Source organism: Heloderma suspectum, chromosome 2 (genome assembly GCF_057233095.1).
Source record: "Heloderma suspectum isolate Gila_16-S chromosome 2, 16-S_ref, whole genome shotgun sequence".
Classification (NCBI taxonomy): domain Eukaryota; kingdom Metazoa; phylum Chordata; class Lepidosauria; order Squamata; family Helodermatidae; genus Heloderma; species Heloderma suspectum.
Window position 1 is genome coordinate 364,506,518 of NC_139459.1, and position 239,248 is coordinate 364,745,765.

At 47.9% G+C, this 239,248-nt stretch overlaps 9 protein-coding genes and 1 pseudogene across 18 annotated transcripts; 2 read left to right on the plus strand and 8 right to left on the minus strand.

The window, feature by feature from the left end:
- Window positions 1-206: 206 nt before the first annotated feature.
- On the minus strand, window positions 207-11,805 carry LOC146355748 (uncharacterized). The gene is made up of 4 exons (XM_084830846.1): window positions 11,734-11,805; window positions 8,132-8,586; window positions 6,243-6,369; window positions 207-1,652 (listed from the first exon to the last, which is right to left on the minus strand). The coding sequence occupies exons 2-4, from the start codon at window positions 8,558-8,560 to the stop codon at window positions 298-300; spliced, it is 1,911 nt and encodes a 636-aa protein (XP_084686972.1). The 5' UTR covers window positions 8,561-8,586; window positions 11,734-11,805; the 3' UTR covers window positions 207-297.
- Window positions 11,806-14,474: 2,669 nt separating this feature from the next.
- LOC146355749 (uncharacterized) lies at window positions 14,475-27,145 on the minus strand. Of its 2 annotated transcripts, XM_084830837.1 has the most exons (5): window positions 27,051-27,145; window positions 19,671-20,410; window positions 18,219-18,321; window positions 16,824-17,426; window positions 14,475-15,861 (listed from the first exon to the last, which is right to left on the minus strand). In XM_084830837.1, exons 2-5 carry the CDS (start codon window positions 20,388-20,390, stop codon window positions 15,347-15,349), a joined length of 1,941 nt encoding a protein of 646 aa, XP_084686963.1. In that variant the 5' UTR covers window positions 20,391-20,410; window positions 27,051-27,145; the 3' UTR covers window positions 14,475-15,346. The 2 variants fall into 2 exon arrangements, with proteins under 2 accessions (XP_084686963.1, XP_084686965.1); XM_084830839.1 differs by having other exon boundaries at window positions 14,475-17,426; window positions 26,942-27,103.
- A 3,373-nt stretch (window positions 27,146-30,518) lies between these two features.
- On the plus strand, window positions 30,519-52,464 carry LOC146355750 (uncharacterized). 2 transcript variants are annotated; one of them, XM_084830788.1, is made up of 5 exons: window positions 30,519-30,766; window positions 33,496-34,481; window positions 41,889-42,015; window positions 46,430-47,641; window positions 49,042-49,433. In XM_084830788.1, exons 2-4 carry the CDS (start codon window positions 33,687-33,689, stop codon window positions 47,638-47,640), a joined length of 2,133 nt encoding a protein of 710 aa, XP_084686914.1. In that variant the 5' UTR covers window positions 30,519-30,766; window positions 33,496-33,686; the 3' UTR covers window position 47,641; window positions 49,042-49,433. The 2 variants fall into 2 exon arrangements, with proteins under 2 accessions (XP_084686914.1, XP_084686916.1); XM_084830790.1 differs by having other exon boundaries at window positions 30,539-30,766; window positions 46,433-47,641; window positions 49,042-52,464.
- Window positions 52,465-56,130: 3,666 nt separating this feature from the next.
- On the minus strand, window positions 56,131-65,706 carry LOC146355751 (uncharacterized; annotated as a pseudogene). The gene is made up of 7 exons (XR_014787188.1): window positions 65,618-65,706; window positions 64,429-64,704; window positions 63,813-63,945; window positions 62,844-62,947; window positions 62,485-62,611; window positions 61,606-61,656; window positions 56,131-58,827 (listed from the first exon to the last, which is right to left on the minus strand). The product of XR_014787188.1 is annotated as an uncharacterized LOC146355751 (transcript).
- A 5,741-nt stretch (window positions 65,707-71,447) lies between these two features.
- On the minus strand, window positions 71,448-94,216 carry LOC146355752 (uncharacterized). The gene is given in 17 exon segments (XM_084829967.1): window positions 71,448-71,650; window positions 71,653-71,722; window positions 71,725-72,821; window positions 75,527-75,653; window positions 75,895-75,998; window positions 76,441-76,567; window positions 78,092-78,344; window positions 79,482-80,192; window positions 81,730-81,847; window positions 84,131-84,164; window positions 84,774-86,599; window positions 89,765-89,891; window positions 90,137-90,240; window positions 90,519-90,645; window positions 92,173-92,425; window positions 93,359-93,983; window positions 94,069-94,216. Coding segments are annotated over 17 exon segments (6,054 nt in total).
- Window positions 94,217-101,247: 7,031 nt separating this feature from the next.
- LOC146355753 (uncharacterized) lies at window positions 101,248-113,163 on the minus strand. 3 transcript variants are annotated; one of them, XM_084830681.1, is made up of 6 exons: window positions 113,059-113,163; window positions 111,696-111,948; window positions 110,042-110,168; window positions 109,660-109,763; window positions 109,298-109,424; window positions 101,248-106,581 (listed from the first exon to the last, which is right to left on the minus strand). In XM_084830681.1, the coding sequence occupies exons 2-6, from the start codon at window positions 111,927-111,929 to the stop codon at window positions 104,402-104,404; spliced, it is 2,772 nt and encodes a 923-aa protein (XP_084686807.1). In that variant the 5' UTR covers window positions 111,930-111,948; window positions 113,059-113,163; the 3' UTR covers window positions 101,248-104,401. The 3 variants fall into 3 exon arrangements, with proteins under 3 accessions (XP_084686807.1, XP_084686808.1, XP_084686809.1); XM_084830682.1 differs by having other exon boundaries at window positions 112,917-113,163; XM_084830683.1 differs by lacking the exon at window positions 110,042-110,168.
- A 5,209-nt stretch (window positions 113,164-118,372) lies between these two features.
- On the minus strand, window positions 118,373-131,288 carry LOC146355754 (uncharacterized). Of its 2 annotated transcripts, XM_084830656.1 has the most exons (8): window positions 131,146-131,288; window positions 129,864-130,116; window positions 128,225-128,351; window positions 127,843-127,946; window positions 127,483-127,609; window positions 122,749-122,852; window positions 122,387-122,513; window positions 118,373-121,156 (listed from the first exon to the last, which is right to left on the minus strand). In XM_084830656.1, the coding sequence occupies exons 2-8, from the start codon at window positions 130,095-130,097 to the stop codon at window positions 118,641-118,643; spliced, it is 3,339 nt and encodes a 1,112-aa protein (XP_084686782.1). In that variant the 5' UTR covers window positions 130,098-130,116; window positions 131,146-131,288; the 3' UTR covers window positions 118,373-118,640. The 2 variants fall into 2 exon arrangements, with proteins under 2 accessions (XP_084686782.1, XP_084686783.1); XM_084830657.1 differs by lacking the exons at window positions 128,225-128,351; window positions 129,864-130,116; window positions 131,146-131,288 and adding an exon at window positions 127,085-127,326 and having other exon boundaries at window positions 127,843-127,880.
- Window positions 131,289-134,289: 3,001 nt separating this feature from the next.
- On the minus strand, window positions 134,290-149,427 carry LOC146355755 (uncharacterized). 3 transcript variants are annotated; one of them, XM_084830724.1, is made up of 6 exons: window positions 149,139-149,427; window positions 148,026-148,286; window positions 146,392-146,518; window positions 146,010-146,113; window positions 145,642-145,768; window positions 134,290-139,685 (listed from the first exon to the last, which is right to left on the minus strand). In XM_084830724.1, exons 4-6 carry the CDS (start codon window positions 146,082-146,084, stop codon window positions 137,422-137,424), a joined length of 2,466 nt encoding a protein of 821 aa, XP_084686850.1. In that variant the 5' UTR covers window positions 146,085-146,113; window positions 146,392-146,518; window positions 148,026-148,286; window positions 149,139-149,427; the 3' UTR covers window positions 134,290-137,421. The 3 variants fall into 3 exon arrangements, with proteins under 3 accessions (XP_084686850.1, XP_084686848.1, XP_084686849.1); XM_084830722.1 differs by having other exon boundaries at window positions 148,978-149,427; XM_084830723.1 differs by having other exon boundaries at window positions 148,959-149,427.
- An 8,935-nt stretch (window positions 149,428-158,362) lies between these two features.
- On the minus strand, window positions 158,363-176,911 carry LOC146355756 (uncharacterized). 2 transcript variants are annotated; one of them, XM_084830661.1, is made up of 7 exons: window positions 176,652-176,911; window positions 168,555-168,788; window positions 166,060-166,384; window positions 164,726-164,852; window positions 164,352-164,455; window positions 163,984-164,110; window positions 158,363-160,945 (listed from the first exon to the last, which is right to left on the minus strand). In XM_084830661.1, the coding sequence occupies exons 3-7, from the start codon at window positions 166,285-166,287 to the stop codon at window positions 158,406-158,408; spliced, it is 3,126 nt and encodes a 1,041-aa protein (XP_084686787.1). In that variant the 5' UTR covers window positions 166,288-166,384; window positions 168,555-168,788; window positions 176,652-176,911; the 3' UTR covers window positions 158,363-158,405. The 2 variants fall into 2 exon arrangements, with proteins under 2 accessions (XP_084686787.1, XP_084686788.1); XM_084830662.1 differs by lacking the exons at window positions 168,555-168,788; window positions 176,652-176,911 and having other exon boundaries at window positions 166,060-166,438.
- LOC146355757 (uncharacterized) lies at window positions 176,733-237,771 on the plus strand. The gene is given in 23 exon segments (XM_084829969.1): window positions 176,733-176,925; window positions 180,920-181,045; window positions 185,459-185,525; window positions 188,081-188,266; window positions 189,011-189,295; window positions 189,794-189,920; window positions 190,217-190,320; window positions 190,541-190,667; window positions 194,484-194,576; window positions 195,106-197,383; window positions 198,708-198,783; window positions 202,265-202,656; window positions 205,566-205,740; window positions 206,241-206,343; window positions 206,664-206,764; window positions 207,006-207,132; window positions 208,128-208,245; window positions 209,820-209,880; window positions 223,746-224,385; window positions 230,504-230,745; window positions 231,255-231,375; window positions 232,491-234,052; window positions 234,054-237,771. Coding segments are annotated over 19 exon segments (6,768 nt in total). The 5' UTR covers window positions 176,733-176,925; window positions 180,920-181,045; window positions 185,459-185,525; window positions 188,081-188,266; window positions 189,011-189,058; the 3' UTR covers window positions 234,138-237,771.
- The last annotated feature ends 1,477 nt before the right edge of the window (window positions 237,772-239,248 follow it).

Consider the following 239,248-nt stretch of genomic DNA (forward strand, 5'->3'; position numbering starts at 1 on the left):
TTCACCCTTCCTCTGACCACCGCTTTTCCTTAGAACACCTTTCCCTCCCCCACCATCGCCAGCTGCTTTTCCCTGAAACACAGAAGCACATGCCTGTAACGCTGCCTGGGGGAAAAATGACTAAGGGAAAAATAGATGGATGAGGTAAGGGTTAAGCATCCCCTTCCAACGGCTACTTCTCTGCTGCAAATCACTCCTCCCCATGCAACTTTACAGCTGTTCAGCAATTAGATGTCTTTAATGTTATGTCTTTAAAAGCCTGAGCTAGTACTGAGAGCATTCCCAGAAGGAAATTTTTCACATGCTTTCAACCCCCAAATGTGTTTCTTTGTGTTTCATGAGCCACGATTTCTGACCAAAACTCTCCCCGCAGTCCAAGCATCGGTACGGCTTCTCTCCTGCATGCGTCCGCTTGTGTTGCACCAGCTTGGATCTCCGGCTGAAGCTTTTCCCACAGTCCAGGCACCGATATGGCCTCTCCCCCGTGTGCACCTTCTTGTGGTTGATCAGGTTGGAGCTGGAAATGAAGCTTTTCTCGCAGGTGGAACAGCTGTACGGCTTCTCCCCAGTGTGAATGTTCGTGTGCTCAGCAAGTTTGGAGCGCGTGCCGAAACATTTCCCACAATTTGAGCACTGGTGGGGCTTCTCGCCCGTGTGCGTCCGTTTGTGGTGTATCAGGTTGGACATGGAAATGAAGCGCTTCTCGCACTCGGAGCACTTGTACGGCTTCTCTCCCGTGTGGATGTTCTTGTGTTCGATGAGGTTGGAGCTCTTGCTGAAGGTTTTCCCACAGTCTGAGCACTGGTAGGGCTTCTCCCCGGTGTGCACCTTTTTGTGATGAGTCAAGTTGGATCGAGAAATGAAGCGCTTCTCGCACTCGGCGCATTTGTACGGCTTCTCTCCCGTGTGTGTCCCCTCGTGGATGAGGAGATCTGACCGTTGGCTGAAGCTGTTCTCGCAGTGCGGACACTTGTACGGCTTCTCCCCCGTGTGCACTCGGATGTGCCTGATGAGGTGCGAGCTGGTGGTGAAGCTTTTCCAGCACTCAGTGCACTCGTAGGGTCTCTCCCCCGTGTGGGTTCTCCCATGAACGCTGAGGGCCGCTTTCTTGTTGAAGCTTTTGCCGCAGTCTGAGCACTGGTACGGTTTCTCTCCAGTGTGGATCCTTTCGTGGATAATGAGGGATTCTTTCCGACTGAAGCTCTTGCCGCAAATGGCACAGCTGTAAGGCTTCTCTCCAGTGTGGATTCTCTCATGTTTAAGGAGGTGTGCTCTGCAATCGGAGGTTTTCCCACAGTAGGAGCATTCGTAGACCTTTTCTCCTGTTGGCATCTTCCGATTCTTAGGGAGGTGAAAACTCAGATGGAGACTTCCTCCATGGTCACTGCCCATCTGTTTTCTCTTATAACTAAAGATTTCCCCTTGTAACCTCTGGTCTCCTTCACCACAAAGAAAGTCTCGTTTTATTGTCTCCTCTGGGTGATGTTCCGGGTTTTGTTCCACTCTCTTCTGATTTCCAGATACCGCTTGCTTCCCATGAAATGGAAAGACTTTCCCCTTGGCTTTTCCCAGTAATGTCCCATTGACCTCCACTTGCTGAGGTCTTTGGGGCTGGAGGTTCTTCTTCTCTTGTGCCTTTACTTGCTTGTCACCTGTCAGAATAAAGGAAGTATCATGAGATGTAAGGCGCATTGGAGAGACCGTACTCTGGCGACGAAAGAAAGAAGGTGGGGGAAGAGAAATGACAAGTCCTCAGTGATGTAGTGGAGCCAGTGTTTATTGAAAAGATGATTTTAATTGTTAGATTTTTGAATAATAATAATGATAATTAATAATCCTAATCAATAATTATATTGTTACTATCATCCAGTAGTGGAGTTGCAGCTCGCAGGGACGGAGCCCTGACACCTTTTTATCTGCAGGAACGCTGACCTCTCCTGCCACTCCCCACAGGCATCCCTGTTTCCTCTGAGCTGAGCTGCAAATCCCCACAGTGGCTGAGGGGGCATGAATTTTCTCAGCAGCAACATACAGTTGTGAGCTATCCCTTTTGTAATGCCTGTTATATTTTGGGGTGTCCTGGTCTTGAATGGGAGACTAAGAACCAATAAGTTTATAAAAGACCTGCTCCTGGTACAGATGAAAATGACTAGAATTGGTTTGTTGTTCATATGGATCCACACAGCGGCCTCCATTTTTGGACTCTCCTTGGGGGCGTGATGATGGGGACTGTCATGATGACCGCCTGCACTTCAGCGTTTACCACTACACCACCAGAGGGAATCATAGACTTTTAGCATTGGAAGGGTCCTTGAAGGTCATCCAGTCCAACCCCCTGGTCAGAAGAGGAACCATCCAACTAGAGTATCCCTGACATGACAATCCAGCCTCTGCTTAAATACATCCACTGAAGAAAAGTCCACCTCCTCTTGAGGAAGCCTGTTCCATTGTCAAACAGCTCTCACCATCAGGAAGTTGCTCCTGATGTTTATCTGAAATCTGCTTCCCTGCAATTTATTTATTAAATTTTATTTATTAAATTTATTAATCGCCCATCTGGCTGGTCACCCTTTCCACCCTTTGGTTCTAGTCTTGCCCTCCGGAGCAAGTCAGCTCCATCCTCTGCATGGCAGCCTTTCAGATATTTGAAGACTGCTATCGTGTCTCCCCTTAACCTCCTCTTCTCCAGGCTAAACAAACCCAGCTCTTTCAGCTGTTCCTCATAGGACTTGGTTTCCAGACTCTTCACCGTCCTGGTAGCACTCCTCCTCTGGGCGTGCTCCATTAAGTCAAAGTACTGGCAACACAAGGCCTTCTCTATGGTGGCACCAAAGCTGTGGAACTCTCTCCACAGGGAAGTTCGCCTCGCTCCTTCCGTATGAGTTTGTACACACCAGGCCAACGTGGCCCTCTTCTCTTGGGGAACAGTAGCTCCCTGCTGCATATTAACAGCAGGTGTGGCTGGAACATGAGAATAGAGCTATAGTTATCTGGGAAAAAAGGGAATAGCAACATTGAAACTGCCTAATTTGCTGGTATTGTATCAATTCCTTATGTTACTAATTAATTTTGACAAACATGGACAAATATAACAGGGGAGCGGTCCTAGAAAATGTTCCATTTCAGAACTGCCCCACGTCATTGATTATTTGATATTTGAGAGAGAGCCTTCTCCCTCACCAGCCTGCCCAGTTGCTGAGATCATCAGATGAGGTATTCCTGGTGCTTCCACATAGACCTGCGGTCCACTTGGAATCAGTGGAGGCTGGTGGCTCTGATGTCAGTGGGGCAGTGAAGCCACTCCAGATTTTAGTCAGAACCAATCAGAACTCTAAAGGAGCTATCCAAGCTTTGCACCTTGGATAGCTCCTTAAGAATTCTGACTGAAACCTGGAGCAGATTCACCACCGCACTGACATTAGAGGCATCCACCTCCACTGCTTGGAATCCACTCAGAGCAGAGCTTTCAGTGTGGTGGCTCCCTCTCTGTGGAACTCCCTGCCTGTTGATGACGATGATTTACTACATCTCTATACTGCCCAATAGCTGAGACTCTCAGGGCAGTTCACAACAATTAAAACCATAAAATATTACATGACAAAATGCAATATAAAAGTTTAAAAGTACCACATAAAACCAAAGTAAAACCCGGCAGCAGTTACAGCTAGGAAAAGCCTGGCTGAAAAGGTGCGTTTTTGGAAGGCATTTAAAAGATGCCACGTTTTCTGCTGCCTGAACTTGGTCCCAAGTTGTTTGATGTCAGGCAGGTGCCAACAGTGTTTTGTTTTTGGCACCTGCTGAGGACAATTTTATTTAAACAAGCCTTCCCTGACTGACCAGCTACAGTTTTATTGGCATAACTTGATTTTAATTATTTTATTCTACATTTTAATTCCTTTTCTCTCTCTTTTTATTATTAACTGCTCAGGAACCTTGACAGAAATATAGCGGTATGTAAATTCTGTAAATAAATAAGAGAGCTTCAGCTATTTGGCAGTATAGAAATGAAATAAATAAATAAAATGAAATTTTAAAAGTATCTTTGTGCAGGAAATAAAGTTAGCCACAGAGTGTTTCCTTCTGTAAGGACTGGAAATCTCAGAGATTCCAGCAAGCCAAATCTAGGAAGCCAAGTTCAGGAAACCAAGTCCTCTGAGGAACAGGGGAAAGAGCTGAGTATGCTCAGCCTGGAGAAGAGTAAGGCCAGACATGAAAGCTGTCTTTAAATATCTGAAGGGCTGTCACACAGAAGATGGAGCAGTCTCGTTCCCTGCTGCTCCAGAGGACAAGACTTGTGGAAATTGCAGGGAAGTAGATTTTGGCTAAACGTTAAGAGAAACTTGCTAATGCTAAGAGCTGATCAACAACTTCTGGAGGTCGTGGGCTCTCCACTGGAACTCTTTAACTGGAGGCTGGACAATCACAGTGGAGGCTGGTAGCTCCGATGTCAGTGGGGTAGTGAATCTGCTCCGGGTTTCAGTCAGAACCAATCAGAACTCTAAAACAGCTATCCAAGGTGCTCCCCCACGGGTATCAGACAATCATCCGTCAGGGATGCTGTCGCTGCATCCTGCCTTCTAGATCCTGCCTTGAGCACAGGGTTGGAAATGAATGACTTCTAAGGTCGTTCCAGCTCTTAAAATTCTCCGAGTCTATTATTTACCACATTTGTATCCTGGCCTGCCTCCTCCAAGCTCAGAGCAACTTGCGTGAGGTTTGGCCCATTTTCTTCTCACAACCACCCTGTGAGGCTGGTTAGGCCAAAAGACGGTGGCTGGGCTCAGAAGCAATGCAAAACCACCGTTGGTGCGAACAACAGTGAAGACTTCATCCCGTGGTGTGAGCTTCCAGGGCTATGAGAGGGAAACCCTGGTTTAGAGCAGCTTATCTGCTTTTGTTTCCCATCTGCTCAGGATTCAGCTACATCTAACACAAAAAAAGATGCGTGTCTGTCTGTCTGTCAGTGCCATAGTGCCACAAATGTGAAACCCAGACACCTGAAAAGGGATACTAGAGGTGGGCACCCTGGGGTTGTCTTATTTTTAAATCATATTAATTACTTTTAGGGCACAATCCTAGGCATGTTTAGGCGGAGAACAGGCTTACAAGTTCCAGCATTCCCCAGCCAGCAAGGCTGGCTGGGGAATGCTGGGATTTGTAGGCCTGTTCTCCATCTAAACATGCCTAGGATTGTGCCCGTAATTAATTTAAATGTGTCTGTGCAGTTGAAGCCTGCAGCAAAATTTTGGGCCACTAGGGCAGATGCCTCTAACCAACACACAGCTTTGCAGACCAAAGACTTTGAAGCCGAGGGAGATTAGTCGGCCGAGGGACAGAGTTATACACCTGACCCCTATCCCGGGCTGTGGGTCAGCCCTCCTCAGGGGGATGGGCAGACCCCACCCTCAGGGGGCTATAGGGGAACACCAAGGTGCCAGCCAGTATGGCTTTGCTCCAGATGGGGTGGGCACAACACATCCAACTCTGGCAGCTGTGTAAGTTTGCTTGAAGGCTTTGCTGTATCAAACTAAGCGACATCCCAGCTCATGCAAAGCTGGCTCCATCTGCTATTAAGTTCATACGTTCACACCCAACTCCGTGGTGCAGTAGTTTCTTGAGGTGGGCCAACAGCCCTAACTGTGGTTTGGCGGTGATCTGTGAATTCAGACATATTGAAGCAAATCATGGTTAGCACCAACCGTGATTTGTAAACCAGCTTCAAACCATAGTTTCAGAACCTGGTTTGTCAACTCCCAAATAAACCACAGTTTGTGGGCAAGTTCCGGTGCAGGCATTCAAGCAAGCCATGATTTCACATGACATCTGAACCCATCCAGGGACTAGGCCAAATGAGCTTTCTGGGTCAGCCAGAATCTGAAGCCAGGCCTCCATGGTCTAAAGCAGAGGTGGGCAACTTGTGGCCCTCCAGATGTTTTGGCCTATAACTCCCATCAGCCCTAGCCAGCATAGCCAATGGTGAGAGACGACGGGAGCTGTGGCCCTCCAGATGTTTTGGCCTACAACTCCCATCAGCCCTAGCCAGCATAGCCAATGGTGAGAGATGATGGGAGCTGTGGCCCTCCAGATGTTTTGCCCTACAACTCCCATCAGCCCTAGCCAGCATAGCCAATGGTGAGAGACGATGGGAGCTGTGGCCTTCCAGATGTTTGGGCCTACAAGTTGCCCACACCTGGGCTAAACCCAGCGCTTTAGCCACTACGTTACACTGCTTCTGTGCTTACTCAGCAAATTGGCCTCTCCGTCACGTTCTGGCTGGACCTCTGCGGAGCACTGCCTCGAACCGGTGTCCAGTAGATTCTGCTCTGATTTGGGGGAATGGACTGCCACGTGTTCCAAATGTCTTGGAATCTGAAACAGAAACGGGGATCCGATTCAGGCCATAGCAATGTTCAGGAGGCTGAAAAGGCCCTGCGCACCGTGTGTCCCTACAAGAATACCATCAGCTGTGTATGGCTGACCTCCGGGGACTCCATATACAGGTGGGAGCTCATGTGATTAAATCCTCCTCTCTCTCTATCAGTCTGCCTGCCTGCCTGTCTGTCTATCTATGCAGTGTGGTGTAGTGGTTAGAATGTTGGACTGGAACTCAGGAGATCCAAGTTCTAATCCCCACTTGGCCATGAAGCTCACTGGGCCAGTCACTGGGTCTCAGCCTAACCTACCTCACAGGCTTGTTGTGATGATAAAATGGAGAGGAGAAGGATCATGTAAACCGGCTTGGGTTCCAGGCATGAGGAAAAGGGGCGGGATATAAATGTAATAAAAAAGGTAAAGGTGTCCCCAACCAGTCGTGTCCGACTCTAGGGTGTGGTGCTCATCTCTGTTTCTAAGCCGAAGAGCCAGCACTGTCCGAAGATGCTTCCGTGGTCATGTGGCCGGCATGACTGAACACCGAGGTGCACAGAATGCTGTTACCTTTCCCGCCGAGGCGGTAGCTATTTATCTACTTGCAATTTCTTGCTTTTGAACTGCTAGGTTGGCAGGAATAAATGTAATAATAAACCATAAATAAATAAAAATCCCCTCCCCTTAGAAAACTAGCACAACAGGGAGAAGGGCTGTAGCCTAGCCTTCTACATGGAGGTCAGAGTGCTGGGCTTTGACCAGGGAGATGTGCAGTGTTCAAATCCCCATTCAGTTATAAAGCATGGGCCAGTCCTCTCTCAGCATGGTGAGGTTAAAAAGAAAGAGACACCTTATATCCTGCTCTGAGTTCTCTTTAGAGGAAGGGCAGGATTTTATTTTAGTTTTAAAGTAATAGTTAATTGTTCATGTGGAAGCATTCAGTCCAAGGAGCTGCCACCTGCCACCTGAAAGTAGTACAGCCCAAACATAGATTTGCTCCCTCATATTGTGAACTACGTCCCACTCACAAGCCCACTCTAAGAGATGGGAACATGGAACAGGGTTTCCTGTACACCCCATTCATTATATGGGTATGAAACAGTCCAACACAGACATTCCCAGTTGGCTTTATTTTCCCGCAGATCTATTTAACAGCATCGAGATGAAAAGAGACATGATGGCCTCTTTTCTCTGGGCCTTCCAGACTATTCTTTTCCCTGCATCTTGCAAGTTCAGCAAAAACTCCTCACTGCCATGGATGACTCCAAAGCAGAATTCCCCATCATGGTGCCCTCCAGATAGGTTGGACTACAACTCCCTGCATCCCCCATCTAGCCATGCTTCCTGCCAAATATGCCCCAGGTTTCAGTCACAGTACATTAAGGGCCTATATAGCAGCTTTGTAAAGAAGCCCACAAAAGTTACCAGCCTGCCAAATTTTTTTACTGGCCTGTTTTTTTACTCGTAAGAGTGCTGGCGGGCGCAACATTCCATCCCTCCTCCATCAGCCCCTCTGATGAATAATGAACAGGCTAGTGAAAATAAATAAACTCCAGGCTTGATCTCTATACTAGGAATGAAGAAGAGGGCTTCCCATCCTCTGCATCCAGCACTGAAACTCAAGGGAGGACAGAACACTCAGTCCTTCCTTTAGCAGTCCACTCGCCTACATACAATTCCTGATCGCCTGTGGAGATTAGATGAGTAGTTAAATACAAGGCTGTCACATGTGTCACTCTGTCTTTTGCCACTGCTGGCTTATTACCTCTTGGGGCTGCTCAGCTTCCCAGGAGCAGAATCGTCTGAACCACTGGTTCTGCAACTCTTCATCTGCAACCTCCTCTTTCACTTTCACAGAAGAATCCCAATTTTCCAGGGCTTCACTGCTGAGACTTGGTAAGATTTGGGTCCCATGGTGCCTTCTAGGCCACTGGCCGGAATCAGCTACTCCTTCATAGGAGGCCACAAATCCTTCAGTGTCCTTTCCTGACCAGGACCCTCCCAGATGTGGGGTTTCTCCATCCTGAATGCAGGGACTGCGTTGCTTTTGTAGCTCCTCATCGGAGTCTTGCTTAACTTGTTGGCAACCTGCCGCAGCCAGAAACAGCCCGATGGTCCGAACCTCGGCAACATGACCATCTCCTGCCCCAAAGTGCTGCCTCAGCTCAGGCCGTGAGGAATCCTGTGCCTCCATTTTTATCCCAGGATGTCACTCCCAGGCTGGAAAGGAAACCCACGTTAATAAGTGCATAGTGATGTGGATAAATACACTCTGCCACAAAACATGATGGTACATGTGGGACCTGCAACAAAATGTTGCAGCATGGTGGGCTCCTGTTCTGAGTCCAGCCACCTATACCCTATTCCAGGATAATCCATTCTACCTCCTCAACATTTTTTGTTTCTTTCCCCAAACTATCAGCCAACATTCGGTGCCCCCTGAGGGTGCTCAGGCCTCACTGAGGTATTTTGGGTTCCTCCCACCCCTTTGGGGTTCTTTTTCTAAAGAATTTTTGTAGTTCTGCAAACCTTGCTAACACCTCCCTGATTGGTGTACAGATGGTGCCATTTTTACTACACCCATGCTCGGAGAATGAGTTTGCTGTTAGTATATAACAGCCTTCCGCAACCTGGTGCCCTTCAGATGTTTTGGATGTCAACACCTATCATCCCCAGCCAGCATGGACAATGGTCAGGAATGCTGGGAGTAGTCGTCCAAAATATCTGGAGGGCACTAGTTTGGGGGAGACTAGCGTACAGGATAATTTTCTCACACTTTCAAAACATATCAACATGTTTTGCTGCTGCCAAGGCCCTTTATAGATAAAAAATATTACTGTTGCCCTGGGTCATAAAGACAATCTGGTCTTATTTATTTGGGGGTTGTTGTTTTGTTCGTGCCTTTCCATTCATGAAGGTAGCTAACATCAAAGTAAAAACAAAACAATACAAAGGATTAAGCCAACAAGCAATGCAACAAAGATAAAACAGCACATTAGACTAGTCCCATATGGCACAGCCAAGAGCAAATCGATTTCAACAGTAGACAACAAACCAAAAGCATGCCTAAGGCTACCTATAGTGGGTACATGATGGAGATGAGATTTGAACCAGAGACCTCCTGATTCGTAGCCTGGTCTCTTAGCCACTATGCTACACCAGCTCTTGGCCTAGTGCAGCCTTCCCCAACTTGGTGCCCTTCAGATTTTTTGGATCAACTCCCATCACCCCGAACTAGCATGGCAAATGGTCAGGAATTCTGGGAGTTGTATAGTCCAAAACATCTGGAGGGCACTAGGTTGGACAAGAGTGGCCTAATGGATCTCTTGTGGCAGGGAGTTCCACATTCTAGGTGCTGCCACAGAAGATGGTGGTGGGACAGGCAGAAGGGCCTCACCAGCTGATCTCAATAAACACAGTTCCATACGGAGGTGAGAGGAGAGAAGGCCATTTAGGTATCCTGGTCCTAAGCTATCTAGGGCTTTAAGGATGACAACTGTTGTTATTCTTTAGGTATCCTGGTTTAGCTAGCTCAGTGGTGGGCAACTTGAGGCCCTCCTGATTTTTTTGGCCTACAACACCCATCAGCCCTAGCCAGCAAAGTGAATGGTGAGGGATGATGGGAGTTGTAGGCCAAATCATCTGGAGAACTATCAGTTGCCCACTCCTGATCTCGCTCCATACTGCCCACACTGACTGGCAGAGGCCCTCCAAGGGTCTTTCCCAGCCCTACCTGGAAATGCGGGGGATCAAACCTGGGACCTTCTACATGCAAAGCAAGGGCTGTAACCACTGAGCTAGAGCTCTTCCCCAAAGAACTATGGTGCTTCCAGATGGACAGCTCCTAGTGCTACTAATCAAAAGCCATTGTGCAGCTATTCTGCTCTTCCCCCCTTAATGGCTTTCTGGGGTAAGAGAAAAAAACACACAGAAGAGACGGTGGGGAAACACAGGAGGGTTACAAATGGAAGATGACAATGTCTGGACCCTCCATACAATTCTGTGAATGAGGCAGGGTGATTGCACAATAAAAAGCCTTGCTTGTGAAGCTCTCTCGGATCATAGGAAGCTTCGTTATACTGAGTCGGATTATGAATCATAAGAACCAAAGGCTCATCTAGTCCAGTGTTCTGTTCACAAAGTGGCCAACCAGCTGCCTGCAGGAAACCCTCAAGCAAGACATGGGCACAATAGCACCCTCCCGCCCATGTTCCCCAGCAACTGGTATACATAGGCATAATGCCTCTGATACTGGAGGTAGCATAGAGCCATCAGGACGAGTAGCCTTTGATAGCCTTCTCCTCCATGAATTTGTCCAAAGCCCTTTTAAAGCCATCCAAATAAAGCCTGCGTCTTGTGGAAGTGAGTTCCATAGTTTAACTCTGCACTGTGTGAAGAAGTCCTTCCTTTTATCTGTCCTGAATCTCCCACCAATCAGCTTTATGAGATGGCCCTGTGTTCTAGTATTATGGGAGAGGGAGAAAAATGTTTCCCTACCCACATTCTCCACACCATGCATAATTTTGTACACCTCTATCATGTCTCTCCTTACTTGCCTTTTTTCCAAGCTAAACAATCCCAGCTGTTGTAACCTTCCCTCAAAGGGGAGATGCTCCAGGCCCCTGATCGTTTTAGTTGCCCTTTTCTGCACTTTTTCCAACTCCACAAAGTCCGCTTTTAGGTGCGGTGACCAGACCTAGCGTCCATCTAGCCAAGTATTGTCTTCACTGACTGGTAGCGGCTCTCCAGAATTTCAGGCAAGGGCGTTTCCCAACCCTTCCTGGAGATGCCAGGGGTTGATCCTGGAATCCTTTGCATGTGATGCATGTGCTCTCCCACTGAGCTACGGTCCTTCCCCTAAAAACAAAGTAAGATTCCAGTCCTCATGGTTTTGAATAAAGGGCTGATTTAAATAGGAACCTCAGAAGCTGCCTTATATTGAGTCAGACCCTGGGTCCACTGAGCCCAGTATTGTGGACACTGACTGGCAGCGGCTCTCCAGGGTTTCAGGCAGGATTCTCTCCTAGCCCTACCTGGCAAAGCTTGGGATCGAACCTGCAACCTTTTGCATGCTGAGCAAGTGATGTGTCTCCGGTTAAAGGGATCTCAGGAAGGAGGGCTGGGAAAGTCCCATTCTCTGCCTTGGCCTTTAGAGCGCCACTACCAAACAGAATGTGGGTCTCGATGGCCAGAAAATGACTCAGTATAAGGCATGTTCAGACATTAAACTTTCCTCTGTTCTCTCTCTCCTGCCCTGAATCAAGGGATCTCCTCCTCCTTGCATTAATTCACCCACTTCTTGAGATCTTTGCATTAAACCACCCCCAGCACCCTGGAAACCAGCAATCCCTCTCCCGCCCCCCTCACCTGCTTAGGAGGGCAATTCCAAAAGGGAGTTTCTTAGCAGAGAGGTGGAACAGGAAGGAGCCTGCATATTTCCCCTCCTCACCCTGCACTCTCTTTCTGCAATTTCTGGCTGATCCACTCTAGGCATGAAGAGCTCCGTGCATTTAACCCCTTCAGCCTCTCTTAGCAAAGCGGCTGCAGGACAAAAAGACCAACATTCTCCAGAACTTCCGAGACTTCACCAGGGAAAAACAGGGATGCGCGCTCTTGCCAGGGCTGGCTCCAGAGGATGGCACAGTTGAGCATTTGCCAGTGGCCCAGGACCAACAGAGAGCCCAAGAGGGCTACCTCTAATATAGTATTATGTCGATATTTTATGGTTGCAATTGGGGGGGGGGGGTATTTTGTTGTTTGGTTTTATGATTGTAAACCACCCCAAGATCATTTGCCAGTTGGGTAGTATACAAATCTAATAAACAAACACACAAATAAATAAATACATCCAATTTCCACTTTGCAGAGTATCCATGAAAATCAGGTGCAGCCTTAGAATTTTCAGCTTGCATGTCCAGTCTCTTCCAGGTTAGGGGCCCCACTGAAAGTGCCAGGCCGGCACGTGGGGTGTGTGTGTTCAGAAATCAGCACTGCCCTTCCTAAAAAATTACCTTACTAAAGAGCACTACCTGACCTGCCTCGCCAATCATCTATTCAATTTCCCATTGCTGAAGGCTCTGCCACTTGTATTTATGTATCATCATCATCAATTATAATAATGGTATTACTTAATAGGTTTCTAGCCCATGTTTCAGGGTAAACACCCTTGATCTCTAGCAACCCACAAATAGTAGGGTTTTATAGATTATAGATATCCATATGAACATAGTGAGCTGCCTTATCCTGAATCAGACCATCCGTCCATCTAGCACAGTATTTTTGACACTGACCGGGAGTGGCTCTCCAGGGTTTTAGGCAGGACAGGAGGCTTTTCTGCCCTACCTGGAGCTGCTGGGGATTGAACCCGGGACCTTCTGCATGCAAGGCAGGTACTCTAACACTGAACTATAGCCTCTCGCAAATGTATGACTCCAGGTGCATGGCTCATGGCATGAGGTGCATTAAGTACTTGGCTTTGCGTCTGAGACACCATCGAGCTCTGTCCCAGAGCCACTGTTTTGCACCTGGCTCTGGTTTGGTGGACCTTAAGGTCCAATATACAAGTGGAGCCTGCAACAAAATGTTGTAGTGCATCCTCACTTCCTACCAGGAGTGCTCCTGTTTGGCTTCCTGCCTGCCAGCCAAGCTCTCTTCCAGGATATTATAAGCTGTAAGGAGCTCTACTATACCCCCTCCTTGGACTTTCTACTTATCTTTTCCAACTGATACTCAATGTTCTGTGGCTACTGAGCATGCTCAGTCTTCATTAGGCTCTTTTTGGTCCCTTTAAGGTTACCCCCGCACACACACTTTCTGTACTTCTTCCTACAAACCTTGGATTCCTCCAAGGATGCTAATACATCCCTGTTGTTGCTCACTGGCCCCGTTTTGGCTCCATTTCTGTTGACACTCACCACCTGAGGTTGCTATTAGAGGGTGTAAGAATGAGACAAGCCTGTAATGTGTCCACACCTGCTTTAAATGTGTCTTGTCTTCATTCTGGATCTTCCTTATTTGCTTTCTCCTTTTGTGGCTATCTGTTCCTAAGGGCTGAGAGAAGGGGAGGATCACCAACCACTAAAGGAGATGGGCATCTCTACACCAGCCTAAAATCCTGCATTTAAAACAGGGCTTTCTGCTTCCTTTTTAAATGCAGGATCATGATGACTCCCCTTTTCACGTGCTTCTGCTCCTCCGCTTGTCACTTTTCCTCTTTTCATGGAGGGAACTCAAGCGCAACACCACCGGGGTAATTTGATAGCTTATCTGCTATCTGTTTAAAAACGGAAACAAAGGGCATTTAGTGCAGGAGACACCCTGGAGGACCTAAAGAGTCATGTCAAGAGCCCGCAAATTTCTGTGAGGGAGCAATCTCAATTGCAGGATAAAAGCTCTGTGTGAAGAAAGCCTTTAGATGACCACACATAAAAAGCTGATGGGGAAAAGTGCCTAGGCCTGCCACTTTACGATGTCATAGAATCACAGAATAGTGGGGTTGGAAGGGGCCTACAAGGCCATCAAGTCCAACCCTCTGCTCAATGCAGGAATCCAAGTCAGAGCATCCCCGACAGATGGCTGTCCAGCCTCATCTTGAATGCCTCCAGTGTGGGAGAGCCCACCACCTCCTTAGGGAATGCGTTCCATTGTCGTATTGCTCTAACACTCAGGAAGTTTTTCCTGATGTTCAGCCGGAATCTGGCTTCCTGTAACTTGAGCCCATGATTCCATGTCCTGCACTCTGGGATGATCGAGAAGAGATCCTGGCCTTCCTCTCTGTGACAACCTTTCAAGTACTTGAAGAGCGCTATCATATCTCCCCTCAGTCTTCTCTTCTCAAGGCTAAACATGCCCAGTTCTTTCAGTCTCTCTTCATAGGGGGGACTCTAGAGTAAAAAGGGAGGGGGGACTCATAGCTGCTAGATACAGATTTACAATAATGTCTGTTTTGGCCCTGAGATATGAGTAAAGGGCTATTTATTTTTATTAAGTAAATTTATATCCTACCTTTCAGCCAAAAACAACACTCAAGGCTTCTAACAAAAGTCTTTGTACCAACCTCATGATACTATTGTGTGTGGTTTTTACTTTGTTTTTATTCTTTTGTAAAGCACTTTGGTATTTGTTTCCAATGAGAAAGGATATATAAATTTTGCTAATACATAAATAAAAAAAGATCACCAGGGTTTTCTGACTTCCAGTTCCTATTTTCCCCTTCTAAATTAGGCTAAGGATGCAATCCTAGGCATGTTTAGACAGAAAAAAGGTCCTACAACTCCCAGCATCCCCCACCAAGCCCTGCTGGCTGGGTTATGCTGGAAGTTGTAGGACTTTTTTCTGTCTAAACATGCATAGGATTGTGTCCTAAAATGGAAGAAATCTTGGAGGGAAAATCAGGAGTGGCTGTATGTTGTGTGTTTTTCTTTGTGTAAGGACTGTGAACTCAGTTCTGGTACTGGAAACAAATTCATGGACTGAGCATGTGCTCAGACGCACGCTTGTTCCTTAATTCCAACAGTATCTCCCCCCCCCCCGGTGACAATTTTGTACCTGGCTCCAGTCAGCGGATCTCAGGGTTCTGGTAAAAGAGAAGTAGATCCCGCAAGCCTGAAGTCTGCCCACCCCTTCCATAAAGGATGGTTTCCAGTTAAGTTTCCCCACGGCTGGAGCATTTAATTTTTCTTATTTACAAGGTGTTTTACAAGGTAGCACAAACATTATTTTTTAAATGAAGGTCCCTGCTCTTAGGAGCTTACAATCTAAATTTTGACAATTGGGGAAGAAGGCCAGGGATAACAAGGCCACAACAAAGAGATCACACCTCTCAAGATGCTGGAAAAGTAAGTGTTTTATTCCAAGATAAGCGCTACATGTTTCAGCCCAGTTTTATTTGGGGGCCTTCTTCAGAGATCATATCAAAACAGCATGCAGAAATCTCTGATAGATGTATCTCATAAATTCAGTAACTTATGAGATAGATGTATCAGAGGTCTCCGCGGGCTGTTTTAATACAATGCCTGAAGAAGGCTGTTGGGCTTCTCTTGGAATAAAACAGTGATTTTTCCCGCATCCTAAGATGTATTCTCTCTTTGCTGAGTTTGTAGTGGATGCTCTCCGGTTGTTGTTGCTTTATATTCAAGGGTAACAATGGACAGATGTGAACAAATGGAGTTACACGTACTTGAGCTGCAGGCCGGCTCAAAACATTTTCCTGCCTGAGGCGAAGAACAGGATGGCGCTCCCCCCCACTACCACTCCCATTCCATGTACAAAAGCTCACTGGACTGGTAGCAGGGCCGGTGTCAAAGCTTGGCATGCTTGGGCACTTGCTGAGGGCCCACATGCCAGCACGGGCCTTACTGACCAGCGCCCCATGGGCTTGCTGCTCCTGTCCACCATTGCAAGCTGCGTGTTCGCTTGCCTCTCGCTCTGGCTCAAATGATGGCTGTGGTGAGGAGGGGAGCAGCAGACGCCATGGCCTACTTGCCTGTTGTCTCTCTGCCTGTCAAGCAAGCAAGGGGGAGTAATGAGGAGGAGGAGCTGCTGGGAACAATGCTGATCACAGAATCATAGAATAGTAGGGTTGGAAGGGGCCTACAAGGCCATCAAGTCCACCCCCCTGCTCAATGCAGGAATCCAAGTCAGAGCATCCCTGACAGATGGCTGTCCAGCCTCGTCTTGAATGCCTCCAGTGTGGGAGAGCCCACCCCCTCCCTAGGTAATTGGCTCCACTGTCATATTGCTCTAACACTCAGGAAGTTTTTCCTGATGTTCAGCCGGAATCTGGCTTCCTGTAACTTGAGCCCATGATTCCGCATCCTGCACTCTGGGATGATCGAGAAGAGATCCTGGCCTTCCTCTCTGTGACAACCTTTCAAGTACTTGAAGAGTGCTATCATATCTCCCCTCAGTCTTCTCTTCTCAAGGCTAAATATGCCCAGTTCTTTCAGTCAGAAAGTAGACACACTGAGGGAGGGGGGCCCACCGAGGGTGTCTTGCCCAAGGGCCCTCCAAAACCCCGAGCCAGCACTGACTGGCAGCTGAACCTTTCTTCAACTACTGGCAATGGGACAGCCTCCTCTACCACACCTGAAGGCCGCAGGCTACCTTAGCGGACACAGGGCAAGACAGGTGGCCCACAGCTCCCTCCCCCAGCAACTTGCTGCCGCCTCCCAGCACCTGCCATCCGAGGCAACTGCTTCGCTCTGCCTAATGGTAGGGCCAGTCCTGTTGAGCTGCGTCATTTTGTGGTCTCTCTCCCCACTGGATTTTTCCCCCCTCACGTGTCACAAGTGGGACACAGAGAGAGAAACAAATACGGTGACATTTTCCACACAGACACACAGACAAGGCAAGCTTTTATAAGTTTTTCTCTCCCGTATGGGTCCTCTCGTGGATCACGAGCAAGAGTCTCCGGCTGAAGCTCTGACCACAGTAAGTGCAATGGTAGGGCTTCTCACCCGTGTGGACCCTCTCGTGACGCAAAAGGTTACACCGGATGCTGAAGCTTTTCCCGCACACGGAGCACTCGTACGGCTTCTCTCCCGTGTGGGTCCGCTTGTGCCTCACGAGGGTGGACTTCCGACTGAAGCTTTTGCCACAGGTCAGGCAGCTGTAGGGCTTCTCCCCAGTGTGGATTCTCTCGTGCACCACAATGTTTGCGCGGATGTTGGACGTGGCCCCGCAGTAGGAGCATTTAAACTTCCGCATGCGCTTCTTCTGGGTCTTGAGGAGGTCTAAGCTCTGGCGGAGGCTCTTCCCAAAGTCGGTGCCTGAGCCACCCGTTCTCTGGCATTTCTCAGTCCTCTCTGGGAAGGCGCTTTCATGGAAGGCCTGGTCTCCACCCTCGCAGAGGAAGGCCTGCTCTGCTATCTTCCACAGACAGCTGTCCTGGTGCCTTTCCGGCCCCTGCTGGCTTCCTGGAATCCCTTCCAACTCGGGACCTGGGAAAAATTTCCCCTTGGCTCTTTCCAAGGGTACTCCACTGATGCCCAGTTGCTGAGGCTCAGGTCCTTCTGGCAGAAAGGCCTCCTCTTCAGTCTCCAGGACTGGATCATCTACTCCTGAGACCAAACAGAGAATCATTATCTGCATGCAAGAAACCAGAGTGCTGGTAAACTCTTAAGAGCAGCATCTGCTAAGGGAGCCCCCAACTTCTGAAGTAAGATGGGGTAGCAACAAGGAACAGGGCCTTTTTGGTTGTGGCCCCATGCCTCTAGAACAGGAGCGCTCCCAAGTTTGAGAGGGGCCTAGGCAAGGTGGGTCTCCCATACCACTCTGGCTATGCTGTTGCTTTCCTGCTCCGCTCTGTCCTGCCACTGCCTGCTATGCCACTTTCTTCCCCCACCCCCAGTTACTGCCTTGGTCACTCGGCTCCCGCCAGGTGGCCAGGTATGCTGCTCACCAAAGCACTGGTGGAGCGGAGGCTCCATGTGTGGCTGCGATCTTCATTTCCCCACGTGGTTCCAGATGCACCCTACGGGCCAGATTTAGCAAGCAGGCCTGAGGTTCCCCACCCCGCCTCTGGACATTTTGGAGTACGGCTCCCATCATACCCCGACCATTGACCACGCTGGTTGGGGATGATAGGCATTGTAGTCCAGAACATCTGGAGGGCACCACATTGGGGAAGGCTAGTTCAGCGCTTCAACTGTCAGTGTGAACTGGGCCTGGAGGTAGACTGGGACCCAGTGCAGTTGTTTTCAGCTGTGAGGTGATGTGCTCCTGATTCCAGCTCCCAGTCAACAACTGAACCATTGCATACAAATGTTCTTATACTCAAGAACAACTTCCTAGTGATACTCAAGGGTGGTGGGGGAGAAAAGAAGACTCAGAATCAGCTCTCAAAGCCTTACCCAGCAAGCTGGCTTCCACAGAGAGTTGCATCTTTATAGTGTCTGGTGAATCTTGCTCTGATTTGGGGGCGTTAATGAAGCTCTCCTCCAAGGGCCCCGGAACCTGAGTGGAATGGGGGGAGAGAAAGAAGACAATGGCATTTCCCCCCCTGAGGATATTGGGAGACCGAGGGCCTTTCCAGTGCTGGAGGCTGGTGGCTCCCATGTCAGTGGGGCGGTGGATCCGCTCCAGGTTTCAGTCAGAAACAGTCAGCACTCTAAAGGGGCTATCCAAAGTTTGGAACCCATTTTGGAGCTAGGGTTCAGCACCTTGGATAGCTCCTTTAGAATTCTGACTGGTTCTGACTGAAACCCAGAGCAGATTCACCACCCCACTGACATCGGAACCACCAGCCCCCATTGCTTTCCCATGATACATATCATGCCTTTCTATCAGTTCTGAGGTGCGAGCTAACTAACCACAAACATAGCAAAACAATAATTAGAAATACAAAGCAAAAAATGACACTCCCCCCAACACTTGAATACAACCCCTATGTCACGTCCACTTTTGCTCGCCATTTTTCCAAACTATAACAGCACCCCAAACACTGTAACTTTTCCTCATAAGTGAGTTGCTTTTAATTCTTCTTCTTCTTCTTCTTCCTCTTTTTTTTTTAAAAAAAGGAAATTATTTTGGTTGTTTTCCCATATTTTAATTATTTTATTGTTTGACACTTTGGGGCTCCCCCGCCCACAAACGGCCTACAAATGTAACAAATGGACACTGCTTTACCAAGAGAAAGATGGACTGAGCTGCTGTCTCCTTGGTGCTCTCAAGGTCACTTGCAAATATCATTTATCTATTTACTATATTTTTATACCGGCCAGTAACCAAAAGCCCTCTGGGCAGTTCACGAAAAATAAAAACGGTAAAATACAACCGGATACAACGTACTATAAAGCCTTTAAAGGCTGACAGCATAATAAAACCAAAGTAAAACCCAGAGTAAAAGCCAGCGGCACTGTAAAAATGTAAAAACGCAATAATGCATTAAAAAAACAAAAGGACTAAAATACCCAATGCTGGCTCCAGGCTTTGGAGGGCCCTTGGCAAGACACCCACACTGGGCCCCCTCCGTCAGTGCGTCTGCCTTCTCACCGCCATGGTCACCAGCTGCTCTTGCTCCTCCTCCCCTTTCTCCTCATTGCTCCCACTTGGTTGACTGACAGGCAGGGAGCCAGGGAGCAAGGAGGCCGTGGCGTCTGCTCCGCCTCCGCCTCCTCCTCCTCCTCACCCCTTCCACCATTGTCTGGGCCAGAGCGAGAGGCAGGGGAACAAGCAGGTTGCCATGGTGAGGAGGAGGAGCAACTCCAGGGGCCTTCTGCCAGTGGGCCCCCGCTGGGGTGCAGGCCCTCGGCAGGTGCCCCACCGCGCCTACCCTTGACGCTGTCCCGTACCAATACTCATACCTTTTGCTTCTCTCTCTCGGTCTCTTGGATCATCAGGAGGAAATCCTCGGCCAGAACCACTGCCTCAGCACAGGTCTCCGGGCCCCGTTCCCTGACCCAGTCCTGCATCTCCGGGGGCAGGATGGCCAGGAACTGCTCCAGGATCAGCAGCTCCAGGATTTGCTCCTTGCTGTGCTTCTCTGGCGTCAGCCACTGGTGGCACAGCTCCTGGAGCCGCCGGCAAACCTCCCGGGGGCCCTCGGCCTCGCGGTAGGGAAGCAGCCGGAAGCACTTGCGCCGCATCTCCAGGCTGACCGTGTCTTCTTCATCCAGCACCTCAACTTTCACAGTCTGGGAGGAGTCCAGGCTGCGACAGGCCTGCTGGGCCTCTCCGAGGAGGTCCGGCAGGGTCTGAGTCAACCACTCTCCTCTAGGCCAGAGTCCAGCATCGGGCGCTCCCTTTAAGGACGCCTGGCAGGGCCTAGGATCTCCCTCCCAGGTGGTGCTGGGCAACTGCAGGTGTCGCCATTCTGAATTCGGAGACTTGACCGTCCTCAAGAACTCCTGCCATTGGGCTTCCCAGCGCTGCTCCAGCCCTTCGTCAGGCTCCTGTTTGATTTGTTGTGGAGCTGCCCCAGTCAGGAACTCCTGGATTGTCTCTGCTTGGACAAGGCGAGCATCCCTTCCTCTGCCTTCTGATTTCTCCCCGGACTCGGCTCCTGCCTGATCCTGTTTTTCCATTTTTATCCCTAGCTTGACCTCTGGGATTAAAGAAATAAAAAGTTTGTGTGTTTATATAAAGTGCAAAGCGATACAAGTTGGATTAAAAAACCATGAGGGCGGCGATCCTGACTCGACTGCCTAGTTATCATATTTATTGAAATGAAATCTTTCTGGGTTAGTTAGTGTTGTGCTGAAAGATCACATTCCCCCATACGAGCCTTCCCTGGTTTTAAGATCTTCCGGGGAGGCCCTTCTCCAAGTCTCACTGCCATTGGAGGCATGTTTGGTGGGGACACAAGAAAGAGCCTTCTTGGTGGCTGCTCCCAGGCTTTAGAACTCCCTGCTGAGGGAGGCTAGGTTGGCTCTCTCTTGTTCCTCCATCTGCAGGCAAAGGAATTTTTATTCAGCCAGGCCTATGGCATGTAAGCTGGTCAGTCACTGAAGGGAGTTTAATTGGTTGGCTGCTGTTTATTTCTTCTAGGGTGCAATGGGGCATACTGGGAGTTCTAGGGCTTCTTTTCTGTCTAAACATGCATAGGATTGCACATTTATTGTGTGTATTTTAATTGTTTTTAATTAATTTATGTTATATTTGAAGAAAGATATAGCTTCTCATCTGTATTTTACTGTTAGCTGCCTTGAGTGCCATTTTTTGGTGGAACCGCAGGATATAAAGGGTAGAATCCAGTTTAAGCCCCATTCATTTCAGTAGGTCTACTCCAAGTAGGACTTTAGTTGGATTTGACCCAAAATAAATAATGCTGATATTTTGGAAGGCTGTTCATTGTCTCTATGCTACTGAAATATGGTCTGTTCTTTAACTCTTTTGATAAGCTCATATGGATGTACGCTGCCTACAGGCACAAAATAAAGCTTAAGCACGTGCAAATGAGTCAGCTGTATGAAGCTTCCCTGCCCACCCCTGCTTCTTGCTTTCCTGCCTTTCCTCTGTTGTTTCCTCTGTGTCACATTGTAGGTTGTAAGTTCTTTGGGGCAGGGACCTGCCCTCCTGTACCGAGTAATGCTCTGTGTGCACAAAGGGTGCTATATGCTTGGATATATGTACCTAGGTAAATGCCGCTGTATAAACTGGACCAGGATTGGACAAGTCCAGCTCAGTGATGATGCTCATTGGGTGATCTTGAGCCAGTCACCAACTCTCAGCCCCACCTACCTCGCCTGTTACAGCCTGGGAGGGGGGAGTAACTTTTCCTACTGGTGGACCCCTTCTTTGCAAGTGTTCCCCCTCCCCCCCAAAAATAATGGCTGCTGCTAGTCCTGACATCCTGACATACCATAGACCAGGGTCCCCAACATTTTTGGACCCATGGGCACATTTGGGAATTTGTGGGAAACCACCACAAAATGCCTAATCAGTGGATCGCCCCTTTGGCATCTACCTGTCGTGTCTATGGATCTTATTCAGCAAAAACTTTTGTTTTGTCTCTATTGGACATCGCAACATCTCTTTAATAAAGGATTGTCTAATTCAACTAATTGCTGGTGGTGAAATGCAGCTAATGCTTCTTTTAAACATATGTTTTGGCAGTAGCCAGTAATTGCTTCTTTTTGCAGGGAGGTTATTGTATAGAAAAATTTTGTACTGGAACAGTTATTATTACATTTTTATACCGCCCCATAGCCAAAGCTCTCTGGGCGGTTTACAGAAGTTAAAACATTAAATACAATATAAAAAGTTTAAACGCCATTTACAGAAAAGCACACAGACAATGTACACAAACAACATATAACTAAAAACAACTTTGAACTGTCAGTCATAACTAAAGACACATCCAGGACAGATTAAAACTCATCATGCGCTGCCAAATGCCTGGGAAAAGAGATAGGTCTTAACCTGGCGCCGAAAAGATAATAATGTTGGTGCCAGGCGAACCTCAGCGGGGAGCTTGTTCCACAGATGGGGGCCACCACTGAGAAGGCCCTCTCCCTCGTTGCTGCCTTCCGAGCTTCCCTTGGAGGAGGCACTTGGAGGAGGGCCTTAGATGCACTCAGACCTTAGTATTCACTGATGTGCATGCTCTTTTAAATTATTTACCTGCTTCATGGAAATTAACAAATGGTCAGCATAAATAGACTCTCTGCAGCCTTTGGACAGCTAAAACACTGATATTACAACACTGGAAGGATAAACAGTCACTGCCTATAATGCAATAGATTGAAGACCTTACAATATTTGAACAGGTGACATATAGACACCACCTTCAAATGGATACTTATTTGGATATTTGGACTACTTTTGTTGATGCCTATGGATAATTGCCAGAAAGTTGTACACATTTCATATATTAAAATATGTGAAATTTTAAAAAATTAAATTATTTTTTTTAATTGTTTGGGTGCCCATGGGCACCATATTAAGAACCCCTTTGAGGGTGCCATTGGAGGTACCCATGAGCACTGCGTTGGCGACCCTTGCCCTAGACGTAATCCCCAGCAGCTTGAGGAGTTTCTGAGCCCTATTGCCATAAGTCCCTTCAGCCCAGCCCTAGGAAAAAATAAGAAGAAAGCTGCTTTGGATTTTCTTTCCCAAAGCACAGAAATACAGAACCTAACAAAAAAAAAAGATTAAAAAATGAAGAATGCAAGAATGCAAGCTGTAAATGGTAACCATGTGGCCCTTTGTGGGGGGACGGGTTTAGTAATCATTCCCTTTTAAAACAACACAGCCAAATGCCCAATAAAGAGAAATGTTACTTCCTCTCTTGTAATATTAGGACTCGGTGTCACACGATGAAACTCACTGGTAATACATTTAGGACAGACAAAAGGAAGTATTTCTTCACACAGTGCATAGCTAACTATGGAATTCACTATGCCAGGATGTGGCGATGGTTTTTAAAAGAGCCATGCAACCATAGCTGAGCATTACAGCACATGCTTTGCATGCAGAAGGTCCCAGATTCAACCCCTGCCGCCTCCATCTAAAAGGCCCAGGTAGCAGGAGGGGCCCTGGGCCAAGTTGCCGTGATGGACCTCCTCGCCAGAACCTCTGGTGGTTGATGTGTCCCCCCGCACCCCAGTTTATCTGGCGGCAGCAGAGGCCTGCAGACATATGCGACAGCATTTTATTTTTTGCTTTCTAAAGTTCTTTTTACAGCCCAACTCTGATGGGAGAAATGCTGAGCTGGGTGACGCCAGTGGCTGCCATGTTTATTTCCCCACAATGCTTCTGGGTGCCAACGTAGCATTGCTACATTGGGAGTGGGACCCAGAAGGAATGGGGGAAACAGGGATGTGTCTGAGGCAATTAATAAAATGGGACCTCCTTCCATTCCACGTGCAGGAGCCAATACTGTTGATGGGACAGTGTCCTCCACCACACCTAAGGACAACAAGCTAGCTTATGCGGTGCAGGACAGGCTACACAGCACCCACAGCTGTGTCCCCCAATGCCTCACTGTTGCCCACCATCCCCAGCAACTGCTGCCTCACTCTACCTAATGATAGGGCCAGGTCAGAGGGGAAATAAAGACAACAGTAGCTAGATGCCCAGGTCGGTACTTCTTTCGGTGCCAATCCATAAAAAGAAGTCAGAAAGTTAAAAATAACGGCATCACAGACACAAGAGATGCAAAAATCAGCCCAGTAGGCCCTGCTGAGAGCTGTGGGCCCTGGCATTTGCCCCACCATCACCATGCCGGGTGCTGGCATCAGGCCTCCCTGAGACCCTGGAGAACCACTGCCAGTCAGTGTTGACAATACTGAGCCAGCTGGACAAATAGTCTGACTCTCAGCTGGTGTAAGGCAGCTTCCTTTCTTCGTACACTGCACTAGGAAGACAGATCTATCAGCAACGTTTGGCCACAGTACCACCATATTCGAGGCAGTAAATCTCTGAACACAGTGGCCAGGGGAAGACAACAGGGGATGTCGGAGAAATCTGTAACGGATTCAAATGAGTCTGGATTTCTATGAATCCAACCTGTGGATTCTGCAGTGGACTGTCTTTTTCCAAATCGTGTGGTCTTGCAGACTGTTCTTTTAATTGCGGGGGGGGGGGGGATTTGTTGAAATAGGCACTTGTGCTAATGCACAAGTGCATGCACATTTGTGCAAGTGGACCAGAACTCTGATTCAGTTAATGAGAGGACAACAGAATGAAAGGTGCCTGACAATTCACAAGACACAGATGGGATGGATTTAACAAAATCTGTACAACCCTAAGAAGCCTGTCCTGTTTATGTGGGCTTCCTGGGACTTCCCCAACTGCACTCTGAAGCGGTACAGCCCTGGAAGTGGTACAGCCCTGGCACAAGTTTACCAGTTCAGTGAAACCTAAACTGGAGTGCCATTCCAGAAGGTGCTCTCTCTTCTTATGCGTATTATTCCAAATGGAATGGCATGAAAGCATGAGATCAGGGTGGATTATAGATCCTTCAAAATGTCACACTAGGCATCCTTGTGTGGTAGTTGTATAACAGCTTGTTCCAAGGAAGAATTCCCCCTGCCCCCTGCTCCACTATGAACACATCACTTAAGCCTCATCTTTGGCTGCAGTATCTATTTATTCTGCAATGGTTTCTCCCATGTTTGACTTAAAAGTAAAAGGAGGCTGTGTTTTTTTTCCAGTTACTGCCATGTTGGCTGGGAATGATGGGAGTTGTAGTTCAACACATCCGGAAGGGGGCGGTTGAGGAAGGCTGAGCTAAGACATATTTTCAACTATTCAAACCAAACCTCAGCAGCTACAGTGTGCAAAATAGCAGGGCTGCATGGACCCTGAGCATCCATGCGCATGTATTGGAACACATAGGCACTAGGGACAAGATGCAACCAATTCCCCAAGCACAGAATTTGTCAGGGTGGACACTGAGCCCATAGAATCCCAGAGTAGTTCTGATTCTGAGGAAGAGCAGTCGCTCCTGGGAGAGGAGCGCGCTCCGCTTTCCCAGGGCCCACAGCTGACGGAGATTCCTCCCACCAGCATTCCTAGATTAGAAAGCAGTCCAGGGAGTGACCGAGCAGAGATAGCAGACTTGGTGGATGCGCGACGCAGATGCAGAGAGCGGCGCCAGATGGAGGGCGCGGAAAGGAGGCGAAGTGCCAGGTTGGCACGCAAACAACGGCTGCGCCCAGAGGCTCCAAGGGAAAAGGGGAGGGACTCTCCCTAGTCCTTAAGTTCAGGGGTCTGCCAGTAATTCCCTTTCAAATGGGGACCAACTGTTTCAACTTAGGGCATAGGTACTCTGCTGCTCAGATCTAGTTGCTACCTGTAGAGTTGTTAAGTTGTAAAAGAAGAATAAAGCTTTGAAAGGAATCCCTTTGTCTGTGTCTGGACTTGGCTACTGGATTAGACTGAGAGAGGCCTCCAAGGAGCCCTTGACAGAATTCACTTCTGGAGATGCAGGGGAGACAGCTGACACCTGAACAATGACAAATCTAGCAATCCAAGTTCAGAAAATGTTTAATACATTCCAGATGGATTCTGACATTAGTCTGTTGCAGGGGGAGAGTAAGGAGCCTTATGCCATCGAAAAACAGGGCTGGGGAACCCAGATTTTGTTGGATTCAAATGCCCATCAACCCCAGCCAGCATGGCCAATGATTGGGGATGATGGGAGTCATAATCCAACAGCATTTGGAGTGCCATTAGCACCCCACTCACTGATTTACTATGGCTTTTAATAAATAAATACATTTTATGTAATAAATAAATACATTTTGTGGTCCTAAGCCTGATTCTGTCTGCCAAAGCAAGCTCTACTCACAGGAGATGATGCCACAATAAATCCGTTCCCTTTTTGGGGATGCTGCAACTCATTCTTAAGATTTAAAAAAATTAATATAAATAATGCTCTCTCCCAAAACCAAGGTCCATCGCTCAGTGTTAAGACGACATGCTTTGCATGCCCACGTTCAACCAATCCCCTAGGCTTTTTCTAGTTAAAATCCTAAGAGGAAAGATACCCCCCTGCATTGGTGCCATCAGGGACAGACTTTGGGACAGACATCTAGGTCCCAAACTCAGCAGAACGAGCAGATAGGGGAGCCCCAAATGCATCAGGGCTGTTTTACCACATTTTAAGTATGCAAAGTAGTTACTCATTACCATCCAAAGACAGATACACACACGACCGTTCGGTCCAGACTATAAAACTACCTAACAGTACCACTTCCTTGGAGAGTGGCTGAATGTCAGAGTAGACCAGGCTTCTTCCCTAAACCTGGCACCTTCCAGATGTGTTGGACTACAACTTCCAGCATGCCCCAGCCAGCCATGGCTAGCTAGGGCATGCTGGGAGTTGTAGTCCAACACATCTGGAGGGCGCCAGGTTTGGGGAAGAAGGCTGCAGAAGACAAGACTGAGTTAGATGAACTGATCCGGCACAGGTAAGGTACATGTTATTAAGTAACAGATCCAGGAGGACTAACTCTCAGAATATTTAGAGTTTCCAAGGTGGAGAGAGACCACTGCAGGGTGCAAGGCAAACCCCTCTGATTGCTTCGATCTGGGGCGATGGAGGAAGAAACCACTGCGTCCCACCTAGGAACGCCATTGTCTGTCTGCCTCTCCTTCCCCTAAATCCAGCATCTTGTTTTAAACTCACCTGCTCCCTGTAGCCTTTGCAGAGCACCTCCTGGGATAGGAGTGACAGCCCTCCCGTCGCACCAAGAATGGGCAGTGCAGACACACACACAAAGGGGAAGTTTTCTTACCAGGAAGGAAATAAGGGCAGGACAGGAAGGTCTTTTCATAGCTCTCTGTGCAGCTGTGCAGGAAGGTGGCTGCCCTTTTAAAAACACACACACACAACTCCCCTTCTCTCCCGTTGCTGGTCCTCTCTAGCCAATGGAGCTCGGTGCGTTTAACCCCATAAGTTTCTCTGCAGAAAGAGCAGCTGGCACGCACTCTTGTTTAGAAAACCACTGGTGGGGGAAACTAACTGCTGGATGGGGTTGTTGGCCGGCCAAAAGATCATCTTCCTGGCCCGCTTCCAAAACTGAAATATAAAAGGAGCGGGGCACGTTGACCCAATAGTATAGTCCACCCTAGTGACTCAAATAGTGCTTCTTCCCAAATAAGTATATTATTATTATTATTCACCTAGAAAGCACCTAAAATTTTCTAAGTACTGTACAGACATTCAGTGCTGGCACCAGGTTTTTGAGGGCCCTTGAGAAGGACACCTTCAGTGGGCAGTTACCCAAGGATGGCGAGTGCTGGCCCTGGCCCTGACTGCGACCTTTAGCTTATGGGGCAAACGTCTTTTTGCAGTACATTCTCACACTGTAGAGCTGGAAAGGGTGCAGAAAAGGGTCACCAAAAAGGATCAAGGATTTGGAGGACCCTCTTCTCTTCAACTTAAAAACATTAGAACATAAGAAAAGCCCTACTGGATGAGACCACGGGTCTACCTAGTCCAGCATTCTGTTCACAGAATGGCCAACCAGTTGCCCACAGGAAACCACAATTAGGACATGAGTCCAGTATCAGGAAGGCAGTAAGCATATGTACACCAGTTGCCATGGAACATGCTCTTGCACTCATGTCCGGCTTGTGGGTTTCCGATGGGCAGCTAGTTTGCCACTGTGTGAACAGAATGCTGGACTAGATGGACCTTGGTCTCATCTAATATGACTCTTATGTTCCTATGCAACAGCACCCTCATGCCCATGTTCCCCAGCAACTAGTGTACATAGACATACTGCCTTCTGATACTGGAGGTAGCACATAGCCCTCAAGTCTAGTAACCATTGATACCCTTTTCCTCCAGGAATTTGTCTAACTCCCTTTTAAAGCCATCCAAATTGGTGGCCATCACTACATCTTGTGGAAGTGAATTCCACAGTTTAACTCTGCACTGTGGGAAGAGTCCTTTTTATCTGTCCTGAATCTCCCACCAATCAGCTTCATGGGGTGACCCTATTGGGTTCTAGTATTATGGGAGAGGGAGAAAAACCTCTTCCTATCCGCTTTTTCCACACCATGAATAATATTGTATGCATCTATCATGTCTCCCTTTTCTTGCAACTGTGGTTGCCATGTTCTCCAGTTTCAACAGGCAGTTTAAAAGGGTAAGTCCATGTCTGGCTTGTTAAACGTCAGTCTCACTTCTGTTACTGCAGTAATAATAATACAGTTGAGGATTTCCCGCACTATCTGTTTAGAGTTCTTCCAGGAATATGAAAAAACACTGATCTACCTTTAAAAAAAAGTTGTTGTTTTAAAACTTTGCAAAGAGTAGCGTCAGGGAAACTCATAAAACTAGTTGATTTATTCTGGCTATAGCAAACTCTTCTGCTTAATTTCTTGGTGCTGTAGAGATTTAACATTTTCTAGTTTTTAAATAAGTGCTTGGCTAGTGTGTGCACACATGGACAACATTTTGTGTTCTGTTATTTATCATTATTTGTTTTAAATGTTTTGAGGCCACCTTTTCAGGGCATCTTTCCACAGGCAACTTAATGTAAAAATGAACATATAACTATGGTATACTGTTTCCATAAAATAGAATAATGTAAAACAGGAGTTAAACACATCTCAGAGACCAGACTAGCAATCAATAAAATTAATTAAAATGTGTGCAGTGGGGATGGATAAATAAACCAGCAGCAATATAGCAATAATCAGAAAACAGCCCAGGATGATCTCAGCTAAAAACAACATTTAGAGCTAAAAGCAATTTGGAACAACTGGGTTTTCAAGATCTGTTATTATTCATTTCGTGAATGGCTGAAGCAGCCTTCCCAAGACAGGCACCCTCCTGATGTGTTGACTACAACTCCCATCTTCCCCAGCCAACATGGTTACGCTGTCTGGGGATTATGGAAGTTGTGGTCCAAAACATCAGCAGAGCATCAGGTTGGGTTAAAGCAATTTGTTCAGTCGTTCAGTCGCATCCGACTCTTTGTGACCCCAGGGACCATAGCACGCCAGGCCTTCCTGTCCTCCGCTCTCTCCCGGAGCGTGCTCAAGTTCATATTCATTGCATCGGTGATGCTATCTAGCCATCTCATCCTATTGACATGGGGCCATATCTGTGGCGCATGAACTTTTTAGTTGTCCACACCTCTTTTACAGAATGTGAGATCCCTGCTCCAAGATGTTTACAGTTTTGACACAGAGGTGGCAAAAGACGGAAGGTGAGGTAGGTGGAAGCAAGGGTAAACAGCAGAAAATATGCCTTTATTTAAATTACACTGCGAGATTCCCCACCCCCACCCCTGCAATCTGAAACGGAGGGAGGTTTGGGGGATCTCCTTTCCATCCCCAATGTCCTGCTACTTCTGTTTCTTCCCCTTCCCTCTGATCTCCATCTATTCTCCATTATTGTCTTCTGTCATATTTCTCCTCTTCCCCCACCAGCTGCCTCTCTGTAACTCTGGGAATTTGCAGTTCAACTGCCAAAGCTGAGACAATTAGGGTGCGATCCTATGCCTGTTTAGACAGGAAAAGTGTCCTACAAATCCCAGCATTCCCCATGCTCGCTGAGGAATGATGGGAGCTGTAGGACTTTGCGCCCTTAAAATATAATATAAAAATATATAAAAAAATACTATATGGGATCGAATGCTCAATCCTAAGCATGTACACAGAAAAATAGTCCTACAGCTCCTAGCATTCCCCACCCAGTTTGTGGAATGCTGGGATTTATAAGATTTCCTCCTGTCTAACCATGCATAGGATTGCGTCCTAATTGTCTAAACTTTGGCAACTGGATTGCAAAATTCCATTACATTTCTATACCGCCTCATAGCCGAAGCTTGCTGTAGATCAGTTAGATCCATATACATACATATATACATATATATATATATATAAATATATATGGATCTAACCCCTGCTCTCACTTCCAGTCAAGGGGAGGCGGGACAGGAAAAGGAATTCAATGCGACTCAAATGCCTATGCCTTTCCAAGCCTGCCTAGGAATCAGCGCTCAGTCACTTTAACCCTTTGAGCCTCCCTATGAAAAAATAAATCAACTTTGTCCTTGCCCTCGATAGGGCTTTCAGGGGTGGGGAACAGAAGAATACTTCTTCCCCCGCCCCCGCAACCCCTGAATATATTCTGTGAGAATCAGGCCGAGCGCGCGCGGTTGCAGCGTTGATCCGTTTCGAATGCCCGGGCAGAGCGCGCTCCGCCTCGGTCATCTGGCGGTTAAACCAGCGCCGCTCCGATTGCTAGAGAGGAAGGGGATTTGGGGCCAGCGGAGGGGTGGGGCCTTTCTTTCTATTGAATGCCCCTTCCTGACCTGCTCTTCTGCAAAACTGCAAGCTGATTTAGTCTGATTTTTAAAACATTTACGCACGCTGCAGTCCTCGGCGTGTTCCAGTCCGGCTGCGCTTCCATGCGGCGCGCTCCCCAGCAAGGCTGCTTGGGACCGCAGGGTTAGTTTCCATTGGCAGAAGCTGGAGGCCTAACCCGACATCAGTAAGTTACAAAGGGGGTCTGGTGTGGATTTTGGGGGGGAGGAACTGGAGGTGGAGGAAGAATTTATTGGGACGCCAAGGGAGACACCCCACTATCCTCTCCCCGAACATCAGAAGCAGACGTTCATTTCTGTGTTGCCAACCCTTTGGATCATTTTCTTTTAACGACAGGGAGATATCAGGTTCTGGGGAACCTCAAGGTTTGCAGAAGTACACAAAAATCTGGGAGCGGGGAGAGAACCCTAAGGGGTGTGCATGCAAAAACAGCTCAAAGAGGACTGAGCATGCTCAGTGAGCCCACTGTTGAAAGGGGGGAAATAGAAAATCATGTGGGAGGGGGATACAGAATAGAGTTTCGAGGAGGTGGGCATGTCTGGCTGGCAGGAACCCTGAACAGGAGCACTCCACACTGCGGAATTGCATTATGGGTCTTGTTAAATCCCGCTACAGATAATCATGAAAACAAAATAGGAGCCGGTGTGGTGTAGTGGTTAGAGTGTTGGACTGGGCCTCTAGAGACCTGGGTTCTAGTCCCCCACTCAGCCATGAAGCTCACTGGGTGACTTTGGGCCAGTCACCGACTCTCAGCCTGACCTACCTCACAGTATTCTTGTGAGGATAAAATGGATAGGAGGAGGACCCTGTAAGCCTCCTCAAGTTCCAGGCAAGAGGAACAAAGGTGGGATATAAATATAACAAATAATAACTAAATAAAAATCCCCTCCCCATAGAAAACCAGCACAACAGGGAGAAGGGTTTTAGCCTAGCCTTCTACATGCAGGCCAGAGTGTTAAGCTTAGACCAGGGAGACCTGCAGAGTTCAAATCCCCATTCAGCTATAAAGTTTGGGCCAGCAGATGTGCCTGGTTCCAGATTTTGGAGGGCCCTGGACAGGCTACCTTCAGTCCCCCCTCCCAGTGGTAACTGGACAGCACACCCACCCCCCAGCACCTGCCTCCACTTGGGTCCTGTAGTGTGGCACTGCTGTACAGCCTCAGCCTCCCTCTTGCCCTGGAGGGGCTGATGCAGTGGTGTCGTAGTGGGCTGTTGAGGTGAGGACTGGCTTCCCACCAGGTGGGATTTGGCTTAGTGGCAGCTTCCCTCCGTGGCCCATTACGGCATGCGCACCAGGTATCATGACGGGGGTGGGGTGGGGAGGCTGCTGCCTGCGTTGGTGCAGCCAGCAGTGGCAACGGGTGCTTGCTGGGTGGGGAGACAAGCAGGGCCAGCCTCAAGGGTAGGTGTGTTCGGGCACCTGCCAAAGGCCTGCATCCCAGCAGGGGCCCACGGACAACAGCCCCTGGAGTTGCTGCTCCTCCTCACTCTTGCAGCCTGCTTCTCACTCTGGCCCAGGCGGTGGTGGAGGAGGTGAGAAGGAGGAGCAGCAGCAGACGCCACGGCCTGCTTGCTCACCAGCTCTCCGCCTGGCAAGTAAGCAAGCAGTAGCAGCGATGGGAAAGAGGATGAGGAGCGTGAGCAGCTGCTGACAAGGGCAGCAAGAAGGTCGACTCACTGAGGGAGGAGGCCATGGAGGGTGTCTTGGCCAAAGACCCTCCAAAACCTGGATCCGGTGCAGCAGACGAGGCCCCTGTAGGCCCTTGCAGAGCGCGTGGGTTCCAGCAGGTTCCCAACTGTTCCAACTGCTCTTAGTGGAAATAAATAACCATACTCTAAAAACAATACAGCAACAAGACACAAAGGGGAGGGGGTTGGGAAGAACCCCAGGGCAAAAGCAGGAGAGGGGGGAATAGGCAAATAGATAGTGCTCCCCATTAATTGGGCAGCATTGTTGAAAGTTTATTATTTTTAACGAAAGTACTTACAACCGAATGGTTGGCAGGTGCCTTGTTAAAAGAGGAATTCCCTGTCCTCTCTTGCACAGGCAGGAATGCCTCTTCTTTGGTCCAAACCTAAATGAGACACCTTTCACAACTGGGTGGGGAAATGGTGTGATTGGGATCTCTTTTCCCACTGCACGGAGCAGGTGTGTGTGGTGAGTGGGGATCCCAATCAGGACAGCAGCGGGGAGCAAAGGGTTAACACCCCTTCACTATGCCAGGGTCCTGGTCGGCTAGGAATGCTGGGAGTTGTAGTTCAACATAACCGGAGGACACCACGTTGGGGAAGGGTGATCTAAAGTGATTGATCTTGAGAGCCGGTGTGATTTTGTGGTGAGAGTGTCAGACAAGGGCTAGGGAGACCTGGATTCAAATCCCCACTTGGCCATGATGAGCCCTTAGGCTAGGAGATGGTGACTTGAGCCAGTCACCATCTCCTAGCCTAGCTTGCCTCACAGAATTGTTGTGAGGATAAAACACGGGACTCTGGGGGGATGACAACTGTGTACGCTTCCTTAGAATGGGGGGATAAAAATATCCCTCTAATCCAGCCTTTCCCAACCTGGCACCCTCCAGATGTGTTGAACTACAATTTCCATCATCCCCAGCCAGCCAACACATCTGGATGGCGCCAGGTTGGGGAAGGCTGCTCTGATTGCTCCCTCTAATGCTGAACTCATGTGCTGCATGTTGATGGCTATGTAGCCAAGATGGGGCCACCGAAAAGCAAGAAGGAGGTATAGTCAGTATTCCTGACTATTGGCCAAGCTGGCTGGGGCTGATGGGAGTTGAAGTTCGCACCACTTGTAGCAGAACAGGTTTGGGAAGGTGGAGATAGGAGCACCATATGCTGCTTGTTGCCTCTCTGTTTATTTGTGTCTCTGTCTTCTAGGGAAGGAACCGTAAGAGAATGCCATCAGCAGCTGAACAAGCTTTGGAGATGGTACCGTGGGTGGAGGTCTGAGGCCTCTTGCTCTGGTATTTCTGTAATTGCTGGTGACAAAGCCAGACACTTTCTTCTCTATCTGCACAAAGGGTATGGAGGACCAGAGCTGAGCTAGGATCCTCCTCCGATAAGAGAAAATGGCTTCAGAGATGGAGGTAGAATATTCAGCCCTGGGTCTCCGCAGGGTCATTGTAGAGCTGGACGTGAAGCCAGAAATCAAAATGGAGGGGCCAGAGCCGGAACTCGAGAGCGGACTGCAGAGAACCAGGGACGCCTGCCTGGCAGTCCAGGCAGAGGCAGCCCTTCATGGATTAACAGCAACACCACGACGCATTAAACAGGAAGCAGATGAGGGCCCGTCTTCCCAGCGGTGGGAAGGGCAGTGGCCAGAGTTCCTGCACTCGCCTCAGTCCCCTCCGTTACAACTGGGGAACCCGCAGCTGAAAGGAACTATGCTGAGGGAGGATGTGAAGACTTCTCTGGCCTGTTTTGGAGGAGCAATGGCCACCGGTCAGTGGGCGAAAGGAGAGGACGTGACCAGGCTGGGGCTGGGACTCAACAGAACAGCCCAGGAGGCCCGAGGCCTAAATGTTGCAAGCGGGAGTGGCGATGAGCAAACAAGAGAGGCCGTGGATCCTGTCAGTTCCGAATGCCAGCGCCAGCGCTTCAGGCAGTTTGGCTACCAGGAAGCCGAGGGCCCGTGGGAGGCATACTGTCAGCTCCGGAAGTTTTGCCACCAGTGGCTGATGCCGGAGCGACACACCAAAGAGGAGATCCTGGAGCTGGTGATCCTGGAACAGTTCTTGTCCATCCTGCCTCAGGAGATGCTGAGCTGGATCAGGGAACGTGACTCGGAGAGCTGTTTCCACGCTGTCGCTCTTGCTGAGCATTTTCTCCTTAGGCAGCGAGAGGCTAAGAGACAAGACCAGCAAGTGAGAGGGCCTTCTTTGGGGCGACCCCGAGCAGTCCGTGCAGTCAGAGGGAGGAGGAAGGCTGTGGCCAGAGGTTGCTCCAGCTTTGAGGGGGTCCTGGGCAAAGTATGCTCTGGTGGGTCCCCTCTCCTCTGTTGGTGGACCCCAACAAGCATACCTGGAAGTAGCAGCAGCAGCCAGCTGAAGCATTGGGTGTGGCTGATGGTGGCCATTTTGATTTCCTACAATGTGGCTGAGGGCGGCCATTTTGGTTTCCCACAATGGCACTGCATCAGGGACATTGTAAGAAGAGAAAATGGTGGCTAGACTCAGCAGCGCGGTGTTTCTCAGAGGGCTGGGCCGGAGAAATGTAAAGGGGACCTGTGTGAACAGAATGCTGGACTAGATGGACCTTGGCCTGATCCAGCATAACTTTTCTTATGTGCCTATGCAACAGCACCCTCACGCCCATGTTCCCCAGCAATTGGTGTACATAAGTATACTACCTTCTGATACTGGAGGTAGCACATAACCATCAAGTCTAGTAGCCATTGATAGCCTTTTGTCTAACCCCCTTTTAAAGCCATCCAAATTGGTGGCCATCACTACATCCTGTGGAAGTGAGTTCCGTAGTTTAACTATGTGGTGTGTGAAGAAGTCCTTTTACCTGTCCTGAATCTCCCACCTATCAGCTTCATGGGACGATCCCACTGGGATCTAGGTTTCTGAGAAATGGAGAAAAATGCCTCTGTCCACTTTCTCCATACCACGCGTAATTTTGTTGACCCATAGAATCATAGAATAGTAGGGTTGGAAGGGGCCTACAAGGCCATCGAGTCCAACCCCCTGCTCAATGCAGGAATCCAAGTCAGAGCATCCCTGACAAATGGCTGTCCAGCCTCGTCTTGAAGGCCTCCAGTGTGGGAGAGCCCACCACCTCCCCAGGTAATTGGTTCCATTGCCGTATTGCTCTGACACTCAGGAAGTTTTTCCTGATGTTCAGTCGGAATCTGGCTTCCTGTAACTTGAGCCCATTATTCCGTGTCCTGCACTCTGGGATGATCAAGAAGAGATCCTGGCCTTCTTCTCTGTGACAACCTTTCAAGTACTTGAAGAGTGCTATCATATCTCCCCTCAGTCTTCTCTTCTCAAGGCTAAACATGCCCAGTTCTTTCAGTCTCTCTTCATAGGGCTTTGTTTCCAGTCCCCTGATCATCTTTGTTGCCCTCCTCTGAACCCTCTCCAGTTTGTCTGCATCCTTCTTAAAGTGTGGTGCCCAGAACTGGACACAGTACTCCAGATGAGGCCTAACCAGTGCCGAGTAGAGGGGAACTAGTACTTCCCGGGATTTGGAAGCGATGCTTCTATGAATGCAGCCCAAAATAGCATTTGCCTTTTTTGCAGCCACATCACATTGTTGGCTCATATTCAGCTTGTGATCGACGACAATTCCAAGATCCTTCTCGCTTGTAGTGTGGTTGAGCCACGTATCCCCCATCTTGTAACTGTGCATTTGGTTTCTTTTTCCTAGGTGCAGAACTTGGCATTTGTCCCTATTAAATGCCATTCTGTTGTTTTCTGCCCAGCACTCCAGTCTATCCAGATCACTTTGAATTTTGTTTCTGTCTTCCAAAGTATTAGCTATCCCGCCCAATTTTGTGTCATCTGCAAATTTGATCAGCATTCCCTGCACCTCCTCCTCCAAGTCATTAATAAAAATATTGAAGAGCACTGGGCCCAGGACTGAGCCCTGCGGTACCCCACTCGTTACCTCTCCCCAGCTTGAGAAGGTCCCATTGATAAGCACTCTTTGAGTCCGATTCTGTAGCCAACTGTGGATCCACCGGATCGTTGTTTCATCTAGCCCACTTCGAGCTAGTTTGCTCATCAGGATATCATGGGGCACTTTGTCGAAAGCTTTGCTGAAGTCGAGGTATATGATGTCTACAGCATTCCCACGGTCTACAAGGGAGGTGACTTGATCAAAAAATGAGATCAGATTTGTCTGGCAGGACTTGTTTTTGACAAATCCATGTTGGCTTCGAGTAATCACGGCATTGTTGTCAAGGTGCTTCCAGATGGATTGCTTTATGATCTGCTCCAGAATTTTCCCAGGGATTGATGTCAGACTGACTGGTCTGTAGTTCCCAGGTTCCTCCTTTTTACCCTTTTTGAAGATAGGGACAACGTTAGCCCTCCTCCAGTCATCTGGCACTTCCCCCGTCCTCCATGATTTCTCAAAGAGAATAGACAGCGGTTCTGAGAGTTCTTCTGCCAGTTCCTTTATGACTCTAGGATGCAGTTCATCTGGCCCTGGAGATTTGAACTCATTCAAAGTAATGAGGTGTTCCTTGACCATATGCCTGTCGATCTCAAGCTGCAATCCTGCCCCTTCAGCCTGTACTTCGCCTTTGCCAGGGGGGTCATAGACCCTCTTTTGGGAGAAGACTGAGCCAAAGTAGGAATTGAGCACCTCTGCCTTTTCTTTGTCCTCTGTTATCATTTTGCCATCCTTATTTAATAGCTGAACAACCATTTCTTTCCTCTGCCTTTTACTATGCACATAGCTGAAGAAAGCCTTTTTGTTGTTTTTAGCATCCCTCGCTAACCTCACCTCGTTCTCCGCTTTAGCCTTCCTGACGCCATCCCTGCAATTCTGTGCTACCTGCCTGTACTCTTCCTTTGTTACTTGGCCTTCTTTCCACTTCCTATATGTGTCCTTTTTTGTTTTCAGGTCATCCCTAAGCTTTTTGTGAAGCCACATTGGCTTCTTCTGTTGTCTTCCACCTTTTCTTCTTGTTGGAATTGTTTGTGATTGTGCCTTGAGAATTTCCTTTTTTAAAAGCTCCTTTTAAAATCTTGGACTCCTTTTCTCGCTAGCATTGCTTGCCATGGGACCTTACTGATCATTGTTCTGAGTTTATTAAAATCAGCTTTCCTAAAATCCAGGGTACGCGTTCGAGTACACTCGGCTTTTGCTTCCCTTAGAACCAAGAACTCAAGTACAACATGGTCGCTTTCCCCCAGAGTTCCTGTAACTGCTACTTTATCCACTAAGTCATCTCTGTTGGTTAGGATCAAGTCAAGGATAGCCGATCCTCTAGTTCCTTCCTCTACTTTCTGTAGGAGGAAGTTATCCGCCACACAAGTCAGGAATTTCCTGGAGGGGCCATGTTTTGCAGAATTTGTCTCCCAACAAATATCGGGGAAATTGAAGTCCCCCATTACTACTACATCATGCTTCCTTAAAACATTGGCTATTTGCTTTTCAAAAGTTTCATCCTTGGCTTCTCCTTGATTGGGTGGCCGGTAGTAGACTCCGACCACCAGGTTCCTTTTATTCTTTGCTCCATTTATTTCAACCCAGAAGCTCTCGATGGGGCTACCAAGCTCCTCCTCCTGTATTTCTGTGCAGAGATATGTATTTTTCACATACAGTGCAACCCCGCCTCCCTTTCTGTTCCTCCTGTTCTTTTTGAACAAGTTATATCCTTCAACTGCTGTATTCCAGTCATGAGAGTCTTCCCACCAAGTCTCAGTTATACCTATCAAGTCATAATTTCCCTCCTGTATTAAGAGTTCAAGTTCGTTCTGTTTGTTTCCCATACTCTGGGCATTAGTATATAGACATCGAAGACCATGTGCTTCATAGTCTGGCTTTCTTCCTACCTGTGTCTGAAGACTATTATTGGGCGCTATCAGCGCTGTTCTCTCCATTGCAGTGCATGCGCCTACGTCCATTGTTACCCCCAACATTACATCTCCCTTCCCCGTAGGATTCAGTTTAAAGCCCTCCTGATGAAGTTCTTCATGCTGTGGCCAAACACATTCTTCCCAGCCTTTGTGAGGTGCAACCCATCCCTAGCCAACAGCCCATCTTCCAGGAAGTATAGCCCGTGGTCCCAGAATCCAAATCTCTCTCGTCGGCACCACCTTTGTAGCCAGTCATTCACCCGGAGTATTTTTCGTTCCCTTTCTATCCCTCTTCTAACTACTGGAAGGATGGATGAGAAAACTATCTGGGCCCCAAAGTTCTTGAGTTTCCTTCCCAAAGCTTCAAAGTCTGACATGATCTCTTCGTAGCTCCGCTTGGCGGTATCATTTGTTCCCACATGGATGAGAAGAAAGGGATACCTGTCAGTGGGCTTTATGAGTGCAGGCAACCTTTCAGTCACGTCTCTAATCTGTCCTCCCGGGAGACAACATACCTGGCGAGTCCACGGGTCTTCGCGACATACTTGGGTCTCGATCCCACGCAGCAAGGAGTCTCCCACTACTACCACTCTTCTCTTCTTCTTCTTGTAGGCCTGGGTTTCATCGCCTCTGTTTGACTGACCTTTAGCCTCTTGCTCACTCTCATGCAGGTTCCCCTGTGATTCTTCCTCTGCAGGCTGTCCTCCAGTCTCATCTGCAAGTACCTGGAATCGGTTCCACAGCTCCACCGCTTCCACTGGTGCAGAGTGGCGTCTAGTTCTTCTTCTCCTAACTGTCACCGTTTTCCAAGGAGTATTCTCTACTCCATTTTTCTTCTCCTCAGCATTTCCCACTTCTGCCTCATCTTGCTGTTGCTCTTCAAGCTTCTGGTCTTCCCTTTGCTGCTGTAGTTCCCCCATTCTGTCCAAGAACTCTTCGTGTTCTCTTATTCCCCAGAGGGTTGACAGTCGCCGCTCCAGTCCACTTACTTTTTCCTCCAGCAGTGTGATCAACTTGCACTTGTTGCAGGTGTAGGCCATGTTGTTCTCAGGCAAGAAAACAAACATGGCACACACCTTGCAGGTCACCACCACTGGAGAGTCTTGTCCTTCCATAGCCCCTTTTCCCTTTTTGTGTCTAGCTTTGTGATTGTTCTAGACTAGCCTGTGCCTGCTCCTCTACTCAGTAGAGGTTAAAAGCAGAGTCCCACTGGTGTGGAAGTGTGTGTTACAAGACAAATAAATGGGAAAAAGTTAGTTAAAAAAAAAAAATGTTAGGGGCCTCCCCCTTGACCTCCCCTGCCGAACTCCCCTGGCCAACTCCTGTTTGCTCCCCCTGTTCGCTCGCTCTCTGGGAGCTTGCCTGCTTCTGTAGTCCCTGGACCAGCTGGAGCAGCTTGCTCTGCTCTGCTCTGCTCAGCTGGGAGGCGGGAAACAGACTGAAGCTTCCCGCCCAGTCAGCTGCTGGGAGTACTCAGGCCACACCCCTCCAATTCAGTTGGAGCTCTCAGAAGCTCCTGGTGAGCTCACAGCCAGTCAGAAGGATAAAGGGCAGTGCCCTGGGCTTCCTGCAACCCACTTACCTCTTAGCCTCTGTCTCCTTTGTCTCCTTTGTCTCTTCAACCACTGCAACTCCCCTGGCCAACTCCTGTTTGCTCCCCCTGTTCGCTCGCTCTGTTCGCTCGCTCTCTGGGAGCTTGCCTGCTTCTGTAGTCCCTGGACCAGCTGGAGCAGCTTGCTCTGCTCTGCTCTGCTCAGCTGGGAGGCGGGAAACAGACTGAAGCTTCCCGCCCAGTCAGCTGCTGGGAGTACTCAGGCCACACCCCTCCAATTCAGTTGGAGCTCTCAGAAGCTCCTGGTGAGCTCACAGCCAGTCAGAAGGATAAAGGGCAGTGCCCTGGGCTTCCTGCAACCCACTTACCTCTTAGCCTCTGTCTCCTTTGTCTCCTTTGTCTCTTCAACCACTGCAACTCCCCTGGCCAACTCCTGTTTGCTCCCCCTGTTCGCTCGCTCTGTTCGCTCGCTCTCTGGGAGCTTGCCTGCTTCTGTAGTCCCTGGACCAGCTGGAGCAGCTTGCTCTGCTCTGCTCTGCTCAGCTGGGAGGCGGGAAACAGACCTCCCTATCATGTCTCCCCTCACTCGCCTTTTCTCTAAGCTAAACAGTCCCAGATGTTTGTTGTGAGGATAAAACACGGGACTCTGGGGGGATGACAACTGTGTACACTTCCTTAGAATGGGGGGATAAAAATATCCCTCTAATCCAGCCTTTCCCAACCTGGCGCCCATTTCCTCATAGGGGAGTTGCTCCAGCCCCTTGATCATTTTTGTTACAAGGAAAGGCTAAAGCATTTCAAGCTTTTTAGGGAGCAATCTTATGGCCGCTAGTCAGCGGCTAGACTGCCATAGGATACGTCGGTTTCCGGGATCCGACCTTCCCTTCCTCCCACGCTGCCTCGCAGGCAGCTCGGAACAGCTCCGCGCTTGGAAGAGGAGTGCGGAGCGGTGAAAATGGGGCATTCTGGGGCAGGGAAGGCGGAAATGCCAGTACGACACATCCTATGTGTCATCCTGCAGCTACTTCCCCCGCTCCACCTTCCCGTGGCTAGACAGCCAAAATCGGCTGTCTAGCTGCAAATGCAGGGCAGCTGAAACATGGACGGGATGATCCCTTCTGTGCTTCTCCTGCCTTGCATTGGATAGGCGGTCGCCTCCAAGCTTGGAGGCAGCCGCCTATCCCGGTAGGATTGCTCCCTCCATTTTAGCAGGGAAAAGACAGCACAAGTGGTGGAGTCATGATAGAAGGTTTGTAACATTGTGCATGGTGTGGAGGACGTGGAGAAAGAGAGGTTTTGTCCCTCTGTCATAATACTAAACTTGGAAAGCAAGGGTGTGTGTGTGTGTGTGTCACCCAATAAAACAATAAGCAGTAAATTCAGGACAGATAAACAGAAACATTTCTTTTTTGCACAATGTATAAGGGACTTGTGGAACTCCCTGCCACAAGCTGTGGTGATGCCCTCTAAGCTAGATGGCTTTAAAAGGGGATTAGAGATATGCCAATGGCTATTAGTCCTGGCAGTTAAATGGAACCTCCATGGTCAGAGGCAGTATACCTGTGAATATCAGATGTGAGGGACATATAGCAGCAGTGGACTGTTGCCTTTTATCCCTGCGTGTGAGCTTCCCATTGAGGCATCTTTCCTCCCTTATTTATTTATTTATAAGTTTATGAATTGCCCTTTGACCCAAATAGGGCCACGAAGGTGACTTACAATTAGAACTTTTGCAAAGTTTTAAAAAAGCATTTGCAAAGATTTTTTGGGGGGGAAAGCATTCACAAAGGGTTTTTTTAAGCATTTGCAAAGTTTTTTTTAAAAAAAACATCACAAACAGCAGAATTAAGAGCAGGAGAGACTCTTAAGAACGGAATGTGGAGCTTATGCATCTAAAAGGTCATATGGAACAAAACTGTTTTAAATCTGAACACAGAAGGGGCCAGCCTCACTTTCTTTGGGAGAGAGTTGCACAGGAGCGGTGCTGCCACAGAGAAGGCCCTATCCTGTGTTCCCACCAGCCTAAGCTGTCCTGGTGGTGGGACCTGCAGAAGGGCATCTGATTGGCCATTGTGAGATACAGGATGCTGAACTAGATGGACCTTTGGTCTGATCCAGCAGGGCTCTTCTTAGCTGTCCTGCTATCAAGTCATCTTGGACTAAGGTTATCCCTATTGTTTCAGGTGCCGGGGATGAAACAGGAGGTGGTTGTGAATTTTTCAGCAGGAGAAGGTGCTTCGCTGGATATGACCCTCAGGCAGCTCTACAGGGAGGTCAAGCAGGAGGAGGAAGGAGACAGCAATGGGCTAGGTAAGGCTGAGTTGTACCTGAATCCTTATGACCCGTTTATCTCATACCGATTTCCTTGTCAAACCTGCTGTTGCTTGTGCCATTTCCCGTGTGGGAAGCAGCTGTTGCTCAGTCATTAGCAGGGCACACACTTTGCGTTCTAGAGGTTCTGGATTCGATCCCAGGCAGCTCCAATTTAAGAAGAAGCGCGGAGCAGACAATGGGAGACACCCCTTCAGGAAAGGAGCCAATCAGAGTAGATAATGCGGGGCTACATGGGGGCGGGGGTGGGGACTTCAGGCCCAAGAGCACAATCTGGCATTTCTGGGGCCCCAGTGTGGCCTGCCAGGGTTCCCCAGATGGCCCTACCAACTTCTGTTGGCCTCAGTCATTTGGTGTTTTGTTTCACCATTCTGAAAGGTTGAAATGTGTCTCCTAAGGTTTAGTTACTGGCAGTTAAAGCTTTAAGCTAAAATACGTGGGTGTTTTGGACCACGCCCCTTCTGCCTTCCGCCCCACCCCACCACTAGAAAGCGGCCACCAAGAGCTTCTGCGAAATGGGAGTTTGGCCCTTGAGGTTCTGCAGCCTTGGGCCAGATGGACAATTTATCAGGACTGGTATAAGCCAACTTCCTATGTAAATATATATTATTTGTTGTTGTTCAGTCGTTCAGTCGTCTCCGACTCTTCGTGACCCCATGGACCAGAGCACGCCAGGCTTCCTCTCCTGTGCTCTCTCCCGGAGTGTGCTCAAGTCCATATTCATTACATCGGTGATGCTATCTAGCCATCCCATCCTCTGCCACCCCGTTCTCCTTTTGCCTTCAATCTTTCCCAGCACCAGGGTCTTTTCCAGTGACTTTTCTCTTCGCATATGGTGGCCAAAATATTTGAGCTTCAGCTTCAGTATCTGTCCTTCCAATGAGCACTCAGGGTTGATTTCCTTTAGAATGGACTGATTAGACGTCCTTGCAGTCTAGGGGACTCGTAAGAGTCTTCTCCAGAACCACAGTTCAAAAGCATTGATTCTTCGGCGCTCAGCCTTCCTTATAGTCCAGCTCTCACAGCCATATGTTGCTACTGGGAAAACCATAGCTTTGATTATGCGGACGTTTGTCGGCAAGGTGATATCTCTGCTTCTTACTATGCTGTCTAGGTTTGCCATAGCTTTCCTCCCTAGGAGCAAGCGTCTTTTAATTTCATGGCTACAGTCACTGTCTGCGGTGATCTTGGACCCCAAGAAAATAAAATCTGTCCTGCTTCCATTTCTTCCCCTTCTATATGCCAGGAAGTGATGGGGCCAGATGCCATCATCTTAGTTTTTTGAATGTTGAGTTTCAAACCAGCTTTTGCACTTTCCACTTTTACCCTCAACAAGAGGCTCTTTAGATCCTCTTCGCTTTCTGCCATTAGGGTGGTATCGTCTGCGTATCTGAGGTTGTTGATAATTCTCTCGGCAATCTTAATTCCGACCTGTGATTCATCCACCCCGGCGTTTCTCATGATGTACTCTGCATATAAATTAAATAAGCAGGGCGACAATATACAGCCTTGTCGTACTTTCCCAATTTTGAACCAATCGGTTGTTCCATGTCCGGTTCTTACTGTTGCTTCTTGACCCTTGTACAGGTTTCTCAGGAGACAGGTAAGGTGGTCTGGTACTCCCATCTCTTTAAGAATTTGCCAGAGTTTGTTGTGATCCATACAATCAAAAGCTTTAGCGTAGTCAATGAAGCAGAAATAGACATTTTTCTGGAATTCTCTTGCTTCTCCATGATCCAGTGAATGTTGACGATTTATTTATTTTATTTATTTATTTATTGCATTTATACCCCGCCTTTCTCCCTCTCGCAAGGAACTCAAGGCGGCTTACATTATCCTCCTCCTCACCGTTGTATCCTCACAACAACAACCCTGTGAGGTAGGTTGGGCTGAGAGTCTGTGATTGGCCCAAAGTCACCCAGTGAGCTTCCATGGCCAAGTGGGGACTAGAACCCGGATCTCCCGGCTCCCAGTCCGTCACTCTCACCACTACACTACACTGGCTCTCCACTGATTTGATCTCTGCCTCTTCGAAACCCAGCTTGTACTTCCGGTAGTTCTCGGTTCACATACTGCTGAAGCCTAGCTTGTAGGATTTTGAGCATAACCTTGCTTCATGTGAAATGAGCGCAATTGTGCGGTAGTTTGAACACTCTTTGGCGTTGCCCTTCTTTGGAATTGGAATGTAAACTGACCTTTTCCAGTCTTGTGGCCATTGTTGAGTGTTCCAAATTGGTTGGCATATTGAGTGCAGCACTTTAACAGCATCATCTTTTAGGATCTTGAATAGCTCAGCTGGAATACTGTCATCTCCGCTAGCTTTGTTGTTAGTAATGCTTCCTAAGGCCCACTTGACTTCGCTCTCTAGGATGTCCAGCTCAAGTTCAGTGACCAGACTATCATGGCTATCAGGGACAATAAGATCTTTCCTGTAGAGTTCTTCTGTGTATGTTTTCCACCTCTTCTTAATCTCATCTGCTTCTGTTAGGTCCCTGCCTTCTTTGTCCTTTATCATGCCCATCTTTGCACAAAACGTTCCCTGGAGATCTCCGATTTTCTTGAAAAGATCTCTAGTCTTTCCCATTCTGTTGTTTTCCTCAATTTCTTTGCATTGTTCATTTAAGAAGGCCTTCTTGTCTCTCCTTGCTATTCTCTGGAACTCTGCATTCAGTTGGGTATATCTTCCCCTTTCTCCCTTGCTTGTTGCTTCCCTTCTTTCGTGAGCTACTTGTAAAGCCTCATCAGACAGCCACTTTGCTTTCTTGCATTTCTTTTTCTTTGGGATGGATTGAGTTGCTGCCTCCTGAACAATGTTACGGACCTCCGTCCATAGTTCCTCAGGCACGCTGTCTATCAGGTCTAATCCCTTAAATCTATTCGTCACCTCCACTGTATTTTCATAAGGGATATGATTTAGGTCATACCTGAACGGTTTAGTGGTTTTCCCTACGTTCTTCAATTTAAGCCGAAATTTTGCAATAAGAAGCTCATGATCTGAGCCACAGTCAGCTCCAGGTCTTGTTTCTACTGACTGTATGGAGCTTCTCCATCTTTTGCTGCAAAGTACATAATCAATCTGATTTCGATATTGACCATCTGGTGATGTCCATGTGTAGAGTCGCCTCCTATGCTGTTGGAAAAGAGTGTTTGCTATGATCAGCGTGTTCTCGTGGCAAAACTCTTATTAGCCTTTGTCCTGCTTCATTTTGTACACCAAGGCCATGCTTGCCTGTTATCCCGGTGATTTCTTGACTTCCTACTTTAGCATTCCAATCCCCTATGATGAAGAGGACCTCTTTTTTTGGTGTTAGTTCTAGAGGATGTTGTAGGTCTTCACAGAACCGATCAACCTCAGCTTCTTCGGCCTCAGTGGTTGGGGCATAGACTTGAATTACTGTGACATTGAATGGTTTGCCTTGGATTCGTACTGAGATCATTCTATCGTTTTTGAGATTGTACCCCAGTACTGCTTTTCCCACCCTTTTATTGACTATGAGTGCTACTCCATTTTTCTAAGGGATTCTTGGCCACAATAGTAGATATGATGGTCACCTGAATTAAATTTGCCCATGCCTGTCCATTTTAGTTCGCTGATTCCCAAGATGTCGATGTTCAATCTTGCCATCTCATGTTTGACCACCTCCAGCTTACCTTGATTCATTGACCTTACATTCCAGGTTCCTAAACAATATTGTTCTTTACAGCATCGGACTTTCTTTTCACCACCAGACACATCCACAGCTGAGTGTCCTTTCGGCTTTGGCCCAGCCGCTTCACTCTTTCTGGCGCTACTTGCAAATTCCCTCTGCTCTTCCCCAGTAGTATATTGGACACCTTCCGACCTGAGGGGCTCATCTTCCGGCGTCATCTCTTTTAGCCTTGTGTTACATTCCATGGGGTTTTCTTGGCAAGAATACTGGAGTGGGTTGCCATTTCCTTCTCCAGTGGACCACATTTTGTCAGAACTCTCTGCCATGACCTGTCCGTCTTGGGTGGCCCTGCACGGCATAGCTTATGGCTTCACTGAGTTATGCAAGCCCCTTCGCCACAACAAGGCAGTGATCCATGAAGGGGAAATATATATTATAGCTATTACAAATAAGAAAGAAAGTGTTGCAAGAAAGTGTTGTTGCATGGAGTGCTGCAGCTCTCAGGATTCTAGCCACTCCATTCCATTCCCTACCCACAGTTTTCCATTCTCTGCCCCCGCCCAACATCCCTGTTAGGGATTTTATTTCACCAGATCTTTTTGTACTTCTGCAAACCCTAGAATTCCCCCAAGGCTGCTGCTATCTCCCCCTTGGATGTGGTTGGTGCCATTTTGGCTACATAAGGATTAGCACGTATGGCCTGAACATTGGAAATAGAGGGAATTATTATTATCCTATTCCAGCAGGAGATGGAAGGCAGAGTGAGGACGATAGGATGCCGTTGGAAAGAGAAAACAGTCAGGACTTTCAGGACTTGGGAGAAACCATTTCAGAACAAGCTGATCCAGAGAGACTTCAGGGCCATCAAACGGAGGAGCACAGGAGTGAATCCACTGCCTCTCAGGATACGGGCCTTTGTGAAACAGCAGTCCAGCAAACCACACCCAAAGGAAAGAGACCGAGTGATAAATTGTTCCATGACCTCAGTAGGCATCAGAGAACCCACACAGGAGAGGAACTCTATGAATGCTCAGATTGCGGGAAAGTGTTTATTTCCAGAGCTGGCTTTATCATGCATATAAGAGTACATGGCCGAGAGAAGCCGTACGAGTGCTCTGATTGCGGCAAGCACTTCAGGCGGAGCTCGCATCTCAATAGCCATAGCAAAATCCACGCGGGAGTGAAGCCGTTTAAATGCTTGGACTGTGGGAAGGGATTCAGCCGGAGCTCAAACCTTATCTCACATCAGAGAATGCACACAGGGGAGAAACCGTACTCTTGCTCATCCTGCAGCAAGCAGTTTTGTGACAAGTCCAGCCTGGTTCGCCATGAAAGGCTTCACACTGGGGATAAGCCGTACAAATGCACCGAATGTGGGAAAAGCTTCAGCCAGAGCCACCATCTCATTACACATCAGAGAAGCCACACGGGCGAGAAGCCGTACAAATGTTTGCTCTGCAGCAAAAGCTTTTGCGACCGGTCCACTTACATCCGACATCAGAAAAACCATACGGGGGAGAAAACGTTCAAGTGCTTGGACTGCGGCGAATGTTTCAGTCGGAACAAACACCTCGTTAGGCACCGAAGCATCCATACAGCGAGGGAGCTGTATACGTGCTCCGACTGCGGCGAAAGCTTTTGCCGCAGATCGGGCCTTAAGATGCACCAGAAAATCCACACTGGGGAGAAACCATATGAATGCCCAGACTGTGGGAAGAAGTTCAACCGCAGCACAAACCTTATTAGCCACCAGAGAATCCACACTGGAGAGCGACCCTATGGATGTCCCGACTGTGGGAAGAGGTTCAATCGTAGGACACATCTTGTTAGCCATCAGAGAATCCATGGGCAGAGGAAAGAAACGACAGAGATGCTTGCGGCAGAAGAACATCCGTCGGCGGAGTTCAAGGCAGGATATGTGCCCCCATCTTTTATCATCACAACAACCCTGTGAGGTAGGTATGTTAGACTGAGAGGTACTAACTAGCCCAAAGTTATGGCTTCATGTTGTTCCAGGTGTCCCCAATCTATGTTCTGGGGGTGTGGGGGAATCTGTGGCCCTCTAGATGATGTTGGACTACAACTCCCATCATTGGGCATGCTGGCTGGGGCTGATGAGAGCTGGAATTCAATAACTTCTGGAGGACCAGTTTCCTCACCTTTAGTCTCTACTTTGCCATGTTGGCTGTCAGCAATACAGATGCAAAAGTGCCCACATGTGAGAGTCCATAGAAACAGCTTTGTTAGGAGAAGCGGCCTCATGCAGTGTGCACACCATCTTGCCCAGGCAAGACACGCTGCATGCAACTCTCTTGCCCCTCATCTTTCCCTAGGCTTTATATGTGCCCTCTCCAGCTTTTTCCTTCCTCCCTTCATTTTTTTAATCCTTTGCCTCTTTTCCCTCTGCTCTCAAATCTTCCACCCCTGCACCCAGAGAGCTGCCTGAGCAGCCCTTCTCCAAAGTGGCATCCCAGTTTCAGCTCAGCCTAGCTAGAAAAAGAAGTCCTCTCGCTGTCTCCCCGTCTCTGTCTCCCCCTCCCTCTCTGTCTCTCCCCCTCCCTCCCTCCCTCCCGTCTCTTGTCTCCCTCTCTGTCTCTATCTCCCTCTCCCTTTCTGTCTCTCCCTCTCTCCCTTTGTCTGTTTGTCTGTCTTTTAATTCAAACTGCAAACTTGACTCCAGACTAGAGCAGCCTTTCCCAACCTTGGGTACCCAAATGTTGTCAGACTGCAACTCTCATCATCGCTGGCCACTGGACATCCTGGCTAGCAATGATGGGATTGGAAGTCTAATGCCATCTGGAGACCCAAGACTGGGAAACCCTGAGCTGAAGGGTCACTTTCTCACTCTGACTGATGGTGTGGGGGCGCATTTCATTTCCAAGGCAGAGTGGGATTTCCAGCTATCAGGAGACATTAGCTTTCATCTGTTAATCCAGCATCCCATCAGGCGAGGTCACCATAGCTAAAATTGGAGTAGTTGACTCATTCACAGTAGTGGATGGTCCACCTCACATTGCTTACCTTGGGCAGAGCTTCCCAAACTACTGTTAGCTGTGACACACTCGTTTTCTTACTTAAAATTGGAGACCCACTGCACTCTTACCTGCCGCCCAAAATTTTATGTTAGCTCTTACTATTACAGATTCCTGTCTACCCTGTGTCGAACCCACCACCCTGCTCTGAGCATACCCCCTGATCACAAGAAGTCACAGTCAGAGCAGGGCAGGGATTTATTCCTTTCTCGTCGTCTGAAGTGGCACAGGCCAGAAACACATTTGTTTCTAGCCTAGCCTTTTCCCTAACATGCTACTTTTCTTCGCTGTCTTATTTTTCTGTTTTGTTTTGTTTTGAACAGAGGAGCGTTTAATCCTGCGCAGTTTGAAGTGCTACAGCCCTGACCCCAGATTTACCAACTCTGTAAGAACTGAGCTTAAAATAGTTCTATAGAACTTCAGCAAGGTATCCGGTGGGTAGGAAAGTTTGAAATTATGTGCTTTATAGATTTTGACCTGGAGGGTGGAGAAGGCTTGGAATGTGGAGAATGTGTTTTTTTTGTCCCCATACAAGGCTATTTATTGTACATTCTTTTTGTGATCACTTGTAAACCTTTGTATGTTACTATTTTCAAATTCTGATAACATGTATTTTAAAAAAATTATACACCCCCACCCCACACCCACACAAAGCGTCCTCGGCCCCAAAGCCCCTATTTGGGTGGTTGCCCTCATGTGAATTATTATGCAACACATTATTATGCAACAAAGCCATGTTAGCTGGCTGCACTGTTGCATCCATGCCCCCTCTGCCCATATCTTGGGGGCAACACTTGCAGAGGGCACCCTCCTCTATGCACGTAGGGTTCTAATTCATGGGAGGGGGAATCTATGTGTGTACAGTAGGTGCCTCTCTATAGACGCCCCCCCCCCCACGCACACACATGCACACACATGCACACACATGCACACACATACACACACATACACAACGTGTGGACAGCTAAGACGTGACAGCCAGGACCAGGGGCGTTGCTAGGCCTGGGCTTTTCGGGCCCTAGCCCCGAATCTATTTCCCCAGAGCCTTGAGTGTCCATTGGTAGCAGTGGTAGTTTTTTTCTCTGCTTAATTGCCATGCAGGGGGTAGGTTTCAAGGGCGAGTACAATTGGGGAGGTTTAACATTCCCCATCCCACATGTTGCAACACTCCCAATTTAAATCATCCCTGGCATGGCAATTAAGCTTAGGAAAAAACTTTTTCGATTGGTTTGGGATGAACTCTCTCAGGATGCAAATTAACTGAAGACCTCCCTTTGAGATGATTTAGATGAGAAATGGTTGGCTTTGCCTCCTGTGAAATGTCAATAAGTCCTAGTAATTACTTCTACATTTGCATATATAGATATAAACTAACATATGCAGATTTTATGCAGATTTTTTCCCCTATGGGCTTGGGCCCTGAATCTTCCAAGTGCCTAGCAACACCCCTGGCCAGGACAAACTAAGCAAGGCTTTCCCCTGTGCTTAGTTTTTTATACACATGAGATGGGACTGATGTCTGCCCCACATGCCTTTGTAAGAGCTGTTTTGGCGAGCGGGACAGCATTCTGGCATCCTTGCACACAGGGGTTCATGTTCCCGAAGAGTAAGACTAGCTCTGGCAGCTCCAGTTGAAAAAGGACTGAGTAGCAGGTGATGCAAAAAAATTCCCTGCTTGAGACCCTGGAGAAATGAGTAGACTAGGGTGCAGAACCTCAGGCCTGCAGGCCAAATCTGGCCCTCTGATGTTCTCCAGAGAGCCACACCCCCTTTTCCTGAATGCCCATCATTCTGTGGTTTCCCAGCTTTCCCCCCCTTCTAAAAGGTTGAGATGCCTGGCAGTAAGAGCTTGAAGCTGAAATGTGCTGGTGTTTTTAGTTTTTGGCCACACCCCTTTTTGGGCCTTTGGCCTCTCCCACCTCTGGAATGCGGCCCCTGAGAGCTTCTCTGAAATGGAATTTGGCCCTCGGGCTGAAAGAGCTTCAACGCCCTATGGGTAGACAATACTGAGCCAGATGGACAAATAGTCTGGCCCAGTCGAAGGAAGCTTTCCCTGCGTTGTGTCTTGTTGAGAGAAGAAGAAAGATGGGGTATGCAGAGGAGGGGGAGAGAGACACACAAAGAGGACATTTGGGATTGGGCAAGACAGGGAAGAAACATGAACCTATACATGAAAACAAGACTTAAATGTGGGCCTCACTCAGGCCGGACTTACAAGGCGAGTGGTGGGTCTGAAAAAATCGAAGGCTGGACTCCGAAGAGTCGTCGTCCTCAAACAGAAGCAGGACCCGATTGTGAGCAGAGTGGAATTAGCATCCACGTGCTTTGCTGGTATACTTTGCTCAGCTAGTTGGGTTCTCCCCTGTTCTTTGTGGTTTTCTTTCCCTTGTGTTCATGTATTTCCTGCCACCTTTTTTTCCCCTTTGTGTATGTATTCCATCTCCCCACCCACCCCTTTTATATATTACAAAAAATGCGTTGGTTATGCCATTTGTGCTGTTGTAAAAATAAAATATAAGACAGAGTTAGGGCACAATCCTGTGCGTGCTTAGACAGAAAAACGTCCTACAGCTTCCAGCATGCCCCAGCCCCGGGCGCCGTAGGACATTTTTCTGTCTAAGCATGCATAGGATTGCTCCCTTAAAGATGAATGAGTTAGACATTTAGACCCTTGTGGCTGCGTAGTTGCTGGTAAAGGAGTGGCTCCTATTGTACGGGAGCGGGAGTGGTCATTCTGGCTGAGTTTTGTGTGTTTTTTATGTTCTTTTCATACCAGAACTCAAAAGGATCAATGTGGGCAAGGGGGAAAGTATTTGTCATCTGAGAGATGGATGAAGCTCAGTGGTGATGGCCACTAGCTTAGATGCTGTTAAAAGGAACAGAAGAAGAGCCCTGTTGGAGCAGCGCCAGGGTCCATCTAGTCCAGCATTCTGTTCACACAGTGGCCAACCACTGTCAACTGGGAACCCACAAGCAGGGCATGAGCGCAACAGCACCCTCCCACCCATGCTCCCCAGCAACTGGTGTTCAGACGTATACTCCCTCTTAGACGGGAGGTAATATAGAGCCATCACAACTGGTACTGTTGATAGGAAGTTCCACGTAGGTGCAGGATGGCTCTATCAACAGCTATTAGTCAGGACAAGAAGGTCTACACCATTCCATTCCTGCCTTCTAGTTTTCCATTTTCTTCTTCTTCTTCTCCCCAACAGACACACAGCATTTTGTGGCTATTCAGTACGCTCAGTCCTCACTGGGCTATTTTTACAAGGATTGTGGGGAGGGGGGGTGTTTACGTCTGCCATCATCACGGTTCCCTTGAGCATGCTAATACCTCCCTCTTGTTTCTTAGTGGCCTTGTTTCAGATGTCAGCACTCAGCACCTGAGTTTGATTGGAAGGATTGTTAGCTAAATAGAACCTCCATGTTCAGAAGCAGTGTATCTTGGAATGCCCATTGCTGGCATTCAGCAGCAGGAAGGGGCTGTTGCATCTGTGCCCGGCTTCTTGGCTTCCCAGCTGTTATGCGAATATGGAACACCCCACAACACTGCCACATAGGTTTAAGAAGAGGAAGAAAGCCACTGTTAAGAAAACCTGGTTTAATTTTTGAACAATGGTGGACAGTTGCCTCGAGTGGATACTTGAGTATGTAACCGCTCAAATGGAAGCCTTTCCTTTCTTATTCTTGGCTTACTTCGACTTTCCTGTTCTTTCAAAAAAAATTCATTAAAAGGGTTTTTTTTAATATTGTGTTAGTCACAGGTTTTTTATGCAGAGGGGGAGGAACCACTTTGACTTTGATTCCACATGGATTCATGTGAAGCTTTCTTCTCTTTTGCTTAATGCTGGATCTGGATAACTGCTGGATTTACATTTTCCAAAATGGGAGCAGCCTTGTGCCCTCCGGATGTTTTGGACTACAACTGCCACCAGCCCTAGCCACTATGGCCAGTGGTCAAGGATGATGAGAGTTGCAGTCCAACACAGCTGAAGGGGGCCGTGTTGTCTACAGCTGGGAAAGGGGCATTGCTGGGCACTTAAAAGGATTGGGGCTTATGCTGCATAACAAACCTGCATAACAGCTGTATACAATGAGTTATATCTGTACATGCAAATGTAGGAAGTATTACTAGGATTTGTTTGAATTTCACAGCCAGTTAATGTCTCATCCAAACCGTCCCAGATAACATAAAATCTTCAAATAATTTGCACCCTGACGCAGAACATCCCAGACCAATGGAAATAGGTTTTTCTCAGCCTAATTGCCATGCAAGGGAAGATTTTTTGTGTGGGGAGGGGGGAGTGTTGCAGCATGTGGGAACTTTCCCTCCCCAGCTGCAATCCCCATTGAAAATTGGCCCTTACCTGGCCATTAAAAGCTGAGGGGGGAGAACTGTCAACTGACACCAGTGGACAGACAGTTGGTGCCTTGGGAGACAGATTCAGGGCTCAGGCCGCAAGGCCCCAGGCCTAGCAACACCCTTGCCCTGGGGTTGGATCCAGATTTAAGCTAGACGACCTGCTTTGGTGGCAGTGGGCTTCCTTGCCCCCTCCTTCCCACGGCAGCCGCTCCAGCCCCCTGAAACGCACACAGAGCATCTGCATGTTGTGGGTTGTTTGGGGGAGGATTCCCTCCAAAATCTGGCCGAGAGGCCTTACATGAGCAGAGCGCTTCCTCTTGCAGAAGGCAGATCCTGGATCCAAACCATAGTATGTACATACCACTGGTCTTCACGTGATGGGGCAGGAGGCACAACTCAGTTGCAGCAGCAGCACAATACACATTTACGGTAAAAGACATTAAGAAGTGGGTCACGGCAGAGGATGAGATGGCTAGATAGCATCACCAATGCAATGAATATGGACTTGAGCACGCTCCGGGAGAGAGCGCAGGACAGGAAGGCCTGGCGTGCTCTGGTCCTTGGGGTCACGAAGAGTCGGACACGACTGAACAACAAATTAAGAGTTTTAAGTTCGTTCTGTTTTTTCCTCATACTCCAGGCATTAGTATATAGACATCGAAGACCACGTGCTTTATAGTCTGGCTCTCTTTCTAAATGTTTCTGAAGACTAGGATATCCAAGTAATAGGAGACCCATGCTTTGCCTCCCTAAGATGGGGAGGCGAAGATTGCCTCCGCTGCCCCTCATTGGATGATGAGACACTTCCAAGCTCAGGGGCTTCCGATCACCGAGGCTGCTGTCAACAGGACTGCTCCCTAAAGCTCTTACTGCCAGCAACTAAGCCTGAGGAGAAGCGTTTCAGTCTTTTAGGACGGGGGAGAAAATGGCAACGACAGGGAAACTACCAGTCAGGGGAAAGGGAGTGGCACCATGGAAAGGGGTGTGGCAGTTTATGGAACCCTGGAGGGCCGGATTGGGACCCCAAGAAGGCCAGATTTGGCTAGTCAAGCCTGACGTTCAACCCCCCTGTTTTATAGCTCTAAATAGCTTGGGCCCAAGTCCTCTGAAGGATCGCTTTCTCCCAGATGCATCCACCCAGATCCTTAGATCATCTTCAGAAGCCCTTGCTCAGGTGGACCCACCGAGACCCAATGGGAGGCTACTGGCGAAAGGGCTTTTGGTTATGGAATGCCCTCCCGAGGCTTGCCTGGCAATTTCTTTGTGGCCTTTTTGGGACCAGACCTCTCTGTTTTCCTAGGCTTTTTAATCTATGCGCTTTTCATCTACTGAATGTTAGACCTGCTTTTTGCAACGCTGTGTATCTTACACCGTTTGACTCATTGCCCTTGAAAGGCTTTTGATGGTTGGATGGCGACTGCATTTTTTGATGCTTCATGGTTGAAAATTGCCCAGATGACAGTGTTATCCGGCCGTGCACAAATACCACAAGCAAATAAATAAAAGCAGTGAACGAAAGTCAAGAGTTCACTTAGTGCCATCCTTGTGCCAGGCACTGTACAGAACTCCTGTGTCATGCTTACCGATCGATACAAGTCCTCACTGCACTCACTATCAACTATTTCTTTTTAGTACACTTAAATCCTGCCTGTTGTCCACTGAGCTTAAAGCATGGGATCGGCGTCAAGGGTAGGCACGGTTGGGCACCTGCTAAGGGCCCACACCCCAGCAGAGGCGCACTGACAAGAGTCCCCTGCAGTTGCTCCTCCCCTTCATCCCTGCAACCTGCTTGTTCCCCTGCCTCTCGCTCTGGCTCAGACAACAATGGTGGTGAGGAGGAGCAGCAGCAGATGCCACGGCCTCCTTGCTCCCTGCCTGTCAAGCAAGCAAGTGGTAGCAGTGATGAGAAAGAAGATGGGGAGCAGGAGCAGCAGGTGACAGTGGAAGGCAGCCTCACTGAGGGAGGGGGCCCGTGGAGGGTGTCTTGCCCAAAAGCCCACAAAAACCTGGAGCCGGCGCTGTTAAGGCAACATACATCCTTCTCTTCCTGTACCCCCATTTTTTCTTCACAACAGCTCTGTGAGGCAGAACTAGGCCGAGAAATGGTCACCGGCCCAAGTTTACCCTGTGAGCTTCAGGGCCGAGTAAGGATTTGAACCCTGGTCCCAGTGTGACACTCTCGTCCACTGTTAACTCACAGTCTAGGCCCAGGGGCCAAACCTTATGCAGAAGCTCCTACGCGGCCCCCAAGCAGTCTCACCCCCCTTCCTCTCATGTGGGACACAAGAGCCAAAGCAGAAACAAAAGCCGCCTCCCCAGAGATCCAGCGGTCTGACTGCAGTGTGGAGGCTGGTGGCTCCGGTACCAGTGGGGTGGTGAATCCACTCCGGGTTTCAGTCAGAACCAGTCAGAACTCTAAAGATGCTACCCAAGATGCTTGGATAGAGTTCTGACTGAAACCTGGAGCAGATTCACCACCTGACTGGCATCAGAGCCACCAGCCCCCACTGGGTCTGAGGAAGGACTGCATTCAAAGCGGCCAGAAGGGGCTGAGGAGCGATTCTCAAACAAAGAAGCAGCCGCTATCACATCCTTTAATTCAAAACGTAACTGCACCAACCTGACAGCAATGGAAGATCAAAAAATCCCCTCATCCCAGGGTTTCAAGCCACAAATAAAATACACAATGAGGCTCCAATTCAGAGTCGCGTCGCCTTACAAAATATGCCTTGAGTAGATAGCTGTATGCAGGCATCTCTCCTGGTGACACTTTGCACTCACATAGTCCCAGGGAGAAAGAAGTGCATTCATCACAGGCAGCCAGGCTGATCCCTAATCATAAGACTATTCAGACACCTTGCAAAAGGCTGGTTCCAACTGAAGTCTGTTGGCCATACTCAGCCATGCTATGGAATGGAAGTGGCTGCCATATTTTGTGCACTGGCATAGCTGGTCCCTTGTGTGAATTGGCCCCTTGTGTGAATTGGCCCCTTGTGTGAATCCTCTGTTCATTACCAAGTTTTGACTGGTCAAATAAAGTCTCATTTACATGCTTTCTCCTCCGTCTGAATCTCTTAAAATGAAGGGCGTGTGCTCCATCTAAAGATCTTCCCACATTCCAGTCACTGCTGGGATTGTCAACATTCCTTTCTGTATGTATTCTTTGATGTGATCCAAGAAGTTAACAGAGTTAAATTAACTCTGACGTAAGTTAATTGCGCACTCTTAGCACTGATAGGGTTTCTCGCCTGTGTGAAGTCTTTGGTGCTCTTTCAGAGTTCTGCTATTACTGAAACTCTTCCCACACGCAGAGCATTTATAGGGCTCCCCTGTGTGAATTCTTTGATGTGCTTTAAAGTTATGGCTAGCACTGAAACCTTTCCCGCATTCTAAGCATTCATAGGGATTCTCACCTGTGTGAATTATTTGATGTGTTTTAAGCTGTGTGTTCTGATTGAAGCTCTTCTGCACAATGAGCATTTATATGGTTCCTCACCTGTATGGAGTCTGTGACAGGAGTTAAAGTCTGTGCTGCGACAAAAGCTCTTTCCGTACTTCGAGCATTTATAGGGTTTCTCTCCTGTATGAATCCTTTGATGTGATTTAAGGGTTACGCTATGACTAAAACTCTCTACACAGACAGCATTTATACGGCTTCTCCCCTGTGTGGATTCTTTCATGCACTATGAGGATTCTGCTATGTTTAAGATTCCTTCCACATGTATAGGGCTTCTCACCTGTGTGCATTCTTTGATGTGTTTTACGATGTGTACTATAACTGAAACTCTTTCTACACTCTGAGCACAAAAAGGGCTTCTAGCCTGTGTGGATTTTTTAATGCTTTTTAAGGCTTTTACTCCGACTAAAATTCTTTCCACACCGTGAGCATAAATAGGGCTTCTCGCCTGTATGAATTCTTTGGTGTCTCTTAAGGTGTGTGCTTCGATTGAAGCTTTTTCCACACTCTGAGCATGTTTAAAGGGCTTCTTACCCATGTGAATTCTTTTATGCTTCTAATGGCTCTGCTAACAGTGAGGCTGTTACCACACACAGAGCATTTATATGGCTCCTCCCTTGTGTGAATGATCTGATGCACTTTTAAGGTTTCTTCTACAAATGAAGCTCATTCCACACTCAGAGCATTTGTAGGGCTTCTCACCTATGTGAATTCTCTGATGCAGTTTAAAGACACTGTTAGTACTGAAACACTTTCCACATTCTAAGCAGTTACATGGCTTCACCCCTGTGTGAGTTCTTTGATGTTTTTTAAGGTGGGTGCTCCTAATGAAGCTCTTTCCACATTCATTGCATTTATAGGGCTTTTCCCCTGTGTGAATTCTTTCATGTGATTTAAGGCATCCACTGTTACTGAAACAGCTTCCGCACTCAGTGCATTTGTATGGCTTCTCCCCTGTATGAATTCTTAGGTGCATTTTAAAGTTTCTTCTACAACTGAAATTCTTTCCACATTCAGAGCATTTATATGGCTTCTCACCTGTGTGGATTCTTTGATGTTCCTTGAGGCTTTTGCTCTCACTGAAACTCTTTCCACACTCAGTGCATTTATAGGGCTTCTCGCCTGTATGGATTCTTTGATGTGATTTAAGATGTGTGTTCTGATGGAAGCTCTTTCCACACAACAAACATTTATAGGGCTTCTCACCTGTGTGAATACTTTGATGTATGGTAAGTTTTATGCTATGTCTGAAACTCTTTCCACACTCAGAGCACGTATATAGCTTCTCTGCATGAATTCTTTGATGCACTTTAAGGCTTCCGGTATTACGGAAACTCCTTCCACACTCTGAGCATTTATAGGGCTTCTCCCCTGTATGAATTCTTTGATGTAGTTTAACGTTTCTTCTCCGGCTGAAACTCTTTCCGCACTCAGAGCATTTATAAGGTTTGTCACCTGTGTGGATTCTTTGATGCTCTTTAAGGCTTTTGCTCTCACTGAAAGACTTTCCACACTCAGAGCATTTGCAAGGTCTCTCACCTGTGTGGATTCTTTGATGTCTTTTAAGATGTGCGCTCTGATTGAAGCTCTTGCCACATGCCAAACATTTATAGGGCTTCTCCCCTGTATGAATTCTTTGATGTAGTTTAACATTTCTTATCCGACTGAAACTCTTTCCACAGTCAGAGCATTTAAAGGGTTTGTCACCAGTGTGGATTCTTTGATGCTCTTGAAGGCTTTTGCTCACACTGAAACACTTTCCGCACTCAGAGCATTTGTAAGGTCTCTCACCTGTGTGGATTCTTTGATGCCTTTTAAGATGTGTGCTCTGATTGAAGCTCTTGCCACATGTCGAACATTTATAGGATTTCTTACCTCTGTGGATTTTTTGATGCAATTTAAGAACTGAGCTGCGACTGGAACTCTTTCCAGACTCAGAGCATTTATAGGGCTCCTTGCCAGTGTGGAGTCTTTGATGCAAGTTGAACTCTGAGCTAAGACTAAATTGTTTTTCACACTCCATGCATTTATATGTTTTCTCTCCTGTGTGAACTCTTTGATGTATTGTAAGGTATACCTGCTGAGGGAAGCTCTTTTCACACTCGGAATACTCCAACAGTTTCTCCGTGCTGTTAATATTCCTGGTGTTTCTTTCATGCCATTCTTCTAGTATCGGAATTTCATGGAAGTCAGCCTCTTGAGGAACCAAGATTTCATCCTCATACTTCTGGTTTTCTTCCGTTTTTCTTATCTGTTGTTGGCTGTCCTTATTGCTCTGCTTCCCATTGCCTGAAGGAATCACAAGAGAAATCTGATCAGGGAGAAACAGATCCTCAAATCAGGAAACAAACCCAATTAATTGGTGCTTTGACTAAATGACAGGGGAATGGTTAGTAGGACAAGTAGGATCTTTCCAAATACATCAAATAGTCTCCCATGATTTTTTAATTTTTATTTATTATTGCATTGATAACCCGCCTTTTTTCCTCTTGCAAGGAACCCAAGGCAGCTTACATTATCCTCCTCCTCTCTGTTGTATCCTCACAACAACAACCCTGTGAGGTAGGGTGGGCTGAGAGTCTGTGACTGGCCCAAAGTCACCCAATGAGCTTCCATGGCCGAGTGGGGACTAGAATCTGGATCTCCTGGCTCCCGGTCCGTCACTCTCACCACTACACTACACTGGTTCTCAAATGATCCAGTTTGATTTAATGATCAAAATAACTGACTGTCAGAGCAGTCTACAGCAGGGATGGGGAATCCATGGCACACCACATATTGTTGGCTTCTATTTCCCATCAGCCCCTGCCAGTCTGGCCAATGGTGAGGGGCAATGAGAGTTGTAGTTCATCAGCATGTAGAGGGCCAAATGTTCCCCACCCCTAGTTTACGGAGCGAAGCTACGAGTTCTTTATTCCTTCTACCCAGCGAGAATATGAAGAGTGACCATTAATCCAGAACCGCACCAAAACGAAAACCCATTTAAGTTTTATTGGAATAACAGACAAAAGGGTAGGAACTCCCAGACAGTCATGAAAAACACTGATTCGTAAAAAATGGGGAAAAAAGAATTTATCATTCATGATAAATGATTAAATTGCAATAAATTAAGCATTTAAAATGTGATTTCCAAAGAAACAATGATATAAGAATAAAATAATAACTGCTCAGTCCTATGGTCCCTAGGACAGCACCTCAGGAAAGACTGGGTCTCCCCCTCTGCAGTCAGAGACAAAGCTCTAACCTCAGATCTTCCCTCCCTTTCCCCATGGAAACACTTCTGCTGCCTTCACCTCTCCAACATCAGGCCTCCGAGGCCAGGAGAGGTGAAAAGGGGGAGGATCAGGGACATGGCACGGGTGAGCCTGCAGGATCCAAAGCCCTTGGGGTCCCTGACCATACCCCCAGCGGGGGGAAACCTTTAGATCAGCCATGGAGCTGGTCTGCATGATTTGCCACCCATAACAAGGGATTTTTTTCAAGGCTGCAAGCTGATTTTCTGGCCCCGCCTTCTGGGACCCCCTTTTCTTGCCCACCCTTCTGGGACCATCCCTTCCCCCCTCCCAGGATTCCCACTTTTCTTGCTGCCCCTTTTCTTCCTCCTCCCCCGCCTTCCCACTTGGGGTTTCTTTCCCCTGCCGCCTCTCCTTTCATATTCCTGCCCCCACTGCTTCACCCCCCCGCTACCGCCCTTCTCAGCCCATTGTCCTCCCTCACTCACCCGTGTTGCTTCAGCTGCACTGCTGCCTCCTGCCACGCTCGCCTCAGCAGCGAGGAAGCAGGAAGTCAGCACACCGGGAGAGGGGTCCCCTGATCTGCCGATTTCCTGCTTCCTTGCTGCTGAGTGCAGCTGAGTATGGCGGGAGGCAGAAGCGGCAGTGGGGGTGAATGGGGGGGATGCACAACGGGGGTCCTGGCAGGTGAACTCAGGGGTCCTGGTGGGCACATTTGGGGGTCCTGGCAGGCACCAGGGCACCAAGTTGCCAATCCCTGCGTTAATGCAAAGATATACGTTTAAAAACTTTTCTTCTGTAACACACCAAAATGTCCCTGTGTTCTGACTGCTTACTATTTGAATCAAGAATTTTCACTCAAATTAAAACTGGCACTATATTGATTAATTACTGGACCAAAAACCTTGGTAACTTCTTTGTTCGTTTCTTTTTAATTGCAACCTGGTATCCTCCAGACTCCTTTATCAGGAAGAAAGCGTTATAAATATCTGTACCCAAATGTCCTCCCTGGTACCAAGTGAAGAAACAGGCCTTATCAGTCACCACTAATCTGCGATTTTAACTGGAAGAGGGGACATGAGAAACCTTTAATTTAAAGAAAATGAGATTAAAAATAAAAAAGAATGATTCTCTAGAACAGCCTTCCCCAATCTGATGCCATCCAGATGTTTTGGGCTACAACTCCCAGCGTTCCTGACCATTGACCATGCTGGCTGGGGTGATGGGAGTTGCAGTCCAAAACATCTGGAGGGCACCAGCTCTAGCATATCAGTGAAACAAATGATGGAACTAAAGCTAGTTTACAGGAATTCAATAATAAAAGAGGGTAAAATAGGCTTCAACAAGGTCAAAACCTTAGATGTTTGTCAGGCCTGTGAGAAAGAACACAAAAATCCTATGAGGAACCAGGACATAAAAGCAGAAGGGGAAACCTGCTCTTATTGCTAAAACCAAGAAGTAAATAATACTGGTAATGAGCTTAGCTTAGAGACTTACCCAGCCAAAGCAAGACACCCTGGTCTCTCCAAATGAAGGTACTCAAATAGCAGAGCTGGGAAGATTCTCCACATGAGAACTTCAAGGGCCACTCCAAATTAGAGCAGATATTACTGGGCAATAAGACTAGATGGTATTTAAGGCTGGGTACTGAATAGATATTTCTCCCTCACTTCAGACACAAACACCCCCTTCCCATTTGAGTCCCTCGGCTATTCCCTGGCTGTTTCTTTGACAGGTGTCTCAAGTGCGTGACCTTCAGCAAGAAGAAATCTCTGCTAGGAGAAGACATAACTGGTACAAACCAAAAAAGGTTGCACCACGGCCAAGCTCCTACCTGCGAATCTCATTCCTTCCTCAAAGCTGTCAACAAATCGATCTTCCCCTTCTTGTTTCCAGAAGACGATGTCGCATCCAACGATGGAAGAGGAGAAAACAGAGGAATTATTTTGGCACTTCCAACTATAACCAACCTCCAGGGATTCGAAACCAGCCTGTCTAACCTCCCCACAACTGTCATCCCCCCACCAGCTCCATCTGTCAATGGAAGGATGGCAAGAACTTGTAATACTTGCAAGAAAGGAAGCCAGCAGGGATAAAAAGGGGTCAAGGTTTATTGTTTAGAACAGGGGTGGGAAACCTGTGCCAACGCTCCCCCCCCTTACATGTTTTGGTCTACAACTTGCACCATCCCAACCCATTGGCTATGCTGATGGGAGCTGTAGGCCAAAACACCTGGAGAGGGCCACAAGTTGCTTGCCCCTGATGTTTAGAAGAAACATCAGTCTGCTAAGAGACTTAGCCACAAGGCTTTGAATAGCAGTCACTGGGGAACAACAGCAGCAGAGAACGACTGTTCTTCATCTCCTGTGGGCTTCTCCTAGGCATCTTCTTGGTCATTCTTGGAAACAGGATGTTGGGCTAGAGAGGCCTTTGGTCTGATCCAGCAGGGCTCTTACCCAGAGAGCCCTGATCCTCACTGTTCTCCTCCAAACAATAGGACATACTTTTTCACACAGAACTTGGTTAAAACTATGGAAGATGCTGTGATGGACAGCAACTGCTATGGCTTTAAAAAGGGAGTAGAAAAATTCATGGAGGATAAGGCGATCAATGGCTACTAAGAGATAAAATGTTGTGACGGCCACCAGTAACCATTTGGTCTGATCCAGCACAGCTCTTGTTATGTTACAAGCAGGCAAAGAGGGAACATTACCCAGAGAGGCCAGGTTCGCGCAGGTCTCCTCCATGACTTCCCTGTGTAGAGCCCTCTGGCCTGGATCCAGCAGGGCCCACTCCTCCTCCGTGAAATGCACAGCCACATCCTCAAAGGTCACGAGACCCTGAAAGAAGAACAAACATGTCCTAGCAGATAATGTAGCAATGGTAAAGGACAGCAGAGGTGAGGGAGGTGAAAGTTCTCCTGCAGCATCCAAAGCTAATGGTGCCCTTACAGGAGAGCTTTCAGAGAAGCAAAAGGAAAGAGGGTGCATCTCTCAGGCCCAAGGGGATGTCCACAGATGGAGGGACCCAGGCTGTCCCCTTCCTGTCTCCCATCAATGGTCCTTCCTGTACCTGTTCTGGCTTCACAGGGGCTGTTTTCGCTCCACCATGAAGAGGAGGCAACCCAGCAGATGCCCACAGAATAATTTCACTATCTCTGAGTGATGCTCTATTTCCTGTGAGGAAGACAATGGAAGTGGGAAGATATTAGATACTTCATAATCATAGTTCCTTGAGTGAAATTGGTCTCTCTCTACAATACTTTTGGGCATGATTCAAAGTTTCTGTTTGGATTCATATCAAGTCTTAACCTATGGAAACAAAACCCCTTTTTCAATGTTCTAGAGAGGCTAGAGAGAAGTGTGTCCTCCCTACAGAGGATCAAGAAGAACATAAGTGTCTCCTCCCAGATCATCTAAAACCCTAAGGGTGGAATCCTGTGCATGTTTAGACAGAGAAAAGGCCTACAACTCCCAGGATGCTCCAGCCAGCCTAGTCAGAGTTGTAGGCCTTTCCTCTGTCTAAACATGCATGGGATTGCACCCTAAGATCATCTTCAGGGGTCTTTCTCTTGGAGCCCCTGCCAAAGGAAGTGAAGTGGGTTGCTACCAAGAAGAGGGCCTTTTCTGCTGTGGCACCCAGGTTGTGGAATGAGCTTTCCAGAGAGGCTCACCTGGCACCTACGTTGTACTTTTTTCAGTGCCAAGTGAAGGCCATCTTATTTTCTCAGGTATTTTTGTCTTTTAGTTCTGTTGTTTTAAATCTGTGATGATATTTTAAATTTCTGCACTGCTGCTAGGCTTTGGGTTTACTTTTATACTGTAGTTTTAAACTTTTCAATTTTATACTGCACCTTATGTGGTATTTTGTGGTTTTAATTGTTGTGAACCGCCCAAGAACTCTGGCTATTGGGCAGTATAGAAAGTAATAAAATAAGTACGTACATACATACGTAAGTAAATAAATAAATAGCGGCCCATGGATTGCAGGCATATTTGAGGGATGGAAGATGGTGTTAAAATATGCCCCACTAAGCCTTACCAAAGGAGGTGGCAGCTCCGTCACCCTCCTGCACGATCCACCTGCACAGAGGTCTTTGTGTGGTCACCAACAGAGAGTTCTCTACCTCAGGGAAATCCGTGGCTGCTTTGGCCAACACCCCCTGCTCGTGGGTCTGGAGTGAGAAGCCCAGGAAAGGGGGAAGAGGGATTAGGAGAGAAAAGAAGCAGGGCAGCAAATGTCAAGAAATGTTTCTCCATCTGCTTGAACTCAATCCTGGCGTGAGAAGAGGACTAGAACAGGGCATCTCAAGCTCCCTCCTAAGGTGCTCCCAGAGGCAGGGACGCCTCCTTCCCTGGAAGTTCACAAACCCCTTCAAGTGAAGCATTTCTGGTGCCTAGAAATGCTAATCCCATTCAGCTGGGAGAACAGTGATGATGATTGAAATAGGTTCCCTCCCTTCCCTGGGACTTTGAAAGCCACTTCAAGTATTTCGGGATCCCCCAAGTTGGGCCGCTCCAAACAGTCAGAAACAGAATCCTACGGGAGGGAGGAGGGGAGGAACATCCAGAAAAAGGTGGACTTATGGTGTGCATTTTTAGGATAATGTCCCTCACGTTCTCCATCTCTTAGAGCTTTCAGGATGAAACCCTCTCACCTCCTCCTCTTCCTGCTTTATGTCCTCTACCTGGCTCAGGAGGAAACCTTGGGAACCAAGGATGTTCTTCTGCACTGCTTTTTCCCAGAATTCCCCATTGCTCCCAGCCTCACTGTCTTCCTGGTCTCTTCCTGCTTTTTGGTCAGCTGAAATTTCCTCCTCCATCTTCACTCTGTGCCCGAAGGAAGCCTCAAACAGGGCTGACGGATGTCTTTGCTCTGCTGCCATTTTCTTTCTTGAGGGAAGGACTGCTCAAACATGGGCAGCCATTAAGCCCTGCAAAGTCAACAACTTGTCATGTCTCACTATCATTATGTTCTCAAGCCTTTTACAAGCAAAAGCAGATGATACTGAACAACAAACTGGAATTTTCTCTGTAGAAAAGGATAAACCAGAAGCTGCCCGGGAGGTGGGGGTGCCTCAGCCCCACAGACAAAAGGTTACATCAGGTTGAGAACTACAGCACAGGGCACTTCTCTCTCTTCCTTCCCTTCACCCCCCTCCCAAAACAGCTCAGCCAGATCTCCAATCTTTCTGTCTACTCTACAAACATAAACCAGTCTGAAACTGGTTTCACTACTGCAGCCTTAGATTCCCCTTCCCTCAGTGCACTTTGAATTCACCAGATCCCCTCAGAGGCTTCTGATGCTGCATGGGGGGGGGGAGATCAAAAGCTACTTTACATTGGGGAGGGGGCAGGGACGGGGGCTGTTCCTTTCTCTAGGAATCCCTCCTCCCTCAGTTTAAGCCTTAGATTGCCTCTCACCAGGCTGGCTTCAGTGTATCTAGAACCCAGATAAACCCAGTTTCTCAACTTCTGTTCCCAGAGATCTGTTAACCAGTTTGAAACTGGTTTCAGTGTTTGCAGAACCCAGATACACTGTCATGTCTTGAGTTCTGTTGCCAGGTGAGGAAAGAAACTCCCTGATGTGGATGTTGGGCAAGAACCCTGCATGGAGGGGGAAACTGCACAATCCATCTCCTTTTGGGGTGAATGTTGGGGGGACCTTTCTCTTCCCCTCCCTCCGCCCGGCAGTGGCTGCCTCCCTGCCTTTTGCCTTCATCCCGTTTGTGTGTCTCCATCTGGGCACTTCCAGAACCAACCCCCTGCTCCCATTTCCCAACCGCACGAGCCCCCCCCCCCCGCAGCCACTGGAGTCCACGTCCCCCCACTGCATTTTGCACTCACCAGATCCCCTCGGAACTGGTGCTACAGGGGTGGTGGGGGATCCAAAGCTGCTTTCCCAAGGCCAGTGGCAGGGGAGGAAGGGGTCGGTCTTGTTCCCCGGATGGTTCTCTAGGAATTCCTTCTCTCTCGGTTTAACCCTTTGATTGCCTCTCACAAGGCAGTACAGATGATGTACCTCTTTAATGTTTTCCTGCAAAACAGAATAAACACATCATGGTCAAAGAATCATAGGGCTGGAAGGGGCCTACAAGGCCATCGAGTCCAACCCCCTGCTCAATGCAGGAAGCCTGATTCCCAGGCAGTGTCCCACCCAAGCCCCAACCAGGGCTGACCCTGCTTAGCTTCCAAGATCAGATGAGATCGCGCACATCCAGCCCTTTGAAGGGATCTACATACAAACTCTTGCCCCTGATTCACTGCTCAGGACTTTTCTGTCCTGTCTACCGTGTGTACAGTTCTGGTCACCGCACCTGGGGAAAAAAAAAAAGTATTGTAGAGCTGGAAAAAAGCAGAAGAGGGCAATTAAAATGATCAAGGGGATGGAGTAAGTTCCCTATGAGGAAAGGTTACCGCAGCTAGGCTTGTTTAGCTTGGAAAAAGGGTGAGTAAGGGGAGACACGACAGAGGTGTACAAAATGATGCACGGTGTGAAGAATGTCAATAGGGAGACATTTTTCTCCCTCTCTCATACTAGTATCCAGTGGGGATCATGCCATGAAGCTGATTGGTGGGAGATTCCGGACAGATAAAAGGACGGACTTCTTCCCACAGCACATAGTTCAGCTATGGAATCCACTTCTACAAGATAGTGATGGACGCCCATTCGGATGGCCTTAAAATGGGGTTAGAAAAATTCATGGAAGAGAAGGCTATCAGTGGCTACTTGTCCTGATGGCTGTGTGCTATCTCCACTATCAGGCGCAGTGTGCCTATGTGCACCAGTTGCTGGGGAACATGGGTTGGAGGGTGCTGTTGCATTCGTGTCCTTCCTGCGGGTTTCCCATGGGCAGCTGGTTGGCCACTGCACGAACAGAACGCTAGATGCTAGATGGCCCCTTGGTCTGATCCAGTGTGGCTCTTCTTATGTTCTTACGTTATGTGTCTTTCTCCAGCAGAGCCCTGAGCAGCTCCTGACCACCTTTGCCAGGTCACCTGGCTGTCCCAAACGGCCCCCGCGTGCTCTCGTTTTTAGCCTCCGGAGCTTCTCAGCAGGGCAGCCCCACCCGCAGGAAGAAACGGTGCCCTTGCAGCACAGCCCCGCTCAGAATGGATACGACCGCCCACCCCACTCCGTAACTCCGTCCTTCTCCGTCGACGGGTTCCTGCTCATGCGCAGAGCGCTGGGAAGCCCGTCCTAGAAGACTGAGCGGGAATAAACGGCCAATGAGAAAAAGGCGTACCCGGCCTCCGTCACCGGTTGCTGGGCAGGAAAGAGAGAGGCACCGCCTATTAGTCTGTCGTACATCCAAAGTAAAGAGGAGTCCTTTCTGCTGTAGTAGGTGCTGGAAGACTGACATGTTTCTTCCGGCAGAAGCTTTGGTGTGGTCTGGAGAAGAGTGGTGTGGTATTATGAGAGGGCGGGAAATGTCTCCCTATCCGTGTATGCTTCATGCGTATCTTCCCTGGGATTAGACTTGCTGCAATTGTCATTTTTTGCTTTTTTTTGCTTCAATGATTTCTGTTAACCCGTTTTTTGTTAATAAAACTTCTTCCCTTCACCCATTCATTGCTTTTGAATATCCAAAAAGGACCTTTGCCTATTGACAAAACAATTGGCAGAATACCTCCGTTGTCTGTGAGTGGCCCCATTTCACTGTCCTACTTCCTACTCGTCAGCATAAAGCCAAACATTTTTGACACTGGAAGGAGTTACGATTAACTTTCATTCCTCCCATATGTATCTGCCTGTACTCCAAGATCATTTTCAGGGGTCCTTCTCCAGGAGCCCCTGCCAAAGGAAGCAAGGCAGGTGGCTACCCGGAAGAGGACCTTTTCTGCTGTGGCACCCAGGCTGTGGAATGAGCTCCCTAGAGAGGTTCAGCTGGCACCTACGTTGTATACACCTTTCAGCATCAGGTGAAGATCTTTTTATTTTCCCAGCAATTTAGCACTCTTAATCTTTTAGCTCTGCTGTTTTAAATCTGTATTTTAAATCTCTGCATTGCCTGCTAGGTTTTATTCTGGTTGTACTTTTATATTTTAGTTTTAAGCTTTTATATTTGATATTGTTTTATGTTGTACTTTGTGGTTTTAATTTTTGTGAACTGCCCAGAGAGCTTCAGCTATTAGGCAGCATAGAAATAAGTAAAACAACGTGGATTATTTATGCTTGGACATTGTGCACATCCGATGTTGCCTTCTACTGAATCAGACCTTTGGTACGTGAAACCCGGTGCCATTCACACCTGCCTCACCCAAGCAGATCCCTTCCAGGTATTTTGGATGGCACCTCCTAGGATTCCTGAACACTGGCTATGGTGGTTGGGGCAGATGGGAGTTGAAGCCCAAACATCTGGAGGGCCCCCAATGGGAGACCAAACGGCACCAATCCCCCTCCAGTTCAGCCAATCTCCAGTTTTTATGTGTTACGAGTCTTCAGTGTAGCACAACCATTCTCTGGACAGGAGACGGGGAGGTCTTTAGAAGGGCAGATTTCATTAGATTGAGAAACCTCAATACACAATTAAGGGCAGGCAGACATAAAATATGAAAAACTGGGGGCCAGGATGCTTTCTAACATTTGTATGCCACCTTTCCTTCTATTATGATTTTAAAAGAGGTCTAAAAAGCATAAAAACAACCACTAAAAAGCAGAACACAGGTAAAAACAAGAGATAAAGCCAATCAAAATAAACTAATAACATTAAAATGCGTGGGAAGAGAAAAAAGACGTTGCCAGGCTCCTGAAAGGTAGCGGTGTTGGCAGCAGGCAAACTGGGGGGGGGCTTTACATAGGTGGGGGGCCACAGCCAAAAAAGCCCTCACCTTCCATGATGTCAGCATTTCCTCAGATGGGAGAAGTGCATGAAGAAGGACCTATATGGGAAGGGAAAACAGGCCCACACGTTGAAAAGGAATTGCCCACACATGTCTGAGGGTCACTAAGAACAGTGAATGCAACCCTTTACCCATGCATGCGTCTCTGCCCACGGGGGAAGGATTGTGCTCTTTATTACATACACACACACACACACACACACAGTTTCTTTAATATTCTGTTAGCTCTGTAAAGGGAGCGTGCAATTATCCACAACAGCCCCCAAGCTCCAGAGATGTGGGTTCTCTGGAACATATTGAACTGGAAAAGTTTCCAGAACATTTTCCGCTGCTTTGAATCATCTAAGATCTGCCTTGCATTTTTATCTGATTTCTGGATGGGGTTGCACTCCCTCTGAAAGATGAGGTCTGTAGTTTGGGGGTACTCCAAGATCCATCATTGTCGCTGGAGGCCCAAGTGGTCACGGCGGCTCAGAGTGCCTTTTACCAGCTTCGGCTGGTTCGCCAGCTACGGCCTCTCCTGGACAGGGATAGCTTGACCACGGTGGTACAGGCATTAGTAATCTCAAGACTGGATTACTGCAATGTGCTCTAGGTGGGGCTGCCCTTAAGGCTGGTCTGGAAGCTGGAGCTAGTGCAGAATGCAGCAGCCCAGCTGTTGTCAGGAGCTGCCCCTTTTCAGCGTGTAACTCCTTTGCTGAGGGAACCACACTGGCTGCCTATTCGCTACTGGGCCAGGTTTAAGGTATTAGTACTAGTGTACAAAGCCCTAAACTTGGGACCAGGATACCTGAGAGCGCCTTCTTTACCATCCCGCCCTGTCACTGAGGTCATTGGAGGGCTTGCTCTTGGTGGTTCCACATGGTCTTATGGCCCGGTTGGAGTCCACCAGGAAAAGAGCCTTCAGCATGGTGGCCCCCTTCCTGTGGAATTCCCTGCCTCTGGAGGTCAGGCGGGTGCCAATGTTATGTTGTTTCCAGTGCCTCCTGAAGACATTGCTATTTTGAGAGGCCTTCCCTGAGTGACCAGTTGCTGTTTATTCAGAATCTGTTCTTTTAAAATGTTTTAACTGTTTTAATTATGGGGTTTTATTCTTGTATATTGTTGTTCACCGCTCAGTAATCTTTGATGTGGAGCAGCATATAAATATTGTAAATAAATAGTTAGTAAACAATTTAAAAAAGAAAAATGTGATCATTTACTCACCATTATAAATATCTCAAAGGGGGTTTTCCCAAAAAACCCCACCCCAAAGTAGTTGAACTTAAACATCTTTTTAAAAAGATTGTATTAGTTTTCCAAAACAAGATTAAATAAACCAACAGAAACAAAACACACACACACTGGATTTAAATGTAATTACTGATAGAGTGTAGTATATCTGACATATATGTATATTTGTCCTTTCCCTTACAAACCAAGATATAGGTGGAATCTATAGGCTGTTTGGAGTTTTTCTTTATAATTCTTCACCATAACAGATTAAATTTATCCTCTTTTCCACAGAAGGAAGGGCTTTGACAAATACTGCCGTGTGTGTCCCTGATTAGTATATAAAATAAAATCCTGCCATATTTTATAAAGGTCAGATGTTTTTAGTTTGCCTTTGGCTAGTTTCGGCTGGAACGTCAATTTTCCAACTTTTAGCTATGACTCTTAAATATCTTATTAGGAAAAAGAAAACCCAGAGCATAATGCACTTTGGCTGCAAACCAATATACTGGACACTCTATAGCATCAAACCTCATGAAGATTCCTGGTGGATTTTCAAGGGCCAATATCCTCAACCATTTCCCCATCCAGGTTTACCATATTTTAAACCGGGAGAGTGCTTCATTCATTCATTAAGATGCCCACTCTGATCTCCTTATGCCCACTGCATTTTCTCAGAATACACCCCGAGCCCACCTGCTCAGAACCAGACCAAGGGAGAAAGCTGAGGGCAAGTTGCCAAGTGGGCTGAGGAGGATTCAGAGAGATCTGAGTAAAGGAAGCAGAAGTAGATGCTTCCAGGCAGGGTGGACTGAACCTTGAGCAGGAACTGCTGCCTATGCTCCCGGCAGTCTCTTCCTGCTTCCGTTGCTACGGGAGACCGAAGCCAAAGAGAGCAGCCTGCCCGGAGCTTCAGTGGCCTCAGGAAACATCAAAGGCCAAGAGAGGCTAAGGAGTCATTCATGACAAAGCCCAGACAAAGAAGCAGCCATCATCATAAAGTTTAATTACTGCACCAAGCTGACAACACAGAGAAATAACAGAAAATATCCTCAATGGAGGATTTTAAGCAATAAACCAAATATACTGTTTGGCTCCAATACAGAGGTCTGCTTGTTTAGAAAATACCTCTTGAGGAGGCATGCTGTACACAAGCCTCTACCTTCACGACAATTTACTCATGTACACACACCAAGGCAAGATTATTCCTCACAGACGACCAAGCGGTGCCTCACCATAAGACTACTCAAGACATCATGGAAGATGCTGGCTCAAACTGAAGTCTGTTACCCACACTCAGGCACAATGACAGAAGTGTGTGACAAATTCTCTCTATTAACACAGCTGATCCTTTGTGGAAATCAGTCCCTTGTGTGAATCCTATGATTATTATTTAGGTTTGACTGGTTAAATATAATCTACACCAATTATTTATGTGCTTTCTCCTGGGTTTGAATCTTTTTGAAATTAAAAGGTGCTGCACCTGAGATCTTCTCACATTCCAGTCATTGTGTATTTTTGATGTGACCTAAGTTACGTTCCTTGATGACAGCTCCTTCCACACTCAATGCATTTGTAATGCTTCTCCTCGTGGATTATGTCATGTATTTTAAAGTGTGCACTACAACCGAAGATCTTTCCACACATGGAGCATTTCTAGGCTTCTCCTGCTATGAATTACTTGATGTTTTTGAAAACTTCCACTATCGCTGAAACTCTTTCCACGCTCTGAGCTTTTATATGGTTACTCCCCTATGTGAATTCTTCAATGGCTGTTAAGGTTTTTGTTATGACAGAAGCTCTTTCCACACTTATGAGTCTCTTACGATGAATTCTTTGATGTCATTTAAGGCTTCCGATGCCATTGAAACTCTTTCTGTACTCAGAGCATTTATAGAACATTTCTCACCTGTGTGAATTCTTTGATGTCTTTTAAGGTGTGTTCCCCGACTGAAGCTCTTTCCACATTCAGAGCATTTATAAGGCTTCTCCCCTATGTGGATGTTTTGATGCCTGGTTAGGCTTGTGCTCCGACTGAAGCTCTTTCCACAATCAGAGCAGATATAGGGCTTCTCCCCTGTGTGAATTCGTTGATGTCTTTTGAAGCCTCCAATGTAACTGTAACTCTTTCCACATTCAGAGCATTTATAGGGCTTTTCTCCTGTGTGAATTTTTTGATGCCTTTTAAGGCTTCTGATGCCAATGAAACTCTTTATACACTCTGAGCATTGGTAAGGCTTCTCCCCTGTGTGAATTCTTTGATGACTTTTAAGGCTTCCAGTATCAGTGAAACTCTTTCCACAGACTGAGCATTTATATGGTTTCTCCCCACTGTGGATTCTTTGATGTTGTTTAAGGTGTGCATGCTGATTAAAGCTTTTCCCACACACAGGGCATTTATAGGGCTTTTCCCCTGTGTGAATTCTTTGATGCCGTTTAAGGATGTACCTACCACATAAACTCTTTCCGCACTCAAAGCATTTATAGGGCTTTTCCCCTGTGTGAATTCTTTGATGCACTTTAAGCGTACTGCTAAGACTGAAATTTTTCCCACACACTAAGCACTCATAGGGCTTCTCTCCTGTATGAACTCTTTGATGACTTTTAAGGTGTGTGCTCCAACCAAAACTCTTCCCACATTCAGAGCACGTATAAGGCTTCTCCCCTGTGTGGATTTTTTGGTGGCTCGTAAGGTTTGTGCTCCGAGTGAAGCTCTTTCCACACTCAGAGCATTTATACGGCTTCTCCCCCGTGTGAATTTTTTGATGCTCTTTAAGGTTTTTTCTACGAATGAAGCTCTTTCCACACTCAGAGCATTCCAGGAGTTTTTCCCTGTTGTGAATACTGCTTTTGTTTCCTTCAAGATATTCATTTAGTATTGGAATTTTATGGGAGCAAGATCCTTGAAAAGCATTTGATTTATTCCCCCATGTCTGTTTTTCTTCATTTTTCATTCTCTGCTCTCTGCCCTCTTTGTGGTTCTCCCATCCATCACCTGAAGAAATCAAAAGAGAAATCTGATCAGGGAGGAACAAATCCTCAAATCTGGGAACAAACTGAATTCAGTAAATGAATTTGGACTAAATGAGGAGAAAATACTTACTGGGGAGGCAGGTCCTTCCAAATATATTAAGAGAGCAATCCTATGGCCCCTGGACATAATCTGGGGGGCCATACGATTGTTCAGTTTCCTGACTCTGACCGCAAAGCCAGGGAATCGTGCTCTCCACCCCCTTGTAGCTGGTGCGGAGAGAAACACGCTGGCTAACTCTGCATGCTCAGAAACCGGGAGCACAGAGATGGGGAAAAGGGGGCATTCCCAGGGGCGGGGAGGGGAGGAGACAAGAGGGCAGGCATATGACATATCCTATATCCACCCCAGTCTTCTTCCGTCCCCGAAACCTCTGCTAGACGGGTGAAATAGCCTCTGATGGTCAGTAGAACCGACAACCAGAGTGGCGTACAGGGTTGTAGGTACTTTGCATGCTTGAGAGTCCAAGAGACTTTGTCAAAACAATTATGCCATAAAGTACAAAAGTTTGACTCTCTGGACATCTTACAAAAGTTGTGGCATCTCCAAAACTGCCAGTCTTATGCAGATCTGCTGGTTTGGGGTTGGCCCCATTTAAAGCAGTCAGACGGGATATTTTAAGATGCAGGACGGTGATCTCTACCAAATGGTACCAGTTTCAGCCACGTACCTAATGACATAATGAATGGGAGGGGTCACAAAGCGTATGCCCCAACGAAATCAGTCCGACAGGACAGTCTGGAATTAAATACACGATTCCCAAACATATACTTATTGTTTCATCCTTATGATGTATATGGGTTGCCATGTATTACACCTTGCTTATCGTTCCAGAATCTCCTAAATCGCTCCCATTCCTGTTTTGTTTATTTATCCTGTATCTTCCCTGCTTAACCCAGAGAACCCATGTAATTTTACTCAAGGTTACCAAATCCCACATGTTAATATACCACTCTTTTAGTCCAGGAATGTCTTTTCCTTTCCAATATATGGCATAAAGAAGATGTGACAGTAATACCATATAAAAGGGTAGTTTTTCTTTGGTACTGCATCTTTCAGATAAGTAATAAAAAAATTCTAGGATCCAACGGTATAGTATATTGCCGAATATTACCTATATTAAAAATAATTTCTTTCCAGGACCTACCTTATAATTTAAGTATTCTGACATGGGTTCTTGGAATATAAAACAGTAAGGATAGCCCTGCTGGATCAAAGCACGGTCCATTCAGTCCAGCATTCTATCCCCATAGTGGCTAAGCAGCTGCTCCAATAGGAAGCTCACAAAGAGGACATGAGCACAAAAGCACCCGCCCACTAGTGTGCCCCACCAGCTCCCACACAGAGGCATACCTATACCTCTGATACTAGAAGCAGGTCACTGGTTCAGTCCCTGGCATCTCCAAATGATGGCACTCAAACAGCAGAGCTGGAACAACCTGCACCTGAGAGCTTGCAGGGCCACTCCAAATGAAAGTAGATACTAACTGGGAAGTAAGGTATTTAAGGCCTTGTGCCCATTAAATTTCCTCCTTCATCGAGACACAAACATCACCTTTCCCAGTTGACAAGAGTTCCTCCAACTATTCCCTGTTCATTTGACTGGTCTCTCAAGAGGGTGACATTCAGCCAGAAAAATGGCCTGCCAGATGAATGCAGAACCTAAGTCGCCTGGCAACATGTTGCAAAACACACAAGCGCCTACTTGCTGATCTCCCCGCTTCCTTGGAGCAGCCGAGAGATGGATTTTCCCCTACCACCTGCCAGGACCTGAGGTCAGTTCTGGGAAGAGGAAGCCCTTTTTTGGAGGACAGAAGTAAGAGAAATTACTTCCAGCACTTCCAATTATAACCAACAATTAGGGATTTATAGAATAATAGAATAGTAGGGTTGAAAGGGGCCTACAAGGCCATCAAGTCCAACCCCCTGCTCAATGCAGGAATCCAAGTCAGAGCATCCCTGACAAACGGCTGTCCAGCCTCGTCTTGAAGGCCTCCAGTGTGGGAGAGCCTACCACCTCCCGAGGTAATTTGAAACCACGCTGCCTGAATCTTTCCCCCCAGCCCCATAAACGTCAAAGAAAGGATGGCAGCAGCTTGTAAGTGTCCTCACCAATAAAAAATTACTATTATTAGAAAAGGAGAGGTCCCTGCCCCACAGAGCTTACAATCTAAAATTCCACATAGGGGAAACAACCGAGGATAAGCGGAGGCCGGGGTAGAGAGGGAAGCAACATGTGGTTGTTTCAATGGCAGGTGCTTAGACTTAGAGGCTGAGATACAGTGGTAAGAGGTGGGACGCAGTGTATATGTGCCAAAGGCTTCAGAGAAAAGGAGGGTTTTCAGGAAAGTGTGGAAGGAAGGAAAAGAGGCATATTCTTAAACCTTTAGATGTAATGATGGCCACCAACAGATATGGCTTTAAAAGGGGATTAGACAACTTCATGGAGAAGGTGTGAATGGCTACAAATCATGGTGACCGCAGGCCTTTGAAAACCAGCTGATGCAAAATAACATCAAAAGAGACTATTGCGCTCATGTCCTGCTTTTGAGCTTCTACTAAGCATCTTGCCAGCTCCTGAGGGAAACAGGATGCTGGACTGGAGAGGCCTCTTGTCTGACCCAGCACAACTCTTGTTATGTTACAAGCAGGCAAAGAGGGCTCATTACCCAGAGAGGCCAGGTTCGCGCAGGTCTCCTCCATGACTTCCCTGTGTAGAGCCCTCTGGCCTGGATCCAACAGGGCCCACTCCTCCTCTGTGAAATGCACAGCCACGTCCTCAAAGGTCACGAGACCCTGAAAGAAGAAGAAACGTGTCGTCCTAGCAGATAATGTAAACATTAAAAAAAGCAGTAAAGGCGAGGTTGGTGGAGATTGTCCTGCAGGATCCAAAGGGGAATGAATGGTGCCCTTTCGGGACAGCTTGCAGAGAAGGAAAGGGAAGGAGGCCGCATCTTTGAGGCCCGAGGGTGTATGCAGGGCATGGAGGCGCCCGGGCGCTCTGCTTCCCGTATCCCCTCAATGGTCCTTCCCATACCTGTTCTGGCTTCACAAGGGCTGTTGCCACTTGACCACAAAGGGAAGGCGGCCCAGAAGGAGCCCACAGAGTCATTTCACTGGCTCTGAGTGACGTTCCCTTTCCTGTGAGGAAGACAATGAAGGTGGGAAGATAGTTTATACTTCACAAGCAAAGTTCCTTGAGTGAAACTGGTCTCTGTATTTTAGGGCATAATGTAAGGTTGCTGGTTTAGACTCGTGTCAAGTCTTCACCTCTGGAAACACAACTCCTCTTTCCATCCGCTACAGAGGCTAGAGAGAAGTGTCCCCTCCCTACAGAGGCTCAAGGGGAACATAAAAAGCAGCCTGCGGATTGCCAGCATATACAAGAGGAGGAAGAAATAGGCCCCTCTAAGCCTTACCCAGGGAGGTGGCACCTCCGTCACCCTCCTGCACAATCCCCCTGCACAGCGGCCTTAGAGAGAAGTGTCCCCTCCCTACAGAGGCTCAAGGGGAACTTAAAAAGCAGCTTGCGGATTGCCAGCATATACAAGAGGAGGAAGAAATAGGCCCCTCTAAGCCTTACCCAGGGAGGTGGCACCTCTGTCACCCTCCTGCACAATCCCCCTGCACAGCGGCCTTTGCGTGGTGTCCCACGGAGCATTCTCTGCCTGAGGAAAATCCGCGGCTGCTTTGGCCAACGCCCCCTGCACCTGGAGTGAGGAGCCCAGGAAAGGAAGGGGGAAGAAGGATTAGGCAAGAAAAGAAGCAGGGCAGCCAAGGCCAGCAACAGCGTTTCTCCATTTGCTTGAACTCATCCCTGACATGAGAGGAGCACTAGAACAAGGCATGTCAAGCTCCTCCCTAAAGCCAGTCCGAAAAAGGGACATTCGCAGATGAAGGGTTCCCCCCTCCCCTGGAAACTTGTTTTCATTAATTGACTCGATTTATACCACACCTTTCTACCCCAAAATGGTGCTCAGAGTGGCTAACAATAACAAGACCCCAAAATTAAAAGAAAAACTGAAGTGAAACCATCATAAAAACAAGCACATTAAAGAGCCACCTTAAAAACACAACACTAAAAGAAATCACAACAGCAGCCAATCTGACAGACCAGCTGACATGCCAAAGGCCTGCTTGAATGAAAACGTATTTGCCACCAGGCAGGACAGCTAAAAGGGGGCCAGCCTAGCCTCCCTTGGCCGGGGGTTTTAGAGCTGGGAGCAGCCACCAAAAAGGCCCTCTCTTGCACCTCCACCAAATGGGCCTCCGATGTTGGAGGGACAGAGAGAAGTACTTGACAAGCCCCTTCAAGTGAAGCAGTTTGGGTGCATATGAACACTACTCCTGTTCTGCCGGGGGACAGTGCCAATCGATAAAATGGGATCCCCCCCCCCCTTCTCTGGAACTTTGAAAGCCCCTTCAGGGTTCTTGTGATCCCACAAGAGGGCCGCTCCACACAAAAACTTAGGGAGAGCCACGCTGGAGCAGACCAAGGGTCCATCTAGTCCAGCATTCTGTTCACACAGTGGCCAACCAGCTGTTGACTGGGAACCCACAAGCAGGGCACGAGTGCAGCAGCACCCTCCTGCCCATGTTCCCCAGCAATGGGTGTATACTGCGTCTGGCACTGCATACTGCCGCTGATAGTGGACGTAGCCTATAGCCATCAGGACTGGTAGCCACTGATAGCCTTCTCCTCCAGGAATTTCTCCCTTTCTGAAGCCATCCAGATCGGTGGCCATCACTACACCCTGTGGTAGCGAATTCCAGAGTTCAACGCTGCACTGCTTGAAGAAGTCCTTCCCTTTATCTGTCCGGAATCTCCCACCGATCAGCTTCATGGGATCACCCCACTGGATTCCAGTATTTTGAGAGAGGGGGGAAATGTCTCCCTCTCCACATTCTCCACTCCATGCACCACTTTGTACACCTCTATCATGTCTCCCCTCACCCGCCTTTTTTCCAAGCTAAACAATCCCCGCTGTTGTAACCGTCGCTCATCGGGGAGTTGCTCCAGCCCCTTGATCGCGTTAGTTGCCCTTTTCTGCACTGTGTCCAGCTCTACACTATCCACGCAGTCAGGCCCTTTGTTCTTCGGAGGAGTGCGGGGCAGCTGGGACGTCCCTTCCTTGGATGACCGCCAGAAAGGGATGGGTTCCTGGTGGGCACTTTTAGGATGCTGTCCCACACATTCTCAGCCCCCCAAAGCACTCAGAATGAAACCCTCTCACCTCCTCCTCCTCCTCCTTTATGTCCTCCAACGGTGTCAGCAGTAAACCCCCAGGCAGGGCCACCACCTGGGAACCAAGGACGTTCTTCTCCGCCGCTTTCCCCCAGAATTCCCCGCTGCTCCCAGCCTCAGGGCCTCTTCCTGCTTCATGCCCAGCCGAAACTTCCTCCTCCGCCTTCACTCCGTGCCCGACAGAAGCCTCAAACGGGGCTGAGGGAAGCCATTCTGCCGCCATTCCTTTCTCGAGGGAAGGCCTGCGCAAACATGGGCAGCCAGTAAGCCCCACAAAGCCACCGATTGATCAGATATCGCACAACTGTGCTCCTGAGGCAGGAAGATATTGCACAAGTTAAAGCAGATGATGCTGAGCAGCAACCAGCCCTTCGCTCTCTCGGAAGAGATAACCATGAGGAGGGGTGGGGAATTTAGGGATTTTAGTCGATTTAGCGGTATATCAAGAACGCCAATAAATAAATAAACTTCAGGACCTCCAGACCTTTTCGCCCACAACTCCCATTGGCCCCAGCTCGCATCAGCCACAAGTTGCCCACCCGTGAACTGGGAGGTGGAAGGTGGCTTTTACTCCTGAGCACCACTGCTCAAAGCCCACATCCAGCTGGCAACCACAGCACCCTGGCCCGTCCCGAAGAAGCTCTCTTCCCGCCCCCGCCCTCTTCCTTCCTTCCTTTCTTCCTTCCTTCCTTCCACTGATTCCCCCTCTCGCACCACAGCTGCCTACCCAGAGCCCACACCCAGGCCCCGTTCTTTTCCCTCTCCTCAGTGTAAACATAAACCAGTTTGAAACTGGTTTCACCGTATCCACATTCCCAGGACAGGGGCTTGGCTTTTGCCCCCAGGAAGAGCCTGCCGGGATCTCCTGAACTGGCAGGGACGAGGAAAGAAACTCTGTGATGTGGATGCTGTGCAGGAACCAGAACCTGAACCAGAACCGACCACCTGCTCCCCTGGCTTGCGTGTCCAATCCAGGCTAACCCTCCACGGCAGCTCTTGGACTCATCCCGATGCGCTCTGGAGGGAGGTTTCTACAAGGGGGGGTGGAGGTGGAGCCAGCCCCCCCCGCGGCCCTTTTTTATCCCCACACCTCCCCCCACACGCACACCGCCCAGATCTGAGCAGAGGCAGAGACTGTCGGCGGTGCAGGGGGTGGGGTGGTCCCCCAACGGGCCACGTGGCAGCGCTGCGGGCCCCGGATCCTGCGGCTTCCCAGGTGGATGCCTACTGGGGATCCCGCCCCGCCCCGCCCCGCCCGGTCAATGCGTTGCCCGGGGAGCCGCCCCACGGGAGGCCACTGTGCTGGGCCTGAGTGCAAATGCTGCCCGCTCCCCTCCTCCGCGAGCGGCGGGGCGACTGCCGCCTCCGGAAGGGCTCACCGCGGCAGCCCGCCCGCGGGAGCACACGCCGCCTCTGCGCGCTGGCCCTCCCGCGCCGCGCCGGGCCGCCCCCCTCCCGGCCGCCCCGTCCTGCCCCGTCGGCGGCCCTCGCGCCTCCGCGAGGCTGGGAGCCAGGCGCGCCCGCCGTCGCCGGTTGCTGGGCGGGAGAGGGGAGGAGAGCGGCAGCCGGGGTCGCCCGCGGCCCGCGGGGCTGTGTCTTGGCGGCCGCGCCGGGCAGGCCGGCGGAACCGCGGGCGGCGGAGGGCCCGCTTCGCGAGACGCGGCGGAAGGGCCGTCCTCCGCGGCCTGGCTGGGCCTCCCGGGGGCGCCCGGGGCCTCTTCCCGGGCAAAGGCGCGGCGCCGCCGCCGCCTGGCTGAGGCGGGCAGGGCTGCGGCTGGTCCGGAGGGCCCGGATGGGCCTTGGCGGGATGCCCGAGCCGCGGAGAGGTGGGGAGGGGCCGGGGGGCTTCTGCTCCCCGGGAGGGGGCTGCTGCCAGCGAAGGGCCGGGGCCCGGGATGGCTTTCCCCGCATCCGCAGTGTGGGAGCGCGCAGGCCTGCGGGGCTGCTTTGGTGCTGCAGCATCAGTTCGCTTTTCACGCCTTTCATTTAGCGGTGACTCCGGATTCCACGTCGCGTCGGAACTCTGTATCTGGAGCTCCCAGCAGGAGGTTATTTTTGGAAAAACCAGGTGTGAGAGACTCCCATTTGGGCTGGGAAGGGGGCCTGGGGGGAATGCTTAGACCCCCACAGTGGCCCTCCCCCTCATTCCCCGGCCCCCGATGCCAATCGGGGAGCCCCACAGGCGCGTTTGTAAGAGGGGAATTACCTTGGGGACGTGCCTGGCCCCGATTCAGATCCGATTTTCTGACACCGATGCAAATCGGGGAGCCCCACAGGCGCCTTTACAAGAGGGGAATTACCTTGGGGACGTGCCTGGTGATTTTATTCTGTCAAACAGTTTTATTCTGTGAAACAAATTATTCTAAATTGAGAACCGAAATAGGAATTCTCTGAAATAAGCCAAGTAAGGAGGTACAGGTCTTCCTTATCACATTTTGGTGGTCCCAATCGGTGGACTGCCCCTTCCCCACGTGTTTTGGGTTCTGGAAAGTTCTCCCTCCCTGGGTCCTTTAATTCTCCATCTTTACTGACTTCCTCTACCTAGGGAGCTTCTTCTACACACATAAACACACACACAAGAATGGAGAAGGACCTCCATTTTCTCCGAGTGGCCCCATTTCACTGCCCTACCGCTCAACATACGGACACCCATTTTGAGACGAGAAGGAATTATGACTGTTAATCATAAAATGTGGATTATTTATGCCTGAACATTGTGCACATCCGATGTTGCCTTGTACTGAATCAGACCGTTGGTACCTGGACCCCAGCACCAGTCTTCCCAAACCAGACCCCTTCCAGGTATTTTGGACAGCACCTCCCAGGACTCCTGCCCGTTGGCTATGCTGGCCGGGACAGCTGGGAGTTGAAGTCCAAACATGTGGGCAGCCCCTGGTTGGAGAGGGTTGAGATACTGCGCCAGGTGGCCTCAATCCCCCTCCAATTATGCCCCTGCAGTTGCTTTGTGTTAGGAATCTTCGGTGCAGCACAGGGAAGTCCAACACAGTCACGGTGGACATCAAAAGAGGAATTCGCTACCACAAGACCTAGTGATGGCCAGCAGTTTGGAAAGCTTTAAAACGGCTTTTTAAACAAAGTAGACACATTACTGCAGGATAAGGCGATCAATGGCTACTAGTCCTGATGGCTATATGCCACCTCCAGTATCTGAGGCTGTATGCCTGTGTACACCAGTTGCTGGGGAACATGGGCAGAACACTGCTACTGCACTCGTGTCCTGCTTGTGGTTTTCCTATTGGGGAAGCCGGTCAGCCACTGTGTGAACAGATTGCTGGACTAGGTGGAGCCTTGGTCTGATCCTGCTGGGCTCTTCGTATGGTCTTAAGCATTCCATGGAGAGGGACAGGAAGGTCTTTAGAAAGGTAGATGTTGCTAGATTTGGATTGCTTATGAATAATGAAACTGAGAAACCTTAATCAACAATGAAGGGCAGGCAGCTGCAGAGTGTGAAGAACTCATCGGTTGGGTTTCTTTCTTTCTTACATTTATATGCCACCCTTCAACCAGGTTGATTTTAAAGTCGGTCTACGACTCATAAAAACAACCACTGAAACACAGACCGACTATGAAACAGACCATTAACACTCAATGCCTGGGAAGACATACCTGGTTTTGCCAGGCGCCCGAAGGATAGCCGTGTTGGCCCCACCGTCCTTGGAGAAGAGTGTTGCGTAGTTGTGCTGTTGCCCCCCAAACCCCTCATCCTCCGTGATGTCAGCCTCACCTCAGATGGGAGAGGCACAGGGAGCAGGGCCTCCATGGGAAGGACAAAGGAGCAGGCTGCCTGTTGGAAGGAACGGCAGGCATGTATCCGAGCGTCCCTGGGAAGAAGAGTGAATCCGTTCCTTTCCCCATGCATGTCTCTGTGCCCACAGGGGAGGCTTGTGCTCCTTGGTACACGCCACAAGCCTTTCACATTTCTTGTTAGCTCCGTAAAGGGACTGCACCATTATCCGCTACAGCCCACAAGCTCCAGCGATGTGCGTTCTTCAGGACACTTTGAAATGGAAAAGTTTCCAGACTGTTTCCCACTGCTTGAAATCTCACTTGCAAGCTTATTTGACTTACAGCTAGTAAACAGCGTGTTGAAAGAAAACAAAAGTATGCTCATTTAAATGGTATTCTCTCAGCTTGATAAATACCTGGAAGGCTTTTCCAAAAGCTCAAAGTGGTTAGACTTAAATATCTGATTAGGAAAACACACACACACACACAGAGTGCCCTTCGGTTGCAAACCAGTTGACTGGACCCCCTAAAGCAGGGGTCCCCAATCTTTTTGGGCCTGTGGGCACATTTGGGAATTTGAGAAGCTGGTGTGGGTACCACCACAAAATGGTGATTTAGGGGATCACCGCTTTGGCGTCCACCTGTTGCATCTGTGAATCCTAGGGTGCGCCTTATTCAGCAAAAACGTTTGTTGTTTCTATTGGACACTGCAACATCTCTTTAATAAGTGATTGTCTAATTTGGCTGGTTGCTAGCATTGCAATAAAGCTAATGCTGCTTTTATTTAAACGTATATTCTGGCAACGTCCAGTGGTTGTTCCTTTTGGGGAGGAAGTTATTACACAGAAAAATGTTTTATGGGACAGTCTTTAATATTCACTGTTGTACACGCTTTAAAAAATTATTTACCTGCTTCATGGAAATTAACAAATGGACAGCGTAAATGGATTCCCTGCACTCTTTTGACCGCTCAGAGACTGATATGACAACACTGGAAGGATAAACTCACCTCCTATAATGCGAAGGATTGAGGACCTTACAACACTTTCAATACTGGAACGGGTAGCATACATAAAAAGGTAAAGGTGTCCCCAACCAGTCGTGTCCAACTCTAGGGTGCGGTGCTCATCCCCGTTTCTAAGCCAAAGAGCCAGCGCTGTCCAAAGACGCTTCCGTCGTCATGTGGCCGGCATGACTGAACACCGAGGTGCACGGAATGCTGTTACCTTTCCCGCCAAAGCAGTACCTATTTATCTACTTGCAATTTCTTGCTTTCGAACAGCTAGGTTGGCAGAAGCTGGGACTGAAGACAGGAGCTCACGACACGCAGCACTCGGGTCTCGAACTGCCGACCTTCCAGTCTGCAGTTCAGCGTCTTAACCTTCAAATGGATACGTATTTGGATATTTGCTCCACTCTTGTTGAAGCCCACGTAGAATTGCTGGAAAGTTGTATGCATTTCATACAAATTCATGTATGTCTATTTAAACAGTAATACAAATAAAAATGTGGGTGCCGCGGGCGCTGCGTTGAGGACTGCTGCCCTATAGTGGTGATCCTTGTTAACATTTCCAGCAGAGATTACAGGACCAATATCCCCAAGCACTTTCCTGGCCAGATTTATCATACTTCCAACTAGGAAAGTGCATCGTTAATGATTCACTGAAATTAATAAACTGTGTACCCGGCCCGTCTTCTCACCCCCATTGCATTTTCTCATCATACACACTGAGCGTGCTTGCTCAGAACTGGACCGAGAGAGTTGAGGGTGAGTAGCCAAATGGGCTCAGTGGGATTCAGGGAAATCCAGGTAAAGCAGGGAAAAGGAGATGCTTCCAGGCACAGTGGATTGAAGCCTGAGCAGGAGCTGCTGCCCACGCTCCCAGCAGTGTCTTCCGTTGCTGCGGGAGCCTGGAGCCAAAGAGAGCCGCCTGCCCGGAGCTTTGGTGGCCTCAGGAAACATGAACGGTCAGGAGGGGAGGAGGAGACATTCAGGACAAAAAGCAGACGAAGAAGCAGCCATCATCATATACATTAAAAACATTACTGCAGGAAGCAGACAAGAAGACTGAGGGAGATATGATAGCGCTCTTCAAGTCCGTGAAAGGTGGTCACAGAGAGGAAGGCCAGGATCTCTTCTCGATCATACCAGAGTGCAGGACACAGAATAATGGGCTCAAGTTATGTGGGGGAAACTACGTGGAACCAAAAGGGAATGAGAACCACCCTCGCCCAAAGGACGAGGCTGGTGGTCAATGTATCTGAAATCACACTTTATTACCCGGACATGTATACACGGCTAGACCGCAAAGGAACTACAATATGGGAACAGGTTACATGAGGTTTTCAAGGACAACAAAGTACATAGTAAAAATACAAAGAGAAAGCGCTTAGCCAATTTAAAGCTTACATATGTTATCTATATCCAATCACATTAGGGTTGGGGGTGCTCACATATGCATCAGTGCTCCCTGTGTATATCCCCCTTAACACAGCTGGGGCACAATGATCTGCAAATTCCTCCTGCCAGGCAGACCCTTATCTCAGTAGGGAATGGGTTTTTGCCTACCCATTGCCTATGAGATAGGAATTGGAGCCCGCTTTCTCTGTGTGCAGGAATGTTTATTCTACCCTCTCACCCAGTTCTGTGTGTCTTGTCTGTCTCAGCTACTCCTTTACAATGTTCTCTGTATTTTTCCCTCTTGGAGACTTTTGTTCAGGCCTCATACTTTGCAGGCGCCTCACCACTCAAGACACTGGAAGATGCTGGCTCCAACTGAAGCCGATTGCTCATGGTCAGCCATGCTGACAGAAGTGTCACATTTTGCGCTGACCCTTACTGGGAATTGCTGCCATGTGTGAATTGTATGATTATTATTGAGATTTGATTGGTTACCAGTAATCTATTCCAATTAATTATCTGCTCTCTCTAGGGTGTGAATCTTTGAAAATGAAGTGTGTTCCTCCTCAAGATCTTTCCACTTTTCAGTAATTGTGTATTGATGCCACCTAAGATGAGTCCTTTCCACCTCAGAGCATTGCAGTGCTTCTCCTGTGTGGATTCTGTCATGTGTTTTAAAGTGTGTGTTACAACTGAAGGTCTTTCCACACTGAGAGAATTTACAGGGCTTCTCCCCTGTGTGAATTCTTTGATGTGTCTTAAGGTGTGTTGACCTATTGAAGCTCTTTCCACACACACAGCATTTATAAGGCTTCTCCCCTGTGTGAATTCGTTCATGTCTTTTAAGGTTTCCAATAACACTGAAACTCTTTCCGCACTCAGAGCATTGATAGGGCTTCTCCCCTGTATGAATTCTTTGATGTATTTTCAAGACTCCGATAGCAATGAAACTCTTTCCACACTCAGAGCACTGATAGGGCTTCTCCCCTGTGTGAATTCTTAGATGCTGTTTAAATTGTGCGTGCCGACTGAACCTCTTTCCACACACAGAGCAATTATAGGGCTTCTCCCCTGTGTGAATTCTTTGGTGCTGTTTAAGGATGTTGCTATCACTGAAACTCCTTCCACACTCTAAGCATTGATAGGGCTTCTCCCCTGTGTGAATTCTTTGATGTCTTCTAAGGCTTCCAATAACACTGAAACTCTTTCCACACTCAGAGCATTGATAGGGCTTCTCCCCTGTATGAATTCTTTGATGTCTTTTCAAGCCTCGAATATCAATGAAACTCTTTTCACAGAGTGAGCATTTATACGGTTTCTCCCCAGTGTGGATTCTTCGATGCTGTTTAAAGTGTGAATGCTTACTAAACCTCTTTCCACACACAGAGCAATTATAGGGCTTCCCCCCTGTGTGAATTCTTTGGTGCTCCTTAAGGATGTTGCTATTACTGAAACTCCTTCCACACTCTAAGCATTGACAGGGCTTCTCCCTTGTGTGTATCCTTTGATGTGTTTTAAGGTTTCCAAGAACACCGAAACTCTTTCCGCACTCAGAGCATTTATAGGGCTTCTCCCCTGTGTGAATTTTTTGATGTGTCTTAAGGTGTGTTGACCTATTGAAGCTCTTTCCACACACACAGCATTTATAAGGCTTCTCCCCTGTGTGAATTAGTTGATGTGTCTTAAGGTGTGTTGACCTATTGAAGCTCTTTCCACACACACAGCATTTATAAGGCTTCTCCCCTGTGTGGATTAGTTGATGTGTTTTAAGGCTTCCAATAACACTGAAACTCTTTCCGCACTCAGAGCACTTATAGGGCTTCTCCCCAGTGTGGATTCTTTGGTGGACTTTAAGGATGTTGCTAGCACTGAAACTCCTTCCACACTCTAAGCATTGATAGGGCTTCTCCCCTGTGTGAACTCTTCGATGACTTTTAAGGTATGTGCGCCGACTGAAGCTCTTTCCGCATTCAGAGCACTTGTAAGACTTCTCTTCAGTGTGGATTTTCTGATGCCCACTAGGGCCTGTGCTCTGATAGAAGCTCCTTCCGCACTCAGAGCATTTATACGGCCTCTCCCATGTGGGAATTATTTCATGCTCTTTAGGTCTTCTGCTATCACTGACTCTTTTTCTGCACTCAGCGCATTCTGAGGTCTTCTTGCCTGTGTGGTTTCTTTGATGCACTTTAAAGATATTTCTAGAACAGAGATTCTTTCCACCCTCTGAGCAGTGATAGGACTCCTCATTTGTGCAAACTCTCTGATGTCTCTCTGATGTACTCTGACTGAAACCCTTTCCCCATTCTTCAGTTTTTGTTCTCTCCTCTTCACGGTTCCCCCACTCATCACCTGAAAAAATCAAATGGGAAATCTGATTAAGGAGGAACAGATCCTCAAATCAGGGAACAAACTGGATTCAATGAATGAATTTGGACTAAATCCGGAGAAAATGCTTCTTGGGGAGGCAGATCCTTGCAAATATATGAAATAGCCTCCGAAGGCTGGTAGAACCGAGAACCAGAGTGGCGTACAGAGCTTTAGATGCTTTGCATGCTTGCGGGTCCAAGAGACTTTGTCAAAACCATTATGCCATAAGACACAAAAGGTTTGACTCTCTGGACATCTTACCAAAGCTGTGGCATCTCCAAAACTGCCAGTCTTGTGCAGATCTGCTGGTTTGAGGTTGGCCCCGTTTGAAGCAGCCGCACTGTATATTTTAAGATGCAGGAAGGTGATGTCTACTCAACGGTACCAGTTTCATCCATGCACTGTATGGCATAATTCACAATCCCATTCAGGGAGGGGTCACAATGTGGGTCTGCGCCAACCAAATCAGTCAGATTGGACAGGCTGAAATTATACACTTTTCCCCAGCCCCTGCTGCTTGTTTCTTCCAAGAATCTTTTATTTATTTATTTCATTTCTATACCGTCCAATAGCCAAAGCTCTCTGGGCAGTTCACAAAAACTAAACCCAAAAAGCACAGGGGAAAACAATATAAAATATAAAAGCATTAAAACCACAATATACCAGTACAACTGTACTGGCCCCAGGAGCGTAATCAAGTCACCTGTAGTGTTAGAGGGGCCTAGAGATCCATAATGCTTATTAGTGCAATTCCCTTGCCAGTTGGCCTCTGAACATGGTGAGATGAGTCGAAAGGCCAATATCAAGATCTGCCTGGGAAGTGAAGGTTGTTCACCTTAAAGCGCCAGGTGGCTGGGCTGAGAACCAAAGACGTCTGGCCTATGCTGGGAATGAACGCTAGAGGGTGATTGCTGCTATTCGGCTGCCTCATTGTTAACATGTATTGCATACAACCCATTGTACCCCATGGCTCATGGTTCAGAGAAGCTGTCTGATCCAACCATCAGGTACGCCTGTGCAACTCGTACCCAATAAACTACTCCTTGTAAGTAAACCTTTGAGTCTGATTTATCACTGTCTTAGCACCTCTAACCTAAGAGTTCAATGCCCAAGGCCACGGCAATACGACACCCAGAATAAAAACAAAATCTTATGATGGAATTAGTGGCCTCGAAAGGGGGCTGTGTGTGTGTGAGGTGGGGACTTCCACCACCTACATGCCCAGACAGCCAAACCTTTTGTACTTTGTAGTTCAAGTATTCTAACACAGGTTCTAGGAATATAAAACACAAGAAGATAGCTCTGCCGGATCAGACCAAGAGCCCACCTAGTCCAGCATTCTGTCCAAGAAAACAGAAGGAGGTGAGCATCCAAAGTACATCACAATTAAGAGAAACGGGTTCTCAGGATGCAAGACTGAGTTTATTACTGGAAGCTCAACATGTTTCAGCCTTTCCCCCACTTATTTTAGGCCTTCTTCAGGGGGCAAAGAAAAAAGTCTGTAGAATCTTTTCAGCAAAAATTGACACGGGAGACAATCTTTTGCTGAAAGACTTCTGCAGACTGTTTCCTTTACCCCCTGAGGAAGGCCTAAACTAAGGGGAAAAAAGGCCGAAATGCATTGGGCTTCTTATAAAAAACTCAAACTTGCATACTGAGAACCTGTTTCTCTTCTTTTTGATCAGCATTCTGTTCACACAGTGGCCAACCAGTTGCCTGTGGGAGCCCACATGCTGGATATGAGTGTAACAACACACTCCCACTCATGTTCCCCAGCGGCTGGTACATGTCACGATACTGCTCCTCATTCTGGAAGCAGATCACTCGTTCAGTCCCTGACATCTCCAAACGGTTGCGCTCTAAGAGCACAGCTAGGACAACTAGCTCCTCCACCTGCGAGGTTGCAGGGCCATTCCCCCCAGCTCTCCCTGCTATAACGAGCAATTTGGGATTTCAAAAAACCAGCTTGCCTGATTCCCTGCCCCCACCCCCGCCCAGCACAAAGGTCAAAGGAAGGATGGCAACAGCGTGTAAGTGTCCTCTGTCCTCGCTGGTAGTTATTGTGATTTAAATGTACAGCATCCCCATTATGCATGGTGCTATACAGAATAGAAGAGATCAGGGCCCTGCTCCACAGGGCTTAAATTCATCGTAAGGGGAGCCACCTGGGAAGAGGAGGCTGGGTAAAGGGTATTAGAGAAATTCAGAGAGAACAGGGCTGTCAATGGCTACAAGTCATGATGGGTATATTATTCTGCCCCCAGGACCAGAGACAGCAGGCCTTTCAATACTAGCTGCTGGGAAGGAACGGCAGGTGAGACTACTGAACTCACGTCCCGCTTTTGTGCTTCTAATAAGCATCTTGTTGGCCACTCTGGGAAATAGGATGCTGGACTGGAGAGGCCTCTGGTCTGATCTAGCCGGGCTCTTCTTTTGCTATAAGTAGCACACAGACCCAGCTTCGCAAAGTCTAGAGCGGCCCTTAGTTTGATGTAGTGAAGTCTTCAAGCGAACCTACATGGCTTGAAGACACGTTATGCCTGCCCTGGCCCCGAGGCACAGCTCCTGCCATTGTGGCCCTCATAACCCCTTGAGGGAGGGGTCTGTCCACTTCATTCCCCTGAAGGGGGGGCTGCCGAGAAGAGGGCAGCCATCTCAGTCATTCCCTCAGACTACTTCCTCATGGCTTCAAACTGTACCAACTGCAAAACCCTCTCCTTGTTAAGGAAGTCGCCATGTAGTAACTGAATGTAGTACTGCAGGCTTCAACTTCCCAGAGAAATTTCATTACAATTACCACATTTTAAAAAACAAATAAACCTGCGGTGTACACCCGTAAGGTCCCCTTCGTCTTCATGCCAAGTTTCAGGTAGCTTCAGATGTTTAGGTTTCACCGTCTTGGAGGACATACAAACAAACACTTCCATTGACGTGTAGGCTGGCATTTTGTTTCAAGATGGCGGTCGAAATTTTCACTATGCCAAAACTACCCCAGACAGAGGTACAACAAATCCTGAACATTTCATAAGAATCGGATGTACACTTTTCGAGTCTATCGAGAACATACAAACAAACATTTCCATACAATACAATATGAATACAATATGAAAAGATAAGGCAAAGGTCTGATCCAGCAGGGCTCATTACCCAGAGAGGCCAGGTTCGCGCAGGTCTCCTCCATGACTTCCCTGTGTAGAGCCCTCTGGCCTGGATCCAGCAGGGCCCACTCCTCCTCCGTGAAATGCACAGCGACGTCCTCAAAGTTCACAAGACCCTGTAAGAAGAAGAAACGTTTCCTCCTAGCAGATAATGTAAACATTTTAAAAAAAAACCAGTAAAGGCGAGGTTGGTGGAGATTGTCCTGCAGGATCCAAAGCTGAATGAATGGTGCCCTTTCGGGACAGCTTGCAGAGAAGGAAAGGGAAGGAGGCCGCATCTTTGAGGCCCGAGGGTGTATGCAGGGCACGGAGGCGCCTGGGCACTCTGCTTCCCGTCTCCCCTCAATGGTCCTTCCCGTACCTGTTCTGGCTTCACGAGGGCTGTTGCCACTTGACCACAAAGGGAAGGCGGCCCAGAAGGAGCCCACAGAGTCATTTCACTGGCTCTGAGTGATGTTCCCTTTCCTGTGAGGAAGACAGTGAAGGTGGGAAGATAGTTTATACTTCACAAACAAAGTTCCTTGAGTGAAACTGGTCTCTGTATTTTGGGGCATAATGTAAGGTTGCTGGTTTAGACTCGTGTCAAGTCTTCACCTCTGGAAACACAACTCCTCTTTCCATCCGCTACAGAGGCTAGAGAGAAGTGTCCCCTCCCTACAGAGGCTCAAGGGGAACATAAAAAGCATCCTGCGGATTGCCAGCATATACAAGAGGAAGAAGAAATAGGCCCCTCTAAGCCTTACCCAGGGAGGTGGCACCTCCGTCACCCTCCTGCACAATCCCCCTGCACAGCGGCCTTCGTGTGGTGTCCCACGGAGCATTCTCTGCCTGAGGAAAATCCGCAGCTGCTTTGGCCAACGCCCCCTGCACCTGGAGTGAGGAGCCCAGGAAAGGAAGGGGGAAGAAGGATTAGGCGAGAAAAGAAGCAGGGCAGCCAAGGCCAGCAACAGCGTTTCTCCATCTGCTTGAACTCATCCCTGACATGAGAGGAGCACTAGAACAAGGCATGTCAAGCTCCTCCCTAAAGCCAGTCTGAAAAAGGGACATTTGCGGATGAAGGGTTCCCTCCTCCCCTGGAAACTCGTTTTTATTAATCGACTCGATTTATACCCCACCTGTCTACCCCAAAATAGTGCTCAGAGTGGCTAACAATAACGACCCCAAAATTAAAAGAAAAACTGAAGTGAAACCATCATAAAAACAAGCAAATTAAAGAGCCACTTCAAAAACACAACACTAAAAGAAATCACAACAGCAGCCAATCTGACAGACCAGCTGACATGCCAAAGGCCTGCTTGAATGAAAACGTATTTGCCACCAGGCAGAAGGACAGCCGAAAGGGGGCCAGCCTAGCCTCCCTTGGCCGGGGGTTTTAGAGCTGGGAGCAGCCACCAAAAAGGCCCTCTCTTGCATCTCCACCAAATGGGCCTCCGATGTTGGAGGGACCGAGAGAAGTACTTGACAAGCCCCTTCAAGTGAAGCAGTTTGGGTGCATATGAATGCTACTCCTGTTCTGCTGGGTGGACAGTGCCAATGGATAAAATGGGATCCCCCCCCCCCTTCCCTGGACCTTTGAAAGCCCCTTGAGGTTTCTTGTGATCCCACAAGGAGGGCCACTGCACATAAAAACATAGGAAGAGCCACGCTGGAGCAGACCAAGGGTCCATCTAGTCCAGCATTCTGTTCACACAGTGGCCAACCAGCTGTTGACTGGGAACCCACAAGCAGGGCACGAGTGCAGCAGCACCCTCCTGCCCATGTTCCCCAGCAATGGGTGTATACTGCGTCTGGCACTGCATACTGCCGCTGATAGTGGACGTAGCCTATAGCCATCAGGACTGGTAGCCACTGATAGCCTTCTCCTCCAGGAATTTCTCCCTTTCTGAAGCCATCCAGATCGGTGGCCATCACTACACCCTGTGGTAGCGAATTCCAGAGTTTAACTCTGTGCTGCGTGAAGAAGTCCTTCCCTTTATCTGTCCGGAATCTCCCACCGATCAGCTTCATGGGATCACCCCACTGGATTCCAGTATTTTGAGAGAGGGGGGAAATGTCTCCCTCTCCACATTCTCCACACCATGCACCACTTTGTACACCTCTATCATGTCTCCCCTCACCCGCCTTTTTTCCAAGCTAAACAATCCCCGCTGTTGTAACCGTCGCTCATCGGGGAGTTGCTCCAGCCCCTTGATCGCGTTAGTTGCCCTTTTCTGCACTGTGTCCAGCTCTACACTATCCACGCAGTCAGGCCCTTTGTTCTTCGGAGGAGTGCGGGGCAGCTGGGACGTCCCTTCCTTGGATGACCGCCAGAAAGGGATGGGTTCCTGGTGGGCACTTTTAGGATGCTGTCCCACACATTCTCAGCCCCCCAAAGCACTCAGAATGAAACCCTCTCACCTCCTCCTCCTCCTCCTTTATGTCCTCCAACGGTATCAGCAGTAAAACTCCAGGCAGGGCCGCCATCTGTGAACCAAGGACGTTCTTCTCCGCCGCTTTCCCCCAGAATTCCCCGCTGCTCCCAGCCTCAGGGCCTCTTCCTGCTTCATGCCCAGCTGAAACTTCCTCCTCCGCCTTCACTCCGTGCCCGACAGAAGCCTCAAACGGGGTTGAGGGAAGCCATTCTGCCGCCATTCCTTTCTCGAGGGAAGGCCTGCGCAAACATGGGCAGCCAGTAAGCCCCACAAAGCCACCGACTGATCAGATATCGCACAACTGTGCTCCTGAGGCGGGAAGATATTGCACAAGTAAAAGCAGATGATGCCGAAGAGCAACCAGCCCTTCGCTCTCTCGGAAGAGATAACCATGAGGAGGGGTGGGGAATTTAGGGATTTTAGTCGATTTAGCGGTATATCAAGAACGCCAATAAATAAAATAAACTTGAGGACCTCCAGACCTTTTCGCCCACAACTCCCATCGGCCCCAGCTCGCATCAGCCACAAGTTGCCCACCCGTGAACTGGGAGGTGGAGGGTGGTTTTTACTCCTGAGCACCACTGCTCAAAGCCCACATCCAGCTGGCAACCACAGCACCCTGGCCCGTCCCGAAGAAGCTCTCTTCCCGCCCCCGCCCTCTTCCTTCCTTCCTTCCACTGATTCCCCCTCTCGCACCACAGCTGCCTACCCAGAGCCCACACCCAGGCCCCGTTCTTTTCCCTCTCCTCAGTGTAAACATAAACCAGTTTGAAACTGGTTTCACCGTATCCACATTCCCAGGACAGGGGCTTGGCTTTTGCCCCCAGGAAGAGCCTGCCGGGATCTCCTGAACTGGCAGGGACGAGGAAAGAAACTCTGTGATGTGGATGCTGTGCAGGAACCAGAACCTGAACCAGAACCGACCACCTGCTCCCCTGGCTTGCGTGTCCAATCCAGGCTAACCCTCCACGGCAGCTCTTGGACTCATCCCGATGCGCTCTGGAGGGAGGTTTCTACAAGGGGGGGTGGAGGTGGAGCCAGCCCCCCCCGCGGCCCTTTTTTATCCCCACACCTCCCCCCACACGCACACCGCCCAGATCTGAGCAGAGGCAGAGACTGTCGGCGGTGCAGGGGGTGGGGTGGGGTGGGGTGGGGGTGGTCCCCCAACGCACCATGTGGCAGCGCTGCTGGCCCCGGATCTTGTTGCTTTCCAGAGAGATCCGGTGGATGCCTGCGAGGGATCTCTCCCTCCCTCTCTCTCACGCGTCTGAAGAAATCTGGCTCGATGCATGGATCCGATCCCCGCCGCGCCCCGCCGCCCGGTCAATGCACTGCCCAGGGAGATGCCCCACGGGGGGCCTCTGTGCCGGGCCCGAGCGCAAACGCTGCCCGCTCCCCTCCTCTGCGAGCGGCGGGGCGACTGCCGCCTCCGGAAGGACTCACCGCGGCACCCCGCCCGCAGGAGCACACGCCGCCGCTGCGCCGCTGGCCCTCCCGCGCCGGGCCGCCCCCCGGCTCCCCCGGCCGCCTCTGCAGAGGCCGGGGAGCCCGGCCAGGGCCCACGCGCGGGCGCTTTCGGCGGACGAGAGAAAGGCGCGCCGCTGTCGCCGGTTGCCGGGCAGGAGGGGGGAGCGGCAGCCGGGGCCGCCTCTGCCGCCCGCGGCCCACGAGGACTGGTGTCTGGAGAGGCCGCTGCGCGAGACGCGGCGGAAGGGCCGTCCTCCGCGGCCTGGCTGGGCCTCCCGGGGGCGCCCGGGGCCTCTTCCCGGGCAAAGGCGCGGCGCCGCCGCCGCCTGGCTGAGGCGGGCAGGGCTGCGGCTGGTCCGGAGGGCCCGGATGGGCCTTGGCGGGATGGCCGAGCCGCGGAGAGGTGGGGAGGGGCCGGGGGGCTTCTGCTCCCCGGGAGGGGGCTGCTGCCAGCGAAGGGCCGGGGCCCGGGATGGCTTTCCCCGCATCCGCAGTGTGGGAGCGCGCAGGCCTGCGGGGCTGCTTTGGTGCTGCAGCATCAGTTCGCTTTTCACGCCTTTCATTTAGCGGTGACTCCGGATTCCACGTCGCGTCGGAACTCTGTATCTGGAGCTCCCAGCAGGAGGTTATTTTTGGAAAAACCAGGTGTGAGAGACTCCCATTTGGGCTGGGAAGGGGGCCTGGGGGGAATGCTTAGACCCCCACAGTGGCCCTCCCCCTCATTCCCCGGCCCCCGATGCCAATCGGGGAGCCCCACAGGCGCGTTTGTAAGAGGGGAATTACCTTGGGGACGTGCCTGGCCCCGATTCAGATCTGATTTCCTGACCCCGATGCCAATCGGGGAGCCCCACAGGCGCCTTTACAAGAGGGGAATTACCTTATTTATTTATTTATTATTAAATTTATTAATCGCCCATCTGGCTGGTCACCCAGCCACTCTGGGCAATGTGCACCATACAATAAAAACAGTTTAAAACAATAAAATTCTACAATAAATACATTTTCTAAAATACCCTAACCCACCCCAATGCCTGCCTGAACATCAACGTTTTTAATGCACGACGGAAGCTCATTAAAGAGGGGGCATGACGGAGTTCCCTAGGGAGGGAGTTCCACAGAGTGGAGGCCACCACAGAAAAGGCCCTCTCCCTCGTCCCCACCAGTCTAGCTGTCCTGGCTGATGGGACAGAGAGAAGGCCATCCGAGGCTGATCTTGTTAAGCGGCCTGTCTGGTGCTGCTGGAGGCACTCCTTAAGATAGGCTGGGCCGGAACCATATAGAGTTTTAAAGGTCAAAACCAACACCTTGAATTTGGCCCAGAAAACAACTGGTAACCAGTGCAACTCCTTCAGCACTGATGTGATCTCGCCGGCGGCTGCCTTTAATCAGGCGAGCCGCCGCATTCTGTACCAGCTGCAGTTTCCGAACCATCTTCAAGGGTAACCCCACGTAGAGCGTATTACAGTAGTCTAAACGAGAGGAGACCAGGGCATGTACTACCAATGGGAGCAGATGGTCGGGAAGGAAGGGGCACAGCCGCTGTATCAGATGGAGTTGATACTGCGCTGTCCGGCTCACAGCTGACACCTGAGCCTCCATGGACAGCTGGGAGTCCGAAATGACCCCCAGGCTGCGGACCTGGTCTTTCAAGGGTAGTCGTACCCCATTCAACACCAGGTCAACATCCCCCAGCCTCCTCTTGTCTCCCACCAAAAGTACCTCGGTCTTGTCAGGGTTCAGATTCAGCCTATTCCTTCCCATCCAGCCACTCACCATCTTCAGACATTTGGACAGGGATTCTACGGCCAACCTTGGTGAAGATATAAACGAGAGGTAGAGCTGCGTGTCATCCGCATATTGATGACACTGCACCCCAAACCTCCTGATGATAGCCCCCAGCGGCTTCACATAGATGTTAAATAGCATCGGGGAGAGGATGGAACCCTGTGGCACCCCACAAGTAAGTGGCCACGGGTCCGAAACCTCCTCTCCTAGTGCTACCCTCTGGTACCTGCTGGAGAGGAAGGACCGGAACCACCGCAATACGGTGTCTGTATTGTGCCCAACCCCTCCAGGCGGTCCAGGAGGATACTGTGGTCAACGGTATCAAAAGCCGCTGAGAGGTCGAGGAGAGCAAGGAAGGAGCATTCACCCCTATCCAGAGCCCTCCTCATATCATCTACCAAGGCGACCAAGGCCGTTTCTGTCCCATGCCCAGGCCTGAAGCCCGACTGAAATGGGTCTAGATAATCAGTTTCTTCCAAGTGTGCCTTCAACTGCATCGCCACCACCCGCTCAATCACCTTGCCCCAAAATGGCAGATTTGAGACTGGGCAAAAGTTGTTCAAAACTTGAGGATCCAAGGAGGGCTTCTTTAAGAGCGGTCTTATCACTGCCTCCTTGAGGGCTGATGGCATCACTCCCTCCTCAAGGGAGGTGTTCACCACCGCCTTGATCCCCTCACCCAGTCTCTCTCTGCAGCTCATAAGGAGCCAAGATGGGCAAGGATCAAGTAAGCAGGTGGTCGGCCGTACCGATGAAAGCACCTTGTCCACTTCATCAGGAAGAAGAAGCTGGAACTGATCCCACAAAACCGGTTTGCCACAGGCCGCCTATTGCTCACTAACTGTATCCACAGCGTGCAGAGTAACACACCTAATCTGATCAATTTTATCTGCAAAGTGCCTTACCAAGCCCTCACAGGAGGCCTTAGAATGCTCCAGTGGTTCCGGAGCCACAGGACCAACCAGGCTCCGGACCACTTGGAACAGCCTCCTGGGACAGCACTCTGCAGACGCGATGGAGGCAGCATAATATTCCTTTTTTGCTGCCCTCACCGCCACGTGATAGGCTGAAGATACAGCTCTAGCCCGTGTCTGATCATCTTTGGAGCGAGACTTCTGCCACCGGCGCTCTAGCCGTCTCACCTCCTGTTTCAGAGCTCGTAACCGCGGATTGAACCATGGTGCAGTCCGAGCCCTGTTCAGGGGGAGAGGGCGTTTCGGAGCCACCTGATCTAATGCCCCAGTGATTGCGGCATTCCAGCCACCTACCAGGGTCTCGACCGAGTGGCCGTTGGCATGCCCCAGAGAATCCCCAAGCGCGTCCAGGAATCCATTTGGATCCATAAGACGCCTGGGGCGGACCATTTTAATGGGTCCTCCACCCCTGCAGAGGGGTTGTGGAACCGAGAAGTCCAACGTCACCAGATAGTGATCTGACCATGACAAGGGGGTGGTGGATATACCCCCGACTTCCAGATCACTCCCCACTTCTCCAGAAACAAACACAAGGTGTAGTGCATGACTGGCTACATGGGTGGGCCCAGTTAGAATATGGAGCAGCTCTCAAGGGGCCATGGTCTCCATGAAGTCCCGAGGTGCTCCTGTGAGGATGGCCTCCGAATGTACGCTGAAGTCCCCCAACACCAGTAAGTTAGGGGACTGTACACGTACATCAGAGACCACCTCAAGCAACTCGGCCAGGGAGTCAGTAGTGCAGCGGGGTGGACGGTACACGAGCAGATTCCCCAGACTGCCCTTCGGGCCCAACCTCCAGTACATGCACTCGGCAACCTTGGTCTCCCGGAGAGGGGGTCTGGTGAAGACCAAGGACTCTCGGTAGATAACAGCCACTCCCCCTCCCCGATCCCCAGCCCTCGGCTGCTGTGCATACGAAAATCCAGCTGGACACATGGCTGCAAGGGTTGGAGCAGCAGCCTCGGCCAGCCAGGTCTCCGTAATACATGCCAGGTCTGCACCCTCATCCAGGATCATGTCATGGATGAGGGAGGTTTTCTGGGTAACAGACCTGGCATTGCAGAGCAGCTAACGAAGGCCAGAAGATGGGGTCACGCCTCCCCCAGCCATCCTTTGGCTCTGGACAGGCCCGGAGCAGGGGACAGATACTACACATCTCTCCCTTGTTCCCCTTACCTGGCATGGCCTGCCCCTAGCGCTCCGCCAGCGCCTGCCGCCCAGCCTCGGTATCTTCTGGCCCCCAACACTCCCCCCACTGCCTCCATCAGGTGGACACATGCCCCCTCGCTCCCGCCTATCAGGCAGGCTACCCACCCCTAAAACCACAACAAAATCCCCCAGGAAAAGGAAAACACACACACTCACACAAAACAATTAAAAATCCTCTTAAAAATAATGCCAGGCCGGAGTCCACAGGGAAGGCCAGGTGGTGGTGGTGGTGGTGGTGGTGGTGGTGGTGGCGGCAGCCGCCGCCGCCGCCACAGGCCCAGCAGTAGGCGCGCCTCTTCCCCGGTGATGGTAGTGGCTTCTCCTGCAGGCCCTGGCTCTCCCAGGCCACCTCAGCCAGCCAGCTTATGTAGCCCCTCCAGGGAGGGCAGGTGGAGCAGCACAGCTGGCTCGGTACCTGGGGGCCTGGTCCTGCAGGGACTGGCAGTCTGCCAGGCAGAAGTCTCCAGGGAAGGCCTGGTGGTGGCGGCAGCGGCGGCGGCAGCAGCAGCAGCAGGCCCAGCAACAGCAGGCCCGCCTCTTCCCCGGTGGTGGTGGTGGTGGCCTCTTCTGCAGGCCCTGGCTCTCCCAGGCCACCTCAGCCAGCCAGCTTATGTAGCCCCTCCAGAGAGGGCAGGTGGAGCAGCACAGCTGGCTCGGTACCTGGGGGCCTGGTCCTGCAGGGACTGGCAGTCTGCCAAGCAGAAGTCTCCAGGGAAGGCCTGGTGGTGGTGGTGGCGGCGGCGGCGGCAGCAGGCCCAGCGGCAGCAGGCCCAGCAGCAGCAGGCCCGCCTCTTCCCAGGTGGTGGTGGTGGCCTCTCCTGCAGGCCCTGGCTCTCCACCTTGGGGACGTGCCTGGTGATTTTATTCTGTCAAACAGTTTGGGATTATTCTAAACTAGGTGATATCCCCGGTGTTGCCTGGGATGTAATTTTGTCATAGGCAGTATTTTTTAGAAACACATTAAGGTAGGTTTATGCTTCTCGGAAAGGCTCCATAAATAAGGTGAAAAAGGAAAATTGACATTTTTTGTTTATTATTTTTTTAAAAAAGAATTATAAAGAGCACACAACACTTTTCACTTGTTGTTACAAACTAATTCTGGAAGGTATAACCGTATGTGGGAAGAACATGGAGATTCCGGAGCAGCATGATGGGCGACATGATGGCGACGGCGCCAACAACTATGGACCTAAAGTTAAATATTAGGAAAGTAGAAGTTCATTGTAAGGCTTGTTTATAAACAACATTTGTTGTTTTTCCAGTTGGAGCAAAGATATAGAACTGATTTGGGGAACCCACTCTAGAACATGCAACAAGAAACATGGAGAATAAAGCCCTAAGTCTCCACTCCACTGTGTCATCCCACCCCCTCAGAGAGGGGAGCACGCACTGCACCACATTTCAGATTAGTGTTAATCACACACCACTAACAGATACATCTGGCATTGAAAGGGGTAAAGATATTTAACACTAACGTGCTTGCTCCCTGGATATTGCAACAAGAGGGGAGAGAAACTAAATGCTCTGCACAGTCAGAACAGAAACCATGAGTAAAGGGGAGGGAACAAACGGCAGCCAGCCAATCCAAGGTGAAGGAAGTCAGAGTGAATGGGAGAGAGACCAATAGAATGAAAGATGGCCAATAGGGTGACTGGTAGCTCAAATCACAAACCTGGCCTGCACCATGATGGAGAGGGTGTACTTGTTAGGGAAAGTATAAACACAGTAATAATGTGACCCAGTGACTCCTGTCATACACTCTGGCAAGTGAGAATGTGAAGTAAAACGGGAGCAACTGCAGGGCCCAAATGGCAGGCTAAGTGGGCCCCTGCAATGTGATTAGGCCCAGGGCAGCTCCCCCTTATGCCCTGTCTTACAGACAGCCCTGCAGCCAGCCACAAACCCACACACAATTTTTGACTTTTATATATAGAGAGAAGATTGAGAACGGAAATAGGAATTCTCTGAAATAAGCGAACGAAGGAAGTAAGGAAGTACAGGTCTAGTGTGGCTCAGAAGCTGCTCTGCCTTCTCTAATGAACATCCTCCTTTTGTGGTGGTGGTGGTGGTATTTCTGTCCCTCTTCTCCTACCATTAATCGTCCATGTCTAAAGCGATTGGGAGATCAGTGCTGTGATCCTGTGCGTGGCTTCCTTAACTAATCACATTCTGGGGGTCCCAATCAGTGGACTGCCCCTTCCCCCCAGTGTTTTCGGTTCTGGAAAGTCCCCCGCCCCCCCCGCCCGTTCCTTTAATTCTCCATCTCTACTGACTTCCTCTACCTAGGGAGCCTCTTAAACACACACCCACGCATGTGAATGGAGAAGGACCTCAACTGTTTCCAAGTGGCCCCATTCCATGGAGAGGGACAGGAAGGTCTTTAGAAGGGTAGATTTTGTTAGATTTGGATCACTTATGGATCATGAAACTGAGAAACCTTAATCGACAATGAAGGGCAGGCAGCTGCAGAGTGTGAAGAACTCATCGGCTGGGTTTATTTCTTTCTTACATTTATATGCCACCCTTCAACCAGGTTGGTTTTAAAGTCGGTCTACGACTCATAAAAACAACCAATGAAACACAGACGCACTATGAAACAGACCATTAACACTCAATGCCTGGGAAGACATACCTGGTTTCGCCAGGCGCCCGAAGGATAGCCGTGTTGGCCCCACTGTCCTTGGAGAAGAGCGTTGCGTAGTTGTGCTGTTGCCCCCCAAACCCCTCATCCTCCATGCTGTCACCCTCACCTCAGATGGGAGAGGCACAGGGAGAAGGGCCTCCACGGGAAGGGCAAAGGAGCGGGCTGCCTGTTGGAAGGAACGGCAGACACGTATCCGAGCGTCCCTGGGAAGGAGAAAGAGTGAATCCATTCCTTTCCCCATGCATGTCTCTGTGCCCACAGGGGAGGCTTGTGCTCCTTGGTACACGCCACAAGCCTTTCACATTTCTTGTTAGCTCCGTAAAGGGACTGCACCATTATCCGCTACAGCCCACAAGCTCCAGCAATGTGCGTTCTTCAGGACACTTTGAAATGGAAAAGTTTCCAGACCGTTTCCCACTGCTTGAAATCTCACTTGCAAGCTTATTTGACTTACAGCTAGTAAACAACATGTTGAAAGAAAATAAAAGTATACTCATTTAAATGGTATTCTCTCAGCTTGATAAATACCTGGAAGGCTTTTCCAAACGCTCAGAGTGGTTAGACTTAAAATATCTGATTAGGAAAACACACACACACACACACACAGAGTGCCCTTCGGTTGCAAACCAGTTGACTGGACCCTCTAAAGCAGGGGTCCCCAATCTTTTTGGGCCTGTGGGCACATTTGGGAATTTGAGAAGCTGGTGTGGCCACCACCACAAAATGCTGAATTGCGGGATCACCGCTTTGGCGTCTATCTGTTGCATCTGTGAATCCTAGGGTAGGATTTTGCCTTATTCAGCAAAAACATTTGTTTTGGCTCTATTGGACACAACAACATCTCTTTAATAAGTGATTGTCTGATTCAGCTGATTGCTAGCATTGCAATAAAGCTAATGCTGCTTTTAAACATATATTCTGGCAAAGTCCAGTGGTTGTTTCTTTTGGGGAGGAGGTTATTACACAGAAAAATGTTGTATGGGACAGTCTTTAATATTTATTCATTCATTCATTTAATTTCTACACCGCCCAATACCCGAAGCTCTCTGGCGGTTCACAAAAATTAAAACCAAACGGCACACAATGAAACAAAATATATAGAACATTACAACCACAGTATAACAATACAACCGCAATTAAACCTAGCAGCAGTGCAGGAATTTAAAATACAGAGTTAAAACAGCAAAGGCAAAGTCTAGAAAGCTAAAATGCCTGGGAAAATAAGGTCTTCACCTGGCGCTGAAAGGAATAAAATGTAGGTGCCAGGCGAACCTCACTAGGGAGCTCATTCCACAGCTGGGGTGCCACAGCAGAAAAGGCCCTCCTCCTAGTAGCCACCCACCTCACTTCCTTTGGCAGGGGCTCATGGAGAAGGACCACTGAGGATGATCTCAGGGTCCGGGAAGGCACATAAGGGAGGCGGCGATCCTTCAGATAACCTGGCCCCAAGCCATTAAGAGCTTTGAATGTTAATACCAGCATTTTGAATCAGGCCCGGAAATGGATTGGCAGCCAGTGCAAGTGGAAAAGTACTGGCGTAATATGAGCTCACTGGCCAGTCCCTTTTAACAATCTTGCTGCCCTATTTTGGACCAGCTGAAGTTTCTGGACTGTTTTCTGGACCGTTTTCAAAGGCAGTATAATGCATTGCAGTAGTCCAGGCAAGAGGTTATCAGAGCATGGATAACTGTAGCTAGGCAATCTCTGTCCAGATAAGGGCGTAGTTGTTATACCAGCCTAAGCTGATAAAAAGTGCTCCATGCCACTGAGCTCACGTGTGCCTCAAGTGACAGTTCTGGATCCAAGAGCACCCCCAAACTACAAACGAGACCCTTTAGGGGGAGTGCAACCCCCTCCAGAACAGGTGGAATATTACCTAGCCAGGCAGACGAACCACCCACTAACAGTACCTCCATCTTGTCTGGATTGAGCTTCAGTTTATTGGCCCTCATCCCGTCCTTTACCATGCCCAGGCACCGATTCAGAACAGCCACTGCCTCACCTGGGTTTGATGAGAAAGAGAGGTAGAGCTGGGTGTCATCCGCATATTGATGGCACCTCAGCCCACACCTCCGGATAACCTCCCCCAGTGGTTTCATGTAGATGTTAAACAGCATGGGGGATAAAACAGAGCCCTGTGGAACTCCATGGCACAATTGCCATGGCATAGAGCAATAATTCCCCAGCACCACCTTCTGGAGTTGGCCGTCCAAGTAGGAGCGGAACCACTGCAGTGCCTCCAACTCCCAGCCCAGACAACCTATCCAGAAGGATACCATGGTCGATGGTATCGAAAGCCGCGGAGAGGTCCAGGAGAATCAACAGGGTCACACTCCCCCTGTCCCTCTCCCGGCAGAAGTCATCCCACAGGACGAACAAGGCAGTTTCCCTTCCAAAACCAGGCCTGAAGCCCGACTGAAATTGGATCTAGCTAATCCGTTTCATTCAACAGTGCCTGGAGCTGTCCCGCAACCACCTGCTCAAGCACCTTGCCCAGGAAGGGGATGCTGGCCACTGGCCTATAATTGTTAATGTCCTCCCAGTCTAGGTTAGGCTTTTTTAGGAGTGGTCTGATTACCACCTTTTAAAACAGCCAGCACCACTCCCTCTCTCAAGGAGGAATTTACAGCCACCTGGACCCAGCCGGACATCCCCTCCTTGTTTGATTTAATAAGCCATGAAGGGCAGGGTCAAGCACACAAGTGGTCGATCGGACTTGGCCAAGCACCTTGTCCGCATCCTCAGGCCTCAATAATATTCACTGTTCTACACGCTTAAAAAAATTATTTTCCTGCTTCATGGAAATTAACAAATGGACAGTGTAAATGGATTCCCTGCACTCTTTTGACCGCTCAGAGACTGATATGACAACACCGGAAGGATAAGCACTCACCTCCTCTAATGCGATGGTCTGAGGACCTTACAACACTTTCAATACTGGAATGGGTAGCATATAGAAGCCACCTTCAAATGGATACTTATTTGGATATTTGCTCCGCTTTTGTTGACGCCCATGTAGAATTGCTCGAAAGTTGTATGCATGTCATACAAATCCAGGTATGTCTATTTAAACACTGACAAAATAATAATCAAAAATACAAATAAAAATGTGGGTGCCACGGGCGCTGCACTGAGGACTGCTGTCCTATAGTGTTGATCCTTGTTAACATTTCCAGCAGAGTTTACAGGGCCAATATCCCCAGGCACTTTCCTAGCCAGATTTACCATACTTCCAACCAGGAAAATGCACCGTTAATGATTCACTGAAATTAGTAAGCTATATACCTGTCCCATCTACTCACCCCCATTGCATTTTCTCATGATACACACTGAGCCTGCTTGCTCAGAACTGGACCAAGGGAGAGAGCTCAGGGCGAGTAGCCAAATGGGCTCAGTGGGATTCAGGGCGATCCAGGTAAAGCAGGGAAAAGGAGATGCTTCCGGGCACAGTGGATTGAAGCTTGAGCAGGAGCTGCTGCCCACGCTCCCAGCAGTCTCTTCCTGCTTCTGTTGCTGCGGGAACCTGGAGCCAAAGAGAGCCGCCTGCCTGGAGCTTCAGTGGCCTCAGGAAACATGAAAGGTCAGGAGGGACAGAGGAGATATTCAGGACAAAGAGCAGACGAAGAAGCAGCCATCATCGTATACATTAAAAGCATTATTACAGGAAGCAGACGAAAAGGTTGAGGGGAGATAGGATAGCGCTCTTCAAGTATGTGAAAGGTGGTCACAGAGAGGAAGGCCAGGATCTCTTCCCGATCATCCCAGAGTGCAGGACACAGAATAATGGGCTCAAGTTATGTGGGGGAAACTGGGGAACCAAAAGGGAATGAGAACCACCCCCGCCCAAAGGACGAGGCTGGTGGTCAATGTATCTGAGATCACACTTTATTACCCGGTCATGTATACATGGCTATCCCGCAAAGAAACTACAATCTGGGAATAGGTTACATGGGGTTTTCAAGTACATAGTAAAAATATGAAGAGAAAGACTTTAGCTGCTCATGATCAGCCGTGTTGACAGAAGTGTCTGACACATTCTGCGCATTAATACAGCTGATCCTTTGTGGGAATTGCTGCCACTTGTGAACTGTATGATTGTTATTGAGCTTTGATTGGTTACCTGTAATCTATTCCAGTTAATTATCTGCTTTCTCTGGGATTTGAATCTTTGAAAATGAAGAGGTGTGCTCCACCTCAAGATCTTTCCACATTTCAGTAACTGTGTATTGATGCCACCTAAGATGAGTTCTTTCCATCTCAGAGCACTGCAGTGCTTCTCCTGTGTGGATTCTGTCATGTGTTTTAAAGTGGGTGTTACAACTGAAGCTCATTCCACACTGAGATAATTTACAGGGCTTCTCCCCTGAGTGAATTCTTAGATGACTTCTAAGGCTTCCAATAACACTGAAACTCTTTCCGCACTCAGAGCATTTATAGGGCTTCTCCCCTGTATGAATTCTTTGATGTGTCTTAAGGTGTGTTGACGTATTGAAGCTCTTTCCACACACACAGCATTTATAAGGCCTCTCCCCTGTGTGAATTCTTTGATGACTTCTAAGGCTTCCAATAACACTGAAACTCTTTCCGCACTCAGAGCATTTATAGGGCTTCTCCCCTGTATGAATTCTTTGATGTACTTTCAAGGCTCCGATAGCAACGAAACTCTTTCCGCACTCAGAGCAATTGTAGGGCTTCTCCCCTGTGTGAATTCTTTGGTGCTGTTTAAGGTTGTTGCTATCACTGAAACTCCTTCCACACTCTAAGCATTGATAGGGCTTCTCCCCTGTGTGAATTCTTTGATGTCTTTTAAGGCTTCCAATAACACAGAAACTCTTCCCGCAGTCAGAGCATTTATATGGTTTCTCCCCAGTGTGGATTCTTCGATGCAGTTTAAACTGTGAATGCTTACTGAATCTCTTTCCACACACACAGCAATTATAGGGCTTCCCCCCTGTGTGAGTTCTTCGGTGCTCTTTAAGGATGTTGCTAGAACTGAAACTCCTTCCACACTCTAAGCATTGACAGGGCTTCTCCCTTGTGTGAACCCTTTGATGTGTTTTAAGGTTTCCAAGAACACTGAAACTCTTTCCGCACTCAGAGCATTTATAGGGCTTCTCCCCTGTGTGAATTCTTAGGTGCTGTTTAAATTGTCTGTGCCGACGGAACCTCTTTCCGCACTCAGAGCAATTATACGGCTTTTCCCCTGTGTGAATTCTTTGGTGCTCTTTAAGGCTGTTGCTATCACTGAAACTCCTTCCACACTCTAAGCATTGATAGGGCTTCTCCCCTGTGTGAATTCTTTGATGTCTTCTAAGACTTCCAATAACACTGAAACTCTTTCCGCACTCAGAGCACTGATAGGGCTTCTCCCCTGTGTGAATTCTTTGATGCTGTTTAACATGTGCATGCCGACTGAACCTCTTTCCACACACAGAGCAATTATAGGGCTTCTCTCCTGTGTGACTTCTTTGGTGCTCTTTAAGGCTGTTGCTATCACTGAAACTCCTTCCACACTCTAAGCACTGATAGGGCTTCTCCCCTGTGTGAATTCTTTGATGTCTTCTAAGGCTTCCAATAACAGTGAAATGCTTTCCGCACTCAGAGCACTGATAGGGCTTCTCCCCTGTGTGACTTCTTTGATGTCTCTTAAGCTTTCCAAGAACATAGAAACTCTTTCCGCACTCAGAGCATTTATACGGTTTCTCCCCAGTGTGGATTCTTCGATGCAGTTTAAACTGTGAATGCTTAGTGAACCTCTTTCCACACACAGAGCAATTACAGGGCTTCTCCTTTGTGTGAATTCTTTGATGTGTTTTAAGTTTTCCAAGAACACTGAAACTCTTTCCGCACTGAAAGCATTTATAGGGCTTCTCACCTGTGTGTATTTTTTGATGCTTCTTAAGGTATGCTGACATACTGAAGCTCTTTCCACACTCAGAGCATTTATAGGGCTTCTCCCCTGTGTGAATTTTTTGATGTCTCTTATGGTATGTTGACATACTGAAGCTCTTTCCGCACTCAGAGCATTTATACGGTTTCTCCCATTTGGGAATTATTTCATGCTCTTTAGGTCTTCTGCTATCACTGATTCTTTTTCTGCACTCACCGCATTCTGAGGTCTTCTTGCCTGTGTGGTTTCTTTGATGCAGTTTAAAGATTTTTCTAGAACAGAGATTCTTTCCACCCTCTGAGCAGTGATAGGACTCCTCATTTGTGCAAACTCTCTGATGTCTGTTCAGGTCTCTGCTCTGACTGAAACCCTTTCCCCATTCTTCAGTTTTTGTTCTCTCCTCTTCATGGTTCCCCCACTCATCACCTGAAAAAAAAAAACGAGAAATCTGATCAGGGAGGAACAGATCCTCAAGCAGGGAAGAAACTGGATTCAATGAATGAATTTGGACTAAATCCGGAGAAAATCCTTCTTGGGGAGGCAGATCTTGCAAATATATGAAATAGCCTCCGAAGGCTGGTAGAACCGAGAACCAGAGTGGTGTACAGAGCTTTAGATGCTTTGCATGCTTGCGAGTCCAAGAGACTTTGTCAAAACCATTATGCCATAAGACACAAAAGGTTTGACTCTCTGGATATCTTACCAAAGTTGTGGCATCTCCAAAACTGCCAGTCTTGTGCAGATCTGCTGGTTTGAGGTTGGCCCTGTTTGAAGCAGCCGCACTGGATATTTTAAGATGCAGGAAGGTGATGTCTACTCAACGGTACCAGTTTCATCCATGCACCGTATGGCATAATTCACAGTCCCATTCAAGGAGGGGTCACAATGTGGGTCTGTGCCAACCAAATCAGTCAGATTGGACAGGCTGAAATTATACACACTTTTCCCGAGTCCATGCTGCTTGTTTCTTCCAAGAATCTTTTATTTATTTATTTCATTTCTATACCGTCCAATAGCCACAGCTCTCTGGGCAGTTCACAAAAACTAAACCCAAAAAGCGCAGGGGAAAACAAGATAAAATATAAAAGCATTAAAACCACAATATACCAGTACAAATGTACCGGCCCCAGGAGTGTGATCAAGTCACCTGTAGTGTTAGAGGGGCCTAGAGATCCATAATGCTTATTAGTGCAATTCCCTTGCCAGTTGGCCTCTGAACATGGTGAGATGAGTCAAAAGGCCGATATCAAGATCTGCCTGGGAAGTGAAGGTTGTTCACCTTAAAGCGCCAGGTGGCTGGGCTGAGAACCAAAGACTTCTGGCCTATGCTGGGAATGAACGCTAGGGGGTGCTTGCTCCTATTAGGCTGCCTCATTGTTAACGTGTATTGTATACAACCCATTGTACCCCATGGCTCATGGTTCAGAGAAGCTGTTTGGTCTAACCATGGGGTAACTGATTGTACCCAATAAACTACTCCTTGTAAGTAAACCTTTGAGTGTGATTTATCACTCTCCTGGCACCTCTAACCTAAGAGTTCAATGCCCACGACAGGACAATAGATTAGGTGCAGCGAGCAGGATGCCAAGAATACTGCTACATTCAGATTTAAAGGGAAGGAGAATCGGGGGGTCAGCGTGTTAAACCGGCTCCCAGACTGTCCACAGTTGGAGCTGTGGGGTCCAGCTGCAAAGCAAGTGGCGGTCCTGAGTGGCCTGATTGAATGGCCAGTGGTCGAAGAGGACTGCAGACCAGTGGGCCTGGAAACGGCGTTAGAATCTCTGCAGCTGGGACAGTTGTCAGTGAAAGAGAAGCAGCATGCAGAACCTCTAGCATGGTTATTGCTGGCAGCCTTGTATTATTTAATTGTACAGCATCACCATTAGGCATGGTGCTATACAGAGTAGAAGAGATCAGGGCCCTGCTCCATGGAGCTTATGACTAAAATTCTTCGCAAGGGAAGCCACCCGGGAAGCAGAGGCTAGGGTAGAGAGTGAAGCAATATTCGTTTTTTTCAGTGGCATGTGCTGCGGCCTAAAGGCTGAGTTACAGTAGAGAGGTATGGGAGACAGGGGGCTGTGCCAAGGCTTCGGGGAAAAGGTGGCTTTTTGGAAGGGTGTAGAAGAAAGAGAGGAGAGACAAAGCAAGTCTTCATACAGCATGGGACAAGATGATGGCCACCAGTGGATATGGATTTAAAAGGCGGTTAGAAAAATTCAGAGAGAACAAGGCTGTCAATGGCTACACATCATGATGGGTATATTATTCTGCCCCCAGGACCAGAGACAGCAGATATTTCAATACCAGCTGCTGGGAAAGAATGGCAGGTGAGACTACTGAACTCATGTCCTGCTTCTGTGCTTCTAATAAGCATCTTGTTGGCCACTCTGGGAAACAGGATGCTGGACTAGAGGGGCCTCTGGTCTGATCTAGCGGGGCTCTTCTTTTAAGCAGCACATGGCCCCAGCTTCGCATGGGCTGGAGCCACTGTCCACTTCATTCCCCTGAAGGGGGGGCTGCCGAGAAGAGGGCAGCCATCTCATTCTTTCCCTCAGACTACTTCCTCCTGGCTTCAAACTGTATCAACTGCAAAAACCTCTCCTTGTTAAGGAAGTCTGCCATGTAGTAACTGAATATAGTACTGCAGGCTTCAACCTCCCAGAGACATTTCATTACAATTACTGCATTTTAAAAAACAAATAACCCTGCAGTGTACCCCGTAAGGTCCACTTCGTCTGCATGCCAAGTTTCAGGTAGCTTCGGGTGTTTAGGCTTCACCGTCTTGGAGGACATACAACCAAACACTTCCATTGAAGCAGTAAAATCTTTAAAAATTTTGATAGGCTGCCATTTTGTTTCAAGATGGCAGTCAAAATTTTCACTGTGCCTCAAACCATCCCAGATAGAGGTACAACAAATCCTGAAAATTTCACAAGAATTGGATGTACAGTTTTTGAGTCTATCGAGAACATACAAACATTTCCATTATAAAAATAAAATAATAATTACTATCATAATATAATATAAGAAGGTAAGGCAAAGAGAGATATAATAGAAGAACATATGATATAAAAAGATAAGGCAAAGGTCTGATGCAGCAGGGCTCTTCTTATATTACAAGAAGGCAAAGGGGGCTCATTACCCAGAGAGGCCAGGTTCGCGCAGGTCTCCTCCATGACTTCCCTGTGTAGAGCCCTCTGGCCTGGATCAAGCAGGGCCCACTCCTCCTCCGTGAAATGCACAGCCACGTCCTCAAAGGTCACGAGACCCTGAAAGAAGAAGAAATGTTTCCTCAAAGCAGATAATGTAAACATTAAAAAAAACATTAAAGGCAGGTGGAGATTGTCCTGCAGGATCCAAAGCTGAATGAATGGTGCTCTTTCAGGACAGCTTGCAGAGAAGGAAAGGGAAGGAGGCCGCATCTTTGAGGCCCAAGGGGTATGCAGAGCACGGAGGCACCCGGGTGCTCTGCTTCCCGTCTCCCCTCAATGGTCTTTCCCGTACCTGTTCTGGCTTCACGAGGGCTGTTGCCACTTGACCACAAAGGAAAGGCGGCCCAGAAGGAGCCCACAGAGACATTTCACTGGCTCTGAGCGACGTTCCTTTTCCTGTGAGGAAGACAGTGAAGGTGGGAAGATAGTTCATACTTCACAAGCAAAGTTCCTTGAGTGAAACTGGTCTCTCTACTTTTGGGCATAGCGTAAGGTTGCTGGTTTAGACTCGTGTCAAGTCTTCACCTCTGGAAACACAACTCCTCTTTCTATCCGCTAGAGAGGCTAGAGAGAAGTGTCCCCTCCCTACAGAGGCTCAAGGGGAACATAAAAAGCAACCTGCGGGCTGCCAGCATACACAAGAGGAGGAAGAAATAGGACCCTCTAAGCCTTACCCAGGGAGGTGGCACCTCCGTCACCCTCCTGCACAATCCCCCTGCACAGCGGCCTTCGCGTGGTGTCCCACGCAGCATTCTCTGCCTGAGGAAAATCCGCGGCTGCTTTGGCCAACGCCCCCTGCACCTGGAGTGAGGAGCCCAGGAAAGGAAGGGGGAAGAAGGATTAGGCGAGAAAAGAAGCAGGGAAGCCAAGGCCAGCAGCAGCGTTTCTCCATCTGCTTGAACTCATCCCTGACATGAGAGGAGCACTAGAACAAGGCATGTCAAGATCCTCCCTAAAGCCAACCCGAAAAAGGAACATTCACGGATGAAGGGTTCCCTCCTCCCCTGGAAACTTGTTTTTATTAATCGACTCGATTTATACCCCACCTGTCTACCCCAAAGTGGTGCTCAGAGTGGCTAACAATAACAAGACCCCAAAATTAAAAGAAAAACTGAAGTGAAACCATCATAAAAACAAGCACATTAAAGAGCCACTTCAAAAACACAACACTAAAAGAAATCACAACAGCAGCCAATCTGACAGACCAGCTGACATGCCAAAGGCCTGCTTGAATGAAAACGTATTTGCCACCAGGCAGAAGGACAGCCGAAAGGGGGCCAGCCTAGCCTCCCTTGGCCGGGGGTTTTAGAGCTGGGAGCAGCCACCAAAAAGGCCCTCTCTTGCATCTCCACCAAATGGGCCTCTGATGTTGGAGGGACAGAGAGAAGTACTTGACAAGCCCCTTCAAGTGAAGCAGTTTGGGTGCATATGTACGCTACTCCTGTTCTGCTGGGGGGACAGTGCCAAATCGATAAAATGGGATCCCCCGCTTCTCTGGAACTTTGAAAGCCCCTTCAGGGTTCTTGTGATCCCAGAAGAGGGCCGCCCCACACAAAAACTTAGGGAGAGCCACGCTGGAGCAGACCAAGGGTCCATCTAGTCCAGCATTCTGTTCACACAGTGGCCAACCAGCTGTTGACTGGAAACCCACAAGCAGGGCACGAGTGCAGCAGCACCCTCCTGCCCATGTTCCCCAGCAACAGGTGTATACTGCCTCTGGCACTGCATACTGCCGCTGATAGTGGACGTAGCCAATATAGCCATCAGGACTGGTAGCCACTGATAGCCTTCTCCTCCAGGAATTTCTCCCTTTCTGAAGCCATCCAGATCAGTGGCCATCACTACACTCTGTGGTAGCGAATTCCAGAGTTCAACGCTGCACTGCTTGAAGAAGTCCTTCCCTTTATCTGTCCGGAATCTCCCACCGATCAGCTTCATGGGATCACCCCACTGGATCCCAGTATTTTGAGAGAGGGGGGAAATGTCTCCCTCTCCACATTCTTCACACCATGCACCATTTTGTAGACCTCTATCATGTCTCCCCTCACCCGCCTTTTTTCCAAGCTAAACAATCCCCGCTGTTGTAACCGTCGCTCATCGGGGAGTTGCTCCAGCCCCTTGATCGCGTTAGTTGCCCTTTTCTGCACTGTGTCCAGCTCTACACTATCCACGCAGTCAGGCCCTTTGTTCTTCGGAGGAGTGCGGGGCAGCTGGGACGTCCCTTCCTTGGATGACCGCCAGAAAGGGATGGGTTCCTGGTGGGCACTTTTAGGATGCTGTCCCACACATTCTCAGCCCCCCAAAGCACTCAGAATGAAACCCTCTCACCTCCTCCTCCTCCTCCTTTATGTCCTCCAACGGTGTCAGCAGTAAACCCCCAGGCAGGGCCACCACCTGGGAACCAAGGACGTTCTTCTCCGCCGCTTTCCCCCAGAATTCCCCGCTGCTCCCAGCCTCAGGGCCTCTTCCTGCTTCATGCCCAGCCGAAACTTCCTCCTCCGTCTTCACTCCGTGCCCGACAGAAGCCTCAAACGGGGCTGAGGGAAGCCATTCTGCCGCCATTCCTTTCTCGAGGGAAGGCCTGCGCAAACATGGGCAGCCAGTAAGCCCCACAAAGCCAGCGACTGATCAGATGTCACACAACTGTGCTCCTGAGGCGGGAAGATATTGCACAAGTAAAAGCAGATGATGCCGAAGAGCAACCAGCCCTTCGCTCTCTCGGAAGGGATAACCATGAGGAGGGGTGGGGAATTTAGGGATTTTAGTCGATTTAGCGGTATATCAAGAACGCCAATAAATAAATAAACTTCAGGACCTCCAGACCTTTTCGCCCACAACTCCCATCGGCCCCAGCTCGCATCAGCCACAAGTTGCCCACCCGTGAACTGGGAGGTGGAAGGTGGCTTTTACTCCTGAGCACCACTGCTCAAAGCCCACATCCAGCTGGCAACCACAGCACCCTGGCCCGACCCGAAGAAGCTCTCTTCCCGCCCCCTTCCTTCCTTCCTTCCTTCCACTGATTCCCCCTCTCGCACCACAGCTGCCTACCCAGAGCCCACACCCAGGCCCCGTTCTTTTCCCTCTCCTCAGTGTAAACATAAACCAGTTTGAAACTGGTTTCACCGTATCCACATTCCCAGGACAGGGGCTTGGCTTTTGCCCCCAGGAAGAGCCTGCCGGGATCTCCTGAACTGGCAGGGACGAGGAAAGAAACTCTGTGATGTGGATGCTGTGCAGGAACCAGAACCTGAACCAGAACCGACCACCTGCTCCCCTGGCTTGCGTGTCCAATCCAGGCTAACCCTCCACGGCAGCTCTTGGACTCATCCCGATGCGCTCTGGAGGGAGGTTTCTACAAGGGGGGGTGGAGGTGGAGCCAGCCCCCCCCGCGGCCCTTTTTTATCCCCACACCTCCCCCCACACGCACACCGCCCAGATCTGAGCAGAGGCAGAGACTGTCGGCGGTGCAGGGGGTGGGGTGGTCCCCCAACGGGCCACGTGGCAGCGCTGCGGGCCCCGGATCCTGCGGCTTCCCAGGTGGATGCTTACTGGGGATCCCGCCCCGCCCGGTCAATGCACTGCCCGGGGAGCCGCCCCACGGGAGGCCACTGTGCTGGGCCTGAGTGCAAGTGCCGCCCGCTCTCCCTCCTTCGCGAGGGGCGGCGCGACCCCGGCCTCCGGAAGGACTCACCGCGGCACCCCGCCGCGGGAGCAAACGCCGCCTCTGCGCCTGGCCCCCGGGCCGGGCCGAGCCGCGCCGCGCCGCGCCGCCTCCGGCTCCCCTGCCCCGGGCTCCCCGCCCTTCCCTGTGCGGAGGCTGGGAAGCCCGGCCAGGACCAATGAGCGGGCGCTGTCGGCGAATGAGAACAGGCGCCCCGCTGTCACCGGTTGCTGGGCAGGACAGGGAAAGCGGAGCCCGCGTCGTCTCGTTCGCCTCCAACCCACGAGGACTGGTGTCTTGGGCTGCAGCGCCGGGGAGACCGGCAGAAGCGCGGGCGGGCTGGAGAGTCCGCTTCGCGAGACGCGGCAAGAGGACCGTCCTCTGCAGCCTTGGTGGGACCCTCCGTGGGACGCTCCGGCCCCCGGTCCGCTTGGGAGGGCCCAGTACTTCCCTGGTCCAAAGGCACCCGGCTCCACCGCCGCCTTGCCGAGGCCAGGCCGGGCCGGGAGTGCCTGGATGGGTCCTTCGAGGGATGGAGAAGCAGCGAAGAAGTGGGGAGGGGCGAACTGGAGAGGCTGGGGGGCTTCTGGGATGGAGGACTGGTGCCAGCGAAGGGACGGGGGCGCGGCGATGGGTTTCTCCGCTTCCGCAATGTAGGAGTGCAAAGGCCTTTGGGGGCTCCTCTGGTGTTGCAGAAGCACAGTTTCTTTTTCACTCCTTTCATTTAACGGTGACTCCAGATTCCACGTTGCATTGGAACTGTGTATCTGGAGCTCCCAACAGAGGGTTATTTTTGTAAAAACCAGGTGTGTGAGAGACTCCCGTTTGGATTGGGGATGGGGATGGGGTTTGGGGGGGAATGCTTAGACCCCCACAGTCGCCCTCCCCCTCATTCCCTGACCCCGATTCAAATCGGGGAGCCCCACAGGCGCCTTTACAAGAGGGGAATTACCTTGGGGACGTGCCTGGTGATTTTATTCTGTGAAACAGTTTGGGGTTATTCTAAATTGAGAACCGAAACAGGAATTCTCTGAAAGAAACAAAGTAAGGAAGTACAGGTCTAGTGTGGCTCAGAAGCCACTCGTGTCCTGCTTGTGGTTTTCCTATTGGGGAAGCCGGTCAGCCACTGTGTGAACAGATTGCTGGACTAGGTGGAGCCTTGGTCTGATCCTGCTGGGCTCTTCGTATGGTCTTAAGCATTCCATGGAGAGGGACAGGAAGGTCTTTAGAAAGGTAGATGTTGCTAGATTTGGACCGCTTATGGATCATGAAACTGAGAAACCTTAATCGACCATGAAGGGCAGGCAGCTGCAGAGTGTGAAGAACTCATCGGTTGGGTTTCTTTCTTACATTTATATGCCACCCTTCAACCAGGTTGGTTTTAAAGTCGGTCTACGACTCATAAAAACAACCAATGAAACACAGACGCACTATGAAACAGACCATTAACACTCAATGCCTGGGAAGACATACCTGGTTTCGCCAGGCGCCCGAAGGATAGCCGTGATGGCCCCACCGTCCTTGGAGAAGAGCGTTCCATAGCTGTGCTGTTGCCCCCCAAACCCCTCATCCTCCGTGATGTCAGCCTCACCTCAGATGGGAGAGGCATAGGGAGCAGGGCCTCCACGGGAAGGGCAAAGGAGCGGGCTGCCTGTTGGAAGGAACGGCAGGCACGTATCCGAGCGTCCCTGGGAAGAAGAAAGAGTGAATCCATTCCTTTCCCCATGCATGTCTCTGTGCCCACAGGGGAGGCTTGTGCTCCTTGGTACACGCCACAAGCCTTTCACATTTCTTGTTAGCCCCGTAAAGGGATTGCACCATTATCCGCTACAGCCCACAAGCTCCAGCAATGTGCATTCTTCAGGACACTTTGAAATGGAAAAGTTTCCAGTCCATTTTCCACTGCTTGAAATCTCACTTGCAAGCTTATTTGACTTACAGCTAGTAAGTTGAAAGAACTTGCGTGTTGAAAGAAAATAAAAATATGCTCATTTGAATGGTATTCTCTCAGCTTTATAAATACCTGGAAGGCTTTTCCAAAAGCCCAGACTAGTTAGACTTAAATATCTGATTAAGAAAACACACACACACAGAGTGCCCTTCGGTTGCAAACCAGTTGACTGGACCCTCTAAAGCAGGGGTCCCCAATCTTTTTGGGCCTGTGGGCACATTTGGGAATTTGAGAAGCTGGTGTGGCCACCACCACAAAATGCTGAATTGCGGGATCACCGCTTTGGCGTCTACCTGTTGCATCTGTGAATCCTAGGGTAGGATTTTGCCTTATTCAGCAAAAACTTTTTTTTGGTTCTATTGGACACAACAACATATCTTTAATAAGTGATTGTCTAATTCGGCTGGCTGCTAGCATTGCAATGAAGCTAATGCTGCTTTTAAACATATATTCTGGCAATGTCCAGTAGTTGTTCCTTTTGGGGAGGAGGTTATTACACAGAAAAATGTTGTATGGGACAGTCTTTAATATTTATTCATTCATTCATTTAATTTCTACACCGCCCAATACCCGAAGCTCTCTGGCGGTTCACAAAAATTAAAACCAAACGGCACACAATGAAACAAAATATATAGAACATTACAACCACAGTATAACAATACAACCGCAATTAAACCTAGCAGCAGTGCAGGAATTTAAAATACAGAGTTAAAACAGCAAAGCTCAAAGTCTAGAAAGCTAAAATGATAAAATGCCTGGGAAAATAAGGTCTTCACCTGGCGCTGAAAGGAATAAAATGTAGGTGCCAGGCGAAACTCACTAGGGAGGTCATTCCACAGCCAGGGTGCCACAGCAGTAAAGGCCCTCCTCCAAGTAGCCACCCGCCTCATTTCCTTGGCAGGGGCTCACGGAGAAGGGCTGCTGAGGATGATCTTAAGGTCCATGCAGGCACATATGGGAGAAGGTGATCCTTCAGATAACCTGGCCCCAAGCCGTTAAGGGCTTTAAATGTTAATACCAGCACTTTGAATCGGGCCCGGAAATGGACTGGCAGCCAGTGCAGCTGAAAAAGTACTGGCATAATATGAGCTCGCTGGCCAGTCCCTTTTAACAATCTTGCTGCCCTATTTTGGACCAGCATAAGTTTCTGGACCGTTTTCAAAGGCAGCCCCAAGTATAATGCATTGCAGTAGTATAGGCGAGAAGTTATCAGAGCATGGATAACTGTAGCTAGGCTATCTCTGTCCAGATAAGGGCATAGTTGGTATACCAGCCTAAGCTGATAAAAAGTGCTCCGTTCCACTGAGTTCACCTGTGCCTCAAGTGACAGTTCTGGATCCAAGGGCACCCCCAAACTACAAATGAGACCCTTTAGGGGGAGTGCAACCCCCTCCAGAACAGGTGGAATATTACCTAGCCAGGCAGACGAACCACCCACTAACAGAACCTCCATCTTGTCTGGATTGAGCTTCAGTTTATTGACCCTCATCCAGTCCATTACCATGCCCGGGCACTGATTCAGAACAGCCACTGCCTCACCTGGGTTTGATGAGAAAGAGAGGTAGAGCTGGGTGTCATCCGCATATTGATGGCACCTCAGCCCACACCTCTGGATAATCTCCCCCAGCGGTTTCATGTAGATGTTAAACAGCATGGGGAATAAAACAGAGCCCTGTGGAACCCCGTGGCACGATTTCCATGGCACAGAGCAATAATCCCCCAGCACCACCTTCTGGAGTTGGCCGTCGAAGTAGGAGCGGAACCACTGCAGTGCCTCCAACTCCCAGCCCAGACAACCTATCCAGAAGGATACCATGGTCGATGGTATCAAAAGCCACTGAGAGGTCCAGGAGAGTCAACAGGGTCGCACTCCCCCTGTCCCTCTCCCGGCAGAGGTCATCCCACAGGGCAACCAAGGCAGTTTCCCTTCCAAAACCAGGCCTGAAACCCGACTGAAATAGATCTAGATAATCCATTTCATTCAACAGTACCTGGAGCTGTCCCGCAACCACCCGCTCAAGCACCTTGCCCAGGAAGGGGATGTTGGCCACTGGCCTATAATTGTTAACATCTTCCGGGTCCAGGTTAGGCTTTTTTAGGAGTGGCCTGATTATTGCCTCTTTTAAAGCGGCCGGCACTACTCCCTCTCTCAAGGAGGAATTTACAGCCACCTGGACCCAGCCGGACATCCCCTCCTTGTTTGATTTAATAAGCCATGAAGGGCAGGGTCAAGCACACAAGTGGTCGATCGGACTTGGCCAAGCACCTTGTCCGCATCCTCAGGCCTCAATAATATTCACTGTTCTACACGCTTAAAAAAATTATTTTCCTGCTTCATGGAAATTAACAAATGGACAGTGTAAATGGATTCCCTGCACTCTTTTGACCGCTCAGAGACTGATATGACAACACCGGAAGGATAAGCACTCACCTCCTCTAATGCGATGGTCTGAGGACCTTACAACACTTTCAATAGTGGAACGGGTAGCATATAGAAGCCACCTTCAAATGGATACTTATTTGGATATTTGCTCCGCTTTTGTTGACGCCCATGTAGAATTGCTCGAAAGTTGTATGCATGTCATACAAATCCAGGTATGTCTATTTAAACACTGACAAAATAATAATCAAAAATACAAATAAAAATGTGCGTGCCACGGGCGCTGCACTGAGGACTGCTGTCCTATAGTGTTGATCCTTGTTAACATTTCCAGCAGAGTTTACAGGGCCAATATCCCCAAGCACTTTCCTAGCCAGATTTACCATACTTCCAACCAGGAAAATGCACCGTTAATGATTTGCTTAAATTAATAAACCGTGTACCTGGCCCGTCTTCTCACCCCCATTGCATTTTCTCATGATACACACTGAGCCTGCTTGCTCAGAACTGGACCAAGGGAGAGAGCTGAGGGCAAATGGGCTCAGCAGGATTCAGGGCGATCCAGGTAAAGCAGGGAAAAGGAGATGCTTCCGGGCACAGTGGATTGAAGCGTGAGCAGGAGCTGCTGCCCACGCTCCCAGCAGTCTCTTCCTGCTTCTGTTGCTGCGGGAACCTGGAGCCAAAGAGAGCCGCCTGCCTGGAGCTTCAGCGGCCTCAGGAAACATGAAAGGTCAGGAGGGACAGAGGAGATATTCAGGACAAAAAGCAGACGAAGAAGCAGCCATCATCGTATACATTAAAAGCATTATTACAGGAAACAGACGAAAAGGTTGAGGGGAGATAGGATAGCGCTCTTCAAGTATGTGAAAGGTGGTCACAGAGAGGAAGGCCAGGATCTCTTCCCGATCATCCCAGAGTGCAGGACACAGAATAATGGGCTCAAGTTATGTGGGGGAAACTGGGGAACCAAAAGGGAATGAGAACCACCCCCGCCCAAAGGACGAGGCTGGTGGCCAATGTATCTGAGATCACACTTTATTACCCGGTCATGTATACACGGCTATCCCGCAAAGAAACTACAATCTGGGAATAGGTTACATGGGGTTTTCAAGTACACAGTAAAAATATGAAGAGAAAGACTTTAGCTGCTCATGGTCAGCCATGTTGACAGAAGCGTCTGACACATTCTGCGCATTAATACAGCTGATCCTTTGTGGGAATTGCTGCCACGTGTGAATTATTATTATTGAGCTTTGATTGGTTACCTGTAATCTATTCCAGTTAATTATCTGCTTTCTCTGGGATTTGAATCTTTGAAAATGAAGAGGTGTGCTCCACCTCAAGATCTTTCCACATTTCAGTAACTGTGTACTGATGCCACCTAAGATGAGTTCTTTCCACCTCAGAGCATTGCACTGCTTCTCCTGTGTGGATTCTGTCATGTGTTTTAAAGTGGGTGTTACAACTGAAGCTCTTTCCACACTGAGAGAATTTACAGGGCTTCTCCCCTGAGTGAATTCTTAGATGACTTCTAAGGCTTCCAATAACACTGAAACTCTTTCCGCACTCAGAGCATTTATAGGGCTTCTCCCCTGTATGAATTCTTTGATGTGTCTTAAGGTGTGTTGACGTATTGAAGCTCTTTCCACACACACAGCATTTATAAGGCTTCTCCCCTGTGTGAATTCTTTGATGACTTCTAAGGCTTCCAATAACACTGAAACTCTTTCCGCACTCAGAGCATTTATAGGGCTTCTCCCCTGTGTGAATTCTTTGATGTACTTTCAAGGCTCTGATAGCAATGAAACTCTTTCCGCACTCAGAGCATTTATAGGGCTTCTCCCCTGTATGAATTCTTAGATGCTGTTTAAATTCTGTGTGCCGACGGAACCCCTTTCCACACACAGAGCAATTATAGGGCTTCTCCCCTGTGTGAATTCTTTGGTGCTGTTTAAGGCTGTTGCTATCACTGAAACTCCTTCCACACTCTAAGCATTGATAGGGCTTCTCCCCTGTGTGAATTCTTTGATGTCTTTTAAGGCTTCCAATAACACTGAAACGCTTTCCGCACTCAGAGCAATTATAGGGCTTCTCCCCTGTGTGAATTCTTTGATGTCTTTTAAGCTTTCCAAGAACACAGAAACTCTTTCCGCACTCAGAGCATTTATACGGTTTCTCCCCAGTGTGGATTCTTTGATGCAGTTTAAACTGTGAATGCTTACTGAACCTCTTTCCACACACAGAGCAATTATAGGGCTTTCCCCCTGTGTGAGTTCTTCGGTGCTCTTTAAGGATGTTGCTAGAACTGAAACTCCTTCCACACTCTAAGCATTGACAGGGCTTCTCCCTTGTGTGAATCCTTTGATGTGTTTTAAGGTTTCCAAGAACACTGAAACTCTTTCCGCACTCAGAGCATTTATAGGGCTTCTCCCCTGTGTGAATTCTTTGGTGCTGTTTAAGGCTGTTGCTATCACTGAAACTCCTTCCACACTCTAAGCACTGATAGGGCTTCTCCCCTGTGTGAATTCTTTGATGTCTTCTAAGGCTTCCAATAACACTGAAACGCTTTCCGCACTCCGAGCACTGATAGGGCTTCTCCCCTGTGTGAATTCTTTGATGTCTTTTAAGGTTTCCAAGAACACAGAAACTCTTTCCGCACTCAGAGCATTTATACGGTTTCTCCCCAGTGTGGATTCTTCGATGAAGTTTAAATTGTGAATGCTTACTGAACCTCTTTCCACACACACAGCAATTATAGGGCTTCCACCCTGTGTGAATTCTTTGGTGCTCTTTAAGGATGTTGCTAGCAGTGAAACTCCTTCCACACTCTAAGCATTGCCAGGGCTTCTCCCTTGTGTGAATTTTTTGATGTGTTTTAAGCTTTCCAAGGACACTGAAACTCTTTCCGCACTCAGAGCATTTATAGGGCTTCTCCCCTGTGTGAGTTTTTTGATGTGTCTTAAGGTATGTTGACCTACTGAAGCTCTTTCCACACACATAGCATTTATAAGGCTTCTCCCCTGTGTGAATGAGTTGATGTCTTTTAAGGCTTCCAATAACACTGAAGCTCTTTCCACACTCAGAGCATTTATAGGGCTTCTCCCCTGTGTGAATGAGTTGATGTCTTTTAAGTCTCCCAATCACACTGAAACTCTTTCCGCACTCAGAGCATTTATAGGGCTTCTCCCCAGTGTGGATTCTTTGGTGGACTTTGAGGATGTTGCTAGCACTGAAACTCCTTCCACACTCAGAGCATTTATAGGGCTTCTCCCCAGTGTGGATTCTTTGGTGGACTTTGAGGATGTTGCTAGCACTGAAACTCCTTCCACACTCTAAGCATTGATAGGGCTTCTCCCCTGTGTGAACTCTTCGATGACTTTTAAGGTATGTGCGCCGACTGAAGCTCTTTCCACATTCAGAGCATTTGGAAGACTTCTCTTCAGTGTGGATTTTTCGATGCCTGCTAAGGCCTGTGTTCTGGTAGAAGCTCTTTCCGCACTCAGAGCATTTATACGACTTCTCCCATGTGGGAATTATTTCATGCTCTTTAGGTCTTCTGCTATCACTGATTCTTTTTCTGCACTCAGCGCATTCTGAGGTCTTCTTGCCTGTGTGGTTTCTTTGATGCACTTTAAAGATTTTTCTAGAACAGAGATTCTTTCCACCCTCTGAGCATTGATAGGACTCCTCATTTGTGCAAACTCTCTGATGTCTGTTCAGGTCTGCGCTCTGACTGAAACCCTTTCCCCATTCTTCAGTTTTTGTTCTCTCCTCTTCACGGTTTCCCCACTCATCACCTGAAAAAATAAAACGAGAAATCTGATCAGGGAGGAACAGATCCTCAAATCAGGGAACAAACTGGATTCAATGAATGAATTTGGACTAAATCAGGAGAAAATCCTTCTTGGGGAGGCAGATCCTTGCAAAGATATGAAATAGCTACCGATGGTCAGTAGAACCGAGAACCAGAGTGGCGTACAGCGCTCTAGATGCTTTGCATGCTTGCGAGTCCAAGAGACTTTGTCAAAATCATTATGCCATAAGGTACAAAAGGTTTGACTCTCTGGACATCTTACCAAAGCTGTGGCATCTGCAAAACTACCAGGCTTATGCAGATCTGCTGGTTTGAGGTTGGCCCCATTTGAAGCAGCCAGACTGGATATTTTAAGATGCAGGAAGGTGATGTCTACTCAACGGTACCAGTTTCATCCATGTACCTTATGGCATAATTCACAGTCCCGTTCTGGGAGGGGTCACAATGTGGGTCTGTGCCAACCAAATCAGTCAGATTGGACAGGCTGAAATTATACACACTTTCCTCCAGCCGATGCTGCTTGTTTCTTCCAAGAATCTTTTATTTACTTATTTCATTTCTATACCGCCCAATAGCCGAAGCTCTCTGGTCAGTTCACCAAAACTAAAGCTAAGTTCACAAAAATGAAACCTAACTAAACTAAATCTAAGTCTTTCGCTCAGACTCCTTCCTCCTGGCTTCAAACTGTATCAACTGCAAAAACCTCTCCTTGTTAAGGAAGTCTGCCATGTAGTAACTGAATATGGTACTGCAGGCTTCAACGTCCCAGAGACATTTCATTACAATTACTGCATTTTAAAAAACAAATAACCCTGCGGTGTACACCCGTAAGGTCCCCTTCGTCTGCATGCCAAGTTTCAGGTAGCTTCAGGTGTTTAGGTTTCACTGTCTTGGAGGACATACAAACAAACACTTCCATTGAAGCAGTAAATCTTCAAGATGGTGGTCAAAATTTTCACTATGCCTAAAACCATCCCAGATAGAGGTACAAGAAATCCTGAATGTTTCATAAGAATCAGATGTAGTTTTCCAGTCTATCGAGAACATACAAACAAACATTTCCATTATAAAAATAAAATAATTAATATAAGAATATAAGAAGGTAAGGCAAAGAGAGATATAATAGAAGAACATATGATATAAAAAGATAAGGCAAAGGTCTGATGCAGCAGGGCTCTTCTTATATTACAAGAAGGCAAAGGGGGCTCATTACCCAGAGAGGCCAGGTTCGCGCAGGTCTCCTCCATGACTTCCCTGTGTAGAGCCCTCTGGTCTGGATCCAGCAAGGCCCACTCCTCCTCCGTGAAATGCACAGCCACGTCCTCAAAGGTCACGAGACCCTGAAAGAAGAAGAAACGTGTCCTCCTGGCAGATAATGTAAACAATAAAAAAAGCAGTAAAGGTGGGTGGAGATTGTCCTGCAGGATCTAAAGCTGAATGAATGGTGCTCTTTCAGGACAGCTTGCAGAGAAGGAAAGGGAAGGAGGCCGCATCTTTGAGGCCCAAGGGGTATGCAGGGCATGGAGGCACCCGGGCGCTCTGCTTCCCGTCTCCCCTCAATGGTCCTTCCCGTACCTGTTCTGGCTTCACGAGGGCTGTTGCCACTTGACCACAAAGGAAAGGTGGACCAGAAGGAGCCCACAGAGTCATTTCACTGGCTCTGAGTGATGTTCCCTTTCCTGTGAGGAAGACAGTGAAGGTGGGAAGATAGTTCATACTTCACAAGCAAAGTTCCTTGAGTGAAACTGGTCTCTCTACTTTTGGGCATAATGTAAGGTTGCTGGTTTAGACTCATCTGCTAGACAGGCTAGAGAGAAGTGTCCCCTCCCTACAGAGGCTCAAGGAGAACATAAAAAGCAGCTGGCAGATTGCCAGCAAGAGTAGGAAGAAATATGCCCCTCTAAGCCTTACCCAGGGAGGTGGCACCTCCGTCACCCTCCTGCACAATCCCCCTGAACAGCTTATCTCTGTCAGTGTTCTCAGAGCAGAGCCAGGGGGAGTCACCCAACTCCTTGTCCGCCGCTGGTTTAGCCTTGGCAGGCAGGGAGGCTGGAAGATGTCTGTGAGAATCTGACAGGGGCAGAGTGAGATGCAGGGAAAGGTTGCCCAGGTTAAAGCATCACAGCTAGAAAACTAAGCAATGCCGCTCTTTTTAGTCAGAAGCCTTGCTAAAAGGCTAAAGGCCCTTGTCTGTCCAGGGGTCTAGAAGGGGTGTACAGTCACAACTCCCCCCTTGAGTTGATGCAGAGGCGGGGAGCCTTTGCTAGAAACATCTCGTCTTCATTGCCCGAAGCGTTCTCCGTCTGGATCAATCATCATCTGGGCTTTTGAGAGGCACTCTGCACATGGACTGGAACTTTGAACTGTTAAAGACTTGCCACAGAAAGTACTGTGAGGCTTTTCATAGACTTCAACTCCCGTTGCTATGGATTGTGTGTGTGTGCTTGTCATCAGCTCAGTCTACGGCAGGCTGAGTTTGACCTACAGCTTTTGGACTTCCCTCTCCTGGAACTCATGTAGCGTAATGTTGCCGATGCAAAAGCGGTGGCCTGGAACTCTCTGCGTGTATGAGTATGCCCTTCCCTTGATCTTGATGGGCCCTGACCATGCAGCCTGGAGGAGCAGTATGATTGCTGGATCTACTCCATCATGCCTCACCATGCATGAAATGTGTTTTAGTCATGATGTTAGATTTTAATAACAGTTTGTTGTGTGCATTTTATGATTTGTTAAATACTACAAAATATATTTGTAAATGTGGTTACTGTCAGTTGCAACTCTGAATGACACTGAGTGTAGTTCCAAATAGTTTAATGCTAGTGCCACCCGGGACAGAGCCTTCAGCGTTAACACGCAAAAGGCAAACGAACGAAAAAGGGACAGGGATAAAGGCAAAGAAAGTGTAAAGAGAGACAGAGACAAGTAGAGGAAGACAGAGGAGAAAAAGGCAAAGAGGGGGAGAAGAAGGGGCAGAGAGAGGCAGGAGGAGAAGGGGGAAAAGGCAAAGAGAGAGTGAAGACAAGACAGAAGAGGACAAGGAGAAAGAAAAAGAGAGTGCCACATTGGATCTGTCGAGAAAAAGTGTAGCTGTGGTTGCCCCCAGGGTAGATTAGAAGAAGCTCCCTGGGACTGCTATGTGGTCCCTGTAAGTTTGTAGATGCCTTGACGAGCCCTGCAGTAAGCAATTACAGGACTCAGAAAGTGAGATGGCAACGAGACATCTTCAGTTCAGCTGATTATGCTTGGAGCCTGTTATCTGGGGGTGGGGTAGCCACAATAATGTGCAAAGTGAGAAAATAATCACCTAGAAGGGGTAGTCCCTCTTCGACCCTATTTCAGACTGGTTCCAGGGAATTGGGGGCAGGGGGTGGAAGCAAGTGGCTGCAATAATTCTGACTGTTATTAGTAGTTTTATAGCTTTGTGTGCTTGCTCATATGGCTGTCGCATTTTAAGGTATACATTTAAGTGGATGTCAATGCCCTGGTAGTCAAACGGCAGGGCAAAGACTGCTATCGCCCCTTGATCATCTAAGGGTGGAATGTATTGGCCCCAGGAGCGTACTCAAGTCACCTGTAGTGTTAGGGGGGCCTAGAGATCCATAATGCTTGATTATTAGTGCAGTTCCCTTGCCAGTAGGCCTCTGAGCATGTTGAGATGAGTCAAAAGGCCGATATCAAGATCTGCCTGGGAAGTGAAGGTTGTTCACCTTAAAGCGCCAGGTGGCTGGGCTGAGAACCAAAGACTTCTGGCCTATGCTGGGAATGAACGCTAGGGGGCGCTTGCTGCTATTAGGCTGCCTCATTGTTAACATGTATTGCATACAACCCATTGTACCCCATGGCTCGTGGTTCAGAGAAGCTGTCTGATCCAACCTTGGGGTAAGCCTGTGTAACTGATTGTACCCAATAAACTACTCCTTGGAAGTAAACCTTTGAGTCTGATTTGTCACTGTCTTAGCACCTCTAACCTAAGAGTTCAATGCCCAAGGCCAGGGCAATACAACACCCAGAATAAAACCAAAATCTTACAATGGAATTAGTGGCCACGAAAGGGGGCTGTGTGTGTGTGAGGTGGGGGCTTCCACCCCCTACATGCCCAGACAGCCAAATCTTTTGTACCTTATAGTTCAAGTATTCTGACACGGGTTCTTGGAATATAAAACAGAAGATAGCTCTGCTGGATCAGACCAAGAGCCCACCTAGTCCAGCATTCTGTCCAAGAAAACAGAAGGAGGTGAGCATCCAAAGTAGATCACAAAGAAGTGAAACAGGTTCTCAGGATGCAAGACTGAGTTTATAAGTGGAAGCCCAACATGTTTCAGACTCCCCCCCACCTTATTTTAGGCCTTCTTCAGAGGGCAAAGAAAAAAGTCTGTAGAAACTTCTCAGCAAAAATTGACACGGGAGACAATCTTTTGCTGAAAGACTTCTGCAGACTTTTTTCTTTACCCCTGAAGAAGGCCTAAACGAAGGAGAAAAATGGCTGAAACGCATTGGGCTTCCTATAAAAATCTTGCATTCTGAAAATCTGTTTCTTTTCTTTGTGATCAGCATTCTGTTCACACAGTGGCAACCGGTTGCCTGTGGGAGCCCACATGCCGGATATGAGTGTAACAACACACTCCCACTCATGTTCCCCAGTGGCTGGCACACGTAGCGATGCTGCTCCTCATACTGGAAGCAGATCACTCGTTCAGTCCCTGACATCTCCAAACGGTTGCACTCCAACAACAGAGCTGGGACAACCAGCTCCTCCACCTGCGAAGTTGCAGGGCCATTCCTCCCAGCACTCCCAGCTATAACGAGCAATTTGGGATTTCAAACCAGCTTCCCTGAATCCCTGCCCCCGCCCCCTGCCCAGCATAAAGGTCAAAGGAAGGATGGCAACAGCGTGTAAGTGTCCTCTCGGGTAGATGGCTATTGTGATTTAATTGTACAGCATCACCATTATGCATGGTGCTATACAGAATAGATCAGGGCCCTGCTCCACAGGGCTTACGAACTAAGATCTAAAATTCTTCATAAGGGAAGCCACCCGGGAAGCGGCGGCTGGGGTAGAGAGTGAAGCAATATGAGGTTTTTTTCAGTGGCAGGTGCTGAGGCCTAAAGGCTGAGTTACAGCAGAGAGGTATGGGAGACGGGGTTGTGCCAAGGCTTTGGAGAAAAGGTGGCTTTTGGGAAGGGTGTGGAAGAAAGAGAGGAGAGACAAAGCAAGTCTTCATACAGTATAGGGCAAGATGATGGCCACCGGTGGATATGGCTTTAAAAGGGGATTAGAGAAATTCAGAGAGAACCAGGCTGCCATTGGCTACACGTCATGATGGGTATATTATTCTGCCCCCAGGACCAGAGACAGCAGGCCTTTCGATACCAGCTGCTGGGAAAGAACGGCAGGTGAGACTACTGAACTCATGTCCTGCTTTTGTGCTTCTAACAAGCATCTTGTTGGCCACTCTGGGAAATAGGATGCTGGACTGGAGAGGCCTCTGGTCTGATCTAGCAGGGCTCTTCTTTTGTTATAAGTAGCACACAGACACAGCTTCGCACAGTCTAGAGCGGCCCTTAGTTTGATGCAGTGAAGTCTTCAAGCGAACCTACGGGGCCTGAAGACACGTTATGCCTGCCCTGGCCCCGAGGCACAGCTCCTGCCATTGTGGCCCCCATAACCCCTTGAGGGAGGGGTCTGTCCACTTCATTCCCCTGAAGGGGGGGCTGCCGAGAAGAGGGCAGCCATCTCAGTCATTCCCTCAGACTACTTCCTTGTGGCTTCAAACTGTATCAACTGCAAAGCCCTCTCCTTGTTAAGGAAGTCGCCATGTAGTAACTGAATGTGGTACTGCAGGCTTCAACCTCCCAGAGACATTTCATTACAATTACTGCATTTTAAAAAACAAATAACCCTGCGGTGTACCCTGTAAGGTCCCCTTCGTCTGCATGCCAAGTTTCAGGTAGCTTCGGGTGTGTAGGCTTCACCGTCTTGGAGGACATACAACCAAACACTTCCAGTGAAGCAGTAAATCTTTAAAAATTTTGATAGGCTGCCATTTTGTTTCAAGATGGCGGTCAAAATTTTCACTCTGCCTCAAATCATCCCAGATAGAGGTACAAGAAATCCTGAACGATTCATAAGAATCGGATGTACGGTGTTCGAGTCTATCGAGAACATACAAACAAACATTTCTATTATAAAAGTAAAATAATAATTAATATAATAATATAATATAAGATGATAAGGCAAAGAGAGATGTAATATAAGAAGATACAATATGAAAAGATAAGGCAAAGGTCTGATCAAGCAGGGCTCATTACCCAGAGAGGCCACATTCGCATAGGTCTCCTCCATGACTTCCCTGTGTAGAGCCCTCTGGCCTGGATCCAGCAGGGCCCACTCCTCCTCCATGAAATGCACAGCCACGTCCTCAAAGGTCACGAGACCCTGAAAGAAGAAATGTTTCCTCCTAGCAGATAATGTAAACATTAAAAAAAACATTAAAGGCAGGTGGAGATTGTCCTGCAGGATCCAAAGCTGAATGAATGGTGCCCTTTTGGGACAGCTTACAGAGAAGGAAACGGAAGGAAGCCGCATGTTTGAGGCCCAAGGGTGTATGCAGGGCACGGAGGCACCCGGGCGCTCTGCTTCCCGTCTCCCCTCAATGGTCCTTCCCGTACCTGTTCTGGCTTCACGAGGGCTGTTGCCACTTGACCACAAAGGGAAGGCGGCCCAGAAGGAGCCCACAGAGTCATTTCACTGGCTCTGAGTGACGTTCGCTTTCCTGTGAGGAAGACAATGAAGGTGGGAAGATAGTTTATACTTCACAAGCAAAGTTCCTTGAGTGAAACTGGTCTCTCTACTTTTGGGCATAGCGTAAGGTTGCTGGTTTAGACTTGTGTCACGTCTTCACCTCTGGAAACACAACTCCTCTTTCCATCCGCTACAGAGGCTAGAGAGAAGCGTCCCCTCCCTACAGAGGATCAAGGGGAACCTAAAAAGCAGCTTGCGGATTGCCAGCATATACAAGAGGAGGAAGAAATAGGACCCTCTAAGCCTTACCCAGGGAGGTGGCACCTCCGTCACCCTCCTGCGCAATCCCCCTGCACAGTGGCCTTCGCGTGGTGTCCCACGGAGCATCCTCTGCCTGAGGAAAATCCGCGGCTGCTTTGGCCAACGCCCCCTGCACCTGGAGTGAGGAGCCCAGGAAAGGAAGGGGGAAGAAGGATTAGGCAAGAAAAGAAGCAGAGCAGCCAAGGCCAGCAACAGCGTTTCTCCATCTGCTTGAACTCATCCCTGACATGAGAGGAGCACTAGAACAAGGCATGTCAAGATCCTCCCTAAAGCCAGCCCGAAAAAGGGACACTCATAGATGAAGGGTTCCCCCCTCCCCTGGAAACTTGTTTTTATTAATCAACTCCATTTATACCCCACCTGCCTACCCAAAATGGTGCTCAAAGTGGCTAACAATAATAAGACCCCAAAATTAAAAGAAAAACTGAAGTGAAACCATCACAAAAAAAAAGCACATTAAAGAGCCACCTCAAAAACACAATAGTAAAAGAAATCACAGCAGCCAATCTGACAGACCAGCTGACATGCCAAAGGCCTGCTTGAATGAAAACGTATTTACCACCAGGCAGAAGGACAGCCGAAAGGGAGCCAGCCTAGCCTCCCTTGGCCGGGGGTTTTAGAGCTGGGAGCAGCCACCAAAAAGGCCCTCTCTTGCACCTCCACCAAATGGGCCTCCGATGGTGGAGGGACCGAGAGAAGTACTTGACAAGCCCCTTCAAGTGAAGCAGTTTGGGTGCATATGAACGCTACTCCTGTTCTGCTGGGGGGACAGTGCCAATCGATAAAATGGGATCCCCCCCGCTTCTCTGGAACTTTGAAAGCCCCTTCAGGGTTCTTGTGATCCCACAAGAGGGCTGCTCCAGACAAAAACTTAGGGAGAGCCACGCTGGAGCAGACCAAGGGTCCATCTAGTCCAGCATTCTGTTCACACAGTGGCCAACCAGCTGTTGACTGGGAGCACACGAGTGCAGCAGCACCCTCCTGCCCATGTTCCCGAGCAACGGGTGTATACTGCCTCTGGCACTGCATACTGCCGCTGATAGTGGACGTAGCCTATAGCCATCAGGACTGGTAGCCACTGATAGCCTTCTCCTCCAGGAATTTGTCCCTTTCTGAAGCCATCCAAATCGGTGGCCATCACTACACCCTGTGGTAGCGAATTCCAGAGTTCAACGCTGCACTGCTTGAAGAAGTCCTTCCCTTTATCTGTCCGGAATCTCCCACCGATCAGCTTCATGGGATCACCCCACTGGATTCCAGTATTTTGAGAGAGGGGGGAAATGTCTCCCTCTCCACATTCTCCACACCATGCACCACTTTGTACACCTCTATCATGTCTCCCCTCACCCGCCTTTTTTCCAAGCTAAACAATCCCCGCTGTTGTAACCGTCGCTCATCGGGGAGTTGCTCCAGCCCCTTGATCGCGTTAGTTGCCCTTTTCTGCACTGTGTCCAGCTCTACACTATCCACGCAGTCAGGCCCTTTGTTCTTCGGAGGAGTGCGGGGCAGCTGGGACGTCCCTTCCTTGGATGACCGCCAGAAAGGGATGGGTTCCTGGTGGGCACTTTTAGGATGCTGTCCCACACATTCTCAGCCCCCCAAAGCACTCAGAATGAAACCCTCTCACCTCCTCCTCCTCCTCCTTTATGTCCTCCAACGGTATCAGCAGTAAACCCCCAGGCAGGGCCGCCACCTGGGAACCAAGGACGTTCTTCTCCGCCGCTTTCCCCCAGAATTCCCCGCTGCTCCCAGCCTCAGGGCCTCTTCCTGCTTCATGCCCAGCCGAAACTTCCTCCTCCGTCTTCACTCCGTGCCCGACAGAAGCCTCAAATGGGGCTGAGGGAAGCCATTCTGCCGCCATTCCTTTCTCGAGGGAAGGCCTGCGCAAACATGGGCAGCCAGTAAGCCCCACAAAGCCAGCGACTGATCAGATGTCACACAACTGTGCTCCTGAGGCGGGAAGATATTGCACAAGTAAAAGCAGATGATGCTGAGCAGCAACCAGCCCTTCGCTCTCTCGGAAGGGATAACCATGAGGAGGGGTGGGGAATTTAGGGATTTTAGTCGATTTAGCGGTATATCAAGAACCCCAATAAATAAATAAACTTCAGGACCTCCAGACGTTTTCACCCACAACTCCCATCGGCCCCAGCTCGCATCAGCCACAAGTTGCCCACCCGTGAACTGGGAGGTGGAGGGTGGTTTTTACTCCTGAGCACCACTGCTCAAAGCCCACATCCAGCTGGCAACCACAGCACCCTGGCCCGACCCGAAGAAGCTCTCTTCCCGCCCCCGCCCTCTTCCTTCCTTCCTTTCTTCCTTCCTTCCTTCCACTGATTCCCCCTCTCGCACCACAGCTGCCTACCCAGAGCCCACACCCAGGCCCCGTTCTTTTCCCTCTCCTTAGTGTAAACATAAACCAGTTTGAAACTGGTTTCACCGTATCCACATTCCCAGGACAGGGGCTTGGCTTTTGCCCCCAGGAAGAGCCTGCCGGGATCTCCTGAACTGGCAGGGACGAGGAAAGAAACTCTGTGATGTGGATGCTGTGCAGGAACCAGAACCTGAACCAGAACCGACCACCTGCTCCCCTGGCTTGCGTGTCCAATCCAGGCTAACCCTCCACGGCAGCTCTTGGACTCATCCCGATGCGCTCTGGAGGGAGGTTTCTACAAGGGGGGGTGGAGGTGGAGCCAGCCCCCCCCGCGGCCCTTTTTTATCCCCACACCTCCCCCCACACGCACACCGCCCAGATCTGAGCAGAGGCAGAGACTGTCGGCGGTGCAGGGGGTGGGGTGGTCCCCCAACGGGCCACGTGGCAGCGCTGCTGGCCCCGGATCTTGTTGCTTTCTAGAGCGATCCGGTGGATGCCGGCGAGCGATCTCTCCCTCCCTCCCTCCCTCTCACACGCGTCTGAAGAAACCGGGGTCTTTGCATGGATTCCCCCCGGTCAATGCACTGCTCGGGGAGCTGCCCCACGGGAGGCCACTGTGCTGGGCCTGAGTGCAAGTGCCGCCCGCTCTCCCTCCTTCGCGAGGGGCGGCGCGACCCCGGCCTCCGGAAGGACTCACCGCGGCACCCCGCCGCGGGAGCAAACGCCGCCTCTGCGCCTGGCCCCCGGGCTGGGCCGAGCCGAGCCGAGCCGGGCTGGGGCTGGTCCGGGAGTGCCTGGATGGGTCCTTCGAGGGATGGAGAAGCAGCGAAGAAGTGGGGAGGGGCGAACTGGAGAGGCTGGGGGGCTTCTGGGATGGAGGACTGGTGCCAGCGAAGGGACGGGGGCGCGGGGATGGGTTTCTCCGCTTCCGCAATGTAGGAGTGCAAAGGCCTTTGGGGGCTCCTCTGGTGTTGCAGAAGCACAGTTTCTTTTTCACTCCTTTCATTTAACGGTGACTCCAGATTCCACGTTGCATTGGAGCTGTGTATCTGGAGCTCCCAACAGAGGGTTATTTTTGTAAAAACCAGGTGTGTGAGAGACTCCCGTTTGGATTGGGGATGGGGATGGGGTTTGGGGGGGAATGCTTAGACCCCCACAGTCGCCCTCCCCCTCATTCCCTGACCCCGATTCAAATCGGGGAGCCCCACAGGCGCCTTTACAAGAGGGGAATTACCGTGGGGACGTGCCTGGTGATTTTATTCTGTGAAACAGTTTGGGGTTATTCTAAATTGAGAACCGAAACAGGAATTCTCTGAAAGAAACGAAGTAAGGAAGTACAGGTCTAGTGTGGCTCAGAAGCTGCTCTGCCTTCTCTAATGAACATCCTCCTTTTGTGGTGGTGGTGGTGGTATTTCTGTCCCTCTTCTCCCACCATTAATCGTCCGTGTCTGATGCGATTGGGACATTCAGTGACGTGATCCTGTGCGTGGCTTCCTTAACTAATCACATTCTGGGGGTCCCAATCGGAGGACTGCCCCTTCCCCCCAGTGTTTTCGGTTCTAGAAAGTTCTCCCTCCCTGGGACCTTTAATTCTCCATCTTTACTGACTTCCTCTACCTAGGGAGCCTCTTCCCACCCACCCCCATGCACACACATGAATGGAGAAGGACCTCCATTTTCTCCGAGTGGCCCCATTTCACTGCCCTACCGGTCAACATAAGGACCACCATTTTGAGATGAGAAGGAATTATGACTTAATCATAAAATGTGGATTATTTATGCCTGAACATTGTGCACATCTGATGTTGCCTTCTACTGAATCAGACCGTTGGTACCTGGACCCCAGCACCAGTCTTCCCAAACCAGACCCCTTCCAGGTATTTTGGACAGCACCTCCCAGGACTCCTGCCCGTTGGCTATGCTGGCCGGGACAGCTGGGAGTTGAAGTCCAAACATGTGGGCAGCCCCTGGTTGGAGAGGGTTGAGATACTGCGCCAGGTGGCCTCAATCCCCCTCCAATTATGCCCCTGCAGTTGCTTTGTGTTAGGAATCTTCGGTGCAGCACAGGGAAGTCCAACACAGTCACGGTGGACATCAAAAGAGGAATTCGCTACCACAAGACCTAGTGATGGCCAGCAGTTTGGAAAGCTTTAAAAGGGCCTTTTAAACAAAGTAGAGACATTACTGCAGGATAAGGCGATCAATGGCTACTAGTCCTGATGGCTATATGCCACCTCCAGTATCTGAGGCTGTATGCCTGTGTACACCAGTTGCTGGGGAACATGGGCAGAACACTGCTACTGCACTCGTGTCCTGCTTGTGGTTTTCCTATTGGGGAAGCCGGTCAGCCACTGTGTGAACAGATTGCTGGACTAGGTGGAGCCTTGGTCTGATCCTGCTGGGCTCTTCGTATGGTCTTAAGCATTCCATGGAGAGGGACAGGAAGGTCTTTAGAAAGGTAGATGTTGCTAGATTTGGACCACTTATGGATCATGAAACTGAGAAACCTTAATCGACCATGAAGGGCAGGCAGCTGCAGAGTGTGAAGAACTCATCGGCTGGGTTTCTTTCTTACATTTATATGCCACCCTTCAACCAGGTTGGTTTTAAAGTCGGTCTACGACTCATAAAAACAACCAGTGAAACACAGACGCACTATGAAACAGACCATTAACACTCAATGCCTGAGAAGACATACCTGGTTTCGCCAGGCGCCCGAAGGATAGCCGTGTTGGCCCCACCGTCCTTGGAGAAGAGTGTTGCGTAGTTGTGCTGTTGCCCCCCAAACCCCTCATCCTCCGTGATGTCAGCCTCACCTCAGATGGGAGAGGCACAGGGAGCAGGGCCTCCACGGGAAGGACAAAGGAGCAGGCTGCCTGTTGGAAGGAACGGCAGACACGTATCCGAGCGTCCCTGGGAAGAAGAGTGAATCCGTTCCTTTCCCCATGCATGTCTCTGTGCCCACAGGGGAGGCTTGTGCTCCTTGGTACACGCCACAAGCCTTTCACATTTCTTGTTAGCTCCGTAAAGGGACTGCACCATTATCCGCTACAGCCCACAAGCTCCAGCGATGTGCGTTCTTCAGGACACTTTGAAATGGAAAAGTTTCCAGACCGTTTCCCACTGCTTGAAATCTCACTTGCAAGCTTATTTGACTTACAGCTAGTAAACAACGTGTTCAAAGAAAATAAAAATATGCTCATTTAAATGGTATTCTCTCATCTTGATAAATACCTGGAAGGCTTTTCCAAAAGCCCAGAGTAGTTAGACTTAAATATCTGATTAGGAAAACACACACATACAGAGTGCCCTTCGGCTGCAAACCAGTTGACTGGACCCTCTAAAGCAGGGGTCCCCAATCTTTTTGGGCCTGTGGGCACATTTGGGAATTTGAGAAGGTGATGTGGGCACCACCACAAAAATGCTGAATTGCAGGATCACCGCTTTGGCGTCTACCTGTTGCATCTGTGAATCCTCGGGTAGGATTTTGCCTTATTCAGCAAAAACCTTTTTTTGGTTCTATTGGACACAACAACATCTCTTTAATAAGTGATTGTCTAATTCGGCTGGTTGCTAGCATTGCAATAAAGCTAATGCTGCTTTTAAACATATATTCTGGCAACATCCAGTGGTTGTTCCTTTTGGGGAGGAGGTTATTACACAGAAAAATGTTGTATGGGACAGTCTTTCATATTTAATAAATTAATTAATTTCTATACCGCCCAATAGCCGAAGCTCTCTGGGCGGTTCACAAAAATTAAAACCAAATGGCACACAATGAAACAATATAAAATATATAGAACATGAAAATCACAGTATAACAATACAACCACAATTAAACCTAGCAGCAGTGCAGGAATTTAAAATACAGAGTTAAAACAGCAAAGCTCAAAGTCTAGAAAGCTAAAATGCTAAAATGCCTGGGAAAATAAGGTCTTCACCTGGCGCCAAAAGGAATACAATGTGGGTGCCAGACGAACCTCACTAGGGAGCTCATTCCACAGCCAGGGTGCCACAGCAGAAAAGGCCCTCCTCCTAGTAGCCACCCGCCTCACTTCCTTTGGCAGGGGCTCACGGAGAAGGGCCGCTGAGGATGATCTTAAGGTCTGGGCAGGCACATATGGGAGAAGGCGGTCCTTCAGATAGCCTGGCCCCAAGCCGTTAAGGGCTTTAAATGTTAATACCAGCACTTTGAATCAGGCCCGGAAATGGACTGGCAGCCAGTAGAGCTGAAAAAGTACTGGTGTGATATGAGCTCGCTGGCCAGTCCCTTTTAACAATCTTGCTGCCCTATTTTGGACCAGCTGAAGTTTCTGGACCATTTTCAAAGGCAGCCCCATGTATAACGCATTGCAGTAGTCCAGACGAGACATTATCAGAGCATGGATAACTGTAGCTAGGCTATCTCTGTCCAGATAAGGGCGTAGTTGGTAGACCAGCCTAAGCTGATAAAAAGTGCTCCGTGCAACTGAGTTCACCTGTGTCTCAAGTGACAGTTCTGGATCCAAGAGCACCCCCAAACTACGAACGAGATCCTTTAGGGGGAGTGTAACCCCCTCCAGAACAGGTGGAATATCACCTAGCCGGGCAGACAAACCACCCACTAACAGTACCTCCGTCTTGTCTGGATTGAGTTTCAGTTTATTGGCCCTCATCCCATCCATTACCATGCCGAGGCACTGATTCAGAACAGCCACTGCCTCACCTGGGTTTGATAAGAGAGGTAGAGCTGGGTGTCATCCACATATTGATGGCACCTCAGCCCACACCTCTGGATAACCTCCCCCAGCAGTTTCATGTAGATGTGAAACAGACCCCTTTGGAACCCCGTGGCACAATTGCCATGGCACAGAGCAATAATCCCCCAGCACCACCTTCTGGAGTTGGCAGTCCAAGTAGGAGTGGAACCACCGCAGTGCAGTTCCTCCAACTCCCAGCCTAGACAACCTGTCCAGAAGGATACCATGGTCGATGGAATCGAAAGCTGCTGAGAGGTCCAGGAGAATCAACTGGGTCGCACTCCCCCTGTCCCTCTCCCGGCAGAGGTCATCCCACAGGGCAACCAAGGCCAGGCCTGAAGCCTGACTGAAATAGATCTAGATAATCCGTTTCATTCAACAGTGCCAGCGGCAGTCCCGCAACCACCCGCTCAAGCACCTTGCCCAGGAAGGGAATGTTGGCCACTGGCCTATAATTGTTAACATCTTCCGGGTCCAGGTTAGGCTTTTTTAGGAGTGGTCTGATTATTGCCTCTTTTAAAGCGGCTGGCACCACTCCCTCTCTCAAGGAGGAATTTACAACCACCTGGACCCAGCCGGACATCCCCTCCTTGTTTGATTTAATAAGCCATGAAGGGCAGGGTCAAGCACACAAGTGGTCGATCAGACTTGGCCAAGCACCTTGTCCGCATCCTCAGGCCTCAATAATAATCATTTTTGTACACGCTTAAAAAAATTATTTACCTGCTTCATGGAAATTAACAAATGAACAGCATAAATGGATTCCCTGCAGTCTTTTGACTGCTCAAGAGACTGATATGACAACACTGGGAGGATAAACACTCACCTCCTCTAATGCGATGGACTGAGGACCTTACAACACTTTCAATACTGGAACGGGTAGCATATAGAAGCCACCTTCAAATCGATACTTATTTGGATATTTGCTCCACTTTTGTTGACGCCCATGTAGAATTGCTCGAAAGTTGCATGCATTTCATACAAATCCAGGTATGTCTATTTAAACATGGACAAAACAATAATCAAAAATACAAATAAAAATGTGGGTGCCATGGGCGCTGCGTTGAGGACTGCTGCCCTATAGTGGTGATCGTTGTTAACATTTTCAGTAGAATTTACAGGGCCAATATCCACAAGCACTTTCCTAGCCAGATTTACCATACTTCCAACCGGGAAAATGCACCGTTAATGATTCGCTGAAATTAATAAGCCGTATACCTGGCCCGTCTTCTCACCCCCGTTGCATTTTCTCATGATACACACTGAGCCTGCTTGCTCAGAACTGGACCAAGGGAGAGAGCTCAGGGCCAGTAGCCAAATGGGCTCAGCAGGATTCAGGGAGTTCCAGCTAAAGCAAGGAAAAGGAGATGCTTCCGGGCACAGTGGATTGAAGCGTGAGCAGGAGCTGCTGCCCACGCTCCCAGCAGTCTCTTCCTACTTCTGTTGCTACGGGAGCCTGGAGCCAAAGAGAGCTGGAGCTTCGGTGGCCTCAGGAAACATGAAAGGTCAGGAGGGACAGAGGAGATATTCAGGACAAAGAGCAGACGAAGAAGCAGCCATCATCATATACATTAAAAGCATTACTGCACCAAGCAGACGAGAAGACTGAGGGAGATAGGATAGCGCTCTTCAAGTACTTGAAAGGTTGTCACAGAGAGGAAGGCCAGGATCTCTTCTCGATCATCCCAGAGTGCAGGACACGGAATAATGGGCTCAAGTTATGTGGGGGAAACTACATGGAACCAAAAGGGAATGATAACCACCCCTGCCCAAAGGACGAGGCTGGTGGTCAATGTATCTGAAATCACACTTTATTACCTAGACATGTATACATGGCTAGCCCGCAAAGGGACTACTGTTTGGGAACAGGTTACATGGGGTTTTCAAGGAAAAGAAAGTACATAGTAAAAATATGAAGAGAAAGTCTTTAGCTGCTCATGGTCAGCCATGCTGACAGAAGTGTCTGACACATTCTCCACATTAATACAGCTGATCCTTTGTGGGAACTGCTGCCACGTGTGAATTGTATGATTATTATTGAGCTTTGATTTGTTACCTGTAATCTATTCCAGTTAATTATCTGCTTTCTCTGGGATTTGAATCTTTGAAAATGAAGAGGTGTGCTTCACCTCAAGATCTTTCCACATTTCAGTAATTGTGTATTGATGCCACCTAAGATGAGTTCTTTCCACCTCAGAGCATTGCACTGCTTCTCCTGTGTGGATTCTGTCATGTGTCTTAAAGTGTGTGTTACAACTGAAGCTCTTTCCACACTGAGAGAATTTACAGGGCTTCTCGCCTGTGTGAATTCTTTGATGTGTCTTAAGGTTTGTTGACCTATTGAAGCTCTTTCCACACACACAGCATTTATAAGGCTTCTCCCCTGTGTGAATTCTTTCATGTCTTTTAAGTTTTCCAATAACACTGAAACTCTTTCCGCACTCAGAGCATTTATAGGGCTTCTCCCCTGTATGAATTCTTTGATGTATTTTCAAGACTCCGATAGCAATGAAACTCTTTCTGCACTCAGAGCATTTATAGGGCTTCTCCCCGGTATGAATTCTTAGATGTTGTTTAAATTGTGCATGCTGACTGAAGCTCTTTCCACACACAGAGCAATTATAGGGCTTCTCCCCTGTGTGAATTCTTTGGTGCTGTTTAAGGCTGTTGCTATCACTGAAACTCCTTCCACACTCTAGGCATTGATAGGGCTTCTCCCCTGTGTGAATTCTTTGATGTCTTCTAAGGCTTCCAATAACACTGAAACTCTTTCCGCACTCAGAGCAATGATAGGGCTTCTCCCCTGTATGAATTCTTTGATGCTGTTTAACATGTGCATGCCGACTGAACCTCTTTTCACACTCAGAGCATTTATAGGGCTTCTCCCCGGTATGAATTCTTAGATGCTGCTTAAATTGTGCATGCCGACTGAACCTCTTTCCACACACAGAGCAATTATAGGGCTTCTCCCCTGTGTGAATTCTTTGGTGCTGTTTAAGGCTGTTGCTGTCACTGAAACTCCTTCCACACTCTAAGCATTGATAGGGCTTCTCCCCTGTGTGAATTCTTTGATGTCTTCTAAGGCTTCCAATAACACTGAAACGCTTTCCGCACTCAGAGCACTGATAGGGCTTCTCCCCTGTGTGAATTCTTTTATGTCTTTTAAGGTGTCCAAGAACACAGAAACTCTTTCCGCACTCAGAACATTTATACGGTTTCTCCCCAGTGTGGATTCTTCGATGCAGTTTAAATTGTGAATGCTTGCTGAACCCTTTTCCACACACAGAGCAGTTATAGGGCTTCCACCCTGTGTGAATTCTTTGGTGCTCTTTAAGGATGTTGCTAGCACTGAAACTCCTTCCACACTCTAAGCATTGACAGGGCTTCTCCCTTGAGTGAATTTTTTGATGTGTTTTAAGCTTTCCAAGAACACTGAAACTCTTTCCGCACTCAGAGCATTTATAGGGCTTCTCCCCTGTGTGAATTTTTTGATGCGTCTTAAGGTGTGTTGACCTACTGAAGCTCTTTCCACACACACAACATTTATAAGGCTTCTCCCCTGTGTGAATGAGTTGATGTCTTTTAAGGCTTCCAATAACACTGAAGCTTTTTCCGCACTCAGAGCATTTATAGGGCTTCTCCCCTGTGTGAATGAGTTGATGTCTTTTAAGTCTTCCAATCACACTGAAACTCTTTCCGCACTCAGAGCATTTATAGGGCTTCTCCCCAGTGTGGATTCTTTGGTGAACTTTAAGGATGTTGCTAGAACTGAAACTCCTTCCACACTCAGAGCATTTATAGGGCTTCTCCCCAGTGTGGATTCTTTGGTGGACTTTAAGGATGTTGCTAGCACTGAAACGCCTTCCACACTCTAAGCATTGATAGGGCTTCTCCCCTGTGTGAACTCTTCGATGACTGTTAAGGTATGTGTGCCGACTGAAGCTCTTTCCGCATTCAGAGCATTTGGAAGACTTCTCTTCAGTGTGGATTTTTCGATGCCCGTTAACGCCTGTGCTCTGATAGAAGCTCCTTCCACACTCAGAGCATTTATACGGTTTCTCCCATGTGGGAATTATTTCATGCTCTTTAGGTCTTCTGCTATCACTAATTTTTTTTCTGCACTCAGCACATTCTGAGGTCTTCTTGCCTGTGTGGTTTCTTTGATGCACTTTAAAGATTTTTCTAGAACAGAGATTCTTTCCACCCTCTGAGCATTGATAGGACTCCTCATTTGTGCAAACTCTCTGATGTCTGTTCAGGTCTGTGCTCTGACTGAAACCCTTTCCCCATTCTTCAGTTTTTGTGCTCTCCTCTTCACGGTTCCCCCACTCATCACCTGAAAAAACCAAACATGAAATCTGATCAGGGAGGAACAGATCCTCAAATCAGGGAACAAACTGGATTCAATGAATGAATTTGGACTAAATCAGGAGAAAATGCTTCTTGCAGAGGCAGATCCTTGCAAAGATATGAAATAGCTTCCGATGGTCAGTAGAACCGGGAACCAGAGTGGCGTACGGCGCTTTAGATGCTTTGCATGCTTGCGGGTCCAAGAGACTTTGTCAAAACCATTATGCCGTAAGACACAAAAGGTTTGACTCTCTGGACATCTTACCAAAGCTGTGGCATCTCCAAAATTGCCAGTCTTATGCAGATCTGCTGGTTTGAGGATGGTCCCGTTTGAAGCAGCCGGACTGGATATTTTAAGATGCAGGAAGGTGATGTCTACTCAACGGTACCAGTTTCATCCATGCACCTTATGGCATAATTCACAGTCCCGTTCTGGGAGGGGTCACAATGTGGGTCTGCGCCAACCAAATCAGTCAGACTGGACAAGCTGAAATTATATACTATTTTCCCCAGCCCATGCTGCTTGTTTCTTCCAAGAATCTTTTATTTACTTATTTCATTTCTATACCGCCCAATAGCCAAAGCTCTCTGGGCAGTTCACAAAAACTAAACCCGAAAAGTGCAGGGGAAAACAATATAAAATATGAAAGTATTAAAACCACAATATAACAGTACACCCCTTCATGGATCACTGCCTTGTTGTGGCGAAGGGGCTTGAGTAACTCAGTGAAGCCATAAGCTATGCCATGCAGGGCCACCCAAGACAGACAGGTCATGGCGGAGAGTTCTGACAAAATGTGGTCCACTGGAGAAGGAAATGGCAACCCACTCCAGTATTCTTGCCAAGAAAACCCCATGGAATGTAACACAAGGCTAAAAGATATGACGCCGGAAGATGAGCCCCTCAGGTCGGAAGGTGTCCAACATACTACTGGGGAAGAGCAGAGGGAATTTCCAAGTAGCGCCAGAAAGAGTGAAGCGGCTGGGCCAAACCCGAAAGGACACTCAGCTGTGGATGTGTCTGGTGGTGAAAAGAAAATCCGATGATGTAAAGAACAATCTTGTTTAGGAACCTGGAATGTAAGATCAGTGACTCAAGGTAAGCTGGAGGTGGTCAAACATGAGATGGCAAGATTGAACATCGACATCTTGGGAGTCAGCGAACTAAAATGGACAGGCATGGGCAAATTTAATTCAGGTGACCATCATATCTACTACTGTGGGCAAGAATCCCTTAGAAGAAATGGAGTAGCACTCATAGTCAACAAAAGGGTGGGAAAAGCAGTACTGGGGTACAATCTCAAAAACGACAGAATGATCTCAGTATGAATCCAAGGCAAACCATTCAACATCACAGTAATTCAAGTCTATGCCCCAACCACTGAGGCCAAAGAAGCTGAGGTTGATCGGTTCTATGAAGACCTACAACACCTTCTAGAACTAACACCAAAAAAAGATGTCCTCTTCATCATAGGGGATTGGAATGCTAAAGTAGGAAGTCAAGAAATTACCGGGATAACAGGCAAGCATGGCCTTGGTGTACAAAATGAAGCAGAACAAAGGCTAATAGAGTTTTGCCAGGAGAACACGCTGATCATAGCAAACACTCTTTTCCAACAGCACAAGAAGCGACTCTACAAATGGACATCACCAGATGGTCAATATCGAAATCAGATTGATTATGTCCTTTGCAGCCAAAGATGGAGAAGCTCCATACAGTCAGTCAAAACAAGACCTGGAGCTGACTGTGGCTCAGATCATGAGCTGCTTCTTGCAAAATTTCGGCTGAAATTGAAGAACGTCGGGAAAACCACTAAACCATTCAGTATGACCTAAATCATATCCCTGATGAATATACAGTGGAGGTGAGGAATAGATTTAAGGGATTAGGCCTGATAGACAGAATGCCTGAGGAACTATGGACGGAGGTCCATAACATTGTACAGGAGGCAGCAACGAAATCCGTCCCAAAGAAAAAGAAATGCAAGAAAGCCAAGTGGCTGTCTGATGAGGCTTTACAAGTAGCTGAGGAAAGAAGGGAAGCAAAAAGCAAGGGAGAAAGGGGAAGATATCTCCAACTGAATGCAGAGTTCCAGAGAATAGCAAGGAGAGACAAGAAGGCCTTCTTAAATGAACAATGCAAAGAAATCGAGGAAAACAATAGAATGGGAAAGACTAGAGATCTCTTCAGGAAAATCGGAGATCTCAAGGGAACGTTTTGTGCAAAGACGGGCATGATAAAGGACAAAGAAGGCAGGGACCTAACAGAAGCAGATGAGATTAAGAAGAGATGGAAAGAATACACAGAAGAACTATACAGGAAAGATCTTAATGTCCCTGATAGCCATGATAGTGTGGTCACTGAACTTGAGCCGGACATCCTCGAGAGTGATGTCAAGTGGGCCTTAGGAAGCATTACTAGCAACAGAGCTAGTGGAGATGACAGTATTCCAGCTGAGCTATTTAAAATCCTAAAAGATGATGCTGTTAAAGTGCTGCACTCAATATGCCAACAAATTTGGAACACTCAACAGTGGCCACAAGACTGGAAAAGGTCAGTTTACATTCCAGTTCCAAAGAAGGGCAATGCCAAAGAGTGTTCAAACTACCGTACAGTTGCGCTCATTTCACACACCAGCAAGGTTATGCTCAAAATCCTACAAGCTAGGCTTCAGCAGTATGTGAACCGAGAACTACTGGAAGTACAAGCGGGGTTTCGAAGAGGCAGAGGAACTAGAGATCAAATCGCCAACATTCGCTGGATCATGGAGAAAGCAAGAGAATTCCAGAAAAACATCTATTTCTGCTACATTGACTACGCTAAAGCCTTTGATTGTGTGGATCACAACAAACTGTGGCAAATTCTGAAAGAGATGGGAGTACCAGACCACCTTACCTGTCTCCTGAGAAACCTGTATGAGGGTCAAGAAGCAACAGTAACAACTGGACATGGAACAACCGATTGGTTCAAAATTGGGAAAGGAGTACGACAAGGCTGTATATTGTTGCCCTGCTTATTTAATTTATATGCAGAGTACATCATGAGAAACGCAGGGTTGGATGAATCACAGGTCAGAATTAAGATTGCCAGGAGAATTATCGACAACCTCTGATACACAGACGATACCACCCTAATGGCAGAAAGTGAAGAGGATCTAAAGAGCCTCTTGTTGAGGATGAAAGTGAAGAGTGCAAAGGCTGGTTTGAAACTCTTTAAAAAACATTAAAAAAACTAAGATCATGGCATCTGGCCCCATCACTTCCTGGCATATAGAAGGGGAAGAAATGGAAGCAGTGACAGATTTTACTTTCTTGGGCTCCAAGATCACTGCAGACGGTGACTGTAGCCATGAAATTAAAAGATGCTTGCGCCTTGGGAGGAAAGCTATGGCGACCCTAGACAGCATAGTAAGAAGCAGAGACATCACCTTGCCGACAAAGGTTCGTATAATCAAAGCTATGGTTGTCTCAGTAGCAACATATGGCTGTGAGAGCTGAACTATAACGAAGGCTGAGCGCCGAAGAATTGATGCTTTCAAACTGTGGTGCTGGAGAAGACTCTTATGAGTCCCCTGGACTGCAAGGAGGTCAAATCAGTCCATCCTAAAGGCAATCGACCCTGACTGCTCATTGGAAGGACAGATACTGAAGCTGAAGCTCAAATATTTTGGCCACCTAATGCGAAGAGAAAACGCACTGGAAAAGACCCTGATGCTGGGAAAGATTGAATGCAAAAGGAGAAGGGGACGGCAGAGGATGAGATGGCTAGATAGCATCACCGATGCAACTAATATTAATTTGAGCACACTCCAGGAGAGAGTGGAGGACAGGAAGGCCCAGCGTGCTATGGTCCATGGGGTCACGAAGAGTCAGACACGACTTAACGACTGAACAACAACAACAATAACAGTACAACTGTATTGGCCCCAGGAGCGTAATCAAGTCACCTGTAGTATTATGGGGGCCTAGAGATCCACAATGCTTGCATATCAGTGCAATTCCCTTGCCAGTAGGCCTCTGAGCATGTTGAGATGAATCAAAAGGCCGATATGAAGATCTGCCTGGGAAATGAAGGTTGTTCACCTTAAAGCTGCAGGTGGCTGGGCTGAGAATCAAAGACTTCTGGCCTATGCTGGGAATTAACGCTAGGGGGTGCTTGCTCCTATTAGGCTGCCTCATTGTTAAGATGTATTGTATACAACCCATTGTACCCCATGGCTCATGGTTCAGAGAAGCTGTCTGGTCCAACCATGGGGTAATTGATTGTACCCAATAAACTACTCCTTGTAAGTAAACCTTTGAGTGTGATTTATCACTCTCCTGGCACCTCTAACCTAAGAGTCCAATGCCCACAACAGGACAATACATTAGGCACAGTGAGCAGGGTGCCGAGAATACTGCTACGTTCAGATTTAAAGGCAAGGAGAATCGGGGGGTCAGCGTGTTAAACCAGCTCCCAGACTGTCCACAGTTGGAGCTGTGGGGTCCAGCTGCAAAGCAAGTGGCGGTCCTGAGTGGCCCGATTGCATGGCGAGTAGTCAAAGAGGACTGCAGACCAGTGGGCCTGGAAACGGCGTTAGAATCTCTGCAGCTGGGAATGTTGTCAGTGAAAGAGAAGCAGCGTGCAGGACCTCTCGCATGGTTATTGCTGGCAGCCTTGTATTATTTAATTGTACAGCATCACCATTAGGCATGGTGCTATACAGAGTAGAAGAGACCAGGGCCCTGCTCCATGGAGCTTACAACCTAAAATTCTTCGCAAGGGAAGCCACCCGGGAAGCGGCAGCTGGGGTAGAGAGTGAAGCAATATGGGGGGGTTTTCAGTGGCAGGTGCTGAGGCCTAAAGGCTGAGTTACAGCAGAGAGGTATGGGAGACAGGGGGCTGTGCCAAGGCTTCGGAGAAAAGGTGGGGTTTTGGAAGGGTGTAGAAGAAAGAGAGGAGAGACAAAGCAAGTCTTCATACAGCATGGGACAAGATGATGGCCACCAGTGGATATGGCTTTAAAAGGGGATTAGAGAAATTCAGAGAGAACCAGGCTGCCATTGGATACACGTCATGATGGGTATATTATTCTGCCCCCAAGACCAGAGACAGCAGGCCTTTCAATACGCACTGCTGGGAAAGAACGGCAGGTGAGACTACTGAGCTCATGCTTCTGTGCTTCTAATAAGCATCTTGTTGGCCACTTTGTAAATAGGATGCTGGACTGGGGAGGCCTCTGGTCTGATCTAGCAGGGCTCTTTTGTTGTAAGTAGCACATGGACCCAGCTTCACATGGGCTGGAGCCACTGTCCACTTCATTCCCCTGAAGGGGGGGCTGCCGAGAAGAGGGCAGCCATCTCAGTCATTCCCTCAGACTACTTCCTCGTGGCTTCCAACTGTATCAACTGCAAAACCCTCTCCTTGTTAAGGAAGTCGCCATGTAGTAACTGAATGTGGTACTGCAGGCTTCAATCTCCCAGAGACATTTCATTACAATTACTGCATTTTAAAAAACAAATAACCCTGCGGTGTACCCCGTAAGGTCCCCTTCGTCTGCATGCCAAGTTTCAGGTAGCTTCAGGTGTTTAGGTTTCACCGTCTTGGAGAACATACAACCAAACACTTCCATTGAAGCAGTAAATCTTTAAAAATTTTGATAGGCTGCCATTTTGTTTCAAGATGGCAGTCAAAATTTTCACTGTGCCTCAAACCATCCCAGATAGAGGTACAACAAATCCTGAAAATTTCACAAGAATTGGATGTACAGTTTTTGAGTCTATCGAGAACATACAAACATTTCCATTATAAAAATAAAATAATAATTACTATCATAATATAATATAAGAAGGTAAGGCAAAGAGAGATATAATAGAAGAACATATGATATAAAAAGATAAGGCAAAGGCCTGATGCAGCAGGGCTCTTCTTATATTACAAGAAGGCAAAGAGGGCTCATTACCCAGAGAGGTCAGGTTCGCGCAGGTCTCCTCCATGACTTCCCTGTGTAGAGCCCTCTGGCCTGAATCCAGCAGGGCCCACTCCTCCTCCGTGAAATGCACAGCCACGTCCTCAAAGGTCACGAGACCCTGAAAGAAGAAGAAACGTTTCCTCCTAGCAGATAATGTAAACATTAAAAAAAAACAGTAAAGGCGAGGTTGGTGGAGATTGTCCTGCAGGATCCAAAGCTGAATGAATGGTGCCCTTTCGGGACAGCTTGCAGAGAAGGAAAGGGAAGGAGGCCGCATCTTTGAGGCCCAAGGGGTATGTAGGGCACGGAGGCACCCGGGCGCTCTGCTTCCCGTCTCCCCTCAATGGTCCTTCCCGTACCTGTTCTGGCTTCACGAGAGCTGTTGCCACTTGACCACAAAGGGAAGGTGGCGCAGAAGGAGCCCACAGAGACATTTCACTGGCTCTGAGTGACGTTCCCTTTCCTGTGAGGAAGACAATGAAGGTGGGAAGATAGTTTATACTTCACAAGCAAAGTTCCTTGAGTGAAACTGGTCTCTGTACTTTTGGGCATAGCGTAAGGTTGCTGGTTTAGACTCGTGTCAAGTCTTCACCTCTGGAAACACAACTCCTCTTTCCATCCGCTACAGAGGCTAGAGAGAAGCGTCCCCTCCCTACAGAGGCTCAAGGGGAACATAAAAAGCATCCTGCGGATTGCCAGCATATACAAGAGGAGGAAGAAATAGGCCCCTCTAAGCCTTACCCAGGGAGGTGGCACCTCCGTCACCCTCCTGCACAATCCCCCTGCACAGCGGCCTTCGCGTGGGGTCCCACGGAGCATTCTCTGCCTGAGGAAAATCCACGGCTGCTTTGGCCAACGCCCCCTGCACCTGGAGTGAGGAGCCCAGGAAAGGAAGGGGGAAGAAGGATTAGGCGAGAAAAGAAGCAGGGCAGCCAAGGCCAGCAACAGCATTTCTCCATCTGCTTGAACTCATCCCTGACATGAGAGGAGCACTAGAACAAGGCATGTCAAGCTCCTCCCTAAAGCCAACCCGAAAAAGGGACATTCGCGGATGAAGGGTTCCCTCCTCCCCTGGAAACTTGTTTTTATTAATCGACTCGATTTATACCCCACCTGTCTACCCCAAAATGGTGCTCAGAGTGGCTAACAATAACAAGTCCCCAAAATTAAAAGAAAAACTGAAGTGAAACCATCATAAAAACAAGCACATTAAAGAGCCACCTCAAAAACACAACACTAAAAGAAATCACAACAGCAGCCAATCTGACAGACCAGCTGACATGCCAAAGGCCTGCTTGAATGAAAACGTATTTGCCACCAGGCAGAAGGACAGCCGAAAGGGGGCCAGCCTAGCCTCCCTTGGCCGGGGGTTTTAGAGCTGGGAGCAGACACCAAAAAGGCCCTCTCTTGCATCTCCACCAAATGGGCCTCTGATGTTGGAGGGATCGAGAGAAGTACTTGACACGCCCCTTCAAGTGAAGCAGTTTGGGTGCATATGAATGCTACTCCTGTTCTGCTGGGAGGACAGTGCTGATGGATAAAATGGGATCCCCCCGCTTCTCTGGAACTTTGAAAGCCCCTTCAGGTTTCTTGTGATCCCACAAGGAGGGCTGCTCCACATAAAAACAGAGGAAGAGCCCTGCTGAATCAGATCAAGGGTCCATCTAGTCCAGCATTCTGTTCAGTGGCCAACCAGCTGTTGACTGGGAACCCAAGAGCAGGGCACGAGTGCAGCAGCACCCTCCTGCCCATGTTCCCCAGCAACAGGTATATACTGCCTCTGGCAGTGCATACTGCCGCTGATAGTGGACGTAGCCAATATAGCCATCAGGACTGGTAGCCACTGATAGCCTTCTCCTCCAGGAATTTCTCCCTTTCTGAAGCCATCCAGATCGGTGGCCATCACTACACCCTGTGGTAGCGAATTCCATAATTTAACGTTGCGCTGCGTGAAGAAGTCCTTCACTTTATCTGTCCGGAATCTCCCACTGATCAGCTTCATGGGATCACCCCACTGGATCCCAGTATTTTGACAGAGGGGGGAAATGTCTCCCTCTCCACACCATGCACCACTTTGTACACCTCTATCATGTCTCCCCTCACCCGCCTTTTTTCCAAGCTAAACAATCCCAGCTGTTGTAACCGTCGCTCATCGGGGAGTTGCTCCAGCCCCTTGATCGCGTTAGTTGCCCTTTTCTGCACTGTGTCCAGCTCTACACTATCCACGCAGTCAGACCCTTTGTTCTTCGGAGGAGTGCGGGGCAGCTGGGACGTCCCTTCCTTGGATGACAGCCAGAAAGGGATGGGTTCCTGGTGGGCACTTTTAGGATGCCGTCCCACACATTCTCAGCCCCCCGAAGCACTCAGGATGAAACCCTCTCACCTCCTCCTCCTCCTCCTTTATGTCCTCCAACGGTGTCAGCAGTAAACCCCCAGGCAGGGCCGCCACCTGGGAACCAAAGACGTTCTTCTCCACCGCTTTCCCCCAGAATTCCCTGCTGCTCCCAGCCTCAGGGCCTCTTCCTGCTTCATGCCCAGCCGAAACTTCCTCCTCCGTCTTCACTCCGTGCCCGACAGAAGCCTCAAACGGGGCTGAGGGACGCCATTCTGCCGCCATTCCTTTCTCGAGGGAAGGCCTGCGCAAACATGGGCAGTCAGTAAGCCCCACAAAGCCACCGACTGATCAGATATCGCACAACTGTGCTCCTGAGGCGGGAAGATATTGCACAAGTTAAAGCAGATGATGCTGAGGAGCAACCAGCCCTTCACTCTCTTGGAAGAGATAACCATGAGGAGGGGTGGGGAATTTAGGGATTTTAGTCGATTTAGCGGTATATCAAGAACGCCAATAAATAAATAACCTTCAGGACCTCCAGACCTTTTCGCCCACAACTCCCATCGGCCCCAGCTCGCATCAGCCACAAGTTGCCCACCCGTGAACTGGGAGGTGGAGGGTGGCTTTTACTCCTGAGCACCACTGCTCAAAGCCCACATCCAGCTGGCAACCACAGCACCCTGGCCCGTCCCGAAGAAGCTCTCTTCCCACCCCCGCCCTCTTCCTTCCTTCCTTCCTTCCACTGATTCCCCCTCTCGCACCACAGCTGCCTACCCAGAGCCCACACCCAGGCCCCGTTCTTTTCCCTCTCCTTAGTGTAAACATAAACCAGTTTGAAACTGGTTTCACCGTATCCACATTCCCAGGACAGGGGCTTGGCTTTTGCCCCCAGGAAGAGCCTGCCGGGATCTCCTGAACTGGCAGGGACGAGGAAAGAAACTCTGTGATGTGGATGCTGTGCAGGAACCAGAACCTGAACCAGAACCGACCACCTGCTCCCCTGGCTTGCGTGTCCAATCCAGGCTAACCCTCCACGGCAGCTCTTGGACTCATCCCGATGCGCTCTGGAGGGAGGTTTCTACAAGGGGGGGTGGAGGTGGAGCCAGCCCCCCCCGCGGCCCTTTTTTATCCCCACACCTCCCCCCACACGCACACCGCCCAGATCTGAGCAGAGGCAGAGACTGTCGGCGGTGCAGGGGGTGGGGTGGTCCCCCAACGGGCCACGTGGCAGCGCTGCGGGCCCCGGATCCTGCGGCTTCCCAGGTGGATGCTTACTGGGGATCCCGCCCCGCCCGGTCAATGCACTGCCCGGGGAGCCGCCCCACGGGAGGCCACTGTGCTGGGCCTGAGTGCAAGTGCCGCCCGCTCTCCCTCCTTCGCGAGGGGCGGCGCGACCCCGGCCTCCGGAAGGACTCACCGCGGCACCCCGCCGCGGGAGCAAACGCCGCCTCTGCGCGCTGGCCCTCCCGCGCCGCGCCGGGCCGCCCCCCTCCCGGCCGCCCCGTCCTGCCCCGTCGGCGGCCCTCGCGCCTCCGCGAGGCTGGGAGCCAGGCGCGCCCGCCGTCGCCGGTTGCTGGGCGGGAGAGGGGAGGAGAGCGGCAGCCGGGGTCGCCCGCGGCCCGCGGGGCTGTGTCCTGGCGGCCGCGCCGGGCAGGCCGGCGGAACCGCGGGCGGCGGAGGGCCCGCTTCGCGAGACGCGGCGGAAGGGCCGTCCTCCGCGGCCTGGCTGGGCCTCCCGGGGGCGCCCGGGGCCTCTTCCCGGGCAAAGGCGCGGCGCCGCCGCCGCCTGGCTGAGGCGGGCAGGGCTGCGGCTGGTCCGGAGGGCCCGGATGGGCCTTGGCGGGATGGCCGAGCCGCGGAGAGGTGGGGAGGGGCCGGGGGGCTTCTGCTCCCCGGGAGGGGGCTGCTGCCAGCGAAGGGCCGGGGCCCGGGATGGCTTTCCCCGCATCCGCAGTGTGGGAGCGCGCAGGCCTGCGGGGCTGCTTTGGTGCTGCAGCATCAGTTCGCTTTTCACGCCTTTCATTTAGCGGTGACTCCGGATTCCACGTCGCGTCGGAACTCTGTATCTGGAGCTCCCAGCAGGAGGTTATTTTTGGAAAAACCAGGTGTGAGAGACTCCCATTTGGGCTGGGAAGGGGGCCTGGGGGGAATGCTTAGACCCCCACAGTGGCCCTCCCCCTCATTCCCCGGCCCCCGATGCCAATCGGGGAGCCCCACAGGCGCGTTTGTAAGAGGGGAATTACCTTGGGGACGTGCCTGGTGATTTTATTCTGTCAAACAGTTTTATTCTGTGAAACAAATTATTCTAAATTGAGAACCGAAATAGGAATTCTCTGAAATAAGCCAAGTAAGGAGGTACAGGTCTTCCTTATCACATTTTGGTGGTCCCAATTGGTGGACTGCCCCTTCCCCACGTGTTTTGGGTTCTGGAAAGTTCTCCCTCCCTGGGTCCTTTAATTCTCCATCTTTACTGACTTCCTCTACCTAGGGAGCTTCTTCTACACACACAAACACACACACAAGAATGGAGAAGGACCTCCATTTTCTCCGAGTGGCCCCATTTCACTGCCCTACCGCTCAACATATGGACACCCATTTTGAGACGAGAAGGAATGATGACTGTTAATCATAAAATGTGGATTATTTATGCCTGAACATTGTGCACATCCGATGTTGCCTTGTACTGAATCAGACCGTTGGTACCTGGACCCCAGCACCAGTCTTCCCAAACCAGACCCCTTCCAGGTATTTTGGACAGCACCTCCCAGGACTCCTGCCCGTTGGCTATGCTGGCCGGGACAGCTGGGAGTTGAAGGCCAAACATGTGGGGAGCCCCCAGTTGGAGAGGGTTGAGATAATGCGCCAGGTGGCCTCAATCCCCCTCCAATGACAAATCTTGATAAAAGAGTTAAGAGCAGAGACATCACACTGACAACAAAGGTCGGCATAGTTAAAGCAGTGGTATTCCCCGTAGTAATCTATGGCTGTGAGAGCTGGACCATAGGGAAGGCTGAGAGAAGAAAGATAGTCGCTTTTGAACTGTGGTGCTGGAGGAAAATTCTGAGAGTGCCTTGGACTGCAAGAAGGTCAAACCAGTCCACGCTCCAGGAAATAAAGCCAGACTGCTCACTTGTTGAGTCGTTAAGGCGTGTCCGACTCTTCGTGACCCCATGGACCAGAGCACGCCAGGCCTTCCTGTCCTGCGCTCTCTCCCGGAGTGTGCTCAAGTTCATATTCATTGCATCAGTGATGCTATCTAGCCATCTCATCCTCTGCCATCCCCTTCTCCTTTTGCCTTCAATCTTTCCCAGCATCAGGATCTTTTCCAGGGAGTTTTCTCTTCGCATTTTGTTGTTGTTCAGTCGTTCAGTCGTGTCCGACTCTTCGTGACCCCATGGACCATAGCACGCCAGGCCTTCCTGTCCTGCGCACTCTCCCGGAGTGTGCTCAGGTTCATATTCATTGCATCGGTGATGCTATCTAGCCATGTCATCCTCTGCCGTCCCCTTCTCCTTTTGCCTTCAGTCTTTCCCAGCATCAGGGTCTTTTCCAGAGAGTTTTCTCTTCGCATTAGGTGGCCAAAATATTTGAGCTTCAGTATCTGTCCTTCCAATGAGCACTCAGGGTTGATTTCCTTTAGGATTGACTGATTTGACCTCCTTGCAGTCCAAGGGACTCGTAAGAGTCTTCTCCAGCACCACAGTTCGAAAGCATCAATTCTTCGGCGCTCAGCCTTCCTTATAGTCCAGCTCTCACAGCCATACATTACTACTGGGAAAACCATAGCTTTGATTAGATGGACCTTTGTTGGCAAGGTGATGTCTCTGCTTCTTACTAGGCTGTCTAGGTTTGCCATAGCTTGCCTCCCAAGGAGCAAGCGTCTTTTAATTTCATGGCTACAGTCACCGTCTGCGGTGATCTTGGAGCCCAAGAAAGTAAAATCTGTCACTGCTTCCATTTCTTCCCCTTCTATATGCCAGGAAGTGATAGGGCCAGATGCCATGATCTTCGTTTTTTTAATGTTGAGTTTCAAACCAGCTTTTGCACTCTCCTCTTTCACCCTCAACAAGAGGCTCTCTTGATCCTCTTCACTTTCTGCCATTAGGGTGGTATCGTCTGCATATCGGAGGTTGTTGATAATTCTCCCGGCAATCTTAATTCCGACCTCTGATTCATCCAACCCGGCATTTCTCATGATGTACTCTGCATATAAGTTAAATAAGCAGGGTGACAATATGCAGCCTTGTCGTACTCCTTTCCCAATTTTGAACCACTCGGTTGTTCCATGTCCGGTTCTTACTGTTGCTTCTTGAACCTCGTACAGGTTTCTCAGGAGACAGGTAAGATGGTCTGGTACTCCCATCACTTTAAGAATTTGCCACAGTTTGTTGTGATCCACACAATCAAAGGCTTTGGCGTAGTCAATGAAGCAGAAATAGACGTTTTTCTGGAATTCTCTTGCTTTCTCCATGATGCAGCGAATGTTGGCGATTTGATCTCTAGTTCCTCTGCCTCTTCGAAACCCAGCTTGTCGGTTCGCATACTGCTGAAGCCTAGCTTGTAGGATTTTGAGCACCACCTTGCTGGCATGTGAAATGAGCGCAATTGTGCGGTAGTTTGAACACTCTTTGGCGTTGCCCTTCTTTGGAATTGGAATGTAAACTGACCTTTTCCAGTCTTGCGGCCATTGCTGAGTGTTCCAAATTTGTTGGCATATTGAATGCAGCACTTTAACAGCATCATCTTTTAGGATTTTAAATAGCTCAGCTGGAATACTGTCGTCTCCGCTAGCTTTGTTGTTACTAATGCTTCCTAAGGCCCACTTGACTTCACTCTCGAGGATGTCCGGCTCAAGTTCAGTGACCGCACTATCATGGCTATCAAGGACATTACTATCATGGCTATCAAGGACATTAAGATCTTTCCTGTATAGTTCTTCTGTGTATTCTTTCCACCTCTTCTTAATCTCATCTGCTTCTGTGAGGTCCCTGCCTTCTTTGTCCTTTATCATGCCCGTCTTTGCACTAAACGTTCCCTTGAGATCTCCAATTTTCTTGAAGAGATCTCTAGTCTTTCCCATTCTATTGTTTTCCTCGATTTCCTTGCATTGTTCATTTAAGAAGGCCTTCTTGTCTCTCCTTGCTATTCTCTGGAACTCTGCATTCAGTTGGATATATCTTCCCCTTTCTCCCTTGCTTTTTGCTTCCCTTCTTTCCTCAGCTACTTGTAAAGCCTCATCAGACAGCCACTTGGCTTTCTTGCATTTCTTTTTCTTTGGGATGGATTTCGTTGCTGCCTCCTGAACAATGTTACGGACCTCCGTCCATAGTTCCTCAGGCACTCTGTCTATCAGGTCTAATCCCTGAAATCTATTCCTCACCTCCACTGTATATTCATCAGGGATATGATTTAGGTCATACCTGAATGGTTTAGTGGTTTTCCCTACATTCTTCAATTTCAGCCGAAATTTTGCAAGAAGCAGCTCATGATCTGAGCCACAGTCAGCTCCAGGTCTTGTTTTGACTGACTGTATGGAGCTTCTCCATCTTTGGCTGCAAAGGACATAATCAATCTGATTTCAATATTGACCATCTGGTGATGTCCATGTGTAGAGTCGTCTCTTGTGCTGTTGGAAAAGAGTGTTTGCTATGATCAGCGTGTTGTCTTGGCAAAACTCTATTAGCTTTTGTCCTGCTTCATTTTGTACACCAAGGCCATGCCTGCCTGTTATCCCGGTGATTTCTTGACTTCCTACTTTAGCATTCCACTCCCCTATGATGAAGAGGACATCTTTTTTTGGTGTTAGTTCTAGAAGGTGTTGTAGGTCTTCATAGAACCAATCAACCTCAGCTTCTTCGGCATCAGTGGTTGGAGCATAGACTTGAATTACTGTGATGTTGAATGGTTTGCCTTGGATTCGTACTGAGATCATCTGTTGTTTTTAAGATTGTACCCCAGTACTGCTTTTCCCACCCTTTTGTTGACTATGAGTGCTACTCCATTTCTTCTAAGGGATTCTTGCCCACAATAGTAGATATGATGGTCACCTGAATTAAATTCGCCCATTCCTGTCCATTTTAGTTCGCTGATTCCCAAGATGTCGATGTTCAATCTTGCCATCTCATGTTTGACCACCTCCAGCTTACCTTGATTCATTGATCTAACATTCCAGGTTCCTAAACAATATTGTTCTTTACAGTATCGGATTTTCTTTTCACCACCAGACACATCCACAGCTGAGTGTCCTTTCGGGTTTGGCCCAGCCGCTTCACTCTTTCTGGCGCTACTTGGAAATACCCTCTGCTCTTCCCCAGTAGTATATTGGACACCTGACCTGAGGGGCTCATCTTCCGGCGTCATATCTTTTAGCCTTGTGATACGTTCCATGGGGTTTTCTTGGCAAGAATACTGGAGTGGGTTGCCATTTCCTTCTCCAGTGGACCACATTTTGTCAGAACTCTCTGCCATGACCTGTCCGTCTTGGGTGGCCCTGCACGGCATAGCTTATGGCTTCACTGAGTTACGCAAGCCCCTTCGCCACAACAAGGCAGTGATCCATGAAGGGGCTCTTCGCATTAGGTGACCAAAATATTTGAGCTTCAGCTTCAGTATCTGTCCTTCCAACCGCTCACTTGAGGGGATGTTATTAAAGGCAAAACTGAAGTACTTTGGCCACATAATGAGAAGACAGGATACCCTGGAGAAGATGCTGATGCTAGGGAAAGTGGAAGGCAAAAGGAAGAGGGGCCGACCAAGGGCAAGATGGATGGATGATATTCTGGAGGTGACGGACTCGACCTTGGGGGAGCTGCGGGACAGGAAGCTCTGGCATGGGCTGGTCCATGACGTCATGAAGAGTTCGAAGCGACTGAGCAAATAAACAGTTGTTTTGTGTTAGGAATCTTCGGTGCAGCACAGGGAAGTCCAACACAGTCACAGTGGACATCAAAACAGGAATTCGCTACAAGAAGACCTAGTGATGGCCAGCAGTTTGGAAAGCTTTAAAAGGGCCTTTTAAACAAAGTAGACACATTCCTGTAGGATAAGGCTATCAATGGCTACTAGTCCTGATGGCTATATGCTACTTCCAGTATCCGAGGCGGTATGCCTGTGTACACCAGTTGCTGGGGAACATGGGCAGAACGCTGCTATTGCACTCGTGTCCTGCTTGCGGTTTTCCTATTGGGGAAGCTGGTCAGCCACTGTGTGAACAGATTGCTGGACCAGGTGGAGCCTTGGTCTGATCCTGCTGGGCTCTTCGTATGGTCTTAACCATTCCATGGAGAGGGAAAGGAAGATCTTTAGAAAGGTAGATTTTGCTAGATTTGGACCACTTATGGATCATGAAACTGAGAAACCTTAATCGACAATGAAGGGCAGGCAGCTGCAGAGTGTGAAGAACTCATCGGTTGGGTTTATTTCTTTCTTACATTTATATGCCACCCTTCAACCAGGTTGGTTTTAAAGTCGGTCTACGACTCATAAAAACAACCAGTGAAACACAGGCGGACTATGAAACAGAGCATTAACTTTCAATGCCTGGGAAGACATACCTGGTTTCGCCAGGCGCCCGAAAGATAGCCGAGTTGGCCCCACTGTCCTTGGAGAAGAGCGTTGCATAGTTGTGCTGTTGCCCCCCAAACCCCTCATCCTCCGTGATGTCAGCCTCACCTCAGATGGGAGAGGCACAGGGAGAAGGGCCTCCACAGGAAGGGCAAAGGAGCAGGCAGGCACATATCCGAGTGTTAGAAGGAACACTCCTTCTTGGGAGTGTTCCTTCTTGGAGTTGGAAGGAACGGCAGGCACATATCCGAGTGTTAGCTCCGTAAGGGGCCTGCACATTTCTTGTTAGCTCCAGTTTCCCACTGCTTGAAATCTCACTTGCAAGCTTATTTGACTTACAGCTAATAAACGTGTTGAAAAGAAAAATATGCTGTTTTATATGGTATTTTCTCAGCTTTATAAATACCTGGAAGGCTTTTCCAAAAGCTCAAAGTGGTTAGACTTAAATATCCGATTAGGAAAACGCACACACAGAGTGCCCTTTGGTTACAAACCAGTTGACTGGACCCTCTAAAGCAGGGGTCCCCAATCTTTTTGGGCCTGTGGGCACATTTGGGAATTTGAGAAGCTGGTGTGGGCACCACCACAAAATGCTGAATTAGGGGATCACTGCTTTGGCGTCTACCTGTCGCATCTGTGAATCCTAGGGTGCGCCTTATTCAGCAAAGTTTGTTTTCTTTCTATTGGACACTGCAACATCTCTTTAAAAAGTGATTGTCTAATTCGGCTGATTGCTAGCATTGCAATAAAGCTAATGCTGCTTTGAAACATATATTTTGGCAATGTCCAGTGGTGGTATCTTTTTTTGGGGGGGGGGATTATTACAGAGAAAAATGTTTTATGGGACAGTCTTTAATATTCACTGTTGTACACACTTTTAAAAATTATTTACCTGCTTCATGGAAATTAACAAATGGGCAGCGTAAATGGATTCGCTGCACTCTTTTAACCGCTCAGAGACTGATATGACAACACTGGAAGGATAAACACTCGCCTCCTATAATGCGATGGTCTGAGGACCTTACAACACTTTCAATACTGGAACGGGTAGCATACAGAAGCCACCTTCAAATGGATACGTATTTGGATATTTGCTCCACTCTTGTTGAGCTCATGTAGAATTGCTCGAAAGTTGTATGCATTTCATACAAATCCAGGTATGTCTATTTAAACATGGACAAAACAATCAAAAATACAAATAAAAACGTGGGTGCCGCAGGCGCTGCGTTGAGGACTGCTGCCCTATAGTGGTGATTATTAACATTTCCAGCAGAGTTTACAGGGCCAATATCCCCAAGCACTTCCCTGGCCAGATTTATCATATTTCCAAACAGGAAAATGCACCGTTAATGATTCACTGAAATTAATAAGCCGTGTACCTGGCCCGTTTTCTCACCCCCATTGCATTTTCTCATGATGCACACTGAGCCTGCTTGCTCAGAACTGGACCAAGGGAGAGAGCCCAGGGCGAGTAGCCAAATGGGCTCAGTGGGATTCAGGGAGATCCGGGAAAAGGAGATGCTTCCGGGCACAGTGGATTGAAGCTCGAGCAGGAGCTGCTGCCCATGCTCCCAGCAGTCTCTTCCTGCTTCTGTTGCTATGGGAGCCTGGAGCCAAACAGCGCGGCCTGCCTGGAGCTTCAGTGGCCTCAGGAAACATGAAAGGTCAGGAGGGACAGAGGAGATATTCAAGACAAAGAGCAAACGAAGAAGCAGCCATCATCATATACATTAAAAGCATTACTGCACCAAGCAGACGAGAAGACTGAGGGAGATCAGATACCGCTCTTCAAGTACGTGCAGGACACAAAATAATGGACTCAAGTTATGTGGGGGAAACTATATGGAACCAAAAGGGAATGAGAACCACCTCCACCCAAAGGACGAGGCTGATGGTCATTGTATTGGAAATCACACTTTATTACCCGGACATGTATACACGGCTAGCCTGCAAAGGAACTACAATTTCGGAACAGGTTTCATGGGGTTTTCAAGAAAAAGAAAGTACATAGTAAAAATATGAAGAGAAAGAGCTTCGCCAATTTAAAGCTTTCGTATGTTATCTATATCCAATCACATTAGGGTTGGGGGTGCTCACGTATGCATCAGTGCTCCCTAACCGTGAATATCCCCCTTAACACAGCTGGGGCACAATGATCTGCAAATTCCTCCTGCCAGGCAAACCCTTATCTCAGTAGGGAATGGGTTTTTGCCTACCCATTGCCCATGAGATAGGATTTGGAGGCCGCTTTCTCTGTGTGCAGGAATGTTTATTCTACCCTCTCACCCAGTTCTTTGTGTTTTGTTTTTCTCAGCTACTCCGTTACAATATTCTGTATTTTTCCCTCTTGGAGACTTTGGTTCAGGCCTGATACTTTGCGGGCGCCTCGGCATAGGACCACTCAAGACACTGTGGAAGATGCTGGCTCCAACTGAAGCCCATTGCTCATCGTCAGCCATGATGACAGAAGTGTCTGACACATTTTGCGCATTAATATAGCTGATCCTTTCTGGGAATTGCTGCCATGTGCGCGTCGTATTGAGATTTGACTGGTTACCTGTAATCTATTCCAATTAATTATCTGCTCTCTCCAAGGTTAGAATCTTTGAAAATGAAGAGGTGTGCTCCACCTCAAGATCTTTCCACATTTCAGTAATTGTGTATTGATGCCACCCAATATGAGTTCTTCCCACCTCAGAGCACTGCAGTGCTTCTCCTGTGTGGATTCTGTCATGTGTTTTAAAGTGGGTGTTACAACTGAAGCTCTTTCCACACTGAGAGAATTTATGGGGCTTCTCCTTCTATGATGGCATAGATGGCATTTAAACTTTCTTTAATCACTGAAGCTCTTTCCACACTAGCAGCATTTATAGGGCTTCTCCCCTGTGTGAATTAGTTGATGTTTTTTAAGGCTTCCAATAACACTGAAACTCTTTCTGCACTCAGAGCATTGGTAGGGCTTCTCCCCTGTGTGAATAATTTGATGTCTTCTAAGGTTTCCAATAACACAGAAAGTCTTTCCACACTCAGAGCATTTCAATGGTTTCTCCCCAGTGTGGATTCTTTGATGCTGTTTGTATTGTGCATGCCAACTGAACCTCTTTCCACACACAGAGCAATTATAGGGCTTCTCCCCTGTGTGAATTCTTTGGTGCTGTTTAAGGCTGTTGCTATCACTGAAACTCCTTCCACACTCTAAGCATTGATAGGGCTTCTCCCCTGTGTGAATTCTTTGATGTCTTTTAAGGTTTCCAATAGCAATGAAACTCTTTCCGCACTCAGAGCATTTATAGTGCTTCTCCCCTGTGTGAATTCTTTGGTGCTGTTTAAGGCTTCCAATAACACTGAAACTCTTTCCGCACTCAGAGCAGTTATAGGGCTTCTCACCCGTGTGAATTCTTTGATGTCTTTTAAGGTTTCCAATAACACTGAAACTCTTTCCACACTCAGAGCATTTATACGGTTTCTCCCCAGTGTGGATTCTTTGATGCTGTTTATATTGTGCATGCCAACTGAACCTCTTTCCACACACAGAGCAATTATAGGGCTTCTCCCCTGTGTGAATTCTTTGATGTCTTTTAAGGTGTCCAAGAACACAGAAACTCTTTCCGCACTCAGAGCATTTATACGGTTTCTCCCCTGTGTGAATTCTTTGGTGCTGTTTAAGGCTGTTGCTATCACTGAAACTCCTTCCACACGCTAAGCATTGATAGGGCTTCTCCCCTGTGTGAATTCTTTGATGTCTTTTAAGGTTTCCAATAGCAATGAAACTCTTTCCGCACTCAGAGCATTTATAGTGCTTCTCCCCTGTGTGAATTAGTTGATGTTTTTTAAGGCTTCCAATAATACTGAAACTCCTTCCACACTCTAAGCATTGATAGGGCTTCTCCCCTGTGTGAATTCTTTGATGTCTTTTAAGGTTTCCAATATCACTGAAACTCTTTCCACACTCAGAGCATTTATAGTGCTTCTCCCCTGTGTGAATTAATTGATGTTTTTTAAGGTTTCCAATAAGGCAGAAACTCTTTCCACACTCAGAGCATTTAAATGGTTTCTCCCCAGTGTGGATTCTTTGATGCTGTTTATATTGTGCACGCCGACTGAACCTCTTTCCACACACAGAACAATTATAGGGCTTCTCCCCTGTGTGAATTCTTTGGTGCTCTTTAAGGGTGTTGCTAGCACTGAAACTCCTTCCACACTCTAAGCACTGACAGGGCTTCTCCCCTGTGTGAATTCTTTGATGTCTTTTAAGGCTTCCAATAACACTGAAACTCTTTCCGCACTCAGAGCATTTATAGTGCTTCTCCCCTGTGTGAATCATTTGATGTCTTTTAAGGTTTCCAATAACACTGAAACTCTTTCCACACTCACGGCATTTATAGTGCTTCTCCCCTGTGTGAATCATTTGATGTCTTTTAAGGTTTCCAATAACACTGAAACTCTTTCCGCACTCAGAGCATTTAAATGGTTTCTCCCCAGTGTGGATTCTTTGATGCTCTTTATATTGTGTATGCCAACTGAACCTCTTTCCACACACAGAGCAATTATAGGGCTTCTCCCCTGTATGAATTCTCTGGTGCTCTTTAAGGATGTTGCGAGCACTGAAACTTCTTCCACACTCTAAGCACTGACAGGGCTTCTCCCCTGTGTGAATTCTTTGATGTCTCTTAAGGTTTCCAATATCACTGAAGCTCTTTCCGCACTCAGAGCATTTATAGGGCTTCTCCCCTGTATGAATTCTTTGATGTCTTTTCAAGCCTCCGATATCAATGAAATTCTTTCCACAGAGTGAGCATTTATACGGCTTCTCCCCTGTGTGAACCCTCTGATGACTTTTAAGGTGTGTTCTCTGACTGAACCTCTTTCCGCACTCAGAGCATTTATAGGGCTTCTCCCCAGTGTGGATTCTTTTGTGGTGTTTAAGGATGTTGCTAGCAGTGAAACGCCTTCCACACTCTAAGCATTGATAGGGCTTCTCCCCTGTGTGAACTCTTCGATGACTTTTAAGGTATGTGCTCCGACTGAAGCTCTTTCCACATTCATAGCATTTGTAAGACTTCTCTCCAGTGTGGATTTTTCGATGCCCGCTAAGGTGTGTGTTCTGATAGAAGCTCTTTCCGCACTCAGAGCATTTATACGGCTTCTCCCATGTGGGAATTATTTCATGCTCTTTAGGTCTTCTGCTGTCACTGAATTTTTTTCTGCACTCAGCGCATTCTGAGGTCTTCTTGCCTGTGTGGTTTCTTTGATGCACTTTAAAGATATTTCTAGAACTGAAATTCTTTCCACCCTCTGAGCATTGATAGGACTCCTCATTTGTGCAAGCTCTCTGATGTCTCTCTGATGTACTCTGACTGAAACCCTTTCCCCATTCATGGTTCCCCCACTCATCACCTGAAAAAATAAAACAAGAAATCTGATCAGGGAGGAACAGATCCTCAAGCAGCTAACAAACTGGATTCAATGAATGAATTTAGACTAAATCAGGGGAAAATGCTTCTTGGGGAGGCAGATCCTTGCAAAGATATGAAATAGCTTCTGATGGTCAGTAGAACCGAGAACCAGAGTGGTGTACGGAGCTTTAGATGCTTTGCATGCTTGCGGGTCCAAGAGACTTTGTCAAAACCATTATACCATAAGACACAAAAGGTTTGACTCTCTGGACCTCTCACGAAAGTTGTGGCATCTCCAAAACTGCCAGGCTTACGCAGATCTGCTGGTTTGAGGTTGGCCCCGTTTGAAGCAGCCGGACTGGATATTTTAAGATGCAGGAAGGTGATATCTACTCAACGGTATCAATTTCATCCATGCACCTTATGGCATAATTCACAGTCCCGTTCTGGGAGGGGTCACAATGTGGGTCTGCGCCAACCAAATCAGTCAGATTGGACAGGCTGAAATTATACACACTTTTCCCCAGCCCATGCTGCTTGTTTCTTCCAAGAATCTTTATTTCATTTCTATACCACCCAATAGCCAAAGCTCTCTGGGCAGTTCACAAAAATTAAACCCAAAAAGTGCAGGGGAAAACAATATAAAATATAAAAGCATTAAACCCACAATGTAACAGTACACCCAGAATAAAACCAAAATCTTACAATGGAATTAGTGGCCACGAAAGGGGGTTGTGTGTGTGCGTGGGGGGGGAGCTTCCACCCCCTACATGCCCTGGACATTGCGCATACGTCTGGCAGTTTTGAAGATGCCACCACTTTTGTAAGGTGTCCAGATAGCCAAACCTTTTGTACCTTATAGTTCAAGTATTCTGACACAGGTTCTAGGAATATAAAACAGAAGAAGATAACTCTGCTGGATCAGACCAAGAGCCCACCTAGTCCAGTATTCTGTCCAAGGAAACAGAAGGAGGTGAGCATCCAAAGTAGATCACAAAGAAGAGAAACAGGTTCTCAGGATGCAAGACTGAGTTTATTACAGGAAGCCCAACGTGTTTCACCCTTCCCCCCCTTATATTAGGCCTTCTTCAGGGGGCAAAGAAAAAAGTCTGTAGAATCTTTTCAGCAAAAGTTGACACGGGAGACAATCTTTTGCTGAAAGACTTCTGCAGACTTTTTTCTTTACCCCCTGAGGAAGGCCTAAACTAAGGGGAAAAAAGGCCGAAATGCATTGGGCTTCTTATAATAAACTCAATCTTGCATCCTGAGAACCTGTTTCTCTTCTTTGTGATCAGCATTCTGTTCACACAGTGGCCAACTGGTTGCCTGTGGGAAGCCCACATGCTGGATGTAAGTGCAACAACACACTCCCACTCATGTCCCACTCCCAGCAGCTGGCACACGTAGCGATACTGCTCCTCATACTGGAAGTAGGTCACTCATTCAGTCCCTGGCATCTCCAAACAACTGCACACTAATAGCAGAGCTGGGACAATCAGCTCCTCCACCTGCGAAGTTGCAGAGCCATTCCTCCCAGCACTCCCAGCTATAACAAGCAATTTGGGATTTCAAACCAGCTTGCCTGAATCCCCGCCCCCGCCCCCTGCCCAGCATAAAGGTCAAAGGAAGGATGGCAACAGCGTGTAAGTGTCCTCGCTGATAGATAGTTATTGTGATTTTATTGTACAGCATCACCATTAGGCATGGTGCTATACAGAGTAGAAGAGATCAGGGCCCTGCTCCACGGAGCTTATGACCTAAAATTCTTCGCAAGGGAAGCCACCCGGGAAGCAGTGGCTGGGGTAGAGAGAGAAGCAATATGGGTTTTTTTTCAGTGGCAGGTGCTGAGGCCCAAGGGCTGAGTTACAGTAAAGAGGTATGGGATACAGGGGGCTGCGCCAAGGCTTCAGAGAAAAGGTGGCTTTTTGGAAGGGTGTGGAAGAAAGAGAGGAGAGACAAAGCAAGTCTTCATACAGCATGGGGCAAGATGATGGCCACGGGTGGATATGGCTTTAAAAGGGGATTAGAGAAATTCAGAGAGAACCAGGCTGTCAATGGCTACAAGTCATGATGGGTATATTATTCTGCCCCCAGGACCAGAGATAGCAGGCCTTTCAATACCTGCTGCTGGGAAAGAACGGCAGGTGAGACTACTGAACTCATGTCCTGCTTTTGTGCTTCTAACAAGCAGCTTGCTGGCCACTTTGGGAAATAGGATGCTGGACTGGAGAGGCCTCTGGTCTGATCTAGCAGGGCTCTTTTGTTGTAAGTAGCACATGGACCCAGCTTCACATGGGCTGGAGCCGCCCTTAGTTTGATGCAGCGAAGTCTTCAAGCGAACTTATGCAGCTTGAGGACAAGTTATGCCTGCCCTGGCCCCTAGGCACAGCCCCTGCCATTGTGGCCCCCATAACCCCTTGGGGGAGGGGTCTGTCCACTTCATTCCCCTGAAGGGGGGGCTGCCGAGAAGAGGGCAGCCATCTCAGTCATTCCCTCAGACTACTTCCTCCTGGCTTCAAACTGTATCAACTGCAAAACCCTCTCCTTGTTAAGGAAGTCGGCATGTAGTAACTGAATGTGGTACTGCAGGCTTCAACCTCCCAGAGACATTTCATTACAATTACTGCATTTTAAAAAACAAATAAGCCTGCGGTGTACACTCGTAAGGTCCCCTTCGTCTGCATGCCAAGTTGCAGGTAGCTTCGGGTGTTTAGGTTTCACTGTCTTGGAGGACATACAATCAAACATTTCCATTGAAGTAGTAAATCTTTAAAATTTTTGATAGGCTGCCATTTTGTTTCAAGATGGAGGTCAAAATTTTCACTCTGCTTCAAACCATCCCAGATAGAGGTACAACAAATCCTGAACGTTTCATAAGAATCGGATGTACAGTTTTTGAGTCTATCGAGAACATACGAACAAACATTTCCATTATAAAAATAAAATAATAATTAATATAAGAAGATAAGGCAAAGAGAGATATAAGAAGATAAAATATGAAAAGACAAGGCAAAGGTCTGATCAAGCAGGGCTCATTACCCAGAGAGGCCAGGTTCCTGCAGGTCTCCTCCATGACTTCCCTGTGTAGAGCCCTCTGGCCTGGATCCAGCAGGGCCCACTCCTCCTCCGTGAAATGCACAGCCACGTCCTCAAAGGTCACAAGACCCTGTAAGAAGAAGAAACGTTTCCTCCTAGCAGATAATGTAAACATTAAAAAAAAAACCCAATAAAGGCGAGGTTGGAGATTGTCCTGCAGGATCCAAAACAGAATAAATGGTGCCCTTTCGGGACAGCTTGCAGAGAAGGAAAGGGAAGGAGGCCGCATCTTTGAGGCCCAAGGGGTATGTAGGGCACGGAGGCACCCGGGCGCTCTGCTTCCCGTCTCCCCTCAATGGTCCTTCTCATACCTGTTCTGGCTTCACGAGGGCTGTTGCCACTTGACCACAAAGGGAAGGCAGCCCAGAAGGAGCCCACAGAGTCATTTCACTGGCTCTGAGTGACGTTCCCTTTCCTGTGAGGAAGACAATGAAGGTGGGAAGATAGTTTATACTTCACAAGCAAAGTTCCATAGTTATCCCCTACTTTGGGGCATAATGTAAGGTTGCTGGTTTAGACTCGTGTCAAGTCTTCACCTCTGGAAACACAACTCCTCTTTCCATCCGCTACAGAGGCTAGAGAGAAGTGTCCCCTCCCTATAGAGGCTCAAGGAGAACATAAAAAGCATCCTGCGGATTGCCAGCATATACAAGAGGAGGAAGAAATAGGCCCCTCTAAGCCTTACCCAGGGAGGTGGCACCTCCGTCACCCTTCTGCACAATCCCCCTGCACAGCGGCCTTCGCGTGGGGCCCCACGGAGCATTCTCTGCCTGAGGAAAATCCGCGGCTGCTTTGGCCAACGCCCCCTGCACCTGGAGTGAGGAGCCCAGGAAAGGAAGGGGGAAGAAGGATTAGGAGAGAAAAGAAGCAGGGCAGCCAAGGCCAGCAACAGCATTTCTCCATCTGCTTGAACTCATCCCTGACATGAGAGGAGCACTAGAACAAGACATGTCAAGCTCCTCCCTAAAGCCAGCCCGAAAAAGGGACACTCGCGGATGAAGAGAATTTCCTCCTCCCCTGGAAACTTGTTTTCATTAATCAACTCAATTTATACCACACCTGTCTACCCCAAAATGGTGCTCAGAGTGGCTAACAATAACAAGACCCCAAAATTAAAAGAAAAACTGAAGTGAAACCATCATAAAAACAAGCACATTAAAGAGCCACCTCAAAAACACAACACTAAAAGAAATCACAACAGCAGCCAATCTGACAGACCAGCTGACATGCCAAAGGCCTGCTTGAATGAAAACGTATTTGCCACCAGGCAGAAGGACAGCCGAAAGGGGGCCAGCCTAGCCTCCCTTGGCCAGGGGATTTAGAGCTGGGAGCAGCCACCAAAAGGGCCCTCTCTTGCATCTCCACCAAATGGGCCTCCGATGTTGGAGGGACCGAGAGAAGTACTTGACAAGCCCCTTCAAGTGAAGCAGTTTGGGTGCATATGAACGCTACTCCTGTTCTGCTGGAGGGACAGTAGCGATGGATAAAATGGGATCCCCCCCCCCTTCCCTGGACCTTTGAAAGCCCCTTCAGGGTTCTTGTGATCCCACAAGAGGGCCGCTCCACACAAAAACCTAGGGAGAGCCACGCTGGAGCAGACCAAGGGTCCATCTAGTCCAGCATTCTATTCACACAGTGGCCAACCAGCTGTTGACTGGGAACCCACGAGCAGCACAAGAGTGCAGCAGCACCCTCCTGCCCATGTTCCCCAGGAACTGAACTCAACCCTGGTATGAGAAGAGGGCTAGAACAGGGCATCTCAAGCTTCCTCCTGAAGCCAATTGAGAAAGAAGCTCAGAGATGCAACTGCCCCCCTTCCTTGGAACTTCGCAAGCCCCCTAAGGTTTCTTGTGATCCCCAAAGGAGGGCTTGCTTCAGTGAGAACCACTGCCCTATTGAGGGATAAGGGGCAGTTTGGACATCCTTTTCTTGGATGACACCCAGAGATAGGCTCTTGGTGGGGATTTTTGGGATATACATTCTCAGCCCCTCAAAGCACTCAGGATGAAACCCTCTCACCTCCTCCTCTTCCTGCTTTATGTCCTCTGCCTGGCTCAGGAGGAAACCTTGGGAACCAAGGATGTTCTTCTGCACTGCTTTTTCCCAGAATTCCCCACTGCTCCCAGCCTCACGGTCCTCCTGGTCTCTTCCTGCTTCAGGGCCTGCTGAAACGTGATCCCCCATCTTCACTCTGTGCCCGAAGAAAGCCTCAAACTGGGCTGAGGGACAGCTTTGCTCTGCAGCCATTTTCTTTCTCGAAGGAAGGACTGCTCAAACGTGTGCAGCCATTAAGCCCTGAACAGCCAGCAACGTATCACGTGTCACAACGATTACCTTCTCGAGGCTGGAAGATATTTTACAAGAAAGCAGATGCTGCATAAACAGCAAGCAGCCCTTCTCTCTGTTGGAAAGGATAAGCTGCACCAGGGGTGAACAACTTGAGAGCTCCAGATGTTTCAGCCTACAATTCCCATCAGCCCTAGTTCACATCAGCCACATGTTGCCGCTAACCCAAAGCCCACCCCCATATCCTTTTTCTTTATCTTCTCCTTCAACCAGCTGTACAAATATAGACCAGTCTAAAACAAGATTCGCAGGACAAGGCTTGAGTTTTGCCCCCAGGAATAGACGGTCAAGATCTCCTGAACTAGCAGAGGAGGAAATCAGCTTCCGCGATGCAGAAACCAGAAACAAAGCCAACTCCCCTGGCATGCATGTCCACCCACATTAACCCTCCACTGCACCCCTTGGACTCATCCCAATGCACCGTGCACTCATCAGATACTTCCCACAGAGGCCTCTGTTGCTGTTCCAGGCAGGGAAAATGAAAAGCTAATTTCCCATGGAGATGGACAGGGGAGGAAGGGATTTTTCTTTCTCCCCGAAGGGTTTTTTGAAATTCCATCTCTCTCTGTTTAGTCCTTAGATTGTCTCTCACCAGATAGTGTGGTGGTAGTGGTGGTGGGGATACCCCTTTAAATGTTGCCCTGCAAAAAAGAATGAACATCTGGCCCATGAAGGTGCTTACGCTCAAACTTTTGTCCCAGATTTGCCACTCAGGACTTTTCTCTCTCTTTTCTCCACCAATGCCCTGTGTGGTCACTGGTGACCCCTGACCTCCCAGACCTTTTCCTGATGACCTTTGTCAAAGCATCTGCCTGTCCCAAATGGCCTCCACATACTCCTAAGTTCTCCTCAATGTGCCCCACCCCACCCAGTAACAATTTTCATTTATTATTTATTTATTATTACATTTATATCCCATCCTTCTTCCTTTTGCACAGAACCCAAGGCAGCTCACATGGTCCTCCTCCTCCTCTCCATTTTATTCTCACAACAACCTTGTGAGGTAGGTTAGGCTGAGAGTCAGTGACTGGCCCAAAGTCACCCAGTGAGCTTCATGCCTGAGTGGGAACTAGAACCCAGATCTCCCAAGTCCCAGTCTAGCACTGTAACCACTACACCACACTGGCTAGCAAGCTCTGCTCAGGTTAGTTAATGCCTGATCTGTTTCCTCTTGTTGGATCTGAGGAATATACCAGATTAGACAGGAGGGGGGTGGGTGAGGCAGATGGCAGGAGAGCTGAGGCAGATGGGCCATGTGCAAGAGCAGAAAATAAGAGTCAAGGGAGATGGCTTAACCCAGAGAAGGGAAGATTAAGGGGAGACATGATAGCAGCCTTCAAATACCTGAAAGGCTGTCATGCAGAAGTTGGAGCAGACTTGCTCTCTCTTGCTCCAGGGGCCAGGACTAGAACCAAGGGGTGGAAATTGCAGGGAGCAGATTTCAGCTTAATGTTAGGAGTAACTTCCTAACAGTGAGGGCTGTTGGGCAGTAGAATAGACTACCTTGGGAGGAGATGGGTTTTCATCCGCTGGAGGTATTTAAGCACAGCCCGGCCTGCATCGAACTCTATGACTGTATGACGAAAAGAGAAATAAAGAGCCAGAAAGAAGGAAGAGAGGATGGATGGCGAGGGAGGAAAAGAAGGGGAAGCAACAGGAAGAGGGTTGCAAGAGATGACGAAAGAGGAAAAAGTAAGAAACAGCCAGAAAGGGGTGAGGTGGGGGAGGGGACAGAAAGGAAAGCTTCTAGAAAGCGAAATGGCGGGGGCGGGGAGGAATGGAGGTGGCAGCCAGGTTCCCCCAGGGCTCTTTTTTTCTCCCCACACCTGCCCTCTACACACGCCGCCCCAGGTTTGAGCATAGGCTGAGACTCTTGATACTGGGCGGGGTGGGTAGGGGGGGCAGGGAAGCAATGGATCCTGTGGCAAGGCTGCTGGTCCTGGATCCTGCTGCTTTCTATGGAGATCCAGTGGGTGCCCCGTAGGGATCTCTCCGTCACGCCTCTCAAGAAACCTGGGTCGTTGACTTGATTAATCCCCTGCCCCACCCCCAATCCTTTAAAAGCTTGCCCAGAGAGAGAGGCGACTGGGCTGGGTCTGAGTGCAAGTTCTGCCCTTCCGCCTTCCTTTGCAAACGGGGGGGGGGATTTAGCCCCCTGAGGTACTCACCGGGCCAGCTCCCACCGTGCAAAGGAGCACCCACCCCCCAGGAGCAAGGGGCGCTCCTGGGCCAGGAGCCCCCTCGGGGTGGATGGATCGAAAGCGCCGTGACCGTACGTCCGTCTTTCTCCCTCCACGCTCTCCAACGAGGCCACGGGGTCATCTGCGGAGCGCCGGGAAGGGGCGCCGAGCGGGAGTTTTTGGCCAATGGGAAAAAAGCGCCCTTGCTTCCATCAACGGTTGCTGGGCAGGAAAGAGAAAGGGAGACAATGAGTTGGGGGCGGCGGGCGGAAGAGCCCGGGTCGAGTCTGTTCTGCAGCCAGACTCAGAAAGAGTGTTTTGCTGCTGCAGCCCCTGAAATAATGGCGCAGCTCCTGGGGCAGAAGCTTCGGGGTGGTCCGGAGAGTCGGCTGCATCGTCCGCCCATTGCATCTTTGATGGGATTCCTCCTCGGGGGTTCTTCGCCCCCCTCCTCCACTTTGGGAGAGGGCAAAATAAGAACATAAGAACAGCCATGCTGGATCAGACCCAGGGTAAAATCCAGCGTAAGTCCTACTTGGAGTAGACCCTTTGAAATGAATAGGGCTTAAGTTAGTCATGACTAACTTCAGTCCCAGTCATTTCAGTGGGTCCGCTCGAAGTAGGATTTATGTTGGATTTTGCCCCAAGGGTCCATCTAGCCCAGCATTCTGTTCACACAGCAGCCAACCAGCTCCCCGGAGAAACCCACAAGCCAGGACACGAGTGCAATAGCCCCCTCCTGCTCATGTTCCCCAGCAACTGGCACATAGAGGCATACTGGCTCTGGTACTGGAGGTAGCACATAGCGATCAGGACTGATGGCCACTAATAGCCTTCTCGTCCATGAATTTGCCCAAGCCCCTTTTAAAGCCATCCAAAGTGGCGGCCATCACTGCGTCTTGTGGAATAAATGGGAGGGGGATGCGTGGCTGCATTGCTTTTTCATTGCACTTTGAATGACAGCCAAACGCAATTCTCTTTCTTCCATTCTTCAAGGATACTTCCAAGGGCAGGCTTCCCACCTGGCTGCTGTCCAAGGTAACATTTATTGATGAATGATATTTAGGATTTCACTTAGTGTCATCCCTGTACCAGAATCCAGATGTGCTGCTTACCTGGACGGCTCCCTAGGTACAGTCCTCCTCCGTCCACTATCTACTATTTTTATTATTTAGCATATTTATATCCTACCTACTGTCAGGGCCAGAAATATTGGAGCCGGGATAACTGTTTTGGCAGTTGGCCTCTGTACACCACCACACTAAAGTTGAAAGGAAGCACACCCAGATAGGAGCGAAGCCAGGACTTCCAGCTGTAATTCGAGGGGTTTGACAAAAGTGGGGCACTAACCATTCAGGAAGTACAGCCAGTGGCATACACACACACCCATCATTGGTGGCTCATAAGTAATGGAATGAATGGCTGACAAGCAGCTGCATGGCCAGGGGTGGCCTGTTTCCTGGGTGCTCCATGACCAATCAAGCAGATAAAAGGCCTGGAGGTGGTTCTGAGTGTTACATTTGCATTTGGCAGCTGTTCACTGGAACTCCCAACATGAGGTCCAAAGAGGTGTCCATGCGAGTGAAGGAGGCCATCATTAGGCTGAGGAAACAAAATAAACCCATCAGAGAGATGGCAAAAACAGTGGGAATGGCCAACACAACAGTTTGGAACATCCTGAAAAAGAAAGAATTAACTGGCAAGCTCAGCAACAGCAAAAGGCCTGGAATACCACAGAAGACAACTAAAGTGGATGACCGCAGAATTCTGCTCATGGTGAAGAGGAACCCTTTCACAACATCTAGCCAGGTCAAGAACGCTCTTGAGGAGGAAGGCATGTCATTGTCAACATCTGCAGTCAAGAGACAGCTTTTTGAATGTAAATACGGAGGCGTCACAACAAGGTGCAAACCACTGGTAATGCTCAAGAACAGACAGGCCAGATTAGGCTTTGCCAGCAAACACCTAAAAAAGCCTGCCCAGTTCTGGAATAAGATACTTTGGACTGATGAAACCAAGATTAACTTGTACAGAATGATGGGAAGAGAAAAGTTTGGAGAAGGAAAGGAACAGCTCATGATCCAAAGCATACCACATCATCTGTCAAACATGGTGGAGGCAGTGTTATGGCATGGGCATATATGGCTGCCAATGAAACCGGGTCACTGGTGTTTATTGATGACCTGACTGCTGATAACAGAAGCAGGATGAATTCTGAAGTGTATAGGGCTATACTTTCTGCTCGGATTCAGCCGAATGCTGCCACACTGATAGGACGCCGCTTCATATTGCAGATGGATAATGACCCAAAACATACAGCAAAAGCTACCCAAGAGTTTCTCAAGGCAAAGAAGTGGGAAGTTCTTCAACGGCCAGGTCAGTCACCTGATCTCAACCCAATAGAGCATGCTTTTCACTTCCTGAAGACAAGACTGAAGGCAGAAAGACCCACAAACAAGCAGCAGCTGAAGGCAGCTGCAGTAAAGGCCTGGCAAAGCATCTCGAGGGAGGAAACTCAGCATTGGGTCATGTCCATGGGTTCCAGACTTCAGGCAGTCATTGACTGCAAAGGATTTTCATCCGGGTATTAAAGGCGATCCTTAAGTTTGAAATGATGTTGGTTTGTTCCATTACTTATGAGCCACCAATGATGGGTGTGTGTGTATGCCACTGGCTGTCCTTCCTGAATGGTTAGTGCCCCACTTTTGTCAAACCCCCTGAATTACAGTTGAAAGTCCTGACTTTGCTCCCATCTGGGTGTGCTTCCTTTCGACTTCAATGTGGTGCTGTACAGAGGCCAACTGCCAAAACAGTTCCCCATGCTCCAATATTTCTGGCCCTGACTGTATATAACAAGTTCAAGACAGCATATACAGTTCTCTTCCTCTAGGCACAGGCATACCTTTCATTTTTCCAGATCTTTTTAAATTATCATTTCCCCTGGCTTTTCAGTCTTATAGCACAATCCTAGGCATAGTTAGACAGAAAAAAAAGTTCCACAAGTCCCAGCATTCCCCAGCTAGTCATGCTGGCTGGGGAATGCTGGGAGAAGACTTTTTTTTTTCTGTCTGTCTAAACATGCATAAACATGCCCCTTCATGGATCACTGCCGTGTTGTGGCGAAGGGGCTTGCGTAACTCAGTGAAGCCATAAGCTATGCCGTGCAGGGCCACCCAAGACGGACAGGTCATGGCAGAGAGTTCTGACAAAATGTGGTCCACTGGAGAAGGAAATGGCAACCCACTCCAGTATTCTTGCCAAGAAAACCCCATGGAACGTATCACAAGGCTAAAAGATATGATGCTGGAAGATGAGCCCCTCAGGTCGGAAGGTGTCCAATATGCTACTGGGGAAGAGCAGAGGGTATTTCCAAGTAGCGCCAGAAAGAGTGAAGCGGCTGGGCCAAACCCGAAAGGACACTCAGCTGTGGATGTGTCTGGTGGTGAAAAGAAAATCCGATGCTGTAAAGAACAATATTGTTTAGGAACCTGGAATGTCAGATCAATGAATCAAGGTAAGCTGGAGGTGGTCAAACATGAGATGGCAAGATTGAACATCGACATCTTGGGAATCAGCGAACTAAAATGGACAGGCATGGGCGAATTTAATTCAGGTGACCATCATATCTACTATTGTGGGCAAGAATCCCTTAGAAGAAATGGAGTAGCACTCATAGTCAACAAAAGGGTGGGAAAAGCAGTACTGGGGTACAATCTTAAAAATGATAGAATGATCTCAGTACGAATCCAAGGCAAACCATTCAACATCACAGTAATTCAAGTCTATGCCCCAACCACTGAGGCCGAAGAAGCTGAGGTTGATCGGTTCTATGAAGACCTACAACACCTTCTAGAACTAACACCAAAAAAAGATGTCCTCTTCATTATAGGGGATTGGAATGCTAAAGTAGGAAGTCAAGAAATCACTGGGATAACAGGCAGGCATGGCCTTGGTGTAAAAATGAAGCAGGACAAAAGCTAATAGAGCTTTGCCAAGAGAACATGCTGATCATAGCAAACACTCTTTTCCAACAGCACAAGAGGCGACTCTACACATGGACATCACCAGATGGTCAATATCGAAATCAGATTGATTATGTCCTTTGCAGCCAAAGATGGAGAAGCTCCATACAGTCAGTCAAAACAAGACCTGGAGCTGACTGTGGCTCAGATCATGAGCTGCTTCTTGCAAAATTTCGGCTGAAATTGAAGAACGTCGGGAAAACCACTAAACCATTCAGGTATGACCTAAATCATATCCCTGATGAATATACAGTGGAGGTGAGGAATAGATTTCAGGGATTAGACCTGATAGACAGAGTGCCTGAGGAACTATAGATGGAGGTCCGTAACATTGTTCAGGAGGCAGCAACGAAATCCATCCCAAAGAAAAAGAAATGCAAGAAAGCAAAGTGACTGTCTGATGAGACTTTACAAGTAGCTCACGAAAGAAGGGAAGCGAAAAGCAAGGGAGAAAGGGGAAGATATACCCAACTGAATGCAGAGTTCCAGAGAATAGCAAGGAGAGACAAGAAGGCCTTCTTAAATGAACAATGCAAAGAAATCGAGGAAAACAACAGAATGGGAAAGACTAGAGATCTCTTCAAGAAAATTGGAGATCTCAAGGGAACGTTTTGTGCAAAGACGGGCATGATAAAGGACAAAGAAGGCAGGGACCTAACAGAAGCAGATGAGATTAAGAAGAGGTGGCAAGAATACACAGAAGAACTATACAGGAAAGATCTGAATGTCCCTGATAGCCATGATAGTGCGGTCACTGAACTTGAGCCGGACATCCTAGAGAGTGAAGTCAAATGGGCCTTAGGAAGCATTAGTAACAACAAAGCTAGCGGAGATGACAGTATTCCAGCCGAGTTATTTAAAATCCTAAAAGATGATGCTGTTAAAGTGCTGCATTCAATATGCCAACAAATCTGGAACACTCAACAGTGGCCACAAGACTGGAAAAGGTCAGTTTACATTCCAATTCCAAAGAAGGGCAACGCCAAAGAGTGTTCAAACTACCGCACAATTGCGCTCATTTCACATGCCAGCAAGGTGATGCTCAAAATCCTACAAGCTAGGCTTCAGCAGTATGCGAACCGAGAACTACCGGAAGTACAAGCTGGGTTTCGAAGAGGCAAAGGAACTAGAGATCAAATCGCCAACATTCGCTGCATCATGGAGAAAGCAAGAGAATTCCAGAAAAACGTCTATTTCTGCTTCATTGACTACGCTAAAGCCTTTGATTGTGTGGATCACAACAAACTGTGGCAAATTCTGAAAGTGATGGGAGTACCAGACCACCTTACCTGTCTCCTGAGAAACCTGTACGAGGGTCAAGAAGCAACAGTAAGAACCAGACATGGAACAACCGATTGGTTCAAAATTGGGAAAGGAGTACGACAAGGCTGCATATTGTCACCCTGCTTATTTAACTTATATGCAGAGTACATCATGAGAAATGCCGGGTTGGATGAATCAGAGGTCGGAATTAAGATTGCCGGGAGAATTATCAACAACCTCCGATATGCAGACGATACCACCCTAATGGCAGAAAGCGAAGAGGATCTCAAGAGCCTCTTGTTGAGGGTGAAAGAGGAGAGTGCAAAAGCTGGTTTGAAACTCAACATTAAAAAAACGAAGATCATGGCATCTGGCCCCATCACTTCCTGGCATATAGAAGGGGAAGAAATGGAAGCAGTGACAGATTTTACTTTCTTGGGCTCCAAGATCACCGCAGACGGTGACTGTAGCCATGAAATTAAAAGACGCTTGCTCCTTGGGAGGAAAGCTATGGCCAACCTAGACAGCACAGTAAGAAGCAGAGACATCACCTTGCCGACAAAGGTCCGTCTAATCAAAGCTATGGTTTTCCCAGTAGTAATGTATGGCTGTGAGAGCTGGACTATAAGGAAGGCTGAGTGCCGAAGAATTGATGCTTTCGAACTGTGGTGCTGGAGAAGACTCTTACGAGTCCCCTGGACTGCAAGGAGGTCAAATCAGTCCATCCTAAAGGAAATCAACCCTGAGTGCTCATTGGAAGGACAGATAATGAAGCTGAAGCTCCAATATTTTGGCCACCTAATGCGAAGAGAAAACTCCCTGGAAAAGACCCTGATGCTGGGAAAGACTGAAGGCAAAAGGAGAAGGGGACGGCAGAGGATGAGATGGCTAGATAGCATCACGGATGCAATGAATATGAACTTGAGCACGCTCCGGGAGAGAGCGCAGGACAGGAAGGCCTGGCGTGCTCTGGTCCATGGGGTCACGAAGAGTCGGACACGACTGAACGACTGAACAACAACAACAACAACAACAAAACATGCATAGGATTGCACCCTTAAAATATTTTAGCCCTTTTAAAACTATTTGTACCAACGCTATCTCCTTTTGTTGATTTTATTCTGTTATACACTTTGTTTTCATTTTCTTTTTAAAACTGTCCTGTAAAGCACCCAAAAAACCATTGGTGTAAATAAATAGCCACAAAATTCTCAAGTGGCCTCCCATCCAGGAACTGACCAGCCCCCACAGGACTGAGCCTGGAGTGCCTTCAGACCAGTACTCAACCATTTATTTGTTGTTTACATTTCTACACCGCCACATAGCCAGAACTCTCTGGGCAGTTCACAACATGTATCCATCTCTCTCCCCCTGCACCCTCCATTTATTCTTCCTGCCATGAGAAACGTGTCAGCTACAGCCATGAACTCCTTGCAAGTTTGCCTTCAAGACAAAGTCACACATTATACGGTCATTATAGGGATTAACCTTGCATGGGAAAATCTCTAATATTTATTTACTGATGTACATGTCCTCTTAAATTATCTACCTGCTTCTTGGAAGTTAACGCACAGTCAGCACAAATGGATTCTCGGTGCCAGAGCTGGCCCTACCATTATTTCATTTATTTTTATTTATTTGGAACATTTGTATACCACTCCATATCTATTACAGATTTCGGAGTGGTGAACATAAGAGGTACAATAGTAAACAACATAAACGATTAAAACATCATATTAAAATTATTAAAAACAGAATGCCAATAAAAAACCGTGGCTGGTCATTTAAGGAATGCTTCCTGGATAGCCTTGTAGGCCCCTTCCAACCCTACTATTCTACAATATGATAAGAATTGTTTTCAGGAGGCACCGGAAGCAACACAGTGTTGGCGCCTGCCTGACCTCCAGGGGCAGAGAGTTCCAAAGAAAGGGGGCCACCACATTGAAGGCTCTTCTCTGGGTGGATTCCAGTTGGACCATAGGTCCATGTGGAACCACCATAGAGTGAGGCAGTCGCCTCACGTGGCAGATGCTGGGGGCTGCAGCAAGGCACTGGAAGAGAGAACTGAATGCCTAGTGGCCTGCCCTAGGCCCTCTAAGCTAACCTGCTGCCTTCAAATGCAGTGGAGGATGCTGTTCCATTTTCAGTATTGAGGAAACAGTCCAGTCAGCTTTTGTACATGGAATAAGAGAGAGCGCCATCTTGTTCTTTGCCTCAGGCAGCAAAATGTCTTGGGCCAGCCCTGTTCCACACACTTTTGACAGATAAAAGACTGATACTACAACACTGGAAGGATAAACTCTCACCTCCTATAATGCAATGGATTGAGGACCTAACAATGCTATCAACATTTGAATGGGTGGTATATCCAAATGGATACATATGAATATTTGGTCTGCTTTTGTTGAAGCTTGTGTATAATTCTTAGAAAGCTGCATGATGGATAGAAAGACTAAGAGATTATTTTAAATATACATATTTTGAGCTAAACATTTTGGCTTCCGCAGCGGGAGCTGAAACATTTTGCTCAAAATATAATTTTTAAAATACTCTGTTGTTGGTGTTTCTGTCCTTCTTATATATTTTACCTTAAGACTGGCTGCATCCACGTTGGATCCAGAATCTCCTTCTTGCTTTGCGGTTGTGCCGCTTTACACCCCCCCTCCATACATTTCATATGCATGCATTAAAATTGAGAGATTGCAGTCTATGTGGGTACATTTTCCCCTTTTCTCTTTTTTGTTTGTTTTGTTGACATTTTACAGTAAAAAATTAATTACATAAAAAAAGACAGACTCACGCGTGGTCCCCCTTTAGCTCCCTTTCTCTTTCCTGCCCAGCAACCGGTGATGGAGAACGGGACGCCTTTTCCTCATTGGCCGAATATTCCCGCTCAGCATTCCAGGACGGACGTCCCAGCGCTCTGCAGGCGAGGGGACGGCCGCGAGGGGGGAGCGCCGCGGGGAGCGACTCGGGGATCTTCCGAGCCATTCATCCCGAGAGGGCTTCTGCCCCACGGGGCGCCTCTTGCTCCGGGGACGGGGGCGCCCTTCTGCTGGGAGGGAGCTGCCTTGGTGAGTACTTCCGGGGCCTAAACTTTAAAGTAATTCCCCCGTTTGCAAGGGTGGGGGCAGAATTTGCACTCAGACCCCGCCAAATTGCCTGCCTGTAAAAAGACCCTTTGGGCAATGCACTGGGGGGACAAGGGAGCATGCAAACATGAGGAGGGCGCAGATTAATTTTGAAAGGCGTGTCTGAGAACCCTACATTGGATCGCCCTGGAGCAGCATTTCTCAAACTGGTGGGGGCCACCAGTGGGGCTCAGTCCACTTCCAGGTGGCCCTCAGGGCTGCAGCCCAGCCATTTGCTCATCCCCTGCCTGCCTGCTGGCAACACCAGCAGCTCCCAGGCATGCGCAGTGTGAAGGCACACCTGGGAAGAGGAGTTGGTTAGGGAGCCGACAGAGACAATGGATGAACAGCGAAGTGTCTTGTGGCACCTTAAATTTTTATTATTATTATTATTACTATTATTAACATTTATATACCACGGAAGCATCTTCAGCTTAGAAATGGGGATGAGCACCACCCCCTAGAGTAACCTATGGCTGGGAGAACTGGACCATAAGAAAGGCTGAGTGAAGGAAGATAGATGCTTTTGAACCGTGGTGCTGGAGGAAAATTCTGAGAGTGCCTTGGACTGCAAGAAGATCAAAGCAGTCCATACTCCAGGAAATAAAGCCAGACTGCTCACTTGAGGGAAGGATATTAAGGGCAAAACTGAGGTACTTTGGCCACATAATGAGAAGACAGGACACCCCAGAGAAGATGCTGATGCTAGGGAAAGTGGAAGGCAAAACGAAGAGCGGCCGACCAAGGGCAGGATGGATGGATAATATTCTGGAGGTGATGGGCTCGACTTTGGGGGAGCTGGGGGTGGCGACAGCCGACAGGAAGCTCTGGCGTGGGCTGGTCCATGAAGTCACGAAGAGTCGGAAGCAACTGACCGAATAAATAACAACCACCCCCTAGAGTCGGACACGACTGGTTGGGGACACCTTTACCCTTTTTTATATACCACCTTATTTGCTAAAAAGCCATCAAGGCAGTGTGCAGCAATCTGAAATAACAAAACCGTAACACAATAAGAAGAAAGGGTTGGATCCAGATTAAAGCTGGATTTGCGCTGGCAGAAGTGGACCTCCCGTCTGCTCCTTCCCACTGCAGCCCCTCCAGCTCCCTGCAAATACTACATGGAGAGTAAGCAGACCTTGCTGACTAGGGTGGGAGGGTCATCCCAAAACCAGCAGAGGGACCTTTGCGACCAGAGCCCTTCATCCTGAGGGAGGCAGATCCTGAATCCAGCGCAAAAACTTTACTTTATAAACCGTAGAACATAACATTATAACAACTACATCATTTAAAAGGCTAGATTAAAAAGATGTATTTATTATGGCATAACTTTCCCAGACACTGTCTGCCTCATCGCGTGAAGTGTTAACCTCAAAATGGCAGATGTATGGGAGGGGCCATAGCTCAGTGGTAGAGCCCCTGCTTTGCATGCAAAAGGTCCCAGGTTCAATCCCCGCCATCTCCAAGTAGGGCTGCAAAAATTCCCTGGAGAGCCACTGCCAGTCAGTGTTGACAGTACTGGGCTAGATGGACCAAGGGCCTGATTTGGTATAAAGCAGCTTTCTGAGTTTCTATATACACATGCTGGGAGTGGAACTGTAAACAGTGAGGTCAGAGGGAATATAGGAAGAGTACACACAGTGACAGTTACGTTATTGTTATCATTATCGTTAAATGTATATCCCACATTTTTTTCCTCTCACAAGGAATCCAAAGCAGCTTACATGGTCCTCCTCCTCCTCTCCATTTTATACCTACAACAACCCTGTGGGGGAGGTCAAGCTGAGAGTCAGTGACTGACCCAAAGTCACCCAGTGGCCTTCATGGCCAAGTGGGGACTAGAACCAGAGTGGAGACCGCAGAGTGAATGTCTGTCCTTAGCTTGAGCTGAACTATAGGACTCTGCCACAAGGTGATTGCTGTGGAATTTTTTTTTTATTAATTTCCACAGAGTGATTAGATATAAATGTCAGTAATTGCCAGCTGATTATGCCAAATGCCTCCTCTGTCCACCACCATCTTGTGACTGGCTCTCCCCTGCGCTGCCATTTTGTGAGTGGTGGGCTTCAGTAATTTTCAGACTTCTCAAATGTGCCCTGGGGATAGAAAGCTTAAAAACCCTTGCCCAAGAAAGAAAGAAAGAAAGAAAGAAAGGACAGACAGACAGACAGACAGACCAGCCTTGTTGCAGGGTGACCTACTGGGGACCCTCCTCATCCCAGAGGCTCAACTGTGGGGCAGGGTTTAAAAAGGCCCTACCTGGGAATGGGCCCCAGATCTTTTTTGAGCTGCCCCAGTTGCCATAATCTGCCTTAATACAAGTCTGCTTCTTCCCTCTGTGCAATGTACCCTTAAAGTTACTAGGCGACCTTAGGACTCATTCCCTTAGCAGACTAATAGAGAGTATAGCATGAAGACACCACCTTTTTAAACTAGAGGGGAGAATGCCACCTTTCCTCCACATTCCGCTCATATTTTTTTTTAATCTCTCCCTACTTTTCTACTTTTACATATCCACTGCTGGGAGCTTACTTGCAATGATGTTTTGAAGAGGGAGAGGGAAGGGCAGGAAGGCTTCCCTGTGAAATACTGGTATCTGATTTTACTGTGCCAAACTGGCACCTTTGGCTTCTGCAGAAGTTCAGTAGCTTCAGCACAGCGAAGGATTTAATTAGCCTCCACAAACCTCTTTCTCCCCCCTCCACTTTAATTTCTTCCATATAGCTGCAGCAGATTATAGCAAAAAAAGAGAGTTAGGACTATTTGTCACAATCCAGGAATTGCTGGGGCTTTTAATAAAATAGGTTTTAAAAAGGAAGAAAACGACTTCAGGCACCTCACCTCATAAAGTTAATTCAAGTATGTGCAACCCTCACACACTGTAGTCAGCCTCTTAAATTCTTCTGAAGTGCTATCCCTCTAAAAAGAGCCATTTGGCTTGGGGAATTCTCTCCCCACCCCTCCATTTCCAGTCACCATTTTTCTTTTCTTCCCTCCCCTATCCTAGTCTTTCTCTTCTGTATTCCATCCAGAGCTTGTCTCTCATGAATTCTCAAGTGGGGAGGGTGGTGGGCAAGAGAAATTTTGAACTGTATTTGACTTTATACAAACAAGATGATTTGTTTTTCTCCTCCTCCTCACCCAGGTCTTTGAGAAAAGTGGGTTCACATGGTTGTAGAGGAAGGAATCTGGGGCTCTTGTTGTTGTTACCATTATCCAGCAATAGGAAGGGCCGTAGCTCAGTGGTAAAGCACATGGTTGGCATGCAGAAGGTACCAGGTTCAATCCCCAGTATGTCCAGGTAAGGCTAGGAAATAATCCTGCCTGAAACACTGGAGAGCTGCTTCATAAAAGCTTTAATAAAAACAGGAGTTAATTTGTGGGAGGTTGTGGGGAGATAAATACTGCTCGCTTATACAATCCTATGTATGTGTACTCAGAAGTAAGTCCCATTATGTTCAATGGGACTTACTCCCAGGAAAGTGTACAAAGGATTCCAGCACACATTACTATTGCGGAGAGGTTGCAGCCTGGCCTTCTGTACGTTTACTCAGAAATAAGTCCTGCTTTGTGAGCATGTTACTGCAGGCTTAATAAAACACCCACTCAATTCCAATCCACTGAATTGACTACCCGTTCAGCCCAGTCCTGTACATGTTTTGTCATTTGTGCTTGAGTTGCACAAAACAAAAAACAGAACATTTGATTTTATGGAGAGATGCTGGAGGACAGATGAATGAGGAGGGATTGTTGTGTGGAAGGGGAAGCTGTAAGTGCTCAGTAGTGAGAGAAAAGCATTCTGAATGGGAAGAAGAAAACAGTGGCATTTCCATACTGCAGCTCAAAGGTGATTAGAGTGAAGAGCCCGGCCAAAAAGAAAAATGTGGAGGCAGAGAGGTTGTGCAATTTGATTACCTCCCTTCCCACATCCTTTCAGGGCTACTTTTCAAATCAGCAAGCTGTGCCTGCTGCTCTCACCAGACTCATCGAGGAGGTTGTGCTGCTTTTTTGCTGCTCAGCTTTAATGTCTCTGAATGATCTACCCTTCTACTTCAACTGAAGAGTGAGTAAATGAGTTTATTTGTGCACAGGAAAATTAGGAAATTTGCTTAGGAAATTCATGCTTAGACATGATGCAGGAGCCTGGTTCACGTATAATGAGAAGCCACTGTGCGTGAATTTCCCCATGGGGCTTCTTGTTGCAGTACTGGCTGCCATTTTGAATATTCAAGCCATGCGTAGAGGCATGCTGCAGGTTGTTGTTACGTGTGAACATGGCCGAGGTGGGTTGTTGGGGTGGTTAGCAAGCTGCCCAGGGCCTGTTTGTGGGTTGAATTTTCAAAATGGGGACCAGTGCCGACATGAGAAGCCCTGTGGCAAAATTCACCCACGGTGGCTTCTTGTTATGTGCAAACCACCCCTGAGTTTTGGAATTCCAGAATGAACTTCTAATGTTAGAAGACAAATGGCAGTTGGGGCTCATTCCCTCCTTGCCAAAAGCTCCCTCATTTGCTTGCTGCAAATATGAGTCACCAGTGATTACCAGGCAGAGGTGTCCCACTGGAGGAGGAAAAAAAGCAGCACCTTTCTGCAAGATCACAGGTTGTGTGGCGCTGGCAGGAGCACTGAAATTCTTCTCCACCCCTGCTTATTTTAGGGTGTTTCTCCCCCTTTCATCCAAGCAAACATGATAGATCAACCTATTTCTATGGCAAACATGCTGAGAGGGAGGAAGAGTCTTTGTGGTACAGTACCTTAAAAACAGAGTCACAGTGCAATTGTATGTATGTCTACTCAGAAGTAAGTCTCACTGAGTTCAGTAGGACTTCCTTGGAGGTAAATGTGCATAGGATTGCAACCTATGCAGAAGAGAAGATGAAAAGAAGGAGGGGGGTTGGATAGACGAAGGTACTGCAAAAACAGAGTAGCAGAATGCTGTGAAATTTTTAAAGGATCTAATATGTCATGTAATAAGAATAGTGCCTCTAAGCATAAACAGAGTGCCTTTTCTGTGCATGTACAAAGCTGCATTTCAGTTCTAACCAAATAATACCATGATGATTGCCACACTGAACTAGCCAAGCTTTCTAGGAGGAAACCTATGTGCTTGGTTACAGATTCCCATTCTATATTTTATAGTGTTTTTCTTAAATCTATTTATGATCACTTCCTACAACAGAACGTGTCAATGTGTTTAAATGCGTTTAGTGATATCCCACGATGAGTTGAGTTTGAAATGTGAAAATCTGCGAAGTATTTTTTAAAAATATTTAACGGGGTTGCCGTTATTGCTGTTATTCTCCAACATCAGGAATTCAGCAGCTGTGGCATAGCGGAGTGTGCGCGCGAAGGCACCAGCCTTTTAAACGCGAGAGGAGACTGCCATTTTCCTTCCATAGGCTGCTCATTATTTTCATTAAGTCCAGGATCCAAAATTGCCTACAGCACCGCTGTCAGCTGGCTTTCTTGGAGTGTGCCTGACTCTGTAGAGACCTGCCCAGCCAGTTGTTACTGGGCAATTGCCCTTGTGCCCTGGGCCATTGTAGGCAGCAAGGCCCTGACAAGAGGAAGAGCAGGCGCATTGGCTGCTCACAGATCAGGCGGCATGCCAGAGGCCTTCCTCATTTGTTGCTTCCTCAAAGCTGGCCCAGGCCTCATACCTTGGGGGAAAACCGAAGAGGGATTGCTGGCCAAAAGGGTTAGAATGAACATAAATGTCTGAATTTGGGGTATGAGGGTATGGCTTGCCCTGGCTTGCTGGCTGGCTTGCTTGAGTGTGTCTGGAGCTCTTTGGCTGTGCTGTCATCTTTCTGGAGTGCACCTGCTTTTTGCTTGACCCATGTGGCCAGATTTTGGTGGTTGCATGGTCCTCCTTGGCATCAGGGGTTTAGGCTAGAGAAAGGTGAAGAGATGTGGGAGGAGGATAGGGGCTTTTTGCTCTTTTGTATTCAAAAGCCACAACGCCTTGTGGCAGCTTAACGACTCACAAATTTACAGTGGCATAATAAGTCTGGAGTCCACTGTACAGAAAGATAATTGGAAAGATGTTGCTTTGCATGTAAGTGGAGAAAAATGGCACTTGCGGAAATAAAGCTACAGGAGATGCAACGTGATTTCTGTTGCATCTGATCCCCCTGGACTAGCTGGCTTTTTGCCCACATGTGCTTCCTATCCTGCTGCCTCCCTTGAATTTTTCTGCCTAAGGTTTTTTTCTGAAATCAAAAGCCCTTCTCTCCTCTGTCCAAACGTCCCTTTTTACAAATAAGAGTGTCCTTAGGAGACAGGGTCCTTTAAACACATACACACATTTTAGAGCATGAGGCAGCTGCCTCAGACAGCTGATTTGGGGCATCATGAAAAAGCAGCAAATTATTCATTATTTAATTTCTTAATTATTATTGTATTTTCACTGCCAGGGGAGGGGAGAGGCACTTGTAGGATTTTCTGCTTCAGAGGCCAAAAGAACTTGACTGGCTTTGGATATTACTATGCACCTTGACTGGGGTGGGTGCGGGGGGAGGCACCATTTGCTGTTCTGCCTCAGGCAGAAAAATATCTTGGGGCCAGCCCTGAGCATGGCTATAGAGACCTGTGGGGTGGGAAAAGGTAGCTGAAATGGTACAGAAAATTATGTGGAGTAGGGAAACAACGGGGGCGGGGGATACAGAGAGATCTGTGGATGAGGAAACATGTTTAGGATTACATCAAACTTACTGTGTATTCCTCAGCATGTTTACTCAGAAGTAATTTGTACTGAGTTTAATGGGACTGACTCCCTTTAGGAAATGTGCTCAGAGCTGTAGCCTTCCTTATCCACCCTGAAGATAGTTCCAATAACTCGATCTAGAGAGAAACCTAGGGACTGATAACTTTGGTAATTTAAAAATCAAACAACCAAAAACAATGGTAGCTATACTGGTCCATGAGAAATAAAAACCCCAAATCCAAAGTGGGGCAATACCTTTATTAGGAATTTTGTTTGGTCCTAATAAAAGCATGCCACTGTGCATTTTGGTACTTTCAGAGCTGTATATTGATGAGGTTGCTAGAAACTTAATATTGCAAAAGCTAATGTAGATTTTAGGATTGCGAGGTTAGAACCCAAGAACTGTAAAAAAAAAAAAAAAAAGATTCCAGAATCCCAGAAACTTGTTTTTAAGTATTAGAGATAAAATGTGGAGCCACTTCTGGCAGTGACTGTCTCTGCCTCTTCACCTGGTCCAGGGACCAGGAGAAGCAAAGCGACATCCTCCAGTCCTGAGATCTCTGTCCAGTGCTGTTGTGTCGTTGGTGATGCTGGATGCGGGAGAGTGAGTGAGGATTTACTCAGAAGTAAATCCCACTATGTTTAATGGGAGTTACTCCCTAGTAATTGTGTAAGTTTGCAGCCTCAGAGCATGGGTTATTACAATCTGCAGTACATTCCCACACTCTCCCTTGCCAGTGTGCCATGTTCAGTTTGCAATTAATCAGTCAATGTTTAAGGTGCCATATAGCTTGGGCGGGGGGGCGTTGTCCTAGTCAGGCACACTCGGTGAACCCACAGCATGGAAAACATCCCCTCACTCTCTTGGGGATAGAAACTGAAGAGGCATAAGCTCATGTGGGCTGACTCGTGTGATGCTGCTGCTTCATCTCTGGGTGAAGAGGCAGCATCTTTGGGCAGGCAGCTAATGCCCCACAGCATTGATTTGATGAAAGAGCACTACAGAAACAGGTGATCAGAAGCAAAGCTCAACTCATATGCAAAATTCAGCCCACTCTCAAAGGGAGAGTTTCAGAAAGGAAACCTGGTGGATATTACACTGCAAAATTTTCCATCGAGTCCTGCAATTTGTATTTAAAATGGAGCTCCACAGAGAAATTCAGATCCCAAAATGTGAATATTGCTGTTTTCATACTCCATGATTCAACCTTTTTCTTCCCAGAGGCAATTTGATGGGAGGGGACATCTTACACATTTCTTGGGAAGCCCCTATACTTGGGAAAACAGATTTTTAACTCCCCAATTTGAAAACGTGGAGATGCCATGTCATAATATATCTGAGGAGGTGTGCTCCAGCACCTTCTTTTTTTCATTGCCATTATGTTCAATTTGCAATTTATCTGTAAACGTTTCAGGTCCCATATAGCTCTTGGTTGGTCCTAGGCACTCCATCCTCCCCATCTGGATTTCGGCCTGAAAAACCAAGGAAAAGTGTGGGTGCATGGAAGTTAAGTTGTAAGCAAGCACAACAGAGCTTCAGCCCCTAGGTCAGAGCTTTCCAAACTTTTCATGCCGGTGACACACTTTTTAGACATGCATCATTTCATGACACGGTAATTCAGTTTTACTAGCAAACCGGAGGTTAAACTAACCTGTTATAAGAGATACAGACACATACATACATTGTAATAACGAAATGTATGGGGATATTTATTTATTTATTTATTTATTTATTGTTTCATTTATATCCTGCCTTTTTTCCTTTTGCAGGGAACCCAAGGCGGCTTACATTATCCTCCTCCTCTCCACTTTATCCTCACAACAACAACCCTGTGAGGTAGGTTGGGCTGAGAGTGTGTGACTGGCCCAAAGTCACCCAGTGAGCTTCCATGGCCGAGTGGGGACTAGAACCCGGATCTCCCAGCTCCCAGTCCAACACTCTTGTCACTCCAAGAGCTCCACTCTTGTCTGGATAGAACATATCTCATGAAAACCTTTCATTTATATTTTTAAAAATACATGATTTGTAAGATAATAACATACATTGTTGTCATTTATGAGTAACAGTATGTAAATATGTGCAAGAAAATGTGAAAAATAAACAAAATTAACTAAAGTATTTACAATACATATTAGGACACATAGGCCGAGGTAGGAGCTCAGCTGCAAAAACACATGAAGTAGAGAAGCAAAAGTCCAACAAAAATGGTGTAAATATATATGTCAAGGCTATATTGCTGTAAATATTTGCAATTCCTATGTCCAGAGTCCAGTTCCAGCACTCTCTGGTGGTACACTGCCAGTGGGTGGTTAATCCACAATTACAGCAGAGTAAAAATAAAAATAAATGGCAGAAATCAAATTATAAGTGCCACGTGGTGGGTGGCTTGCTGTTTGCCACATTGGATTGGGGAGGGTGGCCTCCCTTCAGCCAGCAGCAGGTGAGTTGACTGGGTGACAGCCTGCAGCTGCGCTCGCCCAGGTGATTGGGAGCACGCTGATTCCGAGGCTTCTGGCCTCCACTGAGCTCCGTTCCGACTGGCCAAGATGGCGGACGGCCCGCTTGGTGCAGTCCCAGGCGGTGTTTCCACCCGCGCGCTCCTCTGGCCTGGCCGTGCAGGAGCGCAGTGCAGAAGTCCGCAAAGGGCGCGCTCGAAATCTCACAGGGCTGGTGGCCGCTGCCACTTCTCTGTGCCGGCGTCGGCCAAGCTCTGCTCCCAGGGTGGCGCCTCCCCTCCCCTCTCTTCGCCCCGCGCCTCTACCTCGCCGTACTGCTCCAACACCGCCAATCACGTGCATCCTACGTCAAGACGCCACATGATCCTAAAGCAGCTAATGTTAAAGCAGCTAAGCCTTCGCTGCTTTAACATTAGCTGCTTTAGGAAGTTCCAGGGGAGGGGCCAAGGGAAGCAAACGCGAGTAAGGGAGCTCCGCGGTGCCCTTCCGCACATTTTTTGCATTTCGCGCGGCACACCTACACACTGCCGCCGACACACTAATGTGTCGTGGCACACAGTTTGGAAAGCTCTGCCCTAGGTGGTATAGAAATGTAACAAATAAATAAATTTGGGACATTGCAAGTTCTGTCCTGAAAGCAAGCAAGAGGTTAATTGGCTTGCTTTCTATAACATTTACATTACAGTAATTATTTCTAAGAACAACCTGAGGAAAATCGAATCCTTTGAAATGTGGATATACTGACATATGCTGAAAATACCGTGGACTGTTTGAGCAACACATGAGAACGTACTATGCAGAGTAAGCAAACAAACAGAATTGGTAAAGACCATCAAGAGAAGAAAGTTACAATACCTTGGTCATATTATCTGAGGCGAAAAAGATGCCATACTCCAACTTATTATACAAGGAAAAATGGAAGGAAAGAGATCAATAGGAAGAAGATGAACATCATGGTTAAAGAATTTGAGGGAATGGTTCAGCTGTACTTCTGTACAACTATTCAGAGCAGCGGCTGTCAAAAACAAAAATAGCTGTAATGATACCTAACCTCCGATAGGAGATGGCACCTTAAGAAGAAGAATTCACATATATTTGCATATATAAATTAGCATATGCAGATATGTGCAATTTCATGTCCTATGGGCCTGTGCCCCATATCTTTTAGGTACCTAACACTGCCCCTGGCTTCAATGTTCTTGGGCTTTGCTTGGACAAGGGGCGGTGGTGGTGAGGAGGAATAAGGGCCCTAGAGGAGACTGGCTGCTACCTCCATTTCCACTACTTCCATTTCTAGAAGCTTCCCTTACAGCCCCCTTCATGTCTTCCTGGCTGTTTCTCACTTTTTCCTCTCACCCCATCTTTTGCAACCCCTTTTTCTGTTGTGTTTCCTGCCTCACCATCCATCCATCCATCCTTTCCTTCTCTCTTTCCGGTTCTTTATTCCCCTCTTTAGCTATCTCCCCTCACTCATATTTTCTGCTCTCCCACATCTGCCCTCGCTCCCCGCAGTGCTTCATAGTCCTCTTCTTGCCTAATCTGGTCTTCTTCCCAGATCCAGTTCGAGGGAATAAGAAAAGAAAATGCATCAGGCACCAACCAGCCTAAACAGGTGCGTGTGCCAGATTGGTGCGTAGATTTGTCGGTGGGTGGAAACGTGAAGGGAGCGTGAAGAGAATCAGTCAATCCTGAGGAGAAAAGATGTTCATATGAATTGCTTTATCTAATAAACATGTTTTCTCCCCCAGATTCCCCAAAAGGGCACATGGGAGCCATTTCGGATAGCCAGATAACTTGACAAAGGTGGTCAGGGACCACCAAGGCCTGCTCAGGGCAACGCTGGAGAAAGATACAAGAGTCCTGAGTAGCGAATCAGGGGCAAGAATTTGCGTGTAAATACCTTCATGACCGTGATGTGTTTATTTTGTTTTGCAGGAAAGGATTATAGAGGTACATCATCCGTACTGCCTTGTGAGAGGCAATTGAAAGGTTAAACTGAGAGAGAAGGAGTTCCTGGAGAACCATCCGGGGAGAAAGAAGGATCACTTTCTCCTCTGCTACTGTGCTTGGGAAAGCAGCTTTGGATTTCCCCCCCTGTAGCACCAGTTCCGAGGGGCTCTGGTGAGTGCAAAATGCAGTGGGGGGACGTGGACTCCAGTGGCTGCAGGGAGGGGCTTGTGCAGTTGGGAAATGGGAGCCAGGGGAGCAGGGAGTTGGTTCTGGAAGTGCCCAGATGGAGACACACAAACAGGGGATGAAGGCAAAAGGCAGGGAGGCAGCCACTGACAGGCCGAAGGAGAGGAAGAGAAAGGTCCCCCCAACATTCACCCCAAAAGGAGATGGATTGTGCAGTGTCCCCCTCCATGCAGGGTTCTTGCTTAACAGCCACATCAGGGAGTTTCTTTCCTCCGCACTGTTATCCAAGAGGCCCAAACACCCAGTACCTGGCAACAGAAGTCAAGACACTGTCGTGTGTATCTGGGGTCTGCGTACACTGAAACCAGTTTCAAACTGGTTAACAGATCCCTAGGAAAAGAGGGGATCTGGCTGATGGCCCTGGGTTAGGCATCTATAGTTGGAGGTGTGTGTGTGTTGGGGAGGGAGGGATCAAGGGAAAGAACAGGGGAAGAGAGAGAGGATGGGAGAAGCTGCAGTTCTTTAGCTGATGTAAGCTTTGGCCTGTGATGCTGAGGTGAAGGAACCCAACTCCCCACTCCACCTGTGCAGCCTATAATTTCTCCTCAGCCTTTGTCTGCCTTTCCTACCAACAAAAATCCTGGTTGCTGTTCAGAATCATTTGCTATTGCTTGTAAAAGGCTTGAGAACATAATGACTGTGACACATGACAAGCTGTTGACTTTGCAGAGCTTAATGGCTGCCCATGTTTGAGCAGGCCTTCCCTTGAGAAAGAAAATGGCAGCAGAGCAAAGCCATCCCTCAGCCCTGTTTGAGGCTTCTGTCGGGCACGGAGTGAAGACGGACGAGGAAGTTTCAGCTGGGCATGAAGCAGGAAGAGGCCCTGAGGCTGGGAGCAGCGGGGAATTCTGGGGGAAAGCAGTGGAGAAGAACGTCCTTAGTTCCCAGGTGGCAGCCCAGCCTGGAGGTTTCCTCCTGAGACAGTCAGAGAACATAAAGCAGGAAGAGGAGGAGGTGAGAGGGTTTCATCCTGAAAGTGCTAAGGGGCTGAGAACATGTGGGATGGTGTCCTAAAAATCCCCACCGGTAGCCAATCTTTTTTGGGATATCATCCAAGGAAAGGTTGTCCCAACCGCCACTGCCCCCATATAGGATAATGGTTTTGACTGTGTGGAGAGGCCCTCCTTGGGGGATCACAAGATGCTTGAAGGGCCTTATAAAGTTCCAGGGAAGGAGGGGATCCTATTTCAGCCAGTGTCACTGCATTCCATGTAGAGGATTAGCATTTGTAGGCACCGAAATTGCAATGGCAACAGCAGTAAGTTACATCTGTGAGCTTCTCCCCTCTCGGTTGGTTTTAGCAGGGAGCTTGAGATGCCCTCTTCTAGTCCTCTTCTCATGCCAGGGTTGAGTTCAAGCAGATGGAGAAGTGCTGCTCTTGGCCTTGGCTGCCCTTTTCCTTTTCTCCCCTAATCCCTCTTCCCCCTTCATTTCCTGGGCTCCTTGCTCCAGGTGCAGGGGGTGTTGGCCAAAGCAGCTGCAGATTTTCCTCAGGCAGAATATGCTCCAAGGGACACCACGCAGAGGCCGCTGTTCCAGTGGATCGTGCAGGAGGGTGACGGAGGTGCTGCCTCCCTGGGTAACATTTTGTATTTCACCACCCTTTTCCTTCCCTCAAATATTCCTGCAATCCATGTGCTGCTTTTTATGGACTCATTGAGCTTCTTTAGGGAGGAGACACTTCTCTCTACCCTCTCTACCATATTTAAAGAGGTGTTCCCCCCATAGATTAAGAGTATATATGAATCCAAACCAGCAGTTTGGCATTACGCCCAGAAATATTGTGGGGAAAGACCGATTTCACTCAGGGAACTGAAATGCAAAAATGCTTATGAAGTATAAAATATCTTCCCACCTTCACTGTCTCCTTTGTAGGAAATGGAAGCACCCCCAGAGATGGTGAAATGATACTGTGGGCTCCTTCAAGTCTGCCTCGTCTTTGTGGTGGAGTGGAAGTGGCCCTTGTGAAGCCAGAACAGGTACGGGCGAGACCACTGAGGGGAGATGGGAAACAGAGAACCAGGGTGCTTCTGCTCCTGCACCCACCCTTGGGCCTCAAAGACATGTCCTCTTTCCTTCTCTGAACACTGTCCTTTAAGGGTTTAGCTTTGGATCCTGTAGAACTTCCACCAATCTCACCTCTACAGTCTTTGGATTTTACATAATCTACTCAGAGAAAATGTTTTCTTCTTCTTTCAGGGTCTTGTGACATTTAAGGACGTGACTGTGCATTTCACAAAGGAGGAATGGGCCCTGCTGGATCCAGGCCAGAGGGCTCTGCACAGGGAAGTAATGGATGAGACTTGTGAGAATCTGGCCTCTCTGGGTAAGGCCCCTGGTTTGCCTTATTGTACCATAAGAGCTGTGCTGGATCAACGAAAGGCCTCTCTAGACTAGCTTCCTATTTCCCCCAGTTGCCAACAAGATGTTTTTTGGGAAGCCCACAAGTATCCCAAATAGTACTGTCCTGCCGTTCTGCCTCAGCTGCTGTTATTCAGTGGCATATGGTTTCTGATCCTGGACGTAGCATATTGCCAGTTGTGACTAATTGCTATTGATAGTGTTATCCTCCATGTACAGCCAGGGCCAGAAATATTGGAGCAAGGATAACTGTTTTGGCAGTTAGCCTCTGTATACCACCACATTGAAGTTGAAAGGAAACATACCCAGATGGGAGCGAAGTCAGGACTTCCAGCTGTAATTCAAGGGGTTTGGCAAAAGTGGGGCACTAACCATTCAGGAAGGACAGCCAGTGGCATACACACCCCCATCATTGGTGGCTCATAAGTAATGGAACAAACCAAAATCATTTCAAACTTAAGGGTTGCCTTTAATACCTGGATGAAAATCCTTTGCAGTCAAGGACTACCTGAAGTCTGGAACACATGGACATGACCCAGTACTGAGTTTCCTCCCTCAAGATGCTTTGCCAGGCCTTTACTGCAGCTGCCTTCAGCTGCTGCTTGTTTGTGGGTCTTTCTGCTTTTAGTCTTGTCTTCAGGAAGTGAAAAGCATGCTCTATTGGGTTGAGATCAGGTGACTGACCTGGCCATTGAAGAACTTCCCACTTCTTTGCCTTGAGAAACTCTTGGGTAGCTTTTGCTGTATGTTTTGGGTCATTATCCATCTGCAATATGAAGCGGCATCCTATCAGTGTGGCAGCATTCGGCTGAATCCGAGCAGAAAGTATAGCCCTATACACTTCAGAATTCATCCTGCTGCTTTTATCAGCAGTCAGGTCATCAATAAACACCAGTGACCCGGTTCCATTGGCAGCCATACATGCCCATACCATAACACTGCCTCCACCATGTTTGACAGATGATGTGGTATGTTTTGGATCCTGAGCTGTTCCTTTCCTTTTCCATACTTTCTCTTCCCCTCATTCTGGTACAAGGTAATCTTGGTCCAAAGAATCTTATTCTAGAACTGGGCAGGCTTTTTTAGGTGTTTGCTGGCAAAGGCTAATTTGGCCTTTTGGTTCTTGAGCGTTACCAGTGGTTTGCACCTTGTTGTGAAGCCTCTGTATTTACATTCATAAAGCCATCTCTTGACTGTAGATGTTGACAATGATGCCTACCTCCTCAAGAGCGTTCTTGACCTGGCTAGATGTTGTGAAAGGGTTCCTCTTCACCATGAGCAGAATTCTGCAGTCATCCACTTTAGGTGTCTTCCGTGGTCTTCCAGGCCTTTTGCTGTTGCTGAGCTTGCCAGTTAATTCCTTCTTTTTCAGGATGTTCCAAACTGTTGTCTTGCCACTCCCACTGTTTTTGCTATCTCTCTGATGGGTTTATTTTGTTTCCTCACCCTAATGATGGCCTCCTTCACTCGCATGGACACCTCTTTGGACGTCATGTTGGGAGTTCCAGTGAACAGCTACCAAATGCAAATGTAACACTCAGAACCACCTCCAGGCCTTTTATCTGCTTGATTGGTCATGGAGCACCCAGGAAACAGGCCACCCCTGGCCATGCAGCTGCTTGTCAGCCATTCATTCCATTACTTATGAGCCACCAACAATGGGGGTGTGTATGCCACTGGCTGTACTTCCTGAATGGTTAGTGCCCCACTTTTGTCAAACCCCTTGAATTACAGCTGAAAGTCCTGATTTTGCTCCCATCTGTGTGTGTTTCCTTTCAACTTCAATGTGGTGGTGTACAGAGGCCAACTGCCGAAACAGTTATCCTTGTTCCAATATTTCTGGCCCTGACTGTATTTGTCTAATCCCCTTTTAAAGCAGTCTAAGTTGGTTGCTATCACGATATCCTATGGAAGTGAATTCCATAGTTTAACTATGTGCTGTGAGAAGAAGTTGTTCTTTTCGTCTGTCCCGAATCTCCCTCGGTTCAGCTTGATTGGATGACCCCAGGTTCTAGTATTATTGGGGAGAGAGAATAATTTCTCTGTATCCAGTTTCTCTACACCATGCATCGTTTTAGACATCTCTATCATGCCCCATCTCTATGATAACTTTTCCTTATATGGGAGTTGCTCCAGCCCAATTATTTTGGTTGCCCTTTTCTGCACTTTTCCCAGCTCTAGAATAATCCTTTTTGATGTGTGGTGATCAAACTGTGCACAGTATTCCATGTGTGGTAGCATCAGAGATTCGTATAAAGATGTTACTATATCGGCAGTTTTATTTTCAATTGCTTCTCTAATGATCCCTAACATGGAATTTGCCCTTTTCTCAATTGGTGCACAGTGCGTTGACCGCTCATGAAGCTAATTTTTTGCCGTAATGTGCATTACATTACACCTACCTAAATTGAATTGCATTTGCCATGTGGTCCCAGAACATTGTTAATTTTTAATTTGTCACGACCCATACCTGGCATTGAGCTCTTCTCGACACTCTTTGCTTACAGTTTTCCTTCCTGTAAAGGTCAGTTCAGGCATAGATATCAGATCTCCCACAGTGAAGATAGACACAAAAAATTTATTCAACCTCTCTGCAATGCCCATATTCTCCTTTTAACACAACTATATCTCCTTTGTCATGTTAATGGTCCAACAACCTCCTTAGCTGGTTTCCATCTTCTGATGTATTTAAAGAATTGTTGTTCGTTGGTTGTAACATTATTAATGGTACAGTCCTCAAATTATTATTATTTTTGCATCCTTTCCTGTCTGCTTGCATTTCTTTTGTCCAAGTTTGTGCTGTATTTTTGTTCTCATTTGGGCAAGACTTCCATTTTCTGAAAGAAGCCTTCTTTGTTCGAAAAGCTTCTTTGGCTTTGCCAGGTAACCATGCTGGCATCCCACTGGATTTGGTGGTACCTTTCCTGATCTGTGGTATACAGTCTAGCCAAGCTTCTATTATTCTGGTTCTGATGCGTTCTAAAGAGATTTGACCCCCTTGACTTTTCCATTTAACTTCCTTTTTACCAGACCCTCAATTTTTAGATGTTGGCTCCTTCAAAGTCCAATGTGACTGTGCTGGACCAGTTACATATAAAACTGAATTCGATAGCGCAGGGTTCATGGTTTCCAGACACCTCAACAGGACTTGGCAATCTCTTGAATGTCTGTGTCCCAGGAGGTAGACTATTGTGGTTTTTACTTATTTGTAGGTGGCATGATACTTCTTCTTCCAAGCAGTAACCTATGACCCCATGCCAACCCATCTCTGTTGCTTTCCTAGATGCAGAACTTACAACATCTTGCCATCCTTACTTTGATCTTTATAGGGCTGGTGGAGAGGGCAGAAGCTTCAGACAGGCTGCTTTTGATTCTCTAAATTAGGGGTGGGCAACATGGAGGTTGCAGGCTGTGTATAGCCCCTGCTGCCCTCCAGTGCACCCCCCACTACCCCCCCGCAGCCCAAAAAAGTTTTTACAATTAGTTTTTTTTCATCTGGAGCACTACAGAGTGCCAAAGAGATCTAATCTAACTTGTTTGCAGGCTAAATCTGACCCTTCTAGGGCTCCGGAGAGCTCTGGACTCCATTTTTTCCCCGTAAACAACATATTTTCTTAAATCATTTTTCAAGTTGCCTGGAAGACTATGGTCTGGGGGGTGGGGCGGTCCAGGGGGGCAAAAATAGCCTTCGGGCCTCCCAAAGTTGCCTACCCTGTCCCTAACGGTTTGTTATAGTCAGAAGTGCCAGATGAAATTTCTCTGTTTTTATCCTCTTTAAAAGGGCTTCAGCTTCCTAGATCCAACCTCCTGTCCAGGCAAAAAAAAGGTAAAGATTCATTTGTCAAGCACTCCAAGAAAGCAGAGAGATCAACAGGTAGGTGCTTACATGTTGTAGGTTGCTTCGTTAAGCATATCAGGCTATGCATTTTCCTGGCAGGCCATTCTTCTTACTGAGTGTCACCCACTTGAGACACCTGTGAGAGAATGGCTGGAGGGACTTTTGTCAACTGGGAAAGGGGATGTCTGTTTCTAAAGTGAGGGGAAATATTTAATGAATACCAGGCCTTAAGTACATAGCATATTATCATATTGCCAGGGATTGTCTGCTTTGATTTTGAGCAGCCCTCCAAGGTCCCAGATGGCGATCCTTCCACATTCTGCTAATTGAGTATCTTCATTTTGAGATTCTAGCGCTTGGTTGTGTGAGCTTTTGCATACAAAGTATTCACATTCTGTACACCACTGTCAGTTCTGTCGATTATCAGAGGGTATTCACTCTGTTTGGAAATATCTGTATTCCTACGAAGTATTTTCTCCCCATTTAGTCAAAGCAGCAATTGATTGGGTTTGTTCCTTGAATTGAGCGTCTGTTCTTCCCTGATCAGATGTCTCTTTTCCTTCAGGTGATGGGAAGGGCAGCAATAAAAAGAGGAAGCAGCAAAGAATAAAGACGAAAGGAAAACAGAAGTGCAAAAACAGAAGAGCAAACAAAATCTTTGCTCCGCCAAAGACTGAGTTTCCTCAAATTCCCATACTGGAAGAATGTCATGAAAGCAGCAAAAGGAATATTCAGAACAAGGAGAAACTGTTGGAATGCTCTGAGTGTGGAAAGAGCTTTCATAAGCAGATATACCTTACGGTACATCAAAGAATTCACAGAGAAGAGAAAATATATAAATGCTTGGAGTGTGGAAAACAATTCAGTTGCAGGTCAGAGTTTAATTTGCATCAAAAATTCCACAAAGACAAGAAGCTTTATAAATGTTTGGCATGTGGAAAAACTTTTCCTCAGAGCACATATCTTAAATCGCACCAAAAAACCCACAGAAGTGAGAAGCCTTATCACTGTTCTGAGTGTGGAAAAAGTTTCAGTCATAGTGTAACCCTGACTTTACATCAAAGAATCCACATGAGTGAGAAGCCCTATAAATGTTTGGTGTGTGAAAAGGCCTTCCATCGGAGTGCGCATATTAAATCACATCTAAGAAGCCACACAGGTGAAAAGCCCTATAAGTGCTCTGAGTGTGAAAAATGTTTCACTGAGAACAAAAGCCTTAAAGAGCATCAAAGTAGCCACACAGGTGAGAAGCCCTATAAGTGCTCTGAGTGTGGAAAGAGCTTTGTTCGTAGACGAACGCTTAAAAGGCATCAAAGAATCCACACGGGGGAGAAGCCCTATAAATGCCCTGAGTGTGAAAAAAGGTTCAATAATAGTGGAAGCCTTAAAGTGCATCAAAGAATTCACACAGAGAAAGTCTATAAATGCACTGAGTGTGGAAAGAGTTTCAGACAGAGCATAAAACTTGCCATACATCAAAGTATTCACACAGGTGAGAAGCCTTATAAATGTTTGGTGTGTAAAGCAAGCTTCCATCGGAGCGCACATCTTAAATCACATGAAAGAAGCCACACAGGTGAGAAACCCTATAAATGTTCAGAGTGCGGAAAGAGTTTCATTGACAGCAAAAGCCTTAAAGAGCATCAAAGAATACACACGGGCGAAAGGCCTTATCAATGCTCCGAATGTGGAAAAAACTTCATTTATAGAAGAACCCTTAAAAGGCATCTAACGATTCACACAAATGAGAAGCCATATAAATGTTCTGAGTGTGGAAAGAGTTTCAGTAATAGCAGTAACCTTAAATCGCATCAAAGAATTCACACAGAGGATAAACCATATCAATGCTTTGAGTGTGGAAAGAGCTTCAATCGGAGCACACATCTTAACAATCATCGAAGAGTTCACACAGGGGAGAAGCCCTATGAATGCTCTGAGTGTGGTAAGAATTTCAGAGATAGCACTACCTATAAAGAGCATCAAAGAATTCACACAGGGGAGAAGCCCTATAAATGTTCAGTATGTGGAAATGAATTTACTAATAGCAGAACCCTTAAAGAACATCAAGGATTTCACACAAGTGAAGAACCATATAAATGCTCTCAGTGTGGAAAGACCTTCAGTTGTAGCACAAACCTTAAAATACACCTAAGGCTTCACACAGGGGAGAAACTTCACAAATGCTCTGAATGTGAAAAAAGCTTCAGTCGAAGCACACACCTTAAAAGACACCAAAGGACCCACACAGGTGAGAAGCCCTATAAATGCTCTGAGTGTGGAAAGAGTTTCAGAGACAACATAAAATGTACCATACATCAAAGAATTCACACAGGTGAAAAGCCCTATTTATGTTCAGACTGTGGAAAGAGTTTCAGTTGTAGCACACGCCTTAAAACACATGAAAGAATTCACACAGGTGAGAAGCCTTATACATGCTCTGAGTGTGGAAAGAGCTTCAGTTATAGTGCGCGCCTTAAAACACATCAAAGAATCCATTCAGGCGAGAAACCTTATAAATGCTCTGAGTGTGGAGAGACTTTTAGTCATAGCATAACCTTGAAATCACATCAAAGAATTCACACAGGGGAGAAGCCCTATAAATGCTCTGAATGCGGAAAGAGCTTCTGTCGCAGCACAGACTTTAACTCCCATCAAAAAATCCATACTGGTGAGGAACTGTATAAATGCTTATTGTGTGGAAAGAGCTTCAATCGAAAAACACACCTTAACAGACATCAAAGAATTCACACAGGTGAGAAGCCCTATAAATGCTCAGAATGTGGAAAGAATTTCAGTCATAATGGTAATTTGAAAGTGCATCAAAGAATTCACACCAGGAAGAAGTCCTAAAAATGGTCTGATATCGTGGAATCGTCTTCCATCACAGTATACTTGTTGCTGGAAATCCTGCCTTGGGGGCATTTTTTAATTTCCCACACTTGATGAAGTAATGTTATTAAGGGTGTACTTCTATGCACGTTTAGACAGAAAAAGCCCCACAATTCTCAGCAGTCCCCAACAGACAGCATTCTCCAGATGCTATGGCATGTAGGACTTTTTTCTGTCGGGGGGAGTGATCCTATCAGGATAGGTAGCCGCCTCTGAACTTGGAGGTGACCACCTATCCAATGCAGGGTGGGTGGAGTGCAGAGGGGGGATCTTCCCCGCACTCCAGCCACCCTGCATTGCTGGCTAGATGGCCGATTTTGGCTGTCTAGTCAGAGCAGTTCAAGGGGGGTGGGGAGCTGGATGATGCATTGGAAGTGTCGTAACAACGTTTCCACTGCCCCTGGGAACACCCCCCTTTCTCCTACTCCTCGCTGCTCTTCCGGGCTTGGGGCCCGGGACAATCCGCGCCACCTCTGCAGGGGAGGGGGCACAGAACTGGTTCCCCAAAACTGAAAAATCCTATGGCTGTCTAGCCGCCATTTAGCAGCCATAGGATTGCACCCTAAATGTGCATAGGTTTGTGCCCTAATTGAATATGGATGGCTCACACAGAGGCCAGTAAATTGGCTGGTGAAAACTTGTTATACATTTTGCAGAACTAAGGGAAGGTCAGTTGGTGCTTCTAACAGTGAAACTATCTGAGGGAAGATCTTAGCATAAATTCTTTATGGGGTAGAGTTTTGAGGATTGGGTAAAATAGAGGCTCTGGTGGTTATCCAGAATAATTTTCAAGATTTATTTTAGCCCTTCTTCCTAGTACACCAGCTGCTTTTCTCTGTATTGAGGTGAGGATACCATCAATTTTTATTAAGAGTGAACAAGGCCATTTTCTTTCATTTAAAAAGATGGATTTATATGCTTAACCATTATTTGGGTATACTTTGCTATCTAGGACAGAAGAGGACCAGTCTTTGTTCTGAAAGACTAGCCCGGTATTCTTTTCCACTGGTTTCCTTTTATTTAAGTGAACTGAAAGCTAAAATTAGGCATTGGTTATATTTACAGGATGCTAATAAACATTTGGAAATTATTCAGTCAATATGGTTTCGTAGGTGTTGCCATCTTCATAAGCCTGAGACCTCCCTCTCTCATGATAATACCTTGACTTACTTTTGAGTTGAGAAAAACATTTACGGAAGTATGCTTAAAGACATCCCATCTCAATGGGAAATGTTCCCATATTTCCGTGTCTTTGTATATGTGGGGCTCCATAAACAGAGAATATCATTATGTATTTTATGACTTGCATGGTGACCCCAAGAAAAGAGGAAAGGTTTTAAAAGGTTTTATTGCTGTATGTTGTGCACACGATGATTTCTTTTGATTAGTATCCTTAATATTTTTTCTTGGTAAAATTGTAAGAACCAACAGTTACATCCAATAAAACTGACTGACAAACTACTTATTACTTCAGCTACAAGCATTCCCTGCACCTCCTCCTCCAAGTCATTAATACAAATGTTGAAGAGCACTGGGCCCAGGACTGAGCCTTGCGGTACCCCACTCGTTACCTCTCCCCAGTTTGAGAAGGTCCCATTGATAAGCACTCTTTGAGTCCGATTCTGTAGCCAGCTGTGGATCCACCTGATAGTTGTTCCATCTAGCCCACTCTGAGCTAGTTTGCTCATCAGGATATCATGGGGCACTGTGTCGAAAGCTTTGCTGAAGTTGAGGTATATTATGTCCACAGCATTCCCACAGTTCACAAGGGAGGTTGTTGTTGTTGTTCAGTCGTTAAGTCGTGTCCGACTCTTCGTGACCCCACGGACCATAGCACGCCAGGCCTTCCTGTCCTCCGCTCTCTCCCGGAGTGTGCTCAAGTCCATATTCATTGCATCGGTGATGCTATCTAGCCATCCCATCCTCTGCCGTCCCCTTCTCCTTTTGCCTTCAGTCTTTCCCAGCATCAGGGTCTTTTCCAGAGAGTTTTCTCTTCGCATTAGGTGGCCAAAATATTTCAGCTTCAGCTTCAATATCTGTCCTTCCAATGAGCAGTCAGGGTTGATTTCCTTTAGGATTGACTGATTTGACCTCCTTGCAGTCCAGGGGACTCGTAAGAGTCTTCTCCAGCACCACAGTTCGAAAGCATCAATTCTTCAGCGCTCAGCCTTCCTTATAGTCCAGCTCTCACAGCCATTACCTGATCAAAAAATGAGATCAGATTAGTCTGGCGGGATTTGTTCTTGACAAATCCATGTTGGTTTCAAGTAATCACTGCATTGTTTTCAAGGTGCTTATAGATGGATTGCTTTATAGTCTGCTCCAGAATTTTCAGAGGGATTGATGTCAGACTGACTCGTCTGTACCTTTTTGCCCTTTTTGAAGATAGGAACATTAGCCCTCCTCTGTACCTTGTGCCTGGAAGCATCTCCTTTTGTTTTATTGTTTATTTATTTATTTCATTTCTGTACCGCCCAATAGCCGAAGCTCTCTCGCTTTTGTTTACTAGGATCTCTCTGAATCCTGCTTGCCATTTATTTGGCAAGTGCAAATAAATGTCTAAATGTGATGCGCATAAGCAGAAAAAACGTTTGAGAGCACAATCCTATGTATGTTTAGACAGAAAAACATCCTACAATTCTTAGCTTGCCTCCAGCCAGCATGGCTGGCTGGAGGGATGCTGGGAGTTGTCGGACCTTTTTCTCCCTAAATGTGCATGGGCTTGTGCCGTTAATCATGTAATTCATGAAGTACTTTCCACAATTGGAAATGTGGTAAATCTTGGCGGGGAAATGACTTACATTATTACCCCTTTCAAAACCAGTCTGGAATCCTCACAAGGAACAGCAGTATACAATGTCTGTAGGACTGACGTCTAAGTGCATTTTATTGATGGTTTATTTGCTAATCAGATATTTCAGTTCAACTACTTTGAAAAAAAACACCTTTTGAGATATTTATAAAGCACATAGTATTAACATAGCACACTTTAAACAAAATAGCTGTTTACTAAATCTAAGTCAAATAAATGTGAAAGTCAGATCTCAGTTGATTTAAAGCCAATTCAGAATGTTCCAGAGAATCCGCATGACTTTTAAGCTGTGTACAGCTTTTATGCTGTAGTGTAGTGATGAGCAACTTGTGGCCCTCCAAATGTTTTGGCCTACAACTCCCAGCAGCCCTAGTCAGCATAGCCAATGGTGAGTAAAGATGGGAACTGCAGGCGAAAACATCTGGAGGGCCACAAGTTGCTCATCACTACACTACAGCATAAAAGCTGTACTCAGCATAAAAGTCATGTGGATTCTCTGGAACTGAAATACCTGATTAGCAAATAAACCATCAATAAAATGCACTTAGGCGTCAGTCCTATAGATTGAGGGCCACAACTTGCCCACCTCTGTGATAATTGTGCACTTCCTCTACAAAGGTAATGTTAAAGAAACACTTGTTTTCTGTGTGTAACAAGGAGCACAATCCTTCCTCCAAGGGCACAGCTGCATGGAAAAGGGAGCCCTCTCTCTATCCTGCCAGCACAATGGGAAGAATGACAGGCATTTTTAACTCCCCTTCCTGCTTTTTTGCATTTTAGGCTAGACAGGCCTCTGAGCCCATCTTGCAGACTCAGCTCTGTGGGAGGGGAAGGGAATGGATCCAAGTCCTCCTACCATCACACCCCCATCCCACCCCCGCCCACATTGTATCTTTGTTTATGGCCTGGATTGGGGAGAACCAAGGGTCCATAAGGTTGCTCTCTTAATGTATTCTTGTATTTTACCTGCCAGGTTGGGGGCTATGTGTGGTATTTTCTGCCTCAGGTGTCAAAATAATAGCCAGCCATGGATATGATGCATCTAGACATAAGAACAAAGAAGAGCCATGCTGGATCAGGCCAAGGGTCCATCTAGTCCAGCATTCTTCCCAAATATATTGATTGCCTTTTCACTAAAACTGTAACCTGCAGCAGACAAACTGTCTGGTGGGAGACCAGGGCTATTCTACCAGCCCAATAGAAAAAAAATATATTTTCCCCTTCTTCCCGCCCCATTCCTTTTTCCTTGTGTGTTGCGTTTTAGACTGTAATCCTAAATCTTTGCAATGCTGCTATGTTCTATTTGGTTGTTATGTTTATTTTATTCTGTAGATGTTATTAATAAAATAATAAATACATATTATTTATTCCATTTCTGTACCGCCCAATAGCCAAAGCTCTCTGGGCAGTTCACATAAATTGGCCAGTTAATATAAACTGTTACATTGTATTTTATGGTGTTGTATTTTATGGTTTAATTGTTATGAACTGCCTAGAGAGCTTCAGCTATTGAGTGGTATAAGACCATGATGGTGGTGCCCCCTCCTTCCACCCAGGCCCACCCCTGCTCAGCTTCACCCAGGGAGCTATTCAGGACACAAAGCGCAGCCCGCCTTGTGCACTGTTTTTTGGGCAGCAAGGCGGGATACAAATTACCATCGTGTGTCTTACTGCTCCTTGTATTGCTCTGTACTATTATTGTGACTGGAAATGTTTTCGATAATGTATTTTAAAGGTGATTTTAATATTTATATGTGAACCGCTTGGTGCTTTAATTATAATAAGCAGTATAGAAATATCACATAAATAAATTTTATTTAAATAAATAAAAAAAAACAAAAATAGCCAGAACGCAAACTTTCCATCACGACACGATGGGACTTAAGTGAGTCATGGCTCCCTGCAGTGCCATTTACTTTAATAGGTCTACTCGAAGTAGGACTGACACTGGACCCACGGCAAGTTGGGAGCCTTCCCAGCCCTCGCCCCTCCCTCTCCCGCGGCTCTCCCCTCCCCGGCGAAGCTCCCGCCACGAGAAACGGGCCCGGCAGAAGAGGCGCTGTCGCAGACGGAGGCATCTCGCTCGCCAGGCCGCCGGGGGGAACCCTTTCGTGCCGAGTCTCCAACCAGCCCAGCAACTGATGACGGAAGCGGGGACGCCCTTTCCTCATTGGTCGAAGCCTCCAGCTCAGTATTCCTAAACCCGGCTTCTGCGGACCAGGGCAGGGAGCTTCTACCCCCATTTGCAAGGGAGGAGGAGAAATTTCTTGCAAGGAGGGAGAAATCCTTAGCTAGGAGGCGTCCGCTGGATCTCCCTGAAAGCAACGAGATCAGGGTGTTGCTAGATGATCCACTGGGGGATCCCATCATCCCCGAGGCAGTCTCAGCCTTTGCTCAAGCTAGCGGCGGTGGGAGGTAAGTGTGGGGAGAAAAGAGGTCCATGCAGGACCCTGGGTGCCACTTTTATTTCCCCATCTTTCCCTCCCATCCCGCTCCCCACTTTGCCCCTTTCTGGCGGTTTCTCGCTTTTTCCCTTGTCCCCATCTTTTGCAACCCCTTTTCTGTTGTTTTTCCTCCCTCTCCATCCATCCATCCTTTCGTTATCCCTTTCTGGCTCTTTATTCCCCTCTTAAGGAGAATCCCAGGGCTGCAGTGGTGGCTTGGAGTGGGTGGAAAATGCAAGCCAGGGGAATAAGGAAAAACGGAGCAGACATTATGCAGCCAAACATGTGGGGAGCTTGGGGCGTACCAATCAATCCTGGGGAGAAAAGTTCATATGAATTGTTTTATATAATAAACAAGTTTTCTTCCCCAGATTTACAGATTCTCCCTAAGGGCAGATGGGGGGCATTTAGGACAGGCAGATGACTTGACCAAGGTGGTCAGGGACCACCAAGGACTGCTCAGGCCATCTCTGGAGAAGGAGACTTGTGTAGTGAATCTGGAGCAAGGGTTTGAGTATAAACACTTTCGTGGCCATGATTTATTTTCTTTTGCATGATTTATTTTCTTTTGCATGATTTATTTTCTTTTGTACTTCCTCTATTCTCTCTGGAGAGGTAATCTAAGGGCTAAACTGAGAGATAAGGAATTCCTGGGGAGCCACCTAGAGCTCTGTTTCTCAAACTATCGGGATCCACCAGTGGGTCCCAGCTGACATTCAGGTGGGTCTCAGTGCTGCAGCCTGCCCAGTGCCACGGCCACACTGTGCACACTGCATTGGCAGGTGTGGCAGCAGGAGTTGGTTACGGAGCAAGGCTAACAGTTTTACTTATAATAATAACAAAAACTGGGAATACAGAGGAAGGGGATAAGAGAGGGAAGCTGTTATGGGAGGAAGTGATTGCAAAAGCAGAAGGAGGGAGTGGTGAAGAAACTGGCAGTTTGGTACTGGGTACAACTTAAGTGTGGAAGAAGAAGAGAAAAAAATGGCAGGAGACAGATAAAAAGACTCTGAGAGGAATGTGGGGAAAGGAATCAATATATAAAATAAAATCAGTTTTTCCTACTGAGAACAGGTGTGCCTAACCTTTTTGCTCAGTGGGCACATTTAGAATTTTGAAAGTGTCATGGGCACTCTCACAAAATGACCACCATGGAGGAGGTTGCTTAATCATAAAATGGCTGCCATAGTGGTCATGGCCAGTCACAAAACACTAATTTCCCAGAAGGCAAACTGGTGTGACAGAAAAGTAACTAGCCCAAGGATCTAACTACAAGGTAGAAATGGGGATCTGAGCTCCAAAACCACTCTTTTAACCCCAAATAAAGTGTTTGAACTCAAATAAAGGGCAGCACTTTGCTTTGCAGCAGGACAATCTCCCAATTAAAAAAAATGATGTAAAAGAATCTTAAGAAATAAAATCAAAATCACGAGAGGCAGAGAGCTCGGTGGGTTCCAAGAGAGGTGTCTGTGAGCACATTGGTGCCCTTTGGCACTATTTTGGAAACCCAGACTTGGATCCTCTGGACCATCAAATTATTTCTGAGTAATGAGACCTCCAGGGCCAGGTTCTGTACTTAACTTGAGGAAAGCTGAATTGTGGAACTCCATGCTACAAGGAAATAGCTGTGGCAAAGAATTTAGCAATTTCAAAAGAGGGATTAGATATCACTATAAAATGATAGCAGCAATTGCCACCTGATATCAGCAAACACCTCTGCCATCAGTCACCATTTTGTGGCTGGTGGGGCTCAGACATTTTCACCTCTCTCAAGTGGCCCTGAAGGTAGGAAGTCTGAGAACCCCTGATGTAGCTTTGACTAATGGATGGTATAGAAATGTAATTAATTAATGATGCATATATGTAGAGAGGTGAAAACAATCCCTCCTCCCCTGCCACTGACCTTGGGAACATCACCATCATCATTATTATTACTATTATTATTTATTGCATTTCTATACTGTCCCATAGCCGAAACTTTCTGGGTGGTTTACAGAAGTTAAAACATTAAATACAATATAAAAAGTTTAAAAACTTTAGATTTTCCCCACCTGTAACATCCATAGCCTCTGAGGGGATCTGCTGAGTGCAAAATGCAGTGGGGTGACATGGACTCCAGTGGCTGCAGTGGGGGGCTTATATGGTTGGGAAATGGGAACCAGGGGAGCGGGGAGTTGGTTTTGGAAGTCCCCAGGTGGAGATACACAAACAGGGGATGAAGGCAAAAGGCAGCCACTGAAGGGTGGTGGATAGAGGAAGAGAAAGATCCCCCCCAGCATTCACCTCTAAAGGAGATGGATTGTTCAGTTTCCCCCTTCATGCTGGTCCCTACACAGTGTGTACATTGGGGAGTTTCTTTTGCCCTTACTGCTAATCCAAGAGGTCCCCACAGCCTATTCCTGGCGACAGAACTCAAGACACTCTCCTGTGTGTCTGGGTTTCAAACTGGTTTATGTTTGTGCACTAGGTTGCAGGAGAGGGAAAAGAAAGGGGGTTTGGTTGATACTCTGGGTTGGGCAGTTATTATGGGAGGGGGAATCAAGGGAAGAAAGAGAGGACGGGAGGAGCGAGCCAGTGACCAGGATGCCAAACACTGTATTTCTCAACCTGATGTAGGCTTTGGTTTGTTGGGCTGTGGTGAAAGAGCCCCCCGCCCCCGCAACTATCTAGTTCATCTTTTCCTAAAGGGAGAGAAACCCTGGTTACTTTTCAGAATCATCTTGCTCTTTTATAAAGCCAAGGAACATTATTATTGTGACACATAAAAAGTTGTTGACTTTGCAGGGCTGCCCATATTTGAGCAGTCCTTTCCTCGAGAAAGAAAATGGCTGCAGAGCAAAATAATCCCTCAGCTCTGTTTGATGCTTCCTTTGGGCACAGAGTGAAGACTGAGGAGCGAGTTTCAGCAGGCCCTGAAGCAGGAAGGGACCAGGAGCACCCTGAGGCTGGGAGGAGTGGGGAATTTTGGGGAAAAATAATGCAGAAGAAAGGCCTTGGTTCACAGACAGTGGCCCTGGCAAGAGGATCAGAGGGCGTGACGCAGGAAGAGGAGGAGGTGAGAGGGTTTCATCCGGAGTGCTTCAAGGGGCTGAGAATGTGTGGGATGATATTCTAAAAATGGCCGCCGGGAGCCCATCTCTTTCTTGGTGTCATCCAAGGAAGGGATGTCCTCTTCTTTGGATGGTTCTGCTGGAGCAGGCCCTCCTTGGGGGAGCACAAGAAACCTGAAGAGGCTTGTGAAGTTCCAGGGAAGGAGGAGAACCTGTTTCAGTCAGCAGTGCTGTCCCTCCAGCAGAACAGAAATAGAATTTTTAGGCACCAAAACTGCTTCGCTTGAAGGATCCTATGAACTTACAGGGAAGGAGGGGACCCTACCTCTGGGTACGTCTCCTGTTTGTTTTTAGGGGGGAGCTTGAGATGCCCTGTTCTAGTCCTCTTCTCGTGCCAGGATTGAGTTCAAGGAGATGGAGAAATGCTGCTCTTGGCCTTTGCTGCCCCGTTTCTTTTCCTTCCCAATCCCTCGCCCCCTTTCCTTTCCTGGGCTCCTCACTCCAGGTGCACGGGGCATTGGCCAAAGCAGCCACGGGTTTTCCTCAGGCAGAGAACACTCCGCCAGAGACCATGCAGTGGGCGATGTTGAAGGGAATCATACAGGCGAGTGAGAGAGGTGCCACCTCACTGGGTAAGGCGGACAGGCGCATATTTCAACACTGTGTTCCTTCCCTTGAATGTGCCTACAATCCAGAAACTGCTTTTTATATTCTCCTGGAGCCCCTGTAGGGAGCAGATGCTTCTCTCTAGCCTCTCTAGCAAATGGAAAGAGGAATTTCATTTCTATAGCTTAAGACTTTATATGAATCCAACCCATCAACTTTGCATTATTAAAAGGGTTAAGAATGTTTAATTTCATTCGAGGAACTAAAGTGCAAAAATGCTTATGAAGTATAAGATATCTCCCCACCATTGTTTTCCTCTTAGGAAATGGATCGTCACTTGGAGGTAGTGAAATGACACTGGGGGCTCTTTCTTGGCCAACTCTTTCTGGTGGGGTGGAAAAAGCCCTTGTGAAGCCAGAACAGGTACGGGAGGGATCATTGGGGAGGCAGGAAGGGGACAGCCTGGGTTCCTCCATCCCCACACATCCCCTTGGGCCTGAAAGATACAGCCTCTTTCCTTTTCCTTCTCTGAAAGCTGTCCTGTAGGGGCACCATTTATGAAATTTACAATCCTGCAGAGGGACTTGTATCCCTATCTCACCATTACTGTGCTTTGGGATTGTTGGATTAGCTGGTAGGGAAATAATATTGCTCCTTCTTTCAGGGTCTTGTGACCTTTGAGGACGTGGCTGCGCATTTCACAGAGGAGGAGTGGGCCCTGCTGGATCCAGGCCAGAGGGCTTTACACAGGGAAGTTATGGAGGAGACCTGCGAGAACCTGGCCTCTCTGGGTAATGTTTATTTATTATGTTTATATCCTGCCTTTTTTCCTTCTTAATGAACCCGAGACGGCATACATAATCCTCCTCTCCATTTTATCACAGCAACAACTCTGTGAGGTGGGTTGGGCTGAGAGTCTGTGACTGGCCCAAAGTCACCCAGTGAGCTCCCATGGCCGAGTGGGGACTAGAACCCGGCTCTCCCGACTCCCAGTCCAACTCTCTAGCCACTACACCACACCGGCTCTCACTGTTTCCTCTTTGCCTTCTTGTAACATAAGAAGAGCTATTGGTGGTCATCATTACATCTTAGTAGCCATTGATAGCCTTATCCTCCATGAATTTGTATAGGCATAAAACAAATGCAGTTAAAAAACACAACCTTAAAACAATAAAAACAGCTCCCATCCCAACAGACCAGCTTACATGCCAAAGGCCTGCCTGAATAAAAATGTCTTTGCCTGCCAGAGGAAGGACAGCAGAGAGAGAACCACTCTGGCACGTCTCGGCAGAGAGTTATACGGTATATGAGGCAGGGTGAAGAAATGCTGTATTTTTACCTATTTATATTTCATAACTACCTGATTCGCATGTAGGTTCCCAGGAACTGACCTATCCTATGGCCATCTAGCCACTGACTAGCGGCCATAGGATTGCTCCCTCCATTGCTATTCCAACTGGAGCCCAGAAGGAGATGTACATAAGACCCTTTGTGAGGTGTATGAGTGTAGGCGGTCTCCTTGCAGACATTTCTTTGAGCTAAATGTCACCCACTTGAGACACCTGCGAAAGAAACAGCTAGGGAATAGCTGGAAGGATTCTATCTAATGGGAAAGGGTAGTTAGTGTACAAAGAGAGGGGGAAAAGGTCTGATGAGTGCCTGGCCCTAAATACCATAGTGTCATATTGCCCAGAATGATCTACTGTGATTTGGAGGGCCCCCCGAAGGTCTTATTTGGAGATCTTCCCTGTTGTGCTTCTGGAGTACCTTCTTTTGTTGATGCCAGGAATTCATCATGCAATCTTATGCACGGGGACTATTATACTTCTGTATGTGACTCTGATCAGTTCTACTGATCTTCAGATGCTTGTCAATGTGTATGGAAAGATCTGTATCCCTATTAAGTATTTCCTCCTCATTTAGTCAAAACAGCAATTGTCTGAGTTTGTTCCTTGATCTGAGGATCAGTTCCTCCCTGATCCAATTTCTTTTTTTATTCCTTCGGGTGATGGGAAAGACTGCAATAAAGAGAGGAAGCAGCAGAATAGCAAATTGTATTGCCCCTGCAGTAGGCCTCTTAATTTAGAGGTGCCAAGATAGTGATAATCCAGGTTTACTTACCTGGATCCAGGTTTACTTACAAGGAGTACTTTATTGAGTACCATCAGCACACAGGCGTACCCAATGGTTGGATCAGACAGCTTCTCTGAACCCAGAGCCATGGGGTAAAATGGGTTTTATACCATACATGTTAGTGGTGAGGCAGCATGACAGCAGCAAGTGTTAATTAGCGTTCATTCCCAGCATAGACTAACAGTGCTTCTTCAGAAGGAAAACAATCAGGACTTTCCCAGCACAGCCACCTGCAGCTTTAAGGCAAACAAGCTTCACTTCCCAGGCACATCCTAGGCCCTGATAAGATACTAGCCTTCCTTAGCATGGAATGTGCTGAGGCTGCTCTATCGATCTTTGACTCATCTCACATGCTCAGAGGCCCACTAGCAAGGGAATTGCACTAATAATGAACCTAAGCAAAGCATTATGGATCCCTAGGCCCCTCTAAAACTACAGGTGACTTGGTTACAGGCCTGGGGCCAATACACAAAGCAAAAGCGAAACAGAACATGGAGGACAAAACCTTTGCTCCTCAAGAAGCTGAACACCGACGAGTTCACACAGGAGAGAAAACATACTAGCGGTAACTTTAAAGCACATCAAAGAATTCACACGGAGGAGAAGCCTTATAAATGCACTGAATGTGGAAAGAGTTTCCATATTCTCAGAACCCTTAAAGAACATCAAAGAATACACACAGGTGAGAGTTTCCATATTCTCAGAACCCTTAAAGAACATCAAAGAATACACACAGGTGAGAAGCCCTAGAAATGCTGAAGAGTGTGGAACGACCTTCTGTGAAAGTATTCATCTTCAATCACATCAAAGAATACACACATAATTCTGTAAATCCTTTACAGAAGGATGTGGGAGGTCAGGGGGAGCATGCCTCTTCATTTTAAAAGGCTCAAACCCAGGAGGAAGCATACCAGTAATTAAAGGGTTTATTCGACTAACTGTATCTTAGTAATGAATCAGTGTTCAAAATGTGGTGGCCACTTCTCTTGCCATGGCTGAATCTGGGCAGCAGAGCTCATTTGGAGCTAACGTTGTACACAGCATCTGAGTAGTTTTCTGTTTCGGCACCAATGTAGTTGCCTGCAAAGAATAAACATTGCCTCCCTGTGCGTATGTGAGTCCAGATTGCCATGAGGACAGATAGATGCTGTGTACTGCTATCTGCTCAAGAGGGCATAGTGTGAGCCATGGGATTCTGTAACGTAGACTAATTGTATCATGGGTTTGTTGCTTGAAATGCAGCATTAGGGATATTTTTTTATCTCCCCGTGTTGTCACCTTGGTGCAGTTGTGTGTTTAATTAAACTATATTGTGTTTACTGCTTCGTCTGCTTTTTGTCAAAAGTTGCGCCTCAGCAGCTACTGGCCTTTGTGTGCAGTGTTTCCTCACACCACTGGATCTCTGGGTAGGTTGCCCTCTTTGGCTCTGGTCTGTAACATAAAAGGAGTAGGAAGAAACAGCTGGAAGGCTGGGCAGCAGCCTCTGCGTATGACTCGGTACCTTCTGCTTGCTTTGCTTTGTGTCTCCCTTAATCCTGCATCATCCATTTGGCTGGCTGCCCCTAGCTTTCTCCCTCAGTCATGTTCTGAGCAAGTGGGGTCAGTGTGTAACCTGTGTGTGTAACTTTGGGTGTAAGCAGATGTGGTCAGTAGGGGTAGGAATGTTAATTACGTAATTCAGGCTCTCCAGTTAGAAGTATGATAATTCTGTGTGTGTGCTAGGAGGACACCTTAGGATATAGAATCATAGACTCATAGAATGGTAAGGTTGGAAGGGGCCTACAAGGCCATCGAGTCCAACCCCCTGCTCAATGCAGGAATCCAAGGCAGAGCGTCCCTGACAGATGGCTGTCCAGCCTCATCGAAAAAATATAATTTTTTAAAATCAGCCTGGAATCCTCTCGTTGCATTATTTTCCTAGTCAGATATTTCAGTTCAACTTCTTTGGCTTTATGGAAAAACACAAAGGAACACGCACACATAAATATTCCGAGATATTTATAAAACACAGAAAATTAACACAGGACCATTTAAAAAAAATTAAGGGGCCATTTGCGCACATAAAACACGTCTGGGAAAATACAAAAAAACCTGCCCCATTTTTGCACACTCACATGCACGTACAAAGGCTCCAACTGCCATCAGGATCGCAGTTGGAGCAGGCACACCCCCCCCCCGCATGATTTAAAGTGCTGCTCCAAGCCTTTGGGATGCCCCCATCCAGTCTACCCCTCCCCGGGTCGGCAGCAGCTGGTTTTCATTAATAAGTGTAACTCACCCCACTTTTAGCTCGGGATTGCATTAGCTGCTTCTACTTTTGAGAGCTGTCAAACTAGATGCAATGAAAGCAATAGAGAGCAAAAAACAGGGTGGCATGTGGAGCAATCAGTTTGTGGGGGTTTGGGCAAATGGGGCTTTTAAGTTGTTGTTGTTGTTCAGTTGTGTCCGACTCTTCGTGACCCCATGGACCATAGCATGCCAGGCCTTCCTGCGCTCTCTCCCGGAGTGTGCTCAAGTCCATATTCATTGCATCGGTGATGCTATCTAGCCGTCTCATCCTCTGCCGTCCCCTTCTCCTTTTGCCTTCAGTCCTTCCCAGCATCAGGGTCTTTTCCAGAGAGTTTTCTCTTCGCATTAGGTGGCCAAAATATTTCAGCTTCAGCTTCAGTATCTGTCCTTCCAATGAGCAGTCAGGGTTGATTTCCTTTAGGATTGACTGATTTGACCTCCTTGCAGTCCAGGGGACTCATAAGAGTCTTCTCCAGCACCACAGTTCGAAAGCATCAATTCTTCGGCGCTCAGCCTTCCTTATAGTCCAGCTCTCACAGCCATACATCACTACTGGGAAAACCATAGCTTTGATTAGACGGACCTTTGTCGGCAAGGTGATGTCTCTGCTTCTTACTATGCTGTCTAGGTTGGCCATAGCTTTCCTCCCAAGGAGCAAGCGTCTTTTAATTTCATGGCTACAGTCACCATCTGCGGTGATCTTGGAGCCCAAGAAAGTAAAATCTGTCACTGCTTCCATTTCTTCCCCTTCTATATGCCAGGAAGTGATGGGGCCAGATGCCATGATCTTCGTTTTTTTAATGTTGAGTTTCAAACCAGCTTTTGCACTCTCCTCTTTCACCCTCAACAAGAGGCTCTTGAGATCCTCTTCGCTTTCTGCGATTAGGGTGGTATCGTCTGCATATCGGAGGATGCTGATAATTCTCCCGGCAATCTTCATTCCGACCTGTGATTCATCCAACCCGGCGTTTCTCATGATGTACTCTGCATATAAGTTAAATAAGCAGGGTGACAATATGCAGCCTTGTCGTACTCCTTTCCCAATTTTGAACCACTCGGTTGTTCCATGTCTGGTTCTTACTGTTGCTTCTTGACCCTCGTACAGGTTTCTCAGGAGACAGGTAAGGTGGTCTGGTATTCCCATCACTTTAAGAATTTGCCACAGTTTGTTGTGATCCACACAATCAAAGGCTTTAGCGTAGTCAATGAAGCAGAAATAGATGTTTTTCTGGAATTCTCTTGCTTTCTCCATGATCCAGCGAACGTTGGCGATTTGATCTCTAGTTCCTCTGCCTCTTCGAAACCCAGCTTGTACTTCCGGTAATTCTCGGTTCGCATACTGCTGAAGCCTAGCTTGTAGGATTTAGAGCATCACCTTGCTGGCATGTGAAATGAGCGCAATTGTGCGGTAGTTCGAACACTCTTTGGCGTTGCCCTTCTTTGGAATTGGAATGTGAACTGACCTTTTCCAGTCTTGCGGCCATTGTTGAGTGTTCCAAATTTGTTGGCATATTGAATGCAGCACTTTAACAGCATCATCTTTTAGGATTTTAAATAGCTCAGCTGGAATACTGTCATCTCCGCTAGCTTTGTTGTTACTAATGCTTCCTAAGGCCCACTTGACTTCACTCTTGAGGATGTCCGGCTCAAGTTCAGTGACCGCACTATCATGGCTATCAGGGACATTCCGAACTTTCCTGTATAGTTCTTCTGTGTATTCTTGCCACCTCTTCTTAATCTCATCTGCTTCTGTTAGGTCCCTGCCTTCTTTGTCCTTTATCATGCCCGTCTTTGCACAAAACGTTCCCTTGAGATCTCCAATTTTCTTGAAGAGATCTCTAGTCTTTCCCATTCTGTTGTTTTCCTCGATTTCCTTGCATTGTTCATTTAAGAAGGCCTTCTTGTCTCTCCTTGCTATTCTCTGGAACTCTGCATTCAGTTGGATATATCTTCCCCTTTCTCCCTTGCTTTTCGCTTCCCTTCTTTCTTCAGCTACTTGTAAAGCCTCATCAGACAGCCACTTGGCTTTCTTGCATTTCTTTTTCTTTGGGATGGATTTCGTTGCTGCCTCCTGAACAATGTTACGGACCTCCGTCCATAGTTCCTCAGGCACTCTGTCTATCAGGTCTAATCCCTGAAATCTATTCCTCACCTCCACTGTATATTCATCAGGGATATGATTTAGGTCATACCTGAATGGTTTAGTGGTTTTCCCTACGTGCTTCACTTTAAGCTGAAATTTTGCAACAAGAAGCTCATGATCTGAGCCACAGTCAGCTCCAGGTCTTGTTTTTTCTGACTGTATAGAGCTTCTCCATCTTTGACTGCAAAGGACATAATCAATCTGATTTCGATATTGACCATCTGGTGATGTCCATGTGTAGAGTCCCCTCTTGTGCTGTTGGAAAAGAGTGTTTGCTATGATCAGCGTGTTCTCCTGGCAAAACTCTATTAGCCTTTGTCCTGCTTCATTTTGTACACCAAGGCTATGCCTGCCTGTTATCCCGGTGATTTCTTGACTTCCTACTTTAGCATTCCACGCCCCTATGATGAAGAGGACATCTTTTTTTGGTGTTAGTTGTAGAAGGTGTTGTAGGTCTTCATAGAACCGATCAACCTCAGCTTCTTCGGCATCAGTGGCTGGGGCATAGACTTGAATTACTGTGATGTTGAATGGTTTGCCTTGGATTTGTACTGAGATCATTCTATTGTTTTTAAGATTGTACCCCAGTACTGCTTTTCCCACCCTTTTGTTGACTATGAGTGCTACTCCATTTCTTCTAAGGGATTCTTGCCCACAGTAGTAGATATGTTGGTCACCTGAATTAAATTCGCCCATGCCTGTCCATTTTAGTTCGCTGATTCCCAAGATGTCGATGTTCAATCTTGCCATCTCATGTTTGACCACCTCCAGCTTACCTTGATTCATTGATCTGACATTCCAGGTTCCTAAACAATATTGTTCTTTACAGCATCGGATTTTCTTTTCACCACCAGACACATCCACAGCTGAGTGTCCTTTCGGCTTTGGGCCAGCCACTTCACTCTTTCTGGCGTTACTTGGAAATACCCTCTGCTCTTCCCCAGTAGTATATTGGACCCCTTCCGACCTGAGGGTCTCATCTTCCGGCGTCATATCTTTTAGCCTTGTGATACGTTCCATGGGGCTTTCTTGGCAAGGATACTGGAGTGGGTTGCCATTTCCTTCTCCAGGCTTTTAAGTAGGGTACCTCAAGTTTCAGGGGAAGCCCTTGAACCCTATAGCTAATCATGCTAAAGTGAGCCTCTATTTTGGACAGCCACAATGGCGCAATGGCACAACTGCGATTAACTGATAATTTATTTATTTTCAAGGACTCCAACTGCATCGGGGTCGCGGTCAGAGCGGGGACCTTGGAATGGTGACACTAGGGGGGGCAGGGACAGCCTCTCCATGTAGCAGCCATATCGGGGATCAGACTAAGTAGCCTCATGCAGTCTCATGCTTCATGTTCTTGCTGAGCTCTTTCTCCCTTGAATATATTGTTGTAAGCTGACGAGACACAGGAATTCCTTATCTTGTCAAAGGTCATACAATTGTATATCTTGTTCTCTGCTGTTCTCTTCTGTTCTCTCCTTATCATGGCTACCCTATAACCCAGTTCTTGTATTATAAACAATGGTGCTAGGAGGAAAAATGTTGAGGATTGCAACCCCATGCGGGAGGGGGAGGAGGAGCCGTTTCATATGTGTCACAAAGTCTATAAAACCAATGTACTAATGTAAATCGGGGCTTCTGGCTCTTTGGAAACGATTCCAGCCTTAAGCCCGCGCGTTAAATAAAGAATCTCTTTTTCCTTCACTCCGTGGTCTCTCTGACTCTGGGTTCTGCAACATAAATGGTGCCGTGACTCGGATGTGGCAGGCTGTGAGCCAGACAGGTGGCAGTTGCCTGCTCTTGATCGCCGCACCGGGAAGACGAGCTCGGCGCATGCCTCCCTTTCTTGGCGCCACCGACCTTTTTGTCGAGTGAATGGGAGAAAGCCTGCACCGGGATCGCCCAAACGGTAGTGAGCAGCAAGAGAACCTTGGGAAGCGGAGGAAGGAACTTGAGCCCTGCCTATATCGCAGCTGCAATTGAGTTGAAACCCACATTGGAAGCCTTCAGGAGAAAGGCAAGTATATGGGAAAAAGAGGGCCCCGCCTTTAGGGAGAAAGGCCACTGGGCAGAAAAAAAGAGGGCCCCGCCTTATGAAGAAGGTCAGTGTTGGTGGTATACGTATACAAAAGAACCTACTCCTTGCGGGTAGAAGGGGGGCCTGATCACACCCCCGAGTGGGCGCCAGTACCTAGCACGCCAGTACTCAGTAGGAAGCTGAGGAAGCTGGGGAAGCCGTTTTCCGCTCTGGTAAAAAGTGGGAAAAGTGGGTGGCAGGGACATATGGATGTAGTGGAGAGATTGATGATTGTGTGAGTGGCTACTGCGGTTTCTGAAGCATACCGTTGACCGTCCGGGTGCCCAGGCCAGTAGCAAAGTGCGTGGTGTGAAAAATCCTCTTGTGTCGGCCAGTGAGACCCCTTACTCACTGACCAATTCCCATTCCCTAATTGTGTCTGTCTTCAATTTAGGAGGGAGGCTATGGGTGGTGGGGGAAGCAAACCTTGCACCCCCTTGAGATGTATGTCAAACAAAGAAGGAAAAAGGTTTTTTTAAAAAGATTCAGAATAGAGAGAGAAAACAGCAAAAAGCTCAAGGTCGAGCTGAGAGGAAAAAAAACAAGATCTGAGGCTGTTAATTAGAAAAATGTTGCAGGACAGTCTGGCTTTTAACAAAGCGTGGGAGCGTGAGAGTGTAAGGCCAAAGAAGTAGCTGTTAGCCTAGCGCGCCGAGAGAGGGGGGGCAGGAAAATTGCCCACAACGTTCTGAGTTGTGCAACATCATCACCTCGCCTAATTGAGATAAAATCCCTAAGAAATGGAAACTGAAAATGAAGACCCAGAAGATGAAGGCAAAATAGAAAATAAAGGTGAAGAATCAGCCCCCAGAGCACAGGCTAGACCCCTCTTCGAGTGAAAAGTGTACCATAAGACTGTCCCAAAGCAGAATGAAGCGGAGAGACCATGTTGAAGATCTCTGTCAAGGTAACCGTGTTTAGCTTTGAACTGTGTTAAAATTGCATAGAGCCTGTAGCTACTGACCATCAGCTATATGATTTCTGAAGAGCGTAACCATTAAGCTTTTGCCGTGGGATTCCCTGCAATGAAGAAATCTCACTGATTCGAGTGTCCAGTGTTACACTGCCTAAGTGTGTGTGCTAAAGAGACCGAGAAACCAGACAGCATGTTCCTGGCCAAGCCAAAATCACGCTACTGCCATGCTCCTGAAAGCTGCAATAAACTGTGTAAGCTGAAAGACCCAACCTGATTGAGAAGAAAAGAGGATATTGGAGCAACTGTCTTAAAAAACAATGAGATCTGTGTAGCTGGCTGGCTGACGCTGTCAGTGATGTTACAACTTTAAATTAAGACTGTTTTCCTGTTTGAGACCCCAGCGAAGAAAGCTAACCCGAGTTATTTGTTGCCCGTGCCAAAGCAAGAATTTGGTGGCCCTGTACCTCATCGTGTCCTGTTTTGAGCTTGGGATTTACAAATACAAACAAACTGAGAAGCTTGCCTTTGAAGTCCTGCAAATCACCCCACCGCCTCCCCGAAGATTAATGGCTGCCTGAAAAATGCAAGTATAAGGCGATGCCCATCACCCCCCAGCGTCCTGAGTTTCGGCACTCAGTGTTTCAGTGCTTTCGTGTACCAGGTTAGAAAAGAAAAAAAAAAAAGAGTAAGTTTTTAAAATGTCTGTGAGAGAACCTGACAGAAGTAAAATAAAATTTACAGAGGAGTTGCCCAGGTTAAAGCATCATGGCTAGAGAGCTGAGCTGTGCCGCTCTGTTTAAACAGAAGCCTTGCTAAAAAGTTAAAGGCCCTTGTCTGTCAGAAGGGGTGTAGGGCCACACTTCCCCTTTTTAAACTGATGCAAAAGTAGAGAGCCTTTGCTGGAAACATCGCATCTTCATTGCCCAGAGCCTTCTCTGTTTGCCTCCATCATTGTCTGGGCTTTTTAGAGACACTCTGCACATGAACTAAAATTTTAAATTGTCAAAGACTTGCCATGAACAGTGCTATGAAGCTTTTGATAAACTTGAACTCTCATCGCTGTGGACCGTGTGTCTGTGTTTGTAGTCAGCTCAGTGTACAGCAGGCTGAGTTTGATCTATAACTTTTAGATTTCCTTCTGCCAGAACTCATGCAGCATAGAGTTGCCGATGCAAAAATGGTGACCTAGAACTCTGCGTGTGTGGGTATGCCCGTCCCTTGATTTTAATGAGCCCTGAGCTTTCAGCCAGAAGACCAGTATGATTGCTGGATCTGCTCCATCATGCCTTACCATGCAAGAAGTGTTTTCCATTCATTGTGTTAAATTGCAGAAAACGTTTGTTGTATATATTTTATGATTTCTTAGATATCATAAAGTATATGTGATATTTGCAGATTAGTGTTAGTTGCAACTCCAAATGATACTAAGTGTGGTTCCCAATGGATGACGAAGAGAAAAGACAAAAGCAAGTAGAAAAGAAGGAATAGAGAAAGTAGAAGACAGATAGAGAAGAGAGAAAAAGAAAAGGCAAAAGGCAAAGAAAAAACATTTGTAAAAAAGAAGCGTGGCCATAGTTGCCCCCATGGTAAATTAAAAGCAGCTGATTGTGCCTGGAGCTTATTACCTGGGGTAAAGTAGCCACAATAATGTAATAGTTCTTTAAAATGAAGAAAATGTAACTAGAAGGAGAAGAAGAGCCTATCCCAAATGTGTGTCAGTGGGACTAGTGTAAGGCAGAAAAGTTTAAGTAAGTTTAACTTGAAAAAGACAAATAAAGAGACAAGGCTGGTGCATGGAGCAGAAAGTTTTATATAAAAAGTTTGAAACATGATCTGCAATACAGGCAGATCAGCAAAGAAAAAGAAAGCAAAAGAAAGAGAAAAAATTTGTCTTCCCATACTAATAAATAAAAAGTGTTATCAAGCACTTTGGGAAGCGAAGTTGTTTACAGGAAGCTGTGCCTGAGAACCAAACACTTCTAGCCTATGCTGAAAATGCTTGCTAGTGTTGTGCTGCCTCATGGGTAACATGTATGGTATAAAACCCATTTAGCCCAATAGCTCGTGGTTCAGAGAAGCTGTCTGATCCAACCATTAAGTACGCCTGTGTGCTGTAAGTTACCCAATAAAGCCTCCTTGTAAGTACCCCCCCCCCCCGCTGGAATCCCAAAACACAAGTGGGGCTAGAGCGCCTCACCCAGTATCAAACCCTGCTGTTAGAAGCCATGAAAGCAGGTATGAAGAAGTCAGTTAATATGACCAAAGTGTCTAAAGTGCTGCAAGGTGCCACCGAGGCCCCAGAGCGTACTTGGAGCGTCTTTCAAATGCCTATCGCCAGTATACCTCCCTCAACCCAGAGGCCCAAGAAGACATGGATGAAAGAAGAAAAGAAGACCCAGCAGAGGCAGAAGATTCTTAAAAAAGAACCAGTGTGCCCAGTGTGGACAAGATGGACATTAGTGGCATGAATGCCCAAATAAAATAAATCAAATACACAAAGGAGAAAACCAAAGGGGCCAGAATGGGCAAAGAGGGAGACAGCTTGAGAGGGGCCGTGACATTGACTGTGAGGGGCCGTGACATTGACTTCATGATTGACACTGGAGTGGCATCAAGAGCAAGCAAACCTTAGCCTTAAACAAGAAGTCCAAACACTGAGCAAAGGTCTTCAAGCCCAGCGTCGCTTTGTCTTAAAAAAAATAAGCCATTCCCATCACAGAAGTTCATCCTTTCCAACCAAGAGTTAAAGTATGAGTTAAAGAGGGAAAAATAACCCTTTGACTCCCAGATGGAAAGAACTCAGAACTGTCATACTTTCCACCCCCGCAGCTATGAAAGCAGCTAGAGTTAAACCCTAGATACATTGGACACGAGTCAAGAGAGCGAGAGGGGGAGAGTAGACTGTAAACAGAAATCCTGAAAATCCTTTAAAAATCATTCTGAAAAAGCAGTAAGAAGACTCAGGCTAGACCTTACTGTGGACACACCGGGAAACTGTCCCCCTGCGTACGGTCAGACCTGCAACTGGAGAATTGAAGAAGGGGACTAGACCCTACTGCAGCTTGCCAGGTGAATAGCTGCCCAGCGTACGGTCAGATCCCAAAGAAGATCAAACATGCGTATTGTAGTGTTGTAGTGTTAGTAGTGTTGCATTGTGTCTCCTTAATAAGGTGCAAAAAGGGGGGTCTGCCCCTGGAAAAAGAAGTTTGTCCCAGTGATTTGCTGATAATTACTGGCTTCACCTGGCTAACACCACGAGAGTAAAACATTTTTGTTTGCCAAGAGGTATACCTGCAAACAGGCTTATTAGCTCTTGCCTAATACCTGTCTGTAGACATCCTGGGAACATTCAAAAAGATCCCATGTTAAGAGTTTATGGTGTAAGTTTAACTTATTCCCAAAATGCTAATTGGGGCGTGGTTGCAAAGATCCTACCCCCTACAGAGTTCACTCTACGCACCCCCATCATTGCTGAAACAAATGCTACGTGTGCACAAATGCTTAATTGTCAAAAATTTTTCCAGAAAATACAAAGCTATCCCTGGCCCCCTTCCACTGTAATAAAATTCAAAACATATCTTTTAATGATGCCCACATACTTTTGCCTCATGGATGGTTTTAGACATGTAATTCCTGCACTTGGTCATTCATTCCTGCCAACTTGTCTAATAACCACCCATGTTGCCTCAGCCGCCAATTGAACTGGTGCCAATTCTTCCCCTGTAGCCTGAAAAAATCCGTCAACGGCAGCCTCGAGCACTCCAACTAACTAAAAATTGTAATAGTCATGTGCAGTTATATTCTGACTCAGAAAAATTGGCCTTAGCAATGTCACTGGTTAAGGTTCCAGGTTTAGCCTTGGCTGATGGTCTGGAAATCAACCGGTTAGCTTGCAGCTTAGCCAAAAGCATAAATGCCACCTCACGAGCATTGTCATTGTTAAATAAAGAGTTGCGTGATCTAAGAGGTGCAGTTCTAGAAAATAGAGCTGGTATAGATTACCTCTTCCTTCTTCATCATTTAAGTTGTGAGACACACCAAAAGCTCTGTTGTTTTAACTTAACTGATAATGGCAATGCTGTAGATGAACAGATCAACAAGCTGCACAATATAGTAGCTAACAAAACAATAAGACAAAACAATTAGCTCAATTAGTTAACCCCTTGGCTTCCAGATCTTAGCTGGCTTAAAAGCATTGTTCATCCTAATTCTACCAGTATTGTTCATAAAAGTTCTGTTATGTCTCTGCGTTCCTTGTCTTATGCGCTGTTTAACCAATCTGTTTTATGTCTCAGCTAGTAAAACTGCTGCCCTCTATGCTCTAATAGCCCAACAAGAGGCTAAGTAATATGTATGTCACAAAAAGCTTTGTATAGTTATCAGAAATGCTATAATTGTAATGAAATTATGCATTTAAGGGGGGAATGTAGCAGCCATATCGGGGATCAGACTAAGTAGCCTCATGCAGTCTCATGCTTCATGTTCTTGCTGAGCTCTTTCTCCCTTGAATATATTGTTGTAAGCTGACGAGACACAGGAATTCCTTATCTTGTCAAAGGTCATACAATTGTATATCTTGTTCTCTGCTGTTCTCTTCTGTTCTCTCCTTATCATGGCTACCCTATAACCCAGTTCTTGTATTATAAACAATGGTGCTAGGAGGAAAAATGTTGAGGATTGCAACCCCATGCGGGAGGGGGAGGAGGAGCCGTTTCATATGTGTCACAAAGTCTATAAAACCAATGTACTAATGTAAATCGGGGCTTCTGGCTCTTTGGAAACGATTCCAGCCTTAAGCCCGCGCGTTAAATAAAGAATCTCTTTTTCCTTCACTCCGTGGTCTCTCTGACTCTGGGTTCTGCAACATCCAAAGTGCAGTATCGGCACAGTTGGGGGGGCTGTCCCTGGCAAGGGGAAAGGGGCTTGGCTGTGATGGCAACCGGTGATCAGAGTAGGGACAGGGGACTTGGGGGCAGACGAGGGGTTCTCCTGCCAAGTCCCTTGGGATGTTTCTCCTAGGGGAGAAACGGCCAATGTACCGTGGGTTGTGCACCTGATCATCTGTCAGGTGCCCCAACCATGAACTCCGGGTTGTTCACAAAACCCATAGCGTGTGGCTTGTCACCCATTGTGGGTTGGCATGTTGTGTGAATGCACCTAATGTTTCCTCGAAACCTCCCCATCTCCTCTCCATGGTATGGTTGGCTGCACTGAAGACTCGTAAAGTCGAACGGCTGCAGGGGCATTATTGGTGGGAGACAGATTCTGGGGTTCCTGGGTTGCTGATTGAAAGCGGAAGCAACCAGCATGCAGTAGGCAGTGTGCTCACTCCCGCTCGGCCCTGACAATTCCTGGGTTAAACAACCTGGAAATTCTCATTGCATGCAAACCAGGTCACTGCTGTTATCCTCCATCTCAGTAAAGAAAACCTCTTTCTGGTCTCTTTGTATCGCCCCTAGATAGATTCGTTGCTTTGATACCCACAGTGGCTTCCCAGGCAGAAGGAAGTGAGAACAAAGTCAGGAAGGGTGGCATGGCCTCCCCAAAGATTGGATCTACAGTTCACAAGTCAACTTTACAATATCGCAGAATTCATGTCAACAGTTCACATTCTGACAAGTTTCTTTGCTGTAATTTTAGAGAACCAGTTCTCTAAAGCAAGGAGATGTGGAGTGATCATAACAGATTAAGTTGGGGGGGGGGATCCATCCGTCCCAAGTGGGCTTCTGTCTCAGGAGTGTGTCTTGCACCGGGGGTGGGGTGGGGTGCTTTTCTGCCAGGAGGGGGCTGCTCTGGTGAGTATTTCCAGGGCCTAAACTCTAAAATACGTCCCCCATTTGCAAGGGTGGGTGAAGGCAGAATTTGCACTCAACCCCCACCAAATTGCCTGCCCGTAGAACAACGCTTTGGGCAATGCATGGGGAGGGGGTACAGATTAATCTTGCATTTCTGAGAGCCCTACAGTGGATCACACCAGAAGAGTGTTTCTCAAACTGGTGGAGGCCACCAGTGGAGCTCAGTCCACCTTGAGGTGGTCCACAGGGCTGCAGCCTACCCATTTGCTCCTCATATGCCTGCTGGCAACAGTGGCAGCTCCCAGGCATGGGCAGTGTGAAGGCACACCTGGGTTCGAGAGGGAGCCTGTAGCACGGAAAGGGGGGGGGAGACAATAGATGAACAACAAAGGGTCTTGTGGCACCTTAAATTAGTTATTATTAACATGAATATACCACCTTCTTGGCTAAAAAGCAAGGCAGTGTGCGGCAATCTGAAACAAGAAAATCTTAAAACAGTAAGAATAGAGTTGGATCCAGATTAAAGCTGGATCAACTGCACTGACAGAAGCGGGCCTTCCCATCCGCTCCTTCCCACAGTAGCCCCTTGACAATGCCACACAGAGTCAGGAGGCCTTGCTGAATGGGGTGGCAGGGTTCCCCTAAAAACCAGGTGGAGGGGTCCTCTGTGACTGGAGCCCTTCCTCTCAAGGGAGCAGATCCTGGGTCCAACCCAAGAACATTAAAAACTGTAAAATATAACATTATAACAACTACATGATTTAAATGGCTGTGTTAAAAAGATGTATTTATTAACTCATAGCTTTTGTGGACACTGTCCGCTTCATCAGATGCGTGAAGCATTAACCCCAAGACAACATGGTGGTGGTGCTGGTGGAAATGTAAATAATGACATCAGAGGGAATGTAGGGAGAATACACACAGTAAAAGTCACCTTATTTATATTTTTATTATTATTATATTTATATCCCATGTTTTTTTTTTCCCTTGCAAGGAATTCAAGGTGGCTTACATGGTCCTCCTCTTTTCCATTTTATCCTCACAACAACCCTGTGAGGTAGAATCATAGAATAGTAGAAGGGGCCTACAAGGCCATTAGTTAGGCTGGTTAGGTTAGGCTGAGAGTCCGTGACTGGCCCAAAGGCACCCAGTGAACTTCCTGGCTGAGTGGGGACTAGATCCTGGATCTCCCACGTCCCAGTACACCACACTGGCTCTCCACCTTGATGAGCTGCCTCTGATGAAGGGGCAGTATCCACGAAAGCTTCTGCCATAATGAATTTGTTAGTCTTTAAAGCACCACAAGAATCTTGGTTGTTTTTGATGCAACAGACTAACAGGGAGAGAGGCTGGCTGAGTGTGGGAGGAGGAGGAGGAGGAGAGAGAGTGGGGCGAAAGGAGACCAAAGTGCTGAGGGAAAAGGAGAAGCACCTGGGGGCTACTGTTGTGCTTCCTGGCCCCTTTGCTACACACACACAATCACTCTCACAACCCCACACTCGAATCCTTCCCGCCCGACCCATCTCCTTCCGAACCAGGAAACCTCTCCAGGCTGATTCTGTGGTGATGGCCGCCTGCTCCGCCCCAGGAGAACCGCCTGGCATTGGGCAGTGGTGCTGGGAAGTGTGGGGCTGGTTCCTGCGTGGATGGGGAGAGAAAAAGTGATGGGGAGACAGAAGTTCAAGAATGGTTTTTACATGGTTTGTTAATTATTGTCTTTAATCGTTGTTAATCATTGTTTTATTAATTTTCAACAATTAAATATACAGAAAGAGCGCGTAATAAATATGCGCAATACAAAATACAGTAACAATATGATTAAATCAGATCATGGTAGGTAAGGCGCAAGACACATTTATTCCAGTCAGCATTTGCAGCCTAAAAATCATTAGCTCCCCACCGCCGCCCAATGGGATTTAAATGAGTCACCACAGTCCCCTTTACTCGAGTGGGTCTACTCGAAGTAGGACTGACACCGGACCCACCCCACGCCCGGAGCCTTCGCAGCCCGCTCGCCTCCCATTTACTCCTCCCTCTCCCGCGGCTCTCCACTCCAGCACAGCCGCGAGAAACGTGCCCGCCTGAGGACGCGCTGCTGCGGGCGGAGGCGCCTCGCTCGGCGGGCGGCAAAAAATATACGCGGCCCCCGCTCCTTCCGCCTCTCGCCTCCCTTTCCTGCCAAGTCGCCAACCTGCCCAGCAACTGCTGACGGAAGTGGGGACGCAATTTCCTCATTGGCCCAAAGTTTCCGCTCGGCATTCCAGGAGAGGCCTCCCCAGCTACGCGACCAAACCCCCGGACCAGGGAGCGCGAGAGACGGAGGGGTCCGTGGGGGGACGCCTCCGGATCCGGCCCTGCCGAGGGGGCTCGTGCCCCAGGGCGCCTCTTGCTCCCGCGCGTGGGAGGGGGGTCTTCTGCCGGGCGGGGGCTGCTCGGCGCAGTCGCCCCGGGGGCTAAGACACCCCCCGCCCCCGTTTGCAAGCGGCGAGGAGAGGGTTCCTGCAGGGACGGGGAGATCCGTGGCGAGGAGGCGTCCGCGGGGTCTCCCTGGAAAGCCCCGCGGCCGGGGGCTCGCCGTCGGCCTAGCTGCATGGGCGAGATCCGGAGCTGGGCCTAGCGCTAGAGCGGGGCAGGCTTGCCAGGGAGCCAGTGCTGCGAGGGAGCGGAGCCAGGGACGGAGCGTCAGCACACGAGCGAGTTAAGCACCTGTGCCAGGTAACTCTTCTTTGCTTAGCTATTAAACCGCCTCAGGTAATCATTTAAAACCCATAACTTATCTCCTGAAGCCAAAACAAGGGCACAGCAAAGGGAGCTAAATCCCGGAACGGTAACGCCTTCCAAACTTACAGCTGGGAGTGGAGATTTAGAATTTCTGCAAATTTTGAAGCCGTGGGGGAAAACTGGTTTTTCCCCTAGTTTTTTGGGTGTATGTGGAAATTTGGGGGGGAAATGAAAAATACGCAATAATTTTTAGCACTCTTTACAGGTCTAACGTCAGTTTGGGAGCAATCTTACGCTCTCAGACAGTGTGTGTGGGGCTCACAGGATAGTTCGGTTTCCAGGCTGCAGGATCGGGGACAGTGCATCAAGCTTGGAGCCAGGAAACTGCGTTCCCCTTCCTCTCAGAGCCAGCTGGAGAAAATCACCCTGGCTACCTCTCTGTGCTCAGAAAATGGAGCATGGGGAGGGGGCGTTCCTGGGGGAGGGGAGGAGATCAGGTCAGCTGGGATATGCCATTTCTTATAGTCACCTCAGCCTCGTTCCCTCCCCCTCCAAGATGCTGCTGCTAGATGGGCAAAATTGCCTGTCTAGCAGAAATACAGGGCGGCTAGAGCGCAGAGCCGCTGCTCTCCTCCTGCCCTGCATTGGATACCCGGCAGCCTCCGAGTTCGGAGGCTGCCGGATAGCCACATAGGATTGGGCTCTTTTTTGCTTTAGGACAACCTTCCCCAACCTGGTGCCCTCCAGATATTTTGGACTTCGGCTCCTATCAGCCTCATCCAGGATGGCCAATGGCCCGGAACGCTGGCCGTTGTAGTCCAAAACATCTGTAGGGCACCAGATTGAGGAAGGCTGCTTTAGGAACGTAAAGCAGCCTTTATGTTCCTAAAGTTATATTATGTGTAACTTGGTTTGCTCATAAAATTATTATATTTGAAAACTTTAAAAAGTGAACTCAATACATTTGTTATTGACGTCTAAATAAATGCAAGTAGTCCCCGAAACTTCTGAATCATCCTAGAAGCCAGAAGAAGCAGAAAGAACTGGAGGCAGAGGAAGACAAATCCAGAAACACAGGACTCTGTAGAACAAAACTCTCAAGAATGTATATTTTCTTCCATATTATGATATGGTGACTGTATTCACATATTGGGAAACTGAGCATGACTTGGAGCATCCTGAAATGTCTATCAGTAAAAGATACCTTGGATCAATAATTGTAATAAGAAATGGAAGAAATAACTATGCTGTGAATTCTAACAGAGAGAATTAAAAAACATTTTTCCCTGTGGCATCATTATTTCTGGAAATTTTAGATCTCTTGTCTTTCTGTAAAGGTCTTCTTAATACATAGTTTTTAGAAATCATTTGAGAGGAGTAAAAGCTGGGTAACAATATATAAACACCTTGTCTTAAATTCTAAAAGAAAATATTTCATAATCCAAAGCTGTTCAGTTTTTCAGAAAAAAAAGTTTTGAGAGAAAAACTGGTTTTTTTTCTGAATTTTTCTGAGTTTTTTCAAGGCATTCACATCTCTAGTTGGGAGCTAAATGTGGGGGGAGGGGGTTTGGAATCCAGCAAGAATTTACAGTTCTTGCAGCCTTGCTCTAACAGAGATTCCCAAGTGGTTGAAGAGAACCTCAGCCACACATTTAAACTAAAGCCAAGCTTAGAAAGGGGCACTAAAAGCAATACATAGTTCTATATTGACAGGAATCATTGAGTAGGTTTTGCTAGTGGAAAGATCTGCTTATAAGCAAAAAAAATGTAGCCTAGCTTCAGTTTGGGCTCAGTGTAGGCTCAGGTTTTAGGCCCTATAGAGCAGTTCATAAAATAAAGGCTCAAAAAAAGGACTCAGCCCAAGTTAGAGAGTTCAGCTTATCATTTAGCTTTAAACCCTCCTCCCCCCCCCCCAGTTAAAACAAATGCATCAGGTACTAACCTGCCTAAACAAAGACAGCTGGTTTATGGGTGGGTTGGGATTGGAGGGAGCACAAGGAGAGTTCCAGGGCCGCAGTGGCAGGATAGAAAATGTGAGCCAGGGCAATAAGGAGAAATGGATCAGGAATTAAGCAGCCTAAACAAAGTCATCAGATTGTGTGGATCTGTGGGTGGAAACACGGGAGTTTGGGGAGAATCAGTCAAGCCTGAGGAGAAAAGTTGTTCACATGAATTGTTTCATGTAATTAACAAGGTTTCTACCCAGATTCATGGATTCTCCACATGGGGGCCATTTAGGACCTCCAGATGACTTGAGGGAGGTGGTCAGGGACCACCAAGGACTGTTCAGGGCATCTCTGGAGAAAGAGACAGAAAAGTCCTGAGTAGTGAATCAGGGGCAAGAGTTGGAGAATAAACCCTTGGGAATACCTGGGGAGAGGCAATCTAAATTAAAACTGAGAGGAGGTCTTCCTAGAGAACCATCTGGGGAGAAAGAACAATCACTTCCTCCCCTGCCACTGCCCTTGGGAAAGTAGCTTTTGATTTTCCCTGCCTGTAGCAGCCGTGGCCTCTGAGGGGATCTAGTGAGTGCCAAATGCAGTGGGATGACGTGGGCTCCAGTGGCTGCACTGGGGGGTTTGTCTGGTTGTGAAATGTGAGGTAATCTAAGGGCTAAACAGAGAAAAGTTCCCCAAGAACCATCTAGAGCCATGTTTCTCAAGCTGTGGATCGGAATCCACCAGTGGGTTTCAGCCAAACCTCAGGTGGGTCTCAGTGCTGCAGCCTGTCCAGTGCCTCTTTGCTTGACTCTCATGGCCACACCGTGTACGCTGCACTGGCAGGTGTGGCAGCAGGATCATAAGGACATAAGAGCCCTGCTGGATCAGACCAAGGGTCCATCTAGTCCAGCGTTCTGTTCACACAGTGGCCAACCAGCTGCCCATGGGAAGCCCACAAGCAGGGCACGAGCGCAACAGTACCCTCCCACCCATGTTCCCCAGCAACTGGTATACATAAGCATACTGTCTCTGATACTGGAGGTAATATATAGCCATCAGGACTAGTAGCCATTGATAGCCTTCTCTATGAATTTGTCTGATCTCCTTTTAAAGCCATCTGAAGTGGGTGGCCATCACTACGTCCTGTGGAAGTGAATTCCAAAGTTGGTTGGTGACCAAGGGTCACATTTTTAGTAATAACAGTAATAGCAATAATAATATTTTTGTAAAAACTGGGAATAAAGAGCAAGGGGATAAGAGAGGGAAGCTGTTACAGGAGAAAGTGATTGTAAAAGCAGCAGGTGGGAGGGGTGAAAGAAACTGGCATTTGGGGATTAGGTACAAGTTATGTGCAAAGGAAGAAGTGGAGACAGATGGCAGGAGAGGGATAAAAAGACTTTAAGAGAAATGTAGGGAGAGGGGGGAAAAGATATAACATAAAAACAGTTTTCTCTATGGATAGTAGGGATGCCTAACCTTTTTGTGTCAGTGGGCACAATTGGAATTTTGAGGGTGTCAGGGGTACTGTCACAAAATGGCTGCCATGGTGGGCATGGCCAGTCGCAAAATACTAATTTCCCCGATGGCAAACTGGTGTGACAAATAGAAAAGTAACTAGGCCAAGGATCTAAGTACGAGGCAGAAATACCTGAGTTCCAAAATACAAAGCCATTCTTTCAAACCCAAATAAAGATTGTGAACATTCTAAATGGTAGCGCTTTGCAGCAAGACAGTCTCCCAGTTAAAACAAATATGTAAAATAAGCTTAAGAAATAAAGTTAAAATCAGGAGAGGCAGAGAGCCTGGTGGACTCCAAAAGTGGGCACCATTTTGGAAACCCAGACTTTCTGAAATGGGGAGGCTGAGTAATGAGACCTCCAGAGCCAGTGTCTGTACTTGACTTGTGGAAAGCTGAATTGTGGAACTCCCTGTTAGAAGGAAATAGCTGCGGTGAAAAATTTAGCCATTTCCAAAGAGGGATTAGATTTCACTATAAAATCATATCAGCAATTGCCAGTTGATTTTGCCAAACTCCCCTTCCATTGGTTACCATTTTGTGACTGGTGGGACTCAGATATTTTCAGCTTGCTCAAATGGGCCCTGGCAGTAGAAAGTTTGAGAACCCCTGATCTAGGGAGGAGGGAACAATCCCTCCTTCCCTGCCACTGCCCTTGGGAAAGTAGTTTTAGGTTTTCCCCGCTTGTAACATCAGTGGCCTCAAGGGGATCTGGTGACGTGAACTCCAGAAGCTGTGGGGACTGGGGGGTTGTGTGGATAGCAAGTGTGAGCCACAGTAGCAGCTAGTTGGTTTTGGAAAGGTCCCCTCCAACATTCATCCCAAAAGGAGATGGATTGTACAGTTCCCCCTTATGCTGGGTCCCTACACAATATCCACATTGGGGAGTTTCTTTCCCCTGTACTGCTAATCCAACCCTATTCCTGCAACACAAGGCACTCTCCTGCATCTCTGGATTCTGGCTGCACTGAAACTGGTTTCAAACCAGTGCACTAGGTTGTAGGAGAGGGAAAAGAAAGGGAATTTGGCTGAGACTCTGGGTTAGGCAGCTATTATGGGAAGGGCAATCAAGGGGAAAAAGAGAGGACAGGAGGAGACAAGCCAGTGACCATAGAATCATAGAATAGTAGGGTTGGAAGGGGCCTACAAGGCCATCAAGTCCAACCCCCTGCTCAGTGCAGGAATCCAAGTCAGAGCATCCCCGACAGATGGCTGTTCAGCCTCGTCTTGAACGCCTCCAGTGTGGGAGAGCCCACCACCTCCCTAGGTAATTGGTTCCATTGTCATATTGCTCTTAACAGTCAGGAAGGTTTTCCTGATGTTCAGCCGGAATCTGGCTTCCTGTCATTTGAGCCCATTATTCCGTGTCCTGCACTCTGGGATGATCAAGAAGAGATCCTGGCCTTCCTCTCTGGGACAACCTTTCAAGTACTTGAAGAGAACTATCATATCTCCCTTCAGTCTTCTCAAGGCTAAACATGCCCAGTTCTTTCAGTCTCTCCTCACAGGGCTTTGTTTCCAGTCCCCTGATCATCTTTGTTGCCCTCCTCGGAACCCTCTCCAGTTTGTCTGCATCCTTCTTCAAGTGTGGTGCCCAGAACTGGACGCAGTACTCCAGATGAGGCCTAACCAGTGCCGAGTAGAGGGGAACTAGTACTTCCCAGGATTTGGAAGCTATGCTTCTCAATGCAGCCAAAAATAGCATTGCCTTTTTTGCAGCCACATCACATTGTTGGCTCATCTTCAGCTTGTGATCGACAACAATTTCAAGATCCTTCTCACTTGTAGTGTTGTTGAGCCATGTATCCCCCATCTTGTAACTGTGCCTTTGGTTTCTTTTTCCTAGGTGCAGAACTTGGCATTTATCCCTATTAAATGTCATTCTGTTGTTTTCTGCCCAGCGCTCCAGTCTATCCAGATCACCTTGAATTTTGTTTCTGTCTTCCAAAGTATTAGCTATCCCGCCCAATTTTGTGTCATCTGCAAATTTGATCAGCATTCCCTGCACCACCTCATCCAAGTCATTAATAAAAATGTTGAAGAGCACTGGGCCCAGGCCTGAGCCCTGCGGTACCCCGCTCATTACATCTCCCCTGTTTGAGAAGGTCCCATTGATAAGCACTCTTTGAGTCCGATTCTGTAGCCAACTGTGGATCCACCGGATCGTTGTTCCATCTAGCCCACTTTGAGCTAGTTTGCTCATCAGGATATCATGGGGAACTTTGTCGAAAGCTTTGCTGAAGTCAAGGTATATTATGTCTACAGCAATCCCATGGTCCACAAGGGAGGTGACTTGATCAAAAAATGTGATCAGATTAGTCTGGCAGGATTTGTTCTTGACAAATCCATGTTGGCTTCAAGTAATCACTGCATTGTTTTCAAGATGCTTACAGATGGATTGCTTAATAGTCTGCTCCAGACCAGGGTGCCATGAACTGCGTTTCTCAACCTGATGTAGGCTTTGGTTTGTTGGGCTGTGGTGAAACTAGCCCCCCCGAACTATCTAGTTTATAATTTCCTATAGAGAGAAACCCTTGTTACTGTTCAGAATTGTCTGCTTTCACTTTTAAAAAGCTTAAGAACATAATTGTGACAAAGTTGTTGACTTTGCAGGGCTTAATGTTTGTACACGTTTGAGGACACCTTCCTGCGAGAAAGAAAATGGCAGCAGAGCAGAGCAATCTCTCAGCCCTGTTCGAGGCTTATTTTGGGCACAGAGCACCGAAGGAGGATCAAGTTTCAGCTGACTGCGAAACAGGAAGAGGCCATGAGGCTGGGAGCAGTGGGGAATTCTGGGAGAAAACAGCGCAGAAAAAGGTCCTTGGTTCTCAGGCTGGGGCCCTGGCAGGGGGTTCAGAGGACATAACGCAGGAAGAGAAGGTGAGAGTGCTTCAAGGAGCTGAGAATGTGTGGGACAGTATCCTAAAAATGCCCACCAGGAACACATCTCTTTCTGGATGTCATCCAGGGAAAGGACAGCCCAGCGGTCCACCCCACACCTCTCAATAGCACAGTGGTTCTGACTGGAGCAGGCCCTCCTTGAAGGAGCACAAGAAACCTGAAGAGGCTTGGGAAGTTCTAGGGAAGGAGGAGAACCTATTTTAGTCAGCAGCACTGTCCCTCCAGCAGAACAGGATGAACATTTCTAGGCACCAAAACTGCTTCACTTGAAGGGGCTCACGAACTTACAGGGAAGGAGGGGACCCTACCGCTGGGTGCTTCCCCTGTTTGTTTTAAGGGGGGAGCTTGAGATGCCCTGTTCTAGTCCTCTTCTCATACTAGGGTTGAGTTCAAGGGGATGGAGAAATGCTGGTCTTGGCCATTGCTGCCCTGTTTGTTTTCTTTCCCAATCCTTCGTCCCCTCTCCTTTCCTGGGCTCCTCACTCCAGGTGCAGGGGATGTTGCGCAAAGCAGCCACAAATTTCCCCGAGGCAGAGGACACCCCACCAGAGACCATGCAGATGTTCAAGGGGATTGTACGGGCGAGTGATGGAGGTGCCACCTCCCTGGGTAAGGCAGAGTGGCGCATATTTCAACACCGTCTTCTTTCCTTCCTTCAAATGTGCCTGCAATCCAGGAACTGCTTTTTGTGTTCTCTTGGAGCCCCTTTAGGGCGCAGATGCTTCTCTCTAGTTAGCCTCACAGTCTTCACCCGTTATTTGTGAAGTAACAGTTTATTACCTTTTGTAAATAATTGCCTTAATAAAATCTCACTTTTGTTAATCTTGAAGGGTTTCTTTAGTAGTGATGTCAGTCCCATGCCTACTTCATAGGAACCAGGCTACTGAGGTGTTTTTTTTTTTAATGTATTGAGGGTTTATTGTGGTGGCAGATTTTCTGAACAGTGAGGTCTATTTGGGAGCTTTCTTAAACACTGTGGTAGGGAGTTGCATAGACTGAAATGTGAAAAGTTTTATTTGAAAAGGAAATCTAGAAGGGCTACCCACAGTCTTCCCATCACATTTGGTGGCAAGGTTGGGGTAACTTATTTCATTACAGACAGCAAGGGAGAAAGGGTGGAGTCATTTGAACAAGCGGGGATACTCTGGGAATCAAAAAATATCTTAGTTGCTAGTCCAACTGGAGCCCAGTAGGAGATGGATGTAAGACACTTTGAGGTTTATGAGGCTAGGAGTTCTCCTGACAGACATTTCTTTGGGCTAAATGTCACCCACTTGAGACACCTGTCAAAGAAACAGCTAGGGAATAGCTGGAGTGATTCTGTCTAATGGGAAAGGGTAGCTAGCGTGTAAAGAGATGGAGGGAAATATCTGATGAGTCCCTGGCCTTAAATACCATACTATCATATTCCCCAGAATGATCTGCTGTGATTTGTAGTGGCCCCCAGAGGTCCCGAGAGCTTCTGTGTTCTGCTTCTTGAGTACATTATTTGATAATGCCAGGAACTGATCGTATAATCTTATGCATACAGCGTTTTAAAATTCTGTGAACCACTCTTATCAGTTCTACTGATCATCAGATGCTAGTCAATATACACCAATATATTTGGAAACATCTGTATCCCTACTATTTTCTGCATATTCAGTCAAAACAGCAGACTGGGTTTGTTCCCTGGTTTGAAGAGCTGTTCCTCCCTGATCATATGTCTCTTTTTATTCCTTCAGGTGATGAGAAGGACTGTAATAAAGAGAGGAAGCAGCAGAAAAGAAAAACAAAAGCAAAACAGAAGTCGGAGGAAAAAACTTTTGCTCCTCAAGAAGATGAACACCAAAAAATTCATACAGGAGAGAAAACATATATATGCGTGGAGTGTGGGAAAGAATTCAGTCGCAAGTCAGACCGTACATTGCATCAGCAATTCCACGAAGGCACGAACCCCTATAAATATTTGGCCTATGGAAAGAGCTTCCATCAGACCATTTATCTTCTATCACAACAAAAAATTCTCTCTGACAAGAAGTCCTATGAAACAGATTGTGGAAAAAGTTTAATTCCTAGAAGAAGCCTTAGATCGCATCAAAGAATTCACATAGGGGAAAAGTCATATAAATGTTCTGCTTGCGGAAACAGTTTCAGCAGTAGCGAAAGCCTTAAAGAGCATCAAAGTATTCACACAGGCGAGAAGCCCTACGAATGCTTCAAATGTGGAAAGAACTTCAGTCGGAGCACACACCTGAAGAGACATCAAAGAATTCACACAGGGGAGAAGCCCTATGAATGCTCAGAGTGTGGAAAGAGTTTCAGCACTAGCAGTATCCTTAAATCGCATCTAAGAATCCACACGGGCGAGAAGCCCTATAAATGCTCTGAGTGTGGAAATAGTTTCAGTGAGAGCTATACACTTCGCGAGCATCGAAGAATTCATACGGGAGAGAGCCCGTATAAATGCTCTGAGTGTGGGAAGAGCTTCCGTCATAACACACTCTTTAAAAGACATCAAAGAATCCATGCAGCTGAGGACCCATATATATGCTCTGAATGTGGGAAGAGTTTTAGTCATAGTGGAAACCTTAAAACACATCAAAAAATCCACTCTGGAGAGAAGCCTTATAAATGCTCTGAGTGTGGAAAGAGTTTTATTGATAGCAGGAGCCTTAAATCACATGAAACAATTCACACTGGCAAGAAACCATATATGTGTTCTGAGTGTGGAAAAACTTTTAGTCTTAGTAGAAGCCTTAAAAGACATCAAATAATCCACACAGGAGAGAAGCCATATCAATGTTCTGAGTGTGGAAAAAGTTTTGGTCTTAGTAGAAACCTTAAAAGACATCAAATGAATCACACAGGGGAGAAGCCCTATAAATGCTCTGAGTGTGGAAATAGTTTCAGTGAGAGCTATACGCTTCGTGAGCATCAAAAAATTCATACAGGGGAGAAGCCCCATCAGTGCTCTGAGTGCGGAAAGAGCTTCAGTCGTAGAACACATTTGAAAACACATCAAAGAATCCACACAGGAATGAAGCCCTATCAATGCTCTGAGTGTGGAAAGAGCTTCAGTCGGAGTGCATACCTTAAAACACATAAAAGAATTCATACAGGCGAGAAGCCATATAGATGCTCAGAATGTGGAAAAGATTTCAATGCTAGCAGTAACTTTAAAGCACATCTAAGAATTCACACAGGGGAGAAGCCTTATAACTGCGCCGAGTGTGGAAAGGGTTTCATTACTCTCAGAACCCTTAAAGAACATCAAAGAATACACATAGAGAAGCCCTAGCAATGCTGAAGATTGTGGAGTGAGCTTCCATGAGAATATACATCTGAGCTCACATCAAAGAATACATGCAGAAGAATTCCTTAAATCTTAGTAATGACTGGAATGTAGAAGGTCAGATGGAGCAACCCAAGAGGAGCATATCAGTGCTTATTTGGCTAATCATATCTTAGTAATGAATCAGTCCTCAAAATGTGGTGGCTACTTCACCATGGCTGAATTTGGGCAGCAGAGCTCATTTGGAGTCAAGATCTTACACAGCATCTGAGTAGTTTTCTGTTTCGGCACCGGTGTGGTTGCCTGCAAAGAATAAACGTTGCCTCCCTCTGCGTGAGTCCAGATAGCCATGAGGACACATAGATGCTATGTACTGCTATCTGCTCAAGAGGGCATAGTGTGAGCCATGGGATTCTGTAACGTAGACTAATTGTATCATGGGTTTGTTGCTTGAAATGAAGCATTGGGGATATTTTTTTATTGCCCCATGTTGTCAGCTTGATGCAGTTATGTATTTAATTAAACTATATTGTGCTTATGCTTCGTCTGCTTTTTGTCAGAAGTTGCACCTCAGCACCTACTGGCCTTTGAGTGCAGTGTTTCCTCTCACCACTGGATCTACGGGTAGGTTGCCCTCTTTGGCTCTGGTCTCCAATATAGAAGGAGCAGGAAGAAACAGCTGGGAGGCTGGGCAGCAGCCTCTGCGTATGACTCAGTCTGTTTTGACTGGTTGGCCCTGCCTAGCTTTCTCCCTCAGTCGTGTTCTGAGCAAGCGGGGTCAGTGTGTATCCTGGGTAAATACTTTGGGGTAAGCAAATGTAGCAGTCGGTGGGATGTCCGTGGACGCTATCTGTGCGTGTCTGGGCAGAAAAGGTCTTACAACTCCCAGCATTCCCCAGTCACCATGGCTGGCTGGGGAATGCTTGGTGTTAATTAGGCACTAAAAGGGTTAAATAAGTTTGCTAACAAAATACTGAAGAGGTTACTTCAGACTGAAGATAGCTAATTTGATTTGGAATGGATGAGGGTTTTGGGGAGATCTACAAGAAGACCCCCTAAAAGACCCAAGACATATTTAAGAAGACCCCATACTTCTGTTCCAGACCCCTGACCTTGGAAAGAAGACCTTGAAATTTGGATTGTATGCTAATCGATGGTATAGTATTATAATACTTCTAACTAAGACTTTACAGCAGGGGTCCCCGGGCCACGGACCAGTACCGGTCCATGGCCTGTCAGCAACCGGGCCGCAGGGGTGTGCGAAACCCCCTCACCTTGGTCCACGGGGGTCCGCAGGCAGGGGGAGGCGATCTGTCCCCCCCCCCCCCGAATCCTGGCTGGCTCCGCTCCACAGCAAGTCCGCGGAGCTGCCGGCCGGCTCCAGCTGCTGGTGGACTTCCGGCCGCTGGGACGCAAATGGCATCCGCTATGCGGATGCCATTTGCATCCCTGTTCCACAAGTAATAGGCTACATAAATCTTTACGTAGCTGATTACTGCAAAGAATAGGGACGCAAATGGTGTCTGCATAGCGGACGCCATTTGTGTCCCAGCGGCCGGAAGTCTGCCAGCGGAACACCACCCCGGTCCATGGAAAAATTGGACCGGTCCCTGGCACCAGAAAGATTGGGGACTGCTGCTTTACAGGACTGGCTGTGAAAGGAAAACATGCAGCTTTCTGTACTTTACAGAGCAGGATCAAAGCTTTCTATACTTTACAGAGCAGGATCAAAGTCACAGTAAACTGTCCTGGCAGACAAGCTGGTATGAGTAGAAGAACCCAAGAACTGAGCATGCTGAGATGCCCACTTGGGGAGGAAAATCCTTGTTAGAAGTTTCGTATTGTATGTATGCAGATAAGAAAATGTCCTTACTGGACGCCCGCTGGGCAGAAGATGTCATAACAATGTGCAAAGCAATGATCGAGAGGAAGCATTGGGGCAGAATATGACCAAAGATGACCATGAATTCAAAAAAGATGCCTCAGAGAGAGACAATCAAGACAACGTGCCCAGGTGGCTGATTGATCCTTTTAGACGTGACTAAAATATTCTCAAACCACATGGACATAAAATGTCATGTTATTGGAGGGGGTAGATAGACACCTCCCTTCAGATTGGTGAATGAGTGGTCTAACCACCCACTCACCACATTTTGACTGGAAGATGGTGATCTCATCACTCATTGGGGCCTCCACCTCTGGCCAGAACAAGTGTATAAAAGCACAGGTAGCGAGACCTCTGTTGGCGGGTTTTCCCCCTTTTTTCTTCTGCTTCGTTCTCTTGCTGCTTCGCCTATCTAGGCCACAAAATCCAAAGATTTAGGTAACTGTGGACCGCTTTAGATTCGTAATGTTTAGAACTTGGAAGTTTAATTCTATACATGCCGAGAGGAACTTAGTAATGCTTTAGTTTACTTTTTATAACTAAATAATGTGCAGGAGTAGTAAAAAAGATAGTTAACCATTTTTCGTATATTTTAGTTTGGCTTTGCAACGCAAGTAGAATGCAAGACAGTAATGAAAAAGAATTATAACAATGTTAGTTCAATGTGTTATCATGCTCGCTACATTTGTATTGCCAGCTTTATTAACTGCAATATTTTTTTAGTTAATCTCATATTTATATTACATTCTTTCACTGTCAATAATGTAATCAAGAGAAAAGCTTCTAATGCTTATATAACCACCATGCTACTCTTCTTAATTTTTGTAATTTTCTTAAATAAAGCACTTAATAGATTTCAATTTACTTCTCACTCTGTGATGTTTGCCTCTTTAGACTTAGTTTAGTTACCCACCAAAGTGTCTAGAACCCATTTAGTGTAAGCTCTTAAGTTAAACAAAACTGAATTAACACTGGGAGTTGTAGGACTTCTTTCTGTCTAAACTTGTGTAGGATTGCACCCTTAATCACGTAATTGATGAAGCAGTTTCCCCAGTTTGTTGTTGTTCAGTCATTAAGACGTGTCTGACACTTCGTAACCCCATGGACCATAGCACGCCAGGCCTTCCTGTCCTCCGCTCTTTTCCGGAGTGTGCTGAAGTTCATATTCATTGCATCGGTGGTGCTATCTAGCCATCTCATCCTCTGCCGTCCCCTTCTCCTTTTGCCTTCAATCTTTCCCAGCATCGGTCTTTTCCAGGGAGTTTCCTCTTTGCATCAGGTGGCCAAAATATTTGAGCTTCAGTATCTGTCCTTCCAATGAGCAGTCAGGGTTGATTTCCTTTAGGACTGACTGATTTGACCTCCTTGCAGTTATGGTAATTGTGTGTGTGGTGGGGGGAAGCCTTAGGATTTAAATTCAGCTCAGAATCCGCAGAAACAACAGCAGTATACGATGTGTGTGATGTGTGTTGGCTCGTTGCACCTATGGGTTGTGCCTTGGGTACTTGTAAGCCCCTGAACTCCATACGCCATTTGCATCCTTGTTTTTTCACGCAATAGGCTACGTAAAGATTTACGTAGCCTATCACATCAAAGAGCAGGGACGCAAATGGCGTAGCAGACGCCATTTGCGTCCACAGTCTATTAGTCCAGCCAGCGATACGGCAATGGTGGCCATATCACTGGGGCTTCGGAGCTGGCAGCAGGCAGGATCCAGCTAGTGAGGGACTTCGTGGGGAGGCAGAAGTAGGAGATCCAATCCTCCATGGACTTCCGGGGGGGGGGGGGAGATTCTATTGAATCTGGCCTCATTGGGGTCCGTGGAAGATTTCTTCAACATCCCTATCATGGATGAGGGAGCTGACCCGGTGTGCATCACAGTGACCTGGATGGGTGAGCAGGGCAATGTAGACATGACCCAACGCTGCCCATCTGGTTACTCGGTGCAGCACCAACCCAGGGGGAGATGCCATGATCCATAAAAGTTCAATCTCACTCACCAGGACACTTCTCCACTCTGGGATAGGCTGTAAGGGCCTGTACTTTGCGTTGGGTCAAAGAGTCAGATTGAGGATACTACGTACTGCTCCCCTGCTACCCAATGGATTCCCTGGCTGAGCTGGTCTCAGATGTGTTGTTGAAATTTCCTCTGTTCCTGATCAAGGTACTAAAGAGATTCCTATAACAAAATGTCTGCTGCTGTAATTCACTGGCGACTGGAAAGGTATACTGAAGGCTGTGTTTTGATGCTATTAGACAAGTTTCTAAGAAAAAAGCTTACCACGTCAATTAGTTTTCTCCAGATTTTAAAATAGTTTTAAAATTTTCCTCCGCAGGTGTTTGAAATGGAATTTTATTATTTGTAGTTAGGTGTTTAGAAAACAAATCCCTAAGTATTTTATGCTTCTATTATTTGTTGAAATTCCAGTTAAACTGCAAGTCAGACATAAGTTGATTTGGAGTGGAACTTGTTCTTTTATCTGTCCTGAAAAATATAAACTAAAAAGCATGTGGAGGGAAGGCAAAAATATAAACTAAAAACGTTCAGGAATTTTTCCCCTCTGGATACCTGCAGAGAGGAGGAGGAGAAACAACTGGAGGGAAGGAGTCCAAACTGCTGAGGGAGAATAGGAGAAATGGGGTTGTACCTCCCAGCCCCTCTGCTTCGCTCTCTCACTCACACAACCCTGCACCCCAGTCCTTCTTCCTGCCTGACCCATCTCCTTTGGAGCCAGGAAACCTCTCCTGGCTGATTCTGTGGTGATGGCTGCCTGCTCTGCCCCAGGAGAACTGCCTGGCATTCGGCAGTGGTGCTGGGAAGTGTGCGGCTTGTTACTGCGTGGATGAGGAGAGAGCAAAAGTGACGTGACTGGGAGACAGAGGAGTACAAGAAAGGGACAGGGAGGGTGGGGGGATCTCCCAAGGATTGTTAGGTTGTGAGCTGTGGGCTGTTTGTGGTTAACCATGGTTTGTTAGCACAGCTGAGTTCATATAGCACAACCCACGGTTCAACGACAACCCTCACTCAGCCTTGAGTATGGGTTAAGTGTGGATGGGCCTGTTGTTCGAACCAGACCTATCATTCCTGGGAAAATCCATCTCCCATTGCCCAATGGTTTGCGCACTAAGATTCTGAGATCAGCAATGATGCCGCCTGATCCAAAGGGCGCCACAAACGTTTCTAGCCCAGAAACAAGATTTTGCGCTCCTTTGCCGAGAACGCTGGTGCTGAAAGCAGAGATGGGGAGAGCTGTGAGCGCCAGCAAAACTGCTTTCTGCGGCTACAGAAGGGCTGTTGGGAAAGGCAGCGGAGCCGGGGGGAA

What these genes read in the sequence shown, in the direction of transcription:
- LOC146355748 (XM_084830846.1), bottom strand. Translation starts at nt 8,560, where the DNA reads ATGGAGGCACAGGATTCCTCACGGCCTGAGCTGAGGCAGCACTTTGGG. An exon ending in AAGCTGAGCAGCCCCAAGAG is followed by an intron (nt 6,370 to 8,131) that starts GTAATAAGCCAG and finishes TTTCTGTTTCAG; the next exon opens with ATTCCAAGACATTTGGAACA. An exon ending in CGGAGAGGCCAATTTGCTGA is followed by an intron (nt 1,653 to 6,242) that starts GTAAGCACAGAA and finishes TTATTCTGACAG; the next exon opens with GTGACAAGCAAGTAAAGGCA.
- LOC146355749 (XM_084830837.1), bottom strand. Translation starts at nt 20,390, where the DNA reads ATGGAAAAACAGGATCAGGCAGGAGCCGAGTCCGGGGAGAAATCAGAA. An exon ending in CCGAGAGAGAGAAGCAAAAG is followed by an intron (nt 18,322 to 19,670) that starts GTATGAGTATTG and finishes CATTCCACTCAG; the next exon opens with GTTCCGGGGCCCTTGGAGGA. An exon ending in TCACGAGAGGGTCCACACGG is followed by an intron (nt 15,862 to 16,823) that starts GTGAGAAGCCCT and finishes CTTGACAGGCAG; the next exon opens with AGAGACAACAGGCAAGTAGG.
- LOC146355750 (XM_084830788.1), top strand. Translation starts at nt 33,687, where the DNA reads ATGGCTTCAGAGATGGAGGTAGAATATTCAGCCCTGGGTCTCCGCAGG. An exon ending in CTAAGAGACAAGACCAGCAA is followed by an intron (nt 34,482 to 41,888) that starts GTGAGAGGGCCT and finishes CTATTGTTTCAG; the next exon opens with GTGCCGGGGATGAAACAGGA. An exon ending in AGGAGACAGCAATGGGCTAG is followed by an intron (nt 42,016 to 46,429) that starts GTAAGGCTGAGT and finishes ATCCTATTCCAG; the next exon opens with CAGGAGATGGAAGGCAGAGT.
- LOC146355753 (XM_084830681.1), bottom strand. Translation starts at nt 111,929, where the DNA reads ATGGCGGCAGAATGGCTTCCCTCAGCCCCGTTTGAGGCTTCTGTCGGG. An exon ending in CCCTCGTGAAGCCAGAACAG is followed by an intron (nt 109,425 to 109,659) that starts GTACGGGAAAGA and finishes TTCTTCTTTCAG; the next exon opens with GGTCTCGTGACCTTTGAGGA. An exon ending in CGCGAACCTGGCCTCTCTGG is followed by an intron (nt 106,582 to 109,297) that starts GTAATGAGCCCC and finishes TTTTTTTTTCAG; the next exon opens with GTGATGAGTGGGGGAACCAT.
- LOC146355754 (XM_084830656.1), bottom strand. Translation starts at nt 130,097, where the DNA reads ATGGCGGCAGAATGGCTTCCCTCAGCCCCATTTGAGGCTTCTGTCGGG. An exon ending in CCCTCGTGAAGCCAGAACAG is followed by an intron (nt 122,514 to 122,748) that starts GTACGGGAAGGA and finishes TTCTTCTTTCAG; the next exon opens with GGTCTCGTGACCTTTGAGGA. An exon ending in CGCGAACCTGGCCTCTCTGG is followed by an intron (nt 121,157 to 122,386) that starts GTAATGAGCCCC and finishes TTATTTTTTCAG; the next exon opens with GTGATGAGTGGGGAAACCGT.
- LOC146355755 (XM_084830724.1), bottom strand. Translation starts at nt 146,084, where the DNA reads ATGTCTCTGTGGGCTCCTTCTGCGCCACCTTCCCTTTGTGGTCAAGTG. An exon ending in CTCTCGTGAAGCCAGAACAG is followed by an intron (nt 145,769 to 146,009) that starts GTACGGGAAGGA and finishes TTCTTCTTTCAG; the next exon opens with GGTCTCGTGACCTTTGAGGA. An exon ending in CGCGAACCTGACCTCTCTGG is followed by an intron (nt 139,686 to 145,641) that starts GTAATGAGCCCT and finishes TGGTTTTTTCAG; the next exon opens with GTGATGAGTGGGGGAACCGT.
- LOC146355756 (XM_084830661.1), bottom strand. Translation starts at nt 166,287, where the DNA reads ATGGCTGCAGAGCAAAGCTGTCCCTCAGCCCAGTTTGAGGCTTTCTTC. An exon ending in TAAAGCAGGAAGAGGAGGAG is followed by an intron (nt 164,853 to 166,059) that starts GTGAGAGGGTTT and finishes TCCTCACTCCAG; the next exon opens with GTGCAGGGGGCGTTGGCCAA. An exon ending in CGGAGGTGCCACCTCCCTGG is followed by an intron (nt 164,456 to 164,725) that starts GTAAGGCTTAGA and finishes TCTTCCTCACAG; the next exon opens with GAAAGGGAACGTCACTCAGA.